We start from the raw sequence: 207258 nt of genomic DNA, 5'->3' as shown, positions 1-207258 counted from the left end.
TCATTAAATTTAAAATTTAAAGTGTTCTTCATCTTCTTTCTCTTCCCCTTTTGGATTAAATTAAAAAAAAAAAAAAGCGACAAAATAATTTGAAATCGCTAAAAAAAAAAAAAAAAAGAAGATAAGCTGAAGACCTTCAACAATTTTTACACTGACAAGATATTTTCTTTATGTCATGTTTTAACAACATTGTATGCCTTGGTTTAAGTGTTTATATCTTCCTGCTACGGGAACATTATCAGCACGTTTTGTTTTACAATGTTCAAGCAAAAATAACTTATTGAAACAAAACAAATTTCTTAAAATAACATTATAGAATATTTTTAACAAAAAAAAAGTTTAGCCTAGGCCCTCACCTATCTTTTTCTAATACAGAAATTAATTCTTTCTTAAAAGATCTATTTTCTTCACAAAATGTATTTCAACTGAATGTTGCCGATAATATCACTTAAAAAAATACATGCAGGAGTATCTTTTTGGAATTTAAACCAACAAAAAAAAAGGAAAATTAAAACCAAATAATTAGTGCACATTTGACTCCAATGATAGCGCCAACCATCAAATACTATACTCATTCTCAAATTATACTATTACTTAAGTTATTTTTCAAAAGTTTTTTAACATTTCAGTGCTAGGGGTTTACTGAGAAAAAGTGCTATTCTACCTGGATGATTTTTAGAAAATATAAAGAATGTTTTCGTTGATTTTATACGTCGTGGTACGCATCCCTGATCGGTAAGAATTTTCATTTGACAACAAAGGAAAAACTTGACCAGGCTTCTGCAATATTATAGCAGAATAGTTTAAAAGTATTTAAATCTGTTAATAGTAAAAAAGACGTACCTTCTTGAAACAAATATTATTGCCGCTAGAGATTGCAAGAAACTTGTTGTTTCTGCTTCCAACAAACAATTACTAAACTCTACTGTTCTGCTTCATGCTGAAGTAATGGCTAGTTTTCCAGGCGTTTTTTTATGTCAAACTATCTATTTGATTAGCATTGCTAGATTTCTTTGACTAACTGTTGCAAAGACAGGCCAGACGAAGTTGCCCCTACTAAAAAATAAAAACTAACTATAGACATGAAACGGCCAGATAAAAGAATTCTGTTCACACATAGTTTTTCTCAAGTGTTTATAAGAACAGAGTACAGGAATATTTGCCACAAATGCACGAATTCTGATCGTCTCAGTGTTACAAAATTCACCTCATTATCTGCTGCCTTGCATGCAGTAAAGTTTTCAGATGATTTCGCGGTCAGACTTCAGAGCACATTCCTTACTATGGACATTTTAGACATGCTTCACTTATCGCTTTTACTATAATATTTTAGGAAGAAAAGTAGAAAAGAAGGTAGTATTGTTATTAACAATTCAAACATAAGTAAACAAGCACACAAAATTTATTAATGATTAAATTGTAAAACTTAATGTATATAAAAGTGAACTTCTTCAGGATGAAGAAACGAACACTGACTGCCCTAACATTCAGGTGATATCAATAATTTTTCAGACGCAATTACTTTGATGAATTCAAGGAAGGTTCAATTTCACAGCTTGATATCAAACATTTATATTCAATTTTACATTCTACAAAAACGACATTTTTAACTAATTTCAACAGTAAAAAGATTGAACTAAGAAGAAGGATTGAAAGCCAATCGACGTAATTAGAGCTTTTGGAAATTTGGCGAACTTGGTTGCAATATCTTTCACCTCAATGGCAAGTTTTCCAAGTAAAAATGACAATAGCGAGTTGTTGTTTTTTTTCTCAGCGTAGGCTGCAGCCTTGTGATTCTCTAATTTACTTTTTCCAACAGCTTTGCTAATAACATTTTACACATTTCTTACACAAATACATAAAAAAACTTTTAAAAAAATTAAAACAACTACTATTAAGTTTATCTGTTAAACTTTGAAGTTGTACTAAAGTCTGAGCAGAGAAAATATGCAAAGAATCGCAACTTCATTAGCTACACAATGTCACTTTACAATTGACTTCAACAGAAACAAAGAAAACCAGTTTAAAAATAATGATTAGAAATAAAATAAGACTCTTTGTCCTAGTAGGAATGTTCTTTTAACAGAGTGAACGTGATTTATCGTTAACAGCAATTAACACACACCAATTAAGTGAGGTGGTAAGAAACATGTTGAAACAATACGTGTTCTGTTCTCATATAAAGGAATTGAAAATTGTTATTGCAAATAAGGAAATTATGATGGACTTAATAAATGTTGTTTAGACAAAACTGCTTTTAATTTTATTCTAAAGCTCACAGATCTAAGTAGTTCGTTAATTTGTCGGAAATTAATATTTATTTAAAATTTATATTTTCGAATACCCTCAGAGTTTGAAGTTTTTAGAGACTAGTTTAAATTTTATTTGTAGATTTAGATTTTTTGAGAAGAAATCTGAAACTTGCTTAACATTTCCTCCAGGGAATCCTCCACGGAGGTTTCGTTCAGAAAGCATCATCCTAAAAGATAGCTTTCCTTTTTTTTGCTTTGTCCTTCCTTTTTTAAACTTCGCGCGCAAACTTCCTACAAAGGTAAATCTTTTACTTGTATTTTAAAACTATTTTTGGGGGTTCTAAGGAAATGCAACATATCTTAGGATTCTCTTACTTTTGTAGAGTAGAGTTTGGTTCCAAAACTATCTATTTGGACTAACTGAAAGTGCGAATTTTCAGAAAAAGATTGAGTATTCAAATATTTTGCATAAAACCTAGGATATATGTACGTTGAAGGCAAATTGTTATTTTAAGAAAATAGTTTTGCGTAGAGAGAATAGCTTCTTGATGTTATCTTAAAGCAAATAGTATGTAATGGAGTATTTCATTGAGATTGTTTGACGTCATGAAGGAACTGTCCTTAACAGTCCATCTTGAGTGCACTCCTATTACTACTTGTTTGATTATAAGTATGATACATCCTTACAACATTCTGAAATGACCCTTTGAAGGGTAACTTATCGCCTCAACTCCCTAAGAAATGTGTTATGTTCACCTTAGCTAAAAGATGTTTTTTTCTTTATTCATAGCTTATTTTTGGAGGCTATATTTTTCCTCAAAAAGTTAATTTTAAAAGTCCTTGTAACAAAGCACCAAGTTAGCCTCCATAAATTCTGGTAAATATTGTTTCATACCATAAATTTGTTTTAATAAATTATATACTTAAAACAGATCAAGAGGAAGTTTGATTTTGCAAGAATAATAAATCTGGGCTTCCTGCTTTTTATTTTCTCATTTCGTGGATTCTAAGGCAATTATGGGTTCTGTTCAACCTTCCTGGATTTTACAAAATCCGATCAGGAAGTATTTATTTAATAAGATAAACAGAATTGGAAACAAAGTTGTTTATTCTATTTAACACTTTGTGGGCCCGAGTGTTCTTGAAATAAACTCTAACCTATAAATGTGTTTAGTAAAAAATGCCCTGATCTCTTATTTTTAATAAAGTTTTTGCTCACCACTATGTATCGCTAGTTATTATTCCTTTGCTCCTTATCTTCGTATAATGGTGGGATATTTCACTTTACTACTGAAATACATACCTTGAAAGAAATAAGTAAAATACACACAAGAGTACTTTATGGGTAAAGAAATGCATAATCACGTATTTCCATTTTAATTGCCACCCATGAGCAAGTAAATTTTGAAAATGGCGTTTCTATAAGAGAATGACTAACAATATTCATTTTTATTCAGTTTTGATTAAAACAAAAATGTTCCTAACAATTCTGCTTTCGGTTTAAGTTAGATTAACATTTTTATTATTGCTTGATTCGCGCTAGAACTCCAATATAATTAGTTTAAACTGTTTTTACAACAGTAAAAAGTAAATATGTTCCAAAAATTTGGAATTAAAAGACAATTAGAGTTTAGGCTGTTGAGTATTTAGTAAGTGATTGTCCTGTGCTGATTTGTTGGTACTATTTTAGTCTTATTGCTTTTGAATTCCAATTTTTAGTTCCTTACAGGAAGATTAAATAATTTTATTTCCGGTTGAAAGTATTTAAGGTTGAAGGGAAGTGAATGTAATTGAGTAGAAAGAATGTCCTTGCTAGCAATTCGGTATTCTTGCACAGTCGACCGTGCTGACATGAGCATTTATTCCCCAGGAAATACACTCTACCTTGGAGACCAAATTAAAAAAAAACTGCTTATCTTATTCTAACAATTAAATAATTATTGATTATATCATATCAATCATTGAATTCAGGTAAAACACTTCAAAACATATTTAATATTTACTCATCATTTGTAATAGAATTTAATTCATTTTCTCTTCTTTTTTTTTAATCATTTTGTTTTCCCATGTTTTTATAGCAGCTATAAAAGCTAATTTCAACAGTAGCGAGTATTTCATTCGATGTTAATTGAGTCGGACAGTAACCTCATTTTAATTTCTTTTAAACTGTGGAAATTTACGAAAGTTCATTTTTTTTTCTGTTTTTCTTTTATTTTATCCATTTCGTTGACACAGTTTCCGCTTTAAATTGGCATTATTTAATTATTGCTTTGTGTTGATTTTGAAAAAACAGAGAAATGGTTGGTTCTTTGCAAGAAATTAGCAAAGGGAGGTACCTCTCTTTGCAGAAGTTGGAAGCGCCAGGCATTCTTTTAGAAAATACGACAAGTAAGTACAACTGTTTTAGCCCAAAGTTCTAGTGATAAGTTCATCGTTTGCTAAATTTTATTGATAATTCTATAGCTTTAATGACTTGATCTTTAAGAAAAGTTCATGCGTATATTCTCATATGAATTCCTCTTTTCGCACTGTATATGTACAAATTTTCTCAAAACATAGAAGATGATTTAAAAAATAGTCAGCTTCAAAACTAAATTTAAATTTCACTGTAATTAAAAAATAATATTGAAAGATGCGCGACCTCATAGCTCAGCTATAACTCCGCTAAAAATCCTTGTTCTCTAAAAAGATTCAAACCAAAGTAATTCCCTACCAAGCGTAAGACCAGAATCAAATGAATCATTTTGGTGTCCGTCTTGACAATTAAGGAAATCTGGAAGAAGCTTCTTCTTACCATATTTGCACTTCCGAGACTAACACTCTTTTAACTCGGAATTTTGTCAACAAAGTTTCACATGGTAGCTAACCTTACTTTGTTTTGAAAAGGTACTTTAAAGGAGAGTTTAACTACACCAATCCTTAATGTATACATTGAACTTTACTCAAAATACTGGAACTTATTTTTGACTTAAAAAAAAAAAAAAAAAAAAATTTCAAGAAATGGAATATCTATTCTGTTTAATGTACTTTCGGTCAGCCATTTTTTTCAAATTAAGAATATTTATCACGATCGCTATAATTCCTCTTAACAGCAGCAAGAGAAAGTGAAAAAACAATAAAGATGCACTGAGCTTGTCAGGTTCTGGCCACGTTCTTGGTGTTTTCGTAATAGCGTATGAGAATACGTATTTCTCAGGCACACAGCCACTTGGCCAATGGGGAGGCTTCAATATTGAATCAAACATATTTCTCTATGGCCATTTTGGCAATTAATAGTAATTTTAACGCACCAAAATATTTTAGAAATTCCACAGAACCGTATTTTTTCCCCTTACCTGCGTGGCGGTCACAATAAGCTATCTATTAGCCGCATGTGATAAAGCTGTTCCAGGTATTAGCGGCCAGTCAGTTCTTGGAAGGATGCGCGGCAGGTCAGTGAAAGAAGAAGGGCTTCCCTTTGACAGGAGAGCAATGCCTATGGCCTGCCGCTTGTTTCTCTACGGCCCAAAACGACCTTCCTTTTCCTCCCCACCATCTTTCATAAAATGCCTGAGAAAGAATTGCATTATAAATTCCCAGCCAGCTAATATCAAGGGTGTAAGTTACTCTCTTCCGCAACCAGCCAAAATAAGTCTTCTAAGCACATCTCCAAGTACGAGGACTGTTCCCATGATCTTAAATTCCTTCTTCATGGATTTTTCTTTTTCAATGGTAAACAAGTGACTATTGTGTAAGACTGTTTACCAAACATAATCAAAAATCAATTCACATATTGGATATCTCCATTAAAATATTTTTTTTTTAAAATACGCGAACTGAGAAAAATAAACAGACACAAATTCATCATTTTAATAAAAACAGTTTTCTGAAAAAAATTATTTTTGTAGAGTTCTGCGTAGTTCCGTTCAAATTTGATTATAGAACAAATCATAAAGTCATAAATGCTAATTTTTTCAGTCTTACTTTCAAATACTGATCGGATGTTGTAGACGAAGGCTACCAAGCTAAAACACTTTAAATAAACACATTAAATAAAATACAAGGAATCGAACCCAGTACCGCAATATAACATATTTTAGCTTTGCAGTGTTTTTTTCCATATTTATTTTTATTATTGTTATTATTTTTATTGTTATTATTATTATTGACGATGATCGTCAACGTATGCCATAATGTAGAGAAAAATCTCACTTTTAATTGATGACCCTCAAAGCAATTAGCAACATAGACTGAGACTGCATTTTACAGAGTGTAGGGGGAAACCAATTGCGTCGAAAGTCAACAGTAAGCTACAGCCAGATCTGAAGGTGTGGCAACGCTAACTAAATAGGTGGAAAATGATCTCTTTTATTATTTATTTTATTACTGCATTTTTAACTAAAAGAATAATTCTTATTTAAATTGCAAATCGCTAATTATTCTATTAAAAACTGGTTGATGAATTTGGGAAGTTGAATTTTTGTTTAGTAATTGGCATACTTTGTTCTTTGAGGTAGGCTAGAGTATCATTAATGAAGTGAAATTGTTAAGCGTTGGAATAGCTTGTAGTCGGGGGATATTCCTCATTAATTGCACTTAACATCGTAAATACATGCTGTTAAGTTGCCGAACGAAGCGAAATGTTCTTACTTCTTTTGGCAGTGTCGAGTGGTAGCTCATTAGGCGGGTTTTCTAGACGTGGAAACTTTGACAGTAACCCTAAAGTACCATTTATTGATTTATCTACTACGAATAGTTCCACTCCAGTCATCTTCTTGGCATAAAGTTTCTGTATTATGACAGTTTTAGGAATTTCGCAGCGTTCATACTTCAAATGTCATTTCAAGACAGCTTGTAACTTAGTCCTAGTTGTCCAAGATTCTCATACAGTTCTTAATTTTTGTGGTTAAAGTGGACAAAGAAAGAAATTCATGGGATAAGAGTGTTGCCTTCATGAAATGGTTACTTCGATTGATGGTTACTGGTGGATTGACAGCCTACTAGGATTTCCCTAAACAGCATCGATAGTTACCATAAACACGTGTGTTGAGGAGCATGTATTTTGATGGGCTAAATTAATTTCTTAAAGACTTTGAAACCGATAAGAAGCAGATAAATCAGATATATGAAAAATACTAGAAGAATTCCTGAAAATATAAATTCATATCCTACCGCGGTCTGCAAACTGTTATGGCGTCTCGATGTTAAATCTGCCTGAAACAGATTAGCTTAATAGAAACAAAAGAAAATTAATAAAGCTTTGTTCATGTAAATATCATTGACCATCTTAAAGAAAACATGCACAGCTGTTCATGACAGCTGATTTTATTTTTCTTATAGCTGATTATCTTTAATGCCTTTTTTTTTCCTTCTTGTTTTTTATCTTATTTTTATTTTTTAATGCCAATGCAGTTGTTGTACGAATAATTTACATACAAATAATCTATTCCATGAGAATGTTCTGGTCGAGTTTTAACATCTTGTTTTTTATCTGTTTATCTGTTTTAAAAAGTTAATTTAAAAACAAATTGAAGTCTCTTTCATGCGAGAGACCATTTTGGAAATTTCCTTAATGGCCAGAAAGGAAAAAACTAGTAAAAAAGGTTACGATTTATGACAATAAGGAGTATTAATGGAAAATATTAAAAATAATTACATTGAAATTAGTTATTTCGTAATAATTATTTAATAAATGTTTTGTTTAACTAATATTTTTTTAGAATATTTTAAAAATATAACGTAATGTATGTACTCAATGCAAACTTACTTCTTTTTTACCATTCCGATTTTTTTAATTTTAAATGTAAACATCCTACTTCAGTTTGTTTGTTTTGTTTTAAGTAAAAATCCGTAAAAACAGTGCTGATTAATAATTTAATTAGTAAATATCACAAGTTTATCGCGTAAATTCAGTGTAAAACTCTTTATAAAATCTAGAAGTGTTTTTTAAATAAACTATCGGAGGTTTCCAATCGTTAGTAAACATTGTTGAGATTTCTATAGACCTTGATAGAGAAAACATTTTCATAGTCATTTCCGTGCTCATAATCATTTCTGGAATAACTGTATCAAAGAGCGAACTGGGGGGTTTCCTGGGGATAAACTCAGCAAAAGATGGTGTTGGAAAATGAATTCCAGTGATTCCAAGTAGATCTTCATCTTCTTTTCTCTCTTTTTAAGAGGAGAAACACTTAAATCAAGGTCGCACGATCAACCAATTTTATTCTGTGGCTTTACCCAATTTAGAGTCTTTCTACAATTTGCAAAACAGCTAAGGAAAACTTCTTCTTTTATGATTCATGTGAAAATGCCTTACTGGATCCAAACATTATTAGTCTTAGCGAATGCTAATGGGAATCCATCACCGGAAAAGACTTGAATGGAATTCAATGAAATAAAACAGATCCCACTTATTAAATATTGTAGTTGCTGAAATATTGCGGCTGTTTCATAATACGCAAAATAAGTTTTTCCTGACAAATGTCGCCGACAAAAGTGATAAGATTTTGCGCAAGTTAAAGAATTTAAAGAAAATTTTGGGGGATAATCTTTGAATATTTTCTGTTTTCTTTTCTTTTTTGAAATTAACAGCTAAACTAATACAGAAATAGTAACTTGTGATGATGATGCATCAGTTTCACGTACAAAATGAAGAAGTATTCAAAGAGAGACCTGAGTCAGCAAGTGTTGTGCGAGACAGAAACATAAGTGAAGACGAAATCTCTACTCAAAAATGATTAATCTATCTCTGATGATGAAAGAAAGACCTAAAACCTATCAGGGGTTAAACATGCATGCTACGACATGATAAAATCAACGATAAAACATGTTTGATCATGAAATCTCATTGCCTATAATTCCGGTGAAATTGCTCTTTCCTAAAAACATGAGAATGGATTGCAGAATTGCATAGTGTTGCAAGAGAAAGTTCAGAGAAACAATAAACTGTTCGAAGAATAACGTTATTTTCTGAGAAATGTACTTACCATTGGGTACATCTGTTTTACCATGTTAAACTTCCGCCTCTTTGACTCCAGCCGACAGAATTTTTTTGGTATTTATGGGTGTCTGACAGTGGCACTAATGACTCAGACTCCTGTCTACCCCCAGAACATTCTTTACAAGAGTCTCCCCTTCCTCCACCGATCACCATGTGTGTGACATACTGCTTGCTGTGAGCAGAGTATCTTTCACTCTTAGATCCGTATACTGCCTAGTCTTTGAGGATGTAGCTTATGTTTAAGATGGTTCCAAATCCAAGTAATAGAATTTGATGGTTTGTGTGAATTCCCAAAGTTACGAACTATACAATGCTCCATACATTCACTTATGAACAATAGTTTATTGCCTTCAATGTTACCCACATTCACAAAAATTAAACGACATCGCTAAAGAAAGCGTGACCTATCTGATTGTTCATAATCCTTCCCAAAATTAATGTTTTCTGGACATGGATTCAAACCAAAATGTAGGCCTGCATAGCCTACTTAAAGTAAAATAAAGTAATCGCCTATTTCTTCAGGCGGTAATTGTCCAATTACCAATTAGGTGTCGTTCGACATTTTTATAACGGCAGTTCTTGAGAGGAACGAAGTTGTGTTGTCGTATCTATCATTTTATTGTAATTTGCGGTTCCATAAAGTGAACCGTAATTCTTTTTTAATTATTTTCAACACTCTTTCGATACTTTAAATAGGCTAATTAGTTGAGTAAATATTGTATATCAAATTGTTTCAACCTGCGTTTTATTCATTGTTATTTAACTTTTAGCATCAACGTGATCTTTTAAGGAAATCACAAGTTTAGAGGAGTTTTATTTAAACTGAAGATAATACGGACTAACAGAGTTCAGCCCATTTTCGGTCGATTCAGTAAACATTATTCGATCGTATAGTATCATATAATTGAAAAGGCACTTCAGACAGATACAAAATCTTCGCTACTCCTCTCTTTGGCGGCCCTAATAATGAAACTTTCCGCCCCCCAAAAAAGGGTTTAAATAAAATTGTTACACTAAATGTATGCTGTGTATACAAACAATGTAAAAAGAAAATAGAAAAGGTGGTTCTTCGAGAAAATCGTGAAAACTAGAAAAATCCATTCATTGAGTAATTGTGTCAGTCGAATTGCAGCTTCGTACTTAGTTTCTGAGTCAATGATGGCCAAAATAGAGATTTAGAAGTCATGTTTCTGCAAAAAATTAAAATTAAAGAAATCTACACAACACCAAGATTTTCTGTTTGAGCTTCTTAACAAAGCATTGCTTTTAGGGAGACAAAAATATCAGACATTATACATACATTGTAATCAGCATGCTTGACTAAACTCTATTAAATTTAATCTATTCATTGATGTCAAATATCTTCTTTAATATTTATTAAATGAATATGTTTCAAGATAAACAAAGATTAATATTTGAATATGATAAAAATGTACATAACTATGACTAAAATTATTTTAAATAAGCTTTAATAACTGTAGTCAGTAACAAAAGTTTGTACGATATTAAAATTGTACCGTGGTGACAGTTCTATAATTTTCTATTTCCTTTTTTGTGTGCTATCCAGGAGATATTAAGTATTTTGACTGAAGTAAAGAATTTGGTAAGTAGAAAAATTAACCACATTTTCAGAATTCTTTTAAAAAGTTTTGCCTGAAATATGTCTATAAATCTGTCAAAACTCAAAACCTCAGTTCTGGTTTCCATTTAAAAGGTCCAAGCGCTCGTCCTGTTATATACTGTAGTGCTAGGTTATATTGGAGGTCAATTATTTTCTTTTACTGCACGTAAGAGGGTTTTTGTTGTCTCAAAACCAATCGAGACGATCGTGCCATTTTTTCAGTTCTTATTGTCAGATAATTTCAGTTCTTACTGGAAATACATTCTTTGAGGTGTAAACCAAAAAATATTTTTAAATGCAGTTTCTATCCTACGTAATAGTGAACATGTTTGTAATTTTTATATGTATAAAAATAATTAATACTCTAATATCTACTGGTATCTTCCACCTCCTTTATAAAAATCTTTTACATCTTCTTACGTTCAACTTTTTGGTTCAACTATTGCTAAATGGATCCCTGCTTTAACTTACTCTTAGATAATAAGAATTATTGCAATCGTGACAGTATTGTTGTATTTGAGTTTTATGATTATGGGGAAAACAACATTTTTGGTTCATTTTCGATGTGTTTTTGTTAACAGAATATCATCTCAATTACGAAAAACCACAGAAAACTAAAACTTGGTGTTCCATTTCTTTGCTATTATATCACTACCGACAGAAAAAATTGCATCCGAAATCCAATAACCGTTTTATATTATATTCTGAATATACAAGTCTGATTATATAAGTATATTCCTAGTGAAATGATTTTCAATTTTCTGGAAAACAATTAAAAATATTTTCTCCAAACTTCTCCTGCTGCTATTTACTCGTCCCCCTTTTATCAATTGAAAAGGAAGTAAAAAAATAAAATATAAAATTTAATGCCAATTTTTTTCATGCATGTTTTTTCGTCAAATGACTGACGTGGACGGAAGTGTCTAGCAATCATACTTTACTCTAAATTTCTTTTATTAACCATTAAATTAAATCCAAGGCCTAAGACCGGGAATCGTACCCAGTACCACAATACACATTAGCTTTGCGGGGTTTTATTTATATGATTACCAGGTAAATTGGTTTGCTTAAATTTAAATTTAAAGTATTAAGAATTCGAAGTTTTAACAAAGAATATCTTTTATCCAGTAAAACAGTTTTAAAGATTACTTTTTTAAGTTGTTTTCTAATTTTATGGAAAACCGCTCCAGTGATTACTTTTATTTGAAAGTTTTCTGGAGGGGAAAAATTAATGTGACGCAATTTTTTGTGATGCGATGGCTTGATGTCGTCGAGGGAGATTTGAGAAAGGCGGGTGTGCGAAGGTGGAGACTGAAGGTTCTTGATAGACCTCAGTGGAGAGCCTTGGTTGAGGAAGCCCTGGTCCTTTTAGGACTGTAGCGCCGAAGAGGAAGGAAGAAATTTTTTTGTGAAATGAAAGTTTAAATTTTCATTACGAGTTGCTTACTAAGAAGACACAGCGCTCTCCCGGTCTATGGATTAACTCAGTCCTAAGCACTAATATCTCCCCATGCTTACTCATTGTTTAGACTTGGATTTTATTTAAGGTGCCAAAATAGGCGAATTTAAATTAGTGTGCTTTAAATCGTGATACCTGATCGGTATTTTATTTTAATTTAAGGCACGTTAACATCTGTGAACATTAGCGCGTGTTGCTTTTACCACTGCCGACTGCTAGATAGTGTTCTATCGTTACAGCTCACTGTCTATCACTAGGAGCTCCTCGGAATGGTATTATAATGGATTTGAGTGCACATTATTAATATCCTTTCACTTTAAAAAAGTGAACATATTTTTTTCGTAATCAATCAAATAAAATTATAATTCATTTTAGGATTGCAGATGTTAAAACATAACCTTCATAGTGTGTTCTTTATCCGTAAATATACATACGATGAGTTTGTAGGTGCAAGGTTATAGTCGGTCCACTTATAACGGTGAAAACTGGTGTGCCTAAATAATAATAAGAGTAAATAAATAATAACCCAGCCATTATATTTCCTCTTTTTTTTATTTACTTTAGTGAATTGACTTTTAAAATGCATTGCTCTTACAAAAAAAAAAATATGTGGTATTGGCCTTGGCATTGGAAAAGGTCAGTTGAATGAAGTTCTGGCAGTAACCTTACTTAACGGTACAATATTTTTCTTTACGGTAATACGTTTCTTTTTCTTTTTGTTCCTTCCGTAGATTTAATTAATCTTATTTTAATTAGCCCTTTTCTCAATAAAGAAAATTATTTAATAGTAAAGGCAAGATATAAAACATTCCTTTTGCAATTGTACCGTTCACTTTGTTTTCCAATAAGACTGACGCAATACCTTTCATTTTTTGATCATCCTACAGGTGAATAAAAAAAAGAACTACTAATTACCAAGTCTGCCAAGGTAATGTTTCACTCCTAACGTCTCTGATTACCAAATATAAATGTAATTTTATTTAACCTTCAATGTATAACATTTTTAGTTTTCTATCCATAAGAACAATATGTTAAAAAAACAATTATAGTACGCGAAGAGCGGTGAAAAGCCTTCACTATATTATGATGCAATTAAATTTAAAAGAAAATAAGACAATTTTACTTTACAGCTCTTCTAATGTTTTATTGGAATTTTTCGCAAGGATTCTAGATATTCTTTGAGAAAAGTTCTTAAGAACAGCGTTAATGACCCCTGAAAAGAGGATTCTGCAGCGTGTTAGCTAGGTGAAGATCTTGGTTTTAAATTTTAGTTATGTGGCTACTCTCGTCAAATTAATAATACTTTTTTGAAAGTCTCTATAGCAGTGTTCTGATACGTAAACAGTAGAAAGGGAGATTAGATGTAGGAATTATAACTAATAAGGTAAATAACCTTATCCTTAAGTCCTACGAATCAGATTGCTTATTCCAAGTTACCCAAGGTTCTTCCTTCTTTCCTATTTATCCAATCCTCGCTGGAGTTCCTTAAGGAAGTCTCCTTCCTCTCTATCGAACACTTTGATTTGTTCGTAGCCTTCCTATTCCATAACTAAGAAACCGTAATTGTTATCTTATCCATCCTATCACATCTTAAAATCCTCGAACCTTAGTTAGACAAATGAAGAGTAAAGATCAACGAGGCCAAATCACACTATATAACCTTTACCCTCAATCATAAAGTACTCCTTCCAAACTATTTGAACCACATTCCTATCTTTTCGGCAGATAAAATGGTATATCTCGGACTCTATCTCGCCAAACGCCTCACGTTGAATCCCCAAAACAAGACTCAAGCAACATTAACTTAACTTAGACTACCGAATTATCAAAAGCCAACTCGACAAGCGATCCAAATAGACTCTAACGAACAAAAAGAAACTCTACTTAGCATCAAAATAGTTAATAATCTGGGCTTCACGGAATTACGGTACAAATAGGCGCTCCAATGTTAACCTCCCCCCATCTAATCGCTTGAAACGAAAATCCTACTCACCATCGTTAACGCACCATTCTACGTTAACAATCAAACTATTCACACTGCCCTAAAAATCCCTTTTGTCCATGACCTAGCCAAATCCCGTTACACCAAAGTTTATTCCAAATTGTGCCATCACTTCGTCCTGCTCATACGCAATCTGTCCAAAACCTACCCATCACGAAGAGTGAAACTGAAAGTGGCCTCGAGATCATATTGATAGCACTTTAGCTGAAAGGATGAATTCGAAGTCGCTTTATCAGCATCTTCAGTTAGTTGACTCATGATGGTCATTGTTATAGATGGCCCCTTTCTATTTTTTCCTTTATATACTAGATGTAGTCATATTTATTTTTTGCCGATAGGCGATTGTAAAGTAAATAAAGAAGATAAAAAACAATACAAAACAAAAAAGCAATCAAGGAGAACGAATTAAGACAACATTCAATTGATGTGTTAAACTCTTAAACTGCAATCTTAGCTTTGAAAGTAAACTAAGATAATTAAATGATTGATAAAACTAAGTTAAGAGTGATTAATGATGAAGGAAGCGATATGAATTATAATTTTGGTGTCTAACGAGAGAACTGCAAATGCGACTTTGTCGAGTAAAAGGAAATTAATGAGAAAAATAAATTAAAAATAGTACAACATGTATATAAAGAGCATTTATAAAGATTAAAGAGTTGCAAACCCAAATTTTAGTTTTTGATTTTGTTTTGGCGGCCAAACACACAAAGAAATTTTTAAAAACTAATTTTTCGTACTCTGCGGATGTAACAATAGATATTTCCAGTTCCAACTCCAAATTGATGGTCTGTCCAATCACAATATCTCCTCTAAGAGATCGTAATAAGGAAAAAAACTAATTTTTTTTGTTCAAATTTTTTAAATTACGAGAATTTTAGAATTTCTCAGAAAATTTAAGATCAGGATTACTCAAAAGTTTCTTCAGAAGGAAAAGAGAAGAAGCATGACGCAATTTTTCCAATGATTTCATAAATTATAGAAGGAAATTCATTCAATCACGTCCTTCATTTGGAACATTTGGTCTGAATACAGTCCTCAAAATCTTACTTACGTCAACGGTATTTCTAATTATTCTTAGCTGATCACTTACTAATATAGTATTTGAATTAGAATACAAATTTGTTTTCAATGTATTCCAAACTTGGAGTCCCATTTTAGCTATTTAAATATTTATTTAAACAGCAATAAATTAGTATTGATAATTAACTTTATTTTAACTTCAGCATTTACCAAAAAACCAATTCCGGGCTATTTTCGTAGGGTTTAAAATCCTAGAACCCTGTCCATTCACTGTAGATATATCCAGCCATTCCAATCTTTATGCTTTCACCGAGGCAACCAAATCTGGTGATGCATACAGGAACTATTCGCTCCGTTTTTAGTTGTTGTTGTTGTTTCTTTGGTACTTAAGACGCATCAACATCTAAGGTTGTTGGTTGTTTAGTTTACTGCCGGCCTCCGGACAGTGTTCTCTTGTTACAGACAACTCTGTCGATCAGCGGACGGTGAGCTGCTAGGAAAAGAGCATCTAAAAACGGCCCACAGCTGGATTCGAACCCGTGATCTCCGCGTTAAAATACAGTATTCGCTAACCACTTGTTCAGTTTTTGGTTATCTTTTTTTGAAACGTTAATCTTACTCAATAATCATGTTGCAATTATTCACTAAAAGCGATATCTACAAAACATTAAGATTAGAAAAACAAAAACAAAAAACAAAATGACGCTAAATACTTTTATTCAATCTCGATAAATAATAAATCGTTGACCCTTAGAATTGTTACAAATAGATAATTTTAGTAATTATTATGTTACGTAATAAACTCGTCATTTCGTGTAACTAGCACAAAATTTGCTGGGGTTATTTTATTTACAACTTTTACTTTATTTGGTTTTGGGGTTAGCTGAATTCGAATATAGTTTTGGATTAAATGTACAGAATGAAGGGTATTACTGTGAACAATATTGTATTTTTAAAAACGAGAAAAGAATCGCTGGAAGTTGGTTACTGCTCTTTGTTGTTTAGATAAACAATAATTAAGGGTCAAAATCCTTAATTCCGGCTTTACGTTTTTGTTTTACCTTTTCCCTAAGCATTTCCATCCAGTGAAAGAGGTGGAAACTGGAGGTGAACCTCTAGCCTAAACGATTAATTAAGAAGGACTTTGAGTTCTCTCATTTTTTTTATTTTCTCTCTAAGATAAAAGAAATTATTGCGATAGAGTCAAGTTTTTAAAATCGGGATTCCCGTTTTGAGCACTTCAGTATGTGTAAAAATGGAATACCGAACTTCATATTTCGTTTGCGTACTGCTGACCACATCTTAGCTGTCCACACCCTTTAACCGAAAGTACAATTTTTCCTTAGTACTTAATTTTGCAAGTTATATAATATTAACTCGGAAATGAGTTAATGGAAAACCCATTTCCACTGTTAATGGTAACCATGTAGATCTCTTACAGATGTTAGATTTACAGCTTTTATTAATAACATGGATTAAAATATTTCTAACCAAGAATAGTTACGTTTTTCTTGCCATTTTATGATAATTATGGTCTAACTATTTGAATATTGTAAAAAAGAAGTTTTCTATTACATTCAAAGTGTTGCATACGAACAAAATCGTTTTAGCGCCGCTTTCTTAATAAATATAAACTTATTGCAGTAATTACATTAAATATTGAGATCAATTATCTTTTCAGTACGAATTCTTAGTTTCAAGATAATTTAATTATATAATCAGTAGACGAGCAAGTCATGAAGGAGCCCACAAAAGATTGTTTAAACATATATTAACAAACAAATCAGGCTCGTTCCAATAGACTACAATAATAATGTAACATCCAATAAGGATAGGTGGTACTGATCACTAAAAATGCCTTAGTTAAGAGGTTAAGACTAACTTGTTACCTGCCTTAGACTGGAACTTTTTTTTTATAGGAAAAAAGGCTGAAGGAATAACAAGGTAGAAGTACTCATTAACATAACTAAAGATAGGTTAGGGAACTATCCGGTGGTTAGCCAGGGTTTTATAGTCTAAACACTTTGTTGATATCATCTGTTTATCTGTAGATTATGTATCAAATATTTCAGCATTTTTTTTTTTGTATACAAAAATTTGATGCATAAATACTGATGACTTCCTTGCACTGCAGTTTACGTAACGAAGTTTTTTTTATTCAGTTCAGTTGCATTTCCGTTCAATTTATTCCTTTAAAATTTGAAATTTTACTTACATATTTCGAGAACCCAAAGTGGCTCTAAGTTACATTCTTTCTTGTAGAAGATTAACTTCTTCTTAAGCATTCAGTTATTTTCTTGAGATATCGTTGCCAAATAACCCAACTACTGATGACAGTTCTCTTCCAACCACGATAAAACAAACGGCCTTCAGTGTTAGCTGATCTACGCAACTTCCATGGTTTATCGAACCCACAGATAAACTCTAGTCACATCACCCGTACAGGGCAAGGGCGTAGACAAGAGAGGGGATCAGCTTGATGGGTTTACTCTGATTTTTTTGTTCTTTTTTTTTTTTTTTGAAGAATAACTCATTAAAATTAAACCTTACATTACTGGTTTTGGCAGTAACATTAGCTCATATTCTGGACAATGTGAGTTTTAGTTATCTCTTAAATTCTTGCCCTCCATCGTGCAGGTGGTCTTGGTTGTTCTATATTCTTGAGGAGATTTTACTACAGCGTTTGCAGGGATAAAGTTAAAGTTAAGGTAAAATAATTAACTATGAATTGAAGTTGATATATGACAAAGTTCTAAATTATTGTCTAATCAATACCATTCTTACGAATAATTCATTCATAATTCCACTATAACGATGAAGGAAGTTTCGTTACATCTCTCTCAGAACATCTTTAAAATCCATATTTTCTGGCGAAATATATCGTACCAAAGAGACAGGCGTATCGCGTACATTATGACCAACTTCAAATCAAACCCGTTCGGCAGCAGTGTAGAACATTAAAGAACACTCGACTTACACTTTTGCAGCACATTTCATATACTAAGTTTTCAGAAAGTTCAGTTTTTCTTCTTTCTAAGTACGCCGTTTAATGAAAAACTTTTTTGGGTAAAATGTTTTGAATAAAAATGATGGGCCTGTATTTGAGCAAACCATGGCAACCTTTTATTTAAATATAATAACAATAAATATTTATTTATTTATTGAATAAAAACTGAAATATCAATTCACGTAATAAAGCAAGAATTTTGATCAATCAATTTTCGTCAAATTTGGTATTTACTAACTCATTTTAATCTTATAAATAATATTGAAAGTGGTGAACATTATCCAGAAATAGCTAACTCCTCTTTTGACCTGAATCAATTAACATTTGAAATCTACCATGTGTGCGATTTCTTCATGAGAGCGTTATTTAAAGGGAAAAATTAAAGCCGTGACTGTGATAACAATAAATATTTGGAATAATCTAATTCACTGCAGTCTTTCAGTTGAGAGGTTTTGGTAACTGAGTTTCCTTCAGACCCCTTAGTAGTACTAAAACAAGACTGTAAGTTTAAGCTAATTTTCTTACAGATTCTGGGGTGCTCAAAACGAATATTTTTGGTAGAAAGTAAAATTTGTAAATTGAACGCCATTAAAATTAACTTCTTATAATATTTCCCATCGTACAATAATTTTCCTTACACTCAGCATCGCTCAATGTACCCATAAGTTCCAATGACTTTTATTACAGAAACATTTTCCCAGAAACAAAACTTATTTTAAGTGATTTTGAAGCCGAAATCTTTCATTTGAAAATTTATTTCAAATTTGGTGGTGGCGCTGCAAAGTGGGGGCGTAGTCTAACTTGTTGATTTAATCACAAAATGATTTACGGCAAACTTAACGTTTTGCTTATGATACTTGAATAAGCACTGCTAGATTCAATGTTAGTCGAACAATTGGCCACATTAGGCGGTGAAAATTATGTAAGTTGTGAGTTATTTTTGTAAATAACTATTACAACTAAAAAATGCGAACAATTATAACCAATTAACTTCAAGCAGTCAGCACGAAATGATTTATCTACTATAGAATCTCCACAAATTAATGATAGTTTTATAATATTATCATGAATTTACAACTATCAGTTTATTCAGATTTCAACAATAAATTTCAAAACTAAAGCCGATTTGAAATCAGTAACTGAATACTACGAATGAGATAAGATTATCAGTAAGTAAATATCGCAGGATTGATGGTGAAAGTCGATATTATAAAGCAAACAAAACTTTTTATCGATAAAGAGAAGGGTGTTTCTTGGCAATATATTAGATAAATATCATTATGTTTGTGGAATAATGTGAATAATCTGCAAACTATTATCTACTGCAAATTACGCAAGCACAAATTTAGGCAGCTAATAAAACTATATTTTAATTGATTTAATATCTTTCAAAATAGTTTCGGCTTACTATTGTAGATGAGAAAAAGTATTGCAATTATGTCAAACTTTTTAAATTTAGCTTTCACGGAAAGATTTAAGGTGCTCCAAGTAAAGAACAACTTCTTTAACAATCTTTACAATTCAAGCAACACCATCTCTGTGCACAGCCGAGAAATTTTCACCTTCTCTAGCACAAAACGTTGGTTTTGTGCTAGAGAAGGTGAAAATTTCTCGGCTGTGCACAGAGATGGTGTTGCTTGAATAAAGATTTCCGTTTGGGCCAGTTAATCGGCAGCGGAAATACATCTACAGATTGTGTGTAAGAAGACTGCTCCTTTGTTTTCAGCAGCATAGAAATAGTCAGTGTTTTCAGTTTTGTGAGATTCACCAACGATATCAAGGATTGCTGGCTGTGTTCCTATGGTCCATATTGTCTCGACTCTCCATCTTTCCATCAGTCAGGTAGCTATTCCGGCGCTCTACTGGACGGTCGTATGAAGTTGTCTTCCTTGGCAACACGAGGTTCTGGTGTAATTAAGAAACCCGAAAGACAATCGTTCGTTATTGCTTCAGCCGTCTTGTAGGCGTGGCCGTTGGAAGGAATGTTATAGCTTGAAATTACGAGTATATCATCAGCCATAAGCGGACTGTTCTTTGTGCAGTTCTGAACTCTCCTAGCAGTCTTTATATTTCAGGAATACCACTGGTTTTCCCTATTGACAAATTTCTTGGTTTCTATAACTATTATTGCCACCTCCACATTGCATGGCCTTGGATAAGTCTTCGTTGCACATGCGATTATATTTGTAAACAGTTTCTTCCTTGTCTAGTGGAAGTTTGCTCTACGTGGCAATCAAAACAGGAAAGAGAATGCCAATAAGCAACTGTTTAGGGTCATTTTGGTACAATTTGTGATCCTGCCACCAATAACATTAATATTGTTGAGGTTTAAATGAGTTGCTCTGATCCGAGTTTGAAAATTGTTTTTCCTTCTAGCGCTTTTCTTGATTAGCTCACAACTTCTTTCTTTTTCAAGAATATTACTTTGAAATGGTTTACGTGGAACGACTCTCCAATGTGTCACTTGTGGGAATTTTACTGTTTTATCATCCATTTATCGTTATGCTAACTAAATATAAGTGCTAAAACATCGAAATGCTGATAATTATTAGAAATTTTAATAATTTACATTTACAGTAGAAAGTGTGACAGTGAAAAGCCAGATATGTTTGTATTTCCGTTAAAACAACTAATGGAAATTGGACTCAATTGCTATAACTTTTTATAATTAAGAATTTCATCAACTTCAATAGTAAGATTCTTGAAATAGAAGAGTGAATTCTCCATATTCTTTTAAAATATAGTATCTTTTCTAACAAAATTATAACATAATAGATACTAACAGAATTTTAAAATCAAACCATTTGAAAAATTCAACAGTTCTTCTATAGAAAATGCAGCTACTCTCTCATTATAAGTACTTAGATTGCACGGGTGGGCTAGCTGTTGGAAGCTGATAATGGGTTTGCTTCCAAAATCTTGGCCTTGAATTTGTCAATCATTAATAAATAGTGGTATAGCTGCTATTGCATGCCCTCATTCAGTTAATTGGACATGATAACCGTCTTTAAAAAAGAAAAAGAATTCGGCACTTTATGTCAGCTGATCAAATTCTATTACTCTCTATAATGAATGACGTAAATCAATACTTAGATCTACGCACAATATCCAATTCTATTGCTTTATGTTTGAAAATTTCTATTTCTATGACGTACAGTCTTCTTGAACTGTACAGTCAGAGGCTCAATCTTTTTACATCTCTTCAATACTAACCAAGAGCATCACAATTTCTTTTTTAAAAACTTTTTCTTTTAGCTTACTCTTGTAAGAGATCTTATTGGATATGGGCCGATTTCAAATGTTGAGTATTCATTGGAAAAGTCTCTTTTGAGACAAGAAAGGGTAATTTCACGAATTGAGGTGTTGAGAGAGAGAAAGTCTGACCACCGTCAGCATCACTCTAAATAAAAATTGCCAATAGTAATAAGATTCTGCCCAAAATCGGATAACCAGAAATGTCGCTTTGCTAAATCGATTTTACCAGTTTTGGGGATACCTCCAAAATATCTCCAATAGTTTTTTAACTTATACTGATTACGTTATTTCAGATCGATAACATTTATTTGATTCACTTTTACTCTTAAATTTCATAATTCAGCAACTCTGTGAAGGAATTGCCTTAGACTTCGCCTTAATGTTCTATTTTACGACATTACTATTGTGCAATATTAAAAATACTTTGCTAAAATTCCGTATTATTGAGGAAATCAAAATACAGAAGTTTAGATCTCTCTCTTTTATGGCTTTCATTTAAGTCTAAGACTTCTCGGTTTTGTTTAAAATTCTTTAAAAAATGAAGTTCTAAAATATCTGCTGCCCTTAAAATAGTCCATTATTGTGCATTAGCTACATTAAAGCCAAATAGCATTAAGTAAAAAAAGTTGAGGTTCATAGAAAACTGTAGGATTCTGTAGAATATCCATGAAAGATTATATACTGAAGACCAAAGCTAATTGAAGCCCTACTTCGACTAGCTGGCAGTGTGGTGTAAAGTATAATGTTAGTTAAAGTGCAATTTGAAAATGAAAAATTATTTCAAAGCAGTAAATTTGTCAGACTTGCGACTGATTCTGCTCAACGTAACAGATTCGACTTCCTCCATGAGGTACCTTCTATGATCCCCTTTGTCCAAAACCGTCTTCTGAAACTCCTCTTTATTCTAGATTGTCGTCCTAACCCACTCTACCGCGAAATACACTCGATCCTTCCTATAGATACAATTAAACAAGTCCTTCTCTAACTATTCTAGTTTTTCTATTCTTTTTCCATGCATATTTTATCCTTGTCCCATCCTAAGCGATCTCTAAACTGTAAAGTAGGTTGAAATGTAAATTAATTCTTACTTAATTTTTGTATAATTAATTTTACATATATTTATATCTATTCTATCTATTGATGCAAACATTGATTTCAAAAGATTAATCCACAATAGAAAGCAAAATCTTTATAGTTACATAATTACGTTAAAATGAGATCTTCTTCACTTTACGAATAGAACCTTTTACTTTGTTTTTTTTTTCTAGTTTTACAACTCAAAATCTTAAACCTCCGAAAGTTCATCACCGATTTCTTTCAAATTTAAACACGACGTTGTCGAGTACGGGCGTTTTTATATACGTTTTATATAGATGTCACTCCTGTGACCGATTAAAACATGTTTTTTTATTTAAAAAAAAAAAAAAAAAAATCAGCGCCATCTGTTGCACGTAAAAGCAACACACGCTTTACTAAATTTTAGGATTCCATTTCGGTGTTACCGATTACATTGTAAAATTGAATGTTCATAGATTTTAATGTGCAGCAAATAGCCCCGAATTCACTGGCTACAACGTTAACTGCTTTCTTCACGTTATGTCAAAATGACACGTTTAAGAAACACTGCATTTGGAAGTGCCTAGGTATTATTACACATGGAACGCGAGTAGAAAATCATTTGAACGACAAGGAGAGCGAATCCAGGTCGTACAATCCGGCATCATCTAACAAAAATACGATAGGCAGACTGTATTCAAGATGAATGCTTCTTTCTTCGCATGTCGTTGGTAAATGTGCCCGATCCAACGTCTTCCAGCAATAGAGAATTGTTAACGGCGTTACATATGCCAATTTCCGTAGTGCCAATCATGCTCTGAATTTATTGGTGAACAACCGATACCGGGATGCATGCATTAATCACGCGTGCAAACATGTTACGTCCAAATCAAATTCGTGCATTGTTTGCACTCATATTGACCGCCTGCTCTCCTTCAACTTGGGAGTAATATAAGTCGCACCTGGCTGAAGATATTTCCTGTCGAATACGCAAGGGAAATTCAAACATGAACATGGAGAAGCGTTGATAATGATTGAAGATTTGTGCTTTTCTCAATCAATTGGGAATGCCATCACCGAATCGATCCGATTCGCTGAGCTACAGCAACTCGTGGCCGGGTTCAGCTAGTAACTTAATAAATATAAATAATATAATATTGTAGAAATGTAGCTGTTAGAGAAGTATGGTCAGTTTTAACACAAGATTTTTTACATAATTTTATTTTTTTATTTGTATACGTGTATATTGCAAATTAAAGGAAGACTTCACGAATGGCCAATAAATAAATAAAAAAAAAAAATATAACCACTTTCATAATAATTCCAGTTATTTGTCGTACTTAACACAACAAGAATAAAAAAGCAAAAAACTACTGAGAGAGCGCGCGCGCGTGTGTATGTATGTGAGGCAGGAATTACAACCCCTTAGTGGTGGGGCGTAGACCTTCGGCAAGCCGGTCAAGTTGTTTCTAAAACAGTCAACAACTATCTTTGCTTGTCATTGTGCCGTTGAGGTTGTCAGTGTGGACGTCAAAGAAATTTATTAGTGAATTCTAGACATGTTTAATAGTTCATCTGTCTGCAAGTAACATCCTGCAAGCTACCAGAAATTTCTTTAAAAATAAAACAATAACATGTGTTAATACTAAACATTTGTAGTTAAGTGTTTTAAAACTTTTATTTTTTATTTTTTGGAAACGATCACCGAAAGGATGTTGGCCAGCCAAAGAAGACAAACAGTCATCAACAAGGTACTTGTAACTATGGGCAACGGAAGAACTGGAATCAACCAATCTGTGGACATCACAGTGGTTTTCGCTTCAGTGTGGCTTCTTATCATAATGCTACCATGGTAGTTAATCCTGACCTGGCTAACCTCAAAACTATCTTTCCTTTTATCTCTCTATTTATCTTTCTCTTTTTTCTCTCTATTTTCTTTTCTTTGTAATTGTAATACGGAGATTTTTTTTCAAATTTTGAAATATTTAAAAAAAATATATACTTATAATATAGTTATATAATATAGTATATAGTTTAGGTTCATATAAATCTGAGAAAATAGTTTTTGAAATCTAAGTAATGGATATTTTACTTAGAGAATTTTATTTATTTTTATTTTTTAATTAGAAATGTGGTGTTATAATTAACATATTGAACAACGGATTCCGGTTACTTTGTCATTGCAAGGTCCTTGGCAGAGCCTATAGTATCGGTTTTTTGTTTTTATCTTTTGTAACGTCTGTTTATAAACATTGATCACCTAAATTATTTTTCGAAATTTTCTTTTCTTTATCAAAAGATTATTGCTATAAAAAAAAAGTCTGATGCGAACACATACGGATTTATTTTTACCACAGTTTTGGCAATTTAATTTCCTTCGTTCAATGTAATTATGTACGAAATTCAGCAAAGAAAAAAACAGAGACAGATCAGAGAAACCTGAAAAAGAAAAAGTGAGAAATTTACTCAGTAAAATGGTTCAGTCGTTGCAGAATTTTCATGAATAAGGTACTGAAGTAACTCACACCGAATTACAGGCTACAAAATTGGAATATTTTGAGAAGAATTCATACCGGACACTTTCTTAAAAAGAAACCTTTTTAAAAATTGAGATGATTAAAAAATAGATATTTCCGGTTTAGAACTTAAAAAAAGAATACACGATCACAAAATCCCTTTTTGTAACCAATTGTATGTGGAATGTACGTAACTTCCATCTTTGAAGTTTTTTTACATAAGAAACTACATAAGAAAATTCTCGTAATTGGAAAACTTCTAATTAGATGTAAAAATTGTCACACAGTTTGGGCACCACAGCTTTCCCTGGCGCTAAAGGTTTTGTAGTCCTTTGAATCAGAAATAGTGGTTCTAGAAAAACTAGTCATTGTGTGAGTGAATACAAGTAGCGGAAATTCTTCCGTAGAACCTAACCATCTCATTTCGACTCATGTAATGCCTACTTATTCAGGCAGGCTATAAGTCCAACAACCTAATTAGGTGTCGTGAACGGAGGCGACTAGCAAACGTAATTTACTAGTAATTCACGATACATCTTAGATTTGAAGGCTTCGCTACTAACCTTCTCTCGGCTATAGTCTTCCCTCATCCGAAATTAGGGGCATTTCTATGACAGGGATAGTAAGACATCTCAAACATGACATTATGGTGGAATATATGTTCCTATCTCTTGTATAATATAAAAGAGATATTAATATATTATATAATTAAGCAGTTTTTGACGATCAACCCTTATACAACTTTTAATGTGGACAGTTTTAATGTATAATTTTAAGTTAAGTTGCTAAAATGGGAGCTTGGAGAAAAGAGAATGACATAAGTGAAAAACCAATTTCCTCCGAAACTGACTATTACTTAGTTTCGTTCAACAGATTACCGTCTTCTTATTTTTATTTTTTTGAGAAGAGTTACATTATCCATATAGTGTTATTGCGAATTAAATATTTTGTAGAAATTCCGAAAACTTATCATTACAACTATGAGAATAGAGGTAGAGGAGTACGTGTTAGGTGTTCTACGATTTGTTGTAGGTTTAGGACCCATAATCAGGAATGGACAAAGTAATAACGTGAAATTTATTACAATTAAACGATAAATGTGCTTTAAATTAATACATACTTTTTTAACAAACTAAAAAGATAAAATTATAAAATACAAACTTTAAATGATACGGATAAAGAGATTAAAAGGTCATGAATAATAAAATCTGCTGAGATAGGAAAGAATAAGAATAAGGGAGAATTGCGTATTTTATATTATATAATAGATTTATACAATATTTCGTTTTGTATTTTAATTCAGTTGTGGAACGTCTAACTATACATATTGGGAACAAACATACAAACTGAAAGAGTGGTGTCGATTTAATTAATACAGTACCACATTCAACGAGCGTTAATGTATGTAGTCTCTTAGGATGCTGCACATGTTTTTATCTTTTTGTTAATTAAATTAATTTCTAGCCTTGATTCTTTCGGTTGTAATTTTGGATGTTGAACTTTTATTAGAAATTAATTCTTAAAAAAAAAAGGAAAAGTAGTCATTCATCTTAATTTTTGTAATTATATGATTTTTTTTAGTTTTTCATTACAAAACAAAATTTGATATTTTAAGAAGATAGAAACTAGAAATGCGATATTATGAATCCGATATTTATTTACAATGTATCCTTATAATTCGGCCATTTACAGGAAAAAAACAAACAAAATCCCGTAGAGTTTAGGATTCATTCCGGGTATTTCCCACACTGAATGGTAAACTTAATGTGTAATCTAGTTTCCTATTTTTAAATTATTATACTTTTTTCCTTTTCTTTTTTCCAGGCCTGAAAGAGAAAATGGATGAGAATAATAAAAAAGAAAAAGAAGAAAACGAACAAATGAAAGCTAAAGAAAGTCGATGCGAAGAATCACCACCAGCGCAAACGATTACAACTTATGTGGCCGTACCGCCTGACGGTGGATGGGGTTGGGTCATTGTTGCAGCCTCTTTCATGTGCAATGTGGTCGTAGATGGTATTGTCTTCTCTTTTGGTGTATTGTTAAACGATATCTCCAAGGATTTCAATATTTCTATACCAAAATGTGCTATAGCTGGTTCATTGCTGTCTGGATTTTATTTAATAGCTGGTAATTAAGCAGATACAGTTTTTATTTACTTTATTCTTGGTGCTGGTATGTGTTCGTGTAAAATATTTTGATATTCTGGTTTCACCGGAAGTGAGTGCTAAACAGATTTTTTTTTTTGGGGGCAAATTTCCCCCACTTTCTCATTTACGTGTCTGTGTGTATGTGCGATAAACTAGTTTTGGACAAAATTCAGCTTACCAAAAGTGCCTAAATCTTTTTCTTTTTGTATTTACTCATACATTGTTCCATCAATTTCCTTTAAAAATGTGATAAAGAATCAAAGTCCTTAAACCGCTCAGGGATGCAATTAACATGCATGTTGCCATTGATACAATCTCCAGCTTTTTATCTACATCTACTTTTATTTGAACATTTTTCCAAACTATCTACATGCGAAAAATAGTGTATTTTAGTTTTATATAAGTATTTTGAGTTTAAATGAATTCGCAAATTGGGGGGGGGGGAATTTTTAACGGAAGTGCCACTTTACAGTTTTTTTTTTTCTCCGATTTCGTGATTTTCTCGAAAAACTTTTCTTATAATTTTCTCGGATCTAAGATTTACTATACGTACACATAGTTTATTAACATTGTCGACATTATTTTTCAAGATGAATTAGTCTTAGAGCAGTTCTAATAGAACATTGACGGCAGGCATGTCTCTCAAGTTGTTTTTCCAGTGTGATATTTGATTTTTACTGTTTTTAATGTTGGGAAGTATTTAAATATTTCCTCCAAATTCGGAGTTAGAATCTTTGCACTTTGAGAATTGGTGTGTAAGAGAGCCACACATGTTGAGCATTAACACCGATTTTTGTTTAAATTCTTTTGTGGGTACATTTTTTTGATCATCTCTTTTTAAATACTCAAAAAATAATATTTTGCCCACCAATATCAGTTCCATAGCAACGGGATAGGCTATACAAAATTGCAGATTGTTGTTGTAGAGCCTGTGGAACAGGCTCCAATTATAAAAATTTAACTGCACATTTATCTAGCACATTTTTTTCTAACAATAACCAATCTATTTAACCCTTCGACTTCATAATTCAATCAAGGATTTACATAGTTTTCAGTTCATTTAGTACAAACAATATAATCTTCAAGACTATAATTTATAAATTTAAAAGAAGAAATAAATTTAAAAAGAATAAACAAGTCAAATGAGGTGTAACTCTGCGTCATTATCTAAAATTCCATTATTATTGTTGTATATTCATGACAGTAGACGTAATAGAATTTTTGTTTTCCACATTTGACAAGTTATTTTCACATGTTGTCACAAAATGTCAGTATTTTGCGTGCCCTTTCATTTGTTACGTGTTAAACTAGTTTTTTTTTTTTTGCACTATATTGAGCATTTATTTTATGAAGGTCATTTCAAAATATTTAAAAGTATTACGAGTGACGTTAATTTTTATCATTGAATGATTCAATTTAGAAATAAATCGATTTATCCGTTGCAGCAATTTCTTTACGTCTGTGTAGTTTTGATTTTCATCTATCTTTTATCGTTTGGAAGTTTTTTTCTACTTGTTTTTCAGTAAAACTCTCGTCTCTTATTACAATTGCAAATAAGTGAAATACTTCTCAGGTTGTAGACGACATCAACCACATCATTATGTTTTGTACCAAGCAGAATGGACAATTACAACGTCTCTTTCATTAGTTATACGATATTCTTGATCCTACACTTAACTTCTGCTCTATTTTGATTAATGTAATTGGAATTTTCGAAGCAATAAATAGATATATTAGAAAGCCGCTTAAAATTTTGAATTAGATATAAGTAAAAAAAAAGTAACGTAGAGAAAATCGCTTATTTTTTCAGGGCTTAACGTCCGACCACTAATTATGTGACATGAAGGCGGATATAAGCTAATAATAAATACTAATAATAAAGTTATGATTAAAATTTTTTCTTTGCAAATTAAAAGTATCTATCCATAGGATTCGAAGCGGGGATCTGGCACGTATAAATCCAAGTTTTTGAAATCTGGAGCACGGAACTATAACGGGCCGCATGTTGTAAACAGCTGATCTTAAACTGGGATGATTAGCTGATTATAAATGCAAGCAATAACATAAAAAACAATTTTTTCCCCTCATCTTACCTCAAAACGGATATTTATGCCCAATACTAATATAAGAAAATCTGCATGTTCCTAATAACCTTTTCATTTTAGTAGAGATAGATCTAGGATAAATTTCAGTACCCACCATAGGGTAACTCTAAACTTATGCCGTGCAGATAAAAGAATAGCCACTATTGGCGAGAAGTAACTATTGGAATTACCAACCACAACCATGTGTTTAAAACTAATTCAAATAAGAGGATGAAGAAAATGATTTGTTTTGATTTTAGGACCTTTTGTGAGTGCCATTGCCAATCGATATGGATTTCGAGTTACTGGAATAGCAGGAAGTGTATTGGCTAGTTTCACTTTTGCAATATCTAGTCTGGCGCCAAATATAGAATATCTGTGGCTTGTTTATGGCGTTTTAGGAGGTAAGCGATTTAATTGGTTTCTTTATTTACTTCGGGAAGGATAGCTAAGGTATCTTCAGTCTGTTTTCGTTAGAGGAATCCTTAAAAGAAGTTACGCAATAAAGCGATGATGTTTACTTTTGAACGTATCTTTTTCATGCTTTGAAATCTTCAAAGCATTCGCAATAATAAATTTGATTATACAACAAATATGAATACAATGTGGTGGAGTAACCAACCATTGGCTTCACCACGAAGAATAGCAGGGACTAGTCTGGGATAATAGGCGATCCTTTAACTGATCCGGTGTTTAAGAACCGGCGTCTGTTCAGGGAGACAACCTTGTCTATCTATAATCCTTAGTATTTCTGGACTATACAGGTAGTTATTTAGGACAGGCGAATCCATTCTACTAGCCTCTTTTAGCCAAGAAATACGGCGTCTATGGTAACGAGTGGTGGGCAACTGCACGTGACAAATTGGAACTCTAGACCGCAAGTTTGGAGTTTCTTAGCCTAGGCCCACTAGGGGTTGGCACAATAAGCCTTTCATGTCTGAAGTGCCTGGGTTGTGCCCAGCTCAAGATCAAGATAAATCAATAAATTCTATAATCCATACATATTCTATATCAATACTATAAATATTTTCATTTTTAAACTCTACTAAATAAGACCTATTTTCTTTCTATTAAATTATTTTTGCTAAACAACTCTTAATATAAATAAATAATTATAAAAATGTCTGCAGGTATTGGATTTGGCATGATTTACGTACCAGCTGTGATCACAACAGGATTTTATTTTGAAAAATGGCGAGCACTTGCTACTGGCATATCAGTAACTGGTTCCGGTATTGGTACAATCATTATGGGACCAATCACAAAGAAACTGATCAATCACTTTAGCTGGAGAGGTGCTCTTTTAATTCAGGCCGGTAAGAAAATCTCTCATGCTTTAAAACTGAAAGAAACTCCTTAACAAAAACTTACAGCTTTAAAAGCAAAGTATAAGGGTTGATTAAACGCCAAAAGTTATACAAATCAGCAAGTATCTAACATTTCATTCATTCTTAGTTGATATACGTTAATTTACGTAATTTTGTTGCTTAAATTTTCATTAATATTTTTTATGCATTATTAGAGGTCACAGACCCTTATGCTGGCCAGTTTATTCATAATAACTTTTTGGCTATACTAATGATAATGAGTACATTAAATCTTCATAAATAAATAGGTACTTGATTTTAACTCTAATCCAAATTATTCTTCTGATTTATGTTTATGACGCCCTTTCAGTTTTTAAAACTTATATCAAAAATTCTATGCTTAAAAGAAGGTTCGCCCAATTTAATGAAAAAATACTTATTGGTTGATAACCAACCTTTTCTTGTTAAGGGAGTTGGATATATTCGTCCAAATTGACGAACATTTAGACCACTGTTGCCGAAGTTTGATTCCCAGCGTTCTCGAGTTTGCGTTTCCTCAATGGCTTCACTATTCTAGTACTGTATCTTTATCTGTCCCCTTCGACTTGTTCCTATTTCCACATTATTGATTTTAATTAAATCAAGTATCAATTCCAGATTTCTCATCTTTTCGGATACCCAGACAGTTTTACAGACAATTCAGTCCTGTTAAGTATTCTCAACGTTGAATTGGGACGGTTTAGAAATCCTGACGGTATCCATAAAATTATTTTCCCATTCTCGACTGGTTTTGAAACAGTAAGACTGAGGCATTAAATGCAAGAAGACCGTAGATCTTGATTGGTAGATCGTTGACCTCCTAACTGGCCATTGCAAATTAAAGAAATATATCCATGGAGAGCCTAGCAGAGTCACGAAGAAATGGAAAAATCGCTGAATGTGTTTTGTCATTGCGAAGAGCTGGTATGACTTCAGAGTTCGGATCTTCCGAGATAAAAACTTCATGCCTTTACATTTTACCCAGGAGCCCCTTACCATATTCCTGGGTTTGATTAAACAGAAGTGGAAGACCCCTCTGGGTGCCAGTTCAAACCAATTTCCATGAGTCTATTCTATGTTAAAATAGTTTAATAGTTTAAGTAAAGTTTAAGGTTAAAATAATCAATAAAATAAATGAAACTATTTTATTACTATTATCTATTATTTTGTAGGTGTCGTACTAACTTGTGTACTATTCAGCGCTCTGTACCGCCCACTGAAACCCATACACGTTTCAGTATCTAATGCTGAAACAGAAGAGACTGAAGAGAAAACCCAGTTACCATTGTTACAGCGAATAAAAGTAGCAAGAGATCAATTGCGAAAAGCCGACTCAACGGTCAGCATTGAGAACGAAGTTGGAATAACCGCAGTACAACCAACTGACTTAAATAAATTTCTCAAAGCAAACAATAACATTACATATCCGACAGCGGCTGAAGTTCTGCACGCAAGCAGCAACGAAACTCTGTCCAAGTCGCAAGATTCATTGAAAATGAAAGAATATCTGATGAATAAAGATAATAAGGCGAAATCTGAAAAGAGGGTCAGTATAACAGCTTGTCCGGAGATTTCTATAAAAATAGACAAAAATCACTCAGATGATTGTGAAAATTTAAAGGAGTATGAAGTGGATGATGAACTTTTGTCTGAACACAATAACGACGAAGTGTTCAATACGTCGAAGAAACAGAATAAATCTGCGACCAGCACCATATTAGGATCTGATGTCAGAAGAGATAGTATTACAATCAAGTACAGACCACGCACCACCTCCGACAGCAGCTACAGATCGAGAAGGAACACTCTGACTAAAATAGAGGCCGGAGTTAGACCACTCTATAGGGATGACATATTCTTCCAGGCCAGTCTGAACAGGTTGCCTCAGTTCAAATCTCACGTAAGTACTAAAACTAATTCACTTTATTTATAAGATGATTCAATAAAATTGATGTTTTCCTCATTTAATTCCTGCAATATTCTATCTTTCCTTTCAAAAAATTTTTAGCATTAATTAGACAAAATGGAAAAATGTATGTTTTAATTTCTAAATGTTTATATTGTTAATTTTCTTACACTTTTTTACATAGTTAATTTTTATAAATGTTAAATATTGTGTGGTCATATATTTACTTCAGAATGTAGATTAATTCCAAGTTTCAGTTAAGTTCTTCTAGCTTTTCTCTGCGCGCTGTCTGTCGTCCTAATTTCTGGGTTCTAAAAATAAGCATAGCGATTCTAATAGCAATGTGCATCTTATTCTTTGTAGTAAGATTCAGAATCTCCATAACTTCTACCGCGTTCAGGATTCCCTTATATACTTCTTTCAACTTCTATCTACCCATTTATAAACTTTTTTTATTTTTAATAAATTCTGCTTTTTTCCTCCCCCTAGGGAAGTGGTTTAGACTATACTATGTCAGTGACTAGACTACCTACATCGAAAGATGTACAAGAAGAAGAAGAGGCTAAATGTCAACTATGTCCGGAGGCTGTCCGACGGACACTGGCTACTATGTTGGATATGAGTCTATTAAGATCACCAACCTTTATACTGTTCGCTTCAGCTGGTTTCTTCACAATGATGGGGTTGTTTGTGCCATTTATGTACCTGGCAGGTAAGGAGATGTCTGATCTTTTTTGGGGGGTGGGGGGGAATGTGTTTCACATTTTGAGAGAAATGTTACTAATACGGGATTTTTTTTTAAATGAAATCCAGACCGAGCAGTCGGCAATGGTATGGATCCTGAGCTAGCGGTTTATTTATTGTCATCGATTGGCATCACGAACACTATTGGCAGGATCGTCTCTGGAGCTATAACTAGCATGCCAGGAATGAGTTCTCTAGTTATAAACAACATAGCGTTAACCATCGGTGGCATCGCAACCATGATAAGTGGACTTTCTGACACCCCAGCCTACCAGTTCACATTTGCTGCAGTATTTGGATTGTCCATATGTAAGTAAATGCAGTCGATTGAATGAATTATTAATGCTTTTCTCAACATTTTATTATCTTAATTTTGGTGATTGCAGCCTGTTTTGCATCGCTTCGTTCCATACTTGTAGTAGATTTGATCGGCCTTGAGAAACTCACAAACGCTTTTGGACTATTGCTCCTGTTTCAAGGTGTAGCAGCAGCCATAGGATCACCTATTGCAGGTACGGCCAAGAGAGTAATCTTCAACTATAAATAATTAAAATATGTACGGGTTACCCTCCTGTAACACGATAGGTAAATAGGTTCCTAGAAAATGCCGTGCTGTATGTAGTAAAACCATGTTATATGAGACCCAGAGCCAGTACAAAAAGGGGTTTGCATTCCGATAACTTATTAAAAACTTAAATACAATCTATTATATATATATATATATATATATATATATATATATATATATATTATTATATATCTATTATATATATTAACTCTTCAATGAACATATAACTCTACAAATTTATATTACCCTGAAGAAGACAATAAATTTCCAGAACGTCGGTATGAAAAATAGAAATTTTATTGACCGTTCCTCAATATTTCCAAAGTTCATCTATTGACAACGATCAAAAACCAAACCATCATTTGATTCATCACTGCTCAGAACAGTTTTTTTGGGTAAATATCACCTTCACTTTCAGTATCTTTTTCTTCATTTAGATTTTTTTTCCTGCTGTTCTAAAATTAGATAACTTAGAGTAGATAGGTTAGGGTTAGGCTATAAAATTGCTCGGCAAGATGAAGAGCCAAGGGTCAGCCAACCTTTATGACGGATCAAAAAAATACGCAATTCAATCTTTCGCTAGATCGAAATCGTGTTACGGGTTGCATTGTTATACGAGGTTTCCCGCAATTTAGCCTATCGTGTTAGAGCGAAACCGTGCCTGTATGATGCCGTGCCTGTAGTTTGTAACTTATTTCTATAAATTTACAAAATTTTGTTTCCAGGAATGTTCAAGGAACTAACCGACAGTTATGATTCAACATTCTACATATCAGGCGGATTAATATTACTGTCCGGTGTCATGTGTTATCCCTTAAATTATTTAAAGAGATGGGAAGAAAATAGGTCAGCTAAGCAAGCAAATGAGGGCGCCAATAGCTGAAGAAGGTATGTTTTTATCAATGTTATGAAATAGTGGTAAATTTTTCAAATTTAATAAAAATATGATACTCACTTAGTCTCTGCCTCATCTACCTTGCGGTGTAGAGGTCAGTAAGTTTCTTTTAATCTGTATTATTTTAGAGATGTGGGGGATTGGCCCAAAGTCCCCTAGTGTAATGGAGGGACTATAGGCCTCTACACTTGCCCTGAGTACCTTCAGACTTTGTAGGCGGTTAAACTCCTACTTTCTGAGACGGTCTGATGGTCTGATCCATTCATGTTGGTGCTCTCTGTTGATCGTTTAGATTATGCAGGGAGCACCACGAGCAGGCGATCAACTTCATCCTCCCATAAAAATAGGATAAAATATTAAATGCTAAAAATGAAAATAAAATTTGTTAGTTTAAAGAACTCTCTCTCAAATTTGATTTACTTATAGAAAGTGCTGCTTGGTAAAATGAATTTTCCAGATTGTAAGAAATTTAATTGTTTCGTTGCTCAAGTAGTTTACATGTAGCTAGATATATTTTGAATCAACATGTAATGTGATTTGTGTTGTTTCTAATAAAACAAATTGTCATAAAGCCTACCTGGCTTGTGGTAGCCTATTTTCTATTAGTATCAGAAGAGTTAGTTCTTTCAAAATGGTTTATATTAATAGAAATCGTTCAATAAATAAAGTTAATAAATATTTGCTGCCACTTGAATATATACGAACAAACAAATTTGTAAGGATTGATTCAATAAAGTAATTAATCTGTCTAGAACTTTATAATAAAATAGGGCGTTGAACTTCCCTGTTGACAGAAGTCAACGGTCTCTCGCTGTTAACCGATTTTGAAAGGAGGAGAATTATCGATATGCAGTTATCACTAATGGCGCGTTATTTTTGAATAAACGACTTAAGGAAAAAAGGGTGCAAAGAGAACCGGTTTACCGTCGTATACGGTCGGCTGGTCTTCATTCCAATTCATTGCATGTTGAAGGCTGTCAGTAACATGCCTTCGTACAGCAGCCAGGCTCCAATGGTCAGCGGGTCCACCCAATGCAACCATCACCTTCAGTGAAGAGTCCCGTTTTTGGGTATCGACCAAAAGATCGATGAATACGGTAAGTCCCGTAGTGAGTGGCACAATTTATATTTTGCCGTTCGACGTTATAGCGACACGACAAGAAATGTCATATTCCCTTTCCTGCAAAATTTTCACTGGGCCCTACTGTATTATAAAGTTCTAGATAGAGTGATTATTTTATTGAATCAAAACAACAAAACATTTGTTAAACTTTCGTTCCAAACAACAATTCGAAATTATGTTTTGGAATCTGAAAGAGAAGTCGTTCCCCCTTCTGGCAAGCCAGATACCACTAGAAGATTGAAATCACCCATACAAAGCATACCCTGTCCTTTTAGACTGTTCACTGTTAACCGTAGAAATGTTACTCATTATTAAACATCTTAAATTGTAGTCTTTTTTCTCCGAGTGTGAAACTGTGAAAGTTTCAAGCCCATCGTCAGGTGGACAATTTCAAACTAGGTATCAGCTTAAAATAATGTATTTATTTTTTTCTGTTAAGAATAGACGCAAGATGTTTAGATTTACTGCAAACACAAAGTGAACGTACACCAGTAGCTGAGAAGAGATTTTACGGGATAAACTCTAGGATAGCTATTGGTTAGATATCGTTACACGTTTAACAAAGTTCCTTTATATTTAACTAAAGCCTCCATTGCCTAGAGATTCTTAGAAGATTGCCTGAATTAAGCGGATTAAAAGATTATTCTATAGGACAGGCATTAGATGAAAATATCGGATCAACCTTTCAATAATATTGGGAATAATTTGTAGAAAAATAAGGTAGAATTGTAATGTATCAACTTTTCTTTAAATATGTATAGTAAAATTTTGTATTTTATTTGTATAATTATTGTAAAATAAGAAATATGATATATAGGGATGACTGATATAAATATAACTATTGTAAATGTAAAGTGCACAGTTTACAAGAGAGGAAGGTTCAATTTGGAACAAAAAATGATCCTAATTTTTTAAGAAAGTAAAAGCATAAGCAGGAGTAACTAAAGTCTGAAATGAAGCTCAAGTTTGAAAATGTTCAGAATCAGCGCAAAATAGTTATTTTAATTTTAAAGTGAAAAAAATAATTTAGCTGAGAAATTTTTTTTTTTATTGACAAAATGATCAAAAAAAAAAAAAAAGTTGCAATAAACAAAATATTTTTGATATTATTAACCATAGAATAGTTATTCAAAATTTATTTTTAATCAAAACTTAAAAATAAATGAAATGTTATTCTTTAAAAATCTTAAATATTTTTTATTGTATTTCTAAGATCTGTACTACCAAACGGTAGTAGATAAGTGATATTTATTTTATTGTAATTTATATTTTTAAAATTGTTAATTATTGAAAAGTTGTTAAAAAATGTTGAAAATCATTGCTGAAGTTTTCAGAAAGAAATAGTTTTGTTTTTATTTTATTTACTCACATGATTTTGTTGTTGTTGTTGTTGTTGATAAAGTTATCGCTTAAGTAAATGAGGAAACACAGTTAGCCAATTGGTTAATCTTAAGAAAATAAAGAGGTAAGTCTGTTTTTCTATTTTATTTTTAATCAATTTTTACGGTTGTCTTTCTACCAGCTGTTGCCTCCTTGGTTTCGAATTTAAAATATAAATGTTTCTTTCTTTTCTTTGCTGAGGCGTCATCTTACTGAAACAAAACTTTTTGTTTTTTGCTGTTGACTAAAACTGGATAACTAGATTCTAGGACTTTCATTTTGATTGTCGGCGTTAATGGCCAAAATTCCTGTTGAATCGTTCCTTCATGGTTCTAAGTTCATAAGGCGGATTTAAGAGCATATAAGAGATTTAAGAACATAAGAGAAATCTTGAGACCAATAAAGTTTTCACGCACAGTGTCACGCTCTACAGAGAAGTATTGTAATAAAGAAATTTTTTTCTCACATTATCCAACTAAAGATATCATTTGATCACATAATCCTAGTGGCCACTTTTCTTAAAATGTTGACAATCAATTTACTTTTCAACTAGTCACTAGTCTTTCCCTGATCGCAAGTCATTATTGCACTATCCCTCCGTTTGGAGATGATTAATATTCTTTATCAATTCATAAAGCAGTGGACGAATTCTTATGGTTGATTAGACATTAGATTTTTCTCTAAACTTTTAGTCGAAGACACATTACTACAGCTCTAGATCTGCCTCTTTTCTTGGAACCGCGGCGAGAGGGCAGATCATGTGTGCACCGCACACGGACACCCTCTTTCATTGGCAACCATACCTATAAGATATATATTTTTAACTTTGTTATGAAGTGTTAACAGGTCGCCGTCAACATGGAGTGGTGGTTTACTCCTTATCTTTGATTACACAGCTTAGCTAAGAGGTCGTTAATAACAATGAAGTATAAATATTTTTTACCTTCTGTGACACTGGACTATTTGATTTATTTATTTACTTGGAGCCATAGCATATAAAATGCATTTTAGAGGAGGGCTTACCTACATTCCTCCCTTAAATGATGTTTTCTGGCAAAATCTTACCAACATAAGCAATAAGTTGTGTGCATTTAGTGAGCATAACAAGTTTAAAGAAAATGATTTTCATAGAAAACGCAAAAAAATTTATAAAAATCTCTTACAAAGATATACTTCCAGCAAATCAATTTCTTTAAATTTGGAATTACGGTCGCATTGTTAATTTCCTATAATATTGATAGTTTTTATGTTAATCTTAAGCATTTTTATAAAATTCAAGTACTTGTACACAAAATAAGAAAGATTCAACCCATAAGCTACAAATACTTTCATTACATTACATACTTATTTAAAAAAAGTTTTGCAATTATTTAATATTTAAAAAACGATTGGTTTTATGTCATTAAATAGATCGTCTATGCATTAATTAGATCATCTATTATGTCACGTTTAACTAAAAAAAAAAAAAATTGAACAAGATAGATCTATTATTTTAAACACTACAATCTATTCTAACTAGTGAGAAACAAATGCTATTAATTTTATTTTTGTTCACAAGACGAGGCATATGAACTTTCAATTTTAGGAAAAGCTATTTATTTACAAATACAATTTAAAAAAGCTTGTACACATTTTCACAGAAAACAAAAAAAACTTAAATCCAATCTTACTTGTTCAAAAACAAGTCCATCCCTTATTTTAGCACCAGTTGGTTGGCTAGTAAATTGAATAAACAGATGATCATACTATCTAGCGACGAAAGTTTTAACTAAACTTTTCTAGTAGTTCCAACAAATGCCGCTAGATAGCATTGCCATGCTACTTTCTCAAGTAAAAACAAGGCAGTTCATTCTTACTTCTTAATACTTCAAACACATAAATATGATTATTGAAATGATTATGATGCGCATTAGAATTTATTTAAATTGATATTATTATATTAAAATATTCAATTCGTTAGTTTTAGGCTCTTTTAACAGGGAAAAAACTTTCAACAAAATTCTCACGCTATTTTCTCACTAAAATAACCGCAGTCATTACCATTTCTCTTTATAACATTGTATATACATACATACTTAGATACATAACGGTTCTATTGTTGAACGAAATCACAGTTATTAATCAAAAATTTGGTAGAATTATGGTATAACTTGTATTTTGGTGAATTTATCGAAATTAAAGAATCTGTTTTCTCGCATGTTTTTGATGAAATGATTGCATAAATTTTTGTGTTCGCACTACAAGGTTGGTGGTCTTCAATTTTTTATTAATTTATTATATAGACCATTTTTATAGCACGTTTGTTTTTAAAAAAGTTAACGTAGAGAATTTATTATTTTGAAAATAAAAATAAGAAGCTAGTAATTTGATATAAGACTAATAGTTCGATGGTATTAATTCCAACCAAAACTTGTACTCAGTCATCCCTTAAACATTGCCGCTAATATATGCTCTATAATGTAAAGGGAATGAATTTTGCATCAAAGAATTTATCTGCCTGGGAAATGTTAAAATCTGGTTGACTTTTGGAAGGCCAGACAAGTGCTGTTACCTGGTGACAAGAATTGGAACTAATAGTTTATTCTAGTCAAGGACCAGCTACAAATTTTTACTTCTTTAATTTTAATAAAGAGCTGCTTTAAATTTTTAAAATTCATTATTCCACTACAGCTTTGAGCCACAATATAGTCCAATTGTAAGAATCTAAATTTAATTGAACTAATTAGGCTCATTTTAAATAATTGTTAATCAAATGAAGCAAATAATTCACCAGTTTCGTAAGACCTGTCATTTATTTTTTATTCATTTGTATTGAGGGTTATCCATTGCAAAAAATCAAGTGCAATATGTGCGTTTTTTTTTCCGCGAATCTAACCAAATGTTTATATAATTTCTGTTTTAGATAAGACATGCAACGAGTGAAGACTTCATTTTGTCGTTTATAAGTATCTCCCATTTAATTTTGACTTTTATACCTTATTTTACATTCATAAAAATGCCATACATTTCCCATTAAGATTTTAAACCTTTTTTGTTAAAAGAACTCCATATAGAGAAAGGCTAGGTTTTTTGAATCTACAAATTTAAAAATAATCTGTTCAAAATAAGGATGTTTCGTCATTAATAAAAAAAAAAAAAAACCCGGATAAGAATATTTAATTTTAGAATTAAGTACCTAAGTTGTGGCGATCATTCTATACCTTACGAAATTCGCTCTTAAGGTCATATTTACCCTAGATTTGTCGGTTTAGGCACATTACGATAAATAAAGAATTTAAATTGTAGTAGCTACCTCTTAAATTTTAAGTCGCTTTGCCCATATACTTTTAGTTAATATTCATGGCATTCTTACTCTGTCAGAAAGTTTTTAAATCCTAACTGTTGAAGCTGCTCAATAATACCTCTTCAAGTAAGGATACGATATTTCCTATCCGCCAATCACTAGCTGTTTAAGAAAAAGAAAGTTCAACAAAAAAGTGCATAGAAGTAAATATATGAGAGCAATCATACCAACTGAAGAACGTCAGAATCCAAGATTCTACTATGGAGAGAAAAGTAGAAAGGTAAGAAAAATATCAAAAACTTTGCTTAAAAATATCAAAAACTTAAAACAAAGGAGTTCTTGCCTTACTGAAGAATGAATAATAAAATTTTAAATTAGGGAGATTTATTTTACCGATTAATAAAATTCCACTTTGCAACTAACTGTAAACAAAATCTGAATGTACTTATTTATTGGTGTGAACTGATTTAAAAGTAAGGAAGCAAATGTGAATTGCTCACTCAAATTATGAGGTTCAAGTTCCTATTCATCAAATCGAATTAGGAGGGTGCTCCACCAAAACGCGTTTACTATAAATGTAACTTTCTTAAAAGAGATTTTTGTATAAACTTGACGAAAAGTGGTTAGAGATCTAAGGCAGAATACAAGGTCACTTAAAAAGACCAGAGATATATCAAATCTGGTAACAATTAGAAAAGTGAAGTAACGAAATTTTCCAAGCATTTTGAGTAGATCCAATATTTTTAGAAGCTGATAGTCAAACAAAGGCTTATTGACCCTTTGCTTAAAAATTGCAAATAAATAGTGGTGTTAAAAGTATGCTAACAATTATCTGTTACACTTCTCAAGATTACTACAAGATAATTCGTTTTACATCAATAACAGTATTTTGGTGAAAGTCCATGAAACCTTCTTTAAAATTAATTTTTATGAAAATAACTTCAAACGCATAAGTTCCGGATAAAAGATTGTCTTTCAATTCTACAAATTTAAAAATAATAGACACACCAACCTCAAAACAAGTAATTCGGTTTAGATTTAAAATAGATAATCTGTACAATAGTAACCTTTCCTCTTTTTGAGGTCTAAGAGAAAACTGTGAAACATAAGGAAGCTTTAAAGAAGTCGAACATATATTTAGTAAGATTTGGAGGAAAAAGGAATTACAATAAAAAAAAAAGAGATTATTTTTGTTTTGTTTTGGTATTGACAACTTCAATTTAATTTTTTTAAAAATAACAGTGCTTTAGTAATAACACTACTCTACCTTAGGTAATTATAACTAATAGTTACCTAATACATATTTTTTGTTTTTTTTAAAGGAGCTCAGCTCTTAATTTTTTTGTAATTAAGATTACTTAATAATTAATTGTTCATGGTTATAGATTTTTTCCCATATTCAGGTAGTTTGTTTTTTATTTTTTAATCAGTACAAGAAACATTTTTTTAAAAAAAATTAAAAAAAACAATACTGGAAGGGAGAGCAGTATTAATGTCTGTGTATAATATTTATACAAGGAGCAGATCCAAAATGTAGAAGAATTAATGGACAAAATTTAATAAATTAATAATACGTTTTTTGTTTTAGTTTAGCTATTTTTTAACTATTTATTAAAAAAATAATAATAATAACTTAAGTCCATTCATGCCCAATATTATTAAACATTCAACCATACCCACCATTTATCTAATTAAAAACTATTAAAAAGAAAGAAAAAGAACAAAAAAACGCAAGTATAAGGATTTATCAGTTAATAAATCAAATAAAATGAAATACCAAACAAAAAAATAAACGGAGAAAATTAAGTATAAGAAGGAGAAATGTACATAAATAATAATAATTTAGTTGATGACGCGCCTTAAATTTAAAATAATAATAATAATAATAATAAAAGGAGGTCCATGGACATTTCTAGTGATGGATACAACTTCCCTCATTCTCTTTTTTTTAAATAAAAAAATAATTAAATAAATTATACATTTTACCCTATAACAAAAAGAGCATACACAATATATAATACAAGTTACAATACTATTTTTGAGTTTATTTTAGGGTGGGGTAGAAAGAGGCACAGAATTCTATTTATGTGGAAAAATGAAAAAAGTGGTTATTTTTTACACCTTTAAAAAAAAAAATTTTTTTATATATATATAGGAGTAAACGATTTTTTTTTCTTTATAAAATACAACACCGAGATTAAATATATTTTTTTATATATACGTGTATATATATATAAAGTTTTGTATTTTAATTATTTTTTATTTTTAGTTTATTTTATATTTTCAAGAAGACATATATAAGTATTTATAGTTTCACCTTAATAAATGTTTCTGGATTTTTTAAATTTCTTTTTTAATTCTCTACTTGGAGTGAACATTTTTGTTTCTTATTTTTATTTATTTTGTGTGTAATCATATTTTTTGAAATTTTTTGCAATTATTTTATATATAACTATATTGATGAATACATGGTTATACTTAGTTTTATTTATTTATTTATTTATTTTTTACTGATTCAAATTTATGAATTTATTTTTATTAAAGTGAATAAATAAGTCTGTATGCTCTATAATACACAATATATTATATTAAACTAGAAAAAAAAGAAAATGATAATAAAAAATCCAAGTTAAAAAATAATGATAAAAATCACAAATATATTAATTTTGTACAATATAATCAACCGTTTACCTATTTATTTTTCAATTGCTGGGATGGCAAAATTTTAAGGGATAAATATATATATTTTTTCAAAATAAAAGTAATTAAGAAGACAACTACAAACAACACCTAAGGGGAGAATAGGTTATACCTTTTTTTATGAACTATTCTTTTGAAATGTTTAAGAAGATTACAATAAACAGTGTGTGTGAAAAAATTTTTAAAAGAGAAGGAAAAATAATAATTTTTTTTTTTTTTTGTATAAGGAAGAGGATATTTTTTTACAAGAAAATAAAAGAAATTTAAAAAAGAAAAAACTTAAATTTACAAAATATTTAATGTCTTTTAACTTATAAATTTAATTAAAAAAAAAAAAATTAACAAAGTAAAATTAATAAAAACAAAGAAAATAAAAATACAGGAAAAAAAAAAATTATAAATCTGTCAGGGTTTTCTTGGGAATGTGAAAAGAGGTTTTCCTAAACAAAAAGTTACATTTACTAAAAAAAGTGAATTTTCTTTTTATTTATATGATATACTAATAATTTGTTTTATAGATTATTTTTGTCAAATATGGATAAAAATATTTGTTTATGTGAAATTTGCCTTTATATTCTTTACTTATAGGAGAAAAATAGGTTTGTTTTCACTTTTTGCTTGGATCTACAAAATTATAATATTCAACAAACAAAGAAATGTCTGTTTTTTTATATATATGTATAAATTAAGAATATAAATAACACATATATAATAATTATAACAATATTTCTAATTTTTTTTGTTTTTTTTTTGTTTTTGTTTTTTTTTTTTTTCCTTTTTTACAAAAATTTACACAGATATTTTTTTAAATTTTTTATTAATTTATTTATATTATATGTTAGAACGTTGCATTCACTTAATATTGATACCACTGAAAACATCAAAGCCCACTGAGAGAATGTCAATTTGTGGTTGTTTTTTTTTTTTTATTTAATTAATTTTTATTTTTTTTTTAAACTTTTTTTATATTATTTTTTTTTTAGGCTCAATTTGCCAGATCGAGAGGTTTTCCCACAAGAAAAGCAGTTAATGCATTTCGCATTTTTCTCAACACGTTGCAACAATTCACTTCGATGTCATCATGGTTACAAATTCTGAAACAAAATTTATTATAATACAAAAATTAATTCTGGCTTGACATTTATTTTTGTAAAGATTAGTTTTTAGGTGAAGTATAACTTGTTTTTTTGAATTTTAAATGGGCAAAATTTTGAATGTAGACTGTTTTTTCCATTCCCAAACGCTGAATTAAACAGAATAAAATAAAAATCCAATACAATAAAAGAATAAAATTTGTGTGCGATTTTGTCCCGAAAAAAATTTAAAAAAAACGCAAATATAATTTTTATTCAGTTCTTATAGAACGATTCATTATTAATAAAATAAACTTTTTGGAGCTTTGAGGAGAGGTAAAGAGAGGTCAGTTGAAAAAGGTTACTTTACTTTTTATTTTTAGGCAAATTTTTTAATCATCATCAAGTGTGTACAATTTAAGTAAACAACAAAATAATGCATTTTACGGTTTTGCCCACTCTTAACATCTTAAGATTCATTTTGGTAGGTATTTTTACTCATAACATGGAAGACACATTAAAATATTTCCTTGCAATCTAACAGATATAAACGATTGTCGGGTTTGTTGAAAAACTCTAACTAGAACCAAGGCAAAACAAACTTTGATGGTCTGTGACTTTTGGATAATTTGAATCAAAGAATCAGAGATTTCTTTCCAATACCATTAGTGAGTGAAACACATCTGAAGGCAAGTCGCAAAAAATATCCAATATCCAGATCTGCTAAAACTATAGGGACAAGAGCAAAACTTCATCAAGTGACAGCTGATGATGTGTTCTTTAAAAAAAAAAGAAATTGATAAATATTTAGCCAAAAAAACTATCAATTATTAAATAGCTCAACGAAACACATAAATTCAGAAATGAAATCAGTACTGAGGAACTGAAAATGGCTTTAAAAAAATACATTAAAAAAAAGGCTTATTTTTCTAATATGGCAAACTATATAAAATATGTCTTCAGGTATTTTGGAATATGACTTCTAAAAGATTGTGAATTCTAACGAGAGAATATCCTTAAAATAGAGAAAATGTATTAAGAGGAGAATTGATCAATGAAATTGTGAGAGAGTTCAGCATTTCTATTGATTGCGACATTGCAATTAGAGAAAAGAAGTAAGGGTGTTGCATTCTCTGATCATGAATTCGTTCCCGTTCGACTTTACGTGATTTCTGAATCTTTATTGCCACACAAAATATAATTTACACCCTAACAATGGGCTCAGCTTGCCCCGCTTTAGTAATCGCAAAGAAATAAGTTTTTTTCTGGTCCAATGATGATGATGATTTTACCGCTCAGATTTGTTTGTTGTTAAATTATTTACATACAATCTTGTTGTTACAATGATATCACTCTTAAAGTTAATAAAACAATGTTTTCAACTGACCAATCTTCCAAGAAGCTTCAATAAAAATCAATTTCATAGTTTCAGAAAAATAATAATAATCAAAGTTCGCAGAAAAAAACTTTAAAATGGCTTTATTTCTTTAAATAATTATTTTGCTATTAAACATACATATTTCTTTCAAATATTTCAATTATAATAATAGTAATAACAATAATAATGAATAAAAATAATAATAAAAAAAACCCTACCATTTTGCCTACAAGTGTGATTATTCATGCAAATAATGCGGAAATAAAAGGGCATGCATATATATATTTTTTTAAATTTTATTAAAGAAGAAATTGGTCAAAAAAATGTAATTTTAAAAAAAAAATTATTTTGGCACGATTTATATTTTAAGTATGTGTCATAAATTAAAAATAATATATTATATATATCATTGTATTCGATATAATTAATTATAAACCCAAAATGTGCAAAGTTGTATGTGAGCTTTAAAAAGTTTCTTTGTCATGTCGAGTTATTCATAAAAATAATATTAAAGAAATAAATAATTACTATACAACACCCATAAAATATTTAATTAAAATTAAATATTTATTTGAAATAGAGGGCAATAAAAAGTAAGGAATTGTTTCATATCATATTAGAGATTGATCGAAGAGTTTGAACGCTTTCTGGCCAAACTGTGCTGTGGGTGAGAGACAATATTAAATAGTGCTTATATAGAAAATAATCAAATCCAAGTATTTTTTTAATTTCTTTCATTGAAATAAAATTTGTTTTTTTTTACACCATCACCGATTTCAAATTACAGATAATAAAACATTAAATTCACAATATCTTGTTAACAAAGATACCAAGGAGGTTAATGGAGGAAGGGGAGATAAACAAGTGGTTCTATTAATTTCACTTTTTATATTACAATCGAGGATGAAGCTATATTATTTTAAGGAAATGTATGACACAAAGAAGCCTAAGAAATCTTTGGGCTACAAAATGTAGGATGAATTAATATAGGGATAAAAAAAACAAAAATAAAATTAAGTTACTAAAATGCAAAAAGTGCGACTGATAGAAAAATTTATTCCGACTTCACTGCACTCATAATTTAACAAATATTTCATGAAATCGATAATTATAATATTCAGGCTGGCTTTACGTCCAACTACCAATTAGGTGCCGTGGACGGAGGCGACTAGCAAACATACTTTACTGTAAATTAACCATTAAGTAAAATCCAAGGCCTAGAGACCGGGAATCGAACCCAGTACCATAATGCACCTTAGCTTTGCGGGCCTCGCCTTTAACCGATTGGCTACCGTGGCGCCTAAATGATGAATTATAATAGTTTAAGCAGTTCCGTGATCATTGGTTGGTGCATACTGGAAAGCCTTTCACAACAACTGTGTCGTTTTTCTATGCCAGTTCTCTTTGATTACCAGCGAAATCTTCTGTCACATTATCGGAGTAACAGCAGAAGCAGCTAGTAATAAAAATTAATGGATCGCTCAAGGATGGCAGTTATGAAAGTAATGCTCTAAAATTTTCCTTATCTTCAAATCTCTAAGAAATATAGACTCTTTTAAAAGGCGAACCTCCAAAAAAAAGAAAAAAAAAAAGCAGCCTTCCATCTTGAATGCAATGCTGTCTGTATAAGGTGCCCAAATTTCTAAGGCTTCCATTTCTTTAAAGAGACAAATCTCCCGAAAAACAAAACCTAATATTGGCAAAATAGGGGCACCGATGTAAGGTAATAATAATACACTATTCCTTCAGTTTCCTTATCCCATCCCTTAGACCTTCGGATTGACCGTCACACTAATCTTGACTAAATGACTGCCCGACAAAATCAAAATTCTCAGGCATCTTTTCCTGCCTGATCCTTCTTATAAAGCTTTTAATCTGGAAACATTCTTCTGTGCCTCTCCAAATTCCCATATACTTTATCTGTAATTTCTCTGGACCCTTATCGCCCGATCATCATCAGTATGGGACATGAATTTTCAGATATTCGAAAGAGCTTCACGTTATTCTTCTGAGCAAAAAAATTTCCAACTAATTCTTCTATATTCGTCAAATAACTTAAAACTCCACCATCGGATTTGCTTAAAGTATTTAAATGAAGCTATCAGAAAAATTCCTTCCACAATAGGCAATAACATTAGCAGTGTTAGGTAACTTTTTTCCCACCAAATTTTTTACATTTAATTACGTCTGACACACTATATGTTAAAAAAAATTTCAGTTGATTACAAAATTTAAAATTTTCTTTTTCAAAAGTTTAGAAAATATATTTTTACACAATACGAGGGTCGTTTGAAAAGTCCGTGCAAAAATAAAAACTACTTAATTTTTTGGGGTAAACCTTTTTTATTTTTCAACATAGTCTCCTTTTAGGCTTATACACTTCGTCCAACGCTGCTCTAGTTTGTTGATCCCTTCCGAATAATAGGATTTGTCCAAGTCTGAAAAATAGCCATTCGTTTCTGCAATCACCTCCTCGTTTGAATAAAATCTTTTTCCCGCCAGCCATTTCTTCATATTGGGGAACAAATAGTAGTCCGAGGGAGCCAAGTCTGGAGAATAGGGGGGATGTGAAACGAGTTGGAACCCTATTTCCATTAATTTTGCGACCACAACTGCTGAGGTGTGAGCTGGTACGTTGTCGTGATGGAAAAGGACTTTTTTGTGGGCCAATAGTGGGCGTTTTTCTTGCAGCAAGGTTTTCAAACGGTCCAATAACGATGAATAATATGCACCTGTAATAGTTTTACCCTTTTCCAGATAGTCGATGAGGATTATTCCTTGCGAATCCCAAAAGACAGTCGCCATAATCTTTCCGGCCGAAGGAACGGTCTTCGCCTTTTTTGGCGCAGATTCCCCCTTGGGTAACCCATTGTTTAGATTGTTCTTTGGTCTCAGGAGTGTAGTGATGTATCCATGTTTCATCCACAGTGACGAAACGACGCTTAAAGTCCTAAGGATTCTTCTAGAACAGCTGCAAACCGTCCTTGCAACACTTCACACGATTTCGTTTTTGGTCAAGCGTGAGCAATCGCGGCACCCATCTTGCGGATAGCTTTGTCATGTCCAAATGTTGATGCAAAATATTATGTACCCGTTCATTCAAGATGCCCACAGCACTAGCAATCTCACGCACCTTCACTCTTCTGTCATCCATCACCATATCATGGATTTTATCAATGATTTCTGGAGTAGTAACCTCAACAGGGCGTCCAGAACGTTCAGCGTCACTTGTGCCCATATGGCCACTCCGAAAATTTTGAAACCATTATAAACTGTTCTAATCGAAGGTGCAGAGTCACCATAATGTTTATCAAGCTTCTCTTTAGTCTCCTCAGGCGTTTTGCCTTTCATAAAGTAGTGTTTAATCAACACACGAAATTCTTTTTCGTCCATTTTTTGAAAATCACTCGACTTCCTCGATTCAAACGAATGCCAAACACAAAGAATTAGACCGATCTGGCTGAAACTTGGTGTGTGTTCTTCCAAGAGATGCTACTAACTAAACATAACCTCGATACGCGCCAGTGGTGCTATCTCTCTGACTTTGCACGGACTTTTCAAACGACCCTCGTATTTCTACTATTAATTAGTTGCCGTGGAATTGTATTTTACTAATGCAGAGGTGTTACATCCGGCATTCCCTCAATCAATAGTTTTTTGTTTTGATTCTTTATTAAAGAGGCAACTGCTTTTACGAACTACTAGATCTACTGAGCCCATCACTACCACAAATTAAAAGAAACTGGACAGATGCTAATTCAAAAGCAGTTTTCCCTTCAAAGAAGTTCCAGGAAGGGCGAGCAGTTGGTAGTTGAGAATATCCACTTCCTCGAGAGAGAGAATATCACAACCCCTCCTCTACAAGAGCCATCCTCCAACATAACTATAAGAGGGTCCGTCAGGTACCCAACTCTAGTGAGTGTCTAGAAAGATAATCATATCAAATTCTATTCTTCCATTTCCACACCTGAACAGTGCTAATGTTTCTGTTTCATGAATTACCTACTTCAGGCACCCTCTTTCACACAGTGGCGGAATTCTGCCGCATAGAACAGCAGCATTCCCTTATATTAATCCATTTCAACCATTTTTTGAAAAACAAATCAGTTTTTCTTCCTTTCTGGAACCAACAAATCAAACTACGCCGTAACTCTCAACCACTTCCTAGAGGGTGCCCTTTTCCAATGGCCAACCATCTCTCCATACCCTATTTCTTCTTACCCGAGACCGGCAGCGTTCCCTACATTCACAGTATCACTTCCCTTCAGAAGATCTACCCTGAAAATTCGGTACTCTTTTTAAGTATCTGAGAACACATATAAATCAGATAATAAACTTTCTACGAGTAAGTATTGAGGATAATAGTAAATGAAATCTGTGTGGCGAGATGTATTCTTAATGTGTATCCAACTCTTGTATTATCGGCTAGGTACATTACGAGTGTATTCCAGTGCATATCAACTCTAAAACACAAACTAGGTGAAGTAAAACACAATCTAGAGTGAAACTCGATTTTTCTCTGTTATTGCATTTTTCAAAACTACTGAGAAATTTTCTTGAAACCAGAAAATCGTTCAAAAAAGAAATAACATAGGTGATGTGAGATACTTTAATAAATAATGATGAAATTGAAAACAGGTGGAAAATGTAAATAAAATTATATTAGTATACCAAATAAAAACTGTAAAATGCTTTCAGCGAAGAGACATCTAATTTTCGATTTTCGGACAAATCCAGTCGGACAATTAACGAACTTGTTTTCTATTTTAATGACGAATACACATGCGCTCGGCCATAGTTTTGGACTTTTTTATTCTTGACAATGCTTTTATTTCAGCTTATTGAAAGTATAAAGTATATCTCTACTTCCTTCATGCCTAATCTGGAATTTTTACAATATAAGAAAGGACATCCGCAGAAGGTCGTCTTGCTTCATGAGTATACCCGGATGTGGAGCGGCCAAAAAGACAAGCTTTCTGTTGCCACCGGCACTTCAGGCTTCAAACTTCAACCTGCCATTGTGGCACCAATCAGATAAGATCTTCTTACGTCGTTCTCGTGGATTTGTGAACCACGCCTGCCTTCTTATTGTCCAGAGGAATACATGGGGGATTACGGGAATAGACAAAGCCTATTTCCTAAGCAAGCAACAGGTCTGATCAGGTGACATCCATTCCCAAATAATAGGTATTTCTATAGAAATGCAACTAAAATATGAAGGCTTTGGATATGTTTTGTGATTAAGTGTATCCCCAGGAATCTGCTCGAATAAACCAGTTTTTCACCCGTTAACTAACCTTCATTTAAACTATTAGTAAAAAGTAGGGTTTTTTTTTTTATTATATTAAGGAGGCTGAGGACTCACTCGTTAGTGTGTCAGTGTTCCCAGGGCCGGATTTTCCTATAGGCTAACTAGGCTTCAGCCTAGGGCCTAAAGATCAAGAGGGGCCTACATTCAAATTGTTAGCAAAATTAAAATTACACTATTCTAAAAACAGTACCAATAACAACATGTTTCATTTAACTTATTGATATATATCACAGTGGTGATGTATTTTATTATCTCTCATGTAATTTACAATCCTAAAAATGGGAGATGAAAGGGCCTCATAAGTGGAATAGCCTAGGGCCTCTTTTCATCTAAATCCGGCCCTGAGTGTTCCCTTCAAAAAAAAAAAACAAGTGAGAAACCAACAGGGGAACCGAATAAGAAGAAAAGCAGATAATGGCGTAAAAGGTGGTTAACAAGAGTTCACTTAACACTTTTAATTTAGAGTCTTTTTGCCACTTGATTTCAAATTGTAGTCCTGAATCTGCGGAGAATTTACTAGGTCTTTCAGAAAAAAAAAAAATCTGGGGGACGCGCTATCCCCAAAATACTTGGATCCTCCAAAATGCTTCTTTAAAAGGACAACTAATCTTCTCGTATTATACGCAAATTTGCTCACATTTTTCAAAAAAATAAATTGGTACACAAATACTTAATTATACATATATGTGTACATTTTTTTTCTATTGTTTTGATTTTTTCATTTTTCTTTTTGAAAAATTGGTTAAAATATTAGTGCTTAAGTCATTCATATTTTAAATTTCCGTAAATTCAGTAGAGTAATAAAATCTGATACAAAGCAATAGTTATATTCAAGCAAGTGGGTTAGCCGATACTGGTTTCTAATGCGGAGATCCCGGGTTCGAATCCAGTTGCCTGGCCCTTAGATTATTTTTTCTCTTAGGAGCTTCTTACAGCTCATTGTCCGGTGATGGACAGTGTTGTCTGTAACGAGAGTACACTGACCCGAGGCCGGCAGTGAACTGAAAAAAGCTCCGAGCGCCAATAACCTCAAATGCTGACGCGCTTTAAACTAGAAAATAAATAAATAAATAAAATATTGATCAAAACAACAAAACATTGATTATATTTAACAAAATGAGGTTTAGAATGTCAATTATTTCTAAAGTCAAGATTTGTTTTTATTTTTACAGTTTGACTCCACTTCTTTTCAACAAAGAGTGCCTGCTTGATCATAAAAAAATAAATTAATAAAATTGTCGCCTCACCTAATTATTGAAATATTGTAATAAGTTTTAATTAATATTTTAAAAAAATAATAATTATGAAATATAAATATAAGAGATTAAAAATCAACAACAATCTTGTATCATTTAAAATAAAAAATACACCTATAAGATATTTAAAAGATACCAATATATATAAGAGATATGAAAGATAAAATTGAAATTTGATTAAAAATATGGATAAAATAGTAAGTAGAAAAAAAAATTATAACATTACGCCGTCAGAGAAAATGAATGGCTGTGTTTGTTGGATTAAAAAAAGGGGGTTGGTTAGGGTACTAATGGGGAGGGAGATCTCATTCTGGTTTCTGAAGTCTGGTGACAGTGGGGCGGGTGGTAACATGCTATGATCGATGATGCTACTCTTTCTGATCATGCGAGACCTCTTGAACGAGACTTGGTTCTCTACTGGGAATACACCACACAAACTCTTCTCTCCCATTAACTACTAAAACACACCACCCTTCTCTACAAATTACTAAATTTATGTACATTGAGTCCTATTTTTTATATTATTTATATATATTTTTTCAAAAGTAACATAAAATTGATGGAATATAAAAAAAAAAAAATGGAAGCATTTTTTACAATATTCCTTATTTTTATTTATTTATTTTTAACAAAAATCAGTAAACACTGTGACAAAGAATTGGCAATAAATGTCTTACTATCACCACTGAAAAAATATGTATGTAACGAAATTACACGTATGTATTCATTCCTAAATAAAATTAGCGACCATTCTATTTTTCAAATAGAAAATTTTGTTTACATCAGAAACTGGAGTAAAATGTTTTAATATACTGCTTATTAATTTAAAGGCAAGTGATGTAGAATGGAATTAATAAAAAATCGATACAAAAATATGAAATAGTGTGGAATCTAAAACACTTTTAACAATTTGTGAAACCATTTTTAAAGAAATAAATGAATAAAAATTATAAGCGCTAGCAAATTTATATTTGCTTGAGATGTTGATTTGGGCGATTTTTATAATTTTTGTATATACATTTCTTTGTGCTTTGTGATTTTATACACCTGTAATTATACTAATCAAATATGGCCACTCGCAAAACACAAAACTATTGCATCAGTGAATGATACTCTATAGTGAAAAATGGATACGCTTCATTGCAATAAATAGATATATGATGATTAGTTTTTTTTTTTTTGAAAAATAGTCATTTTAAATGTACCGGTTTGTTTTGGTTTTTCAAGTTGGTATGTACTGGGGGAAATTCTATGGGAAAGATAGGTTATAGAAATGGATTAGTGAGTCTAAAATAAACACTCTTTATTTGCCTTTAAATTATAACTAATTTAGTGATATACCTTCAAATTGACATAAAAAAATACCTTTAGGTTGTAAAATTAAAGAGGTGCGCTAATTTTAAGCAGGTATGCACATTTCTATGGACAGGGGACAAGATGTAAACTAAAACTTCCAACAAAATAAGTGAGTTTGTGTGGCACTAACACAATGAAAACAAAAATTTTCAATTTTAAAAACAATAAAAAAACCAGGTTTTTTTTTTGTTTTATGTGAAATAATACGATTTTATTTTATTTTTAAAAAAACAAAAACGAGGGTTAGAAGAAAGTACATGCCCTAAGAGATTGTAATTTTTTTTTTTTTTTATTTTTTTTTATTTTGGTGAACTAATCGGTGTTGGTTGTTCAACAAACACAACTAACATGACATTCCTTTTTTTAAAGCATACGTGTCTCACTGACCGAGCATCGGTTGAAAACTATTCGAGCAATAGTATGGAAATCTGCAAGGAGAGACAGCATGGTGTCATGATAATAAAATACAGAAACTATCGACAAAAGAAAAGTATTTTAGGTATTGTTTTTGCTAAATTTTTAAGAAAAGCGAATTTCAATGAAAAGAAAAAAAAATTAATTAAAATTCCCAAAAAAAGACAAGAAATAGAAATCTTATATGTAACAAAATTTATTAAAAATTCATATCAGTTTTTTTTAAAAAAAAAAAATCATGTTAATATAATAATAATTAACAAAAAAGGAAGAAGAATTCGATTTGCATAAAGAGATAAGTCTCAGTGGCGTATTCTCCTTAAATGCAAGGCATGCATACGCTGCTTACCTAAATTTCATATATTTTATTTAATACGTTTGGAATTATTATAAATTTAATCCCGAAAAGTTCACAATTTTAAACTAACCTCCAGATGTTTTGATTATAATCTTTCTTTGTCTTCTAAATACTGACGTGCAGCGCCACATTATACTCGGCAGATATGTTCACAAATCATCCAATGAAAAGAAAATTTAAAGGCTTAGAAAGAATGGCTGGGGTATTATATTATTATTATACAATCTTAAAACTACACGAAGTACGACATTAACTGTTCTGAAGAGTGCAAGCGAAAGAGTGTAGCCTAGCTATTTGTGATATCTGTTCGCTTTTATTGGAGGGCAAATTTAACAACAACTGACTGCAGGATTTGGGGGGGAACACTTCCCAAATTTAAGGATTTAAAATTCATGCATTTGAGAACTTTTTTTTTTTATATCATCTCTGGCTCTTAAGACATATTGTCTTTTATTGAACTATCAAGAAAGACTTGACCGAACATTTATTTGAGTGGAAGATCAACATTGCCAATCTATTTGGCCGTACACAGTTTTAAACGCGGGCAAGGTACAACTTTTACTTGAAACTATGTAAGAGATAAGTTAGTGAAGTATTTTATTGTACATTTGCCTCGGTTCAAAATTCGGGACACGCCACTGAGTTCATTTAATAAAAATTACAATTTGGGTAAAAAAAATAAATAAATAAATAATAAAAATCGTGTTGTACTGTGTAGTTTGTAGTTACGTTTCTGTATTTGTTCAATTAAAATATTAGATGCAAAATTATTATGTTCTATGTAGTCTTAGTATATTGTAACTTATGTTCCTTGTGCTCATTCCAAAAACAAAAAAAATCTATTTGACTAGAATAAAAAAAAGTACCCTGCATTAATCAATGCTTTTTTAAAAAAAAAGTACACAAAAAAATTACAACTAAAATGTATACATTCCTAATATAAGATAGATGGATATGTGTGCCCTTTTTATTAGATTTAAATTGAAGTACAAAAAAATAAAAATAAAACTATTATTTTAAGTTAAAAAAGAAAAATAAATAAAATAAAGACGACTCACCCTCGTAGTTGACTTGGCCATCACCGTCGATGTCAGCCTCACGGATCATCTCATCCACTTCTTCATCAGTTAACTTCTCACCAAGGTTAGTCATCACGTGTCGTAATTCGGCTGCCGATATAAAACCGTTTCCATCTTTATCAAATACTCGGAAAGCTTCTCGGATTTCTTCTTCACTGTCTGTATCTTTCATCTTTCTAGCCATCATGGTGAGGAATTCCGGGAAATCAATGGTACCATTGCCTAAATTATTGTAAAAGTGTTAAAATAATATTTTACGAAGTTAAATAAAAAAGTTTGAACATGTCCTTTTTGCATGCTCAATTATCAAGGTTTATTCAAAATTTAAAAAGCCTCCTTAAACACAAGAGATTCCACACCTCCGGCCTAGCAATTTTCTACAAAATCGAAATTTTGACGACACGCCTTCGCTAAATGGAAAAGAGATGAAATGTCTCGTAATATTGTAACAATAAAAGCATAGCTCTTTTAGGGTATTCTCACTGGCAGAGGTAGGTGGCAACAAGAATGGCTTGGGTAGGATTCTCAGCAACGATCTATGATACCGAAGAAAAATTTTTGTTTTACGAGGAAAAAGAAAAGAATAAGGAAATTGGAAATTTAGCCTACAGGCTAAAGGACGCACAAGATATAGAGAGAGCATTGGGTTGTAGAGGCCCTAGGCTAGGGAGAGAAAATCTAAGGAAAGCCAGTTGGACTGGAAAGGTAATTTTTTGTATTTTAAATGACCGATTCAAAATTCATTGCATATCAGCGATGATTGGACGAACCTCAACAAACAGATGACGAACTGCCTTTGCGTTCGGAGGGAAGCTGCGAATAATTTTCATTCAAGATACTGTAAAAGAGTGCTTTGGAGAAACTGATGGTATCATTGCTTCGGTAAAAAAAAACACACTTGCCCAACTACTTTCCTACAATCTGATGAAAGAGTGCCGGCTACAGAACATGCAATTCAAGATACGAATGAATGTGATCCGATAGCCGGAAGAGAGAGACTGCAAAAAAAGATTGCCTGAACAATATTAACTACATGCCCCTTAAAATGAATTAGTTCCTCCGCGCGGATGGTACTTTTTGCCTGAATCTTTATAAGAGTACAATCCAACGATACCAAAAACCAGATAAACCTTGCCTTACCTCAGAATAATAAAATATTTCCTTAGATGGATAATAATAATTACAGATTAAAACTCAGGTCACCCCATTGCCAACCTGAATAAAAGCAACAAATGAAGGATAGATGTCACAACAGTACAGTGAGGGTACTTTTCCGTTAGCCGGGCGCAAATGTCGCCAATTGTGAACCAAACGCAAGCCAAGTCAACGGAAAAAAGTCGAAAACGTTCAACTATAAACAAATATTAATTGATAGTAAGCAAAACAAGTTCAACTATAAACAAATATTAATGAATTGTAAAGAAAACAGTTTTTCCCAATACTGTTTTTCGCTTGCGCCCGGCTAACGGAAAAGGACCCAAATTAATTTTCAAAAGTTAGCTATTGATGTTGCTCTCAATTAAAAGTTGCATGAGAAAGTTCACAAGTTGGAGAGAAATAAATTTTTAACGATTTCTTTTTAAATGCCACATTAAATGAATACCACCTAATTGAAGCTTCATACAAAATTCAACAAGAGTTAAAAACACAAAATGATATAATAGATGGTAGTAAATTGTCTACCGAATCAACAGTAATTCTATTAGGGTTGAAGTTATCGAGTAAAAAATTATAAATTTCCTTTTAAAAAAGCATACTTAAACGAATCCAACTATACAGCATTTTTCTAGAAGTGCAAGACACAAATCAGTTCGTGCCAACCTGAGGTCAGCAAGTATAATTCTCTCATTATTAAGTATCAGACAAGAGAACTGAAGAATTTACAATAAGCGCAAATGGGTGCGCAACGAACTATTGGGTTGGGATGGCCTATTAGGGTACCTGCATCTTTGGAAATTCTTTGCAAGCAAATTATACTGAATCCATTAAAATTAGACTTAATATAATTTTGATAACTTGTGCGCCATTGAAGTGCAATATTTGTATTCAGGAATTTTAAACAATGACTATATTGATTTTCATCTCAAAAGATATATATATAAATATATATATATATATATATATATAAAAAGAACTAAATTAGAATAGTAAGAATTTATAAAGTACTTATAAACAATTTAGAGAATTTAACGAACTTGTACAGATTTCTTCAGAGGGGAGGGATTTGTAGGAAATCGTTAGGTATCTTCGCAGCATGTATACTTTCTACCCACAAAACAGCTCGCTAAACAAAACTGATTTTTCTATTTACGAAAAAATAAATAAATAATTTAAAAAATGGACAACTTAAATATAGCCAATTGCCACCACATATATTAAATACTTAAAATTAATTACAACTAATTCTTATCAATTAAAAATCGTGTAATTAAAAAAAAATAGGGCAAATAAAATATTTTTAAAACAAGAAAATATAAAAATAAATAGAATTTACCATCAGCATCAACTTCATTGATCATATCCTGAAGTTCTGCTTCGGTTGGATTTTGTCCCAGAGATCTCATTACTGTGCCTAATTCCTTGGTGGTAATTGTACCATCGCCATCCTTATCAAAGAGGGAAAATGCCTCTTTGAATTCGGCAATTTGTTCTTCAGTTAGCTGGTCGGCCTTTTATAGAGAAAACGGAAAAAAAATATATATATAAATTTAATGATAAATACATAAAAAAAAGTATGGGTCATGTCATGATTTTATTGATTTGTTGAAGTTATTGACATAACAAACACCCTTTTACAATGGAGATAGTGTCTGCATCATTCTCTGCGCTAAAATAATTTCTAAATGTAAAAATAAGTATTATTTTAGGCATTTTTTTTTTAAAGCTACATGAAAAAACTTCACTAATTTAAACACTATTGTCACGTTAAACTGCTTTAACATCCACTTATTTCGGTTATAGCTTTGTGAATTTAGAATCTATTTACATAATTTCCAATGCAACCATTAAAATATTTTTCAGGTTATGTAGTATAATAACTTTCAATTAATTTCTCCCAGAACAATAATTTTTTTATTTTTATATTCTAAGGGGCAAACTTATGGTAACTAATAAAATAACGGACAGAAGGAAGTCCCCTGTTACTATACATATGAAATAGTATTAAAATAGCCCAACTTGAAACGGGTGACACATCACAGGCTGGTGTAAATGAGTATGCGAAGGTAATCAATATAGCAGGGAGACACTCGTATGTTCATATGTAAAGAAAATAAATTATTATTTTTATAATATAAAGTTAGTGCCAAAGATTTGTAAGTGACACATTAAAAGGCCGACGGGAGGTCAAAATTGAATCATTTTTTTCTTTAATTTTTTTTAACTTAATTTTGTAAATAAAAAAGAAAATGTTATCCATAATTAATGGCAGTGATGTTTTAAATGTTAATAACTCATACATCTTTTTTTAAAAAACCCTCTAATAGTAATATAATTGCTAACTCAAAATGAAATCTTAATCCTTTGCAACTGAAAATATTTGTTAATTAAGTATTTAAACAATATTAAGATACTAAGATAAAGGTAAAATCTAACTAATAAATTGGGCTATTTTCAAATTAAATCTGCTTTTAAGGCTATGCGCTTTACAATTTTCACATTAAAAAAATAAAATAATAATTAGCACTATTATTGCCTAAGATTACTATGACGCTTAATATTCACACACAATACACAATAAAAGTATTATCCTTTAAGAAGCTTAAACAAAATAAAAACAAACGTACTGGGGCTTTAGGTATTTATTTCGTTATCATCAACCATTCAAAATTACACGAATAGAATGGTTTCACATTTCAACGAAACCAATAGATTATTTCTCTATTAATAATAATTAAAACCTCGAAAATAAACACATTGAGTTTACTGATCCTTATTCAACATACAACGCTGTAACAATAGCAAAATGTTAACCACATGTTTTTTTAGCTTTGCGTTCTTGACTTTTTTTTTTATTAGAGTACACACTACTGTATTTTAGTTATATAAAAATTTTCGTTTTAAAACATACTTTAAAATATGAAAATAGATAACAATTGAACTGAAAACAAAAATACTAAAAAAAAATAGCCCTTGAGTTAAGGTTGCAAGGTTGTAAAACGTAAGAGGGTCAACAGTTGCTCCTTCCATTCCACTTTTTAGCTTTCAACAAAAAATAATACTAAAACAATCGAAATTTCTTTTTAATCGTCTTTTATTGTAACAACTGACATAAAACTGTTATGTTTTATGAAACTCTAAGAATCACGTCTATCTTTAGGGCTCTATTTCAATGAGTCCACGAGGCTATCGAATTTCCGCTAGAAGTATGAATATTTTATAGTTTTAAGTCCCTCTAAATAGAATTTATAGATGTAAAGAGAAAATTTTGAAGATAAAACGTTTTAGAGATCCACCAATGATCAAAATAAAATTGTAGTTGTTTAAAAAAAAAAAATGGTCACCGTGGTTAAATTTAATGTTTTTTTTTTAAGTTGAAAATAAAGAAGGGAAAATGCTCAAAAACTAAAAACGGTTCGGATTTCTAACACGATATTCATTGTTTAAAAGAAAATAGAATTACTCACCATTTTTTAAGTTGATCCAACTAAAGACTAGTAAACACTGGCCGGTTTAACTACAAAAGTCACACTGCACCGGACTCTACTGGAATACTTCGAATTGTCGATGTTGGTGATGACGTCAGAGAAATGTATTCCTCCGCTGCTGTAGTAAAGAATATTTTAAAACTCTTATACACAACACTTTTTTAATAATATTATTGATAAAACTAATAATATTTAAACAACACTATAACTTTTAAAATAGAAATTAAACAAGCGATCTTACTATTTCAGACTCTGATAGTGGATTACGTTTTGTGTGGGCAAGTGAAACAGCTTTATAGGTGCTGGGTGCGGTCTTGTTTACAAGAGTTCCCAACAGCCACACTAAGCTTGCTTCTCATTGGCTAATACGCACCTGCAATGCGTCAAGCGCTGGCGTCTACACTCTCCTCATTCAAGTCAACCTTTTGCACATTTCCTTTCTAAGGTTGTCTTTTTTTTCAAGCAACTAACCCAGACGTAATTCAAACGTTTACATATTCACAAAAATTTTTAAACTTTGAAATGATATGATAAATAAAAAATTAAGTGTAAACTTTATTACCAATTTTAAATTTTACCTAATTAATTTATCAAATTTTAATGTACTTAACCCATTTATGCAATATTTTTTTTTCCTTAGCATTTATTTCTTGATTTTTATTGCTAGTTTCGTAAAAATGCAAAATCCAAGGTAAACTATTTAATTTTTACTTTTAAAAATTGGCGCTTATCACAGCAGCTAGTGATATAGCGCCTGCGCTATTTGTAGGCGCAACTTTTGACCGCTTTTGTATTAACTCAGTACACAATTGTTTATTCTTTTTTCTTTTTTTTTAAACTACTAAACTATTTGAAATAGAAATTGATTTTTAGGCATTTTTAAAGTTCAAAGATTTTTTTATTATTATAGCATTTAAATCGCACAACAAATATCTTATTAGTGAAAATAAACAATCGATTCCTGCTGGGCTAGGAGAGTGCAGACTTGAGCCAGGTCCCACGAGCCGGGCTTCACTGCGGTGTGTCAGCCGTGACGAGCCTAGCTTATACAATGTCATTCATTTTTCCCTTTTTTTTTAACACAATTTTTCTTACATCTACTTTAATTGATAATAATCTGGACATTATTTAGTTAAATCGTCATAATTTTTTTGCTTTCTTATTTATTATATTCGTATTTTCTGTCAAATGGAATATAATAAACTGTTGAATGAACAATAATTTCTCTAGTGAGAGAAATCTGGTATGACCACTCACACGACTATCAATAAACTACAATTCTCGATGTTCTAACTTATAAATTTTCTTCTAACATCAATTGTCTATTACATCATTTCTTTTATTAAATATTTCTTAATGAATAGAATTACGGAATTTTCATCAAAATCGTACTTTCCCTGAAATGAGTGTCATTTTCCCCAAAGCCATCCACCCACAAAATGTGACTATAAAAGCAGAATTTTACTCACAAAATCACTCATCAATCAATTTGTACCATTTATAAACGATTTCAACTATAATTAGGTAAGCATTACATCGATAAAACAGTACCTTGTGATTAACGCGATAATTTAGCTTCGCCTAAAGTTTCCATTAAATGAGCTGATATTAATATTAGGTTATAACATCATCATCATAAGAGCTGTAATTATTTCTGAACAAACACATAATTGTAAATATTATAATTCTTAAAAAAATTAAAATACAAAAAATAAATATTTTCTATTTTAAAATGAATCAATTATAATGCACTAAATTACCGGACAATTTAGAAATTACCATTGAATGCTTTCAGAAAAATATTTGTTAGTTATTACTGAAAAGCTGCCATAGGTTTAATCCACTTTATTGAATAAAAAATTTAAAAAAATTATAGAAAATAAAATATGCCAAAAAAAGTTTTGATTGGCAAATGAAGTTGACGAGTGTTTACATCAGAACTATTTACAACCAACCAAATGTTTTTCAACTTTGAAAACACATTTATACTTTTCATTAACACCAACAGAGAAAAATGTAATATTTTAAAAACGATACACACAGGGATTTTTTACAAAATTAATTTCAGGACAAATCTAATACCATATCATTCTTCAAACCATTATTTTGACTACGTACAGCAAACATCTAAGATTTCCAAACGTACTTGTATCCCTATACTCATAACAGTAATTATGTTCGTCAAATAGCTCTCTAGCTAAGTGCCTACGCAGACTTAATCATTCCTGTTTAAATGGTCCGATAGGGTAAAATCGCTAACCTTATTAAAGGAAATTCTCCCCAAAAAATTAAAGTTCTGCTCTGTAGAAATTGTACTTGTATAATTTGTAATTTCATAAATTCTTTTCGTATAACAGAAGCGAATAGGTCACAACAGTAACTTAGAGTATACGAGGCTGTTCAGAGAGAAACCTAAAATAATAGTTTGTAGAGTAACTTCCTAAAAAATATATCAATGGAAATTGACCGAATAAAAGTGACTAGCAATTAGGTGGAGAATTTTACAGGAAGTTAATAGATTTGGCACTACAAGGGAATCCACATTTGGAACTGATCAGTTAAGAACTCTAATCTGTTTACAGCTAAAGGAGTAATTGATTGATGTCGTTATTCTTTTAGAAACCACAATCTCATTAGGGATACTACAAATTTAGTTTGTGTAAGTGCGGTTTGGTGAGGTAGTTTAGAACTAATCCCCGTTATCATGGTTATAGAACTGTCTTTTATTCAGCCCGTCCTCAAAGCAGATTTAGTTGGTATAATTTATTTATACGGCGGTATAATACCTTTCTTTGCTTTCATACTAGTCCTGCCATCATCCCAAACAACCACTCCTCAGACCAAATATCTACTTCCAAAATTTAGGCTTCTATCTTTTATTTTTTTTTTCGTACAAACGCAAACTTACTTTTAAATCCAAATTTCATGACTGAGTTTCACCAAATATACCCATTTTAAAGTTGGATGATTACGTACGAAAAGAATTCTCAAACCCTGTAGGTAGCCTGAACCACCAACTAGATATTTATTCTTGATAATGTTGACACTTTTGTCGGAAAGGTGGGGATTAAAGACCATCAAATGGAATGGCGTCTTTACAGAAGCGATTATTTATTATTATTTTTTTTTTTTGTGATTTAAGGCGCGTCAACATCTAAGGTTATTGGAGCCCGGAGCTGTTTTCAGTGCACTGCCGGCCTCCGGACAGTGTTCTCTCGTTACAAACAACACTGTCCATCACCGGACAGTGAGCTGTAAGAAGCTCCTAGGAAGAAAAAATCTAAGGGTCAGCAGCTGGATTCGAACCCGGGACCTCTGCGTGAGAGTCCAGTATGCTAACCTCATAGCTAATCCCTTCCCTTTATTATTATTATTATTATTATTATTACTATTATTAGGTATTATTATTATTAATTTTTATTTTTTATTTTAAAGAAGTCCAACGATTTTTTTAGAACTTTGGATTCTAAGTACATAAAGTTTTTTTCGGATTTTTATAAAAATAAGTTTTAAAGATTTGCATTTTACTAACAGTTTATATTACAATCACCCATTTTTAAGTTTAAACGCGGTGGATATAAAAGATTTTTAGAGATGACAATGGCGCGGCCATGGATGGTGGGCAGCACACAACTAAGTTCATTACATTTAAGTGATTAAATTTATACCTGACTTAACTTAAGGTAAGCCTATTTAAACAACTAGTTATGGAGAACAACTAAAAGTTAAGTAGAATTGAATACTAAAAGAAAGTTTGCCAATTGTCATAGATTTTGTGATAAGCGTTCGCGAAATTTAATTAAGTGTAACAAACGAGATTTATCAGTTATCAGAAAATATAAACTTTTACTAATTCTCATGACTAAAGTATGGAATTCCATGAATAAATAATCCTATAAAATTTCCCCTATCTATGTATCTATTAAAATGGCAAAAATCAAATTATTAATTTTGTTGATCACTAGCCAAAAAACCATAATAATAATAATAATAATGCATTGAATTTTATAAAATTGTTGTTTGCATCTCCATAGGTTGGAAAGTAATATAGAAATCGATGCAGGTTGAGCTGGTAGGGCGTGCCTTCTTTACTGCATACAACCTGGGACCTTGGAAATTACCTAAAAAAACGCTGTAATTATGCTAATTTTATAGACTCAGTGTGTGCGCGCGCGATAAATAAAAATTATTTAAAAAACAAAATGAGATTAATTGAATATTATGCTTTTAAAAAAAATTAATGAAGTATTGTAAGAGAATTAGTAATTTAAGCATAAACAAATAGTAATTAAATTTAAAATAAATCCTCTCAATTGTAATAATATTTGGTTTACTTCTTAGCAAACCTAATTAAGATTGATTTTTTCCTTATAATTCTCCCTGCTATTGTGTTATATTTGCACTCAAATTGAAACGAACTTTTGCAATAAACTATAGCAATAATCTCAAGACAACTTTGTGTTTTTGTTTTGTTTATGCGGCATTATTGATTTTTATAAACTTTATAAAGACACGAAGTGAGAAATGATTGTGTTAGTCATTCTTTTCCTTAATGCAATTAATAGATAGTATCGCATTTAGGTCTAAATTTTACAAAATCTAATAAAATTACCAGAAGTGATTGTTTAGGGGGAAATATAAACAGTTCTGGGATAAAGTTAGGCATTCTTTTAAAATATTTTAAAATTAAAAATTAAGTTCGTTAATTTAGGACTGGAATAACAGTCAACAAAGCCAAGACAATGGCCAGAGATAGGGACGGATGGAAACTTTTTTTGCAATCCTCTACACTGCAAGGTAGAAGAGGAAGAGAATAAGTAAGTAAGTAACTAAGTAAAATAAAGAACACCTACTACATCTGTGTCTAGCCCTTGTCAAGAACTTTTTTTTTTGTTTATTTGTATATAGCTCTAAATCTCAAAAATATCGTATTATCATCTAGTTTACCAACATTGAAGCTCAACATTCAGTATAAATTCGTAGCCCAAAGAAAAACAAATTGAGGTAGTACTTTTCAAAACGAGCATTGTATCAAGAGAAAATCCACATACTGAACGAGAATAAGAGAAAACCGTGCGCGGATTCACACCAGATTTTTTCAACTTGTTCTCAGGGGAGGAGAAAATTCCATTTTGCTAGAGCTCTCTCTCCCCCTGCACAAATTCTCTATTACTTGAAGTATTCTATTCACGCAGACATTACTATACTTATTTTTTTATAGCATTCTTCATATTCGCATTCCATAAAAACAACATGTTCGATTTTCAAATCAATTTCGAAAACGGCGAGAGAGTAGTTAAAAAATAAAAAACAAAAACTAAAAAGGACACAAGAATGTAGACAATAATATAAAGAATAAAACAAAACAAAAATACACATACTGATAAAATAGTACATGAATTATCAGTTTCAAAACAATGGTTTTGATAAAATGTTTGACGTCATCATGAATTAAAAATAAAACTGCGGAGGATCTCTTTTAGTTATTATTTATTTATTTAAAAAAAAATAATAATAATAAAGAAAGAGAGAAAAGTTCAGAACTAATCGACTGGAAGAAAGACAAACTGCACAAGTTTTCATTAAAGTGGTTGCAATTTTTATTCAATTGCAATAACATTAAAGGAAGAAATCCATATTTCTTCATAATATGTATAAAAAGTGCCAAACTTATGATAAATTATGTATTGTTACAGTAATCGTGAATAAAAAAATTGTTTTTCAATGCCACGATAATAGTTTCTTTTATGCACTTAATGGAAAATGGTTGGAAGACAATGTCTTAGAAAATAATTGATATAATAATTGATATTCTGATCTTTGAAACATGATTCAAATATGCTTTGAAACAACTATTACAAATAATACCTAACACTGGGAGAAACTGATGTAAAATTAGATAGATGAAACTTGTAGCAAAAAGATTTAAAGGAATATCGTTTAGACTTGAAGAATATCGCTCGTAGACTGTCCGTTGAAAATGGCTTAATAAAAATCAAATATAACGATAGATTGTCTGTACAAAAGGGATTAATAAAAATCAAATCTAACGATAGATTGTCCGTACAAAAGGGCTTAATAAAAATCAGATCTAACGACAGATTGTCCGTACAAAATGGCTTAATAAAAATCAAATCTAACGACAGATTGTCCGTTCAAAAAGGCTTAATAAAAATCAAATCTAACGATAGATTGTCTGTACAAAAGGGATTAATAAAAATCAAATCTAACGATAGATTGTCCGTACAAAAGGGCTTAATAAAAATCAAATCTAACGATAGATTGTCCGTTCAAAAGGGATTAATAAACATCAAATCTAACGATAGATTTTCCATTCAAAAGGGATTAATAAAAATCAAATCTAACGATAGATTGTCCGTTCGAAAGGGTTTAATAAAAATTAAATATACGATCATCTAAACACAAAAGATCTCTAATGGCACTCTTAAATCAAATAGAATGTGTACGCCCGTAAAGTTTACATGTGAGCTTTGACATAGAGTTTGCCTAGAGGTAGGCTAATCGCAAGTAAGTAAAGGCACATATGAAGCCTTAAGGACAGTACATGTTCCCTTAGACTTCTTCCTCCCACATAGTTCGGAATAGCCAACCTCTCTCCGTGGACTCCTAATTTCATAAACATTCTCAGCATCTGCTCTAGCTTAGCAAGTACCTTCAGCATTCATCGTCCAAGTATGAAGAGTCTACCTTGGGCACACTGAGTAGCAATTGTAGTGCGAGACAAATACATAAATGAAATCAAAATCTCTACACCAAATCGATTAATCAAGCCCAGATGAAAGTTCGAAACAAGTCAGGTGGATCCAATAAACATGCGACCAACGATGGAACAAATGGAAAGTAAGTTAGACGTGTAACTCATATCACTTTTTCTTTTTTTTTCGAAAATGCTTTTCATTTTCTTTTACACCTTGTTCAAATATTTTCTTTTCAGCTTTTGTTTTGCCATTGGCATATTATAATATGTCAATACATAATATAACCAAATATCCATGCGTCACAGAGCTGTTAGAGCCGAACTATTACGCATTTAGCTATGAATCCAACCTACCACATTTACACTCCAATAAATACAAGCACATCGTAACCTGCAAGACCAAACGCGACTCATTATGGCCAACTATCATGGCAGCAAGCATCCTGTTGGTTGAGGTGCAGCACTCATATTGCACGCACCTCTGTATCCTGCATACAGTATGAGTTGGTGCACCTGCCACTGCAACCAATCCTTGCACACATAATGCACGCACTTAAAGATTGCAATTGTTATTTTTTATGACATTGCTTTTCCAATTTTTTTTTATTCTTAATTCTCTAGGTTAATCGTTGGGCATTTCACTTTAGTTTTAAACTAGGAAATATTAATTTTACTGGAATTTTGAGATAACACTGCCATCCTATTAGATTGAAGAAAACGTATAATATTGAACAATAATATTGTTAACTATCTTTATTAGTAAACATTTTATGTTCAATTGCGACGTCGTTTGAGATGACATTCATATCAGATGTTTTTAACTAATTTGCTAATCTCTTTACATTGTCACATTAGAACAGTTTAATTTAAATAAATAAATAAAAAAAGTGAAGAATCAAAAGTTTGAGGTTAGTTTTGTGAAAATAAACAGAATGTTGTATAAATTGTGGCAGGTGCCACACATATGTATCTTATATTATTTAATTGATTCGTGATGTGAAAATAAACTCTTTTACTTAAGGCATATTTTTGTGCATAAATTATAAATTAAATTTTTTCATAAATTTTACTGAAATGATTATAATAAATAAAACTGATAGAATAGAAAAGCGGTAACCAGAAATAAATTTACAAGAAAATACAATGCAGAAATGCAAAAATTTCCTCATGTGACTAATTTTAAACTATAGAATTCCAAACAGTATTTAAGAAATAAAATGGCAAAACGGAATGAAATTCACAGCAGAACACTAACCTTGAAAAGTAAACCGGCTACAGATACGTAAAATAGAAGACTGAAAAAACTCGCGAAATAAATTGCTTTGGTCGAGAACTTGTTTGCTCGACAAGAGTAAAATACTATTAAATTGTTCAAAGTTATAATTCTTTAGTGAATATTTTGTCTTCGATCTCGAATTTTCATATCACGAATCAATTAAAGTAATATACATTATGTATGGGATATGGGTGGCACCCAGCAAAATTTATACAAAATTGTGGTTATTTCCTCAAAACTAACCTCAAACATTTGATTCTTTACATTTTTTTAAAATTTATTTAAGTTAAACTGAATTAATGTGACAATGTAAAGTGAACTAAATTTCATTTATGTTTAATGTTTAATGTATTTTCAAATTGAATTTAAATTCTTGAAGAAATTCTTTTTACTTTCAAAGGAAGACTTGTTTTTTTTAAAAATTTTTTAATAAAAACCAAAAATAGGCAAATTGACAAAAAATATTTGGTACTGGTGCAAAAAAAAAACGGAATACACTTTTTTGGGGGGGAAACTCAATCAATAGAGAAAATGGTTATTTTTTCCCAAATCAGGAAAATTGTTTAAAAAGTTCAGTCATTTTATAAAAAGAATCAAATCGTTGAAAGTGAATTATAAAAAAATATTTAAAAACTAATTATTTATAATATAACTATGTAAAGAAAATTCTTACCTGGATGAAACTAGTAAAATCTAAGTTGTTAGTAATTTATTGGGAATTAAAAAAATTGAAATCTTTGTTTAAAAACATATGATATGGATCTAGATTCATTTAGATTCATCCATATGTAATGTTCAATTATTTATTTATTAATTTTCGAAATAAATGTGGGCCATCTTATTAGAAGCTTTATACGTTGTTTAAAAAAAAAAATTTCTTTGAAACTCTTGACTTAACATAGACTCGGTTTCATTTTTTTTGGAAATAGCAGGCTCGCCAATGTGGTAGAGTCTGATTAAGATGGCTGTGTGTGAAGTAAAACGAAGAAGTTCTCTAGTTAATGTCGTCAAAATTCTCAGTGTAATTCTTGGAAGTTTGTTTTGAAGAGTCTATAGAGTTTTGTCTCAGTCTGGTACAAGCTGTAATCCAAACTGGGCAGGCTTATATTGAATGTTTTTCAGTTGGAATGGTCTAAATTTAAGGAAAATCTCGATTTATTTATTTTTTGAAGACCACAGGGGTGAATTGAAGACTTCGGTTTCTGTTCATTAAGACCGTTCGCGGACAAGATTGAGTTACGCTAGTCCTGCAAGGGGTGGCCCTGTATTGTTCTAACTCGGTGGCTTTTGATTTAGCCGTCGATAAAAGACCAAAACGGAATAAATGATAGTACCTACTAGTAATCTAAGATGCGCGCCACTAGAAGCAGCTTTGGGGACAAACCTACAGGGTGTATAGTGGAGCCACGTTCACCAAGATTTGCAGCCAGGTAGTATATGTATCTTAATGTTGCCTCTCTGAATTTGGACCAAAGAAAGAAATGATGGCTCGCACCCCAGATCCCCTCAATTTTTTGAAGGCCTTCATGATAGATTGTTCAAAATTAATAAACAAGAAGTACCGTTTTGTGGGATAGCGACAGATCTCGCCAAGGGTATCTGAAAGGAAGACGAAGTCAACAGATCCTTTTTGTTACAGAGCATTATCTGTAAATATTGGACCCAGAACTTGATAAACACTAAAGATTTGTATTGTTCACTGTTTTTGTGGTAACTGATTCATTAATACAGAAGGAAGAATGATTTGATGAAGAGGTAGAGTTGATTCCATATATCATTGTAACGGACTACGATGACACTGTCGAAGAATGATTTGGAAGCCTGAGTAGTAACTTCAGTGCTGGAGAAGTTTCTTGGATTTCTCCGCTTCTTAATAGTGAGGGCAATATGTTACCTTAATTTAAAAAAAAAAAAAATGGAAAACAAAGTTTTCGCTTCTGTGTACCCAGAAAACCCACTGTATCTTTAGAAAAATCACTTTTTCGAACCCAAAAAGCCTTCACAAAACTAGTATTACAGTTTGTCAACTTCGTCACGACCTCTAACTTCCTCTTGTCAGGTGTAAGAGAAAGTAACCAGTTACCTTGGAACAATTAACTTCATTCTATTTAAAAAGAAAAAACTCCACTGAAGCCAACCAACTCTAGTTTAGACATTGTTTACTATTTTACCATTGATGTAATAGTCTATTTCTCCACTACAATCTATCAGCGTCTCTCTGCCTAGATATTTTTATGCAACACTGTCAGAGAGGAGGGCATGCTCGCTTTCCTATTGTGAAAGGAATTTCGCAATGTGAATTACTCACTTTCTTTTTGCACTGTACATAAGTAAAAGCGATTTATTAACGACAAGTTAAGGTAAATAAACGAAAAAGAAAACGGAAAAAAAAATTATTTTTCTTCTTTTTCAATGAAAAAAGATCCGCTACAACAACGTAAATTTATTTTCAAACTCTCGTCGACTGACATTTTGTCTGCACAGTCAGTAGGTTCTACTTTACACGCACGTACAAACGTTTTAAGCAATTCATGTATAATGCATTGCAGAATAAATCGTATAAATAATATTTTACTTTCTCTATTTGTAAAAGGAAGTATTACATTTTCTCGAATCGAATTTTCACAAGAGATGCTATTTTGAAGTCCTTCGAAACCGGAAAAGTGTTTTCAAAACCAAGAAATAATCTCGGCAAGTTTTGGTTATATTTAAGTATGAAACAGTGGGCTAATCTATAATTTAGGCATAAAATTCTCTTCACTATACTGCTTTACTTAAACGGATATTTTATTTTGACCAGTTTGTCTCGAAAATAAGAAATGTCTACATATAAATTTGGAATACAGTATGCACAAAGTTCTGTAACATTTAATTGGGAATTTTTCCCAAAAATCCGATTAATGGCAGTTTTGGAAAGAAATGGAGGACTCAATATGATTTATTGTAACGTTCCTAACTAGAGACTTTATCAATCAATCAATAAACCTTTATTTATAATTAAATGTAAAATACAAAAAATAAACAAAAAATTATTAGGAAATGCATGGCGTATAGCCGTCTGCAGGAGTTGGTACATCAATTATGAAAATCAAAAATAATAAAAAAACGGTGATAAACAAAGAAGAGAGAGAGAGTGAGAAAGTGTGGCAATAAGATGTAAATGAAACAGAATACGAAATTATCTATTAAAGTCATATGAGAAAATAAGGATGAATAAAACTAATAAATAATTACAAATTAACTATACAGTAATAAAACATTAAAAACTAAATAATTCCTTCTCTATTTGGGCAGGTTACAGAAGTGATGACAAAAATAATAATAACATATTAATCATAATAATAAAAATAATAAATTTAAAAAAATTAGAAAAAAATAATAATAAGCATCATGTTATAATTTGGAAAATGCGTATCAACTATGAATAAAGGAGCTGTCTACATTCAGAGCTTGAATCCTAGATCTCCAGGCCACTTTAGTGAAATTTAGAAGTGGGTGGAATTCCAATGAGGATAGCAGCCGAACAATTTGGTAGCTAGGAACAATAGAGGCTCCCATATACCGAAGGCGAAGCTCACCCAGTGATGGACATTCGGCTAAGAAATGGAAGAGGTCTTCGCGGACCCCGGATGTACATAATGCACAAAAGCTCTTGTCCTCCTCACAATCCAACCATGGCACGCTATTCAGCTTCAACAACTCTCCCCTTAGCTTAAATAGCCACCTTAAGTCCCCTAATTTCAGATTAGTGGCAATATCTTTGCCGAAATAAGCCCCAAAGTGTGCCTTCACATCAGTTAGTGTTCTATACAGCAGAAAACGCTTTGTACTTCCGGCCCTTCTGATAGACTCCTCTCGACAAACATTCCGGATTTTAGCAACTAAATCTAACAGCTGTGTTTGCCAACGGTCCTGGTGTTCCAGCGAAACATCAAACTCAGCAGAGTACCTCCGCGCAAGGGCCGTCCAGCGACCGAAGAATGCTACACCTCTCCCAATCACCTCAAGAGCCACAATTCGAGGCAAACGGAATGCCGGTAGATTTATTACTTTAAGGCAGTACTTAACATGAAGTAGTAGGGTAAATAAAAATAAAGGGTCTAAAGCTGTTTCAATGTGTAGAATATAGTTAGGCGTAGATGGAGGCAGGGCAAAAAGCTTTTTAATAAAGTACCGCTGAAATTGTTCCAGGGCGTCGAATTGCTCATAACCCCAAACCTGGCAACCGTAACAGACAACGGCCCGTGAAGCAGCCTCAAAGACTTGGTACTTAGCATTAAGTGGGACCTCCTCTTGTGAAATAAAGCTCGACCAAACTTTATTGATGCCTGCTTTAGCAGAGGAAATCTTATAATTAAAGTGAGGTGCGAATGAGAGGCGCGAGGTTAACGTCACGCCTAGATACTTATATTGATTGACATTCTCTAAACGTTGACCCTTGTAGAACCACCGCTCATTGGCAGCCGGCCGACCCCCTTTCTTAAAAACCAATACCTTTGATTTGTTAAAATTAAGAGTAAGGTTCCAGCGATCGCAATATCCCTCAAGAAGGATTATGTTCCTTTGAAGGAGAGTAGGACTGTCGGCCAGAAGCACAACATCGTCTGCATACAAGAGAATGTTAACTTTAGTTGAACCAGCACGCACCCCACCTTCCAAAAGCATAGGGAGGTCATTAAGGAAAATACAAAACAGGATAGGGCTGAGAAGGCACCCCTGTCTAACCCCACTTGCTACCCGGAAGAACTCTGATATTCCGCTTCTGCCTCGGACTGCCGACATCGCAACAGCGTACAAAGACTTCAGGATATGTATAAATTTGGTAGAAACCCCTATATTAAATAACTTATATATTAACGAGGCGTGATCCACGCAGTCAAATGCTGACTTGAGATCTATAAAGAAACTATAAAGTTTCTGCCTAGGCTTCAAAAAGGTCAGCTGCACAAGATTGGTCAAAATGAATAAGTTGTCAAGAGTTGAGTAGCCACGCCTGAACCCTGCCTGGTTTTCACACAAAATGTTATTATCTCTTACAAATAATTCTAAGCGGTTCAACAGAAGACCTGAAAAAAGTTTAGAGATTGTATCCAAGCAGGAAATGCCTCTGTAGTTGCTAACCTCATTAATGTCACCTTTTTTTAAAAGAGGAAAAATAATGGACTTACTAAATGATTCTGGAGTTATGCCCGAATTATATATATGATTAAATAATGAAAGGAGTCTATCAAGGAATGTGGAAGGAGCATTTTTGTAAAATTCAAATGTTATCCGATCATGACCAGGCGCCTTGTTGTTACTGCAATTGTTTATAACAGACAGAAGTTCATCCATCGTGAAAAACGAATCCAGCGAAGGGCACACAATACTGGGCTCGGCATACAAGGTAATTGGCACAGGAGACATTGGGTTTAGCAAATTGCGAAAATGGGTCACCCAGGCATTCATGCTAATTTCGTTACCGCATACAAACCCTCTACGTTTAAACTGGTTAATTAAGTGCCAGAACTGTTTTGTGTCTTTAACTTCTTGAAATTCCGAATTTATTGAGACAAAGAAATTTGTTTTTTTATCCTTACACAGCAATTTATACCTACTCTTCGCTTCATGATATGCGGTAATTGCGAAGTGAGAACCAGTTTTCCGAAATAAGTTAAGGAGCCTAAATGATCTTTGCCTCGCCCGTAAACAAGAATAGTCAAACCAAGGCTTTCTTTGAAACTGTCTTATATAATGTGAAGAATGACCTGCATTGCAAGAGAGAGAGGGAGTCTTGATTAAATTTGTGAGAATATCCACACCCTCCTGTGGGTCCTTAGGGAGAGGAGGAACACTAGCAAGTAATGTCGACAATGTCTGTTTATACTCCGCTGCGCTATCCTCTCGCCATACCAACTGAGGCAACAAAGGAAGGACAGCTACATCTGCTACGCCGTCAGACTCGCCAAAAACTACCGAAAAATAGAGCGGAAGGTGATCTGAGAAAGTCTGTGTAAGTACCTTAAATACACCAATTAAAGAAATACAATTTAGAGAGACACAACACAAATCAATCACCGAACACCCAGGCCCACCGATAAAAGTAAAATCACCAGCCCAGTCATCCGCGAATCTCCCATTCAAGACAATTAACCCTGAATCGGCGCAAAAGTCTAAAAATTTAGAACCGTTGGCATTTAACAACTTGTCCTGAGACTGTCTCTCGGAAGAGCATAACGCAGAGTCCAACACCAAACCAATGGGGAGTAACTGTGCAGTGCCAATCCTCACATTGACATCACCCACTATAATAATGTTATCACATTTCAGGCCTTGTACGAAACTTGTTAAGCTGTTGAAGTCAGCCAACCAAGAGCTAGGGTTCAAGTAAACTGGTATTACTAAGAGAGAGAAATTATTCCTATTAAGTGAAACAATAATTCTACCATTAATACTGATAAAATCTGCAAATTCTTTTCTAATAGTAGATTTGATACCAAATAACATACCGCCACTAGGGCGCCCGAACTTAGATGATTTTATAGCTGGGACCCAGACCAATTTATAATTAACAAAATAATTTGAAAAAAAATTAATTTTTTCTTCTAAGACAAAAGTTTCAAATAGAAAAAAAATATCATACTCTGATATAAAATTAAGGAAAAAATTATCAGAAATTTTACTTCTCAAACCTGCCACATTATAAGATAAAAACTTAAATTCAAAAGAACGATGTATCGACATATGTTTCCTGCAGACAGGCCTGCCTCAGAAGCGATCAACTGAGCACGATGTGGAGGCGGGCAACCGTTGAGCTGTCGAATGCTGCTTCAGGAAGTAGTCCTTAGGTAGAGTGTTAGACGATATAGCGGAAACAAATTCTTTCAGGTCCACAGCAGTTAGTTCTCGTAGTTTCAGCAAACCGTCATCATTTCCATGACATAATCCTTTCGTATTACACCAGGTAAACTTAACACCCTCCACTAGCAAGCTGTCTAGTCTTAGTGATGTCTTTAACCGACTATTTAATCTGACTAATTCTTTACGTATTAGGATTAATTTAGTTCTCTTCTTTCTTGTAACTTCGGCCACATCCTGATGGATTATAAATCCAGTATTTTTCAGTGTTCGAATTGCGCCCAATACCAGTATCTTGTCACGAAAATGAGTAAACGATACCATCAATGGAGAATTAGAAGTGTCTCTCGAGCCCAGAGGAAAAGCGTGAATATTATCTGCCATGATTTCAACTTTAAGTATATCTTTGCAAAATTCTGAAATTATATCCGAGTACGTTTTAGTTCCTCCACTGGACGAGTGTTTCAAAACTCCCCTGAATATCAGATTATTACGACGTGATTTGTTATCAAGGTCTTCCATCAATTTTTCGCTTTTCACATTAGCTTCTTTTAATTGTTGTATTTCACATCTCAATAGCTTATTTTCCTCCTTCATCGAATTGTAAGCCTCTCTTAATGCATGTATATCTTGTTTGGTCGCTAGAGAGGCCAATTTACTATCTAATAAGTCAGATAGTACAGCTTTCATTTGGTTTAAAACCACTTCATTTGAAGTACCTTCTTTATCCATTTCCTCTACGTCCAACTTTTTGCTAACACGCTGAAGTTCAGGAGAGCTTCTAGCTCGTTTTCGTGTGACCAAACTAGAATTCGATACTTTAGGGCTAGAAACTTCTTCCAATTTCTTCGGAGGCATACAAAAACAGTAAAATCGTTGACAAGTAAATTTCTTCCAGACAACAGATAATTAGAGGAGGAAAAAAAACAAAAAACAAAAAATACGAGGAGTGAATAAGATAAAAATTAAATTAGTTGTTTAAATCTTAACAATCAGATTTTTTCATTCAGAATTCTTTTCATTCTATAGAAAGAATAGACTTTGCTTATAAACAAAGTTTAAATAGGTCTTCTATGACTCTTCTATTATTAAAGGCAGTTTATTTTGCAGATAAATAAATAAATATATAAATAAAGTTTTGTATCGCTGAGCCTCCACTCTAGCGTATGAAACCCAAACTACTGATTTTATCTTAAAAGTAAAGAGTTAATTATTTAAATTCATCCACTTACGTTAAGAAAATCCACCAAATAACTATTCACAACAGTTAACGAGACTTTAAAAAATGATATTAGACGGACTCAGGGAAAATATGACAGACTTTTAATAAAATTGATCTGTTACTTAGCATACAAGATTACAAAAGTACGCTACAGTTGTACTGAAAAAATTAACCAAAGTTATAGGGTAAAGTCGGGTGAGATGGCCAATCAGGAACGATGGCCAACAGCCGAAATTTAACCGTAATGTCGTCCGACGGCGCTGCGTGACCTCTCCAGTGATGAACCTTCATTTTAGAAAGAATAAAAAAATGTTTCCCTTAGCATTTTTTCTGAAATTTTTACCTTATCTTATGTTTGTGAGCGTATGAGGTTTCCAAAAATAATAATAAAGTAAGCCTAGCCCTTACCAAAAATTTGCAGGCACCCTCCAAATAAAATGGTGGCCATCTCACCCTACTTTACCCTATATATAATTTTTTTTTTTTCTAATTCTTTATATTATTAGCTTATAAATAAGAAACTCATCCACGGGAACTGTACCTCTCCCTTTCTATATTCTGGACCAAATATTCTGAAACAATAAAGATCTGTCTTAGACAATCAGAAACGAGACCCATCACCGGCGCACCCCCTAGAGGAGAATGATCTTTTTTAAGGGATGAGATGACTGCAACTACGTTACATTATAGTCTTCATTAGATTCACAAAGTTCATAAGAATCAATCGAATGAACTTGAAGAAAATTACAAGTCCATAAACGTGAATGATTCCAAACGATTCTAATTAGTTCAACATAGTTTTCTGGAAAAATGGTTGCAAAGATTTGGTCAATAAATGTACTTTAATTTTTCACCGAAGATTCATCAAATTACATAATTTAACCAGCGGACGTTATTGTGTGAGTAGGATTTCTGTTTAAATTATAACTGTTTTATTAAAAATGATATAACTTTTTGATGATATAATTCAATAAAAATTAAAAAAAAAAAAGAAAAGTTATTTTAACCGTGACATTTCCCATATCTACCTTAATAAGTACATCAATCAATGAAACAACATACCTAAAATAAATTTAGAAGTGTTGAGTATTTCTAAGATACTTATCAGTGGTTAGTGTTATCAGTTCGGTTAAGATAACACAACTAATATTGGGCTATTATTAAGATAAATTTATTACAAAACCTTGGAATTTGTAGCAATTATGATTGTTTAATTTAAATTAAATTACGAACTTGTTCGTTTTCAACTGTTTAAAATACAACCTGAATCCTGGAAAAAAATAGCTCTTTTAAGCTCGAGATACACAGCGGAGTGAATGAGGATAGTCAGGCCAAAAGACAGCCTAAAATGTTTTGTAGAGTTCTACTGTGCACTAAGGAGAAGGTCGTTCACACCAGATTTCACCATTTTTAGGATGATAAGAGCACAAGTTCTCTAACATAATAATAATGGGAATGGGATTAGCTAAGCGTTCAGCATACTGGAGATCCCGGATTCGAATCCAGTTGTTGGCACTTAGATATTCTCTTCCAAAGAGATTCCTATATTTCATTGTCCGGAGGCCGGCCCGAGTGCTCTTAACAAAAAAAACCTCTTTGAATACATTTGACACACCGTAAATTAGGATAGATTCTGTATTTTGGAAGGGAAACCTAACCCCCTCCCAAATTATAGAAGTATCCAGAGATCCTCAAAGAAGGTATTTAGTACGAAAATTTAATAAGATCGCGGGTTTGTCTTTGTTTTTATAAACTTTTTTATTTTTGCATCTTCTGTTAAACTGGCGTTAATTGTAAGCGTAACTCTTCACTGGAGAAGCACCAGCTGTACTCTGCTGCGCAAGGATAATGAGCACTCTCTAATGAGCGCATAACGTACCTTGCTTGTTTGGAATATTCTAAATTAAAGAAGTCATGACATTTAAAAGTTAGATTATTGTTTGTAATTTTTTTTTAAACTTTCTATCACTATTTCTTAACTCCATAACCTTGGATTGTTTACTAGATGAGATGATTAAATGCAGAATTTAGATAATTGATTACTAATTACATCTAATCAGTTACTACTAACTAGTTACAAATAAATGAACTATAATATCAAGGAGCCCACTGCTTTCATGTACAAGTGGTATTCAGTTGGGCTTTATACTTCACTACGACAGTGAAGAAGTCAATAATGCTCGCACAGAAATTCTCTAAATTCTTTTCTCAATGCTACTTTTAACTGTAATTAGGTTTATTGTAATAAAAACACACTTTCGACCGAAGCGTATCGACTTCAGGAACCCTGCTTCAAATCCACAACAATGACAGATCTCTCTACAAAGACTAATCGATATATAAGAAGGCTGAATGAAATCGAAAAAAAAAGAGATTGATTAGCAACTTCCGATAATGCCATTTTCTCATCATCTCAGAATTGAATGCAAAGTATCATTGGCTTGGAAACATCCGTTAGCCAGAGGTAGACGTTTTAAAGGTTAAACGATAACATACAAAAAAATAGTATTAACTATTTAGATTTTAACTTTGCAGAAAATATGAATACAACTATTTCCATTTTTCAACTGTCTGAGAGAATTTAGTCAGACAAATTAGCATGAGTGTTTCATGTTGAGATGTCGTTTTAACCAAAATGAAATTACTTAAAAAGTTACAGACATTTATAATGATTCGATTTTATCTAAGAAAATACTGAGCTAACCTTCAATAAGAAGATTATCACTTATACGATATGTTATATTGTGATAATATGTTCTATATCAATGTGATAAAGTTCGGCGATAAGGATAATTCAATTACTGGTAATTATTATATGAAATCATTGGCGTACGTATTCTCAAGTTCTTATTTTTTTCGTGGCTGTTTTGTTGGCGTAAGTTATTATTGACTAAGTGGTTTGTTACCGATAAAAATCGGCTACATTAGATTTTTAGGGAAATTCTATAATAATTTATTAAATATTTAATTAGCAAATGTACGCCAATTAATTCGAAAAGAATAGTCTAAAGCACAAGGTTTTAATATGTTAGTAGAAAACACATGTATATTTCAACTGTCCAAAATTCTACTATAGACCATATGAAATTATATAAAAAAAAAAAAACAATAGAAAATCTGGAAATAACAACGAGAGACCAAGATCAACCGAGGAGTAGTAGTTTTGAAGCGAGCTTCGAGTGCACATCCGCATTGCCGGAAATACTGTTTCAATCTTCAGGTGAAGAAATAGGAGGCACGTGGAAGCAATTCTGGACTTTTACCTAGTCAAGCGGTGAGGGATTGTCTCCGAAGAATAAGTAGAAGAACGGGAAGGCACTTCCTGCAGTGGGCCCGAAGAGAGAAGCCATCTATAGTCATTCACATCTGGTGTATATATATTTTAGAATTAACATTATTAGACATAGAATTTTCGAACATTATTATTATTTTTGTATGTGCTGTTTTTTCTTTCAGAGGGTTATTTGGTGAGAGAGTGATTTCACCCAGATACTGTTTGGACTATTTATATATTTTTTTGATTATTCAATTACTTTTTATTGTTATAGAAAAGAGTACATTTGCTATTTAATACCTGCATTATTCATAATTCACATATATATTTTGGTATAATATATACTCGTACATATTTTGGTTTATTTAATTTTCCCTTTTTTTTTGTCTATTGTTTTACCCGTAGGTTCGCTGTTACTACGGTAACAAAATAAACAGCGTGACGCTCAACATATTTCATATTATTATATTTATTTATTTCATTTTAGTTCCTTTTTTGATCCACCCCGTCTCCACTGTAGCTGGCCGCGGACAGGGGCCTGTAAATAGGTAACAGGTTTTAGCGGAGATCCCGAGTTCAAATCTGGCTGCTAGCCCTTAGATTTTCTCTTTCTCGGAGCTTCTTGCAGCTGTGAGAAATGTGTGCTTCTCGACAGATACCATTATGCCTTCCCCCCCCCCAAATCATCTTGAAGTTTCTGCGATTTTCTGTTTTTGAGACATGCAGACTGACAGACAAACTGTTGGGAATACCATGGACAGACAAACAGACAAATTAATTAATGTCAATTTGTAAAATCTACTTTTTTATACTCGAACCAGACCTCAAAACCTGCACAATTGTGATACATCCGCTTAGCCTAATAAAAGGATACCATGTATTTCTACTACAAACTTTAGAATAGTGATTTTTATTTGTGATTTTTGATCTCAGGATGACTCTTTTGGTTCCCAAAACTCCTTTCTTTTGGACTTCTCTAACAAATCCCCTTTTTTTCTTAGACGTTGGGGATATCGTAGGACAAAAAATTGGGGATGCTTTTGAATGAGAGAGAGAGCCAGCTTTTCAAGAAGGTTGCTGCCTAACTTCTTAAATATACAACTACATGGAATTAATTTAATTTAAATCACGTGTATAGGAAGCCAAAACTCTACTTATCACGCATTGTATAAAAAACTAAATATTGACTTAGAACAGAATAATTATTTTTCGGATAAATTTTATTAAAGTTATTCTCAAATTAAGAGGACAGTTGCTGAATCTGAATTTTAATGTTGCCAGAGATGAAACTGTACATTTGTGTTCCATGTGTAACCAGTCGGTTATTGAAGATACCTTTCATTATGTAAGTGTCTGTCCTGTACTATCTGAATTCAAAGTAAGATGGTTAGGAAAGAAAGCGCTATCTGAATCAGAGTGTATAGAATATTTAAATGGACGCGACTGGGATAAACTATATAATTATCATATTAGAGCATGGAAGCTTTCTCATACAAGAATATAACCCTTAAAAGCTATTTATTAGAATATATGAACATAGAATATAACTGAAATTATGCGATAAGTTCTGGTTGCTATAGTAAATTGTAAATTTTTAAATAGAATTCGAATTGGTCAAGCAGATGGACTGCTGTCTATGCTTTGTGTAAATATGTTTTGCTGGCTATAATATTATGTCTATATTAATTCAAAATAAAACACTTAATTGTTATTATTATTATTATTATTAATTTAAATCAAGCATTTCAGCGAAAGAATTCTAGAACATTTCTTTATCAAAAGTGCGGAGATCCGCTAGTGTGGTTAACCGCACTTTCACGATATGTAAACATGTATACTAAAAATAGTTCTTAATTTCTACTTTTTATAGTTTATAAATGCTAAAAATTATGAATTATTAATTTATTATAGCTTGTTTGCACAGTTTAAATTACAATGCTGGTAGATCAATAATATCATAAAACCTATAATCTGGCGCATCAGATATAAAAATAAGGGCTCGAACATGCGATTGGGATGCACTGGACTACAGGGCGGGTCCTATAACCCGAACAATCTAGCCTTTGTTATTCAGCAGGAGCAACCTTATTTTTTTTTGCTAGGTCAGGATTACCTGACCGGTTGTTTTCACGTATTATCTGCTCTGGACTTGGAGCGAAAAGGTTCTCATGTGAAGAGGGTTCACCTTTGTGGGATAATGTAATATATACCTATATACGTATATATTTCAAGCAATTTCTTAAATACGGCCGAGTTATAATTTTATCTGTACTCCAGCTATTATTCTTGTTATTAACAGATACTTTATAGAGCTGGCCTTATCATTTCTATAATCATTTGTTTCTATGAATAACTTTGTTTCATGTGTAAATATTGTAGGCGATGTTTCAGGAATGATTCACTAGGCAATTGTCCTTGGGGTAGAATTTGTAATGTTAAAAGTATTTCGCTGGATGTTTTGTACAAATAGTATTACATTATTTCTCGTTATACTTTTTTTTTTCTTAACTCTTACTTCCTTATAAGAACATGTTTAAGTCTTTTTAATGAGAAAAAAACATTTTTAGACGCAGTTTATGTGCGTCAGTCTCTTAAAAATAATAAATAGCACAAAGTCCCCTACTTTGTATATCATTTCCTTACTATTGTCGCTTCCGGTACTAAGTTTCCGTCTTAAATCCGTGATGTAAGATTTTACCTTTTAGCTTTCCTTAGTTTTTGAAAATTTCCTTTTAAAAAAATAGCTTCAACGACTTAGCACCTGTACCGTTTCCATTTCTTTGAAACTGTTCGCGTAAAATTCCATTGTAAGCGATAAGTGAAATTCGTGCGAATTGTCACCTGATTTTTGTTATAAATGCAGCTTAAGGGTCTACAGGTTCCTGAGTTCGTAAAAAAAAAAAAAAAACACGGTCTAATTATTTGTTTTTTAAGAAGATAATCTTCGTGATTAATCCTAATACTCACCATCCCCATCACTGACCGAGCCAGGATACTTGTAGACCTCCCCGTTAGAAAAGAAGTACTATCGATAGTGTGAATGAAGGGGAGGATAATAGAATGCAAACTACCGCAATGCACTATTTTCATACTGCAATGCTATTAATCAAACAGTTAGCACTTAAAACACTTATCTCTCATCGCCTATCTCCCATATTTCACCTTGGACTTATTCCTATATAAGGAAACTATTATTATCGAAAATAGTGATCATATAATAAATGACTATGCAGATCTTTAGAAACGAATTATCGGTTAGTCATTAAATAAAATCGAAGCACAACTATTAATTGCCATTTATTAATATTATTGTTCACTTTTTTCTTTTTTTGTTTAAAGGCGCGTCAAGATTTGAAGTTGTTGGAGCCCGGAGATTCTTTCAGTTCACTGCTGGCCTCCGGACAGTGTTTTCTCGTTACAGACAACACTGTCCATCACCGGACAGTGAGCTGGAAGAGAAAATCTAATGGCCAGCAGCTGGATTTGATCCCTGGATCACCGCGTTGCTATTCTAGAATGCGCTAACCCCTTTTCTACTTCACTGCTAATTAAATAAGTATCTACTCATTGTCAATTTCATTATTATTTAACTTATAAATAAATAATGACCTTTCTATTCTTTTACTTCCAGTAAAAAGGAAAACTGCGCAATTTTAAAATGTATTTTTCACAGGGAATGCAAGTTTCACAAAATCTTATCCAAATGCTATCATAGGAATTTATAGAAAACAAAAAATAAATAAATAAACGAATACCAAGTACGAGCGATCTGCAACATTCCGTTTTTGAGAATTTCAGTTAACACATCGTGTGAGGGAATTAGGGAGAGAACCGAAGACGAAAACACTGGACACACTGGATAACAAATGCCAGCTAAAAATGAATTATGCATTATGACTTAGTGAAATTGATGATAGTAACGTAGCGAGATGGACAAAAGGTTTAGTTATGGCTTTGTGCAAGAGATCTGCTGGAATCTCCCTCCCCTTTTCTCTAAAATCTCCGCTCCAGCCTTCTGGTTAGCTATTCCCACCCACAGCTCGTCAGAGGGCGCTGTGGTGAGGTAAAGTGTGTCCCTAAGTCTTGGCTAGTGGCGGCGGAAGCTGAATAATATGTTTTTGAAATTTAGATTTAAATTTAATTCACGTTAAGTTTATTGGCCCTTGGAGCTTTTTTCAGAGCATTACCAGCCTCCGGACAGTGTTCTCTCGCTACTAAGAAACTACGTTAATCACCCGAACAGTGAGATATGGGAATATTTTGTCCAAATTATGTCGTCAAATTAGAACTTATGCAAAACCTAACAGTTAAAAATAGTATGCCCTTAAAACGAATTCAGAGTTGTAGTCCTCATCATCAGGAGCTCCCTCATTAATTAGCTAGCGTCATCCATTCGTCTAGGCTAGGGGTCGGCAACCTATTTTAAGTAGAGAGCCATTTCTTCCTAAATAATTTTAATAAATCTTAACAAGAGCCGCAAGGATGATAGTGTAAAAAACTCTGTAGATCATTTGTATTCGCAAATTATTATTTTATGATATTCAATATCATATAAATGTTTTATACATTTATTTTTATACATTGCAAAGTAAATAAACAAATAAATAATAACTAAACCTGTGTTTGAATGAAAGTGGCGGCAGTCTTTTATAATTACGTACTTTATTTTAATATAATTCTATTCAATTTCAAACCAAATCTCATTTAAAATTCTTTTTGAAAAAATTCTTCACTTTAATAAAAGAAATTTTCATTTATTTCAATAAAATTAAATTATACGATATATTTTGGACAGGCTAAAGAGCCACACATTTCAGATAAAAGAGCCGCGGGTGCTGACCCCTGGCCTAAAGTATTCCTTCCCCCTCTTAAAACCTAAACAAATAAAAGATCTTTTAAGTACCACCCTTCAAAAGCAGCCTGGGATATCGTGGGAGATTTCGCGAAGGCCCTATGTATTTCCCAGGCACTGTAGGACAAAAGAGGGGTTTTTAGGAGAACCCTCTCCTTTTCACAAGATCTTGAGCCCTCCCTTTGGCTCTCCAAGTTTTTGACCCAAAGATGGTCTAGGCTAACGACTACTCTCTATTTGAGGACGCCTAACAGACAATCTGACAAGATGCTTGAAAAACCTATCAAGGCAAAGCAGCGTTGGTCTTCTCACTTTGCTAGTTGCAGCGTCACTGCCGACCCTATTTTGGAACATCATCCTACCGCTTCGTGCCGCATGGCCTTCCAGTTCAATTAATTTAAGGTCACAATTTGAATTAATAAGAGAAAGGGTAGGAGAAAGTTAAACTAAATCTGTTTAGAGAGAGAAAGAGATAGAGCGAGAGAACAGAACCCATTGCTCCTCAGGTAAGATAATGGGGCCGGTGCCTACCTTGAACAGTTTCAAGGTCATAGGAAATTATTGTACAGCTAGTTTATTACCATTTATATTTTGGTCTGATGGAAGAGTGCCCCACTGACATTGTATACTCAGTTTGCTTCTTTTAAGCCCAAGTATGCATCATCACGAACATCAGTAAGCACGTACATTTAGCGCAGCACGAATAAGCGTTACTCCTCCTTCTCTTTAATACATGATTTTGCAATACACTACCATGCAAACTGCTAATCCATCAATACAGGCCAGAGAAAAGTTTACCATCTATAAAATGAAGTATTTTTTTATTATTTTTATTATTTTTATTATTTTTATTAGAATAATAAAATTTGGAACTAATCTGTTCCTTTGCAGTAATATTCAAATTTTTAGATAATTTTGTATTCATTCGTTTAGTTCTATTATGTTTAACCTAATATTATCTGTTACAGAATCAAAAAAATCTCTAAATAAGGGAACTGAAAATTTAGAATTATAAATCATTTATTAATGCCTTAAGGACATTTCATAAGAGAGTGTAAAAACAAAGAATAGCCGTTGTCATTAAACATAAATTCCAAACATTTTACCACATTTGGTGGATTATAAAATTTACGCCTGGGAGCACCAAGTGTACAGTAGGCCTGACGGTAATTTACCAAGCCGAAAATGCTTTTTGTTTTTCTGTAGCTTTTTATTTATTTAATATAAGATTGTATAGATATTCGTCCAATAAAGCTATTCTATTCTAAGTGTAAGGTGCCTGCACCTGAGGGAACTACTTACATACGTATCCTTGAACTCTCAATTTATCCTAACTGTTTAGTGTATCTGTTTTCGATATCGAAAATTCTGGACTCCCATAGTTAAAGGGGGTAAAAAAAATACATTTTGTAAGCATTTTATAGTTTCGTTTGCAAAAATTTAGCAAGTAGTGGTCTTTTTAGAAAAATTATAGAATAAAATATTATGTAGTTTTTCGAATTTTTAATCTTTTTTTTTGGGTGTAAGTTAATGTAACAAAAAGAAATACGGCAATAGAGAGGGTGGTATATAAAAAAACGCATGTCATTGCAGAGACTCGGCAAGTTTGGGCATTCTGCCCAGTTCCTTTATTCTCGCTCTATTCTTTGTTTTTATAATTTCCCTATTTTATTTATTTTACCTGCAGTATGCCCAGTCTTCTGCATAAAGATGTCAGATTTAATTAGAAAAAGTTTCATTTTTTTAAAAATGTGTGTCTTCTATTTTAAATTTATTTAGCATTTAGATTTTAATTCAAACAAATTTTTTCTCTTTTTAAATAATAATAATAATAATATTAAGGAATTTAGATGCACCCTTTCGCTACGAAGAGATAATATTCTCCAGCAACATCTATGTGTTTAAATCTGTAGCAGAGCTAGCTAAGAAATATGAATGTATTTAAAGGTTATAGCCGATTAGATTGAATGGAAGAAAATGATTAGAGAAGTATTACGTGATTTTAATTCAGGTTAAGCTATAAGGATGGCAGGAATATATTGTAGATAGAGTACTGATTCATCCATTTGTAGTAAGGTTTATGTAAATAGTTAGTTGTACGAGGGTCGTTTGAAAAGCCCGTGCAAAAATAAAAACTACTTAATTTTTTGGGGTAAATCTTTTTTATTTTTCAACATAGTCTCCTTTTAGGCTTATACACTTCGTCCAACGCTGCTCTAGTTTGTTGATCCCTTCCGAATAATAGGATTTGTCCAAGTCTGAAAAATAGCCATTCGTTTCTGCAATCACCTCCTCGTTTGAATAAAATCTTTTTCCCGCCAGCCATTTCTTCATATTGGGAAACAAATAGTAGTCCGAGGGAGCCAAGTCTGGAGAATAGGGGGGATGTGAAACGAGTTGGAACCCTATTTCCATTAATTTTGCGACCACAACTGCTGAGGTGTGAGCTGGTGCGTTGTCGTGATGGAAAAGGACTTTTTTGTGGGCCAATCGTGGGCGTTTTTCTTGCAGCTCGGTTTTCAAACGGTCCAATAACGATGAATAATATGCACCTGTAATAGTTTTACCCTTTTCCAGATAGTCGATGAGGATTATTCCTTGCGAATCCCAAAAGACAGTCGCCATAATCTTTCCGGCCGAAGGAAAGGTCTTCGCCTTTTTTTGGCGCAGATTCCCCCTTGGTAACCCATTGTTTAGATTGTTCTTTGGTCTCAGGAGTGTAGTGATATATCCATGTTTCATCCACAGTGACGAAACGACGCTTAAAGTCCTGCGGATTCTTCTGGAACAGCTGCAAACCGTCCTTGCAACACTTCACACGATTTCGTTTTTGGTCAAGCGTGAGCAATCGCGGCACCCATCTTGCGGATAGCTTTGTCATGTCCAAATGTTGATGCAAAATATTATGTACCCGTTCATTCGAGATGCCCACAGCACTAGCAATCTCACGCACCTTCACTCTTCTGTCATCCATCACCATATCATGGATTTTATCAATGATTTCTGGAGTAGCAACCTCAACAGGGCGTCCAGAAGGTTCAGCGTCACTTGTGCCCATATGGCCACTCCGAAAATTTTGAAACCACTTATAAACTGTTCTAATCGAAGGTGCAGAGTCACCATAATGTTTATCAAGATTCTCTTTAATCTCCTGAGGCGTTTTGCCTTTCATAAACTAGTGTTTAATCAACACACGAAATTCTTTTTCGTCCATTTTTTGAAAATCACTCGACTTCCTCGATTCAAACGAATGCCAAACACAAAGAAATAGACCGATCTGGCTGAAACTTGGTGTGTGTTCTTCCAAGAGATGCTACTAACTAAACATAACCTCGATACGCGCCAGTAGTGCTATCTCTCTGACTTTGCACGGACTTTTCAAACGACCCTCGTATATAACTAGTAGAGGGATGAATGTGTGAAGCGAATGTACGATTTATAATTATCTCGTATTTGTAAGTAATAATGGAGAGTGAGTGACATTCTAGTGAAAAGCACCTAGACGATGCTGGCTGTATGGCGAAAGCGAATTAAAAAAAAAATAATAATAATAATAATTCAAATAAGGGAAGGGATTAAGCTTTGCGGTTAGCGAATTGGATTCCCACACAGAGATCCCGGATACGAATTTTCTCTACCTAGGAGCTTCTTACAGCTCACTGTCCGGTGATGCGATATTGTTATCTGTAACGAGAGAACACTGACCGAAGACCGGTAGTGCACTTAAAAAAAGCTCCGGGCACTAATACCCTCAGATGTTCGCTCGCCTTGAATCTTAAAAAACAAAAATAAAGAAACAAACAGAAATGCAAATATGGTAGGGATTAACTTAGTGGATATCGTCCTGAGTTTGAATCAAGCTACCGGCGCATAGATTTTCTCTTTGCAGGAAGCTCTCCTTACGAGCTTACTTCCTGTAATGAGAAGATACAGTCCAAAGTATTGAATAAAGCTTCCGGTGCCAATGAGGTCGTTGACGCAGCGCAAATTAAATAATGACGATATTATGAATAATATTATTCAATTTTGTTAAACGAAAATAGCGAGTTCGCTTCAAGTCATGCCTCAAATCATTATCTTGTCACTATCAATCATCTCTTTCAAGATGAGTTCCTCTTTCAAGGGATATAATTAAGGGATTTGATTTAAAGAACATCCAACAGTGGGCGAGAAGAAACTGTTCTCCAAATGTCCACTTAAAAAAAAAATAAAATAAAATAAGCCTGGGGTGCCTGCTACCAAACGATTTGAGCAATCGTCAATCTTTGGGTCCAAAACTTGGAGAGCTAAAGGGAGGGCTCAAGATCTTGTGAAAAGGAGAGGGTTCTCCTAAAAACCCCTCTTTTTTCCTACAGTGCCTGGGAAATACATAGGGCCTTCGCGAAATATCCCACGATATCCCAGACTGCTTTTGAAGGGTGGTACTTAAAAGATCTTTAATTTGTTTAGGTTTTAAGAGGGGGAAGGAATACTTTAGGCCAGGGGTCAGCACCCGCGGCTCTTTTATCTGAATTGTGTGGCTCTGAAGAGTCCAACTCTGCAGAAGTCCAAAATAAATTGTATAGCTTAATTTTATTGAAACAAATGAAAATTTCTTTTATTAAAGTAAAGATATTTCTTTAAAAAGAATTTTAAATATGATAGATTAGTAATTGATTAGAATTATATTAAAATAAAGTACGTAATTATAAAAGACAGCCACCACTTTCATTCAAACACAGGTTTAGTTATTATTTACTTTTTTATTTACTTTGCACTAAGTAAAATAAATGTATAAAACATTTATAAGTTATTGAATATCATAAAATAATAATTTGTGAATACAAATGATCTTCAGAGTTCTTTACACTATCATCCTTGCGGCTCTTGATAAGATTTATTAAAATTATTTAAGGAGAAATGGCTCTCTACTTGAAATAGGTTGGCGACCCTGCTTTAGGCTAAGGTTTAGCGCCTTTTTAGGCCTCCCATTATAATCAGTAATGATTGAAAACTTGTTTACCGCTAATAAAAACTCCTTTCAAAAATAAGAAAAACATTATTGGGCCACTTAGAGTTGTCAGTTAAATGTAACCTAATTTTGAACCCATTCAGTTAGCTAAAAGTGAATTATTAATATTTAAATACAATTAATCAACTTTCACTTTTGTAGTTGTCACAAAATTACCATTCATATCATTTACTTCACTTCATTTACATAACAATGGATTCAAATTACTGAATTATCAATTAAAGATTACTTTAATAGTTTAGAATAATGGGACACATATTTAAAAAACAAGAAAAAAAGGACAAAGGGCTACCAAAAATTTCCATAACATGTCATTATCACACATGGAACATATACCTCACAAACAAAGAGATAAAGCAGGAGTAAACAGTACGAATGTTCCGCACATCCCACTTCCTCAAAATGGCCCCCTCAAAAAAAACAAACCAACCAAAACAACCCTGAATTTAAGTGACGTAACCTAAAAAAGCAAGTCAGCTTTAAAATAAAACAAAACAAATAATCTTAAAACAATTTCAATAAAAATACATCTGACTCGAATTAAATTATAATTATGAATAACAAATTTATAAATAATACGTACGAACGTTTTGGGAAAACCCAATTAATTTCCGAGAACCTTCTTCTCGTTACAATATCAGGCTTGCCAATTTCCTCTATATGAAAGTTTTGTCCTCATACAGGATGAGGTAATTATGATACCAAAAGAAGGTAACAAAGTTCGAGGAAGTAGTTGCAAACTTGTTCATACAACCTAACCTGAACTAACTACAACGGCTTCCTGAGAACTATAGCATGTGTTGCTCATTTCAAGTTTTGTTTTGTTGACATTATGTGCTTTTGGTGTACATTTCTGGTGGTGGCTAATTCAGGATAAATCACGGCCACCATAATTTTTCTCGCAAATAAGATTTTATTTATAAAGTTTTATTGATTGTAAAATTCATTTTTAGGCACATCTAAGTTTTTACAAGTAGATTTGATTACACGGCAAGACGGGACCCACGCCCCACGGCACTGCATCCACCAAGAGGCTTATTGTACCTTCCCTAAAGTCTAGTAGGTGAATCCTCCCCTTCTAAGAAGGTTGAGGGCTTTCCTTACCAGTTCCTTCTGCGCTACAATCTCCTCTGATCTCAAGGTACCAAAGATTTCGTAGCGCAGTCTCTCGATTGCAAAACAATCGAATAACAGGTGAGAGGCCGTTTCTTCCTCTACCTGGCACAATCTGCACATCGGTTCCGAGCTAATAAGCCCTATCTTGTGCAGGTGCTTTCTGAACCTGCCCCCAGGAAGCATCACCTAGTACCTTTCATGTTCTCTCCAGATCCAGTCTGAGAGAGCCTCGCGAACTTCACCCCTAGTGATCCCCAGGACTAGTTCCGGGCCAATGAAAGGAGTACTAGCTCCATTCCTGGCCAACCGATCAGCTATTTCATTCCCCTCAATCCCCACATGGCCCGGCACCCACTCTAGTCGGACTTTATTGTGCCGAGTCCAGTTGATCTAGAGCCTTTTTACACTCCCAGAGCAGGGAAGAGGTTTTTACAAGTAAGTAGTAAAGTAATCGCCTATTTTTTACAGGCGGGGCTTAACGTCCAACTACCAATTAGTTTGTAATGTTTTTACAAATTCTGGCGTAAATGTCAGGGCATATAATTTTCACGGTTCTAAATTTGAACAACTAATTTCATATAATTGTAAAACTCGTCGAAAGGATTAATTTTCTAATATTTATTTGACAAACACAAAACAACTATAACTAAATTTCAAACCAAACTAGTTTAACTTGACACAGCTTTTTATCACAATACGCTGATTATCTCTTACAAATGTAAGAGAAAACCTTAACGGGCCAGTTTTACATTTTTAACCCCACCTTCATTAAATTTGACAACCCAGAAACGAGAGGGGTAGAAAAGAAGAAAAACGACATGACGTAGAGAATTATGTGTGTCAACTAATCAAAATGCTCGGCCGATTTAGTAGGTATGTCAGTTCGGTCCATTGTTACAACAAATTGGATAATATTTTCTAGGAGTTCCCCGTATGACCTTCCATTATGTATTATTTTTGGCAAATAGTTTAGCAGAGAACATGGTCTCGCGTTATAGTTTATTAAACGTATATAACATTATTATTTTTATATATATTTTGGTCATTAACGCCAAAAAATTACTATAATTAAATATTTTATTTTGAAATTATTGACTAAATAAATTTAAAAAAGCTCCAACAAAATTTAATTAAGGAGAAAAAAATTGAACCTCTAAGATAGCAATTAATGTAAGATGAAAGGTAAACTTCTGTATAATAAATACCAAGAAAAGGTTTATATATTATATTTTCTGTATTATATACTTCGAGTTAGAATAACTAAGATTATATTTACGAGCGAATTATAATGAGTAAATGTGAACAAGAAAGGAGCTGTGGTGGTGATTTGATTTGATACGCAAAGTTTTGATGGGCTGGTGAGTTAGCTGAAATCGGTAGAGACTACCTTTTTGTTGAAGAGTTAAATGAGGGTAAGATTGATAATCAGCTTATTTTAGAGCAGTCCCCTTTAGAGCGGATATATGGGCTCTCCCTTAGAGCTAGTGGGCGTTTGGAATCACTTCACAACCTGATTCCTCTAATGTTGTCAATCTCTTCCCTTTCTTTGCGAATCCTTTCGTCCTTGAATCGGTATTAACCCTTAACTGGTACACCTTGAAATCTCAACTTCAACTGGTATCGTCGGGTTTAACCCGAAACTTTTAATGCACGTTACTTTTAAAAGGTTATTGATAGAATTAAAGTCGATTTAGTTTTTCTTAGAAAATTTATTTATCAAACGAAAATGATGAATATTATGTTAAATTTGTTTCATAAGATTAAGAAAAACAAAAAAAGTTATGAAATGCAAAAGTTACAAAAACATGAATATATAGCTTTCGTGACCGCAAATTGTTAAACTTAGGATGGAAGATTTGCGAGGAATCGGTCAAATAAAACAACTCGTCTTTTTACCAACGTTTCGACAAATATATTATCCTCTTCAGGGTGTGGCTATGCGGGTTGGTTGAGTTACAGAAACTGTAACTATAAATTTCAGTTTCTGTTCAGAAACAGAGTTCAGTTCAAAAACAGTGTCTGTAACTCAACCAACCCGCATAGCCACGCCCTGAAGAGGACAATATATTTGTCGAAACGTTGGCAAAAAGACGAGTTGTTTTATTTGACCGATTCCTCGCAAATCTTCTATCCTAAGTTACAAAAACAGAAAAACAAAAAATAATATTCACTGAATTTTATTTTCTTAAAGTTAGATGTTCATTGCAAAAATAGAAAAGTCCTGAAAAAAAAAAATCCCTAATTCTGCAAGCACTGAATTATCATGATGCGAGTATAACATACTTGTTTTGTTTTGGTACAAAAAACCACCGTTTTGTTGCCAGTATAAACAAAGAATGAAGTTCCGACGGTAGTTTTTCTTTATTAGGAATTATATAAGAGGGGTTTTCTTTTTTATTTTTTTCGAAATGTCCCCGAGTAAGACAAATTTAGTTTTCCTAACTTATCGACCAGGTTAACTGAAGAGAACTAGTTATCAGCAATAATATTAGATACCATGTAATTTTTACTATATAATATTTAATATTATAGAATAATATTAAAAAATAGAACAGAAAACAAACTCCAAAACATAAAAATATTAAGAAAAAAAGTTATAACGTACGAGGGTCGTTTGAAAAGTCCGTGCAAAAATAAAAACTAATTAATTTTTTGGGGTAAACCTTATTTATTTTTCTACATAGTCTCCTTTTAGGCTTATACACTTCGTCCAACGCTGCTCTAGTTTGTTGATCCCTTCCGAATAATAGGATTTGTCCAAGTCTGAAAAATAGCCATTCGTTTCTGCTATCACCTCCTCGTTTGGATAAAATCTTTTTCCCGCCAGCCATTTCTTCATATTGGGGAACAAATAGTAGTCCGAGGGAGCCAAGTCTGGAGAATAGGGGGGATGTGAAACGAGTTGGAACCCTATTTCCATTAATTTCGCGACCACAACTGCTGAGGTGTGAGCTGGTGCGTTGTCGTGATGAAAAAGGACTTTTTTGTGGGCCAATCGTGGGCGTTTTTCTTGCAGCTCGGTTTTCAAACGGTCCAATAACGATGAATAATATGCACCTGTAATAGTTTTACCCTTTTCCAGATAGTCGATAAGGATTATTCCTTGCGAATCCCAAAAGACAGTCGCCATAATCTTTCCGGCCGAAGATGCAGAGTCACCATAATGTTTATCAAGCTTCTCTTTTGTCTCCTCAGGCGTTTTGCCTTTCATAAAGTAGTGTTTAATCAACACACGAAATTCTTTTTCGTCCATTTTTTGAAAATCACTCGACTTCCTCGATTCAAACGAATGCCAAACACAAAGAAATAGATCGATCTGGCTGAAACTTGGTGTGTGTTCTTCCAAGAGATGCTACTAACTAAACATAACCTCGATACGCGCCAGTAGTGCTATCTCTCTGACTTTGCACGGACTTTTCAAACGACCCTCGTAAATGGTACTGACGGGTCAAATTTGACCCAAAACCTATATTTTATTTACTTGTACTGCTCAAGAACGACTGATTTGTATGGTCGATTGTTGGTGAGGATGAAAGAGGAGAATTCAGAGAAGGGGAGATGTTTATAGTTAATTCCTACTGAATGCCACACAAAAGAAAAATGCGCGGGTCAAATTTGACCCAACGATACCAGTTGAGGGTTAAGACCTTTGCTTTCTGTTAATATCAATAACCATGTAGCTAATATTGTTATTGGATGGTTTAATTGTTAATTTGGGTAAAGGAGTTTGGTCGGCATGTAGGTTAAAGGTGGAAAGTGTCTTCAGCTCTTGAAGCTGCCGATTTGTTCGGTTAGTTGTGAAATCTTGTGCGGCATAAGTCGCTGTTATTGCTTATCTACACAGGGAAGGCTTAGTTATCAACTCATTGATAAGGCTTCGAGGGTCCTTGAAACAATTATGTCTCCCAAAACTGGTCAACATTTCCGCGAGGCACTAAATTATCGTGTCCATATGTTCCGAGTCATTTGTGGTGTCAAAAAATTGTTTGAGTTTCAATTCCGCTACTGATTTTGTTAATTTGAGAGCAGAAGCTTGAGTTTTTTAAATAGTTTTTTGAACTCCAATGTAAATAAATGATGCAACTCAATGTAAAATAAACTGATTGATTCATACAACAAAGTGAGATTTATGCAGCTGTAGGTATTAATTTAGAATATTAAATAAAATATTAATTTTATAAGCAAATGAAGACCAAATATATTTATTAAATAATGTACGACAATAGATATCTATATTTGTTATCGATAAGAGAATTAAAATAAAAATTGCTAAAAGATAATAACCAAGTTAAAAGTAATATTGAAAGATTCCACAGGACAAAAACTAATTGAAATATTGATAAAGACAAAAAATGGGAAAAAAGGGTCAAGTGGACACTCACACGACTTTGCGGCTGTACTATTTAAATTTGCTTGAAATATAGATTTAATCGAATATAAAGCCAGGCAGGCTTAACTACCAAATTAGGTGTCCTGGACGGAGGCGACTAGCAAACATACTTGACTATACATTTTTCATATAAACCATTAAATAACATCCAAGGCCTAGGAATCGGACACAATACCATATCTTTGTGGGATAGCGCCTCTAACTAGCCGGCTATCGTGGTGCCTCATAAATTTAATACGTATATAATTAAATTTTGGCTTGAAACAAAGAGTTTGTCCTGCGGACTAAGTCATCTTCTTTTACTTATTAACAATTATATTATGGTTTACATTGTGGGCTTTTATCCTTAAAGGTTGGTATTTCTTTTACGTTTTTTTTAAGTAACTGAGATTACTACAGGCCTTTCAAAGTCTGTATCTGGGACCGGGAGGCTTGGAGACGCGGTCCTCCAGTTGTGGGGGTTCAATGTGGAACACGGACGACTCCAGAACAGAAGAAGGACTAGTGGCGGGAGTGTACGGGGTGAAGCCGAACTGTAGATTTTCGGTTAGCCTAGGGAAACTAGCTACAGTTTTTCAGGCTGAGCTAGCTGCAATTAGGTTCTGTGCTGCCGAGATTAAGGGGCGAGGAATTAATTCTAAGGTATAATTTTCTCGGATAGTCAGGCTGCTCTACGAGCTATCATCGGTTCATACCAGGTCAACTCAAAACTGGTTTGGGACTGTCTGGGTGCCCTGAAGGAAATTAGTAACCATAATAAGGCCTTTCTGGTTTGGGTACCTGGTCATTCAGGACATAAGGGAAACGAAGTGGCAGATTAATTGGCCCGGGAAGGCTCTGCGAGACACTTCGGTGGCCCGGAGCCATATTTTGGGGTCTCCAAGTGTCTTATGACTGCGGCCATTAAACTATGGGTGAAGACTAGGTCTCAGAAGTGGTGGCTTGCCACCACAGGGCAGAGACAGGCGAAAAAGTTCATAACGGGCTATTCGCCAAGGCTGACTGCAGAATTAATCCGTCAAGGTCGTGGGGCTATAAGGATAATTGTAGGCCTATTAACCGGCCACTGCAGGCTCAGAAAACACATGCATCGCTTGGGCCTGGCAGATGATAGCCTTTGTAGGTTCTGTCAGGTGGAGTAGGAAACAGCACTACACGTGTTGTGTCAGTGTGAGGGGCTTGTCTGGCTAAGGATGTTACTTCTCGGGGAGGAAAAACCAAGGCCTGTGAGCTTTAACCAAGAGTCTCTCTCCCAGCATTAAGAGTCTGATTAAAAGGACAGGTCTGGAGGGTGAGCTTTAGAGTGAGGGGAGCCACAATAGATCCAGAGGAGTCGCAGTGGCGTAGGCCTTCAGGGCCGCCCTATTAGAATCTTACCTTAACTGAGATTACTGGCTCAGTAATATCTTCCGAGTACGATAACAGTCAGCACTTTAACGTTGAGGGATGGTATTTCTTCTGTACTGACTGTTTAGGATCAGATTTACTGGTTTAGTAACTTAATGCCGAGTACTTCAACCCTTTACCTTAACAGTCAACACTTTAACGTTAAAGATTGGTTATGTCTTCTGCCCTGACTGTTTAGGCACAAAATGGGTACCTAAACAGTCAGGACAAAAGTCATACCAACCTTTCAAGGTTAACCTCCACAATTGTTAAAACAAATAAGAATTATTAAGAAGCAGAAGATCTGAGATGCCTTACCTAGGTCGAAAGCTTGGCAAAAAAATAACAAACATATGATGCCTAAAATTGGTAATCTTTTTGGATTAATACGATTAACTATAATAACTATGGGCCTGTAGTTTTTACTTCAATCACTTTTATGGTAAAACTTCTTTCTGTAGTGGTAGACTTTTAGTGAGATATAATGGCAGTGAGAATGAAATATGGTTGAACCGAGTAAATTTATGAGTTCGAAAAAATGAAAATTGAAATAAAAGTGAGTCGAGAGTGTGGCCTCAAAATGCGGTGAAAACTGTAAAGAGAAAATCCGTAATTCACAATACTTCCTCTTGTGGAGAGAAAATAAATCGTAGGAAACTAACCGATCTAACCAATATGCAAACGACTGACGACCTTGCGAGTGCATGGAGGTTGGCCGAGGATGAATCACTATTGCTACTGACGTCTATTGGGCATGAACTATTGGCGAGCAGAACAATGCCGCCAATACTTTGACGTCTATTCTCAAGTTAAAGAGAAACTGGTAAAGCATTGATCAGTAGATTAGGTTGCCACCACTAGTTGCTTACTAACACCTCTCCTCCCGATAGCTGTTTGGTCTCGCCTTGCTAATTAACAAACCTTCTCACACCAACTACCACTACAGTTACATAAATATAATAACTTTACAAGTTTGTTTTCTTACTTCAAATTAACTTATCGAGAATTAACAGCGATATCTCAAACTAACTTCTGTTCATTTTTTTTTTCCTTTTACTTTTTTTTTTTAATTATTATTAGGACAATCAAATTTCCAATTTCATTCGTATTGATCGTAAAAGGGAGCGTATTGTTTTGTGTCAATTTATGAAATTAATTCTAAGTTTTTTCTCCAAAATATATTGATCTCAAAACATTTTACTTATCTATCTTATCTTTTAATTTGTATTCTCAAATATCTCCTTTAATTTGCACTCCTACAGAATTATTTCTTATCAAAATAAAATAAATTCAATCATAAATACATACCAGCCAAGAAGACAACAGTATATTTCTTCAGTGAACTATGATTGGTAGACAGCAGAACAGCTATTCGTGTCTCTAGGCAACGGTTGAGAAGTCACCTAGAATGGAAGAAATGTAGCGTAACAATTTCTACTACATTATTGCAACTGTAAAATATTATTTAAGCATTCTACTAGAAATAAAACTATTTTAGTTTTATAGGTTTGGAGCGGAAGAGTTTAAAATATGTTTGAAGAATTCCGAAAGAAGTTTAAGCTTCAATTACTTGGCATAAGTTTTAGATTAAGCAGAAATTCAAATTTCTTTGATTATGAACTTTCTGATATCAAAACCCTCACAACAGTAAAAGTATAGTTCTTTCTTTTACTACTGCAATCATGCTTTAGTAATTTAAAGGATTAATAATGACTCTGTAATGAATTTGATATTAAAACTTGCATTTTGTTTAAATCCGGACATTTATTTTATCTGGCGTTTGCTTAATAGACAAGAACGTTCCGAGAGACTGGAGATGGGAACCCGCTGCTGTAAAGTATTTTGCTCGTAAAAACAGCTGCAAGATTGCCGGAATTTACGTATGCCATCTTAATTAGTGTAACTCAAACTATAATAACGGTACATCTAGTAGCACTGGCAAAAAAAAACCGTAAGTGGGTGCATTGGGCCTTGAGAAGTAAAACAAAACAAAAAACAAAGCAAGTATTCTAAATGATTAAATTATCCCAAAAGTTGGATGTAAAATTGAAAACAGCCCAGATTAGGGGTAGTAAGAATGTTTGTAAGGACAGAGTAAGGAAGTAAGTTTACACAGCTCATGAATAATAACTTGTCTGGGGCTTCATGATTAATTTGTAACCAAGAAGATCTAACATGCAGTCTACTAAGCTGGTGGTAGTGGCAGCCATGTAGGGGCCTAGCATGGTGTTCCAGTATCTAGCTGGCAGTGCCATACACGCACACTGGAGGAGATGATGCGACTCAGTGTACCCGCAGCATCATGCTGAGTGAAGTACGCACCACTCGTTCCTTGCCAGACGCTATCCGCCCTTAATGGAACGTAAAAAGCCTTGCCACTCGCATATCCTCCATTCTAGCCAACTATTTATTCGCCGCTATTCTAAACCCAACCCTTCTTTCATATATTTTCATTTCAACTATGCTCTATCGTCGTCTTTTTTTTTGTTTATGTTTTGTTTTATTTTTTGTGGCAAATATATAAGGATTACCACAATTCTGTCACTTAAGGAAATTTATAAATAAAACAAGAGAAAAAATTTATCTCAAAAGTAATGGAATCCGAAGCTAACGGGAGTTTTTATTGAATACAGAAAACTAAATCCAAAAAGTTCAATTCTAAATTCTTCTTAATAAAATTAATTAATTAATTAATTAATAAAATTTCTTAGATTTAAAATACATTTTTATTTTCAAAGAATATATATTTTCTGAGCTACTGGGTCCGAAAAACTAATACTTTTAATAATCAAAGGGATCCTTCCACCTGAGGGATTGCACATTATCCGAACAATCGATTAGCGCTTAGCTCAAGGAGGCATGGTACCTCGCGGACCTGAAATATTCATATACTTGACTTCGAAACCAGGACTTTTTGCCCTTAGACTTTTTGTTTTTCAAAAACCACTACTTTATGTTTAATAAGACACGAAAATTTCACCGGTTCAGCGTATTGTCCTCTTCTTTTTTAGAAGTACTGGATGGTACTATCAGTTTACTGGATCTGTAGCCAAACTTTACCACTGCAATTATCCTCTGACGTATCAAACTCTTATACACTAATGGGGGTGCTCACTCGAACCGGAGCAGCGTTTGAGCATAAGACGAATCCATCTCCTCAGTTGAAAGGTACAGGAAGTGTACAGAATGGAGAGTGCTGTCCAGTATACAGTCTATTCTGCGTGGGGCTGTCTGTGAGAAGACGATTCGGAAGCAAGCACGGTCTGTCTATCACCGGAAGACTTTGATCTTAGATATAGATGCAAACTTAATAACAATACATTGCAATAAGTTTACTCTACTTTCAATGTAGTGCAGATATATAGAGGTGGACATTATCTCATTCAAATAACATTTTAGAGAAATTTTTTAAATTGAATCTTATCCCAAAACCTTCCAAAAAAGGACTTTTTCTAGTATCGTTTTCAGAGAAATGTAAAATAAATAAGTGTAAAAGTCTATGTACGAAGTTAGAGGACCCTGAAGAGAAAACAATATCGATTAAAAGAAGTAACAATTTCAATTGATCGGCCCCAAATCATATAACCAGGTTCTCTGGTTCATAACAAAATATAAAATTTGTACCTTGCGCGTTTTTCTGTTGTTAATTTAGGTTAATCACACAGTGATAACCACATTACAGTTAGAGAAACTGACATACGCGCAAGCGCACACTAGTAATTGACTTTCACAAAGTGTAAATCATAAATTTATAAATTGCCCATAAGTTAGGCTAACTTTCATGTGTTGGTTTAATTGGTGTATTTCAGTTGGTTTCACTTTACATTATATTGTACTGGGTAAATTAGTTAACATGCCCTAATTATAACATGCCAGTTTAAGTTATGTTTGTGTTGCTTTGACAAGAGTTAGTTTTATATTTGATCTAGTTATGGTTGTAAGGAACGTTTTGAGGTTTCCAGAAGATATGCTTTAAAAATTTGGGTAACTCGTTCGAATTAATCGAAAATAGCACCAATAGTGCCAGCTGATTTTTGCCCACAAGAAGCGATTCGATTAAACCCATCATTGTAAATATTGGGGCTTCGGGATTTAAGGAATTCAACGAATGCCTTTTTTTTTTTTTTTGACTGGTTCCTAATTGTGAAGATTCCACCAATAAGAAAGTAATCCACAGTTCCTTAAAACAAAAAGAAAGTTTGAAAAGAGAGGTCTGAAGATTATGGTGGATGAGACAAAGACATTCATCTCCTAGCTAATCTAATTTTCAAAGATGATTTGAGAAACGTGTGGTCGTTATACGAGAGGACTGACTTCTTTCAGTTGACCTATACCGGTGGTTTTTGTCTTAAAATCTGGAATATTCTGTATATTTCTTAACAAAAACTATCTCTGCACCCATGGATTCATTATAACATGGTTTTTCTTTCGGAATGTGAGTTTGCACAACTCATCTTGCAATGATCATTGAGGAAACAAGGCATTTTTGAAGGTAGTTTTTTTCCACTCAAAGATTAGCGCATTGACGGTATTAAATGAGAACATCTCTTACTACTTTGGAGTCACTCCCTAACAGTTAGTTTATAAATTAGAATAGTTAAACATATAGGTACCTAAAATATAAATTATGTAACTTGTACCAATAAACTTTTTGGCGAGAAGGTATCAATTCACAAGAGAGAGAAAACAATTTCAAAGAACTAACTTCTACTTTAGGGGACCTCAAAAGATGTAAACCCAAAACTTGGTTAAACTCAAAATCGAAAAGGTATCATTCAAGATACCTCCTTTCAAGAGAAACAAGAGAAATCAATAAAACCGACTAACTAACATCCACCAATTAGATTTAAAGCTATAATACGCATCACTTTTGAACATAGTATACAAATACTCATTCTCTCCTAGACACACAATCACAGAGCACTGGCAATAAACCTTGAGTGAACATGGTCACAAATGAATATATTACTATATTGGTAGCACTGAAGAGCTATAACAAATAATATGTTGCGGCTACACGAGCATACAAATATAGAACAGAAAGGACGGATGTTGGATTGTCCATTGTTCTCCAGAATCATGTGACATGACAGGCATGCCAAGGACATTAGTCTCCGATTTGGGCGTATACCATACAAAAAAAAAAAAAAAAATTCACCATAGTTGTTAGATTTTTGTAAAAGTGGATAGACTACAAAATCCAAAGCTATTATTAATAAGACTTAAAAGACGTATTGAGGTTTTGTTTCAGTTTCAGTCTTCAAAACTTCACGAGTTTGTTAATAAATCTGTGATAAATGAGGTAAGTAAGTGTGCCTGAAAGGTTATTCAAAACCAAGTACTTCAGATGAAATAAAATAAAATAAGAAAATATTCAAGCATAAGAATTAATAGCCTTACAAAATGCAAGCTTACCCAAAAATTGAATCAAGCATTCAATCAGTTTACAAGTATGACTACACATCTCGCACAAATACTTGAACATGTGAAATCCAGAGAACATGAATGCAACGAGTAATTAGCCATGGCAAGCTGAAGCTGAACTTTATCCTTGGGACATGACAAATAGATATCGATAAGGAGTTCTAACAAGAAGAGGCACAAATAAGGAAGGTATATGTTTGTCCTGATGGAAGCAATGTTAAGGTCTAAAAGAGGACAATACCCAGCAGAGTAGTTGAATTGGAAAAGTTGAAGGATGTACAAAATTCATAATGGATTCCTCAATGATGAACAGGAAGGCTCCAAGTTAATGTTAGCCCTCGAAATCCAGAGAAATGTCTTTAATGACTGTGTGATGTAAGCATCTACAGGTACCAAAAAATGTATCCCCAAAAAACGGTGTACAAATGTTTTAGTTTATTTTCAAGTTCTCCAGAGTGGCTCATAAATTAAACGTAAACATTCAAAATTAGAGAAAATCAGAAGGCAGGACGAGCAAATAGTGCTTTTAGGGGAAGGACGGATTGTTTGGATATTCTTTTAAGATAGATGTTGATCAAGTTTAATTCCAAGATTAATTAGAGAAGAAAATGTAGGAAGATAAGACACGAGTTTGTGATTGATAAGGATGCCCTTGTTTGAAGAACATTTATTTCAAGATTATTTGTGATCAGTCTTTATCAGATTATTTTTCACATTATACTGAATTTTTAAATTGGCAACTTGCCGGTCAGCAATGGGAAAAGATAAAAAATTCCCGAAGTCAACTTAGTTTTTAACTTATAGCGACCTAAATTTGAAGTTACAAACTTAAGGCTTGGGCACACAGAAAGCGGTCTGTCGTGGCGGGCAACGATCTCCGACCGAGGTAGTCAGGCGTTCTAATGTTGTATCATCTCTGACAAAACGAACGCGGTCTACCGTCTTTGTCGCGACGACAAGCCGATCTGGTTGTACAAAATTACAGATTTCAACGTGACCGCTTTGCCACCTTTGATCAAAAATGAGTGAAGAAATTAAAATTTTTATAGATTATATAGTTTTATATTTATTTTACTATTTTATAGTTTGATGATTCGCACGGACATTATAAAAATGTTTTTAAAAAAACTTATCTTCATGTGTCTCCAGTTCGATACATAAGCGGTGGTATTTCCGTAATTGTTCTTTCTTCTTATTAATTTCATGCACCCAACATCGTCTTTTCTTCTTTTTGCTTTGCAAAGCTAATAGCAGAAGGAGTTGTTCTTCGTCCGAGCTCATACTCAATATATACAAATTAAAACAAAGAACAAGAAAACGTACTAGAACTTCTCAAGAAGAAAGCGACCAAACTAGTCCGCTCAAACAAAGATATCGCGTTCTGTGTGACGTCCCCATATTGCAGACCGCCGCTACAACCGCTGGATCGCTGCCTGCCGCGACAGACCACTTTCTGTGTGCCCAAGCCTTTACTAGACTTCATTGTAAGTTTATTCAGAATTGTTCTTTAAATAAAAAATCATATGTCCAAAGCAGAGTATTTTAAGCTAAAATGATTTCATACTGAAATATTTTAAAAGCAAGTTAATTAGTAAATTTCAATTAAACAGGAAAACACTACAAGCTAAGTGACTAATCATCTATAAGATAATACTGGAGATAGCAGCAGATTTCTCTTAGCAGAACACTCATACACTTAACTTATAGATAAGGCTTAAACTATAGATTCTATAGACTATAGAATAGTGGCGGGTAGCTGATCTAGATGATTGCAATGTTGGTAAGACTATGTAGGTAGGTTACGTGTATATAAAATTTACTTTATAAGAGATATTAACCCTGAAGGTTATAACTAAGAATGTCTAGGTTATAAACTAAAATGTTTTAGGAGTCACAAGAAGAAAGATCGTGTGGAATTTGCCACATATCTGCTGCTGCTGCGGCACTTAGACTATGTAGAGCACGTCGTTTAGGATATTTCGTTTATTATGTTAATCTGCGTAGAATTTCTAAACTTAATAACATCTTCTAATCTTCTCTTTAACTTTTATTAACTTTTAGTTTGAAATGAAAATTTCATAAAAGGAGAGGACCTCTAAAGCCATCAACCGGTAATCCATTATTTGTGTACTCAAATACACACATACATGCAAGAATATCAGCTTATTGTTCGTCTATGCAAAACAAGAATATCTCGAAACGTAAAGGCGCCCATAACTCTAAACTGGATATTTCATTTTGCATCATTAGAAGCTTTAGATTATGAAAACTTTGCTTCAATAAAGCAATTTTCCAATTTCAATAAATATATTTTATTTTGAAAATGGCACGAATGATTTTGCTTTAAATTTCAAATACCATTTACCCACCTCTCACGTGGAACCCACACACTAGACTTAAAAGGCAAGCCATGACAAAACGTGCGAAACTTCTTTACAGATTACTTGGACGACGCTCCAAATTGCCCTTAGAACTTAAACGTTTAATATACAACACTATCCTCAAACCTTTGTGGACCTACGGACTAGAGCTGTGTGGTTCAGCCAAACCTACAAACATACGGACTGTACAGACATTTCAGTCAAAACTCCTCCGATAGATAGCGGACGCTCCTTTCTACGTAACCTCAACATTCCCTTCATAGACCAACTCTCTAAGACTAAATACCAAAAATTCCATACTACTCTCTCGACTAGCTCTAATCCTCTTGTACTGTCTCTCGCTTCCTCTGACGACTGAATCGCCAGTGGCCCCGCGACTTCCTTGTAGGCTGAAGACCTAAATTATTACTCTCCTCTCTTCTCCTCGTATTCTCCTCCTCACATTCTCCTCTCCCCTATAGAGAGTGCTATCGCTGGGTAGTTTCTCTCCTCCTGCTCTCCTCCCGCATCAGTTCATCATAGTCTTCATATTTACTTATTGTATACTGTATGTAAATAAAATAAAAAAAAATTCACCCACCTAAATCGGTTTTATTTGAAACGTGAAAGGGACCGTCTAAAATGCCTTTTCAGAAGTTACGTCACCCAAACTGTAATAAAAGCATTGCTAGATTTCAAAATTATATATTAGTTACTAAATTTTATTTTTAACACTTTGGAAAATGTCTACATCGATATTTATTACACTATTTAACCATTAAGTAATGAACAATATATTCTTTTCTTCGAAAATTTCAGAACTCTGAGAAGAAATTCCAAGTTTTCTAAAAGAATTTAAGTACCAGACTTTCTTTCACTTTAAGCGCAGTTATTTTATTTAACTGCTTTTTATTTGAGCATAAACTATACTTAAAACATAAAATGCTAACGCCGTCTTAACCCGAAGGGAAGTGCTTAACTAGGTTAAGCGGTACTCATTCAACACTTGAGCGGTATAAGGCTTGCATGCTTAATAGCCAAGAATTCTCATAGGCAACAAACTAGCTTGCATGCAAACTTAATTAGACAAAGAATTAATGTGAACAAATTATTTTGCAGTTATTAGAAAAATGTAGGACAATCAATATGGCTAATTTAAAAATTATTCTTAATATTAAATATTAATTATAAACATATTTTGTATTGTTTTTATTTGGTAAAGTTACGACGGTTTAAAGAAAAGAAACTCTAATTATTTTATTCATTAACGTTAATTGTATATGCATGCAAGGCGGCGAAAACAGTGAGTAAAAGAAGCGTTCACTAAAAGCGGAAGGAGATGTCCCTCAGGGTTTCCCAAGTTGCAAATCACAATCTTTTCCAATAAATATTGAGGAAAATAGTCACCATTCGATTTTACTGTGCCTCGGCCATTTCCCACTTGTAACTTTCTATTCAATCTGACTACAAACTGAGACAAGGAACCAGTGTTTTTTAAATTTAGTTTAGATTGTCGATGTTGTCAGTTCTAACAGATGCCCTGATATTCGGTACAAGTCCACTACAACAAGTCGAGACTTCTGAGTTAGAATAGGAAAGAGTTCTAGACAATGTACTTCTTCCTCCTCCAATGCTATACCTTGTTTCAAGTTAATGTTGAGGAATTACTTGTAAGCAATAAGGCTACAAAATTTATAGGAACTAATAGACCTGCGAAGCTAATATGTATTGTGGTACTGGGTTCGATTCCCGGTCTTAGGCCAAGTTTTTTTAGTTTAATTTGAACCACAATATTAATCAGAGATAATTGTGAATAATGTGTCATAAGAAAACTGAATGGCAATAATTATAAATAGAATATTCAGTATATTGATTATGTAGTAATCACCGTTGAGATGACGTTTTTTTCCAAGGCTACTTGACGTTCTTCCTTATTCGAATACTTTAGCTCGAATTGCATCCATTCATGTAATGCTCGTTCACGCCTCACATGCTGCTGCCTGCAATCACGGACGCATTAAAAAAAAAGAAAAATTGAAGCAAACCTGAGTAAATCCAATCAGTAGTAGTTCTTTCGGATTTTTCATCAAAGAATTGTTGCTAAAAATTTACCTCCTTTTATAATATTTAAATTTTCTCAAATGGTTCTTTATAGGAAAGCCTATCCACCCCTTATTCCCCCAGAAGTGCCCATAGTCGAATTTCCCTGGGAAAATTTTTCAAATGAAAGTTACAGTCCGACGTTGAGTACAAAGTGGGTACTCAGTTTAAAGAAAATCCTGGTAGCCATTTTTGGTAAAATCTAAAATCCATTCAGTGAAGAGATATTTTGGGTCAAGGGTTTTTTAGATGGCTGCGTTGCATTCAAGTCCTCTGCTAAGGGTTCAATCTTAAGTATAAGGTTTCAGGTATTTGCGATTTTTTTTTTTTTTTTTTGAGAGAGAGAGAGATTTGGTTTTTCTCACACTCTCATTTTCTGAAAATAACCTTTGGGGACTTTGGGGATTTTAAAGCGGATCAAAATTCAAAAATAATAACATAATATTCATTTTTTTGGGCATTTATTTTTACAATAATTGTGTTAGAATCACATCTTTGTGTTTAACATCAAGTTTATATTAAGCGCTGAAGTATAAACACTTTGAAACACAAATTGAAGCCAATTTCTAAATTCGCCAAGTAGCCGGAAGTGGTCTTAGAAAGCAATAGTACTTTATAATAGGGCTACTAGAAGATTTCAAGCTGGTCAATGAAGGTTAAGAGCCTGGGAGGTGTTGACCCTTGGAACCCAACATGCCATCTTAGTTCTGGCACATATGCCAAGGACAGCCCTACCTAACTGTTGCCTAGTACAAAACCTTATTAACCCACTCAGCCCTACCTATAGCCACGGTAGACGAGCGGTCAGGTAAGATCCTCACAAAGCTAATGTAAATTTGGTACTAGGTACCTAGGTTCAATTCCCGGACTAGGCCTAGGATTTTACCTAATGTAAAGGAATTAATAAAGTATGATTGCTAGCCGCTCCTGCCCACAACGCCTGATCGTTAATTAGAGTGAAAGTATAGGCATTACACTTAACTGCTAACCTCCGAGCCCTACTGAACATTACACTAAGATAACTATACTCTAGAACAGGGGGTTCTCAACCCCTCAACGAGGCCACGGAGCTATTTGCATGCGCCCTCATCAAAGTTTTCAAATAATGGAAATGAATAAAACTTAATATTTTGTGTGTGTTTATTTGTGCTACAATCAGCGCGTTGGTGCGATAAGTGACAATGATAACAGATTAACAAATGAAACAAACGAGTGGAGAAGTTACCCAATGGAAACACTCCAGAACATTAGGCAATTAGTCACTCTTTTCACTTGAGAGGAGATCACGAGGCCACTGTCTTTTAAGACGTCTTGTCGGGTTATCAGGAAGAGTTCTAGAAGAAAGAGTTTGAGCTAGTGGATTTATCTGAGATTGCAGGTTGAAGTGGAGTTTTCTGTCTCGTGTTTTAGCGACTTGTGCGATAAAATGGATGTTAAGGTCAGTGTGTATAGTCAGGTTGGAGACATAAAATGGAGCGTCGAAGTATTTTAGATTGAAGAGATTGAATCCTTTGGAGATTGGAGCGTTTGGTTGAACCCCACAGCTCTATTCCATAGGCCCAGATAGGTTTCAAAATAGAAGTATAAATCAAAAGAGTTTTGATCAATCGTCTAAGAGTCTTTTAAGTTGTCGACAGCGTCTGTTTAGTTCTGTTCTTTCAAGTCTAGTGTGAGGATAACTTGAAATTAAAGAAAATAAAAAGTTGCTTTAATTTCTAATGTATTGCTCCGACAAAAAAACTAAATTGCATAACTGATCACTGATGCCATCATGATCATGATTTCTTTCAAATGCGACCACGGCCGCCACTATTTCTTGCAATCTCAGATGCGCCCCTGTTACAATAAAGGTTGAGAACCCCAGCTCTAAAACATCAGCTGACTTCTTATCTGTACGGAGGGGGGCAGCTTTATCTCCTACATAACTATTTCTAATCAAAATAACAACATATCAAAATATTTTTTTTGTTAATTTTAGCTTCCACTGTATCAATCAGAACAAACATTGATTTGACTATTGATTTTTCTGTATATTACGATGAATTAATTATAAAATATTATCTAGCAGCACACAGTACGTCCGTTTAAATAATGAATAATAACAATAAATCAATCAACCTGTCCTTGAATGTTTCTCATTTAGAATTGCAATAAACGAAAGTTAATTGTTTGGGTAATTGTTACAAAGATGCAGTCCAGATTAAGTATTTTAGAGTACCTAATATCGCAGCTTTAATAATTCTTTTCCATTCTCACACTTTCTTACATACTTATACCCTACTTCCCGGGTAATTATTGATTTTCTTTCTTCTCCTATTTATTAGATAATTTGCATTTAACTTTACTTAAGTCCAAATGTTATGGAGAAATAGGAAAAAAGTGATGTCTGGAGAAAGTAGATAATTTCCTAGTCATAACTAAGGGTGCGTTCCACTAAGCGCTCACAACGATCAAAATATACCTTCAGCCGTTCCACAAGGCGACCGCGGTCGTTGTGGTCGTGTCGAAGACGTCACTAATGACGTCATTGCTCGCGCAAAGTTTACAACGCCCCACCTTAAGAGCTGGAAGTGGGCGTTCAGAAATTTGGCGCAATTTTTAAAAGCAAAGATGGCGACTGAAAAAATTATATCAGGTAAATGAAAGTATTATCTCATGTAAATAATTGAATGTGTTTCTCGAAAGTCTAAAAAAATAATAAAATGAAAAATTTACTTATCCCTTTACGTACTAAATCACTGAATAACGATCAATTACACTTTGATAGTAAATAATACGTGGCCTTAGTTTTCGCTTTTCACCATTGCGATTTTGTAAAATTGCATTCCACCTTTTATCAGAACTAGATAAAGAACTTTCTAAAGCATTATTACGTTGCATTAATAAATATCCTCGTACTGTTGCCACAAAATACATTTTAATTTTATTTAAACGTAAATTTTATAAATACTCCACGAAAATGTAATATAAAAATTGAATTATATATATATTTTTAATATAAGTCAACTTTACCAATAATTAATAAAGTTTATTATAACTGCGTATAAACGGGGTTAAAATTAAAAAACAACCTCTTCAAGTTTCTGACTTATTTTCGAGGTCGCCATTTGTAATGTTTACATGAACGGTTAAAACGCCTATAGACCATTTCACTTGGGTTTTCGATTGTAACGCTCGCAAGCAAGTGGAACGGGCAAAACAGCGGTCGTGAACGTGATCGTTGTGAGCGCTTAGTGGAACACACCCTAAGAAGTTCCAAACAAAATGTCTTAAGGACTATTTTAGCTAAATAGATCAAAGCAGTTACCACAGTCTTTTCAGCGTTAACATCAACTCTAGTAAATTACCAAAGTTTGAATCATCCAATTATATTGAAAATGAAAATTATGATTAAAAAAACAAAATTATATCCTGTTCATTGTTTTTGGTGGCATTGTTCCGATACGATGAAAACATAACTGCCAATTTCAGTCATATTTTGTATTTTATTATTATTCAGGGCTGTGGAACAAATTTACAGTGCCGTAACAATATTATAATATTAATTAATAATTCATTCATTCATTTATAGTTAATAATCAATAGTTTTTTCATTCCATTGAAAATGATTTCCATTTTGCAATTATGCACTCCCTGAGAATAACCTTTTAAGATGTAATCAAAAAAAATGTCTTAGTGTTTGAGGGGGAATCAGAGTTTTGGGAGGAGCACGAGATAAACAGGCTACAATGTTCTCCGCAGGATTCCCCTTAGAAGCTGGATACCTGATTCACTTTTACCAACTACTGCTCGTGGGATAACAGTGTTTGGAATTCCTCTCGGAACTGTAATTTACTAAATTCTCGAGCCGATAAAAAACGTACTTTACTTGACAAATTTCCGTTTTTAAGTGTAGTAAAGGAAAAAGTGAAGAAATAAATAATATTTTTCTGATTTTAGGACCTTAAAATTTTAGTGTTAATAAGAAGTTGCTCAGTAGTTAGCGTATTCTGGATTAGAAAGCGGAGAACCCAAGTTCGAATCCAGTTTCTGATCCTTGGATTTTTCTCTTCCTAGGAGCTTCTTAAAGCTCACTGTTCGCTGATGGACATTGTAGTCTGTAATGAGAGAACAGAGACCAGAGGCCAGCAATGCACTAAGTAAAACTCTGGGCTTCTATAATCTGGGATTTTGACGCGCCTTAAATAAATAAATAAGAAAACAAAATGGATCCTTCAAATTGGTGGACTCTGTTAGATTGAGTTCTGGCGGGAATGACAAGATAGAAAACTAGATAACAAATTTAAAAAATTAATATGGAAGCGGAAGTTAAAAGTGAAGGGGGAAGTTAAATTTAGTGATTTGATGTTCTCGGCACATTAGAGTTAAAGACAGCTTGCGATGGACGTGGCACCACGTCTGCATAATGGGCGGTAGTAACCTCATTGATGTTTAGACCTATAAAAACACAATATTACACGGATTGTCACCTCGTATCTTAGTGGCAGGACATTATTGTTACCGTGACGCAGCCATTCCCGGCTTGAAGACCAATCTTGATATAGTAAGACAGAAAGGAAGGTAATTCATGGAACATAGTAGAAGGATAAAAGTTAATGAGTTCATAAAACTACCCCCTAATAAAAATTGTTGCAGACTTTATTGAACCCTACGAGGTGAGATTTATGAGTTTCATCAGAGTACTTCCACGAGGGTGGTACGAGATTGAAGAGCTAGGGAGGAAGGGAATTTCGTTATTGGAGGAGTAGAAGAGGTTAGTGAACTTCTTAGTAAGACTTTTCCGTCTCAATTTTTCCTATTTTCCCTCGCATCTGTATGAACCAAAATATTTCCCAATAATAAAAAATAAATTCAAATGGAATAGAATTTACATAAAATAATCAAAATATCAATATAGTACATAAAATCTGTAAAAGGGTAAAACTATTACAGGTGCATATTATTCATCGTTATTGGACCGTTTGAAAACCGAGCTGCAAGAAAAACGCCCACGATTGGCCCACAAAAAAGTCCTTTTCCATCACGACAACGCACCAGCTCACACCTCAGCAGTTGCGGTCGCAAAATTAATGGAAATAGGGTTCCAACTCGTTTCACATCCCCCCTATTCTCCAGACTTGGCTCTCTCGGACTACTATTTGTTCCCCAAATATGAAGAAATGGCTGGCGGGAAAAAGATTTTATTCAAACGAGGAGGTGATTGCAGAAACGAATGGCTATTTTTCAGACTTGGACAAATCCTATTATTCGGAAGGAATCAACAAACTAGAGCAGCGTTGGACGAAGTGTATAAGCCTAAAAGGAGACTATGTTGAAAAATAAAAAAGGTTTACCCCAAAAAATTTTTTTTTTTTTTTTTTTTTTTATTGTATATATTTATTTATTTACAACCTGTATACATATAACATACATCAAGTAAATGCGTTCATCAATTTGTTAGGCACAGGTTGTAGGCTGAACCCGAGGATCCAGCGCCACAATCGGGAAGGCATGGTGAGAGGGGCCAGCCAATGCTGGAACTCTCTAGGGGTTGGAAGGAAGTTTAGGAAATAGGTAAAAGGTCACGGGGCCAACGTCGTTTCAGGCGTCGTGGAGGACTGTCGGGATGGGTTGTTGTGGATAAGGCTTGTGCTGTGGGATTAGGATGTATGGTTAGGCTATTATGGAAATTAAGGAAGCGAGAATGGATTAGGTCATTGACAAAAGGGATATTGAGGTCTGTGTGGAGGGTTAAATTGGATACATAATAAGGAGCGTTGACGATATGCCGAAGGACTTTAGATTGAAAGGATTGGATTCTTTGAATGTTGGAAGGTTTCGCAGAGCCCCACAGTTCAGCTCCGTAGGTCCAGAGGGGTCTTAGTAGTGTCTTGTATAGAGTCAGTTTGTTATGTACGTTCATGGTTGATCTCCGCCCTAGCAGTCTTCGTAGTTGTCCGTATCGTCTATTGAGTTCTTGTCTTTTCAGTCTAGTGTGCGGGTTCCATGTAAGTCGACTGTCTAAATACAGTCCTAGGTAGCGTACTTGTGTGGAGGTCGGTATTTCTCTGTTGCGTATGAGTAGTGGGGGGCAAGTTTGTCTACGTAAGGTGAATGTTATCTGTTGGCATTTGTCTTCGTTCAGTCTCATTTTCCATTTTTTGCACCAAGAGGAAATGAGATCAAGGTGTTCTTGGATATATGTGGAGGCTTCAGATGGATTGGGATTTGAGGATAATATTGCGGTATCGTCTGCGTAGGTTGTAATTAAGGTATGTGGGTGCGTGGGGATATCAGCAGTGTACACTAGATATAGGACTGGGCCAAGGATGCTTCCTTGCGGGACGCCGGCTTGGATGTGCTTAGCATCAGAGAATTCAATGCCACATCTAACCTTGAAGTAGCGACTTGTCAAATAGGATTGAAGGATTTGGTAATAAGGAGTGGGAAGGAACTGCTTCAGCTTGTACAACAGTCCTGGGTGCCACACCCTGTCAAAAGCCTGTGCTACGTCCAGGAAGGCACCTAGACAGAAATCTTTTTTTTCTAAAGCAGAGGATATTTTGTCCACTACTCGGAAACATTGTTGTATAGTGGAGTGTTGGGATCGGAAACCAAATTGGTGATTAGGGATAATTCTATGGGATTCTAAAATTGGAATTATGCGTTTAAGTAGGAGCTTTTCAAGGATTTTGGATAACACTGGGAGGAGACTAATGGGTCTATGAGAGGACATTTCGCTAGGATTTTTATGAGGTTTGGGAATGAGGGTTATAAGGGAATGTTTCCACTGAATGGGGAAGTGAGTGGTCCGTAACACAGAATTATAGATGATGGTTAGGAGAACTATGGCCTTTCGGGGAAGGTGGCGAATTATTTCGGAGGTGATAAGATCATGTCCTGGGGATTTTTTTAAAGGAGTATGGTCAATGAGATATTTCACTTCAGAAGGATGGAAAGCTTTGGGGGGAAGTTCCAGAGGATGAGGTATGTCTAAGTTTTGGTGGACATGTTGAATATGAAGAGGATCAGGTTGTTCGGGATGAGGAGTGAAGGTTTTCTCTAGGTAAGTGGCGAATAAGTTAGATTTCTCTCTGTCGCATCTGACCCACGAACCATCTTCTGAGCGAATGGGAGCTGGAATGGTGTGGTATTTTAGGATTTTTCTGGTGGCAGACCAGAGGGAATTGTCGTCGGTGGAAAGGGATTCCAGGTATTTGCTGTACTGAGAGGATCGCCAGGATATTAATTGCTCACGTAGCTGGTTGGTCAACTGATTGAATATTCTTTTGTCGGACGGGTAACGAGTGCGCTGCCAGCGGCTCCTTGCCCGCCGTTTGGCTGAAATAAGGGAATGAATGTGAGTAGGAAGTTGTTGGCTGGGGAGTGGGGGACGTGCTTTTGGAGAAGAGGAGGCTTGCTGGATTGCATGTTGGATATTGTTTGTAAGGTACTGTACTGCATCTTCTACTTGCTCAGCGGATTTTAGGGGGATATTTAGGTTTAGGGATTGATCAAGGATGGTTTTGAAATGATACCAGTTGACGGGACCTTGAATCAGGGAGGGTCTTGAGGGCTTAGGAATAGGTGATATATTAAGGGTTAGGAGCACTGGGGAATGATCAGAAGATAGTTCGTTCAAGGACTGTGCTGTTGTGAAAACAGATCCTACACCAGAAGCGACAAAGAAATCAACTAAATCAGGAGCACGATTTGGATCTGAAGGCCAATAGGTGGGATGGTCGGGGGAGAAAAAGGAATATCCTTGGGCAAGGATTAAGTTGTTAAGGAGACGGCCACGGGAATTGACAAGTCTACTACCCCAATGGGGATGTTTTGCATTGAAGTCTCCTCCTGCAATAAATCGGCGACCGAAAGATTGGAAGAGGGAACTCATTTGGGGATAATAGATTGGGACGGAAGGGGAACAATAAACTGCTGATATGGTGATAGGAAAAGGAAAAAATTGGAGCGATATTGAAATGGATTGATAGGAGTCGGTGAATTGTGATAGGTGCAAATGGTGCTGTAAGGAATTAGAGGCTAGGATAGCGGTACCACCTTGAGCTCTCAGTGCTGTACTGTCGGTTCTGTAAGTAGTGTAACCGTTTATGTGAAAACGATGTCTGTCGGTCAAGTGAGTTTCTGTAATAAGTGCTACGTCAACGTTTTTGTCATTCAATAATATTTCGAGTTCATGTTTATGTGTCAGTAGTCCGTTTGAGTTCCAGAGAAGAACTGTGAGAGGCTTTGAAGATAAGGGATTCATGGGTTAGGATTTGGGAGAAGTCGGGATACTAAAGTAGTAAGGAGTGAAATAAGGGGGGTAATAAGGGATTTAAAATCGTTTAAGAAGGACGCTAGTTGATGAGAAAGATCAATAGCAGGTGGAGGTAAGGTTGAGGGAGTAAATAGGGGTGTAGGATTTGTTGGGATTGGAGTGTTGGGAATGGGTTTGGGTCTGACTGTGGCACTGGCTACTTGGGCGTAGCTGGTAGTCGGCTTTACTAGTCCAAGAGTGTTCGAAGCTGGGAGTGCAGGGTTGAGACTCCCTCTAGTTGCTCTGATTTGAGGTAGATGTGAAGGTGTGTGAAGCGACTGCCTAGCATCAGTTGATGCTGTCCTCGTGATTACCCTATTTTCAGGAGTGAGCTGTTGCGCCGCCGTAATTTGCTTTATATTTCTTTGCTTTTGAAGCTCGCGATGTGTGACACAGCCTTTATAATTCGCTGGATGCGCCCCTCCACATTGGGCACAGGTGGCTGGCATGTTTAGTGGTCTTGGACATTCCGCAGAAGGATGAGCTCCAGCACAACGCACACATTTATGAGGATGGTTGCAATAGGTGCGGGTATGGCCGTATTCCTGACATCTCACACACTGGGGTATATTAGTTCTTCTTCGAGGCTCCTCCACGCTGATTTTTGTATATAGCACATACTGCAATTTAAAAATATCAGAACTATTTTTATTTTTGGCCAAGTCGACGAAGAAGAGGGGAAGAGGCGCTTTGGTTCTGGGGTGCAAGACTGGGTGCACTCTTAATACCTGAAATTGCTTTTCTTGTAGCTCTTTTTTAAGCTCTCCAACCGGGGTTGAATGATGTAAACCTCTGATTACAACCCGGTAGCATTTATCTTCATTTAACTGATAACAGTGAAAATCAAAATGACGTTCCTGTAGGTATTTCACTGCTTTTCTGTAGCTATCGCTATCATTTGCGTAGAGCAAGAGGTCGTTAATTCTCGCTCTACAATAGAAATGTTCATTTCCAATTAAAGAAGTTAAATGGTGGCAGAAATCGACGTAGTTTTGAATATTATTTATCATAATTGGGGGAGGTTTCTGTGTATTACTATTGTTATTGTTGTTATTATTATTAGTTTTCGCAGATGAGGAAGGCACCCCAGCTGGGGTTATTGATGAGGTACTATCAGAGTCTGTGTTCTCTTGTGTGCCCTTTTTTATTTTATTCTTTGGTGAGATAGTTTGCGCGCTAGTTTTTTTGTAAACTCTCTTCCTCCTTACTGAAGGAGGCCTCATTGATACTTCTGAAGTATCAGATTCTAGAACAGTGTTGTATGCAGAAGTATCCATCAGAGCACCGCCCAATCCGACAGGAGCTGTCTGAAGGGCAGCGTCAGCACTACTCCGAGCGCTCATTGTAGCCCTATCAGGGCGGAACTAAAGTATAGCAGTTATCAGAACGGCAAGGGAGCTCCCCCACCACTCTGTACTTCAATAGATAACTAACTAGTAGTAATTATTGGCTCACCTTACCATAACATTCAAGAGTCCAATGATCCCCACTACTCTCTGCATCAATGTTCAGCACTACGATTTTACTATTAATTGTTTAACTATTTACAGTATTTACAGAAGATAAAGAATTAATTAACAAAAACTATTTACACCATAAGAAAGAAAAACTCAAAACGAATATGACTGTATGAAAATCTAAATAAAAGGATGAAAAAAACTCAAGTAAAAATGTAAAAGATTGCGGAGAAAAAATGGTTGTACACTTCACTCGTCAAATGTCTCAAGGGCACTCCCAAAAAATTAAGTAGTTTTTATTTTTGCACGGACTTTTCAAACGACCCTCGTACATTACCAGCTAAGTTTTTTTTAACGAACAGCTACTTCGGAATATCATGTTGCAAAAAACTTCGAACAGACTGGCAACAAACTTACTGTTAGATAAAGTTATACAATTATTTTGTTGTATATTTGTATAATAGTATTATTTTTTGTTAGTTTTGTTGTTTTAAATAATGTTTACATAAACAATAAACAAACTAAAAATTATATAAAAACATAACCTAGATAAGAATAAAAAAGAAGGTTATAGATTATTAATTGTCTAAAAAAAAACAACATTGAAAACGATTTTATCTATCCATTTGTATAAACTATGGACCTATAAAAAAACCCCATAATCTAAGACTATAAGCTGATAAAATAACAGACAGTTTTAGCAGTATAATTATCTAAAAAGACGGAAACATTTTACCCCCCCAAAAAAAAAAAATATTGTGATATTTGTGTTCACTAGTTAAACGTATAATTTTAAGTGATATCTTTATTTACTACCTTAAACTTGTTGGTTGAGTAATTACAAAATTTTCATTTCAACATTTCCGCCCAGAGATCTGATGAAGAGGAGAAGTAGGTAAGACAAAATTATATTAAGTGTAATCTGCCGGCCTCTACGCTAGCGCCGCCACTCGTTCCCTTTAGTAATTATAAAATAATTTGAATTCTTTCCTTCTTCACGACTTTTTCCCATTTATTTGTAGTTTGCCTTCAACGTTTTAGTTGAACAAAGTTATAATTTAAATTTGAAAACTTCATTCGACAATCTTATAAAACTTTCGATCTGGTAATGGAAGCTGTGTTATGTGCAAAATAGTTCAAATTCTGATGAAGGGACACTCTTCTATTTTATTATCTAATTAAAAATGTTTGTCCACAATCTTCAAGCTATGGTTGTAAGTGAACTTAGTTTGGCTTAGTGGTTAAAGCTCAGGGAGATCTCGTATTCGAGTCCATCCTGACCTTAGATTGAACTCTTCGTTTCCATTACTGTAGCGAGAGAACATTGTGTAGAGGCTGTAGACCTTGAAGCGGCCTCAGATGCCGACGCGCTTTAAATTGCAAAAAAATAACAACATTGAAACATCGGCCCACTTAGCATTTAATTTCGTTATCAATTAATTCATTTTCTTCGGCGCATAAGAATTTTTTTTTGAATAAGCGAATAAGAATTTTGAAAACAAAAGTTGAAACTTTAGTTCGCTTCATAAATTTAGCAAACTACAGCAATTTATTTATTATTTAAGAAAATCAACACCTCGTGACTTATTGGTGCACGAAATGCCGCAGGGCTTTAACCATAATTGAGGAGACACTATATTTGAACTCTTAAACTATCGTCCAGAAATAGATTTGTTAAAATACTTATCAACCCTCGGAAATCAAAAGAAAAATTTGTTTATAGTGATTGTTAACAAATAAAGGTTTCAAACTTGATGAAAAAATCTGAAACATTCTCGCACAATTTGAAAATGGCGATCGTGTTAGATTTCGATTGAGTTTACATTGGAAGAAAAGGTAATTTTAAGATATGACGTGCGATGTGATAGTATATAAATAACAAAATTCACATTTTCAAATTCGAAAAATCAGAATAAATTTAATTTTCACTAGAAGAAAAATAAATCTTTAAAACTAGTGAAATCTAAAAAGAAAACTTGTTTTTCTACAGGAAAATATTTAAAATAGAATGGATAATTAAGAAAATGTTGAAACTAATACATAATCACCATTATGTGTTCGCTAAACGTGTTGGTAAAGCTAAATGCTAATCCAAGGTCTCACGATGTATACACAGGTGTAAAAAATAGAAATAATAATACTTCAATTCTAGAAAATAAGCAAACTATAAGTACACTTTTATTCGGTTAATCGTGGGTTATCCTGCCCTTACGGTTATTGCACTTACAAAGTCCGCTTGCATGAGATAATATGCTATCCAAATTTATCCTATCATAATTGAATAAAGTGAAACCGTATTTCTTGCACGATTCCAAATTATCTTTGTGCCTAGATAAATTATTTTTAATTATTTCTTCGGCAAGTACTCTCGTTAATCTAGTGCGAGGTAAAGATATCACTTTTTCTTCTTTTTGTAAGGTTAAAATGTAACTTCAGTGTGATCTTCAAGGGTATTGGAAGAAAACCAGATTCAAAGTAGGCTATAATATCCCGAGATGTAATGAAGGGCAGTGAAAACAACATTTTGCTATTTTTTTAAAAAAAAACTTTTCACAACTGCAACTTGTGTTGCAACAAGCAAATGCGATATAACAATATCAAGAATATTGTTAGGTGAAGGTGCCTTCATTCATTAGGTGTCACTCCATTAACGTGAATATACTATACTGCTCCTATGATGAGAGAAGAGATCTTCTCTTCAATCTTCTTGGGAAAAATTGCAGAAGAAGATTGGTGTTCAATTAAAGGTTCAGGAGGAGCTGCGGTAGAGAAATGAAATTTAAGAACGAGTTCTAGCAAGATCTTTAACGAAAAGGGATTTTGAGGTCATTATGGATAGTGAGGTTAGATACATAGAACTGAGAGTTAAGAAGTTTTCGAAGTATTTTTTACGGTAAAATCTGGAGATGCAGAGAGTTGGAACGTTTAGCCGATCCCCACACTTCGATGCCGTTTGACCAAATAGGTCGCAGTAAATGTAGGTATAAGAGTCTTTTGTTATGTAGGTTAAGTTTCGATCGTTTGTCAAGTAGTCTGTCCAAGGTAGAGTACTTCGTCCACAGTTGGTACAGGAGATTGGCCCATGAAGATGGGGGAGGGAATGAATCCAATTCTTCCACTTTCCCAAATCTCTGATGGCCTCCATAACAGTGCCGCGTTACAAATAATACCACGACATTACGCCCTCAGCCACAGAAGGCAAATAGAAGTCTTGTATCACTATGTGGGCGTCTGTCCAGTACTAACGGAGCACAGAATCAGATGGTTTGAAAAGAGAGAGTTGTCCTAAGCAGAGCTGTTGAACGGTGGTGGCTGGAGACGCAGGTTCTACTAAGTCACCGCTCACAATTGCAGCGCATTTTTGTTTTCAGAATTTAATTTTTAATTGAACTTTCTCTGAATATCTAATTCACTGAGGAAACTCGAATTGTATTGAGAGCAATAATAGTCTTTTAAGCAACTGTAGTCTGACGATTAACATCAAGTCGACAGTGCATTGTGAGTGTTATTTTTTGCCAAGCCAATAAGTGTTGGCAATTGCAATGAGGATATTTCTATCTATTTTTCAATAGAAGTACAAATGAATACCAGTGTTTCACTATCCGTCCATTAGGACAATAATACAAAGGTGTACGTGAACATATCGGACCCTATTATCATTATTATTACTTATTATTGTATCACTAATTATTTTACGCCTTAACTACGTCAGTTTTGTTTCACTATTTTGTTGTAAAAGAAAAAGCGTAATTATTTATTAATTACTTAATAAGAAGTAAAATTAGGAGAAAATATTTTCAATTTGTTCTATAAGGTTAACTTGGCAGAGGGACAAATGTACATTGTCTATATAGTGTACATGTATATTTGAATTTTTGTTTATATTTTATAATTTTGTAAATAAAAAGACTATCTATCTGTGTATTTTTCAATAATTCAAAATCATGTAATCTAGTTAATAAATTTCAAAAACAGAGTTTTGAATCGTCTACACTACAATGACATGAGAATCACACCAAGTGTGATAGCGCGTATCTATTTCCTCAATGACTCTTTTGTCCGTAATTTAAATAAATATTTAATTTTTTTTAAATCAACCAAAACAGAATTAATTAAAATAAAGTTTTTCACAAAAAAAAGGGTAGTTCCGGCAGTGAAACCTTCTTAATATTAGCAAGAAATTTTGTCCCTCATCCACTCAATAATCGATCTGAACATCATGTTGAAACATGATCCTTAATCATGGTAAGAATTGCCCTTAATCGCATTTTCTTTTCTTTTTGTTTGCTAAAAATATGTTTAGAATTAATGTTGTAGTCTTACATGAGCACAATGTGAATAAAAAATGTAAAAAATTGGTATCATTTTCGAGAAAATCTCTCTCAAAATAAAAAAAAAAAATGGAAAGGAAGGGAAATGGCTTTTCAGTGTAGTATGAAACGGAAACTTCGGTGAAATCAAAATCTCTACACCAAACTGATTAATCTAGCAGCACTGCCAACCTAACCAATTTTCAACGAAAGAAAGACTATCGCTAATTTAAGACACAAATTTATTTATTTTTTTGCCAAGCTTTCGACCTAGGAACTAGATCATCTTCAGAGCTTACACTTACCTAAACAGTCAAGACAGAAGACACATCAAACATATATATTAACAATGTAAAACAAATTATAATTGATATTATAAGACTTAAAGATGATTTAGGACAAAAGTAGAAAGATTGGCAGAAAAGATAAATAAATAAATTATTCACTGAAATTAGTAATAATCTTTCTTCTTTTTAGATCAATGAATAAGTCACCAAAACTGATCAATACAGAAAAAATCTTTGTATAATTTAGCTAGAAGATTCGTTTTAAGGTGTCTGTAGAGTGATGGCCAGGTAGTTTGTCAAGTATTGTCTGGGAATAATGAACAGTTTAAAAACATGGATTAGCATAATAAATCTATTTTAGAATTAGGAGTTTAAAATACGTTTAAAATATAAGTATTAAAAGTGAAAAATCGAAATGAGAGAAAGTAATGAGTATTTGCAAAAGATTTTAGTTTTTGAACTTCGTACTAACAATGTTCTATTTTGAGAACATTACAACTAGAAGAGAGTGATCATCAGACCTGGAACTATTCCAAAAAAAAAAATGAAATAGAGATAGTTGAAAACTAGGAAATAATTACCGGCAATCAAAACTAATTACTAATAAGACAATTAGTAGTAAACAATAAGTTGTGAGTTAATCAAAGTAAAATTGATTTTTGAGGAGAACCAAATCGAAAGGCTTTAAGCAGGTTTCTGTCCGAAGATGCTTCTAACATCTTTAGTATTACCAACACCCTTAGTAGTACTTTATGTTGACTCTATTCTAATCCCCTTTTCCAAGTTACCATTAATATATGTAACAGATTTTAAAAACAAAAACAGATTTTATTATTCTGTAAAGAATTAATAAAATCTGTTTTTGAAAACCGTCTTACAAATTAAATTACTAGTTATATTTCACCGTAACTGTAACGTAAACCCTCTAAAATGACGCTAAACCTTCCTAGACTATAACCTAACCTTCAGGCTGTGTGGCGTTGTCGGCAGCCCCCTCTGATGGCACTTTTACATATATTTTTTTATTAAATCCTTGTAACTAAACTGATAAAAACAAAACCAATATCTTTCCAAAGAGAAAAGCAGTTTGAAAAAATATATCTGCCTTAACCCATTACCTGCCAAATTTTTTTTTTTGAGAAATTTTACTATTTTTTGAAAAAATAGAGGTTTTTAATAACTCCAGTATTAAATAAATAGTATTTAAACATTTCATTTTATTAAAAAAAATATTTTTTTGGAAAAGTCCCATTTGGGGATTATGGCAACTACAGGTACAAAAAATCATTTTTTAAAAAACATTAGATCTTTGTAAAAACTAAGTATATTCATCAACAGAGATCATTTTATTATTAAAAGAAATTACCTAAGGGTTTAAAATATTAAGATTTACAAAAAATTAATAAGAATTATCAAATTTTTGAAAATAGGAGTGCCATTTTCCATACATTCTACATGTATCCCTACATTGCATTTCCTAAGTTTTCCACATCTTCATCCTCGTACATCTTCATATCTGTTCTTGCGGAAGAGAAAGGTATCCAGTAAGCAGGAGGAATTGAATAAACTTACGAAGGCAATCTAGAGAAAACTGGATTTTATGACGATTATTTTGGCAGCGTAAGATACTCTCTTTCACAATATACAGCATTATGTCTTCTGATAACAGGGTTTTGAACATCCGTACAGGTGATTTTCTTAGAAGAACTTTTTCTTTTTTCTTCTCTTTCTAAAATTACCTTATTATCCTCAGAGAGTTTGAAGAAATCACTTCATTTTCTTCCAAGATATGACCTCACAGGCTATTTTTTTAATTTTTTTTGGTGACATTTTTTAGCTTTTTTTAGGCGGGCAAGGTAATTCTTCATTGATACCTTCTTTAGGAAGATTGTTGTGAATTTCGATACGTCCTGGTAGGTTCTTTGGGAATGTAGATTCTAAGACATTCTCATCAATCTCCTAGTCAGCAGTCAGTGCAGCTACTTTATCTGGTGGTAACTCCACGATATTGATAACATCGCCCTCAATTCCATCATCAAATTATTCTAGAAAATAGGGATCATTTTCTATTGACTCTAAGTTCACCCAAAGTGAATTGTTTTGAACCCATAGCTGGAGAAACAAAAAAAACTGATTTCACAAAAAATGTACCTCTATCAGCCACAATCCCCAAATGGGGATCACCAAATATAAGGTCAAAACACGAAACAAAAGGCTTCATTTGGGAAGAACACTATATGTTTCAAAAGTTAAAGATATAGGGCACACATTAAACGCGGAATAAGTTTTTAACTACAATTCGTTGATATTTTTTTTAAATTGCAAACTCGTCATGATTATTCTTACCGCTCAACTTGCGTGTTGACAACTTCAAAATGTTAGTTTTTTAGTTTAAAAGAACTCTACTTAGTCCAAACTCACTTAAAATGTTTACACACTGTTTTATTAACGTTATAGAAGGTTACAATATAAAAACTATCAATTCTGCCGACAGGAAAACCTAAAAAAAGCTATGATCCCCAAATGGGGCCTATGGCAGGTAATGGGTTAATTTAATAATTTATTTATTGAACAATTTAATAAATTTTTAGAAGTTCTGCGTCTGCGAACAGCTTTGAATTTGTCGCATTATTTGTGACTAAACATTCTTCTTGAACTTTATTTGCTACGCTTCTTTCTCGGCAAGACGAAGTCGTTTTAGTGCAGACTTTATCTGATTGTTCCAGTAATCAGTAAAAAATAAATTAATTTAAATAATAAGACTATCAAAAGACTATCCTCTTTCCAATAAAATAAAACCCAATAAGTCTCACCAATATTGATAAAAATAAATAGAATGTCTTCAAATTGAACTGTTCAGTTAGTTTGGACGGAACTATTCTCACAAGTAAATGCGAGTCACATGTACATATGTGCAGTTATCTTCAGTACTATTCAGAACTATTCAATATGCAAGCAATCGATCAGTTTTCCTTCGACATAGATGAAGTTTGTGTGGCTGACCAGTTGATTAACAATCACTAGGGTTCTTGAATTGACGCTGAAATGGCAGCATTTTGTCAGAGCAGACAAGAACTTCATTTAAAATTAAATTAAACGTGGAAAGCATGCACTATATGCACCTGCATTCGTGCGCTTTGATCTTTATGGAAGTATTGGTGAAGATTAATCATTCCATTCATAAGATAGTTAAAAATAACACAAAAGTATAAGACAACAAAGTAATTGTGATATGTTAATTAAGTTAATAAAAAGAAAATCTATTTTATAAAGTTTTTTTTAGTCGAAACGGAAATAAATAAAAAGGTAAGAACCAAAAATAAAAAACAAAGATAAACCAATATTACGAAACAAGATGAAGTAATAAAAATGAAGACAAGTTGTTAAAAGCAAATTCTTCTATTTTAAAACATACTCGTAATGATGTGTATAAAAGCGTAGGGTATGAAAAAGGTCTAACTAGTATATAAAAGAAAGAGCACTTCAGTTGGAACAATAGAACAAAGCGGACGATCTGTTAGCGAGAGCCAGGTTAACTCAGTATATGCTTGTGCTTATTTACTTATTTCTCTTTTATATTCTGAAAATCTTTTAGAATTTGTTTTCTCCTACGTTTACAGTTACAAATAACATGATTCTATCATTATTCTATTATTAGTCATGAAAAAAAAACCAAAATAACAATAACTCAAGTGAAAACTCATTGCCTTTCCATTTACATAATCTCATTTTCTTGGAGATCAGAATTTTTATCGAAAAGATAGTTGTCCCCAATGTTATATAAGTTTAACCATTTTAATGAGAAATCAATAAAAACTAAAAACAAATCCAAATAAAGTTGGTGTACCGGTCGGCCGACTTCCTTCAAATAAGAAATTTTGGTCACATATTTGAACCTTCTCAAAATCTGAAGGTAGTAAATTCTTTCACCTTATACAGAAATAGACCTTTAGAGAAATGTCCATTGCACAGAAGCGTCCTTCAATCGATTTTTTTTCTGGTGAGTGTTACAAATCGATGTTACAGACTGGACTGTGAGCATTGAAAGTTTAAAGAAAATCACAGTGCGGTTTTTGGGGAAATCTCAAAACATTAAAAATATACCCCTCCCCCCCCCCAAAAAAAATTAAAATACCTAAAGTGAAAATACCAAATTTTGCCTAAAACTTTATCGTTTCATCCCCAGGTGGCACCCAAACAAATATTGATTCAGAATTTTGTATAAAAGTAAAGTAAAGTAATCGCCTATATTTTCAGGCGGGGCTTTACGTCCAACTACCAATTAGGTGTCGTGGACGGAGGCGACTAGCAAACATACTTTACTGTAAATTTCTTTTATTAACCATTAAATAAAATCCAAGACCAAGGATCGAACCCAGTACCACAATGCATATTAGCTTTGCAGGTCTCGCCTCTAATCGCTCGGCTACCGTGGCGCCTACACATCTAACCGCTCGGCTACCGTGGCGCCTAAAGACTTTTGTGTAAGTTTTCTGTTTTAGAGTTATGACGGAACCCCGGTCCTCCTGTCTGTCTACTTAACAATCCTCTTCCTTGCACAGATCTGGAGCACCACCATGGGCTCTCACGTGGAACCCCACACTCTAGACTTAAAAGACAAGCCATGACAAAACGTGCGAAACTTCTTTACAGTCTACTTGGACGACGCTCCAAATTGCCCGTAGAACTTAAACGCTTAATATACAATACTATCCTTAAACCTATGTGGACTTACGGACTAGAACTGTGGGGTTCGGCCAAACCTACAAACACACGGATAGTATAGACATTCTAATCATCACTAAGCCTTCAGATAGTTGACGCACCTTTCTATGTAGTTTACATTTGTTCAACAACTTGCGTAAACGAAACATCACAATTTCCATACTGGTCCCTCTCATTGCTCTAATCCTTTCGTACAATCTCTCACTTCTACTGTTACTCCTTCTACTGGGACTGAAGACGATCACCATCGACATCTTGTAGGAGTACTACCGCTGGGTTGTTTCTGGTTTCAAACAATACACCCAGTGAGCGAAAGAGGAAAGTTTTCTTGTGCCTTAGAAAAGGTAGAAGGCTAACAGATTCGGCTAGCATGAGCAGATTAATGTGCATTGCCCCACGGACAGCTGCTGGTAGAATTAAGATGGGCTTATAGGCTGGCTCTAACTAATTACATTTCAGCCTAACAACTCCAAAGGCCGGGAAAAGAGGTTGTACCTGGTACAGCCACCAGTTCTACGCCCGAATGAATGGAATCATCCAACGTGAGACCCAAAAGCCCCTCTTTATGACCTAAATGTAGATAGCAAGTTTCCCCACACTAAAAATCTAACTCTAAATATTAAAGTGACATCATTGCAGTCACGGAAATTAAGGAGAAACGTCGACTTGTAAAGAGCAACCTTCTAGTTTCCGCCAACGTCACAGTGATACTATTCAACACAGAGAACTGTATATAACTTGAAATGAATAACTTCCTGCTAGTAGATGTGATTACCTAACAGCAAGATGAGATCTTGTCATCTACTTTCCCAATGTTTATAACAAATAGAAACAGCGAATTTATTGCCCGTTACCTTAGAGAAATATTATCACGTAACACTTTCTATTGATTAAATAGTCCAGTTATAAGGTACCGTGTAAATAAAACATTGAATGCTTCTGCACTCTTTGGAAGCTAACTTTAGAAATGCCAATCACGTACCGTAAAAGCACTACATTAATAAAATAAATATTTTCATTCCATTAATTTTATCTCGACATTATAAGAAAATTAACTTCGCTCCTGTTTTTGTAAAAGGTAGCACAACTTCATTTACATATTATTTATTTTTTAATAATTTACGATCTGCAAATAAAATATACATTATGTAAATATTATGGTGAAGATGCAAATGAACGTGTAGAGGAGAAGGAGAGAAACTGCCCAGAGGTAACAATTTCTATAGGATATCGATGATGATGATGATGAATTTGAGACCACCATCGGGCGATTCAGTCGGCAAGAAGGATTGTCAGGAATGTCAGAGGAGGCGACAGACTGTACGAAAGGATTAGAGCGAGTAGAGAGCGGTACGGAACATCTGATATTTTATCTTGGCGTATTGTAATACGAATGGGATGTTGAGGTCGTTGTGTTGTCACGCAGAAAGCGATTAAATCACTTTTTTTATTCAATTTTGATTGAAATCTCTGTCAGTATTTCTTTAACCTAGGAAAAAACCATTCGAATGGCCGCCCTTCCTTGGCGTAATAATGACGCAGAAAATTTCAGAAAAAATTAGAGAACAAAATTAAGCAAGTCTTGTCAGACATTATGAAAGAGACTGTGAGGTTTGAAGGAAAATAAACCAGACCTACCTAAACTAATATACAATACTATCCTCAAACCTATGTGGACTTACGGACTAGAACTGTGGGGTTCGGCCAAACCTACAAACACACGGACAGTATAGACATTCTAATCATCACTAAGCCTTCAGATAGTTGACGCACCTTTCTACGTAGCTTCCATTTGTATATACGCCAAGATAAAATATCAGATGTTCCGTACCGCTCTCTACTCGCTCTAATCCTTTCGTACAGTCTGTCGCCTCCTCTGACATTCCTGACAATCCTTCTTGCCGACTGAATCGCCCGATGGTGGTCTCAAATTCATCATCATCATCGATATCCTATAGAAATTGTTACCTCTGGGCAGTTTCTCTCCTTCTCCTCTACACGTTCATTTGCATCTTCACCATAATATTTACATAATGTATATTTTATTTGCAGATCGTAGCTAAGTAAACTAGAAGTAAAAACATAGAAAGGTAATGCTGATAATTATTATGAAATATAATTACTAAATTTTGCGCAAAGAAAATATGGTAATAACATTGACCTGATATGAAAAAATCACGCAAAAAATGCATTAGAAAAATTTATTTCAACTTCTTTTAATTCATTTTTCTTTTTCTTTGGAAAAAGGGTTTTTCCAGTTGGAAAATAACAAAAAATGAAGTATGGAACTTTGTTTTTTTAGATTTAAAACTAGATTACTGTTTATTTATAAATGTTAATAATTAATAATAGATTATTTGATACGTATTAAAACTGACCTGCGCAGTACTTTTGAATGATTTATTTTTTTAAATAGAAACAATATTTAAAAAAATATATAAATTTAGCAGAATTAATTATCAAAGCTATTAAATAGGGCACAAACTTTATTATATATATATTTGTGAGTGTTTGTTCTGTTTGTTTGTTACCAGGCTACAATAACGAAAACACAAACAAAAATGATTTATTACTATTATCGTACGAGAAAAGCACATTCTTCTTCAAATAAATTATTATTTTAACAAACCAAAGTTTTGAACAAATTATGGACTTACAATACATATATTTTAGTATTTGTGAATGCAAAACTTAAGTATTTTCTTATTTTTTTTTTCAAATATAAACAATGTCTGCTGCAAATTATTTTAGGGGAAAATAAATTTTATAGCAATCTCACTTGTATTTCTCTTTCGCACTGATTAGAAAAGTTTCTATTAAAATGTTTAGTTTTCTTTAAATTATTTAGGATGCCAAAAAAAAAAAATAAATAAAATAAATAAAAATAAGGATCTGGTTAGTTAATCCATTTTTCCCGGGACAATGTTTTTTAAAATTAAAAAATGTATAAAGATACGAGGGTCGTTTGAAAAGTCCGTGCAAAAATAAAAACTACTTAATTTTTTGGGGTAAACCTTTTTTATTTTTCAACATAGTCTCCTTTTAGGCTTATACACTTCGTCCAACGCTGCTCTAGTTTGTTGATCCCTTCCGAATAATAGGATTTGTCCAAGTCTGAAAAATAGCCATTCGTTTCTGCAATCACCTCCTCGTTTGAATAAAATCTTTTTCCCGCCAGCCATTTCTTCATATTGGGGAACAAATAGTAGTCCGAGGGAGCCAAGTCTGGAGAATAGGGGGGATGTGAAACGAGTTGGAACCCTATTTCCATTAATTTTGCGACCACAACTGCTGAGGTGTGAGCTGGTGCGTTGTCGTGATGGAAAAGGACTTTTTTGTGGGTCAATCGTGGGCGTTTTTCTTGCAGCTCGGTTTTCAAACAGTTCAATAACGATGAATAATATGCACCTGTAATAGTTATACCCTTTTCCAGATAGTCGATGAGGATTATTCCTTGCGAATCCCAAAAGACAGTCGCCATAATCTTTCCGGCCGAAGGAATGGTCTTCGTCTTTTTTGGCGCAGATTCCCCCTTGGTAACCCATTGTTTAGATTGTTCTTTGGTCTCAGGAGTGTAGTTAAGTATCCATGTTTCATCCACAGTGACGAAACGACGCTTAAAGTCCTGCGGATTCTTCTGGAACAGCTGCAAACCGTCCTTGCAACACTTCGCACGATTTAGTTTTTGGTCAAGCGTGAGCAATCGCGGCACCCATCTTGCGGATAGCTTTGTCATGTCCAAATGTTGATGCAAAATATTATGTACCCGTTCATTCGAGATGCCCACAGCACTAGCAATCTCACGCACCTTCACTCTTCTGTCATCCATCACCATATCATGGATTTTATCAATGATTTCTGGAGTAGTAACCTCAACAGGGCGTCCAGAACGTTCAGCATCACTTGTGCCCATATGGCCACTCCGAAAATTTTGAAACCACTTATAAACTGTTCTAATCGAAGGTGCAGAGTCACCATAATGTTTATCAAGCTTCTCTTTAGTCTCCTCAGGCGTTTTGCCTTTCATAAAGTAGTGTTTAATCAACACACGAAATTCTTTTTCGTCCATTTTTTGAAAATCGCTCAACTTCCTCGATTCAAACGAATGCCAAACACAAAGAAATAGACCGATCTGGCTGAAACTTGGTGTGTGTTCTTCCAAGAGATGCTACTAACTAAACATAACCTCGATACGCGCCAGTGGTGCTATCTCTCTGACTTTGCACGGACTTTTCAAACGACCCTTGTATGCAGTTTGTAATCTAATTTAAAGGGAAAAAAAGACTTTTTTAAAATTCCAAGATCTGTTTAACTAATTTTTTTTAATAAAAAAAAAAAGATGATATTCCAAGACTAGCCATTGTAACAAAATGGCTAGTCTTGGAAGTTTCAAATTGAAAATTCTTTCTATCCCCCCTCAGCCTAAAAAAAAAGAAGAAAATTTTGAAGTTTAAAGTCTCTTTTAAAAAGAAAACTTAGTTTAGTCGCTTAGAAAAAGTATTATCTTTAACATCGAGAATACAGTAGAAAAAGTTCGGATCGTAGAAGATTTGGTTTCTTTTTACATATCTAACGTCTTTTATGGCAAAATATGATCTTTACCAGCTCGTGGTGCCTCCTAGATAACTGTTCCTAGGGTTAAACCAACAGAGACAGTATTCTTCTACTTCTTGTACGTAAAGGAAGTGATGGAAGTACGGGTGGCGCCAAGCATTAGTTATCCCTAACTTCCTGCACTATCTAAGGCTTCCTAGATTGTTACGATGTGTAGAAAGGGTGTGAAGGAAGAAGAACAATGGAAAGGAGAATCGAGGTGGCTGCAAGCAGTAGGTTATCCATAAACGTCTATCGACTCCCTACTCTATCTAGGGCTTCCTGAATTGCAACCAATGGAATACCACCTATCTAGGATACCTCGTATTGTTTTCTTTAAGAAAATTAGGAGGATAATGGACAGGAGGATGAACTTTCAGCTCCCATTTCTTTCTGCAGTGAGAGTGGTCTCCCTCAGCAGCATAATATTCAGTATAAACAAAAAATCATTATAGATATCAAAGATTCTAAGACCAAAACAAAAAATACCTCTCACATTAAAGAGAACTGATTGATCTATTGAACAAGTTGATCAGATATTTGTAATTTTATATTAAAAATATTCTCGGTTGGGGTTTCTTTTGATATCAGATTTGTTCCGCCGGATGGACACTAGAGAGCCCCACCGTCACTTCTTGTTTGCTTTTTTACGTACAATGTTTAGAGGTGAAAATGTTTTATTTATTAATATCGTCAATTTTATCAAAGAACAACTTTATTTTGTTTACAATTACATTTTTTTGGTATTGTAACTTTCTCTTGCTACTCATAAATAAAAGTATTGTAATCGGGCAGATTTTTGATGTAGAGTATTCTCCTAAAATATGACTTTTGAGGCCACCTTTACAGAAAACAGTAATGCCTATTTTTTCACGCCAGCTTAACGTCCAACTACCGAATTACATGTCGCGAACAAAGACGACTAGCCAACATTCTCTATGAAGTTCTCATATTAAACATAAAATAAAATCCCAAATCTAGACCGGGAACCCACTACCACCAAAACATCTTAGCTTTATAGATCCCGCCTCAAACCACTCGGCTATCACGGCGCCTTTATCGAAAAAAAAGGTTTTGATCAAATAGAACAGACGGAAGTAAATTTCGAAAAAATAAATAAACTAGTTCTTTGTGATTTTCTCAATACATAATTGTAGAAAAAAATTTCAGAGAATACGGGGAACAAAGAATATGTTGAAATAGTGTTAAAACTTTATAGTGTAACTGCAGAACTTCAACGGACTTCAAACTTTTCAAACATTAACAAGAGATTAAGAAATCAGCAAAGCTTGGTATCAAGAGGCGATCAGAGAGAGAGAGTCTAACCTCCTGACAAGAGTAAAGGTAGATGCAGAAACACGAAGAGATGAAGTGTTCAGCCAACAATCTTGTAGAAGCACATCGTGTGCAAGATACAATTTTGGATGCTTCAACCAATTTAACACCCTCTCACTAATCAGCGTGCAAATTATTCTCCAGGAATCGCTAAGTGCCAATCAAGTGAAGCCAATTGACAATCGAGTCGGACTACTTCGTACATGTTCTTTGCTGGTTTAATACTAGTTTTTTCATCAAATTTAATAATCAATACACTTTAATAAAAAAGCGTCCGTCACAGCGTGACACTTATTCTAATATTTTCATTTTACGTAAGCTTAATATGCACTACATACGAGGGTCGTTTGAAAAGTCCGTGCAAAGTCAGAGAGATAGCACCACTGGCGCGTATCGAGGTTATGTTTAGTTAGTAGCATCTCTTGGAAGAACACACATCAAGTTTCAGCCAGATCGGTCTATTTCTTTGTGTTTGGCATTCGTTTGAATCGATGAAGTCGAGTGATTTTCAAAAATTGGACGAAAAAGAATTTCTGTGTTGATTAAACACTACTTTATGAAAGGCAAAACGCCTCAGGAGACTAAAGAGAAGCTTGATAAACATTATGGGGACTCTGCACCTTCGATTAGAACAGTTTATAAGTGGTTTCAAAATTTTCGGAGTGGCCATATGGGCACAAGTGACGCTGAACGTTCTGGACGCACTGTTGAGGTTACTACTCCAGAAATCATTGATAAAATCCATGATACGGTGATGGATGACAGAAGAGTGAAGGTGCGTGAGATTGCTAGTGCTGTGGACATCTCGAATGAACGGGTACATAATATTTTGCATCAACATTTGGACATGACAAAGCTATCCGCAAGATGGGTGCCGCGATTGCTCACGCTTGACCAAAAACGAAATCGTGTGAAGTGTTGCAAGGACGGTTTGCAGCTGTTCCAGAAGAATCCGCAGGACTTTAAGCGTCGTTTCGTCACTGTGGATGAAACATGGATACATCACTACACTCCTGAGACCAAAGAACAATCTAAACAATGGGTTACCAAGGGGGAATCTGCGCCAAAAAAGGCGAAGACCGTTCCTTCGGCCGGAAAGATTATGGCGACTGTCTTTTGGGATTCGCAAGGAATAATCCCCACCGACTATCTGGAAAAGGGTAAAACTATTACAGGTGCATATTATTCATCGTTATTGGACCGTTTGAAAACCGAGCTGCAAGAAAAACGCCCAAGATTGGCCCACAAAAAAGTCCTTTTCCATCACGACAACGCACCAGCTCACACCTCAGCAGTTGTGGTCGCAAAATTAATGGAAATAGGGTTCCAACTCGTTTCACATCCCCCCTATTCTCCAGACTTGGCTCCCTCGGACTACTATTTGTTCCCCAATATGAAGAAATGGCTGGCGGGAAAAAGATTTTATTCAAACGAGGAGGTGATTGCAGAAACGAATGGCTATTTTTCAGACTTGGACAAATCCTATTATTCGGAATGGATCAACAAACTAGAGCAGCGTTGGACGAAGTGTGTAAGCCTAAAAGGAGACTATGTTGAAAAATAAAAAAGGTTTACCCCAAAAAATTAAGTAGTTTTTATTTTTGCACGGACTTTTCAAACGACCCTCGTAGATGCCAAGCACATTCAGTAAATCTAATAGAATATTTTAGAATATTAACAGAATGTTTTGATCATGTTTGTAATGTCTGTTTCGACTAAATGTGTTTAGTACAATATTTTATTTTCACACATTTTTTTCAATCAAAAAAGAAGATGAACTACAAGATTAAAGAACTAAAGTGAAGATCTTTTACTTTTTATATTGATAATCCAAAAAGCTTATCAAATTTTTGCAGGTCACTTTCATGATATTAAGTTTCTAGACTGTCTGATATCTAGTACACAAAGTTATAACAGCTTAAATGAAGTGACTTAAACTTTATAGCAAGATAATAATGAGTTTATATATTGAACGAACTCATCGATAAAACAGTGACCCCTAACTACACGTAAACTACTTCTCAACTGGATCTCAGAGGCTAAAGCCCTTATCTGTTATGTCTTTTTGTTGATTATCCATTTAATGTAGTTTTATCTTTTTGTAATTATCTTTTACCTTTTGTAGAAGATAATATTACGATTAGATAGATAAAGCCCACGGTAGCCGAGCGGTTAGAGGAGAGGCCCGCAATACTAAGCTATATTGTGGGTATACTGGGTTCGATTGCCCGGGTCTAGGCCTAGATTTTTTATCTCTAATGTTAATGAAAGGAATTAATAATGAGGTGTGATTATAAAATGAAATTAAACATTATTTTCTTTAATCTTTTTACCTCTGGCTAATAAAATTCTGTGTATCTGATTTGAATTTCATTTCTAGCTGCCGACCACACACTCTACTTCGGATTATACATCGAATATCTGAAAACCTCATATCTGACTGAAAAGACTAGGTCTAAACGACCGATTTAACTATTACTTGAAGACGATCAAGCTTTACTATATACGTACCTCTGACTCAATTATCGAAACAGAAACCTGATTATACGAGATGTGGCTATTAAATAACGAGACTGATGCTGTAAAACATTTTATTTTAAATTTATACATATTTAGTTATTATCACCTTCAATATACACCCCTCCCCTATCTCTACAACGCTCCATGCGAATTTACCATTGTTCGAAACAGTGCTGGAAGTCTTTTTCTGTGAGCTCCTGCAAGACGCGTGCCGCTTTTTCTTTCACAGCTTCAAAGGACTGAAATCGTGTCCCTTTTAATGCAGATTTGACTTTAGGGAACAGATAAAAGTCACATGGGGCCAGGTTAGGCGAATAAGGAGGATGGCCTAAAACTGGGATGTTGTACTTGGCTAGAAACGTCTTGACAGACAATGCAGTGTGAGCCGGCGCGTTGTCTTGATGGAGATCCCATGACTTGTTCTTCCACCAATCGGGTCTTCCTTACTCTTTCACGGAGTTAAACAAGCACCTCACGGTAGTAATGTTGATTAATTATAATCGATATTTTCATCCGTTTTGGACTTGGAAGGGCGACCTGGGCCGTCATCATCTCCGACGTCTTCTCGGCCATCTTGGAAACGCTTGAACCTCTCAAAAACTCGCGCAAGTTATTAACATTCATCGCTATAAACTTCTTTTAATAAAAGATATGTTTCAGTAGCGGTTTCACCAAGTTTCGTGTGAAATTTCACGACAATTCGTTGCTCTACTACATGTGTAGTATCATGTTCTCGGCAAAACGAAACTAACACCTCTTACACAAACGACGGTTCCGGTCAGACACATTTCTCTACAAACACGTGAGACGCTGCAATCGAAAGAGAAGGCTTCACGCTGTACAGCTGTCGGTCGTTGGTATTTGGCGCATGCATAGTTCTTCTGTAGCAGCATCAGTCTCGTTATTTAATAGCCACACCTCGTACATCACTAAACGGTGAGACTCCTTGTATTTACATTATTTTAATGCGAAGCTTTCCATCTAAGAACTAGATTCAAGGTAATTTATTAACGTACATAGACAAGCGGTATTTGTGAAAGAGTCACGAACCAGATTTTTGGTTATATTTATTTATTTATGTTCAAGTGGTAATAACAGTTACTCTAGAATAATTTATTTTAAGGTTGTATTGTGAGGGAGAACTACAATAAATATACTGTACGAAAGAAACGGGAAGGATGCAGCGAATGTGATAAGATAAGAAATAACGATAATGGATGGCGTGCAGAAATTGATAAAAACATAAATAAAAAAGAAATGCAACAATAAAACTAACATTATAAGACTATGATCATCATTCTCTTTCTGATAAAGTGGTTCTATTATTCTCAAATTGTCAACGTACTTTCTTCCTTTCATATTCATTGCTCTTCGTACTTATTTGTCATAGAAGTGGCTACATATCACACCCTCCAGTTTTATGGAGAAATACACCATAAAAATTACCTCGCCAATCATTTTTGCATGATTAATTTAGAAAAAATTGAAGTATAACTGCATGTTAATAAAGTTGTACCTACTAGAAAGAATAAAGTGCATGTTTTAAACATTCGTAGCTTTCTTCCAGTTAACATAGAAGGAGACAACGATTAAAGGAATTATATGATCTCTTTAACAAAAACTTACAGTTTAAAAAGTTAGGTATAAGGGTTGATTAAACGCTAAAAGGAACACACAAATCAGCAAGTTACCCATCATTTCATTTATATGTACTGCATTGATATCAACTTTTCATTAATACTTTTTTAGCCTTACTTAAGTGGAGCAAAACCCACCTCTAATGTTGTAGATATCAAGATCCACGAAAGCTATAATAACACATACTGTCAATTTTTATTAGGCTAAGTTTTAAAGAGTGATTAGTTTTAGAGGAGGCCTTCATAAAATAGTTTCAGAAGGGCACCTATGTACATACGTGGGACAATCGTCCCTCCTTAACTGTGTTCAGCGTCAAGACCGACATTGCAGATTATACCAGTTATAAAGCTAACTTTTCTCTACAATTGGGTAAAGGAATGATTGAAATCTAAACAATACGATAAGAGATATAAACGTTTGAAGTTTGAACGAATACGTAAACCTCTAGAATTTAACCTTCCATATCTCAATAACTATTATCAATAAAACATTGCAGATATTATCAGTTATAAAGCTAACTTTTCTCTACAATTGGGTAAAGGAATGATTGAAATCTAAACAATACGATAAGAGATATAAACGTTTGAAGTTTGAACGAATACGTAAACCTCTAGAATTTAACCTTCCATATCTCAATAACTATTATCAATAAAACATTGCAGATACTATCAGTTATAAAGCTAACTTTTCTCTACAATTGGGTAAAGGAATGATTAAAATCTAAACAATACGATAAGAGATATAAACGTTTGATGTTTGAACGAATACGTAAACCTCTAGAATTTAACCTTCCATATCTCAATAACTATTATCAATAAAACATTGCAGATATTATCAGTTATAAAGCTAACTTTTCTCTACAATTGGGTAAAGGAATGATTGAAATCTAAACAATACGATAAGAGATATAAACGTTTGAAGTTTGAACGAATACGTAAACCTCTAGAATTTAACCTTCCATATCTCAATAACTATTATCAATAAAACATTGCAGATATTATCAGTTATAAAGCTAACTTTTCTCTACAATTGGGTAAAGGAATGATTAAAATCTAAACAATACGATAAGAGATATAAACGTTTGAAGTTTGAACGAATACGTAAACCTCTAGAATTTAACCTTCCATATCTCAATAACTATTATCAATAAAACATTGCAGATATTATCAGTTATAAAGCTAACTTTTCTCAACAATTGGGTAAAGGAATGATTGAAATCTAAACAATACGATTAGAGATATAAACGTTTGAAGTTTGAACGAATACGTAAACCTCTAGAATTTAACCTTCCATATCTCAATAACTATTATCAATAAAACATTGCAGATATTATCAGTTATAAAGCTAACTTTTCTCTACAATTGGGTAAAGGAATGATTGAAATCTAAACAATACGATAAGAGGTATAAACGTTTGAAGTTTGAACGAATACGTAAACCTCTAGAATTTAACCTTCCATATCTCAATAACTATTATCAATAAAACATTGCAGATATTATCAGTTATAAAGCTAACTTTTCTCTACAATTGGGTAAAGGAATGATTGAAATCTAAACAATACGAAAAGATATATAAACGTTTGAAGTTTGAACGAATTTGAAAACTTCCTAAATTTAAGATTTATTAACATAAATTGCGGAAAAGATCAAACTGAAATTACATCTACTTAAGCATCACCGTATTTAATGAAAATTTACACCTGAAATGGTAATCAGTATCACAAAAAATGTTAACTTTGGGATCTTTGCTTCATACCACTGGGCGTGGCGCCTCTTTACTAAGTGACTATAGTCAGTTTCAGAGGACACCTTTTGCTCCCACTTACTCTAACAGCAGCTAATTGGCAAAACTTCTTCCGTTAACCAACTAGTCGGAGACAACTTTTCTTCGCATTAATTATTAGATTACGCAAGGAAGAACCCTTTCAGCAACGACTTCTCCTCTGATCTGAAGAATAGTTTCTATCCGCAAGTGCTGTGCAATTCTTTGTAGGAGCTGTACGCTCCAGTTATAACAATATTTTTTCCTTTTTCAAGTCAGTTATGCCGTTTCATGCACTTCTTGGCATTTGGGAAGTTTAATGATTTATTTACTCACTAAATTGTAGGACAGATTGTCTTATTGTGAACAGAACTTCTGTTAGGATATTGAAGAAGTTTAAATTAATATTTTGTCTGGCAATTCTTTCGCGTTGAGGCATCGCTCAAACATGTCAACAAGTTTCACTCCTGCCTTCAGTTATTCATGTCTATAAATATAGACTAGGAAACTATGAAATTAGTCTGTTACTTAGAGGAGTAACAATGTAGAGTTTTACTGCATAACCATTGAAGAGTAATTGTAATACAGCTTACCGCCGCCATTAAATAACCACATTAAGCTATTGGTAAAAATTAAATTTACAACGAACTTATTAATTGAAATTTCTAAATATAATTTGAATCACCGAGGTAATTTTATTGTGTACTGATTTAATATCCTTTTAAAATATTGAATAAAAATGAGAAGAAGACTGATAGGCTTCCTAAATAGGTAAAATTTAAGGCATAAATTCTTTCAGCTAAGGCCGAGCTGGCAATATGCCGTCAGTACCTTCACCGTGTGCTTTACCAAAATCGATGGTAATCCAATAAATGCATCAAACGTGTTCTACTCTGAATACTGATGGACTGGCAAAGACGGCGGCACGGCCACCTATATATAGTACATCAATCTACTCAATACCAAGCACTCTCCGTTTTTACTACGTACACCATCTGTGCATTGCCGTCTTTTATATACTAAAACGAAATAGAATTACTTTTTTGGAAGAATCTCTTTTATTTTTATTTTTTTTAATATTTCAGAAATTATTCCAAACTTTATTGCATGCTGCAAAAAAAGTCGCTGTCCACGTTTTTGACCACTTCAAAAACCACCCCAAAGAAGTGAGGGCCGCAACCCAATTGCAGCACTACAAATGAGCTTTTGCAGAGGATAGCAAAGTCTAACTTACGGCAATGAAACAAAATAAGAGCGGGAGCCAACCATGTTTCATTTCCTACACGGTTCGCTATTCATCTTTGGTTTTAACCACTTCAAAAAACGAAAGGAATGTTTGATTGAATTGATTGGATTCAGCGAAAATTTAGAAGGCTTGATGAAACCTCACCGTTTGGTGTTGTACGCCCAGATAATAAGTTTCAGTTTCAACTAATGGTTAAAATCGCTTGTTTAGATCTTGTCTTTTCAGTCGAGTACGAGGGTTCCATGTGAGTAATTAAACAATGTGTAATCCAAAGTAGACAGTCGAAAATGAAATTCAAATCAGATACATTGAATTTTGGTTAACCCAGAAGTAAAAAGTATTAAAGAAATTATTATTAAGAAATCTTATCAGGCGTCCAAACGTGGAGGCGACTAGTAAAACGTACATTACTATAGATTTTTCACATTACCCATTTAACTTATTATACATACTAAGTATAGACCAGAAATCGAACCACAGTACATCTTAACATCGCGGGGCCTCGCCTCTAAACGCTCGGCTATCGTGATGCCTCTGTCGTATTTATAATTATAACTTTTAACGAGACATTTCTATTCATAAGTTTTTTAGAAGTTATAATATAAATAACAAATAAAGATTAAAGATGGACCAGTACGGTCCAAAACGTTTCTTATATCGTTATATGAAAACTTGTTAAATAAAAAAACAAAATGAAATGAAGATGAGAGAAATTGGATAGGCTTTTATTTCAGGTAAATAGTTATGTTAAAAAATAATAATAAAGAGAAGGTACCCATACATATATATAACATAAATTGTAAATTTAGGAGGATAAGAAGGACATGTCGCAATCATAGCGTGCTAAACTTCTCCGCTGTTCCCAATTATCCTGTCATTTTAAAATAGCTATACTCCGTTAGCTGACAGGTATAGGGAGTTCAATTACTGTTCCATCGGCTAACTAGCTCCGAGAATGGGTCCTATTCCTCAGATTCACCCCACTGCAATTCCTCTTTATGGCAAAAGGACAAGCACGACAAACAAACGCACACGATCCATAGGAGGTGGTAGAAGTTAATCTGATAAAATATCCGCAATGCCTGGCTGTGTAAGCAGCACTAGAAGTGTGTCTGACTTATTGGATTCAAATAACAAATCTGCTTACCTATTTAAAAAGAAAACTAGATCAACAGCTGATGTAAAAAACCAACTGATAAACAAATTTACTAGCATTTTTCTCGCCTATAGCAGAGATTGACTAACTTTCTTCTGAGACTGAATTATGGATAATATGCAAACGCCTTTCAATAACTAGGTGGAATTGTAGGCCAACTATAAATAGGTATGTACCTAGGTGAGAAGAGCTGTTAGTGCAACCTCACTGCAGGTGAATCACTAAATCCAAATAAAATGAATTAGATTAGACAAAATCACGTTTTGCTGCTGCTCTGTTACTAAGGTTACGGACAAAACAGTCATCCTGAAATGACTGATTACTAAAGGCAATTTTTCTGTATTTCGTGATTTTCCCAAAAATAATTTTTTAGCGATTTCCTTTAAAATGAAATTGTAGGAACCGTTTTCAAGGAAAGCTTAAAATAATGAAAAGTCTTTTCGGTCAGTCGATTTTCTTAAAATTGGGAAATTTAGTTTCATATGTGAAATTTAATAAAATTATACAAGTGTTAAGCCAGATCAATATTCAAAAATAGCCCTTTAGATAGAAATAATAATCCTAACCCCCCTTTGCCCCCAAAAATGTCCTATTAATCGAATTTACCTGGAAATATGATTTAAAAAAAAAAATTATAGCTCTAATATTTAAAATTAGGATACCAAGTTTAAAGAAACTCGTTCGAGCTGGTTTCGAAAAAAAATCTGAAGAAACGGAATAAGGGAAGGGATTAGCTATGCGGTTAGCATATTGGATTCCCACGCAGAGATCCCAGGTTCGAATCCAGCTGCTGGGGCGTTTACATTTTTTTTTTCTCTTCCTAGGAGCATCTTACAGCTCATTGTCCGGTGTTGGGAAACACCAGTGATTATTACAAGAAGTTACCTGCAACAAGAGAACATGTCCGAAGGCCGGCAGTGTAATCAAAATAAGCTCCGGGGGCCAATAAACTCAGCTGTTGACGCGCTTTAAAAATAATTTAAAAAAAAAATGAAAAATTTATTCAGTTAAGTGAAACTTATTCAGTAAAGTAAGCTAAATTTTGAAGCTATTAGAGATAATATTACTACAGTGGTATACCTACTAAGTTACCAAGTTACATTGTCTAACTGGGAATAACTGATCTGAAACATCCCCATTGAAATTGATAATTACGTCCGAAGGATTTTGACCGATTACTTCCTGTCACAACCACTGGTGATTCCCAAGAGGAAATACCGATGTTGAGCAAACTGTATTTTTTTTTTAAATATTTTTTATAAGCTGTTCACAATATACAGCACTTTTTTTTCGCTGATTCAGGAAGCTTGAAAAAAGGTGTATAGCGAATAAAACTCATATCTCAGATCAGCAATAAAATCAAAAGTAAATCAACACTCAATATTTAATTCTACTATAAAAAGGAAGTGACGTCACGAATGTTCGATACTCCTGTCACTTGCAGATATAAGTTTAAGAGTAAAAATTACTGAATGTGCGCGTGAGATTTAAATAAAGAGCAATACTGTAACGGACCAATTGTGTGTATACTCCCGAATAGATCTGTCTAGAACAGGCAAAAGAAGTTTGTAAAGTTATACACAGAACAGAGAAGAAACGATTTCAATGATTTTTTTGCTAATTTAAAAATAAAAATTATCTACTGCATTATACAATTTCAATTTTATTTACACAATTTTAATAATCGCTAAATCGCCAATGTCATGAAGAGAAGGGATATTGATATGAAGAAAATATTTATTGTTGCGGTTACCGTATCCAGTTTCCACTTATGGAAATGTTTTGACCAAAAACTGGCAGGTTATAGTGGATTCGAAGTTATAGTGGATTCGAAGTTATAGTGGATTCGAAGTTATAGTGGATTCGAAGTTATAGTGGATTCGAAGTTATAGTGGATTCGAAGTTATAGTGGATTCGAAGTTATAGTGGATTCGAAGTTATAGTGGATTCGAAGTTATAGTGGATTCGAAGTTATAGTGGATTCGAAGTTATAGTGGATTCGAAGTTATAGTGGATTCGAAGTTATAGTGGATTCGAAGTTATAGTGGATTCGAAGTTATAGTGGATTCGAAGTTATAGTGGATTCGAAGTTATAGTGGATTCGAAGTTATAGTGGATTCGAAGTTATAGTGGATTCGAAGTTATAGTGGACTGTGTTAAAGAAAAAAACAAACAAAAAATATACAAATAAAATTGAAATAAAAATTAGAATTACAATTTATTAGTTTCACTGCGCTTAATAAGAGAAAGTACTCACTCGAGACAAATTTTCTTCGAAATTTTCGAAATGTTTTCGGCAAAAAGTTGGCCAATCAAACAGCTCACATTTTACGCTTTGAAATTCCTTCTTATGGTTAGTCATAATTATTTCATATTACAGGAAATAATTATCATTTTGCTCACTAATTTTCCCACAGTTAGATAGTGTTGCTCTTTATAATATTGATTTAAAACAAAAACATTGAAAAATTTGAAATATTCATTATTTTATTGATAGATAAACATACTCGAATATAGGAACAAGATGTTTACTTACGTCTCTTATTTTCTAAACTTCTCTGAATAAGGCTGACAATTTCAAAAACCAAAAAGGCTGGTTCTGAAACAAACAAACCATTATACCCTAGTATAAAATTCACAACATGCTTGGAAAAGTTTTGAAAATAAAAACTTTTTAGAATCATTTTCTAAGAAAGAAAAGTAAGATTTCTGAGAAAAGGTATTAGCTCGGTGGTTAGCGTATCCTGGGTCCTAACACAGAGAATACAACGGGTTTGAATTCAGCTTAGATTTTTCTCTTCCAGCTAATTCTCCGGTGATGGAACAGTGTTGTCTGTAACGAGAGTACACTGTCTGAATAAGATGGGATGTTTGAAGGCATTTTTTTCCTTATCTGAACTCCAGTATGCTTTGTTCATAAAGGTGTTTGTGATTGGAAGCTGCAGCAGACCTGGAAGTATGCTCAAGTGGCTATTGGATAAGGAAAGAAAACGTGTTGAAGGGCGCTGATGATCGTGGCGATCGATGCCCACCCAAAAAAGTCGGCTGTACACAGAAAAAAGCTTCAGGCGCTCGCAACTACAGATGTACACGCGCCTTAAACAAAAAAATGGTCACAAAGTAAAAAATTACAAAAACCAAGAAATATATTCTGAATCCTCGCAAAAAAAAAAAAGCTATCAAAGTTTGTGATGTAAGTTATTACTGGCACTGACAGCATAACCGGATATTGCACTGAAGTGGTCTTTTAAACGGAAACCAGACTGTTGCACTACTCCTTCCTGGCGAAAATCAATTTCCACACATAAATACGTATAACTTGGGCAAGTTTTAATGAAAAGCTTTGCAGCCATGTTGAATTATTGACAGGATTTAAGTTTATTTATTTATTTTTAAGCTTTTGGCTCAAGTTTAAGAGAGGACATGGGCATTTGGCCTAATCTGGGTCAAGATCCCCCAAATGGCCAGTTAACGGCAAGACCGTCATTTGTCTTGACCAGCAGAGGCTAATGAGATGGGCTTCTATGTAGCATGTTCGCCCCCTAAGAGTAAGTATCTTCTCCGTTCATGGACGGGAGTCAGTTCAATTAAACATCCTCCGCTACTGGATCCAAGACTATCTACTTACCCAACGGCGTAAAATTTATTTAATTTCTTGATATTTTTGGGACTCATTCATCAATTAACGGATTTATGTTAAGGGCGGCATTTTTAAAGAAACTGAGACAAATTTCATCCAATAAGTCTCTCACATACCGCACGCCTATAAAATTTCTGCATGTTAGCAATAGGTGCATATCTTGAAGCATCAATGGTTAACCTTAAGATGCACCCTGTGCCATTTTTGTATTTGGCATGTTATCCAACATGGAGCTGTACAAGTCAGTGCACGTCAAACTATGACCTCTTATAACAATATTTTATTGGCAATACTCTGTGTTGAGTTTCTATTTAGGACTGGAAACAGTTGAACTAAGTTTAAGTAACAGATTATTAAGTAACAGAGATGTACGATTAAGTAACAGAGAAGTACGATTAAGTAACAGAGAAGTAGGATTAAGTAACAGAGACGTACGATTATGTAACAGAGAAGTACGTTTAAGTAGCAGAGAAGTACGATTAAGTACCAGAGAAGTACGATTAAGTAACAGAGAAGTACGATTAAGTAGCAGGGAAGTACGATTAAGTAGCAGAGAAGTACGATTAAGTACAAAAGATTGAAATCACGGTCGGGACACCAATGCTAGATAATACTGCAAGTCTTTAATCGTCGTAGTGCGCATGTCTATTAGATCTCTGACTGCTTTCAGACTCGCGTTCATCATCTGAGGTAGTTTTAGTCAGTTTGGTGTACAGAATTCGTCATCTCTTATGATTCCGTCTCGTCTTGCACTTGCTAACTTGTTGACTTTATGAAATAGCAAGTTTATTGTGTGACCGGAAACATGGGAACCAGTAATCTAAGCACTTATGCATCTAATAATCATCCAAATTTGTCACTACCGGAAATCGTCATGAATTTCGTCACACTAACTCACCATCCCTTCAAATTGAATCTATATAATTCGCAACTTTCTTACAGTATCGTGAATAAATTCAAAGAATAACAGTAAATAAATAAAGGAAAAAAGGTTCTAAAAAAATACATAAAATTCATTCTTTAAATACTTCAGGCATGAAAACTTCAGAGGCGATAAAAATAAATAAATAAAATAATAGAGAAAAAGGTGGAAGGAATATTAAATATTAGATTGCACGCCAAGTCTCTAGAGCAGCTAGCCACTCCCAACAACTCTGTTGTTATATATGAAGTTTGTGTGTGTGTTTGTGAGGGAGTAAAATTGTCGTTTCGTGCGAGAGTCTCGTGCCAGTATTAATGTAACAAGGTGGGAGGTTATAACATTTAACAAATATACTAGTGCGTTCTCTATTATTCAACAAAACTTAGATGATTACACTATTCCAGAGAATTTTCCTTGAGCTACCTGGAGACCCCGCGTGGATAGGGATGAAACATGTTTTTTGACTTCTCAACTAGTTCCCAAAAATTATGTTGAACATCTTAAAACTGCTAGGATATAAGCACATATAAAGGGCTAAGATTTACAGAGTTATTAGTAATAATAATTTTACAAGGAGCCTTACATACTTGGGGCAAACTCCTCTCCTAATGTATATACAGCGTTGAGACCCCCAAAAGGCAAATATTCAAAAAATTTCGAATCTAATGATAGCTTATTCTTGAAAATCGGTTCACGCGTTAAGGGCTACGTTGTTTACAGTAGAAATAGTAACAACAATAACAATGGCAACAAGAACAAAAACAATTTCAGAAAATAGCATTTTTTAGATGTTTTTAGTAACATATTTCTAAAAATCTACTTTGATCTACGCTGTTGCAAAAAAAAAAAAATACAGTTATAAAGGAGGGTTTGCCCTTTATTTTAAAGAAAATTTGGGAATATTATCTTTTATAGAAAATGAGAAAAAAAAATTGTCAAAGTTGGGTGTTTTTCAACGTTACGCTTTTTCGAGCACTTTTTTAATGATCAACCCTTATACAACTGTCCAGTTTTAATATCCACGCCCATTTCTTCAGGAGGATTTCTTGTCCAACTACCAATCTGATAGACGAAAACGGATAGCTAACTTATTTATTCATAATTTCTCATATTAGCACACAAAATAAAATCCAGTACCTAGAAACAGGAATCGAACCCAATATCACAATACGAGGTCTGTAAATTAAGTAATGAGACTGATTTTTTTTTAAATTTTTGTATTCAAAAAGAATTACAATTCTATATTGACAACTTCAAAATAACTTCCTTCTGAAGCCACACAGCGCTGGAGACGTTTCTTCCACTCCTCATAGCAGTGCTCGAACTCCGATACTGGAATAGCCTTCAGCTGGTCGGTTACAGCCGTTTGAATATTTTCGACTGTCCCAAAATGAGTTCCCCTGAGGTGATTTTTCAACTTCGGGAAGAGAAAAAAGTCACAAGGACTCAAGTCAGGCGAATAAGTAGGCTGAGGAGCAGCCACAGGAATGTTTTTACTGGCCAAAAACTCGTTTATTGAAATTGCTGTGTGACAAGGAGCATTATCGTGATGCAACACCCACTTATTCTTGATGTTTGGTCTCACACGAATGACCCTTTTTTGAAGTTTTTCAAGAACCTCTCGATTAAAGTGTTGATTGACCGCTTGACCTTGAGGTAGAAACTCTTTGTGGACGATTCCGTGGATATCGAAAAAACAAATCAGCATACATTTCATCTTCGACTTTGCCATTCTTGCTTTTTTGGGCCTTGGAGAGGTTGAAGTGTGCCACTCCATGCTCTGGCGCTTGGTTTCTAAGTCGTACTCAAACACCCAAGACTCTTCACCAGTAATGATACGTTCCAGAAAATGGGGGTTCCAGAACTCATTTTGGGACAGTCGAAAACATTCAAACGGCTGTAACCGACCAGCTGAAAGCTATTCCAGTATCGGAGTTCGAGCACTGCTATGAGTGGAAGAAACGTCTCCAGCGCTGTGTGGCTTCAGAAGGAAGTTATTTTGAAGGTGACAATGTAGAATTGTAATTCTTTTTGAATAAATTTTTTTTAAAAAATCAGTCTCATTACTTAATTTACAGACCTCGTATATCTTAGTTTTGCGGGCTGCGCCTATAACCGCTAGACTACCGTAGCTCATGTTTAAATACTTTTGTAATATTGTGGCTGTTTTTATCTATCTATATATTACATTATATATATATACATATAATATTTATCTATATAAACTATATGAAGGGGTATGAACACATTCACATACAAAAGAACAGCTGAATATTGGTTTATCGGATTTAAGTGGTATGCCATTTAGGGTACGAATTGGTTAGAGTGTACGGAAAAATAAAAATAAAGCCCAACATTGTTTTGCCTATATATATATATATATATATATAATAGCTGGTGGTTGTTGGGAAATGTATGTTGTACGTAGCGAAAAACGAATTTACCAACTCTTAGAGTATTTTCCCTCTATTGTACACGCCCGTGGCTCGGGGTGTGGAATTCTGCTCAACTGAGACAGCAACTTTATCATTGCCCTACCATCCTAACAGAGGTGATTCTATTTCTTTCTTTTTTCTTTTTTTGTCTATTGTAGATTTGTAGGGAATGTTGGTGAATGGCACGAGTAAGGACTAGCCTAGAACAGTCACGGAAACTCTTCAAATCTATTTTTGCTGATATTCTCTGTTCAAATGAATCTTATATACAACAGAAGAAATATGTGTGAGTCAAACAATTTTCTTTATAATAATAGTGTAGTTATTTATTATAGTTGTAAAAAAAAACAAACTTTTTTGTAGCCTTGTAGTAATGTGACAATTATTCAATATAAAGTTAAGCATTCATAGTAGATAAATAAAGACCTTTTTAAATAGTTAAAAGCCTTAAATTACGATTAACTAGATAATTTTTCAAAATTATCCCGTATAAAATGAAGCTGGTTACCAGCATTCTCACTTTTCACGTTTATTATCACATATTTATAAAAATAAATCTAATATCGTTGATTTTAGTCGTCGTAGTACGCATGTTTATTGTATCGCTGACCGGTTTCGAACATTCATGCATCAATAGAGGCAGTTATCAATCAGTTTGGTGTAGAGATTTGAACTTCCTTCATGTTACTGTCTCTTACTACACTCGCTGACTTAATGAGGGAGGTTACATGGTGTGCGTGTGGGTAATTCGAAATGGTAATGAATCGTAAAACATTATGTATAAAAATAATTAAATAAAATTCATGAAATCGAGTACAGAACCCTTTAAGGGTTTAGTGCTTGTGTAATATTTTAGAATTATAAATTTGGAATTGTACTTCATATGGGGGAGAGGGGTGCGTGAATTAAAACAGGAAAAGAACAAAACAAAATGTTTTACAATTTATTATCTATCTGAATAACACCCACAACTCACTCAGTCAGCTTGTTAATAGACTGAAACTTAAGTGAAGTCAAAATCGCTTCATTAACTAATTAGTCTACCTCTGGTGAAAGTCCGAAACCAGTTAGGGATGCAATAAACATGCATGCTACGAATGAGGAAATCAACGATATTTATCCAGCATTGCGGACATAACCATATTTTCAAAAAAAAAAAAAAATCTAATATTTAACTTTTGGGTAAAAAAAGTATTGTTTATAGATGTCTCAAAAGCATGTTATCAAAATGCACGTGATTTTCTCAAATTTTAGGAAATAATCATAATTATCATGATCTAGATGCCACTGCCCTATTCACGGAGATATCTTAGGATTTTAGCCGCACATTTATCGCCTCTTTTATAATAACATATGAGATTATAGGACAGCAAATTGTACGGAAATGGGTACCTTAGAGGTAAATCTAACCATTTCCTTCGGCCAGAAGCAACCGTTTCATGGCGGAAATGTTTTCCAACAAACGTTGTAGACAATCGTGAGCGTAATGTGAGGAAATATGGCAGAATATTATTCAACGTTTTTGGTGACTCGATTCATTTATCGAATAAAAGAAGAAAGATTATTGCCAATTTCAGTCTTAATTCTTTTTTTTTTTACTGTTTTCTTGCCAAAGTTTCAGTCCTAGAGACAAAAGTCATCTTCAGGGCTTTTTCTTGTAAACAGTTATAATAATCTATTCAGTCAGGAGAGAAGACAAACTAACCTTTGATGTTAAAAATGTAAGAAACATTATACATAATTGTCTTCCAGCCCTGAAGCTGACATAGTCTCTAGAACTGAAACTTGGCAAGAAAATAAATACAAATTTATGGCAGTAATTGGTAATAATCTTCCTTCCTGTGTAAACAGTTTAAAAAGAATTTCAAAAAAAAAAAAATTATGAAAAATCCATTCTCAAAATTCCAGTTGAGAAATTTTGGTCGCTATGGAAAGGCTATGAAAATTAGGCTGGATTAGAAATGAAAAGGTTCATCTTCCTGTTCCTTTTTGCGGAGCTCAAAACAGATTTGTATTTATAGTGAAAAGTCAATTTAGAAAATTTTGTATGATCACAATACTTCTCTTATCTGTAGTAAGAGAAATTAAAAAACCTTACTTGACTCCATTTCAATGAACTATTTGATTCACAAAGAAATACATAAAAAATAACGTTCGATGTAGAAGGTTCTTTTAATTTTTTCTTTATATTAGAAGATATTTGTCTTTTACTGTCTAGACTTGCATATAGCATAGAAATATGCACCTTTTTTTTACATTAATTACATATTTTAGATCTGAACTTGTCAAAGTGTAGTGTAATTTCCTTCACTAGGCAGCGTGACCCCGTGTCTTATGACTATACGCTGAACGGCTCTTTGCTGGTTAGGGTATCGTCACTAAAGGATTTTTGGGCATCACGTTCAACAGCAAATTGGATTTTATGGAGCACATGAATAGGATCAGAAGCAAATCTCTACAAATGCTTGGGTTTGTATTTAGGAACACGAGGAATTTCTCTGACAGCCGTTCTTATCACATTATATAAATCCCTTGTAAGACCCCCATCTCGAATATGGGTCAGTAATTTGAAGACCGTCTTCCAAGGTACATTTGGCTTCTATTGAGGTTGTTCAGAACAAGTTCTTTCGGTGGTAGGCTTGCCGTCCGAAAATCCCTAAAGAAACCCTTATCTATTCCGATCTACAGCTCACTCTCAATATTCCTCCACTTGCCATCAGAAGAATATATTATGACCACTCTTTCCTCTGCAAACTTCTCCATTCTCAAATAAACTGTCCTTCCCTTCATTCTCTAATTTCTTTTAATATCCTATCCCATACTACACGACATTCTTCTCCGTTCAATGTACCGTACTGCAAACATAATTACGTTTTTTACTCCCCTATCTTTCGTATGATACGGACAGCCAATCATTCTAACTTAGATTTCTTTGGCACAGATATAAAAAATTTTCTAAATAAAGCCAGATGTCAACCATTTTTTTGAACTATTTTTATTCTATAAATTTGTATAAAAACCTCTAAAAGGTAAAATAAAATGCTAAAGCCTAATTATAAACCTAAATTATAAATACCTAAATTTGTATTATTTATGTTATTAATATTGTTGTTTCTGTAAATTGAATATAGATCCGTTTTTTATTTAAAAAATAAAATAAAATATTTTGCTTATCGCTTATCAATCAGTACCTAACTCCACATTACCTCGACAATATAGCCTAAAATATTTGTTTCCTTATTTGACTATTTTTTTCCCAGATACTGGAGGCAATCATACACAAAAATAGATCAAAATGTATGGAGTAACCAATATTTAGAATGCCTAAACAAATTGAGCGGCAAAAAGATCTAACTTTACCGACCCGAGCTGCCCAATGGCGAGCAAAAATTGGGTAATTTTATTACTTTTATTTAGTCTAAAAAAATTTACAAGATTGTATAAGCATTACAAAGTAAGAAGAATGGTTTTCAGATGCGTGCTATTTTTTTTCTTTTAATGAATTAAGCGGTATTTATTATTAAGGGAAAGAACGAAACTCTAAACTTCCGTCAACCATCTTTGAAAAATTCGTTTCTCAAATTTCATTCCTCTAAAGCAGCTCATTCTAACCCTTTCATTAAACACCTATCTTGTTCTGCAATATCAAGTAAACCTCAAAGGAGATTAAAGGGCTAGCAGCCTCGTGATCTACTCTTATCGTGAGAACAGTGCAATAAATGAGAGATACTAACTGGGTGCCTTATCTACTCAAATAATTCTGATATTTTGTTATCAATTTACTTCTTACAACAATTTTTGTTTTATATGGACATCCGGGTGCACTAGTCCTACAGGTCGTCCTACCATCTTGGTAGCGTAAAGAAGAGAGCATTTTTGCGGTAGGAAGGGTTCAGAAGGTGGCGGCAAAAAGCCGAAATGAGGGAAAAGTGGCAGCCTCTCTTAAATGAAGCCCAGATCGTACTATAGGACTGCAGCATCACAATAATAACTATTACTGCAGTTTTAAATTTCAATAAAAGATTAAAAAAATAAATTCGCAAATTCGTTACGATCCAACTGAAAAAAAATGTCGAGTAATTCACGACAATTTTTTCAATTTTACATCGAATTTTAGGCATAAAACAAAAAGAATATTCCAACAAAAAGAAAGCCTTTCTTTTGAAACCTGCCAGACCCAATTGTGTACCAATTATTCAATAATAATTGAAGTCATAAAACACAATTTTATGCAATTATAATTGTCATGTAAATAACCTACTTCATTTTGAAAGCGCATACACCATTTCTATTGCTTTTAAATAAATGACTATCTGTCTCTAAGGAATAATTTAGTTTGAGCTAAATTTATTTCCGTTCAATACAAAATAGGGTATTGCGAAGGTATAATCAAGTCTAGTAGAGGTTGTGGCTTGCGGATGACAGGGCGGTGCACTGTCCGTCACGCTTCGTTGCCTCGTGATGATCCTCCATCATCATCAATATTGTCGATCTTACTCTACTTCCTTCTTTTAACATCATCAAATGAAAATAACTCCTATTTTTATTTCTCTTATTTTAGTAATCGTGTCAAATTGTCTAAATTGATACGCTGGAAATACATGTTTTGTGGTTTCTAGGAAAGAGAAAATTATATTCTATCATATGGTCTGAATTAGTGGGTATGATCGGAATGCCTAAAAAGGGCAGAAAGCCCTTTTGGTGTTGTCCTTCCTAAAAGTACAATTTACCAGTAGATCTTATGAAAATTTTTAGAGGGAATCTTATTAAAGAACGTCAAAAAAAAAAAAAAAATTTGGTTGCAAAAATTATGAAAGAATAGAACGATAAACAGGATCACAAGAGTTTAGCTATGTGGTTAGCGAATTGCCTTCCCACGCGGAGGTCCCGGGTTCGAATCCAGCAGCTGGCCCTTAGATTTTTCTCTTCCTAGGAGCTTCTTACAGCTCACTGTCCGGTGATGAACAGTGTTGTCTGCAAAACAAGAGAACATTGTCCAAAGTGCACTGGAAAAAGCTCCGGGCGCCAATAACCTCAGCTGTTAATGGGCCCTAAATCATTGCAATTAAAAAAAAAAAAACCACGAAATTTTGGGTCGGCTACAATTTTTTGGGAACTTTCTGCTTTCTCTGTCTCTCATCCAACCATCCATCTTTTAGGGAGAAGTAGAATACCCAATTCTTTATGGATATCCCTGATCTTATTCTTTAGAATGCCCTAAAAAAACAAACCAACCACTCACAACACAATACTCCTGGCAGCCCTATTAACGAATTCCTCACTGACGAATAATAATTTATCACTTTCTCTTTCTAACACAACTTCTCACAACAGCTCACTACCCGGTGATGGACAGTGTTATCTGAAACGATAAAACACTGCCCACAAAGGCCGGCTAAGCACTGAAAGAAATTCCGAGCGCCAATGACCTTAGACGTTGGCACCCCTTACATTAAAAATAATGATGACAATAATAATAATAATATTAAAAATATTGTATCATCAATTTCAGTGCTGACCTAGATTTCATTGGCCAACTAAATAACGTGGCTTTAATTAAGGAAATAAAGAAATACCCCTGCCTTTATGATCTGGACAAAGAAGAGTATAGAGATATAAATATAAAAGAAGATTGTTGGATTAGAATTTCAAATAAGTTAAATGAAGATGGTAAATTATTTTTTGCAATTAAAATATTTTTAGTCGAGTAGAATACAATTTTCAGTCATTTAATCTTTTATTTTGTTCTTATAAATCTTTTTAAATAATTTGAAATTATTTTTTGGATTTTGAGTTTGAAGAGAAGGGAAAAACTTGGCCATTATTCATAATTAGTCTCTCAAATTACTTAATATGTATTAATTCATTCACTTTATTAAGCTATTCCTTCACAACGGGGTCCACTATAAAATGAATTTACGCATCTTACGAAAAGCTTTAAGTTCTAATTCTAATTTCATTCATTCATTCATGGGAGAAGTTCATTCACAAATAAATCTGAGAATGACAAGTATTAAATTTAATCCTTAAAGAAAAAGCATTAGGAAAAATTCAAGCTTATATTTAAAATTCCGTCCCTATGAATTCATTCATACAGTTATTTACTCCACACCAAGTCCATTGAATATAGCAAAACTTTTTATCGCTATTAGTTTACAAAACCGTTGCATAATATAATTTTGTCTATTAATTGCTCTGGTTGTTTTACTTTTTTTCTTATATTTTATTTTAACAACATCACTTTAGAATATGTACAAAAATCTAAAAATAACTTCAATTCTCAGATGTTTTATCACTTAATTAAACCCGACTGCGTTTCCTTGCACCGATAGATTAATAAATACCTTGCACATTGCACTGACAAAAAAAAAAAAAGAAGACATGTGGCGTGCAAACTAGATTCCAACGAAAGAAATAATGCAGCGTTACTAAGCTTAGTAATCCAACTACTTGACTGACGACCTCAAATCTAATAGTGACTACTAAGTAAGGAACTGTTCAATGAAGTGAACAAATTCAGTAACCTGGTAATACTTCCGGTCGAGGAGTTTTTTGGGTCTCATGGGAGAACAAAGTTGGAACTCGCTGCGATTATTTTGGTTTTTTAAGCAAGAATGTTCACACAGTAAAAGTAAAGTAATTGTCTATTTTTTCTGATAGGATTTATGTCCAACTGCCGAATTAGGTATCGAGGTCAGAGGCGTCTAACAAACATAATTTACTATAAATTTCTCATATTAATATATGAGACTCCCACATTTTCTTAAAAGAAGAGATTTTAGAAACTGATTTTCTAAATGTTCATAACACTTTCTCTTCTATGAAAGAAAAAAAAATGATTAAGAAAAAGTAACCTTTCATAGTGTTCTATTGAAATTAATTTGGAGAGAGCATAAAGAGAGCCCCTGTTTAACAAAACTCTACAAATAATCATTGGCATAGACTTGGCCACAATAAATCAACCCGCGCCAATTTGTAGACACTGTCATCTGGGGCATGCATTTATCGCTAATAATCTCTAACAAAAATTGTTCAATTGTCAAACACTAAACCATCTCTTCAATTGAATTCCAGATTATGGCCGCTAGTACTTTACTAGTAAATATCTAAACTTTCTGCATGCCCGCAATTTTTAACTTATTCTTTTTCTTTCCTAAGTATTTTGCACTGCCTCCAAATCGATCTATTGTGCCCCCACTGAAGGGGTGACCTGCAGCAGCTACAGAAGACAAATTAACTCACCCTAGTTCTCTAGGAAAGTTCTAAGAAAAATGATGAAAGCCAGCGGTTGGGGTGGACTACTTCTAGGAAAGTGCCCTTCTTAGAATGTCGAAGATGACATCCACAAGAAGATACAAGAAAGGATATTTTCGGTCAACATCCTGGTAACTACCCAGGGACCTTTAGGTGTTAGGCCGGCTGTTACAGATAACCGCTATCTGTTACAACTTGAGCAACTTTCTCCGTAAAGCTTCCCAAGTATTCTAAACATAGCTCCTCCAAATTAATTGCTACCAAGCTTAACAACGTAATAGGAAAAAGGTTAAGTAAAAAACCAAAATACCAAATTTATAGGAATTTAGTTTTCACTATAGTATGTTAATGACTGAATAGTTTCCCAATTTAAATATGAATAGTTCCAGTAGATTTACATAATATTTGGAATATTTGACTTCGTTTCGTGTCGCAATAATTCCTAGTATGTAATCAAATAATCACTTTTCTTAACAATCACCTATTTATAGGATATTAGATCTGGGTTGTCACAAAAAATTACAATTATAAAGGAGCATTTGCTCGATATTATAAAGAAAATTTGGGAATTTTATCTTTTATAGGAAAAGATAAAAAAAAAAAATGGTCAAAGTTGGGTGTTTTTCAACGTTTCGCTTTTTCGTTCATTTTTTTAACGATTAACCCTTATACAACTGTCCTACCGGACAGTTTTAATGTATACCTAAGTATGTTCAGTATACTGTTTTAGTGTCCAAAATCAAGAATGACTGGAAGAAGCTACGAGATTGCTACAGACTATTGAGACAAAATGGACAAACAACGAATAATTTGAAAGGATGGCAATATCAAAAGGAGTTGGAATTTTTACGTCCTTGTGTGGCCACAGGCACGTAAGTTGATATCCTGTTATAAACAGTGTTATACTATTTAAAGACAATAATATATATTAAAAATAAAATACTTTTTTTTTTCAGTTTAAAAAATGATTTTCTAAATTTAACTAATAATAATTTAAACAAAGATGAATTTATTAGAAAGATAGAGAAGTTTGATAACATATTATTACATGAACAATCGCCTAATAATTTTAATAAAACGACAAATTTCAAACATTTCAACGAAACAGCTGATCAAGTAATCAGTTGCATAAAAACTAAATTGAAAACTAATGACGATGAAGATAATAGAGATATTGATCTGTTTTTTAATAGTATGTGTGAAACTACAAAAAAATTACCAAAACTATATCAAAATCAAATTAAAAGAAAACTTTTTGAAGCGGTCTTATCAGCTGAACACCAGATTGAAGTAGATAAAATGGATTCTAAATGTAAGATTAGGAATTCTGTCTGTGAATTTTAAAAGTTTTTTTTTCTTTTAATTTTTAACATTAAATTGTTTGAATAAAATTTATTTAAAATTGCTTATTTATTTGTTACTCAAATTATTTCTACGTTCATTTACTTCTAGAAAGAAGAAGTTAGGCTCTCGAGAAATTTCGTAAGTATTTAGTAAGCAATAAACAGAAAATGAAGGACAAGGATTTGAAGTGGAATAAGGAAATAAGGAAAATGATGCTCTTGCAGCCTTAAAACGCCAGATGAGGCCAATTGAGGCCAATTATACGACTCCCATTTACGGGAATTACAAAAATTACATTACTTTTTTGTTAAACTAAATTTAGGGAGATTTACGTATAGCTCAAGTTTGCAGGTAGGAAGAACACCATAATCTCTCCCTTCTTTGAACTATATTTGGCAGTTAAACAAAGCGAGCTCTCAGATCCACCCTACAGCCTCTCCTAACTAATTTTAATCTGAAATACGTTTCAAAAATTCAAGATGCCAATTCGAATGTGACCAATAATGTGATAAAAGAGTTTAATTGAAAATTGGTGCCACTTTTTTCGAGAAAAATTCTTCCCCAAAACATTTTTGTAAATATGTAGGTTGTACAAAAGCCCCATTTTTTTGCTAAATCGATTTTATACAAACCTAAATGTTTTTAAAATTCATTGATATTAATAATTATAATGTACTTCTGTGAAGGCGTACTTCAGACGGAAATAGAACAATGCTGTTCCCAGAGGGCTTCCACCAATCAAAAAACGATAATTTGTTGTTTAAAAAAAAAAGTGACCAAGTAAATAACTCACAAAGTCTAAAGAAATTTTTAAAATAGGTCGAGTAATTCGTTAAAAATTAAAAAAATCTTCTATAAAATCGCACTTGCGGTTAACAGATTTCAGAACTAGTTTCTCGCTCACAATAAGCAGTAAGTATTTCTATGTATTTTTGGAAACTCAAAACATATATTACCGGTAAATAAATAATGAAATACTTTCCAAGCAGTAAGCAAAAACAATGAAGCGGAATTAGGTTAGACAGACCATCAGGACGTAGGATAAATGGGTTAAAAGGGTAACGGCCCTTGTCTTGTTTATCTAGATCGCAAAGTGAGAAGACAATGATAAAATTTAATTATAAGATAATTAAATAATGCCAATTGGATCTGGGTAGCCGAGGAGGAGAAGGCAAATAGAGTAAATAGATGTAGGCATGGTGCTAACTTACAAGGAGTCCACGACCTTCGGCATCTAATTGCTTAGCTATTAAACCAGTAAAAAGTCTAATACTCAAAAGACTGATGAAAAAATGTATTATATATTTTTTTTCTTCTATTCCTTGGCACTTATCATTATTCAGTCATAATAACTCATGTGACATCAGACTGATAGAACCGACCAGACTTTTTTACTCACCAATCTAATCTAACGAACTCACACAAATCAATACAAACAAACCAATAATTACATTCGCACAAATAACTACGAACCTAACGCGATCCATTCATTCCAAACTAGTATACCAACATTCATACTTAGATTGTTTCATTCACACTCTCTTTTATCGTATTCCAATCGATTGTACAACAAAAAAATTTAGTAAAAAAAAAATATTGACAAAGTCGTTTGGGTTATAAGATTAGGTTTTGGATCTTCGATATAAAATATTTCGTACCAAGCAGAATACGTTCGTACAAACCTTCAAGGCCTGTCTAGCCTCATTCGACTACGAAACCGTGTATGACAATTCTCATTTAAGAACTTTTCATGAATATTATTTAGAGTTTATTAGACGCCACATATCTTTAAGCTGGCATGCAAATTTACGAAAGATTTGTTCACAAAAGAATAGCCTGCCATAAAAAGAATAAGCCATAATCAAAGAATATATTACAGCGAACTGGCATTCTACTGGACTGATCCACCACCACCACCCTTTCCCCCAAAAGTGCCCTTAATCGAAGTATTACAGAAAAATGTTTCCTATAAAAGTTATAGAACTATTTGCGAGCTATAATTATACCAAGTTTAAAGAAAATCCATGGAATGGTTTTTGAAAAAAAGTTAAAAAAGTGAAAAATCTATTCAGTAAAGAGGTACTTCCGGTGGGCCTATTTTGACCGAAAATTTACTGACACTTCCTCTAGTGGCACTTGAACGAAATATCAAATTTGAACTTTCTACGATTTACCGTTCCTGAGATATAGCGGATAAACTCACTGCAGAGCTGTAAAGTCAGTCCAAACCTATGGCATCAAGGCACGTTGGGTTAGAGAACCTCAATTTAGCTGGAAAATCAACAGATTTCTAGGAATTACTGGACCTGTAACCCAACGTGCCTTAGCCGTGATTTTTAATATCACTTTTCTCTCTCTTCTCTCTGACTAGCCGAATGCGATCGGTTTTCTTCGGCAATTTTCGGTTCAGCTGACCAGAAACATTAATTTTATTTCAAATTTAATTTAATATGCACACTCACACGACTTTTTTTTTTACTAATACGAACATTATGTTCTCCTGTCAACTTGTCTCTTTACCGGAAGTGGCTACTTTAATTTACACAATACATTCTAATGGAACTATTTTAGAAATATCTATTGCGCACACTCACACGACTTTCTCTTACCACTACCAATGTAGTTGGGTTTTCTCATAAACTAGAACCCTTACCGGAAGTAGCTACTTTAACTTACACAATATATTCTAATGGAACTATTTTTGAAAAACTATTGAGCACACTCACACGACTTTCTCTTACCACTACCAATGTAGTTGGGTTTTCTTGTAAACTAGAATTCTTACCGGAAGTGGCTACTTTTAACTACACAATACATTCTAATGGAACTATTTTAGAAATATCTATTGCGCACACTCACACGACTTTCTCTTACCACTACCAAAGTAGTTGGGTTTTCTTGTATTTTTACCGGAAGTAGCTGCTTTAAACTACACAATACATTCTAATGGAACTATTTTTGGATAATCTATACATGACTACAACATTTGAAAGATAAGGAAATGGATATAGAAATGGAAGTTCCGTATATTTGAGATAAATTTCATGAAATCTGAACTTTGTGTGGGGGAAATTGAGAGTTACAATTTCTGTAAGGTATAGCATATGAAAACTCGGATAAAAAAAAAAAATTAGTGATGTATGCTACGATTTGCCCTAAATTTTAAAGAAAATTTGGGCATTTTATCGTTTATGGTAAATGAGAAAAACACCAATGTTGGGTATTTTTCAACGTTATGCTTTTTCGTGCAGTTTTTGACGATCAACTCTAATGCAACTGTCCTACTGGACAGTTTTAATTTACAGGGGAAAAAATGTTATACTTTATTATTTTTATACAATTTATTTAGAATCATTATATTTTTTTCATATATTTTACACAATCTTTATTCATTTATTTTCTGTTAACATGGTAAATTTATTTTTACTCCGTCCTCTGGGCAAATAAATTATATGCGGCAAATGCTCTATTTTGATGCCGGGGCATACTGCTAATGACGAGTTCAGTCGATTGCTAGCGGAAACCACCGAGTATACTAAGAGAAACCGGCAACACAGGCTTGCATGTCGGGTTTGCATAACAATAGAAATTAACTAATTTACCTATTCCTTTAGTTTTTAACCATTTTTAGTAATAAATAACATTCGGTAGAGGTAATTTGTGCATAATTTTTTAAAAAAATATATCAAAATAACATCATAACTATTATTTATTTGTTTAAAAAAAAAAAATTATGTGAACACTATCATGATTTTTTTTCTTGATTTCTCGATTCGGCAAAGTGTCACTTCCGTTTGAATTTTTTTTTCCCCCAACATTGGCACCCATTTTGGCAACTCCTGAATACTGAATTCGTACTTCCTGCACTTTTCCTTTTTTGAGTTAGTAACGTGAACACATACACAGACAACATATGTATAACAACAGACTTGTGTCACTGTGTCCATCAATCGCCTCAAACCTGGCGACATATCTTTTTATTTACCTTCCACTTTGGTTGCTAGAAAGAAAGCGATTGCGAGTGATTGATTTTTATGTCCGACAAGAGTTACCAAAGCGATAAATTTTGTTTATTTATGCAAAAATATTTCTGGCCCAAAACTTTTTGAATACTTTTATGGGAAATAATTAATTTTTCCTTCTAGGAATAAAAATTCATCTAAAAGATGCATGTTTCTTTAGTTACGATAGATTTAATTTAGATTTATTTGGCAGACTGTAAATGCCGTACCCAGTGCGATCTAAGAGGTCTACTGTGTCTGCCATAAGTGTCAAAGTTGGCTGCATTATCGTACATAGTTAATTTTATGCATAATCTATATAATATCATTATTTTCAGCTATTTTTTTATTTCATTTTGTTTTTAATGATTTAAGATACGTCCACATCTGAGGTTATTGGCTCCCGGAGCTATTTTCAGTGCACTGCCGGCCTCCGAATAGAGTTCTCTCGTTACAGACAGCACTGTCCAACACCGGACAGTGAGCTGTAGGAAGCTCTTACTTAGGAAGAGAAAATCTAAGTGTCAGCAGCTGGATTCAAACCCGGAACCACCACGTGGGAATCTAATACGCTAACCGCATAGCTAATCCCCTTTCAATTAATTAATCTGTCAGCAATTAATCTTAGCAGAATGAAGTTGGAAACCCAAAAACAAATAAACAGAAATAGTGAGAGAGACAGCCAAATGTTGACTAATTTCTCAAAATCACATTTTTATAGTCCCAGAATGAGTTGATTCCATTGGAAACTGAAAATTGACGAATTTCCTTTCACTGAGGAAAATTGTTTTACTGAAAAATGAGCTAATAATTGGTCATCGTTGAAGATTGTAGGAGATTTCGTTGCAGAAATGTGTTGCACCGACATCCAAGACCCAACCAAAATTCTAAAACAAAGGAAACATCCAAAAATAAATATCCTTAAAAATAAAGTTCCCTCTACTTATGCTTCTTCAGAAGAGTTAAGCGATCGGGTTGATTAAACAGGTGGATAATAAATCGAGGAAATCTGTTATCGAGGATAATTTAAAACGAGGGAGATAGAAAGATGGATGGAATGGGGTAGATTGCTTTTTTGTCCTTAAAAAAGTCCATTACAGCCTTAGAAATCTATAAACGAGCGGATCTTTCTTCAAAAGACAGCTTTCCAATCTATATAAGCTGTTTGGGATTGATTTAGACATTATGTCACAGTCTTTTAACCAATAGTAGCTACCCATTCCAGACACGTCGCCATTGCGCGCCTTTCATCTCCACAAACTTCCCAAAAGTCCGGGAGAATTCCTCCCTATGGATTTGCTAACAAGCTCCCTTTTTTTGCTCCAGTTCTTTACAATCCTCACTGTGAGTAATTGCTTTATTTTCTTTTTAATATTTTTGTAAATAAAAAGAAATTAATTAACCTCGTTTCCCGTTTTTTCTTTTTTATAAAATCATTAGTTTTGTTCATTGTTTTCCTTATTACAAATCAATTTCTCTTATTTTCGTAAATGGAATATATTGTGAAATAAAGGGTCAGATTATGGAAATAATGTTCACAACGTAAATGCATCTTTTTAGGATCTCTACAGATGAGTAGAATACTTAACTCCGTACAATTTGATGAAGTCCATGCTGTTTTGGCCATAAAGTAACCCCATAAGTCAACAGAATACACAAAAAAAAAAACCGTTCTGCAGCATGATACTGCAAGACCCACATGGAGTCTGAACTTCCTCATCTTGTATGTAACCCAGATCAAGCCGCTTCAGACTTCCATATTTTCCAATCTCTAAGGCTCTTGGTGGGTAAAAACAGTTTATTGCCGAAGAGGAAGTGGAAACAGATTGTATGACTTTCTTTGCCTTCAAAAAGCCTTTGTGAGACTAGATAGGTAATGAATTACTAGCATAAAGTGGATTTGTAGTGAATAGTGTTACATAGAAACGTAAACCTATAAGTCAACTAAGTTTTAAAGAATTTTATTTTCTAAGTTTAAAAAGAGATTGTAGAAATTATAGCCATTTTTATAGAGAAGGGGTCTGCATTAATGTTTTGTGGATAACGGGTCATTTTGGTATAAAAGAAAATGAAATTATTGATAAACTTGCAAAGGAAGCCCACCAATAGTGGGGAAATGGCTAATTATAAATTACCACACACCTATATCAAGTGTACAATTGCAAAAACAGCACTACAAAAATGGCAGTCAGATTACAGTAATGGTAGGTAATAAAGGGAGATTCTAAAAAACTACGTGTAGATCAGTTACCTAGACAGCCATGGTTTAAGGGAACTGTCACTAATAAATGGCTTGTTACGAAAATAAGCAGGCTGAGAGCGAACCACGCGGTGTGTGGATTGCGATGAGGAGGAGGATTTCAAACATATGATATGTCCATGTTATGTGGTGGAAAGGAAACGAATGTTTGACGACATGTACAGGTATTTAGATGCACCATTTCGCTACGAGGACATATTATTCTCCAGCAATATTTATGTGCTTAAATCTGTAGCAGAACTAGCAAAGAAATATGAATGTATTTAAAAGTTATGGATGGCCGATTAGAATGATTGGGAGAAAATGATTAGAGAAGGATTACGTGATTTAAATTTCGGTTAAGCTATAAGGATGGCAGGAATATACTGTAGATAGAGTACTGATCCATCCATTTGTGGTAAGGTTTATGTAAATAGTTAGTTGTATATAACTAGTAGAGGGATGAATGTGTGAAGCGAATGTATTTGTAGGTAAGAATGGAGAGTGAGTGATATTCTAGTGATAAGCAACTAGACGATGCTGGCTGTATGGCGAAAGCCAATGCCAAAAAAAAGGCAAAAAAAAATTTTTAATGCGATCAAGAGTCATGCGAATGTTAACAACAGAATATATTGTTACCCAAATTTCAATTTTTGTATAAGACTGTAGACAATTCTTTACCTGTCTATCTCTCAACAAACACAAGGGTCTTATTGCCCTTCGCTATAAAGGTTGACCTATTTTTTTCACCCATCTTAACTCACTACAATAAAATTGGAACGGTCTAAGCTCATTTATATATCCCTGGAGTACAGTAAATAAATATTAAGCGAAATACCATTAATCAAAAACAAGCTAATACACGACAGCATTGTGCAATATATTGGTAAGACTAAGTTGGGAGCATAACCAAAGGTGGTGGTATGGGGGATCCGTCTTAAGGATCAGTAAACTTGTTATACTCAAAGGAAAAAAAAAAAATGAATATTTTTACATGGTGTGCGTGTGCGCAAAAGAAGCAGGTATGGGTGCGTGGGTGGAGGATACAGGTTGCTACCCAGGAACCCATCCCCTGGGTATGTTCCTGACCCAGCTACTAAACTAGCGAGCTCAAGGTCTTCCCATTATCTCTCCATTCTCCTCTCTATATATGCTAAATGTTTATTGGAAATATCGAAATTTCCATTCTTATTATTTTATGAAAAGAATAGATTACGATCGTTTCCTATTTTTCTAAACTGAATTTTCCGCCATTGAGGTTCTCTGAATCAGAAAAAAAAGATGTTTTTTGCGCATTGCTTGTATTTGAACGAATGAAGGTACTTATCAGTTATTTGTAAATTTTGCAGCAGAATCCTTATTATTTATTATTATTATTTGTTATTATTATTATGGTTGTTATTATTATTATTATTATTATTATTTTATTTTTATACATATTTTTTCCCGGCGCATCATCAGCTCGGTCATTTGCTTATTATTATTATCTTAGTACATATAAGGCGCTTCAACAGCTGAGATCATTCGTGCCCAGTGCCCTTTTCAGTACTCCGCCAGTTACTGGACATTGTTCTCTCGTTTCAGACAACACTGTCCATCACAGTAAGCTAGCTGTAAAAAGCACCTAGGAAGAAAAAATCTAAGGACTAGCAGCAGGATTCGAACCAGGAATCTACACGAAAAAAACACTGAGCTGATCACTTCCATTCTGAACTCTTTCAATTATTATTTTAATGAGGGTGCCCTACGCATAGGATCTAGGCCGTAGATTGAATAGTATGCTACCCGATAGAAAACCCTAAATCTCATCCAAATATTTACTGTTAGTTTTCATACTGGTTATCTTTAAAACGTACAATGCTTGCTCTAGTATCTTGTTTTAAATCCGTCGGATTTAAATTCCCGTAGACACATGTCCCTCTAAATCACATCCATTCCAAATATCCTCCAGTCTGCAAGCTCCTCAAAGTGTGAGCGTTCCCAAAGTTAGTGTGACTCGATACTGTAGACCTTGAGCATGCCGATTTACCTTCTTGTTGTAGAAGTGACAAACCACAGTTACATATCCCACCACTGATTAGCGTCTAATACAGAGTTCATTGTTAGTAGTTTTTCAAGGTTGTAGCCCAAGATATCGTACTTAGTTGGTTATGGGTATAGAAGTGATGTGAAATTAGAGGGGTGGGAGAGTTTTCTTATTTTGAGAGAATGCGATAATTGGAGATTTCAATTTTTTTCACTTTGACTCTCCACTTCTTCAACCAAGGTTCGAGAATACTCTGGTGTGATCAGAATGGGCGGCTCGTTTTTACCAGATGAGAGGAAAGAATTGCAGTATCTTCGACGAATGTTAAGATAATTGCAGCTAGATGATTTGGTAAGTCGACATTGTAAAGAGTGTAAATTAAGGAGATAAATTTACTCACTCCATTGAGGCAATTCAGCGGATTAAAGATAAGAGAAGAAAAATAAACTGGATTAACTGGATTAATAAACAGGTCGCTGAGATAAGATTTAACAGATGAGATAAAAGCCGAAACGTGGTTAATGTTCTCTTGTCTCTATATAACAAATTCCAATTTGAATTTACAATTGAAAACTTCGGAGTTCAGGATTTTTTAGCCTTGTTTCCGCACTACTTTTCGCCGCATCTTGCTCACACAGTACCACAGTCTAAGTATTTAAAAAGTATATTTATATATTTGAATTAACAAGTCAACTCTTAAGTAAGAACCCAATAATGAGGCCTGTAGAAATCAATTTAAGATAGAATGAAATGTTAGCGTGGCCCTATTGAATACATTTATAATTAAAAGAATATAAATTCTCTAAATCACAATCAATTTGGTAAGAAGTAAGCTAATTTAAATATATTACTTAGTTTTATTCGGCCGATAGTTAATAAATCATTGATAAGCGATAAGGTCGAATATTCTCCAACAACTAACGTTTAGGTTATCACGATTAGGTAGCCATAAAGGGTTGTGAGGGCCAAAATATTAAAAATCGACCTTATCTGGACGCTTTTCATCCTTGCGTAGAAAGATTGGATAGAACTTGTCAGGCTTTGTCCGGCTCAAGGTATTCTGTTGAAAATTATTAAAAAACGTCAATCAGAAGTTTATCACTAAAAATTATTTATTCATGTTTCCTAATAACTAATTAGTTCCTCTTAATAACTTTTATTGCAGAAACTAATGAGCGATTTGAAAACTATAAAAATTCTATCTGGAAAACATATTGTTATAAAAGTAATTTCCGCATTCTGAATTTTATATTAGTCTGTATCTAAATTCAACCTTTTAATTAATAAACTTTAATTAAAAATAACGGTCGACGATGTTTCAGAATTGGCATCAAATTAATTGAAGACAGAGATGGAGAAGCAAAGGAAGCTGAACTGTATCTGGCGAGACAGTTCTGGTGCAAGCCGCGCAGTGCTGGTGTACGAGGCGTTTCAGAGAACTAAAAACTGCCGCGCGCGCGCGCTTTTGTATTTGTGTAAGAGAGAGAAAAGCGAGAGTTCATTCAACTCCAGCGATAATATTGTCGATACTGACAAACTAAAGGAACTTCGCGACTATCTAATATTTTGCCAAATTACGACGATAATCGATTAAGTATTTTCATAAAATATATACATGTAAATAAAGTTCTGCGAACGTCACGATAGCCGAACGGATAGAGGCGCGACCTGCAAATGCTAAGGACGTAAGGAAGGAGGTACTGGGTTCGATTCCTGGTCCTAGGCCTTAAATTTTATTTGATGATTAGTAAAAGAAGTTTATATAGTAAAGCTAGTTAGCTAGATATGTTTGCTAGTCGCTTCCGTCCATGTCCACCTGATTGGAGTTGGACGTAAAATACGCCTGAAACAGTAGGACAGTGATTCTCAACCTATTTTTTTCTTTTTGTCGCGGCGGCACACTTTTAACAATTTCAAAATTTGGCGGTGCACTAACAATAGGATAAGTTTAAAAGTATCTTACTTATCAATAACACACTGTGTAAAATAGCTCATGTTTATTTTCAATATAGAATAAAATAATATGTACTACAAAAACAACTGTATATGTTTAGTAAGGGATTAATTACAAGTTAATAATAAGAATAAGAATGAGATATTTGAGCTTGATGTTTTTTTTGATAATTTCGTGTTAATATTTGGTCGTATAAATGATAATGCTACTCTCGTCTTCCACATTTAATTTATAATAATTTTTATTGAATGCATTTCTAAAATTTGGCGGCACACTTCAAAAACTTTTGCGGCACGCAAAGTGCCGCGGCGCAATGGTTTAGGATCACTGCAATAGGGTAAAGCTCAGAAATCTATTCCATAAAATCTCTTTTCCCTAATAAACAGAATTTCGTTTAAATTTGAAGGTTTTGGCCGTGCGTTTTATCATTGAAAGATGGTCAGCGGAAATGCATTCTGTACCCCCAAAAGGGCGCCTTAGAGGGATGCCTAAAGTTGGGGGGGGTCCCCTAAGAAACAGGTAAAAGAGCTGTTTCCTAGGAGACCAATTGTTCCAGATAAAAGTTAAAAGGTATTTAGATGGAGTAAATAATAATAATAATAATAATAATAATAATAATAATAATAATAATAAAAATAAGGGAATAATACAAGAAAAATTAGGAAAACCCACAGAATTCTGGAAGTATGATTTTTCCAGTTCTCTATTTACTCGAGACTTAATATTGGTAACTTCCAATATTACCTGGATAATTGTAGCCCTATCAATTTTATTTCAAACAGTTTTCAAGTTTAGGAAAACTTAGAAGCATTATTACAGTTCCAAACTTGTAGAAAATTAGTTAAGTAAAAGTGGGCAACTTTACTCGTTTTTTTAAAAAAAGCTAGAAACGCCTTTACTGAATTTTCTAACATGTTCCATGAAAAATGCATTTTTGGGAGAACTCTTTGAAAGTTGGGTTTGTAATTGATTCTCTTTGTAAGATGGACAGAGAGTAGCTTTCCAGTATCCTAAGATCCATCACTGATCTCAATAACTTCAAACTACAACCCTACACTAACTTATCTTCATGAGTTTGTTCAGATTTTGTTTGTTTTTAAAAGTTACAAAACTGTAAAAATTTCATATTCAAAAAAATCTGCACTATAAAATGACTTACTCTAACTGCGGCGGCGGCGGTGGTGGGGGATACGAAAATCAAAGTTTTAATTAAAGATACAAATTGCATATTAATCATTTATTAAAATTCAGGATGGAATTTGTTTAGCATCAAAAATTAATGATATTAAATTACTTTTTCCTGTTAAAATGTAAAGAACCGGGAACTGGAGGAAATGAAAGAGAGGGGGAAAATAGAAAGAAGAGATCTTATCTCAATGAAGAAGGCTGCTGGGGAACAAGAAGTGGATGGTACAATCTCAAAGTTACCCCAACTCCAAGGCCACCATTTAATAAGTTCTTAACTGAAGAAATAAGTTGCTTTTCTTTTCTACCAACTGAAGTAGAGCGGGGAAATGAACAATCTAAATTATTTGATAGCGGAATAGTTTTGGTCTAGTATAAAAATATTATCAGCAAATTTGTGCAGCAAAACACAATTTACGGGCATAAGCTAAATGAGATTATCAACTTTTTTTTCTTCAATTATTTTCTCATGTATTAGTTCAAGAAAATTTCTGAAATCATTCTCCAAAAAAAGGTGGGTGGAATCGCTGCAGTAAATCGGTACTTTAGGCCAACCGATTTCCTCCGAATTTGAAATTTTAATCACACAATTAATTTTTAATAATATCACAGATGATGAGCATATAAGCGTGGAAACATAGTGGAGCGGCGAGCAAAGCGGCGATGATAGCGAAGAGCAAAGCGACGAAAACAAACACAAGTTAACTTAAGGGGTCGGCGGTCGCGCATAGTGGGGACCAAAGCGAAGATAGAGCAACGTGTTGAGACATTCTTCGCTCTCATCGCGATCAATTTCCAAGGTTAAAATGGATATTGTTCCACTTATTGGTGTAGTTTTTCTTTAAAGAAACCTCTGTGGGACTAAAAGGATCTTCTCTACAACACAATCGATTTTATGTTGGATAAGAATTGGGACCAGGATTAATAGGGTTAACAGTGAAATTCGTCCAATTCTTGATTAACATGCCTTCAACTGTGGTTAGTATATAATCAAATGTTGAAATAGACATTCGAAAATACGCATGAAACTGGCCAGGATGCTCCCGAAGTTGTTGGTACAAGTGATGGAATTCACCATGTTCATGTCAAGTCCTGTTTATATCATGAACCCTGCAGCTAGCTACTGCTGCATCTCTAAGCTGCTCTAAATACCAAATTTTCAAGGAAGAATTCTCGTATAGAAATAGTTTCTCCATCTTGGAGACACTTTAGATCAAAGGCAGCCTCAACCAAATCAGTACTCAGTTTTTTCTTTTCTTTTCTTTTTCTTTTTGAAAATATTTCACAAAAACTTTATGCGCCTACATTTATGCAATTCGCATATCAAATTTAAAGAAAATTGATTGATTGATTGATTAAAGAAAAACGTCACTTCCGGCAAATAAAAAATTAATAAATTTAAACTTATTTTTCACGTTTGAATTATTGTGATATCATACAGGCAGAGCAATTTGGGTAATAACCACTTATTTTTAAGAACTCACAAGACCTCAAAATTTTGTACTACTGGTGAAAATTAAAAATCTACTTCCGCCTACAGCATCATTCAGTGTGACGTAAGGTGCTGTATCTTATTATATCTTATATGAAATAGTTAAATATGTTGCTAAAATTCTGTGATTAAAAAACGAAATATACAACTAATTTTAGAATCAGTAATGGATTTTCCTTTTTCTAGGATAGGTCTGGCTACATTTTTGTAGGGTATTCCGAGGGAATGGTGGTTGGTTTTGAAATTCAGAATTTGAAAAAAAAATTAATAGATAGAATCTCGAGAATAGTAATAAGAATTTTTTTGTAAAGAGTAAGATTTTTAGATAATCACTGGCTGCTGTGAGGCATTGTTTTTTAGTAAGAAAAAAGCGGAAGGAAGATGAAAATGACTGCTACAAAGAGGAATGCTACAAGAAGAGGAAGATGAAGAAGTAGCGGAATTCAGCATAAGAGATGAATTGTCGATAGGGAGCAGCGGCCTTTATGAAGTGAAGTGTATAGGCCAGGGCAGGCTGTTGCATTCCATGTGTACAAGTGTGGGTTAGACTTTGTGTGCATGTACATTAGCAATGGAGTGAGCTGGCCCAGAGCAGCGCTGGCTGCCGAACTGTACGTCCCTCGGCGGGCACAGTACCCAGGGTGTAGTCCGGTTCGGCTTGATGCGGCACTCTTCGCCACACTTCATGCACCAACCCAATGCAGCACCCAGCAGCTACTACTGTTACCACGCCCAGGCTTTCCTCTATTTCTCTCTCTCTGTCTGCCGCCTCCACACAATACGACCGCCCCCGGCCCACTCAATCGCTCTCTCTCTGTCTGCCGCCTCCGCACAATACGACCGCCTCCGGCCCACTCTCTCTAATCCACATCACCATCACATTGCCGTTCACTCTTCTCTCCTTTCTTTTTCTTCTATCACAGACGGTTACCCAAACTTATATTCCGTAGATAAACTATAAGAACCTTCTCAAACACCTGCCTTACATAATACCATGTAATATCTATATATCCGGTTCACCCTGCATCTTCCCACCAAGTATGCACAGGTAATGAAATAAAACTTTAAAAAAATCTGATTCTAATACACACACGACTGTTTCTTACGTCATTATATCTGTTACATTTCCTTTTAACTCCGACTTCCATAAACTTATATTTCAATTATTAGCAATAATTAACTACCCATATTACAAAACTGCGCCAAAAACTACTACCACCACTAACTGCGTTAAAAAACTTTTCCAAAAAAACCTATCCAAATAATAGTTATTGTTCAACATGTATGTGTCATGTACAGTGAGATAATTGATTCTAGGAGGCATTTTCTAAAACAGAAATCTCAGTAAAGTGGAAATTCCATTACAAAAAAAGCGATACATCGGGTTGTAATTTTTCTTCAACCTCGAAATATTAGTAAGACATTTACCAGTACTATTATTATTGTTTTATTTTTTAAATGATTTAAGGCGCGTCAACATCTGTGGTTATCTACGCCAGAAGCTTTTTTTCAGTGCACATCCGGCTACTGGAAAATGTTCTCTCGTTACAGACAACACTGTCCATCACCCTGGACAGTGAGCTGTCAGAAGCTCCTAGGAAGAGAAAAATAATTTAAGGGACCCAGCCAGAGTTGGGCACTGATTAAAAAAAAAATTAAATTCTAAATTTAATTGATTAAATTTTTTAATTGATTAAATTTATTTTTAATTTTAATCAGAATTTAATCGGCGAATTTAATCATAATTTTAAACATATGACAATTATTTAATCAATTAAATTTCAGATTTAATCGTTAATCAAACTAATTTAATCAAACTAAAAAATTATGATTAAATCTGAGAATTAAATTGAACTTTAATTTTAATCACCGAATTAGTTCAATTTCAATCGTTAATCAAACTAATTTAATCATCCACTTTTATGGCTTTTCAACCAATGGTTCGAACCACGTTTTGGCGAGGCCCTTTTTCTGAGCGTCATCAATGAATAATTTTCGGTTAATTTTTGTAGACTCGGACTTCTTCACGAGTCTCTATACCAGTGGTTCTTAACCTTTTCATAGACGCGGAACACAATTATATATATATATATTTTTCTCGCGGAACACTAATATTAAATAATCTGAAATTCGGTATTTAGCAAGAACTTAAAATTAAATTCAAATTAAAAAAAAAGGAACAATTTTTTGTTTTCGTATCTTTCCTAAGTTTCTAAATTTCAATACATTTAAAATGGAAATTTCGCGGAACACTTGGACCATATTCGCGGAACACCGGTTAAGAACCACTGCTTTATATCTTCTAAAATTATAGATCGGTGCACAAAATAACTATAGTTTATAATTGAGAAAAACAAAGTGTACAAGAGAACAAAATTTCATATCAATACGTGGTGCACAGTGGGAGTTATAGAACGGCCATAATTTTACAGAATTCCATGACCCAAAAAATTTTCAACCCTTTATATCTTCTAAAATTATAGATCGGTGCACAAAATAACTATAGTTTATAATTGAGAAAAACAAAGTGTACAAGAGAACAAAATTTCATATCAATACGTGGTGCACAGTGGGAGTTATAGAACGGCCATAATTTTACAGAATTCCATGACCCAAAAAATTTTCAACCCTTTATATCTTCTACAATTATAGATCTGTGCACAAAATAACTATAGTTTATAATTCAGAAAAACAAAGTGTACAAGAGAACAAAATTTCATACCAATACGTGGTTTACAGTGGGAGGTATAGAACGGCCATAATTTTACAGAATTTCATGACCCAAAAAATTTTCAACCCTTTATATCTTCTACAGTTATAGATCTGTGCACAAAATAACTATAGTTTATAATTGAGAAAAACAAAGAGTATAAGAGAACAAAACTCCATATCAATACGTGGTTCACAGTGGGAGTTATAGGAAAGGCCATAATTTTACAGAATTTCATGACCCAAAAAATTTTCAACCCTTTATATCTTCTGCCTTTTTAGATCTGTGCACAAAATAACTATAGTTTGTAATTGAGAAAAACAAAGTGTACAAGAGAACAAAATTTCATATTAATACGTGGTTCACAGTGGGAGATATAGAACGGCCATAATTTTACAGAATTTCATGACCCAAAAAATTTTCAACCCTTTATATCTTCTACATTTATAGTTCTGTGCACAAAATAACTATAGTTTATAATTGAGAAAAACAAAGTGTACAAGAGAACAAAATTTCATACCAATACGTGGTCCACAGTGGGAGGTATAGAACGGCCATAATTTTACAAAATTTCATGACCCCAAAAATTTTCAACCCTTTATATCTTCTACATTTATAGATCTGTGCACAAAATAACAGTAGTTTATAATTGAGAAAAACAAAGTGTATAAGAGAAAAAAAATTCCATATCAATACGTGGTTCACAGTGGGAGATATAGAACGGCCATAATTTTACAGAATTTCATGACCCAAAAAATTTTCAACCCTTTATATCTTCTACCTTTTTGATCTGTGCACAAAATAACTATAGTTTATAATTGAGAAAAACAAAGTGTATAAGAGAACAAAATTTCATACAAATACGTGGTTCACAGTGGGAGATATAGAACGGTCATAATTTTACATAATTTCATGACCCAAAAAATTTTCAACCCTTTATATCTTCTACAATTATAGATCTGTGCACAAAATAACTATAGTTTATAATTGAGAAAAACAAAGTGTACAAGAGAACAAAATTTCATACAAATACGTGGTTCACAATGGGAGATATAGAACGGCCATAATTTTACAGAATTTCATGACCCAAAAAATTTTTAACCCTTTATTCCTTCTGCCTTTTTAGATCTGTGCACAAAATAACTATAGTTTATAATTGAGAAAAACAAAGTGTACAAGAGAACAAAATTTCATATTAATACGTGGTTCACAGTGGGAGATATAGAACGGCCATAATTTTACAGAATTTCATGACCCAAAAAATTTTCAACCCTTTATATCTTCTAAAATTATAAATCGGTGCACAAAATAACTATAGTTTATAATTGAGAAAAACAAAGTGTACAAGAGAACAAAATTTCATATCAATACGTGGTGCAGAGTGGGAGTTATAGAACGGCCATAATTTTACAGAATTCCATGACCCAAAAAATTTTCAACCCTTTATATCTTCTACAATTATAGATCTGTGCACAAAATAACTATAGTTTATAATTGAGAAAAACAAAGAGTACAAGAGAACAAAATTTCATACCAATACGTGGTTTACAGTGGGAGGTATAGAACGGCCATAATTTTACAGAATTTCATGACCCAAAAAATTTTCAACCCTTTATATCTTCTACAGTTATAGATCTGTGCACAAAATAACTATAGTTTATAATTGAGAAAAACAAAGAGTATAAGAGAACAAAACTCCATATCAATACGTGGTTCACAGTGGGAGTTATAGGAAAGGCCATAATTTTACAGAATTTCATGACCCAAAAAATTTTCAACCCTTTATATCTTCTGCCTTTTTAGATCTGTGCACAAAATAACTATAGTTTGTAATTGAGAAAAACAAAGTGTACAAGAGAACAAAATTTCATATTAATACGTGGTTCACAGTGGGAGATATAGAACGGCCATAATTTTACAGAATTTCATGACCCAAAAAATTTTCAACCCTTTATATCTTCTACATTTATAGTTCTGTGCACAAAATAACTATAGTTTATAATTGAGAAAAACAAAGTGTACAAGAGAACAAAATTTCATACCAATACGTGGTCCACAGTGGGAGGTATAGAACGGCCATAATTTTACAAAATTTCATGACCCAAAAAATTTTCAACCCTTTATATCTTCTACATTTATAGATCTGTGCACAAAATAACAGTAGTTTATAATTGAGAAAAACAAAGTGTATAAGAGAAAAAAAATTCCATATCAATACGTGGTTCACAGTGGGAGATATAGAACGGCCATAATTTTACAGAATTTCATGACCCAAAAAATTTTCAACCCTTTATATCTTCTACCTTTTTGATCTGTGCACAAAATAACTATAGTTTATAATTGAGAAAAACAAAGTGTATAAGAGAACAAAATTTCATACAAATACGTGGTTCACAGTGGGAGATATAGAACGGTCATAATTTTACATAATTTCATGACCCAAAAAATTTTCAACCCTTTATATCTTCTACAATTATAGATCTGTGCACAAAATAACTATAGTTTATAATTGAGAAAAACAAAGTGTATAAGAGAACAAAATTTCATACAAATACGTGGTTCACAATGGGAGATATAGAACGGCCATAATTTTACAGAATTTCATGACCCAAAAAATTTTTAACCCTTTATTTCTTCTGCCTTTTTAGATCTGTGCACAAAATAACTATAGTTAATAATTGAGAAAAACAAAGTGTACAAGAGAACAAAATTTCATATTAATACGTGGTTCACAGTGGGAGATATAGAACGGCCATAATTTTACAGAATTTCATGACCCAAAAAATTTTCAACCCTTTATATCTTCTAAAATTATAAATCGGTGCACAAAATAACTATAGTTTATAATTGAGAAAAACAAAGTGTACAAGAGAACAAAATTTCATATCAATACGTGGTGCAGAGTGGGAGTTATAGAACGGCCATAATTTTACAGAATTCCATGACCCAAAAAATTTTCAACCCTTTATATCTTCTACAATTATAGATCTGTGCACAAAATAACTATAGTTTATAATTGAGAAAAACAAAGTGTACAAGAGAACAAAATTTCATACCAATACGTGGTTTACAGTGGGAGGTATAGAGCGGCCATAATTTTACAGAATTTCATGACCCAAAAAATTTTCAACCCTTTATATCTTCTACAGTTATAGATCTGTGCACAAAATAACTATAGTTTATAATTGAGAAAAACAAAGAGTATAAGAGAACAAAATTCCATATCAATACGTGGTTCACAGTGGGAGTTATAGGAAAGGCCATAATTTTACAGAATTTCATGACCCAAAAAATTTTCAACCCTTTATATCTTCTGCCTTTTTAGATCTGTGCACAAAATAACTATAGTTTATAATTGAGAAAAACAAAGTGTACAAGAGAACAAAATTTCATATTAATACGTGGTTCACAGTGGGAGATATAGAACGGCCATAATTTTACAGAATTTCATGACCCAAAAAATTTTCAACCCTTTATATCTTCTACATTTATAGTTCTGTGCACAAAATAACTATAGTTTATAATTGAGAAAAACAAAGTGTACAAGAGAACAAAATTTCATACCAATACGTGGTTCACAGTGGGAGGTATAGAACGGCCATAATTTTACAAAATTTCATGACCCAAAAAATTTTCAACCCTTTATATCTTCTACCTTTTTGATCTGTGCACAAAATAACTATAGTTTATAATTGAGAAAAACAAAGTGTATAAGAGAACAAAATTTCATACAAATACGTGGTTCACAGTGGGAGATATAGAACGGTCATAATTTTACATAATTTCATGACCCAAAAAATTTTCAACCCTTTATATCTTCTACAATTATAGATCTGTGCACAAAATAACTATAGTTTATAATTGAGAAAAACAAAGTGTACAAGAGAACAAAATTTCATACAAATACGTGGTTCACAATGGGAGATATAGAACGGCCATAATTTTACAGAATTTCATGACCCAAAAAATTTTTAACCCTTTATTTCTTCTGCCTTTTTAGATCTGTGCACAAAATAACTATAGTTTATAATTGAGAAAAACAAAGTGTACAAGAGAACAAAATTTCATATTAATACGTGGTTCACAGTGGGAGATATAGAACGGCCATAATTTTACAGAATTTCATGACCCAAAAAATTTTCAACCCTTTATATCTTCTAAAATTATAAATCGGTGCACAAAATAACTATAGTTTATAATTGAGAAAAACAAAGTGTACAAGAGAACAAAATTTCATATCAATACGTGGTGCAGAGTGGGAGTTATAGAACGGCCATAATTTTACAGAATTCCATGACCCAAAAAATTTTCAACCCTTTATATCTTCTACAATTATAGATCTGTGCACAAAATAACTATAGTTTATAATTGAGAAAAACAAAGTGTACAAGAGAACAAAATTTCATACAAATACGTGGTTTACAGTGGGAGGTATAGAGCGGCCATAATTTTACAGAATTTCATGACCCAAAAAATTTTCAACCCTTTATATCTTCTACAGTTATAGATCTGTGCACAAAATAACTATAGTTTATAATTGAGAAAAACAAAGAGTATAAGAGAACAAAATTTCATACAAATACGTGGTTCACAGTGGGAGATATAGAACGGTCATAATTTTACATAATTTCATGACCCAAAAAATTTTCAACCCTTTATATCTTCTACAATTATAGATCTGTGCACAAAATAACTATAGTTTATAATTGAGAAAAACAAAGTGTACAAGAGAACAAAATTTCATACAAATACGTGGTTCACAATGGGAGATATAGAACGGCCATAATTTTACAGAATTTCATGACCCAAAAAATTTTTAACCCTTTATTTCTTCTGCCTTTTTAGATCTGTGCACAAAATAACTATAGTTTATAATTGAGAAAAACAAAGTGTACAAGAGAACAAAATTTCATATTAATACGTGGTTCACAGTGGGAGATATAGAACGGCCATAATTTTACAGAATTTCATGACCCAAAAAATTTTCAACCCTTTATATCTTCTAAAATTATAAATCGGTGCACAAAATAACTATAGTTTATAATTGAGAAAAACAAAGTGTACAAGAGAACAAAATTTCATATCAATACGTGGTGCAGAGTGGGAGTTATAGAACGGCCATAATTTTACAGAATTCCATGACCCAAAAAATTTTCAACCCTTTATATCTTCTACAATTATAGATCTGTGCACAAAATAACTATAGTTTATAATTGAGAAAAACAAAGTGTACAAGAGAACAAAATTTCATACCAATACGTGGTTTACAGTGGGAGGTATAGAGCGGCCATAATTTTACAGAATTTCATGACCCAAAAAATTTTCAACCCTTTATATCTTCTACAGTTATAGATCTGTGCACAAAATAACTATAGTTTATAATTGAGAAAAACAAAGAGTATAAGAGAACAAAATTCCATATCAATACGTGGTTCACAGTGGGAGTTATAGGAAAGGCCATAATTTTACAGAATTTCATGACCCAAAAAATTTTCAACCCTTTATATCTTCTGCCTTTTTAGATCTGTGCACAAAATAACTATAGTTTATAATTGAGAAAAACAAAGTGTACAAGAGAACAAAATTTCATATTAATACGTGGTTCACAGTGGGAGATATAGAACGGCCATAATTTTACAGAATTTCATGACCCAAAAAATTTTCAACCCTTTATATCTTCTACATTTATAGTTCTGTGCACAAAATAACTATAGTTTATAATTGAGAAAAACAAAGTGTACAAGAGAACAAAATTTCATACCAATACGTGGTTCACAGTGGGAGGTATAGAACGGCCATAATTTTACAAAATTTCATGACCCAAAAAATTTTCAACCCTTTATATCTTCTACAATTATAGATCTGTGCACAAAATATCTATAGTTTATAATTGAGAAAAACAAAGTGTATAAGAGAACCAAATTCCATATCAATACGTGGTGCACAGTGGGAGTTATAGAATGGCCATAATTTTACAGAATTTCATGACCCAAAAAATTTTCAACCCTTTATATCTTCTACATTTATAGATCTGAGCACAAAATAACTATAGTTTATAATTGAGAAAAACAAAGTGTACAAGAGAACAAAATTTCATACTTATACGTGGTTCACAGTGGGAGATATAGAACGGCCATAATTTTACAGAATTTCATGACCCAAAAAATTTTCAACCCTTTATATCTTCTACCTTTTTGATCTGTGCACAAAATAACTATAGTTTATAATTGAGAAAAACAAAGTGTACAAGAGAATAGAGATATAGAACGGTCATAATTTTACATAATTTCATGACCCAAAAAATTTTCAACCCTTTATATCTTCTACAATTATAGATCTGTGCACAAAATAACTATAGTTTATAATTGAGAAAAACAAAGTGTACAAGAGAACAAAATTTCATATTAATACGTGGTTCACAGTGGGAGATATAGAACGGCCATAATTTTACAGAATTTCATGACCCAAAAAATTTTCAACCCTTTATATCTTCTACATTTATAGATCTGAGCACAAAATAACTATAGTTTATAATTGAGAAAAACAAAGTGTACAAGAGAACAAAATTTCATACTTATACGTGGTTCACAGTGGGAGATATAGAACGGCCATAATTTTACAGAATTTCATGACCCAAAAAATTTTCAACCCTTTATATCTTCTACCTTTTTGATCTGTGCACAAAATAACTATAGTTTATAATTGAGAAAAACAAAGTGTACAAGAGAACAAAATTTCATACAAATACGTGGTTCACAGTGGGAGATATAGAACGGTCATAATTTTACATAATTTCATGACCCAAAAAATTTTCAACCCTTTATATCTTCTACAATTATAGATCTGTGCACAAAATAACTATAGTTTATAATTGAGAAAAACAAAGTGTACAAGAGAACAAAATTTCATACTTATACGTGGTTCACAGTGGGAGATATAGAACGGCCATAATTTTACAGAATTTCATGACCCAAAAAATTTTCCACCCTTTATATCTTCTACATTTATAGATCTGTGCACAAAATAACAGTAGTTTATAATTGAGAAAAACAAAGTGTATAAGAGAAAAAAAATTCCATATCAATACGTGGTTCACAGTGGGAGATATAGAACGGCCATAATTTTACAGAATTTCATGACCCAAAAAATTTTCAACCCTTTATATCTTCTACCTTTTTGATCTGTGCACAAAATAACTATAGTTTATAATTGAGAAAAACAAAGTGTACAAGAGAACAAAATTTCATACCAATACGTGGTTCACAGTGGGAGGTATAGAACGGCCATAATTTTACAGAATTCCATGACCCAAAAAATTTTCAACCCTTTATATCTTCTGCCTTTTTAGATCTGTGCACAAAATAACTATAGTTTATAATTGAGAAAAACAAAGTGTACAAGAGAAAAAAATTTCATACCAATACGTGGTTCACAGTGGAAGATATAGAACGGCCATAATTTTACAGAATTTCATGACCCAAAAAATTTTTCAACCCTTTATATCTTCTACAATTATAGATCTGTGCACAAAATAACTATAGTTTATAATTGACAAAAACAAAGTGTATAAGAGAACAAAATTCCATATCAATACGTGGTGCACAGTGGGAGGTATAGAACGGCCATAATTTTACAGAATTTCATGACCCAAAAAATTTTAACCATATATATCTTCTACAATTATAGATCTGTGCACAAAATAACTATAGTTTATAATTGAGAAAAAGAAAGTGTACAAGAGAACAAAATTCCATATCAATACGTGGTTCACAGTGGGAGATATAGAACGGCCATAATTTTACAGAATTTCATGACCCAAAAAATTTTCAACCCTTTATATCTTCTACAATTATAGATCTGTGCACAAAATAACTATAGTTTATAATTGACAAAAACAAAGTGTATAAGAGAACAAAATTCCATATCAATACGTGGTGCACAGTGGGAGGTATAGAACGGCCATAATTTTACAGAATTTCATGACCCAAAAAATTTTAACCATATATATCTTCTGCCTTTTTAGATCTGTGCACAAAATAACTATAGTTTATAATTGAGAAAAACAAAGTGTACAAGAGAACAAAATTTCATATTAATACGTGGTTCACAGTGGGAGATATAGAACGGTCATAATTTTACAGAATTTCATGACCCAAAAAATTTTCAACCCTTTATATCTTCTACATTTATAGATCTGTGCACAAAATAACTGTAGTTTATAATTGAGAAAAAATTATAAACAAAATTCCATATCAATACGTGGTGCACATTGGGAGATATAGAACAGCCATAATTGTACAGAATTTCATGACCCAAAAAATTTTCAACCCTTTATATCTTATACCTTTTTAGATCTGTGCACAGTGATATAGAACGGCCACAATTTTACATAATTTCATGACCCAAAAAATTTTCAACCCTGTATACCAGTGGTTCTTATCCTTTTCATAGACGCGGAACACAATTATATCTATATATTTTTCTCGCGGAACACTAACATTAAATAATTTGAAATTCGGTATTTAGCAAGAACTTAACATTTAATTCAAATTAAAAAAAAAAGGAACAATTTTTTGTTTTCGTATCTTTCCTAAGTTTCTAAATTTCAATACATTTAAAATGGAAATTTCGCGGAACACTTGGACCATATTCGCGGAACACCGGTTAAGAACCACTGCTCTAGACGTATATAGGACCACCTTTCCCTCACATTTAGCCATGTTTACCACTCACTAGACTTAAATAGGACCACCTTGCACTAACATTTAACCATGTTGGCGACTCACTAGACTTATATAGGGCTTCCTTACTAGCACATTTAACCATGTTTACCACTCACTAGACTTATATACGGTCTACCGGAATGTTCTGTCCGTTTTTGGAATAAAACAAAATACAAATTTTTTTACCAATAAACTTTGTAAATAAACTTTATTAAATAATATAATTGCCATTATTATTAATGATATCTCGCCAGCGTGAGCGGAATTTATGTATTTCATTTTTGAAAAATGTATTATTTTTTGATGCGAGAAATTGAACCAGTACTTGTTTGATATCTACTTCATTTTTAAATGTTTCGCCCTTCAACAAATTTTGTAAGGACAAAAACAAGTGATAGTTGGAGGGTGCTAAGTTCGGGGAATATGGTGGATGCGACAGATTTTCCAGCCTTTTTTAGACGAGTCTTTAAAGCAGCATTTGGCCTGGCATTATCATGATGCAGTATGTTGTTCTTCCTATTGAACATCGCCGGCCTTTTTTCTTGGACTGCTGTCTTTAAATTATGCATTTGCTAACAATACTTCTCCGAATTGAACTTTTCGTTCGGTTTTAAAAGCTCATAATGTGTAGGTCTTCGGATGTCCCACTATATACACAACATTCTCTTATTCAGAGTGAAATTAGGTTTACAGGTGGAACGGCTAGGTTTTCCGGGTTCACAATATGTCCTTTTCCTTACGATGTTTTCGTAGGTAATCTACTTTTCATCCCCAGTTATCATCCGGTTCAAGAAGAGCTCGATTTTGACCTCGGACTACGGATTTAACCCCAATATACTATTTTCAGAGGGGATATCTAAAAAATAAAGTGTACAGTAACCTTAATCCCTTGGCTTCAATCGAAGATCTGGAATATCGAATAGCCTGCCTAGATCTGGTTTGTTCCTTTGAAAAAAAAATTAGATACTGTATCTGGGGAAATTGGGGTTTAAAAAATGGGTCAATTACTGAAAAAACTAGATTTGATTAAATACATGTTCTCTATTTTTTTGAAATTTCCCGCCGTTTAAAAAAAAAGTGGGTGGAACACATAACTCTGGTCACCCTGTACATAAGTCTATTGAGTCGCCAACTAGGTTAAATGTGAGTGTAAGGTAGTCCTATCTAAGTATAGTGAGTGGTAAACTTGGTTAAATGTGAGAGTAAGGTGGTCCTATCTAAGTCTAGTGAGTGGTAAACATGGTTAAATGTGAGTGTAAGGTGGTCCTGTGTAAGTCTTGAGAGTCACCAACATGGTATAGATGAGACACCAAACTGGTAGAATGAAGGTGCCAAGTTTGGGAAAGATGATAATATTGATAGAGTAGAGGCACCAGCTAGGCGGAATAAAGATGCATTGGTCCGATTCTGGTTTAACCATTGGCAATGTTTGGTTTTAAAAATTTAATCTCTCATATTTTGATTAAATTAAAAAATTTAATCGTCCAAAGTGATTAAAACTAAATTTGGAATTTAATTCAATCAATTAAAATTCTGATTATTTAATTTTAATTTTAATCTTAATTTTTAGTTATGATTAAAAATTTTAATTGATTAAATTCCGATTAAATTAAAAGTGAATTTAATTTTAATCAACTAATTTTGGCCGATTAAATTTTTTAATTTTAATCGTGATTAAAATTAAATTTCGGTTTAATTCAATTGTTTTTTAATTGATTAAATTTTTGCCCAACTCTGGACCCAGCAGCTGGATTTGAACTCGAGATCTCTGCGTGGGTATACAATACGCTAATCCCTTCCCTCTACCATTATTATTTAAGCGACAGTGCCATCAATTAAACTAAAATTGAATTTTACAGGGGAACTATTACAATAAATGCTGTAGATCTGTATGCGTACAATAAGTAAAACGAAGTTTAAAAAGAATAAACTACAGTGTAAAGTTTGTAATTAATTGAAGCCAATATCATTATCTCTTTTATTTATTTCCTCATTAATTAAATTTTAGAAACGCTTCCGGAACCATCTGTAGTTTAAAAATTATATTGGCAGTCAGCAGGAAGCTCTAATTATATTTTGGCCTCATTCCTCAAATTGTTTTAATGTTATTTTAAAGTTTTTCTTTAAAAAAAAAAAAAAAAACATTTGAGGAGACTGCTTTCAAAATATTTGTAATGAATTCAAGCCTGTCTCGGACTTATTTTTTTATTTTAAATTTTACGTATTAAAAACACTTAATGAAGAAAATCAACATCTGAGGTAGCAGTGATTTTTGATTTTATTTGGCATGCATGTTTATTATGACCGTATAAAAATTATTAAGTACCCAAATACTGATAAGTCACGATCAAGGTACTTTGATGTGATAAGGTTTCGCTTGTTCCATAAGCGGTCACATTCTTGGGCAAGTGAGGCCGAATAAACTGTCGATAACCAAGAGTCCTTCAGTCCTCTACTAGGATTCGCAAATCCTTAATTACGATCAGTGTATTAGCAATAGGAAATTGGCTAGCCTCACATCAAGAACTCTTTTCATCGGATTTAAACCGATTTTTAACACGCCATCATGGAGCATTCTTCGTTAATATAATTGGTCAGTTAGTGGTAAAAAAAAAACCTTTTAAAGGGACAGAAAGAGAGACAGCAATTTGAGAAAAAAGCAGTTCTAACCAAGGGGAACTTCAATATGAGCAACTTTGTACTCCTACTGAAAACAATAATCAAAAATTTACATGATTGCAATACCACCAGTAAGTTAGAAAGAATACAATCCATCAACTCCACAATAAATATGCCATATTTGTAAAAATCACGAAAAACTAAAATTCAAATCTAATGCAAATGGCCGCGTTGTTCCCATAATTTAATAAAAACAATTAGTAACAGATTTGAACAATTACCAATATTTTATTATTGTTTGATTATTTGAAGGAAGTATACCAATCATGTTCATTTTTTGAAATTTAGATTACAGTGGAAATCATATTTTTGAGATATCTGAGCAACAAAGTATTAGCGATAAATGGCGTTTTTATTTTATGACAGAAAAAAGGTTGGATAAAAAATTGACGAAAACATCCCCACCCAAAATAGACGGAAAAAAAGTCAGTCCATAGTTCAATTTTTTTTGGGGTCAAAAAAGCCGAGTTACATAACACTCCGATACGCGGGCTTAGTACTATGCGAAATAGATTTAGTAAAACATATTTGGTTGAAATTGGTGGCTCCTACACTTATCTTTCTCTTGTCAGATAAAGACCTATCGCTTTTGTTTGAAATTCTTCTCACAATAATTGATTAAAGTTGTGTAATAATTGCAGAAAACTACTTATTAGTAAATTTTTTTGTCTAACTCATTGTTATTTTCATTTCATGTTCTCTTATTCAAAGAGAATTATTAAATCCTAACAAAAAATTAAAATAAGTAAATGCAGCAGACCAAAGAGAAAAAACTATGGCGAACAGACAGTAACGCTCACAGCGACAGTTAAGTGAAACTTGACTGAGATCTTAAAACTAATTTTAAACAAAAATTAGAACATATAATGGCATTCATTTAATAAGTAATTATGGATAAAATATTCTACCATCAAAGGGTTAATTTTTGCTGATGTGAAGTGTAAAATACCCGTTTTATTGGTTACGAGATTTTGATAAAGGCAAAAGAGAAAAATGTTGTCTACTGCTACTATTAGACTATTATAGTGACAATATTTTAATTTATGATTATAAAATAATATATACAAGTTTACAAATTCAGCAGCAGTTTAGTAAAATCTTACCTTAATTAATAATATAATAATCCTTCAATGTGATCGTCCGACTAATTTTTAAATAGAACGAAACCAACGAATACTCAAACTTTTAACACTAATTTAATAAGCAACAAAAACAAAAAAATGCTTTGTAATTGTGTTTCTTTTGCTAAATACAATTTTGAGACTATAAATAAAAAGAATTAACGCAAAAGAATAAATTTCAAACAATTACGACACTTTAAAACTAACCGTTATTACAAAGAGTTAACTTTAGGAACCTATAACTGGCGGCGACCAGCTGATAGTGAATATCTAAGGATATTGACAGTGCTGCCAATTGTAAAATAATTCTTCTATTAATCTTTAATAATATTTTAATATCAGCGCATCATTGGATAATGTACGTACACAACCGAAAAGTGGAAATGACGTTGGCCTTTTGTTTACTTTCTTAATCACTTAGAATATTTTGTATTTTCTAGATAAAGCTAGAAAAGTTACTTTTAAATAAAAACAAGACAGGTGTTTGTTATTTTGCCGCCCAATGGAATAATATGACATAATTTAATTACTTTGTTTTGCATCAATATCATTCCATTGTAAGAGTTAAAGCGTTTTGTTTTGTTGGTAAATGTAAAGAATAGCGCCCGGAGGTGTGGCCTAATTCGAAGTGATTCTGATTCGCTGTTACCACATAACCCGCCAAATTCAAATGTAAATATAAAAATATTTTATATTTACATTTAAATCAGAATCACTTCGTATTATTAATTCAAGATTGATAATTTTATTTAAATTTTTTTGTTGGGAGGCTGTGCACACCCCCTTTTTGTAGGGGCCCCCACGCCCCCTGATCTATTTTTATTTTTATGGGGGGGCTTCGCCCTCAATACCCCCTACTGCCATTGATCCACATACACAACTCTAATTTGTAATTCAGACACATGGAAAACAAAAGAAAAGTAGCCTACCTTATTTAGTGTAATCCCTATCCTTCTGTTTCTACACTTTATTCACTCCCTTAAATAATGCTCTCATGTGATCGCCCATGGAAGAATGACTCCTTTACATTCTTATCATCTCACTTCCACACTTCGGACCTACATATCTATTACTAATTAAACGAAAAGCCTATCAGTGAAGTTTAAATTAACTGTGAATACTAATTAAAAAGCAGAGAGAATATAGGTAATCTGTGCAGTTCTATAGCTAACAACTAAATACGATTACATCAACCAACACACATTTGAATGTTTTAAACTTGGATGTGGAATCTTCCAGTGACTAGTATGGCTTACGCAATTAGGGATTATGGCAGAAGTAGGCTTAATAATGTTTTGAGAAAATCCAGTTGCCCAGTTTCACCCAGTCAGCACACATTGACAGTCCCAAAACTTCTGCAAGTGACTCAATTAGAGTAACCTTTTGAGTTGTAGCCAATATATTAATAACAGCAGAATTAGCATGAGTAAATTTACTCACAAAATGTTTTGCTTCAATCCTGAACACAGCAGTGGAGGCAAAAGGGACTCTTAAATAATTAATTCAGTTTAATAAAGGAATTTGGTGATAGAAATTTAAATTTATATATATTTTTTTTTTATTCTGCAACTGTAATTGTTTTTAAAATAAAATCTGCAATATTAAGGCAAGCTTTAATACCTTTCCAAAAAAGAGATGTTGAGTTTTAGTGCAGTTATCAGTATGACACACGATATTCCTCCAATATTTTTAGATTTAATTGAGCATCCAGTACAGTTGGTATTTAACAGAACAGTGCTATCGGTATACATGATCATATTTAAGATTTTTGGTACTTTTTTTTTGGCATTTAATAAAACTAATTTTAAACTGGGCAAGCACTAAACGGAGGAACAAAAAGAACAAGGAAACCCGCCACCAATAGAAACACTCTGAAGTTGAATTTATTGTTACACAATGCGATGAAATCACAACCAGGATCTAACAGAGTTTTAAGTTTTCTTGTCGTATATTCCTTGTTATTCCAGTTCTATTAGGTTGCGGCCAGACTGGATTAGGTCCAAATCCCTTACCGTTGCTTTCCTAAAGAAGAGGCGAATCTTGAAGTTACTGGACATTGATGGAGATAACCCAGCTTCATGGATTATTTTCCTTTCTTATCCTCAGCCAGATTGAAGCATCCTTATATTTCCAATTTCAGCTGAAATAACTTCCTTCTTTTCAACTTTAATCGAAGAAGTTTTTTTATCCTTTTTTTTTTTTTAAAGAAGATAAGAATTAAATTATAAACCCGTATGTTTCATATTACTTATTAGCGGGTGGGAGGGGGTGTAAAAGTTTTGAAACTGAGCATTGTTCTGCTTGAAGTATCCCAGAAATATTTCAAACGAATGTTTTTCTTTCCCAAACATCTCACACCCGCTCGCGCACGAACTCAAGACAGTCTCTATCCCTGAATGAATAAAAGATTTCAAAAATGAAAAGTTGCAGGAAGAAATCTTTCCTCCGAAAAACAATTCCAACAAATGGGAAAATTTCAAATTAAAATCCCTCAAAATTTGCATCTAATTAATATAAATTTGCGTTCCCTCAATTTTTTCCCCCAGATTTTCTAATATGAGCTTTCACAGGAAGTTAAGTTTTGCGTTTCTTTGATACGAAGTTTCCCCTCTTGTATAAAAGAGGGCAAAATAGTTTTTCCAATAATGTTTATTTCAAATTTCAATTTTACCGCCCACTGAACCAGTAAATTGTTTAGAAGGAGCACTTTAGGACAAAAGCTAGCAACTAAGCAATCCCTAAAAACATTTCCGAAATGTGTAAAGTTTCAAAATGAAATAGAATCCTTCAAATTGAGTAAATTCAAGATTTTAAAAGCGTTGAATAATATCACTCCTATCATATTTCTTTTATTCTACGCCACTAAAGTTATTTTATCAATTTTAACAAATGTTTTAGTAAATAAATTAAAAGATTATTAATTTAAAAAAAGTGTGTATAGTCATTTTAAATTCTACAAGATTTAACTTAGTTGTTTTAGGCATATATTTAAAGTTATTAAACTCAGGAATTACGACAATACCTTATGAAAATTCAAATAGGTGTAAATTCAATTAGATTTGCTTCCCATAGTGACTGCGTTTTCCAGATTTGTTTTAATATTTATTCATCCTTCCTAGAATGTAGAATTAGGAAATCTCACTATTTTACACTTGGATTTACTTTTAGTTTACATATTCTGGATCTGCTTAATTCAAAAGTGGACATATTTGCTTCTATTTATATGCAAAGAATTATCTTGGTCATGTTATATCATTGGAATGGCTGTCATCTGTATATAACTGACTTTAAATGAAGCCAAGCGAACATGGAAATTTTTGAAAAGGGAATTCACACAGTCTTAATTTCACATAACCACAGAGTGAAAGCCATTAAAATTGGTATAACTCTCTCTTATATCCCGAAACTGGAAGTATTGCAATCAGACTGATTTTCGATTCGGATATTTCACGCAAAAATTGTTAAGAATATTGAAAAAAGTTCGATTTTAGAATTAAATTAAAATCGCCGCAGATGCAAGGTAAGCGACTCATGTTTTGGTTCAATCAGACAGCCAATAATAATACTTTTTTTAAGAGTCTAAATTACCCAACTTAATAAAAGTTAGTTAAAGGAATTAAAAACAATTAATCCCATAAAAAGACCATTTCCAAAATTTGTCATATTTTACGGGTGCTGCATTATCAGAAAGTGCTGCTGGTTCGTGATTGATAGATCAATTCCAAACGGTTGACCATCAAGGGTAGTTCAAATCGATTGGAGACCATAAAAGGTAGGAAAGTAATAATGTATGGCTATCACAGAAACTGAGATACTCCTTATTAAAGTGAATGAACAGATAACTAGATTAACTTCCGCTAATTCTATTATGATGATTTGGGAAATAAATGAAGAAATATTGTTTAAAAAAACAAGCACTTAAATTTGACAGACAGATACATATTTTGAAACGGATAAAATAAGAATATGAAAATGTTGCACTATTTGCGACAAGTTATCATTACCAAAAAACAAAACTCACCATTTCTCAGAACAAACTAGCTCACAACCGTTATATTTCCGTCGATTCTCGCCGTGTACTAACAGAAAATGATTAACCTTAGTTGTAACAAACAGGGCTGCTCTATATCCTTGTTATCATTGACGGAAATCACCATTTCTCTGGCCAAACTAGCTCACATTTCCTTATATTTCCATCGATTATCATCGTGTACTAACAGAAAAAGATCAACCTTAGTTGTAACATCCAGGGCTGCTCTGTAATCATAGTCTTATAGACAGAAACTACTATTATCTGGCCAAACTAGCTAACATTTCCTTACATTTCTTTCGTTTTTAAAAGTGTCTGAATAGTAAAAGTTCAAACCTATTAGTAACATCCAGGGCTGCCCACTATAGTTGATATCATTGACGGAAATCACCATTTCTCTGGCCAATCTAGCTCACATTTCCTTATATTTCCATCGATTATCATTGTGTACTAACAGAAAAAGATCAACCTTAGTTGTAACATCCAGGGCTGCTCTGTAATCATAGTCTTATAGACAGAAACTACTATTATCTGGCCAAACTAGCTAACATTTCCTTACATTTCTTTCGTTTTTAAAAGTGTCTGAATAGTAAAAGATCAAACCTATTAGTAACATCCAGGGCTACCCACTATAGTTGATATCATTGACGGAAATCACCATTTCTCTGGTCAAACTAGCTCACATTTCCTTATATTTCCATCGATTATCATTGTGTACTAACAGAAAAAGATCAACCTTAGTTGTAACATCCAGGGCTGCTCTTTAATCATAGTCTTATAGACAGAAACTACTATTATCTGGCCAAACTAGCTAACATTTCCTTACATTTCTTTCGTTTTTAAAAGTGTCTGAATAGTAAAAGATCAAACCTATTAGTAACATCCAGGGCTGCCCACTATAGTTGATATCATTGACGGAAATCACCATTTCTCTGGCCAATCTAGCTCACATTTCCTTATATTTCCATCGATTATCATTGTGTACTAACAGAAAAAGATCAACCTTAGTTGTAACATCCAGGGCTGCTCTGTAATCATAGTCTTATAGACAGAAACTACTATTATCTGGCCAAACTAGCTAACATTTCCTTACATTTCTTTCGTTTTTAAAAGTGTCTGAATAGTAAAAGTTCAAACCTATTAGTAACATCCAGGGCTGCCCACTATAGTTGATATCATTGACGGAAATCACCATTTCTCTGGCCAATCTAGCTCACATTTCCTTATATTTCCATCGATTATCATTGTGTACTAACAGAAAAAGATCAACCTTAGTTGTAACATCCAGGGCTGCTCTGTAATCATAGTCTTATAGACAGAAACTACTATTATCTGGCCAAACTAGCTAACATTTCCTTACATTTCTTTCGTTTTTAAAAGTGTCTGAATAGTAAAAGATCAAACCTATTAGTAACATCCAGGGCTGCCCACTATAGTTGATATCATTGACGGAAATCACCATTTCTCTGGTCAAACTAGCTCACATTTCCTTATATTTCCATCGATTTTCATCGTGTACTAACCGAAAAAGATCAACCCTCTTTGTAAAAACAGGGCTGCTCTGTATTCTTATTATCATTGACAGAAATCACCATTTCTCTAGTCAATCTAGCTCACATTTCCTTATATTTCCATCGATTTTCGTCGTGTACTAACCGAAAAAGGTTAACCTTAGTTGTAACAAACAGGGTTGCTCTGTATCCTTGTTATCATTGACGGAAATCATCATTTCTCTGGCCAAACTAGCTCACATTTCCTTATATTTCCACCGTTTTCCGCGGTGAAATAACAGAATATGATCAGCCCTAGTTGTAACATCCAAGGCTGCTCTGTATTCTTGTTATCATTGACGGAAATCACCATTTTCTGGCCAATCTAGCTCACATTTTCTTATATTTCCATCGATTTTCATCGTGTACTAACAGAAAAGGATCAACCCTAGTTGTAACATCCAAGGCTGCTCTCTATTCTTGTTATCATTGACGGAAATCACTATTTTCTGGCCAATCTAGCTCACATTTCCTTATATTTCCACCGTTTTCTACGGTGAAATAACAGAAAATGATCAACCCTAGTTGTAAAAAACGGGGCTGCTCTGTATTCTTGGTCTAATTTGACATTCTGATTCTTATCTTTCTCTCTATGGATTTATAGCATACCGCAATTAATGGTGAAAACACCTTCTGTAGCCTATAGAATAACAAAATACAGAACAAATTCTAAGTATTGGATACAAGTTTTTTTTTCTTTTTTAATACGTTTAAGGTAATAACATTTAATAACCAGAAATTGCATTGGAACATTTGAAAATTATTGGAGTTTCCTTCATTTAAAGGAGTTCATTTAATGATTTCACTTTTACGGTTGTGAAATGTAACAAAATTTCAAAACATGTAAACCCTGTCAAAATGATAAAAATTATGTAATAACAACCAATGAATTTAAGTTCTAGAGATGTTAAGTTGAGAAAAAAAGTCCTAAACCATTGTAAAATCCAATCTCATAAAACTTATTAGCTTGGTTATGTTCATGCCATATTTGTTTTAATTGGATCTCATTTGCATTTTATCAACATCACTGCCCTTGGATACTAGTAAATATCTACCTTTATGTTTCATATAAACATTTCATTTTTTTGTGATATACTTTTTATTTTTTTCTCAACTCTTCGTAATATTATTTTGGGAATAAAAAATGTTCACAAACAATAAAGTAAGATTCATTTTGAAAAAACTATTGTTACTATTAAATAACTATTTAACTAGTTACTTACGTTTCCTCTTATCACTGGTATGAGGAACCTTGTGCGCAACCAAATGGGATTTTAAGGGGTCGAAAAGATTTCGATGAAAATGTCCCTGAATTGCGTAAAAAAATTGGAATTTTACAATAATTAAATATGTAAATGTAACTAACTTGTACTATGTAGATTGTATCATAGTCTACCAGGGAAATTCTAGCGCTGATAAGAGTAATTGGCGTAACTCTTCTTTATCCGAATGGTAAAGATTTATCAGTCTATTGTCGGCATTCTAAAAACATTTTTCAGTCTAAAAATACGACGAAGTTTAGATTATATTCCGTTACGGCTATTCCATCGCGATTCGACCAGTTGTCGTGACAACCTCTCGTTCGACCTCCTTTCATTCCTGTCTCTTTAATTAGATTTAAGCATGGGAACAAATACTGAATAATCGTGTAAAGCTGAAGGCTTCTAGTTTGTAGTCCCGAACTCTCAGCCATGATTACCCATCACACTGACAGGAAAAACATAGTACTGATGTTACCGTTCTGGAAACTCCACAAAGACTGTTTGTTGATAGGTTAATACGATGTATTTCTGCCTTATTGTTTCAAGAGGCCCGGAAGTGGATAATTGAGAACTTTTTCGTCTCTGGCCTGAGCTTATCATCAGGAACACTCAGGCTTTGCTTTATTCCAAAACTTTGTTGGCTGCACTATTGTCATTTGAGGATATCAATGGATGGAGTTACCGGACTAGGTAGACTGCTTTCTCAAACAGGCTTTTGCCCTAAATGCCTGGAAACCCCGATTGCATGTACCAATATTCATCTGAATGTCATTCCGGGCACACTCCTCAACATAAAATCCAGAAAAATTTGATTAAACTTACTTCAGAGAGAGAGAGAGAGGATTTTTGTAGATTAGCCTCTTCGATGCCAGTGATAAATGCGATAAGCGACGCCAGTGATGATGGGTTTTTGAAAATAATCCCCAACAGGAAATACCACTTTATTGATTTTTCGGATTTTAAACTTTTTTGCAATTTTTCTTAAAAATGGCTCCAAGGATTTTCTTTAAGTTCCACATCTGTAATACATTCACATAGATCCATGGCATTTACTTCACTCGTTCTTCTAGGAAACTTCGTTGTAGTGCAGTTCTCCAAGAAGGGTTAGGCTATGGAGCCCTTAAAGGGTGTCTAAGGATGAAAGTACGTTTCCTAACACTTGCCCTCAGAAAGATTAAGATAAAAACCTGTTTGATCGCTTAATTGAACCTTATTCATTAGTAGAAGGTGTCTTAAGCGATTGCTTCAGAGAAATATACTCGTATATCTCTTTTTTTAAGTCAAACTGCTTTGTGTAGAATAGATATATGTATACATAGTCCTGGCGGGAAAGATTCGTTGGCAACAAGGTATAGTTATATAAGTATAGTTATAGAGGACTGTAGTATTGATCTAAGGTTGGCATGGAGAGTTCCACAGGTGGCAGGCTGCACGCCCTCCAGAGGGGGGTATGGTGGTGCAGAATAGAGATGCCGTCGCAGTGCGGCCCCCCCTACTACTGCACACCCCCATACGTATTCCGGCTGACCCTAGTTTGCTCCAATCCAGTCACCAGTGGCGGTCACGTTTCGCCTGGTCTTAAGCCATGCCACACATCTACAAAATTAACCAATGTATGCGCTATACGACCCAATTACGGTTAGCTGTTGCCCTTACAAAAGAATAATAATAATAAAACTGGTACATTTTTGGTACAAAAAAATAATGGAAAAACTAGCAGTGCAAGAAGTTTAGCTCTAGCTAAAATGATTGGTTACCAAGTTGCGATAAAGCGGCTGGTTTCCATAAAACTGAATTTCAAATTTTATACAAAATTATGTCTCAAAAAGCAAATAACCACAATCTTTTTGAATGAGGACACCTGTTGATTCGCTTAAGAATTTGATTTTGGTAATCATTTGTCAAGTATCTTAAATTGAGAGTTACGCGAATTTAGACCCGTCATGCAGTTTACCATTTAATATAATTTAAAATAATCAATATAGTAACGTAAGGATTTATTGCATCATCAAAAATTGAAATTCTCTTCTCGGCCTAAGTAATAAAAAGGATTAAAAACGGAATTCAAAGATAATGATACTTAACAGGGTCATATAAGACGGTCTTAAGTTTGTTTTACTAGAGGGGACCAAAAAATCTCAAAGGGCCACAAAAAAGTTATAAAAATTAAACACTTCGAACTTATATAAAACGAACGAACGCCTATTTCTTCTTATCAATTCCGTACTGAGAGGAATGGAACGGTTTCATCAACTATTTGTGTAAAATATAGGTCACTCTGCAATCTATGTATATCTAAGTATGGACGATAATCTATTAATTCTAGGTTACAGCAAAGGGGCATCAAAGAACCACTGCACTTCAAAGGAGAGTCATGAGCAAAAAAAGGTTAAGAATTTATAGCTATCAGAATGCATCAGTGCGCATCTCAATTTGTATTTTGAGGGGAATGCTTAGTTTGAGAATGCTTTAATTTTTTAAATCAAAAAGTACTTTTTCTCTTAGGGCACAACGCAATCCATTTCTAATGAAATGATTTTTGAAAATATTATAACAAAATAATCTAGAAAACATGATCTCTTAATAATTGGTAGCTATTAATAATTAAGTAATTACTTAAAACTCTATGATGTTCTTGGACGTCTTCAAGAAAGAAGAAGAGGTGAGAGACAAGGTGTCCGTCGCTAATATAGGAAGATATTGTAGGTATTATTATTGTATCATTGTAGGTAGTATTATTGTTGCTAATATTGAAGATATTAACTAGAGCCACTAATACTCGTAATCATAATTTTTTCTCTATATCCAGCGGATCTTCTGCCTAGTAATTCCTACAAGGTTACTTCAAGGCAGTTTTGTGACTGCCTAGTCATTAAAATTTAGTACACATTGCCTAGGTGATCAGGCATTCAGAACGAAAGCGTAACAAGGCGATAACATGTGTGGCGTAGGTGGAAACTGAACTATTTACAACCTAGCAAAATGTTGCAAAAAAAAAAAATGGTGAACAAACAGTCGTAACAATAATATGGATAAAAGTCTCAGGCCACTGTTAGCATAAATTTACTCCAATAAGACCGGAAGCCTTGCGGACATCGTAGGCATCTTGACGAGTCACTGCAGACTAAGTGAACACAAACGGTTGGCCAGCCAGTGAAACTTTGTCAGAAAGAAGAAAGACATTAGATATGTTGCGTTCCTACTTCCTAGTCAGTGCAAAGGGAGAGTATGATTAAGAGTTCGAGATTTTGTGGAAGAAGAACCCATGTTTCTTTATTCTTTACCTGGGAGTCCCTTTCTAGCCACTTAAGTTTTATCAGTCAAGATCAACAGCAAACCCACTTGACGAGGTCGCATAGGCTAATTGGCCAATCCCCATGGAAGTTAATCTAATCTGATATCAAATCTTGCTTCTAATATTTAGAAAGACAATTATGTTTAGAATGAAGACAAAAGACGGATCAATGAGTCTGTACAAACAGAGTTAACTATATCTCGTTCTTACATATTGCACGGAAAATTTAATCATCATTTAGTTCTTGAATTGCCTTAGTCAACTTTATAGTTCCCTAATAGCACATTATGAATATAAAAATTTAGCACCTAAATCCTCCCGCTGGGAGCGCCACTAGTAACAACTACAGTTGGAAAGTTCAGTACACTTTGCTTATCGATTACTGAACCGCACACCACAAAGCCCGTAGTTCTAACTTGTTGATTTAAATTGAAGTTCCGTACAAAAGATTAGTTGGCACATTTCTTGTAATCTGATAGATGTTTAAGACTAAAATTTTTGCCCAATTTAGGACTATATATTAGTCTCTCAGTATCCCTGTATCTTCATAACCCAAAATATTCAGAAGAGGAACAACAACAAAAATTAAAGTAATGCCTATTTGTTTTCAGATTTGAAGGTGACAATAAGGTGGAACGAATTTACGCCGAGAAGTAAAATTTTTGAGGTTTGCCTATGCGATGAAAAAAAAAAGTTTTCGAACCCTGAGTCTATTCTTTAATTCTACGACCTTATTTTTCCTGTTTCATTTTTCCTGGATGCGAAGAGAAAATACCTCAGAACAAACATTAACAAGAGAAAAAAAAAATGCAACCGAGAAATAAGAAGGAAAAAGAGAATTCAATTTTTAACAATTAGAAATAGCTAAATTTAATTTCTCAAAAATCAAATTGAAGCGGAAATTTAAAGAAGAAACTGAAGAATATTTTGAAGCAGTTTTAGGAAGGGAGGAAGAAAGATCAGAACCTTATAAAGATACAATTTTCCTGTTTCTTCAGAGAGATTTAAGGCCGCTTTACACATGTTCGATCAAAGAAATAACAACATCACTGGCTAGGACAAGCAGAATGGCTATCACAGAGAGGTAAACATTAGATTTCACATTTTGTTTTATTATTACTATATTATAAAGTAAATTTATTGGAAATATAATCATTCTCATTTTAGAAAAAAATATTGAGAAACACTGATACTGTCTTTCTCTCACTGCATTTCTCACAGCCGTAATCTGCGACTGTTTTTCTGCAAATTAGAAATCTCAGTAACACATTTTTAAATCCCACTAATGTTAATGTTAAAAATGGTTCAATACATAAAACTTTGTTGCCACAATACTTCGCTCTGAGACTTCATGATAACTTGTTTTAAGTGCAATACGAGAAAGTTCAAAGCATTTTTGCTTGTCTAACAAAATGCTTGCCAATTTCTCTGGAGTTTACAACATTAACATTTAGATAATTTAGTAAGATTTAAATATGTTGCTAAAAACTCAGAGTTTGCAAAAAAAGAAGACGACGATCTAACTAACATGGAAGTGAAAATCGTGTGACTTTTCCACAACAAATATTTTGTTTTTCTCTTTTCCCTTGTCGCAGAGGAAGCATTGCAATCGTGCAAATTTGCTATTTCACGTTTTTATCTAAAATAAACGATTTGATGTTGCCTGAGTCATCGTTATACTTAGTCATAATTGGTGTTGTCCATATACTGGTTGACCCTTTTAAGAATGTTATTATTGGATCTGGATGTGTAGTTGTGACTTGAGCACTAATTCTATTTCATCATCTTTAGAAGTCACCTAAATTGTGATTTCACATGAACTTGGATAAAATATATGGTAGGCCTTATAGTTTTTGTTTTTCCTCTAAAACGTTTTCTCAGAGAATATTAACTTTATTAGAATTCTGAGGGAGCTGTTACGCTTCCTCCAACATCCTGCATTTTATTAAAGCGAAAATCAACAATTTCTATGGTTTTTTTGTTTTTTTTTCGTTTTTTTTTGAAAATTCAAAAATATTAATAAAAATCTCAAATATGCCTACTAAGTCAGCTAAGAAGGTGGTGAACGTGGCTGGAAAGCGTAAAGGGACGGAGAGTGGATCGGTCCCTACCACTAGAAGCATGTTGCGCCAACCGGATGTGAAGGTAGCGATGGAACTGTCTGAGGTAAGCACCAACCAAGAAGCAAACAAGGTAAGTGATGAACACATTTACACCAAGGCGAACAAAAGTACAAATGGATACACAAATATGGCATATCAAAGTACGGATTTAGGACCCTTTTATGTTATAGTGGAAAGCACTAACAAGGACAAAAAGGGGCTTTCGAGGGTGCACCCAATGTCAGTTGGGAAACTATTATACGAAAAACACATAGACATTGCCAAAAGTATCGACGGAATTAAAAAGCTCGGCGTAAATAGAATGAGAGTTGAGATGAACAATGGGGTAGCGGCCAACAGATTAGTGAGTTCCGCAATTCTAAAGGAAAAGGGGTTCCGAGTATACATACCCAGATATTTATTGCAGAGAAGGGGAGTAATTAGGGATGTAGACACGGATCTGACAGAAGAGGAGATAAAGGAGGTTATGAGGGGCCCATTAGGGGCTGAATACCAGATATTAGAAATCAGACGATTAAAGCGAAAAGTTATAGACAGGGATACGAAAGAAACAAAATTCGTTCCCACTCAGTCGGTTTTGTTCTCGGTTAGGGGACAGCAGTTACCACAATATGTTTATATACATTACGTAAGATGCGAAGTGCACAATTACGTTCAAAATGTTATACAATGTAAACAGTGTTTACGATTTGGTCACTTTAAAGACCAATGTAAAGGGAATGTAAGATGTGGGAAATGTGGGGAGAATCATGAAGCATCTCAATGTAAAGATAACACACCTAAATGTGTGAATTGCGGCAGTGCTAGCCATTTGACAACAAACGTGAATATGTGTCCCCAATATAAGAAAGAGAAAACTCTAAAGCAATTAATGGGCGAGAAGAATATCTCATACCTGGACGCAAGAAGATTGCTATCCAGTAACTCGTTTGCCGCCTTAGCGGAAAAACAAGCCCCCACTTTAGATAGTCTAAAAGAATTCCCCTTACTAAATAAACTCGGAGGTAACGATAATAGGCCATTCGCGTCTACCATCTCTTATAAGAGGAAAACCAAAAGAAATAGGTTTGAGGTGTCCCCTAATTTCGATAAAAAATTGATTAACGACCTATTAATTCAACCGGGTACGAGTAAAAGTACACCAGGAGGAATAATTCCTCAAAACCCATACCGCCCCTCAGAGGTAACGAAAACTGCGAAATCCCTTCAACAGGATCCCCATTTAGATATATTATATGAAGCGGTATACTCCATTTTAAAGAGTATAAATGGAATAGAATTAAAAATACCTGACGACAAACTGAGATTACTAATCAAAGATAAAGTGATAAGTTTGAACGAGGCAATGTAAATTTCCAATTGGTTACTGTTATTAAGTAACAAATACTTTTTAACTGTACAGTGTATAGAATATCTCATAGTTTTACTTAGTATACTTTCATTTACAACATATGAATAAATTAAAAATACTACAATGGAACGCAAGATCAGCCGTTTCCAACAAAGGCAGCTTGGAAATCTGTCTAGACGATGAAAAAATAAATGTAGCTATATTAAGCGAAACTTGGTTTAAACCAAAGTCAATTATAAAATTTACTCATTTTAATATAGTGAGAAACGACAGAATGGACGGAAAGGGCGGTACAGCGATACTAATTAAAAATGATATCCCTTTTAAAGAAATTACCAATTTGTACAAAATAAATAAGCTGATGACTGTGGGCGTTAAAATTCCATTTTTTAAGGATGAATTGTCGGTAATTTCGATATACAACAACCCGGAGAATAAAATAACATATCGCGAATGGAATTCACTCTTTCAGAGTATATCCCCTCCCTTTGTGGTTGCTGGTGACTTCAATGTACACAGCCAAGCGTTTGGCTCTAGTTACACTGAGTCTAAGGGTCGCTATCTATTAGAAGCAATACAAGATAACAATTTAGTTTATTTGAATGACGGAGCGCCCACTTTATTGAATAATTTAAAACAAAAAAATAATTCGGCCTTAGATATTACGATTGGCACCGCACAAATTGCTTCAAAATTTTCCTGGTCCGTAATGGATGATACAATGGGCTCAAATCACTTTCCCATTATTATAGAAACGAATGAAAAATGCTTAGAATGTATTTGTCGACAGAATTTCCGGACATGGAATTTAAAGAAAGCCGATTGGCCGACGTTCCAAAATAGGTTAGATGAGGCTATTTCCAGTGTAGAAGATTACGACAGTTTCATAAATGTTTTAAATATTGTAAATGGAAAAGCTATACCTAAATTAAATCCACGGGTAACCTCGCGTAGTAAATGCTGGTGGGACGAGAAATGTAAAGCCAGTGTAGCAAGTAGGAAAGATGCATTTAGAAAATATAAGTTGAATCCTAACTACGACAATTATATAGAATATAAAAAACAAACTGCTAAGACGAAATTAATTATTAAAGAAAGCAAAACGAAACATTGGAGGAATTTTTGTGAAAATTTGAACAAAAATACTCCAATAAGGCTAATATGGAAAAAAATCAAATCTTTAATGACCCCACCAAATAGTTACATTCCAATAGTTAAAGGTGATTGGTCCAACGATTTTATAAACAAATTAGCTCCCCCTTTTACACAAAATAAAATAGAATTAATGGGCAATAATAATGATAAACATACGCTATTAAAACCGTTTACCATCAATGAGTTTAAAAGAGCTATCAAAAACCACACGAATACGGCCCCAGGAATGGATCAAATACATTACGCAATGATTTTTCACCTTCCTTTAGCGGCTAAATACAGGCTGTTACAATTGTATAACGAAATGTGGAGTAAAGGTGAATACCCACAACAGTGGAAAAATTATTTAATAAGTCCGATATTGAAGAGAAATAAAAATAGGGAACAATGTGAGTCATATCGACCAATTTCGCTGTCTTCTTGCGTCATGAAGACGTTCGAAAGGATGGTGAAAAACAGGTTGGAATGGTGGCTGGAGTCAAAAGGTTTACTTCCGAATAGCCAATGCGGGTTTAGGAAAGGCAGATCGGTACAGGATAGTCAGACTGAGCTCGTTACCGACATTCAGTTGGGTTTCACGACCAATAAAATAACATTAGCATTGTTTTTAGATTTTACCGCTGCTTATGACTCGGTTCAAATACCTATACTAGCAAAAAAGTTAGAAAAATTTAAATTGCCGGGTAAATTTATTAGGAATATTATCGAACTAATATCAAACAGACAGATCTTCTTAAAAATAAACAACCTGCTGGAAGGCCCCCAGCTGACCCAGATAGGCTTACCGCAAGGAAGCATTTTAATCCCAATCCTGTACTCTATGTATGTAGCGGATATAGAGACAGTGTTGGTCGAAAATGTTAAAATGCTACAATACGCCGACGACGTGTGCATCTACACAACACAAAAAACTTCTGAGGATTGCAAAAAAGCGCTTGAAGAAGTTATGGTAAACCTAAAATCCTGGACACTTCTGAACGGGCTGTCGCTGTCAGAACCAAAATCAGTTCTCTGCCCTTTTACTAGAAAGAGGAGATTGGGCCTCTCCGGTGAGATGGTACTGGCGAACTGGAAATTTCCATGCCAAATGTCCGCAAAATTCTTAGGGTTGACAATGGACAAAGTACTTAATTGGAAAAAACACATCGAAACCGTGGAACTAAAAATAGAAAAGTACTTCAACACACTACGAGCCTTTTCCCATAGGAAGTGGGGGGCGGACCCGGAGGTGTCCCTAATGTTCTACAGGGCCACAATAAGAGCGGTACTGGATTACGGGTGTTTTCTGTACGGTCAGGCCTGCAAGTATGTTATGCGACCCCTTCACGTATTACAAAATAAATGTATCAGATTGTGTCTCGGATTCTTGAACAGCACACCTGTGGACGTAATGTACGCAGAGGCTGGCGAATTACCGCTCGCTTATAGAATAGAATTACTGTCCGATCGATATGTCTTAAAAAAATTAGCCACGAACCGCATAATTTATAATAAAATAAGCCAATTAAATACCGAAGTCCTCACTCACAAATATTGGACAAAAAAGAAAGGCCCCATTTACACAGAAAGTTTTATTAGAATCTCTACCTTTAGAGATAAGGTATATTCGAATAATAAGTTAGATGTGTACAATTTAAAATACGAACATTTATTGAGCGAATTAAGTGTTAACACTTCCTTCGACTTGATAAAGGTACCGGAAAAGAGGAGAACCGCGGCCTTCGAAGATTACATTTCTTCCCATTATCCGGGCTCATATCGTTTATTTACAGATGGGTCCAAAATCAATAATAAAGTCGGAAGTGCTGTGTATGATCCGGTTCGGAACTATTTTACGATAATTAAATTAGAAGATGAGGCATCCATCTATACAGCGGAGCTAATTGCTATTTTAACGGCTTTAAAATATATTTATTCGTTGTCGGAGGAAAAATATACCATTATTAGTGACAGCCAGAGTGCGTTGTGTAAATTATCACATATACACAACCAGTCTGCAGGAATGAATCACATTATCGCAGAGATTGTAGAAACTATTGCCATTTTTAAAGAGAAGGGAGTCTGCATTAATTTTTTGTGGGTAAGGGGTCATTGTGGTATAAAAGAGAATGAAATTGTTGATACACTTGCAAAGGAAGCCACCAATAGTGGGGAAATGGCTAATTATAAATTACCACACACTGATATCAAGGGTATAATTGCAAAAGCAGCACTACAAAAATGGCAGACAGATTACAATAATGGTGATAAAGGTAGATTCTATAAAACTATGGCAGACCAGTTACCTAGACACCCATGGTTTAAGGGAACTGTCACTAATAAATGGGTTGTTACGACAATAAGCAGGCTGAGAGCGAACCACGCGGTGTGCGGATCGTATCTACACAGGATCAACAAAAGGTCCTCTCCTCTTTGCGTAGATTGCAATGAGGAGGAGGATTTCAAACATGTAATAATGATATGTCCACGTTATGTGGTAGAAAGGAAACGCATGTTTGACGATATATACAGGTATTTAGATGCACCATTTCGCTACGAAGACATTATATTCTCCACCAACATTTATGTGCTTAAGTCGATAGCAGAGCTAGCAATGAAATATGAATGTATTTAAAAGCGATAGCCGAATTAGTATGAATGGAAGAAAATGCTTAGAGAAGGATTACGTGATTTTAATTTTGGTTAAGCTCGTAGAAGGATGGTAGGAGCACAGAGTGCTGCTCCATCCATTAGCAGTAGTTTATGTAAATAGCGGTATATAGTAGAATGATGAATGTGTGAAGCGAATGTATCTATAAGTAAGAATGGAGAGTGAGTGATATTCTAGTGATAAGCACCTAGACGATGCTGGCTGTATGGCGGAAGCCAATGCCAAAAAATAAAAATAAAAAAAAAAAAAAAAAAAAAACAATTTCTATGTCAACTATATTTTTAGTACAAATTCTAAGTTCCAAGATAATTCAGTTTCATAAACCGATATTTGAGCAAGACTCAATATTTTCCACCATTTATAATCTTTTTATTTTGTCAGTTACGATGATGAAATGGTTATTAACCAATATTTAATTCTACACGGTTGATACCAATATAATGTTTGGAATGGAAACTTAAATTGGGATGTTAAATTAGCCAAGTTAATGTAAGTGGAGTGTTCAGGCTCCTGTCACGAAGGGGAGGTTGTCGATGTAGTTTAGTTAACTCTTCCAACTCAGACCTAACTAACCTAACTTTACTTTCCATTCAAGAATATAGTGTTCTTTAGCTAATGTCTAACTTTATACTGCTTGCCCTACTTCCAGCGAATTATTTACCGCCATTGTTTAGACAGTCTAACAGGGTTCGACCCCACTATAACTGACAAAAAGTTTATATTGAAAGTAATCAATTGAAAATGACGGGCTGCAATGAACCTTAATTGTTCTATGAACAGAAATAAACTTTTCCGTCAAAAATAATAGGCTTCATGTGAAAAACTCACTCAACTCAGTAATCGTCAAAGTTATGAGAAGTTTTCTTGTTGAACCTCTGCTGTACGTTAACCTGCTGTTAATGTTATGTGCATATTGGAAGAGTATCGAACCCAAAAAATTGCAATGGCTAATGAAAGAAGGTCTAAGTTTGCGTTTGCCATAAAAATAATTTAACCTTAACTTCCGATTAAGCGCTGGACAATACCACTTTCAGGCTCATCTTTGCTGAATTAGGGAGGTCAGACTACTTAGTACTGTTTTTAGAAGTGTGAAACCCTTGATCACTTAAATATCTCTTATACGAAGTCTAATGAAGCGGTCATTAGAGAGGGATACGTATTCATGGTCATTCAGAAAAAAAAAAGTTCATACTGTTGCTATTCTCCATATGCGCCTGAAATGTGGGCAATGATGAAGAGGCAGCATCAGTAGAATTGAGTAGAGCAGATGAATTCTTGGGAAGAACGCGAGTTGAGGCGATTGATGGGAGTTGAGTGGAGAAATTTATGAGGAACTGACAAGTTATGAACTTATTTATGAAGGATGAATGAGGGAGACGGACTCATCGAATGAGAAAATGGACATCCACAGGAAGAGAAGAAGATCGAATAAAGAGGAAGGACTGTGATGAAGAGAGGAAAAGGCCGGAAGAAGGCGGTAAAAATGGACGAAAAGAAATAGACAAATTCCCTTGGTTCTAAACACATCCTTTAAAGGATGGAATAGTAAATAAATATAACATGAGCAAGTCCTGGTTTTAACTAAATCCTAACCTAGCAGACATTTTGTTTAAGATCAGTGTAAACTTGTAGACTGATTTTATCCTCTGGCTGCTGAAAATGTTGTTAATAGTGGAAAGGCGGCCCAACCAAAAATGTTCCTTTGACTTGTTTAAATTCTTTAGACGCCTGGCTTGTTCTTTATATTATAGCAACTACAATAAATTTGATTTAATCATCACGTAATCTAGGGAAATTATGCCCTCAACTAAGGAGTCCTATTTAAATATTTTTCTCAGACAATGTTTACCACTATAGCCCTAAAAGTTCTCACTTTCATAGTCAAATACTTATTATTTTTTCTTTTTTAGTAAATCTCTAGAATGGTTGAGATAAGAAAATTGCCGGATGCTGTAAAACTCCGCTTTAAACGCAAACCCACTCTGTTTGACACCTTTTATGACGACGTTTCTTTTTTATTCTCTCCACTTCTTCCTTTCGTGTACTCATCGTAACACTTTTTTTTACTGCTATTTAAGTTCTTCAAGGTGAGGAAAGATTTCACATGACATTTTTAACAGTACTGTAACATTTTCAAATTTATTTGCTTTATAATTACAAATCATTTATAGCTTATTTATAGTTATTTTATTATAGTTTTGAATTTTTACCTGGAAGATCGGTTTTTGAATCCTCTAGGTCCGAAAAAGTGATTTTTACAAATTAGCCTATTATATGAGTCTCACTGCCCTTGAATCTGTGTGCGTAAGTACGGAGAGGAATGTGTTCGTAGTCAGCCTAACTTAAATCCCGGAAAGTTCAAAATTTATATTTTGACTCGTATTAGGGATAAACAAATTAGAAAAGCGGTATTGGTATGTAAAAGGCGAGTATAGAAAAGGACAGATGTGACCATTAGCTAGCGCTATCTCTCTCTAATGTGTGTATATATGAACCTAAACAACCACCCCAGTGACATTCTAGTACGGACATTCGTACAAAACTCTGTCACTCTAAGTCAACAGTATCTCTTTACCGTTTAGCTGATTCTCTAATTTATATTTTATGCAGTTAATTAGATTTAGTATTGTGATTATCTCAAGTTTCAGATGGTGTTAATGCCTCTTGCTAAACTCATTATTATTTAATCTGTCTTATTTCTGTTACTCTTTCTATAAACTACTCTTATTAAATAAATACTTCCGCACGGTTATATTATCAAGGTACCCAATGTGTACGATTGTTGCATCAATATAACTGCTACGATCATCCTTTCGCATCATTATGTTTGTAAAGCTCAGAGTTCGGAAGAAAAGACTCATGCCGTCAAGCTTTACCCTGACTCACTCGCTGAAAGAAACTTGAAGAGTTGATACCGCAGTATCTTAGTTCGGTGTTTAAGCTAAATGACCAATCTTCATGAAATCTAATCTTATCTAACAAAAAAAAACATATTTCATCATTAAAAGAATTAGAGAAGCCGATTTAAGAATTACAAAACAGTTTCTAAAACCCGATTTTACAAATTCAATCTTTCTATTTCCGGCTTAACATTCAACAAATTAATTTGATAAAAGTTCTAAATTTAATTATTAAACATATACATTTATAAAGAGTCCGTTATGTAAGCATAAGAAACCTTAGTAAGGTAACTTCTTAACTGGAAACTTAATATGGTAAGTGCTTAACATAATCACAGGTAAGCAGAATATAAGTAACGAAACTGGGAGTTATTACATAACTTATTATTTAAAAGTAATACCTTATAATATTACATAATGCGTTAATTGTGAATATTATTCATTTTTTTCTAAAATTATTAATAAATGGAGAGTTTATCAGTGCTCTGTACATTGACTGTCTTTGTTTCATGAAACGCTGGTTTCAAAATTATAAATACGTATCTCACAAGATGATGGTTACATTGTAACACTAATCGAGAAATCTATTTTCGTTTCAATTCTATATAAAGAAGTAAGTCCAGCTCACTATTGATGGCTAAGACAATGATTTTGATTTTTAATTCAGACATGCTTCTCGTTTCAGCTAGAGGACTTCTGTTACGCATCCATCTAGTTTTATGTTTGCAGCGCTAAAAGTATTTTAAATAGAGTACAACTAGATCCTCAGAGACTAAAATAAAAATACTATATTTAAACTATAACTGCCACCAAGTATTTTAAGAATAAGTAATGACATTATCAATAACATATCCTAATGAACTTACATAATGCAATAAATACTTCACAAACTTATGTTTCAGGTGTAAGTCAAAGAAACAAGATGAAATACTACTGCCAGACGGATGAGTGACTAGAAGACTGTTAAGTAAGGTAAGAGTACTTGTGCATAGTGAGGCTGTTCTCAAGATTTTTCTGAACAAGCATGTTGGAGCTCCAAATTGATTGGCGTAAGTAGCAGAAACGTCAAGGGCTTGTTTAGAGGGTGACTGATCAATGAATCTGTCAATCAAAGGTGCAGACCAGAGGGGGAGAGCAGACAGATGGAGCCAAAGAAAGTCATGCTTTACCACTTAACTCCAGCAACAACGAAGAAATTAATGGAAAAGCCTAAAGAGCGGCTTTAAAAAGCTGAACTTAAAAATTAGAACCACCACTCTCATCATAATAGAAACAAAGCTCAAATTGAGCTGACATATGAACTCAATGCAAGGTTAAGTTCACATCTGGTATTATTTATTATCTGACTTCATTCGATACGTATTCATATAGAAAAATGCTTATTTCTCAACCAAGACAAAAAAATACTGTTATCAGTAGATTGAAAAGCAATAGAGACCAGCTGGTTCACATGGAGCCTGCTACGTTGTTCGTAAAGAGGCCAAGTATTACATCAACAGGTGGGTATTATATTCCTTCTGATAGATTGGTAGCTTTCCGCTAAATTCAATAAAACATAATATATTTGCCATTTTTTTTGTTCTGCCTTTTTTTTTTTTGCATTATTATTTTTGTATAAACAAATCCTGTAGCCGCCATAACAAGTGACATGAACATCTCTTAAATCACGCAACTATAGCATTGCAATTTGAAACATTTTGAGATCTGCACTACACCTAATTAGATGTATTGTGCTCTGCACTGGTGCCAGATGTAAGTCCACTCAGCTTACAGCAAGCTAGTGAGTGACAACATCTTGGAAGACCAGCTACTCTGAGAAGGTTCCAGAAGGAGCAATGATTTCCTAAAGTTAGCGATAAACTAGTGTCAACACCAACGTTTTAATTATCTTTCAAAATATTCTGAAAAAGAACACGCAACAATAAAAGAATAAAGAATTTAGAGATAGTATACAGGGTGTACCAGCAAGTAATGTCCATAGGCCAACTGTGTGTAGTATATCTAAAGTGGTGTTCAATGACGTATTGGCCATCTTCATATTTCCCACTGTTCTTGAGTGATGTCACTTTAAATTATTTTCTAAAATCATTACTTTTTTTGCAATAAAAATGTTATAACTCAGGAAGTTTTAGTCCGAATTCGATTCTGATGACACGGTTAGAGAGAGACAGATAAATTTTCTAAAAAAATTGATACCATTTCGAAGCATAAGTTATTCTCCAAACAGCCTCAATCTTCCTCCGAATGCTGGAAAAATAAAAGTAATCGAAATTTTTAAGAAAACTCATTAGGCCCTTATGTGATCATTATCAGACCTAGGTGCTGGCACTTTTTACAAAAGTTTCCTTGACTAATGGGCTTTCAAACGGTATATCATTTTCCAGGATTCCTTTTATCTTCGTATGAGAATTTACGTTTGTTTTGCAAGAAAACGTGTTTACGAGCACTCAAGAGTGTTAGTTATCAAGCTGTTTAATTCACTGAAAACTCTTTTAGATGGACCAGTAGTAAATTTTTAAAGTAGATTGTCTTAAAAATAAGTACGTCAAAGGTTGCAAATTGCACTTTAAACATTTACTTCTGATCTCACTGAAATATTTGAAAAAATGTTAGGAAATATTTTAAACAAGTCCAAGGAGGAACGTGGAGCTGACGGTAAGGATAAACCATACCTTGGTGCAATTTACCTCTCACCTTCTATGTGGATGTCTTTCCCAAATAATGGGATAAAGGTTCTGTGTGCATGTTCTAAGAAGTTTGAGAAGCGTGAAGTCAGGGATAACAATTTACAGGTATTAATGCCTTCCTCGATTAAAACTGTAGAGTTTAGACTAAAACCTGTAAAGAAACGAACTACTCAATCGAAATTTTCTTCCGATTAGATATCGTGGAAGGGCACTGACCGCTAAAATACATTACAATAGATTTCTCATTTAACGCATTAAATAAAAGTCCAAAGATCGAAACCAGTACCGCGACTTTGCTGTTCACACCTTTAACTGTCCTGCCATCTGCAAGAGAAAACAGTACCTTCGCAACTTAAGAGTTGTGTTACAATTGTTAAAGACTAAGGAGGTTCGAAAGACTGTTTTTAGAGGCTACTTGCTACAAATAATAAGAACTGGGACTGAGGGTTAGCAGGCTAGAGAACAGAGTTCTCAAGGCGTATGAGAATTTGAATCTTCCTGATGGTCTCATAATTGAAGAGGAATATAATTGAGGAAATGAGATCAAAAGATAATTTCCTCTTAACCATTGTTTGAATTTCCTAAAACAAGAGTTTTGCTCATACTTTTGCTAATAAATAACAAAATACGGATCACGGTTAAAAGAAACCAGGGTGTCAATTTCCAATAGCACCATCCACTTAGTGTTAATGACAGCTCAAAAAACAATTCATTGTAAGAGATATTGTTTAATATAGTTATTTGATGACATACTTTTTCATTATTTTAAGCAGTAACAGTTTATTCACTGAAGGTAAATCTAAAAAAATAAATAAATAAACGATTTTTAAATTTTGTCAATTTAATTTCTGAATGAATTTCAAAATTCCGTTTTTATGCTTTTGATTATTAGTTTTGTTAAACAAATTTTTGCTTCGTGACTTCTTTTAATATTAAAACATCTAATATTAATATTAAACTTTTCACCCTTAAGATTTTTTCCAGGAGATTTCCAGTGGATGGGAATACTTTAGACAT

General features: G+C 33.5%; 3 protein-coding genes across 17 annotated transcripts; 2 read left to right on the top strand and 1 right to left on the bottom strand.

Annotated features, from left to right (window-relative positions):
• Positions 1-4388: 4388 nt before the first annotated feature.
• LOC141446587 (monocarboxylate transporter 5) lies at positions 4389-37473 on the top strand. Of its 8 annotated transcripts, none has more exons than XM_074113133.1 (10): positions 4389-4640; positions 26995-27300; positions 29665-29808; positions 30535-30720; positions 31923-32650; positions 33146-33368; positions 33470-33709; positions 33787-33912; positions 34694-34856; positions 36431-37473. In XM_074113133.1, exons 1-9 carry the CDS (start codon positions 4550-4552, stop codon positions 34849-34851), a joined length of 2202 nt encoding a protein of 733 aa, XP_073969234.1. In that variant the 5' UTR covers positions 4389-4549; the 3' UTR covers positions 34852-34856; positions 36431-37473. The 8 variants fall into 8 exon arrangements, with proteins under 8 accessions (XP_073969234.1, XP_073969231.1, XP_073969256.1 ...); XM_074113130.1 differs by having other exon boundaries at positions 36426-37473; XM_074113155.1 differs by lacking the exon at positions 4389-4640 and adding an exon at positions 17908-18044 and having other exon boundaries at positions 36426-37473.
• Positions 37474-44075: 6602 nt separating this feature from the next.
• Positions 44076-183239, bottom strand: LOC141446634 (calmodulin). Of its 7 annotated transcripts, XM_074113264.1 has the most exons (8): positions 183221-183239; positions 142050-142112; positions 97611-97705; positions 60200-60338; positions 58069-58243; positions 55554-55796; positions 54111-54151; positions 44076-44443 (listed from the first exon to the last, which is right to left on the bottom strand). In XM_074113264.1, the coding sequence occupies exons 4-8, from the start codon at positions 60200-60202 to the stop codon at positions 44435-44437; spliced, it is 471 nt and encodes a 156-aa protein (XP_073969365.1). In that variant the 5' UTR covers positions 60203-60338; positions 97611-97705; positions 142050-142112; positions 183221-183239; the 3' UTR covers positions 44076-44434. The 7 variants fall into 7 exon arrangements, with proteins under 7 accessions (XP_073969365.1, XP_073969350.1, XP_073969358.1 ...); XM_074113249.1 differs by lacking the exons at positions 97611-97705; positions 142050-142112; positions 183221-183239 and adding an exon at positions 68888-69015; XM_074113257.1 differs by lacking the exons at positions 97611-97705; positions 142050-142112; positions 183221-183239 and adding an exon at positions 68888-68909 and having other exon boundaries at positions 60200-60335.
• LOC141446627 (uncharacterized) lies at positions 116697-155179 on the top strand. 2 transcript variants are annotated; one of them, XM_074113218.1, is made up of 6 exons: positions 116697-116837; positions 146669-146796; positions 149771-149904; positions 152023-152180; positions 154495-154636; positions 154721-155171. In XM_074113218.1, exons 3-6 carry the CDS (start codon positions 149831-149833, stop codon positions 155106-155108), a joined length of 762 nt encoding a protein of 253 aa, XP_073969319.1. In that variant the 5' UTR covers positions 116697-116837; positions 146669-146796; positions 149771-149830; the 3' UTR covers positions 155109-155171. The 2 variants fall into 2 exon arrangements, with proteins under 2 accessions (XP_073969319.1, XP_073969311.1); XM_074113210.1 differs by lacking the exon at positions 149771-149904 and having other exon boundaries at positions 154721-155179.
• Positions 183240-207258: the final 24019 nt, after the last annotated feature.

This window comes from Rhodnius prolixus, unplaced genomic scaffold, assembly GCF_049639745.1.
Source record: "Rhodnius prolixus isolate KJV_2025 unplaced genomic scaffold, Rpr scaffold_1, whole genome shotgun sequence".
Lineage (NCBI taxonomy): Eukaryota > Metazoa > Arthropoda > Insecta > Hemiptera > Reduviidae > Rhodnius > Rhodnius prolixus.
This window is presented reverse-complemented; position numbering and strand designations above follow the sequence as displayed.

Bases quoted from the DNA above. Each gene is read 5' to 3' on its own strand.
- LOC141446587 (XM_074113133.1), top strand. From the start codon at position 4,550: ATGGTTGGTTCTTTGCAAGAAATTAGCAAAGGGAGGTACCTCTCTTTG. The intron at 29,809-30,534 runs GTAAGCGATTTA...AAATGTCTGCAG, and splicing joins TGTTTATGGCGTTTTAGGAG to GTATTGGATTTGGCATGATT. The intron at 33,913-34,693 runs GTACGGCCAAGA...TTTTGTTTCCAG, and splicing joins CATAGGATCACCTATTGCAG to GAATGTTCAAGGAACTAACC.
- LOC141446634 (XM_074113264.1), bottom strand. The intron at 55,797-58,068 runs GTAAATTCTATT...ACAATAATTTAG, and splicing joins CAATGAAGTTGATGCTGATG to GCAATGGTACCATTGATTTC. The intron at 54,152-55,553 runs GTGAGTCGTCTT...CTCTCCTTGCAG, and splicing joins TGGCCAAGTCAACTACGAGG to ATTTCCATACTATTGCTCGA.
- LOC141446627 (XM_074113210.1), top strand. From the start codon at position 146,690: ATGGCACGAGTAAGGACTAGCCTAGAACAGTCACGGAAACTCTTCAAA. The intron at 152,181-154,494 runs GTAAATTATTTT...ATACTGTTTTAG, and splicing joins AAATAAGTTAAATGAAGATG to TGTCCAAAATCAAGAATGAC. The intron at 154,637-154,720 runs GTAAGTTGATAT...TTTTTTTTTCAG, and splicing joins CCTTGTGTGGCCACAGGCAC to TTTAAAAAATGATTTTCTAA.